This window comes from Lampetra fluviatilis, chromosome 17 (assembly GCF_964198595.1).
Source record: "Lampetra fluviatilis chromosome 17, kcLamFluv1.1, whole genome shotgun sequence".
Lineage (NCBI taxonomy): Eukaryota > Metazoa > Chordata > Hyperoartia > Petromyzontiformes > Petromyzontidae > Lampetra > Lampetra fluviatilis.
The window spans coordinates 7410297-7698654 of record NC_136291.1 but is presented as its reverse complement, the minus strand read 5'-3'; the positions used below and the strand labels follow the sequence as shown (position 1 = coordinate 7698654).

The 288358-nt window shown below is 44.4% G+C and overlaps 4 protein-coding genes across 8 annotated transcripts; 2 read left to right on the top strand and 2 right to left on the bottom strand.

Annotated features, from left to right (window-relative positions):
• The first annotated feature begins 483 nt into the window (after positions 1-483).
• On the top strand, positions 484-105819 carry LOC144936899 (pleckstrin homology domain-containing family G member 4B-like). Its single transcript, XM_078864108.1, is given in 26 exon segments — positions 484-764; positions 31007-31204; positions 33781-36103; positions 50921-51175; positions 55746-55869; positions 59944-60037; positions 65217-65303; positions 68397-68513; positions 70935-71033; positions 72007-72155; positions 77121-77259; positions 79019-79141; positions 81268-81465; positions 85649-85864; positions 86615-87849; positions 90194-90446; positions 92691-92780; positions 93416-93745; positions 95047-95217; positions 97023-97200; positions 97823-97939; positions 98824-99023; positions 99025-99151; positions 100732-100976; positions 101368-101419; positions 104819-105819. Coding segments are annotated over 25 exon segments (7344 nt in total). The 5' UTR covers positions 484-518; the 3' UTR covers positions 101398-101419; positions 104819-105819.
• Positions 105820-125200: 19381 nt separating this feature from the next.
• On the bottom strand, positions 125201-138582 carry LOC144936898 (CKLF-like MARVEL transmembrane domain-containing protein 7). 2 transcript variants are annotated; one of them, XM_078864107.1, is made up of 6 exons: positions 138416-138582; positions 138019-138146; positions 132935-133111; positions 130733-130831; positions 129509-129590; positions 125201-128124 (listed from the first exon to the last, which is right to left on the bottom strand). In XM_078864107.1, the coding sequence occupies exons 2-6, from the start codon at positions 138139-138141 to the stop codon at positions 128111-128113; spliced, it is 495 nt and encodes a 164-aa protein (XP_078720233.1). In that variant the 5' UTR covers positions 138142-138146; positions 138416-138582; the 3' UTR covers positions 125201-128110. The 2 variants fall into 2 exon arrangements, with proteins under 2 accessions (XP_078720233.1, XP_078720232.1); XM_078864106.1 differs by having other exon boundaries at positions 138019-138176; positions 138416-138581.
• Positions 138583-147158: 8576 nt separating this feature from the next.
• Positions 147159-219679, top strand: RTTN (rotatin). Of its 3 annotated transcripts, XM_078864103.1 has the most exons (49): positions 147159-147407; positions 151685-151872; positions 152791-152989; positions 153618-153719; positions 154628-154718; positions 155040-155154; positions 156139-156289; positions 157064-157232; positions 158471-158652; positions 160194-160309; positions 162045-162218; positions 162970-163182; positions 163419-163531; positions 163645-163771; positions 164033-164158; positions 164954-165070; positions 165755-165894; positions 168424-168595; positions 170283-170382; positions 171196-171284; positions 171739-171856; positions 172397-172493; positions 172862-172930; positions 173550-173747; positions 175084-175326; positions 176464-176605; positions 177263-177417; positions 178220-178439; positions 179587-179715; positions 179990-180100; positions 180542-180700; positions 181321-181398; positions 182308-182506; positions 184660-184751; positions 185719-185794; positions 186753-186963; positions 188039-188129; positions 194389-194542; positions 197153-197290; positions 204952-205403; positions 207047-207152; positions 207440-207537; positions 208238-208315; positions 212217-212343; positions 215072-215259; positions 218042-218306; positions 218827-218930; positions 219054-219123; positions 219433-219679. In XM_078864103.1, exons 1-49 carry the CDS (start codon positions 147377-147379, stop codon positions 219510-219512), a joined length of 6963 nt encoding a protein of 2320 aa, XP_078720229.1. In that variant the 5' UTR covers positions 147159-147376; the 3' UTR covers positions 219513-219679. The 3 variants fall into 3 exon arrangements, with proteins under 3 accessions (XP_078720229.1, XP_078720230.1, XP_078720231.1); XM_078864104.1 differs by lacking the exon at positions 179990-180100; XM_078864105.1 differs by lacking the exon at positions 147159-147407 and having other exon boundaries at positions 151797-151872; positions 152804-152989.
• Positions 219680-220020: 341 nt separating this feature from the next.
• Positions 220021-282461, bottom strand: LOC144936895 (docking protein 6-like). Of its 2 annotated transcripts, XM_078864100.1 has the most exons (8): positions 282316-282461; positions 242789-242896; positions 241325-241439; positions 239962-240081; positions 238655-238844; positions 237460-237598; positions 230756-230954; positions 220021-223339 (listed from the first exon to the last, which is right to left on the bottom strand). In XM_078864100.1, exons 1-8 carry the CDS (start codon positions 282379-282381, stop codon positions 223212-223214), a joined length of 1065 nt encoding a protein of 354 aa, XP_078720226.1. In that variant the 5' UTR covers positions 282382-282461; the 3' UTR covers positions 220021-223211. The 2 variants fall into 2 exon arrangements, with proteins under 2 accessions (XP_078720226.1, XP_078720227.1); XM_078864101.1 differs by lacking the exon at positions 239962-240081.
• Positions 282462-288358: the final 5897 nt, after the last annotated feature.

Here is a 288358-nt window from a genome sequence, read left to right as displayed (position 1 = left end):
GTGAAAATCTGTCGTCCGTCGCGAATCCCCCCCTACCCTCATCCTGTAAATGGATGGAGGGGGGACCCCCAATCAGCACCGTCGCTGATAAAATCCGTCGTCCGTCGCGACCCCCCCTACCCTCATCCCGTAAAGAGATGGAGAGGGGGGACCCCCTCCCGGCACCGTCGCTGATAAAATCCGTCGTCCGTCGCGACCCCCCCCTACCATCCTCCCGTAAGGGGATGATGGGGGGACCCCCTCCCGGCACCGTCGCTGATAAAATCCGTCGTCCGTCGCGACCCCCCTACCATCCTCCCGTAAGGGGATGGAAGGGGGGGACCCCTCCCGGCTCCGTCGCTGAGAAAATCTGTCGTCCGTCGCGACCCCCCCTACCATCCTCCCGTAAGGGGATGGAGGGGGGGAGGGGGACACCTCGCGGCTCCGTCGCTGAGAAAATCCGTCGTCCGTCGCGACCCCCCCTACTCTCCTCCCGTGATGGGGGGGAACCCCTCCCGGCTCCGCTGCGCGCGCTGTGGATGAGAGCTTCCCCCAGCCGCTCACTCAGCTCCGCGCGCCGTGCTGGTTGGGTGGAGGACCCCCCTGGATCGCTCCTCTTGTCTCTCTCTCTGTCACTCTCTTTCCATCCTCCAACATCATCAACAACAACAACATCGTCATTCTCGAGAAGGGAACGTCCCTACACGCTCGAGCCCTTGGATGCGCTGCTCGAGGCATGCCCACGACATCGCCTCCAAGCTGGATATGACCCTCTGCTCACAATGGTAAAGAAAACCCACAACGTGCCGTTCTCTTCCCCTCGCTCTGGCATTGCTTTGATTGTGTGTGCGTGTGTGTGGTCGCAAAAGGCTGTGTGGCAAGTTTGGTCGTTCCTATGCAGCGTGCACGGTCGGTCTCGTCTGAAACGCGAGTTTGACTTTAGTTGAATGCCGACAATCGTCTCGTAACAAAGTTGTTGTGAGTTTTGCGTGCTGCGCATAAACTACAGTACTGTATAACTACTGCACGCATGGATGTGTGATGTTGTTCTGTATGCCCTGCTTGCATAGCGTGTATATATTAGACTGTGTGTGTGCTATATGATAAATACGTACTTTAGGAATAGCTAAAGCCACTTTCAGTATAGCGCGTGGAATCACGGATTGCAAAGTAACGCGCTCGTTGTTGTTGTGGATGAGCGAGATTTCAGACAAAACAACTCTCTCGTGGCTTTAAAACCACCACGGTTTGTCTTCGACAAACTTCCCAACGTACAAACACTTTCAACGCTCCCGTTTCGCCCAGACCTGATATCGATCCGTCTCACCTACATACGAGCAAACACACACACACACGGACACAAAGAGTTGATGCTGATGATGCAGCGAGCTCGTGAGGATGTAGGGGACTTCACGGCGTGCCTGTCAAACACACGCACACGCACGTGTGTCTGTGCATAGCGTGCGTGCTTATAACGATACAAAGCACACAGCACTTTGAACAACTTTTCAGTGGAGTTTCGAGATCTACAACATGTGGGCTACTGCTGCTGCATGCTAATGCTGCTGCTATGGCTGGCTGGTTGGCTGAGTTGGGCATGGTGTTTGTAAATCGTCTTGCGCCAGTGTCACGCAACGAATCTCCTTTGTCCGCCACTAGAGTCAGGGACTTTGTGCCGTGTGTGCTGTTAAATGTTAAATGTGGAACAGCTGCCACTAGTTTCTCTTTTGAAACGTGCACAACCGGTGGCGCATATATAGATTTTTTTTATTATGTGCAACATCCAATGCTTTAGGAGTAGTGTAAAAAAAAACCCAATTAAGCGTCTTTAATCTCTTCGCGTTAGCGAGGTGCTTATGTTACTTGGTGTCGTTGGCACTGAACAGTCGGAATGTGGGCAATTGCAGTGTATGTGAATATATATTTGATATTAATACAGTCAGTTTACTCCATTGGGTTTGCCATCGGTTTAGAAGTTGTGTGTCGTGAGTTTTCCCATGGCCATGGACTGTGTGTTTTGGGTGCGTTGCGGTCCCAACTTCATGAGCTGCAATTTAAGTTAAAGGCACGGAGGAGCTCCGATGGGCACACATAACGTTTCGTTTTGACTGAATCGCTTCGGTGAGTGACATCAACAGGAAGACAACATGAAACATTCATTACATTTGGTACAAACTAATGGCGTGCCACTGTGGTCCACTGCAACTCTTCACGGCTGACGTTCGATTCCCGGACGCGGTTAACGTGAGTGGCGAATGACGTCTGAACCACTAACACCTACACTGACCGGCACGGTGAAGTATGGTCAAACCAAGCACGTAACATGACATACCCACGGGGAGCGAGGTTGGGTTCATCCAGCAGTGGATTGACCAAGGGTGAAAATTCTTATTTGTCGTTCTAACAGACATAACATTAAGTGAATCAAAGTTGCAACAAGGGCACAGGTGTTTGCAGACTTATGACACCTTAATTAAGTGGTGGTTTCTAAACATATGAACATACGGGTTATCTCCGTATTATGGAAACATTTCAAATTATACCGTGCGTGCGTGCGAGCATGTACTACGGTGATGTTAGTGCTCGTTTAACTTCATACAATGTCGCGTCTAGACTCTTGAATATATATACAGCAGAGGTGTGGACTCGAGTCATGTGACTTGGACTCGAGTCAGACTCGAGTCATGAATTTGATGACTTGCGACTCGACTTGGACTTGCATAACAATGACTTTGTCCCACCTATGAGATGTGGACTCGAGTCATGTGACTTGGACTCGAGTCAGACTCGAGTCATGAATTTGATGACTTGCGACTCGACTTGGACTTGCATAACAATGACTTTGTCCCACCTATGAGATGTGGACTCGAGTCATGTGACTTGGACTCGAGTCAGACTCGAGTCATGAATTTGATGACTTGCGACTCGACTTGGACTTGCATAACAATGACTTTGTCCCACCTCTGATATACAGAGTGTTGTACTGTACTATGTCTAGGAGTATAGAGAGGTAGATTTTTCCTCTGTTTATGTAAATACTGCATGTGTGTGTGTGTCGTTCGTCCATGGTAGGCCTTTTGAAATAATATACTCTAGATCTTTGGAATACTATACAAAACCCACACAAGCGTTCAATGTGTGTGTATTTATATATTTATATAGCACCTAAGACAAAACGGTATAATTACATGTGAGTGCGTTTCAATAAAATCGTTTGTTGTTTCGGTCGTGCGTTATAGATGCCAGGTCTTTCAGGCTGTTATGACAGCCCTCGCTAAAGTCACTTGGTTAATTGCCAGCCCCATGAATAAAACAGTGTTTTCCCAAATTCTTGTAAAAGCTTAGGAAGTCGGAGGACTGCAGCACTGTGTAAGTTTAGAGGCTTTTTCAGGAGCTCTTCAAAAGGCACTGGGAAACTTGTGGCCATTAGCCGCAATGTTCATTGGGTAAAATAAATAAAAAAAAATATATTGCACTCCCAACCTGCACTGACCAGCGTGGTGAAGTAAAGTCAAATAACTCCCCCATGACCCACATAGTGTGAGGAGGTCATCATCGAAATATGGATTCACAAAAATGTCTGTACATTCACACGTCGTTGCCAATTGCACATTGCCGTAGAGAATCATATTGGTTCATTCCATACTTATTCTCATCAATAACATTGTCTTTTTCACGTCTAATAATGCATACATACAGCTCTTTGTCACGCCACTAATGGATGAAGACCATCTTGAGGACTCACCTCTCGGTCACGGGGGTCGTTTGACCATTGTTGACCCCGCCGGTTCGTGCGCGTTGGTGATTGCGGAAGCCTAGGCCCTGTTCAGATATCACCACTTGCCAGTGATGTATGAAGCCACGGCTGGGGATTGAACTGAAGTACCCAGGTTCATAGTGCAGTGCGATAATCACTGTCCCACTGCTCCACTGCATTATCAGGCACTCGTAACAGACATTAGGGTGGTTCTTTCCTGTTATCTGTATCTAATAACTCCCAAAAGTTTTGAGTAGTCAAGGGTTGTAGTCAAGGGTTACACCCAAAATATAAAATTGCATAAATTCTTAATAATGCAGCAGTTGCTGAAGAATCTTGATAATGTGAGCTACTCAGCAATGTTGTCTGTGATCAACTGAGGTTTATATTCATTTAAGAATACTGTACCTCACGTCCCGCTGAAACTGCCATTAAATAAAAAAAAATATATAGAAATTACGTTATGTAGGCCACCAATGACATATACACAAATACCTTGACTTTAAACACCTTTAACAAAAAGTTTATGCACAAGCAATAATCCTGATTGAGTGCCACATGAACCAGATAAAGCTTTTATATGCTAGTTTTAGAACACACAGGATGAAGGATTGTGCATTTTATACACGATATGTGGGTCAGTCGCCGAATGATAATAACTGTATTTAATCTTGATTTGAATCTTAAGATTGTATTATGATAACTGTTTTTGATTTGAATCTTAAGATTGGCTCATAGAGATATTTTTAAAAAGTTTATGGTCGGCTATAAAACTGGGCTTGGCCTTAAGAGAAGAACTGTTTATAAAGTTTTTTTAAATTTCCCACCCACAAACTAATTGCACCTGGAACAAAAGAAGCGGCCTCGAGGCAATAGTCCAGGTAAATGAGCCAGTGCACCTTCATAGCGATGGCCAATAGAAATTCAATACAGTGGGCACGTTTCCACCCTTAATTATAGCGTAATGTTACAGAATTGTCAACATTTGAAACGTGTCCACTGTCAAATTACGTATTTTTGTATGATTATCTTTCGTGTGGTGGTTTGTTTTCACATTGTGTTGTTGTTATCATAGCCATCATTTACAAACATGCATGTTCATTGAATAGAGCAGTGCCTTCAAACCATTGGCTCGGAGTGGTGACTTCCGCGAGGTTGTTGGAAGTGGTCAAGAGAACTGTTGTAGCTTCTACGATTTCTTTTTTTAAATGTTATTGGTGCACGGTGGTCTGTGGGTCCACAAAGGTTTGGAACTACTGGACTCGTGCCTTAGGAAACATAGACTCTTGCCTCTTCCCCTCGCCCCCCAAATACAAACACCCTTTTGGCAGACAGCAGATGTTTCTTTATGTGAACTGAGCATCGACTTCAAAACATCTGAGAATAAAACAAAATGTGAATTAAATGGTTACAGATGCCGCCTTTACATGGCTTGTCTTTGTTTATATGCGATATAACATGTTTTTAGTGTTGTTGGCAAGTTCTTAAACCGGAAGTGATGTCATGAAATAAAATAAAAATGCCAGTTTTCCATAAATGCATCGCCATTACCTTTGCAAATCGCGCAGAGCAATTGCACGTTACGTGGATGCACTTGATATGTTTAGTGCCAAGAGCTACATGTGCAATTCAACTCTGCGGCTCGATTTATGCAGGAGTCTTGATTAATGGCCACAAATCAGTCGCTCTTGCAAGAATGTCTGTTTCGCATGAAATATTTCCTCGGGTGGGGGGGGGGTGTGGAAAAGGGCTCGGGTGGGAGCGCAAGCCATTGTGTTCCAGCTCGGTCAGTGCAAACTGAAAAAGCAGGCGGATGGGATGCACGGCGGGGGGACGGTGGCCAGGCTCGCAATGCCCCCCCACCCGACCACCACGGCTGCCCGGTAGCGCTCTTTTCCCTTATTCAGTCGCTGGTCCCCGGCCTGCTGGACGTGTCGTGAAATAACTTGGTGAGCGTGCAGGCTCCTGCCGTGGTTACCGCAGTTGACAAGTCCAACAATCGGGGCTGCTAAGAGACGTGCGAGCCACCCACTGACCTGCACCGCTACCTTCCCCTGGCCTTGATTGAAATATTTAGGAATAGAAACGAAAAGACGAAAGTATTTTTGTTTTTGCAAACTAAACTATTTTCATTTTACCAGGTGAAGCCCGCTGAGCTATATAACTATTTTTTTTCAGAAGCCACCTGGCTTCCAATGATAGCTCAACGAATTTATTTATCTGGTAGAAATGCTATAGCAGCCAAAGACTCTAAACGCACGGTTATAAATATGGAGGGAAAACCGAAGGACCCGAAGAAAAATCTAAGCAAACTCCAAATACAGGATGCTTCAAAAACATGTTTACACTTATATGGGACTATCTTTTTGATGGTAAAAAGAACGGATAATAGACTGTAGCATGATAACAAATGTACGTTAATAGCTTCAACAAGTCAAAGGGTCTCCACTTGTTCGCCATCGTTGTCAACACGTGCCTGGAATCTTTTCCAGGTGGTCTCCAGAGCCCGAAGGCACAATTCTTGTGGTCGTGTTGCAAATTCTCCGAAGTGTTTTTTTGAAGCACCCTGTTTTGAGGCGTCAGGTTCGGGATCGAACCCGCGACCTCCCGTATACCAGGCGAGGTAGTTAACATCTCTCCACCGTGGCGTCACAATAGAAAAGTACACGGCCACTACTGGAGTTTTGTAGTTCACGAGTGCACGGCGAAAGCTGGAGCGAGGAAATGCTCACAAAACGCAGAGGCAACACAGAAGCGCACACACACACACTTCATTTATGACTGGCTGTGAAATCTTACGTGTTTAATTTACATATGCGGTAGCTGTGATCGCTACACAATCCACCGTGAGAAAATTTGAACTTTTGTGGGTCGGCCAACTACCTGACCAAAGAAGCAATATACAGTAGCCCAGTAGCCGTGTGGTAATGCTAACCTCAGTGCGAACTCTGTGTATTGCATTGATTAACCAAAGTCCACAGGTGTGTAAATATTCTTGTCTGGAATATGTCACAAAGACATGTTGTATTTCTGCGTGTTATCCGTGTAGTGTTGTGTACATAGTGTATTCATTACACGGTATTCAATAGAGTGTAATGGAGGTTTATTTTGCAGAATATCAAATATTTTAATAATTTTTGTCATTAAATTATGAGAACCGTCTTTGATAGTGTAACATTAATGAAACTTGACTTTCAATCATTTCATATTAACTTCCATAATAACGTCTGGCTTCTAGCCACAAAAGTCGCAATAAAAACATTTCTGTCGGGCTCCGCAATCGGATTTTTGGCCAGTTCTCTTATTGAGTTTTTGTGCATGTGGGCAGAAACCAGACTATCTAGGGAAAACCCACTCACACGACGGGGGATAACAAAATCACTCTCCAGCAGATGAATTTTAAAAACCCATTTTACGTGCTGCCATCTCTGGGCCATCTCACAACCCAATGGGTTTGTGTGTTTCGCACGCCGGTCGCCTCCAAAACATCGGGCTCGCAAGTGTGCGCCACCACGGCTGACAAGCTTTGCTCCCCTCTAGCCCTCCGCTGTTTCCACAGAATGTTTGCCCACCTTGTGATTTTGCTAATTGATATTGACCGCAACACAGCTGCTGCTGCTGCGTGTATTAATAGCGAGCCGTGGCAGTGTGAAATGTGTGGATTCACAGCGTGCAAGTCCTTTGAAGTGGCACAAAAAGTGTTCTTACGCGCTGCTACGTTTCAGCATCCTCTGTCTCCGTTGCATCTGGAGCTCCTGAAGTCTCATGCAGTATTAAAAAAAAAATTCCCCCGAAGGAAAATAACACGCTGTGAAGATCCCCATGGCCGTGTTTGAGTATGCAGCCAAACCCGCCTTCTTTAAGGCGGTGCAAGGTCATGAGCACCTCCCAGGGAAACTGCGCTGAGACAGGCAGGAAGCGAATGTTAAGGCGCGCGACGACAATGTAGGGCTTGTATTTAGTCTGGGCAGAGAGAGTCGGGACTGTGCAGTCAAGTTTGTAAACCCACTGGCAGCCACGGGGCCCCACGCCCCAAATGTCCCCCTGTATAAATTAAATAATAAATTTGCTTTACAATGCACAACTGTGCTGCTGGCTTTTCTGTGGCTATATTTGGGGGTCGTGTGAGCTGCTGCATATAAGATGTATGTACAGATACAAAACATTTTATTTTGTGGGTTTTATGGCGACAAAAGTAATTTTTTCACGTGCGGTCGATGAAATATAACATTTATTGTAATCAGCTCCCCGCTTGGTGAAGGCCTCCACGTGCTGCACCGGTATTTAAGAGTTTTCGTCATACCTCACCGTGCTGGTCAATGCGAAATAGCGAAGGGGGGGCCCACGGTCATTTGATATTTCGCTCGCCGCTGATGTTAGTGGTGGCCGGAAATCAAGCCCAGGCCGCTGGGTTCACCGTGCTCTGTTGTGGTAACACTGCTCCGCCTATACGCGAAGTGCAGTTGATGTAAACCTGCACTAAATTGTGTATTTACACGTAAATAGTGCAACTACCGCACTTTGTACGGGATGCAGTGATAACGATGGTCACGAGGTTTGGGGTAATGGTTACCAATTGTTTAAAACATGTATATTGTATTCAGGGGAAATTGCCACGGTGTAATGGTAAGCAGCATGGACATGCGATCCAGAGTTTTTCGCAGGTTCAATCTCCCAGAGCAACAGTTCAAACAAAAGTACAGCACAAGTTTGTTCAATCTCCCCCACCCCTGCAGGATAAATGGGTACAAACTAAATGAGTTAATTGCCAGGTCGCGTATGGCTGGGTAAAGTGTGGGTACTCCCGTCTCTTCTAAAGCATCTGGCAAGTGTGGAAGAGTAGGCCAAGTACCCTCTAGAGCAGCGGTCCCCAAACTTTTTGGCACCAGGGACCAGTTTCGTGGAAGACAATTTTTTCACGGACCGGGGGGGGGGGGTCATCATTGGGTATTTTCCCCTTTTTTCAAAGAAGTTCTCCAGCGACGTTTGTGTTTTACTCATTGTGGCTACTAGGGGTTAGAGCTCGTGGGCTTACCAACACTGTGACTGAGGCAAGTGCGCAGTGCGGGAAAGAGGCGCGGATGGAAGTGGTAAATAATAAAACAATGGGTGGGCCACGCACGGACTCACCGCTCTCACCTCCTGCTGCTGCTGTGCGGCCCGGTTCCTAACAGGCCACGGACCGGTACCGGTCCACGGCCCGGGAGTTGGGGCCCCCTGATTCTAGAGTGTCTCTAGTGGAGGCCCTTCTGCCAGGAGGGCTGCAACGTTCTTGCGTGAGCAAGACATTACAGGGCTGCGACGTTATCAGTTCCGTTTTATTGCGTACATACAATAGTTATATTTTTATGTGCATGTTATCCCTTAATATGCAGAGGTGTTTCTCTGTGCAGTCTAATTACTGTACACGGAAAAAGACAATCATAGCTACAGACCTAATGCATTATTGAATTATTTGGTGACACTGCATTGTCAGTGGTGCACAGCACAAATAAAAACTCAACACTTGTTTTTTAAACAATGCTGTTCTCTTAAAATGGAAATATATAATAAGTGTCATTTCGGGCAATGGGCCCCAGTTAGCAATAACATTATTCATGGCTTATGAGAGTAACACTCCAATTTACTCCCGCAAGCAAAAGTACCACGAGAAAAAAGGAATTGGTAAAAGATCTCAAGCAGGACCGTTCTGAAATGCTGCACAGTGGTGTTTAAAGCTCAGTGCAGACTCTCTGCGTAAATAAAGGACTACAGTATGGTATCATATTGCAGTTTTACTGTACAATATGTCGCTTTCAAGTTGAGCCAAGGGCAGTGCGTGAAATTCGCATGGCCTTTCTCCCAGTCTATGCGAGAGCCGATTTTCAAAAAAACGCAAGTTGGTGGAAGAGGACTGTGGGCGTGAGTGGAAATATCACAGTTTCTTGAACCTGATCATTCAGTTTCCACTGGGGGGACGGGGTGGTGGACGTTTGCCATTACATTTGTGGATTTTATCATGCAAATATGACAATAAGTGCGTCCATTATCTACCCCAGTAGAACCCCGTCAAGTACAGGACAGCATTTGAGAATCTCTTCCAAGAGGGAGATGTTTGGCTCATACCATGTATGTACGTATGTATATGGAACTTCTTTCACACCGGGTAGGTAGCCAACCGTGTTAATCGGAGGTGTGGGATTTAAATTTTGTTTCCTATGTGGGACGAAAGCCTTGCATATGACGGGCGACGCTGAATGCTGCTATCTGCGGGTCGCCTTCGATGCCCCATGCCCACGTGCTTGACCAGCCGCGTTCCTAAAGCCCTGGTGCCTAAGCCCCCGTTCCTGTGGTATTCGCGGTCTAAGAAATGCGTGAGATTTATTTGGCTTTTGCTGGATTGAGATCGTGAGAAAGACCTTGCATGCGTAAGTCTCATGGAGAATGCTTTAAACTTTAAAGCTTTGCTATTACCAATGCAGTACAGTACTAGGAATGTATTATTTTACAATATAGGATTTCTGTAGTACATCCATATAAAACAAATGAAGTCAATATTACCCTGGTGTGAAGTTTGAGAACTACTATTTTTGATGCCAAATGTTTTGGCTGTGTTCTTTCACATAGAGTGCTGTAAGACAGTATTATTTCTGCAATGTAAGGGGACAAAAACGCAGCTCTCTGTCAATCCACTGCTGGATTTAAAAGGCTCTGCACATGGGGTCAGGGATTAGGTTTTTTCTGCCCATACTTCACCACACTGGTCTTTATGGGTCGGCGAAAGAGGAAGCCCAGGACTGATTGATATATCATCACTGATGTTAGGCATGGAGAGGATTTCAACTTCGGTTTGCCTGCTTCATACCGCAGTGTGCTAACCACTTCTGGACATCTTTGAAGAAGAGCTTCATAGCTCATTCGATTCCACGAGTATAAATAAAATATTCAGATTTTGTCTCCCATTCATATGCGTACCATACATATGGTGATACGTATATGAACTCCATGTGACCTGTCCGTGGTATTTATGCCTCGAGTGAAACATGCACATACATATGCACAATTATACAATAACCAAAACACGTGTTCTGCATAAATATCGTCGTGATATGTTTGTCATGTTTAAGCGTGCAGCTCCGCGGCAATGCATTAGGGGAACGACAGAAGGTCAGCACAGTTTGGCAGGTTGACTGAGCGAGTCTGCGAAAGGTCATTACGCAATTATGCTCCAGGCCTATATTTAGGCTTTGTGACAATTGGGCACTGGGAAAGTCCACCCTCTCATGCCTCTCTTTTAACGGGATTCCAGAGCTCAAAGGTAGTTCATAACCTGAGGCCATGACAATTGAATGTTTTAATAACGATTGCTGCTTTTACAGAACGTTTACATGCACTCTACCATACTAAATACTGTAATATTAAAAAAATGTCGATTTAAAGCTTTCGTGACTGCAGGGATTCATTTCCTTGGTTCTTTCGGTAAAGTCGCGTAGAAGGGAAATAATAAAATAATAAAAATAAAACATAACATATTATTATATATTTTTTATTACTTTATAATGTTTTTATTATTTTTTTATTTCCCTTCTACGTGACTTTACCGAAATAACCAAGAAGATAAAAAAAATGGTTGTTTGGGTATGCTAATAGAGAAGTCCTGTACTGTATATTATCGGGAGTAATGCTTTGTTGTTATGAACTATTCATGTGTGGAACTTAATCGGGTAGCTAATGAGTTAGCTTATTGCGAACGTGTCTGTAAAACATTCACGAGCCTTCTGCGCACGTATTCACGGTTGCGCAGTGGATCTCTGAGCCTTGCTGCTCGCATTTGTAAATAATAAAGTCTGCCAATTTGTACCAGCTCGGAAAAAAATAACAACCGTTTAGACCAGGGGTCGGCAACCAAAATAACAAGAAGAGCCATTTCTTTCCAATTCGGTACAAAATTCAGTATTTCAAGAGCCGCAATGCATCTGAGTACACTGTACTCACGTACATATTGTCAAGAAGCAGTCCGTAAAGAGCCGCATGCGGCTCCGGAGCCGTAGGTTGCCGACCCCTGGTTTAGACATTTTACCCTTCAGCATCATTTTTTACAGGAACTTTACGTTGGTGTTTTAGAACCGGTGTTTTTCACACAGCCATGTTGAACTTCTTTCGCACCATACGTAGCCGACCGTTCCAATCGGAGGAGCGTTTACACAGATAACTCTGCAGACGGTTGAGGCTGGCGCCACTCGCAGAGACCGAATCATTTTCCGCCTTGTCCCAAAGTGTGCTTGGCTCTCTATGATCGTGGTTTTATTTTTTAATTCCAGTAACTGCTTACTTTTATTAACGTTGCTGCCAGACATTTAGAACGTCTATGTTGAACTCTTTGAAATCCAGTCTATTGGACTTTGACCTCCGTTGATGTTAGTGGTTTATTATTTAAACCGCTGTCTTGTGAAAGACAATGTTTAATTAAACACGAGCCCGTTTTTTGGCAGCTAATTCATAATCATGTTTTTTTTTTACTCTGGCCACATTATGTAAGCTGATAAAAACCACAAACCTTGTGACTTGGTTATTGAATTCGAACAAATACAGTATCTCAAGTATGTGAGCAGTGGTGGAGAACTGTAGTGGTTAGTGGCCCTATGCCATGAACTTGGCAACCAAGCATCAGGCGCGAATGATTGCTGAACATTTTCAGGTCGCACTCATTGCACACAAAGTTCTAGCCATAAATGAACCACAATAACTTGCTGATCTCGTCAAGGAACACAAGCCATCAAGCAAACTACAATCAACCTCGCAGCGGCGTTTGGTTAACCATCGGACAAAGATGGGCATTGCATCGCGTGCTTTCAGATGCACTTCTGCGGCCGTCTGGAACGCTCTTCCGATATTAGGAAGGCAAATCAAGTTTGAAAACTTATTTATTTAGAACTGCTTTTTTGTGTTTAGTTTGTTGTCCTTCCCCCGCACCTCCGTTTAGCGCGGTTGACTAAGTACGGTGTGAAATAAGTTCAACATATATACATTTTTATTTGAACTATATATTTGAATTAGTTGATCTCTGAACCATCCGTGTTTTGACGTATGATCAACCAACACCTATGACCGACGTGGAGGCCTTCATCCAGCAATGGATTGACAGGGCTGTAAATAGGCATTCCGGACATTACATATTCAAGTTATTTATTTTGATTGAATTAACACCTCTTCTCTTGTTCGTGTTATTTACATGCACACTATTGTGTTTTTCATAATCCTGGCATTGACCGGAGATGTAACTCCATGGCACAATGTGGACTGTGCTTTGTTTGTGTCACGTGTAGGGCTGTGGCGTTCTTCAAAGTATTATGCAAATTAACTAAAACTAAACTCAAATATTGTATTACCGGGTAAACCCCGCTGAGCTCTTAGCTCTTTCTCAGAAGTGACCTGGCCACACGCTAGCCCGTCAAAGTTACTTATATCATATTCTTAGGTTTTTTCGGTAAAGTCACGTAGGTAAAAAAATTAAAATTAATAAAAGTAAAATAAAAATAAAATAAAAATCACGACGTTTTGGAGGCAACACAAGCTTCCGTCTTCAGGTGGAACAGTCACAGCACGATAACTGTATCACTTGATACAGCTATCGTGCTATTTTTATTTTACTTTGATTAATTTTATTTATTTTTTTACCTACGTGACTTTACCGAAAAAAACCTAAGAATATGAATCCTTGCAGTCACGAAAGCTTCAAATCTAGAATTAAGGACTTATATCATATGGGGGAATTTATAGTATCAGCCAAATAATGGAAACGCTCGTTTCTCGGTGTGGGGGAATCCAGACAAAAATCCATGCCACCACAAACTCCACATTTCCAGGCATCGTCTGGGTCAGGATCAAACCCACCTACCTTCTGCATAGCAGGTGAGGGAGATAACATCTCGCCTTCACAGCACAAATGACTCCCAAAGAATTTCAATAATTACATTTCACGTTCTCACATTGACTAAGAGAGGTGATACTGCCGTGTAACCTTAGATTAATTTGATTGTTCCCTAGTTTACTGTGAATCATAGACAGTCTAGCTGTGGTACAGAATATGTTGGTGGTACCTGGTCGATTAAGGTCATGAAGGGGATCGAGTTTGTGTAAGTGCTGTAACAGTACTGGAACTTGATTGAATAAATGCCATTGGATGTATGTAGGCTCCTGTTCATTAGTCAATAAAGGCCCTTAATGTATCCAAGTACCATGACCTGGTCAAACAAAGGGCATTGGATTTCTGCAATTGTCATTACCTGATGAAATCACAGGCAATGGCTTATGTAGATACTGTTACCTGGACAAATTAAAGCAATTGTGGTCCTGTGCTGCGGTTCCCAAATGGCAAATGTCATGCAGTTTCACATGGCTCTTTGCCAGTCCTACAGCAGTGGTTTAATAATTCTATACAACTCTACTTGCGATTTTTTTTTCGCGGATAAGAGGAGTCGGTTTAACACGTAGGCTTACGCGACCAATATTATCCATAAAATAGTTTTTTTGGGTTAGATCGCGTCAATATAAATGTGTCGTTAAACCCACCACCACCCGGCACAGACAATTAGCAAAGTTTTTTAAGTAAAACAAAACATGCAAATTCGTTAGGAGTACAGTACACCAGTGTGTTGGAGAGTAAACTCACAATTGCAACTTGCATCATCAGGCTACTAGCATCATCAAGAGGAATCACGTGAAAACTTCACCATATTATCTACGGGTTATCCGTGATTTTTTTTTTACCCCAAGGATAAGATAAGTAATAATAATAGGATTTTGACTGCTTCCCCTTAAAGAGTCCGCCAGGATTTTAGCGACGTGAATTCTGTGACGCTTTTGAATCACGGAGCTGCAGAGAGAGTGGTTAAATGCAAAGCATTATTTGCTGAAGTTGTTGTTTTGTATCAGCACACGCGAGCTGCGATTGACATGATTTGCTTGGTAGAAGAACATTTAAATGTTTTTTACCTGATATGTTTGGCAGAGGAAAAGATTGAAAATGCCTTTAACATCGAGACTCATATGGCAGAATACGCTAAAGAGGCCTTGTGATCTCATGACACACACATTTATTGCAATTTAATTCAGCCGCAAGTTACGTGTAACCTGCAAGAGTTTTGCGGATGAACGAAATGGCATGGCTAAGTCTTCCCGTAATCCATGGCACACCGTGTCGGTGCGATCCGTATTTTGTGGATCAAGGGACAAACCTCCTTAGTGCACAGCAGATTACAGGAGTCACGACATGCCCCCCCCCCCATCATATCACCTCCGATTGGTGCAGTTCTACTGTGTAATTGAACAGAATTATCGTATCGCGTGATACCCGCCCAGCAAACAACGCTCTGGAGTTTCGATTTAAAGCTTTCGTGACTGCAGGGATTCATCTTCTTGGTTCTTTCGGTAAAGTCACGTAGACGGGAAATAATAAATTAATACAATTTAAACATAATAAAATAATTCTCACGACGTTTCGGCCACAACGCAAGCAGCCGTCCTCAGGTGAAGACCAGGTCTGTCTTTCAGACGCTGTCTCCCCGACAGACCTGGTCTTCACCTGAGGACGGCTGCTTGCGTTGTGGCCGAAACGTCGTGAGAATTATTTTATTATGTCTTATTTTTATTATTTTATTATTTCCCTTCTACGTGACTTTACCGAAAGAACCAAGAAGATGAATGCTCTGGAGCTTCACCTAAGTGTACGGTTCCACCTGGAACTTGACGCTTTTCTTAATGTGCTTATTATAGGTCATATGTCCTACTCATTTTAACGTGACACAATATGTGAAACCACAGCATGCCAAGGTGTCCCTTGTGGCTGGCGGTTCAGGCCCCCTTGTTTGTGGGGCACATTCATATTTTTGTCCCCTCCACACTCCCAACTTTGTCCTGCCCAGACGGGGGACGGATGGAGGTGGGGAATTATTCGTCAGCCCCAAAAGCCTTGTGTGCTACACCCTGATGTAGTGCCACTCTTTGGTGGATGTGTGGTCGCTAATTCCTTCAGTCATAAACATGCAGGCATTTATTTATTGCCTTTTATTTGCTGCAGTTGGCTCATCGTGGAGACAAGAGTCCACTTTGAATCAGTCCCATTCAAACAACCGTAGCCTGTACGTGCCAGAAAAAGTCCGCAGGCCGTTGGATACTAAAGTGTTCTTTTATTGCTTCGTGGTGATATGCACGGATGTTTGTTTACTATTACTCGAACAGTGCATAGTGAATCTTATATATATTGAAGCTGAAACTTTTTTTTTATATACATTCAGCTGGAGAATGTTAAGTCCGTCATAATTATACGCATTGTACTAAACGAAGAATTAGCTTTAGAAATTGATTCCCCATTGTTTGTGGCTGATGACCGTATTTGTTTTAATTTCTAAACTACAATTACTTCCATTGTTCGCTAATTACCCAGGCGTCTCTTTGCTTCCGTTTATTATTCCCAAAAAACTGACTTATTCGGTTCAAGTTATTGCGACTCGTGGTTGACAAATGGTGGGCCTCACTAAAACATTTTTTGGAAATACTTGCTACGGGGTTGAATATCTTAGGCGAGCCAAGGTTTAATCCCTCCCCAACCTTTCCCTCCCACCTAGAAGCATGAGTACAGTACTCTTAAGTGAGTTAATGGCAACGCACAGTGGGAGTGAACGTGGGTGGTAAGGTGTGGCTCAAAGGTGGCTCACTCCTTGCCAAGTCCAAGGTTCATTGGTTTAAATCTAACTTCTGAGCCGGTGCCTACACAGTGTGCAAAGTGGAGAAGACATGGCGCTGCATTTAAAAATAAATGTTTTTGTTTAATGGACGTGTTGTCAGGTGTTTAGTTTAGATAAAGCCGTTTAAGTCAGGGGAGGAGGTGACAGCTGATTTTTCTTGCCGGTCGACATTTATTGGAGATCCCAAATTAAGTCAAGTAAGTACAGGAGACTGGTCCTGGCCTCGTTCTTATATTCGCGTTCGTCGTCTGCCAGAAAAGCGTGCTGGCCAAATATAAAGTTCAATGATTTTTTAGGCGAATTAGCCAGACAGAGCAATAATGCATGTTACTCCATTGTGTTTAAAGTAAAGAAATGTTTACAACATAAAATAATGCACGAATAGTTAAACAATGTATGCTTTTATATTTTTCCGTGTAATTTATGCAATGCTAAGCACAGTAAAATTACACTATTGAAGCAGGATTAATTCAGAATTTGTATAACAAAGTTGCTGTTAAATTAGAGTTGTGTAGTTAGCAGAAAGTGCCGTATAGCGCAATTGAAGCATGTGTCACCGTCAACCATTAAATGAAGAAACCAGCTCTAAGACATTCATGAGCACAGGAGTTTAAGCGCAGTGTGTGCATGATTTGCTAAATTCCAGGATGATGCGTTCACAGAGGTGGTTTGTTTCGTACCGTTACACATTCGCTATCTGCAGCTTTTTTTTACAGCGCGACCACTTATTTATTGCTGGTGGTGCGGCAGGGAGAGCAGGTCACACCCTGCATCCGGTGCTTATTGGGGACGTGCCATGGCCCAGCGGGCACCACCACTACGTTAGTCGATTGTACACGCGTTGAACTTCATTAGCACCGTACGTAGCCAACCGTGCTAATCGGAGGTGCGGGGGAAGGACAACAAAACTGAACACAAAAAGCAGTTCTAAAGGAAATTCGTTTTCAATCGAGGTTTAAAAGTGGTATGGCTCCAGTGGTTTCTTAATGTCGGAAGGAAGAGCGTTCCAGACGGCCGCAGAAGCGCATCTGAGAGCGCCCGATGTGGTGACCTGTCTTTGTTCGATGCCTAGCCAAAAGAATGATGCACCCTTGCGAAACCTATAGTTTATCTTGTTGAGCCTCAATGAAGTTTGAAGGATTCTGTAGTATCGTACATTTACTTTGCCCCAAAGATATAGAGACTCAATCGACCAGGGAGTTATAACCTACAGCTCTTTGTCAATTCACCGCTGAAGGCATACCCACGCATCGTTTGGTGGCCTGCAGAGGTTCATGGTTCGAATCCGACTGACCACCCTAGTTATTACTGTGGGGTCATATTAACCGCCTGCTACTAACACAAGGTGCTGAGTCACCTAGTGCCGCACAGGGATAGCTGCCACTGTCGGGGGTTGCCCTTCGAATGTTTTGAGCTGAGACATGATGCAAGGCGCTTATCGATAGCTCTGAGGGATGTCCTGCTGTGAACGGCATAACTAATTACTGTGATTTCGGTGTTATACCTCCTTGAAATGTAGTCGGCTTGTAAGCCAAACTTGTTTTCGAGGATTAAGATAAAGTAATGTCTTGATCCAATGAGCATTATGGAAGCAGCGCTGATGTCCTATTGCTAATCCTGAGCCATTGGTAGAATATCCTCTTCCTATGGTGGGGCCAAGTCTCTCCATATGACAACCAGTGTTGACTTGCGCGTAAATTGGCGCAAGCTGCTCGCTCTACCGCTGATCTACTGGGCAGGTTTTGAGGATGAAATATGAGATGTTTATATTTAATACAGTAGTTCATGGTACGAATGACAAAGCAAATACTGTGTTTACCGGAGGAAATTATTTGCGTAACAATTAAAATAACTGTATGACTTATTTATTAGGTGACATTTGTCAAGACTGTACTCCAATATCAGCATCCTCTTTCAGTTCAATAATTATCGAGTGCTCAGCTCTCTTCAGAGAAGCATTACATACATGGTTGTTGCCATTTCTTTATTTCATTTCATTTTTAATACACACTTACGTTTTGCCTCCGTCACCTGATCCGTTCTCCTTGAAACACGGTCGTGGGTTTATTTTAGAAAGCGTGTACAAATAAACAACAGGAATCATCACATTGGTGGCCTCTCCATGAAAACCCAGGAGGAGGAGGAGGGAGGGCGGTTTAAATGGGGCATTTAACAGCGATGGCTGGGAAATAACCGGCAGTGTCAAAACAATTAATCTTGGACACCTCTCTGTTTTCCTAATCAATTTTGACTCGACACCTTCACGGTGGGACACTGGTCACCGACACACACGTGTGGAATGTTTACCAAGAACCCCCACCACCACCACCACCACGCAGCCCTGATACTGCCCGTGTAAATATCTCTCGACACCCTTTTGGTGTTTTTTTTTCTGCTTGGGGATATCAAGGTAACTGCTGCGAGTGGGTAACACAACGCATTCTGATTGACCCTCGCCTTTGCCCTCTAATCGCTTGCAGCTGTGCCCTTCTCCACGATGTTCTGTTTTCCCTGCGACGTGGCGTCTTTGCGCGCGGTTAGACTCCTCGCGAAAAGCTGCGTGCTCACGCAACCGGTGTTGCGCTACAACAGCCTGACATGCAGCACGCACAACCAACGAAGTTATTTTATCTATCTGCTGCTGGATTGAAGATTGAAGAAGGCCATCCCCAAGACGTTGAATGAGAGAATTTGCTTGTGTTTGCTTACTGGCGGGGGGGGGGGTGCCATGGTAGCAGGGTGTTAACTACCTCGCTAGGTATACAGGAGGTTGTGGGTTCTATCCCGTGATGCAACGAGAATTGTGGCTCATGCCCACCTGGCTGATCTCGTTGCTCCATCTCCGCGGGAGACGTCATCTTGGGTTTGCTTTTCCTCCTTTGGCTGGCAAATCCATTGTTAGTCTCGACCACCCGGCCTAAAATCCTTCTCTAGACGTGCGCTGCACGGGTCCGCTGACTTTGCCTGTCAAGATCACGCCTCTAATTTTGCAGGGTAACCTAACTACACGAGCAAGCCGGGTTTAGGAAAGGTTTCTCTACAATCTGCCACATACGTGCAGTACCGGTAGTCAGGTTTAACAAAAAATAAGTCTAATGAATGTCAAATAACTTTACGGTTGGATTTTTGTACACTTTATGAGAAGGAATTTTATTCGGTGGAAACTGGGAGAAATTAAAAGCAATACCCGTATGCCCGTGTACCTCAAATTAAAAAAAACGTCTTTTGAATTGGTGGATATCACCTGCTGTGATGCTTGGATCAGAACTGTGTACATTGACAAAGAAAATCGAACAAAAGCTGAAAAGTGCGCAGAGAACCACGGAGAGCTGCGTGCTTGGAATTTACATTGAGGGGAAAAGCAAGGAACACGTCGATCAGAGAACATGCACGAGTAAAAGATGTGATACCATTATAAAGTACAGTTTGTGTGCAAATAAACTGGCTCGGATAGTCGGTGCATTGCTTAGAGCAGGGGTTCGGCAAGCTTCGGTTCTGGAGCGGCGTGCGGATCTTGCAGGACTGAACCCTATTGATTAAGGGCTGTCTCGTATTCACATGCATTGCGGGCTCTTGAAATGTTGGGGGGGGGGGTTGTTTTTTTAATCACCGATTTCGAACAAAAAAAATGTCTCTTGTTATATTGGTTGCCGATCCCGGGCTGAGAGCCATGTTGAGATGTTCATTTTAACGTGACAGTTTCGTGGTGGTAATAATACAATGCTTTCATGATGCACTGTAGTTGTACTACATTCTTGGTTCTTTCGGTAAAGTCACGTAGAAGGGAAATAATAAAATAATAATACATATTTTTATTATTATTACTTTCTCCGAAATAACAAAAAATATTTTTTTTAATTATTTCCCTTCTACGTGACTTTACTGAAAGAACCAATAATATGAATCCCTGCAGTCACGAAAGCTTTAAATCAAAAATATAGTTGTACTGTTAAAGTACAACAATAAAAGCCTAGTAACCGTAAAAAACAGCTTAAAACGATTGACTTTATTAATTGTGACATATTACAGTTACTGTCCACCCGAAATCTTATTCAATGGCATTTATTTTATAAGCATCGACCGTATTCTCTGGATTGTAAGACGCTCCGGAAAGTAAGACGTATCCCAAGCCTTGTGCCCGGCGTCAATATAACGTTACACAGATATATGGTCTTGCACACAAAAAGACAAAGATCCCCCATATATAAGCCTGAACAGACTGTTGATGCAAGTGCTGTTTTTGAGCAACTATTTAGGGTGGAACAGCACACGAGGGGGTGGGTGGCCAGCACCGCGCCCGACTGCCTTTGTCTCCCGAGTGGCGACGTTTACACAACGCACCAGGTACTCATTTGAGGCTGAGTCTACCTAGGGGAGGCCCAAGACCGTTTCAAATAATCGTCACTGTTGGTGTTGGCCGTGAGCGGTAATCGAACTCGGGCCGCCGGGTTCGTAGCGCAGCGCACTAACGGCTGCACATATACACACACACCTTCCTGATGTCAGGTTACATATCAAAAAGTAACTTTCAAATACAAGGGGTGGGGGGGGAGTGCATCTTTAAATCCATACGGTAGTTATTTTGTCCTAATTTTCTTTTGCTGTTTGTACGATGGAAAGGATGGAGGGAGAACAGAATGGGCCGGGGCTGCTGATTGTGTGGGCGTGCTTTCAGCCTTCGGACACCGTGATTGTGTTACTTTCTCTGAAATGCCCGTGCCATTGTGTTCTGCTATCCGGCTGTGGCTGTCTGGCTCTGCGACGAAGGCCTCCCTCGTCCTCTTTGTGTTTTTTTGCGCGTTCTTCCCCCCACCCCTCTCCCTCCTCGCTCTCTCTTGCTATGGGCACGACACTCGCCGCATCTGCCGTGTGTCTCGGCCCGATGTCGCGCGGTCTCGCTTGACGTGGAATCATTCAGAATCTCCAAACCATGGGACATTTAATAAACCACTGTGGCCTGCGCTCCTTTCAACGGAGGATGAATAGCAGCACGACACAAACGCTCGCCTGAAGCCCTCTCGCGTCCAGCAGACTTGAACTTTGGCAACATAGCTTGTGAACACATTGAATCAGAATCGGAATGTTTCATTTATACTGGAGGAATCCGATGAGCTGTAAAGCTCTTTTTCACAGATTTCGAGTAGGGACATGCGCAGGAATATAATATGAATCAGAAACTATTCATTGTCCACGGGCTTTGCTTCAAAAACTCAGAATTGTATGCAATTGGTTCGCTTTTGAGTCCATCCAGCCGGTTTATGACTTGCAATGGGGTACAATGTTGGGACGCCATCTCAGCATCTTCACCTGCCACTAGGGTCAGCGTGGGGTGAGGGACTGACGTTAACCTTGCGTGGCCCTTTATTTGCAACCTATGGTAAAAAATGTGACCATGTCTTTTTTAATAGCTTTCACTGTCATTTGTAGCATTGCCCTTCGAGCGCCCAAACAAATGAAAGGTGTTGTATGAGAGAATTTTCCTTATGTTTGCTTACTGGGGGGGGGGGGGGGTGCCATGGTAGCAGGGTGTTAACTACCTCGCCAGGTATACAGGAGGTTGTGGGTTCGATCCCGACCCTGACGACTATATTTGGAGTTTGCATGTTCTCCCCGTGGTCGCGTGTCTCCGTGTCCTCCGGTTTTTCCCTCCACATTTAGAAACGTGCGTTTCAGAGTATTTGGCTGCGATACATCTCTATAAGATAAGCCACTTCGTTGAACTATCATTTATGGCTTCTGAAAATGAGCTACATAGCTCAGTGGGCCTTACCTGGTAACATAAAAAAATAGTTTAGTTGAATTTTCACTGGCGAGGAGGCTTGCTGGCAAATTTCAAGTTCATAGCTGCCATACTACAGACCGAACGCACGGTCAAATGTAATTAATATGCAATGTTTTACATCCCGTTTAATATGACTAATATGTTAAATAAGAAATGATTGTGGGAACCTGTGTTTTCACTGTTAAATGTTTTGCTTGGATACAGGCTGATGTACTTGTATGCTGGGCTTTGGGGTTTGTGTGTGTTCCACACATTTATTACAATGATGCTGTTTGTACAGCATTGTTTAAAACAACATAATCCGGGCTTTTACATCCAAAAAGGCAATGGATAATTGGGTCAGCATGTTTTTATAGAAAACGTAATTCTGTGGAGAATATTATTCTTTGAAACCCTCCGAGAATTTGTCACATCTCTTTAAAACTGGCACGGCAATTATAACGTTTGCTTCTGCTTTTGTTAGTGAATGACTCATTTCTCTCTAATATGCCATAGATTAATGGGATTTATAAACCCCTATGATAACAAAATATATGCACGTGATTAACTGTGTGTGTTCTTTATAGGATCCTGTGGTTAAATAGAAGGCTGTATTAGTGGGAACAGTGTAATACTGTACGTGCTAGCATCTCCCAATCATGAGCAGTTACATTTTCGGTCACGGGAAATGAAGGTTAGCTTAAAAGTGCAGCGGTTCGTGGAAACCAAGGGCAATAATGTATTGAGATTATACCCAGGATTCCTTACACGTATAATTTACAGACTATTAAACAGTACATAAAACACACGTGGATAACTTTGGACTCGTGTTTGCTAAGCACAAAGACAGTGATCGTTTACTGACTTGCAGAATGCCACTGCTTGTATGCCCGGACTGAACTCAGCTATCGTAATACTCCTGTCCTAGAGCCACGACACAGGCTGCCCAGGCCTGCAGAATCAATTTTAAGATTTAACAATTAATATTTGAGGCCTTAAATGGCTTGCGCCATCTTATCTTTTAGAACTAGCTATTTTCTCTGTGCCCCATGTCTGTAATTTCCATTGCACAGATGCTGGATTGTGTCTTGCTCTGCGAGTTACGACCAACGTCTTGGGAGACTTTAGACTTTTCTGTTTTCTTAGACATAAACTTAGGACCTCGCTGTTCTGAGCCAATCACTCACTCAAAGTCTGGAAAAGTTTTAACATCTCATTTTCGTTTTAAAATCTCTTTTTTTAATCTCATTTTAAAACTTTTTTTAAATCACGTGTCATTTTAATTACTCTAGTTTTTATTTATTTCCACACATTTTTTATTATTTTAAATACACATGTCTCCTCTTCTAAAAGACTTAATTATTAAATTGAGAGTTGCGATCTTGCAGTTTTTGTGCTTTTTTCAACTTTAGTGCCTCTGAAAAATGTCTTGTAAGAGCCATTACATCAGATTTATTATTTTTATTTATCATACAAAACACTTTAAGCACATCAATGTTTAAGCACAGTTGACAATGTGTAAATGTTCTTGGTTCTTTCGGTAAAGTCACGTAGACGGGAAATAATAAAATAATACAAATAAAACATAATTAAAAAGCTTGGTGGTGTTCATTCAGACGCTGTCTTTCCGACAGACCTGTTCTTCACCTGAGGACGGCTGCTTGAGTTGTGGCCGAAACGTCGTGAGAATTATATTTTATTATGTTTTATTTGTATTATTTCCCTTCTACGTGACTTTACCGAAAGAACCACGAAAATGAATCCCTGCAGTCACGAAAGCTTTAAATCGAAATTTAATGTGTAAATGAGTGGTGTAAGGGCTCGGCCAGTTGTGGCACCGCGTGAGCGTACACGTGGGCACACCACAGGAAGTCGTTTGGCAGCTCGCTTGCAGTGGGGTGAAGTGCAGGTATCCCCACCTCTTGCATCGCATCTGGTTCACGTGGCAGAGGAGACCAATTGCCCTCTACAGTCACGGGTGGCCAATCTGTAACAGGCCAAGGGCCTAAAAGTACCCGTGAGTTCTGAAAACAGCCAAGTGTACACATGGGTGAGTGTGTGTGTGTATATTGACAGTTTTTGGCACAGCACGGGAGACATTCATTACACTGGTCAACAACATTTTTTTTTCTGGCCTGGACTTTTGCAGCTGCTTTAGACTAATTTCAGGGTGCTGATTCCAAATCTGGTCTCAGATTTGCTCTATCACATATCTATTTATGCTATCGGCATACCCCATTTTCATTGATTTTACCCGAAATTAACTCTGTCACTTATGATTGCAAGTTTTTGCGAGTCAGTGACTGCTTTATTGTTAAAATATGGTGCTGTATTTTTAGGATAGTGTGTTTATAATATCATTTTATGTAGATATCCACATTTATTTAATATTTTTCTTCTGCAGTTTTTATTGAAAATGCAATATTTGATATCTCAAAAACATGATGTGATAGACAAAAACTGATGCCAGATTTGGAATCAGCACCCCAAAATTGCCTTAAACCCGTTGGAATACCTTATGCCAGAAAAAGTGTGTTGACCAGTGTTATTCTTTGCAACTGCTCTGATAGCACGTTCAACCTTATGCCCCTTCGACAGAACCGCATGTGGTGGTTTGAAGAGCCGCCGCATGCTGCTCGGGTGACACCAGTTGGCCACCGCTGCTCTAGAGTTTGGTCGAGTGGAGGAGGCCCATTTTCCCAGCAGCGAGCAATTTGCAGGGCTGCACCTTTACTTGTGGAACCTTTTTTTTAAATTTTCAATTGAGCAATTCAGGTTATTCACTATTATATACACAGCACCCTGGGTAGTCACCACAAGACAAGGGAAATAAAGTGAACTGGTTTACGAGCGATGTTTGCTCAGTTTGTTTAAGCAATGCCTCTCGGTGACAAATGCAAACGGCCAATAGAGTTTTATTGTTTAAGTGTGGCAACCAAAATTCTTGAGCAAAGCCCTGCTACAGCTGTGACTCAAATCGTTTGGCGTGCTTCTGAGGCTCGGCCTCATTGTGAGTGAGCAGCGGTGCGCCGAAAGCGTAACTCGGCCTCGAGAAAAAGGATTGGTGATTTATTGGTGCACGGTCCCCAAAGCCCAATGCCAACACGGCAAGGTGTGATGGGTTATGGAGAGATTATGTTTGCGTGCGCAGTGCGAGGGAGAAGTTACCAGTCAGTATCACTTCGCACTTGCAGTTTACTGATCTTTTGTTGTTCCGAGACCTTTTTTTCTGGTTTCTCGCTCAGTCATTTGCAGGCATAGTACATATAGACGTATCGATCAAGCTCACCTTTCTGTTGACGTGGGTTTCTACTTTGAGCGAGACTTGAGACCGTGCAACTCAGTTCTGTCTCCACTGCATTTGTCTTGCCATGTGATACTGACAGAGAGGCAATGCTCTTCCATTCTTACTCCTCCTTGGGAAACCTCGTTGATGAGATCTGTCGCGTGGATAGAAGAGTTCAACAATTGCCCTATCAATGCGAGTTGTAAGTGCAAGCGCCCCCTGAGATTGTTTAAATTTGAGTGTCCATATTCAGAGTGATGATGAAAATTAATCGCAATGTGCTTCAGTGGGGCCAAAGTAAACGGACAGACAGAGAGTGTCTGTTACACATGGCCTGGGAACATGCATGTGGACAGTTCTTCCAAGCATCTTTTCAAATCCAGTACATGGGTTTTTTTTTTATCTTTTTCTCTCTAAAGGTGTTGATGATGGAGAAGAGCCCTGGTGTTGCGATGGAGAGTGGCGGCCACCCACCAAGTTGTCCCTATTCGTCGTCCCTTTGAGCAGAGAGAGTCTGCTTGCAATCAGGCCAGGTCGTTTGGATTTAACATGCACGCTTGCAGCCTTATTTTAAAAGTCAGAGGTCTCATTACTTTGAGGAGTCTAGGGCTCTGGTGGGTGGGTGCGGGGGACGGAATGGCTTCAGAGAAAGAATATATCAAAGCTTCTCTGCTTTTTGATCTTTAAAAAAAGGCGGATTGCGAGCGAGTGTGGCTGGCAAGGGGAAGCTCACGCTTTATCCAACGTCGTCGGTTTCAATGGTTCAGAGAGTTGACTCGTGGGTGTGATCGCGGCAGGTGTAAATACGCAACGTTTATTTTATGATCCGGCCTGTGTATTCCTACTGTATACGGTGACACCTTCCTTATGCACTTGGTAAAGACGCCATCGGGTACTTTTTTTCCCATTGTCGTGAATTTACATTTCAACACTTAGCCCGGGCATTGCCTGATACTGGTAGGAACCTCCTGGTTACTCCAGCCCACAGGGGATTATTGTGTCCGTCTGTCCATCGTGCAGGGAGGGGCTGGGTGGGGAGGGAGGGGCTGGGTGGGGAGGTGCTGGGTGGAGAGGGTGGGGAGGTGCTGGGTGGAGAGGGTGGAGAGGGTGTGGAGGGGCTGGGTGGGGAGGGGCTGGGCTGTGTGGGGAGGCTGGGGCTGGGGGGCTGGGTGGGGAGGGGCTGGTCACCCCGTGGTGCCCTTATAAAACTCAACGTTTAACCTACTCACGCCGGCGTGTGCCCGCCCTCACAGTCGGGCATATTTGCGGAATACGCCACGCCGCCGTTGATCCTGCCCATTGACCGAGCAACCCAACGTTCCTACCAGCTCCCTCCGCAAGAGGAATGTGTTTATTATAGGCATAATGCCGGGTCAGGATGCATGTCTTAGGTTCTTCTTTACCAGTGCAGAGAGACTTCTATCGCATCAGATATGGGTATATGTGTTGCCCATCCCATATATAACCGTAATGATTGTTGAGGCTAATGCTTTTCATAAGTATCTACAAAGACCAGACCTGGGGCCAATTCTCGTAACTTTACAAACAGCAGCATTGTTAGCTGAGAATAAAATGATAATTATATTGTAGTTGCGATGAATTACGCATGTCACACACAATCACCAATCACAGTAAAATTGTAATTGACTCCCAGGCAGAGGCAGGGTCCAGAAATGTCAAGCTTATTAAAGAGTACCATGCTCTAATAATAAGAAAAATAAATATTTCTTCCTTGGTAACTATAAAGAAAATTCTGATTTTTTTTTGGGGGGGGGAGGGTGCGTTGGGGGGGGGCTTACAAATTGGAATCTGACCGCAAGAATTTGTTTACGGTCAGCGTACCACACGAGTAGCAGGGTTGTGCGGCTAGTCACCCGCGGGGTGAGTGGTGCTGCCGGCGTTGACGCCACCCGTACCAGGTACTCGCTCGAGGGCCGAGTCAACCACGACCAGGTGCAAGACGATGGCCAGATGTGAAATGCCATTGGCGTGGTTCACAGCCAGGAATCAAATCAACTCGGGGGGGGGGGGGGGCATCCGCAGGCTGGCGGCGCATGCGAGTGGGCGGGGAGGGGCAGAGTGGCGTTTTTTTTTTTCCGGTAAAGTCACGTAGGTAAAAAAAATAAATTAATAAAAGTAAAATAAAAATAAATTATAAAAATAAAAATCACGACGTTTCGGAGGCAACACAAACTTCCGTTTTCAGGTGGGACCGTCACAGCCCGATAGCTGTATCAAGTGAGAGAAATTCCAAGAAACAGTACAGCTATCGTGCTGTGACAGTCCCACCTGAAGACGGAAGCTTGTGTTGCCTCCGAAACGTCGTGATTTTTATTTTATTTTTTATTTTACTTTTATTTATTAATTTTCATTTTTTACCTACGTGACTTTACCGAAAAAACCTAAGAGTATGAATCCTTGCAGTCACGAAAGCTTCAAATCTAGAGTGGCGTTTCGCGCGCGGTGCTGTCAACCCGGCAAATCAAGTTTGATTCCTGCCAACGCTAAGTGACGATTGTCTGAACCGGTATTTGGGGCACCCCTAGGTCGACTCGGCCTTACATGAGTTCGTGCTGCAGTATTTAAACACAGGCATTGGGGAGACAATGGTGGTCGGGCGTGGTATTGGCCATCTACCCGCTTATGTGCCGTTCCGGCCTGCATAGGTGCTCGCTAGCAACACTTGCCCCAACAGTGTGTTAAAGGCTATGTGGGGGAATCTCTGTCTTTATACTTGTGTGAGTGAGCCAGCGTGTCTTGTGTTTGCATCATTCCTTCATCTGGACATTCACTACAGGTGGCTCTGCTGTTATCGGTTCAGCTCCTTTGTTTATTTCACTGTCAACTGATAAGAGATGTTAGGACGTATTGTTTAATTCCTCATAGGATGATATCTTTTAATTTCTTACGCTGTACTTTGTACAGTATTTGGAGCACGGTACCATGGGTAAAAGCACATTATTGCGATGCATGTTTGAAATCGTGCACCATGTAAATGAATACCGTACTGCCGAATGACAAATTCAATTCAGACCGTAATGATCAGCACTTTGTCAATCCACTGCGGAATGAAGGCCTCTCCATGCCGTACCAGTCATTCAGGGGCTGTTTGACCATATTTTACAGCGTCGCAGCTCCGCGTTCAGATATCGCTCGCCATCGGCAGTCGTTTGCTGAGAACTGAAAATATAACCAGCGCAGAAACTCCGATGGCAAGGTTTACGTAGCGCGGCGCGCACAACCACCGTGCCACCAACTCCACTCCGATGTCAAATTACGATTCCGAATTTAAAACACGGCTTGTTATAAATCGATAATGTTTTTCAAAACATCGGATGTGCCAGCGTAGAGTGTGCGCTCATATATGTGAGACGTGCAGGGACAGGTAGGAATGGTGTATGTGGTGGAAACTGCACTGAGTTAGCTAAATTCCCTTTGGTCGCTGGACTCTGGCTGGTCTCTTTCTGTCTGCAATGTTCTTTGCGACTTATGTTCCTTTGTTTAAGCAAAAAAAACTAAAGTTATGTTTTTTTTACTCTTTGCCTGCCTCACTCAGGAAACCAGATTTGCAGATAAAATGTGTGAGACACAAAACAAGCCCCGGTGAATTGCTACGCACGCCAAAGCATTCCCCTGAAATGTGTAAAATAGACAGCCAATGCCGGATTTTGTTATTGTGTCCCGCAGTTAAGCCGCACTTTGCGTTTGTTGTGAGGTGACACCATCAGCAACGACTTTCAATCGAAGGATGTGGGTGCCCCGAGATAAAGTCACCCTTTTTTACCCAGTGGTTGTATTGTTCGACAAACCTTGAAAGATACTTTGTTGGGCATGCACCCAGTTTATGCACTTCACTCCTATGTATAAGTGCATTGGAAACGTGCCCAAAATTGTGAGTTAATGGCCGTCTAGCTTGATGTTTTGCTGTAAAGTAAACATAGACGTATGGGACTCGCATGAATAAAAGCCGTGTGCTTTGCTAAACGATTCCACGTAAACCCACACAACCCGCAATGCTTATTGTTCCATAATCTTACTGTGTATAAATGTAAATGTACGGTGCGATGCGTTAATAGATAACCCCCCCCCCCCAAGAAAATAAGGAGAAATTACACATACAGCATCGAGAAAACGAGGCTTTATTTTAAAGCCCCCACTAAACGTCGACCTACAAATCTCAATGCACTTAATAAAGCTGAACACGAATACTCAATGTAAGATATTGAGCCATTGCTTTTCACAAGATGCAGCTGGCAGTTGAGAGCAAGATAGAATGTGATGTATGCAGTATCTATTAATGGATCCCATTCCTACGAGTTTGCTCAAGACACAGTGTTGAAATACATAATTGTATATGGGCTCTCAATTATATTGTCCACACGATAACTTTTTCTGCAAGTGCTGAATCGATTGGCTGTTTTTCAGATTTTTTTGGGGCAGAAAATGGCTAAATGGGCGAAAAATGCGTGATTTTGTATATATTTTTTCAAACCAAGTTTTAAGAATTTCCTTTCCATCAACAATTGGGTTAATCCCAAGTTGTACCAACAATGGAATTATACCCAACTTGTGCAACTGTCCATCAGGTCAGGCTCAGTCACATGCAGGCCCCGGGGTACGGTTTCCACCTGTCCTAGGTTTTCTCAGGATCCGTCGTCCTTTTGAGTTAGCTTCTGGGAACTCTGTCAGTCTTCCTGGGACATTGGAAGCCCTCATTTTTTTTTCAGTTGTGCAATAATAGCACCACTCAAGACAACGCATTAACATGCAGTTCCCCCCCCACTTCTGCTGTTCTGAGATATTCTTCTCACCGAGATATGTCCCAGTTTTTTATTCCTCAGATGTGTCATGGGCCCTTTCATTATAAATGCCTCTCTACCCTTCCAGTGAAACATCTCGTTTAAACAACGTGCCAAAAGTGCCGTCGCTATTTGTATTTAATTACGTTGAACTTCTTTCGCACCGTATGTAGCCAACCGTGCTAATCGGAGGTGCTGGGGAAGGGACAGCAAACTGAACACAAAAAGCAGTTCTATTTGACGTGCCTCTCCGCTCAAGCAGAGCACACCCCACCTATATTCTTAGGTTTTTTCGGTAAAGTCACGTAGGTGAAAAATTAAAATTAAAATTAATAAAAGTAAAATAAAAGAAAAATCACGACGTTTCGGAGGCAACACAAGCTTCCGTCTTCAGGTGGAACCATCACAGCACGATAGCTGTATCAAGTGAGAGAAATTTCAAGAAAACAGTCCTTGTGGGAGTTGCCAAGATAGGCCCCTGAATATTATTTCTGTGAGGTTCGGTGCGGCTGAAGCACGCTGTTAGGAATGAGCCTTTGTTGTGAAAACTAGGCGCGGATGTGCAACTGCATGTTAATGCAAGAATATGAATCCTTGCAGTCACGAAAGCTTCAAATCTACACCCCACCTAGTCCACGTGAGTTGTGTTGGAGGGCTGCTTCGTTGCCTGATTTTGTCGCCCCGCTTCTCGCCGTTTAGGACTCGACCTCGCTGGACCGCTGTATCCAGGCCACGCTGTCGGCCCTTTACCCGCCGTTTGAGGCCACGGCTGCCACCGTTCTGGAGCAGGTGTTCTCGCTTGTGGAGGAGGCCTACCAGGGCGATGGCCTGCGCTACTTGCTCGAGTTCCTCGTGCCGGGCAAGCACCTCCTGCAGACGGTGCAGCAGGACTCCTGCGTGAGTCACGACGACACGGACACTCAACCCCCCCCACCGCCCCCCCCACTGCCCCCCCCCCCCGTTCCACTGCTGATCCATTTTTCCTTTTGGGTGACACGGAAAAAGCAAGAGGGTTGTGATAAATAAGAATAGGTTTTATCCTTTCTGGCAACAAAACGGGTGTTAAGATGCTCGAACACCAAATATAAACCTTTTGCAAGGAAGAAGATGAATCCCTGCAGTCACGAAAGCTTTAAATCGAAACTTTTGCAAGGAATTAAGTCTTCATTAACCACACAGGGTACTTGTGGTGAACATGCAAACAAACACGCTCTGATGTAATGTGATGCATTGTCCTTGAAACTATTTGGCCTCCACCAGAGACGGCCTTCTTCATGAACTAGCCTCACCAGCGGCAGACCAGAGAATGGCAAAAGGCGAACAGTACAGTATTTTATTATGTTTTATTTTTATTATTTTATTATTTCCCTTCTACATGACTTTACCGAAAGAACCAAGAATATAGTACAAAGACGGTGCACGTATCGGAACATTTATAGCTCGGGTTGCCGCAGCTATATCACGGGATCTTTTTTTTTTCCATGATCATGAGGGTTTGTTATTTGCTTTGAAGAGTCGAGGCTTTTTATGGGAAAGGGTTCAAAGGGAGAACACATCAGAGCTTCTCTTCTCCGATCCTCAACGAGGAGGAAGCTCGCGAGTCTGTTCGGCAAGCGGGGGGAGTGGGGGGCGAAGTGCCGACGTTGGTTTCGGTGATTCACTTGCGCAGACGCACAATCTCTCTTCGGTGAAGAAGGGGTCATTGCCTGAAACATCACTTCGTATATATATAACTAGCTGTACTACCCGGCTTCGCCCGGGGCTTGGATTCACCACGCCCGGCCGCCTTTGTCTCCCCAGTGGCGATGTTCACACACCACACCAGTTACTCGTTTGAGGCTGAGTCGACCTAGGGGAGGCCCAGGAGTGGTTCAAATAATCGTCACCGGTGGTGGCCGTGAGCGGGAATCGAACTCTGGTCGCCGGGTTCGTAGCGCAGCGCGCTACCCGCTACACTACAATGCGTTACGCTTCCACATGCGCGGGTCACGTGACAAATTTGACGTCACAGCTCACTTGCCGTGCAAAAAATATATGTATTATTGAGCTCCCCCCCCCAAAAAAGGGTATTTTTATAATTTTTGCATGGTGTACAGTCTGGAAAGTACCCATATGGCAAATTTCTAGTTTGTTGCATGTCGGGAAGTACGCTAAACATTTTGAACAGACACACATAGTCACAATTTTGCCTTTTATATATATATGGAGATTTAATATTTTGGTATCGAGATGAATCTGTTGAGTTTTTGTGAGACTGTTAGGATTTGCCGCCTGTTTGGTGGGTTTTTGTTTCCCTTCCCTGGATTGTTCACTTTAGAGGTAGATGTCTGGGAAAATGTACTCTCCTACCAAGAACATTACACCTTACGAGTCTCGGGGGTTTTGTAGGTTACATACTCTTGTACCCTCTTCAAGTATGGTGAGATATTCTTCTTTGCCATGATGTGTCCTGTTGCTTTGCACCCTCAGTGTCCAATTGCAGGATTTTTATCCACCAGCCCACCGTTTTTTATGGAATTACCCAATGATGAGATTTGTGTGTCAGAACGTGTACGTTATAATAATCATTCGTTGGCGCAGTTTCTAGATTCTGAGTGGGGGACGCTCACAAGTTGAGTTGCCCAAACATGTTCTTAAGCTGGACCCGCTTAAAAAATAATCTAGCGAATTTGCTGAGGCTTTTCTCGATGATTAAAGGACACTTTTATTATTTGAACGAAGGTCATGTTTGAGTTGTTTAAATTCCTTTGAGAGAAAATTCGTAAAATAATGCGCCACGTTATGTTTTGTTTTGCCCTTGTGAACCAGTGCCAATGTAATCCCGACATTTTTTGCTCAATTTTTTTTCTCTAGTCAGTTTTTTTTGTTGTATTTGGGAGGAAACCAAAGCACCCAGAAACATATACAAGGAGGTAAGCACTCAAAAGTCCTTCCCAGATAGGGCACCAAACCAACTTGGTGTACTGCCATGTTTCTCATGACGTGAGTACAGTATCCGCTGTAAAGATGATGACTGAGGTTCTTCCATAATCCCTGCCTCCAGAGCGCTGCTTTGGAGACACGTGCCACCAACCACAGCTTGTAAATGTCAGTGAGCGTGATTGTGTTTGTCATTTGTAGTTTCACAGCATTAATTTGATCAAGTGTTGTTAAGTTTTATATGTTTTAGGAACTTTTTTCTTCTGGAAGGAATGTTTTGACGTAGTTTATTCATTTAACTCCTAATATCAGTCGGCGACATTTAGGTTACATTTCAAAGTAAAATGCTTGACATTGTTAATGATGCAACGTCGCTTTGACGTACTCAAAGCTATTATTTCTTACATAGCGATTTCAAATGAAAACGGTTACCCCGCGGTTGACGTTTAAAGCGATCAAAAGAGTATGACTGCTCTAACACGGTTGGCAGTTGTTGCCATGCAATTGGCGTGCCCTCGTTTTAAACGTGCGTCTCCTGTTTCTTCTCCACGCAGTCATGTTTCCCCGGCCGCTTGTTCCGCCACGAAGGCTGGCCGCTGTGCATGGGCGAGAAGATAATCCTGCAGCTGGCTCCACTCGACCCGCGGCTGCTCAAACCCCGCGACTTCTACCTGCTGCTCACCCCCGCGAGCAAGGCAGTCGGGCGAGCCGGTCAGTCGGCGATCCCGGCGACGCCCGTGCGCGCCAAGCCTCTGCCGACGCAACAGCGGCAGCAGCAGCAGCAGCCCTCTCCGAGGATCGTCGTCCGCTGCCTGGACGAGTGGGACCGCCGCTGCGTGCAGGAGATCGCCGTGCCCCAAGAGGATTACGCGCGCGTCTTCAGTGACGGGTGGCTGGCTAGCCTGAACGAGCGGCGCGTCGGCACGCCGCTAGAGAACTGCGTGCTGGCGAGCGAGGGCGGCCCCGTCCGTCTCGCCTGGCCGAAGGTGGCGCAGCCGCAGTTCGTCGACTGCGTCAAGTACGCGCCGCCCCCGGCCGGTGGCCCGCTGCTTTGGGCTGCCGACGTCCTCGCCGGCTGCGACGGGCGGCAGCTCGCCGACTCGACGCTGCCCACGAAGCTGCGCCTGAATTTGAGGTCGGAATGCAGAGATTCGGGAATCGATTGCAGACGAAACTCCTGCTCTGAGCTGAGCAGAACGTTCACGATGGAGTGCGACGACTGCGATCCCGATTGCAACCAGAATTCTGTCGTGAGCCCCAGGACAAACTTCAAAGTGGATTCTCTGAAGAGCGTTGGCACTGATTGCAGGGATTCTGGAATTGAGTGCAGGGTGAATTACAAATCGGAGTCGTTGGCCAGTTCTGCCAGCGACTGTAGTAAAAGCTCGGCGACCGCAAGCATTGCTGCTTGTACAATGAAAAGCGATTCCTCTTCAGTAAAGGAAGGCTCTGAAAGCCCTCTTTTGAGCGGCTCAGAAACCTGCAGTGTGGTGCCAAATGGATTCACTCCAGAGGATACTGCCCTGAGTAATGATGCCCATTGTGAATTTGAAAAGCCGGAGATTCACTTCATGAAGTGCAGAGAACTTTCTGTGGCGCATAGCCCTAATAACGGGTCTCCTACCGCATCCATCAACCACGACCCGAGTGATCCGCCGCAAAGGCCCGGCGACGCGTCGTGCTTCCGGATGCCTGCCCAGGGAAGCGGCGCGAACATTCCGTGTGCAGACGCCGCGCTCAAAAACAACGACGCCTCCGCGGGTGCTTTCGAAGACCCGGAAGGCGACTACGTCGAGCTGGTAGAAATCTACAACAGGACGAGCGCCTGGCGAGGCCCGCCGCGCGTGGACGCTCACGGCAGGAGCTCGCTGACTCGCCACTGCGGCGCCGCGGGCAAAAACGCCGAGAACGGAGGCGGCCGGGCCGGCGGCAGGCTCGTCGTGTTCCGGGAGGAGCCGCCCAAACGCAACTGCGAGTGGAAGCGGGACTCGGCGCTGTTCGAGAGACGCAGGTTCTACCGAAAGTCCTACATCGAGGCCCTGCAGAACCCGATGGACATCAGCTCGGCGTCTGACGATTCGTCCGTAGGTGAGGCAGAGGAGGCGAAGGATGTTGAGGACGACCTCCAAGTTGCTCCCGTGGTAGAGCTGCCGAGTGACAGCCTGGCTCCCTGCACGCCGATCGCCAGACGGGATCCCGTGACTGAGACGCACTTTGGGCTCTCGGATGATGATGATTTTGATGACGAGCAGGAACAAACAGAACGGAACTCTGTCGAAGATTGTTTACAAACCGAATGCCCAAGTGAGCTGGACTCCACCTCTGTTCAGGTTCTGGAGCACAAAACCGCGGCCGCATCTCCTGGTGCCGACAGCTGCCATTTAAGCGAAACGTTTTTCCCAGGTGCCCCCGAAGAAATAACCTTGGTGAAAGAGCTGCCTGTTGAGCACGGCGATGAAGCCACAATGCCTAAAATCGGTAGTCCGGGTCCAGATAACATCAAGGAAGCCCGTGGAACATCGGAACAAGACGAAGCGGACACAATAAATGGGCTGTGGAAAGATGAAGAGGATGGGTTAGAGGCGATGGCAGAACGTGAAGCCGAGCTGTTGGTTCGCGATGAATGTGCCTCGGACGCGAGTGAACTCAAAGCGGTGAGAGCAGAACCTCTGGATGCCGAGGGGCCCACTTCGACGCAGGCCACGGACAACGCAGGAAGTTGCGACTCTGTTGTCGTGGGAGAGAGTAAAGCTCTGGAGCTGGATAAGAAACCTCCGAGCCAGCCCGCGTGCACGGAGTCACCGAGAAGAGTGAACGGGATGGTGCTCTGTGTGGAAACGTCGCTGCTGAGAGATCAGGATGAGAGTGTACACCAAGGTGAGATTTTTTTTTTCAAAAGATACGTCATGCTCATTTATTCAGCTGCTGGCCTTTCACGCACGCTCTGCCAGGGAAACTGTTAGAATTTATTCTGCTTTTATTGTCACGTACGTTAATCAGATTTATGCGTTTGCGAACGTCCATGAATCGTTGATGCAGGAAATGCATGAGTCGAGCTGAAATGTTGGCCGAAACTGAACCGGCGATTTACACTTGCAGCCCAGAATTCCTCGCGAGCACCCTGGCAGATGTGGCCAAAGTATGTTCACGTGCCTTCAGTGAATAGAGAGTGATTGTGTTCAGTGACAGTTTCATACATAAGACTTCTGCTGCTACATACACCACTGTATGTGCATTTACATATGCTTGCAAGATACACAATACTGTGCGCTCGACCCAAATACCAGGCTTGGGTTTCGAGATTATGGGCAACACCGTGGTAATGGAAATGCGCACAAACAAGTCCACGACCACGAGTACCCCGTCCCTCTTTTAGCCCCGCCCCCCCTCCCGATACGTTCCATTCATTAGCTACCACATTCTGATAAGCCCCTCCCCCCCTCTCCTCCCCCCCTTAACTGGTACTTAAGAGCTTGCATCTTGAATCCCTCCCTCACTTGATGCAGCAAATCTGGCTGTGACGGTCCCACCTGATGACGGAGACTTGTGTTGCCTCCGAAACGTCGTGATTTTATTGTTTTATTTTTATTAATTTTAATTTCATTTTTTACCTACGTGACTTTACCGAAAGAACTAAGAGTGTGAATCCTTGCAGTCACGAAAGCTTCAAATCTAGACTAGAAATGACAAGTTCGACACGGGCATGGTGGACATGGAGATGACGTGGGGCTCCATTGTGTATCACGCAGAGCTGCTGTGCGAGAACAATTGGAAACTACAAAAAAAAGTGCAAATTATTCTCAGTTGTGATTATCAGGTTCCCGATCCCCATTCCGTAACGCCGTTACCGTGAAGTTGACCGTAAGTATTTTTCTTCTTGGTTCTTTCGGTAAAGTCACGTAGAAGGGAAATAATAAAATAATAAAAATGAAACATAATTAAATAATTCTCACGACGTTTCGGCCACAACGCAAGCAGCCGTCCTCATGTGAAGAATAGGTCTGTCGGGAATACAGCGTCTGAATGAAACACCACCAGGCTTGGAGCGTATATAAGAACCAAGAAGATGAATCCCTGCAGTCACGAAAGCTTTAAATCGAAACGTAAGCATTTTGTTTTTTAAGTCGCCACGCCAAAGAAAAATTGTAGTGAATTATTAAATTAGTTATTCAATTATACTATGTTCCTGTTGATATGTGGCCACTATTAAACTCAAAACTATTTTTACCAGGTAAGGCCCACTGAGCTATATCACAAATGATAGCTCAACGAAGTGGCTTATCGCGTGGAACATGTTAGCAGCCAAATACTCTCAACGCATGTTTCTAAATGTGGAGGGGAAAACTGAAGGACGCGGACAAAAAACTCCACGCGACCACGGGGAGAACACGCAAACTCCAAATATACAGGGTCGGGATCGAACCCACAATCTTCTGTATACCAGGCGAGGTAGTTAGCATCGCGCCGGTGTGGCGTAATAGCTGGACAGTTTCGATATGGTCTCATGACATGGCAAATCGCTGATACATTCTCTAAATTGGTAAATAAATAACTAGAATGCAGGCATTTTTAATCTATGAATAATAATACAACAATTTGTAACATACACAAATTGTATGAAGGCCTTCCCACACAGTGTCGATCATGTTTTTTTGTTTGACCATACTTCACCACGATGGTCAATGCAGGTCGGTGAAGACCAGGGAGGGCAGGAGTGGTTCTGCTTTCCCACACCACTGATGCTTAGCCTTAGCCGGATATCCAACTTGGGTCACCGGCTTTAGGGTGCAGCGAACAAACCACCGTGCTACAGCTTTACCCCTGGCACGGGTGACAATCCAGATGTTGACATCTTTTCCGTGTAAACCCAGCTGAAATAAAATCCCAGGAGTCCCTTTTGTGAATCAACCATCTGGTCACTGTTTTAAGAAAAGACACAACTCAGCTTGGCGCCTCGAACGATCGTTCTGTTTCGCGCAGCTGACGATGTGATCTGCGATAATTGTTTTTTTTAACCCTTCTATCTGGCAACAAAACAATGGTGTCAGTTTTGTTGCCAGATAGAAGGGTAAAAAAACAATTATCATATTTTTTTACTGGCAAATGAGGTTCCAATGGTGTAAATGCTTACTCCGAGCTCTCATACTCTGATGGTGCATTGTCTTTGAGTTGTGCGCCTTTTGGCGTCATCTGGTCCAACCCATGTGAGACTAGGCTCTAAGGAAAGCTGTCTCAGGTGTGGACCAATCAACTTCAAGGACAGAGCATATATTATCAGAGTTATGTTTTTTGTTTACATTATGGCTGCAGGTATTGTGGTCTATGCAAACATGACTCCTTGTAAAAAAAAAGTGTCAGTTTTGTTGCCAGATAGAAGTGTAAAAAACCAATTATCATATTTTTTCACTGGCAAATGAGGTTCCAATGGTGTGGATGTGATCTGCCTCACTGAATGGGCAGACGGGGACTAAATGGGGGAGGCACGCAAGAGGTAACGGTACAGTAATTGTGTTTGCAGCTGTGCATATCCTGACAGCCCCAGAGTGCCCCCTTGAAGCTCAGAGAGTGGCACATTACCCCTCTGTCAAAGCGGAGCCAGGTTGGCAGGTGTGCTGTGAGGACATTCAAATGGCCGAGCAAGCAAATGTGGAGTCACCTGTGCTCATTGGTGTGACCGGCATCGACGTGATGAATTATAGGGACAGATGAGAGCAGGTTTGGAGTGCTTTCAGAAAAGCAAGTCACACTGTGCATTCAGAATCACATTTTTATTCGGTGTTTTATTTGAAAAAAAGCTTAAAACTGTTCAAATAAGTATGGAGACGTGCAAGCTTTGAATTACAATGGACACAGGAACACGTGGATTAGAGAACACATGCACGTTAGAGACATCGTATTGACTGTTCAGAAACGTAAGTGGGCTTGGGTAGGACACGTCCTCGAAGGGATGATGGCTGTGGTCAACACTAACAGTGACGGCCACCAGGACGGAATGAGAGAAAGAGAGAACGGCCAACAGGGAGACGGGGCGGTGAAATCGGAACGTTTCTGAGAGAGAGAACACCCAATAGGGAGACGGAGTGGGGAAATTGGAACGTTTCTCAGAGATAGAATCGGCCAACAGGGAGACGGAGCAGTGAAATTGGAACGTTTCTGAGAGAGAGAACACCCAACAGGGAGACGGAGTGGTGAAATCGGAACCTTTCTCAGAGAGAGAACGGACAACAGGGAGACGGAGCAGTGAAATTGTAACGTTTCTGAGAGAGATAACATCTAACGGGGAGACAGAGCGGTGAAATCGGAACGTTTCTCAGAGATAAAACGGCCAACAGGGAGACGGAGCAGTGAAATTGGAACGTTTCTGAGAGCGAGAACACCCAACAGGGAGATGGAGCGGTGAAATTGCCTCGTGCAGATGCCAGATGGATTGCTGCACAGCAAGACCGTGAGACAGTGGATTGATCATGGCTGATGATGATATACTATCTCTTATAGAGAGGCGTGTTTGTCTCATTGGAAAGCTGCTAGCCTCTGATATACTTTGTACTAATATCATGTTTCCCTGTAGATTGATAAACTATGCATTTGTTCACATTTAACCCAACTGGCCAATGTGGAAAAGTACACTTAGAGCCCATCTGCTATCAGTTGCTTGAATGAAATGTGCAAACTATAAATCTACCTACACCTAGTTTCCAGAGAACATAAACTCCTAGGCTGAAGTAGTAAATCTGGGTGAAATATAGACGTTGTAAACCTATTGCGGCATACAGGACGAGCAAAAGGGAAGTTGACAACCGAATAAATGCCCCCGTATTTTCCTGTCCAATTTTGCTGGCAAGATAACATTTTTGTTATCTAGTTTGCCACCAGGAGTTGCACAATAGGCTCAACTAACGATCGTGCGAGACACCGCAAACCCCCGCAGCTTCTTCTTATTCACCTTGTGCTGTGATCTTTATTGCGTTGGAATATTCTCGTGTGATTGTGACCGTGGCCAAATAGCTCTGGTGGCTTGGTGATATTCATTTGCACAGGAGTGACAGAATGCGCTTTCATTTCGGTGCCTTATTCGCAGGAGGTCCGTAATTGGAATTTAGAAACCACAGCCAGAATTAAGTGTTCATTTGACGAGAGCAGGTCCATGCCGGAACACATATATATATTTCAAACAGAGAAAAATATTACGCTCGTTGACGTTGTTGTTGTTGTTGTTTCTTCAGAAAAAATACATTTGTGGGCTCGTTTGCAATTAAGGCATTATGTAGTTTAGGCTGCTGATTGTGTCGTGTTTACAACAGCGCGTGCTGTTTTAGATGCGGATCTCTACTACTCGTGGATTTCATCCAGGTGCTCCAGTTTCCTCCCACAAACAAGTCTCAACTGGATACATAAACCACCTGTATCGCTCCTGTCACATAATCACGTACAGCTAACAATTACCATCAAATAGTAATAATCATTTTGCAGCCCTTTCAAATTCACGGCTGGACGAAGCCCTCGCCTTGCCATGTCAATCATGGGGGTTGTTTGACCATACTTCACCACGCTGGCCAGTGTCGTTTGGTGAAGTGGTTTGTCAGTACCGTTTCAGATGTCTCTCACCGTTCATGTTGTCTATGGCCGGGAATCAAACTCAGGCCACCCAGTGCATAGCACAGCGTGCTACCAAAATCAAACCATCCCGAATTCATACAAAAAAAATACAATTTAACCACTTGGGCAATGTCTCACGTTTCTAGTTGCCACAGTCTAACACCCAGACAATAACAAACAGGGGCAAGGCTAGCGCGCTGGTAGCTGCGTTGCTACGGGTCTGTGGTGCGCGGGACAGCTTGTATCACTTTCATGGTGGATTCGGCGTGCAAATAGCATCCCTTGGGGTCTTCACAGGGAAGGAGGAGGAGGGCACTTGGGGGGAGAAGGGATGGATAGGTGGAACAGCCCCTGCCTCCCCCTCGAGCGTCGGAGACGCTCTGGGGCTTGCCAGCGCCGAGACATTCCAGCAGACTCGGGGACAATGTCTCCGCAGAGATGCTCTCCTCCTGCTTGTGTTGTGCATCTGTGCAGAAGAGGGCGGTGCCTTCGTGTTGCGGAGGACAGGTTGCCCTCACAGGTGAGAGCAGCCATCTCCTGCGGTGGAAAGTGATGTCTTAATGCTTGAGGAGGGGGGGGGGTGTTTGCATTGGTTTTGAGGTGTGCATTGGTCGCGCATTCATTTTTCTCGCTTGCTTGCTTGTTCTTAGCGTTCGCAAAAGCAGGGTAGGTTTAGAAATGGAAGTTGGATGTATTTCATCGGTGCGGAAGATGTTCCTTGACCTCACAGCTGCAAGAAAGCGACTTGTGTTGGTCTGTGAGTTGGAGCGGGCAGCGTCGTTAACATATTCTGATGAAAGTAATCCATAAATTATGGCTCGACTCAAGCTGAGCAAACTTGGCAAGAACGTCCAAAGTCGGGTGTTCGTTTTTAAATCATTTAACCAGATTCCAGAGTGTCCTGCCAGATGGCCGTTCTCTGCTTGTAGGATCAGCACTGCACTATTGCCGAGCTGTCTGCAGAACTGTCATTTGAAGTAAAACAAATCTTGAACACGGTGGTTTAATATTTAAAAGGGTCTTTCATTTACCCAGGAAAGCTTCACCGAGTCTCAAGGCTATTTTGCAGGAAGGTTCTGCATTAGGGTTTGGCCAGTGACATTGATGAGTCTTTGATATGTGGTACAAAACTGGAGATCCAAGGGGGAAGCTTTGCACAGATAGATTAAAGAATCAATTGCTGTGTGCTTGCCAACTCCTGGCCACCTTACAGCCCAAATCTACAACACCTGGTATTCCCAGGAAGTCTCTTTGACCAAGCACTTGGCAAGCTCAACGTTGCTTGGCTTCTGGGATCTGACAAGACTGCTTACATTCAGGCTGATTTTGAGATAGGTTTGGTCACCGCTGAAGTAGTTTACACCACTGAAGATGGCTATTGCACTGTTTATATCTCTACATTAACTGGTGATTTGTAATATGTGGTCATCTAAACATGATTTTGTACCATAACGTAAAAAAACAACTGGTACGATGTTCGTAGAAAACCCAGGAATTGGTATGGCTAAGATGAATGTACAGAACCTGGAGTTTGTGCAGATGATGCAGGTTTATTGGCTTGGGACTATACTGCTGGTCTTAGGCAGTCAGGCTGGACACTGGGGTCATGGGATACGCGTTTTCCTCAGACACATGTGAATGGCGAAGGATGGCAAGTCCCCAGTAGGAGGAGGAGGGACGCTTGAGGTGGGTCAGTATTTGTGCTTGGGCAGTAATGTCCAAAATGCACGTGGCTGTGAGAAGGAGGTCAAGAGGCGTTTTGTTTCAGCAGGGCAGGTTTTTGTTTAATAGCCATGGGAACCACTTTGGGAGAGAAGAGAGATAAGCCTGGAGTGTAAAGAAAAGGGTATTTGAGGCGAGAGGGCTTTCTGTATTGCTGTGCGGATCGGAGGGTTGGACCTTCACTCGGCAGTTAGAAAAGAAGTTGGAATTTGAGAACAGGTGTCTGAGCCAGATGCTTGGAATTCCGTTGCGAAACAGGATAATCAATGCAGAAGTCTGGAATAGAATTGAACAGAGCAGGTAAGGCTAGTAGGATATGATTGGATAAAAAAAAAGGTGAGGACAAGTGAGACAAGGCATTGAAATAGTCTCTACGAGTCCCAGCGACCAAGGTGAAGAGACCCGATGGTGTGGTGAGACTGGCAGGGCAGACCGTGTAGGTCACTGCATGCGGGATCTCTGGCTGAGGCAAGGAAGTGTTGGCGATGAGGTGTGGGGGGGGCGGCATTAGTGTCTTTGGCGGTGATGGCATCTTGATCTTGATTACGCCGGGACATCGAGGTGTTTTCATGAGTTCTGTGTGGCTTTACATCCGGATGAGTGGGTGCGATCAAAGCCAGCGCAGGGTAGCAAAAAGACACGGTCTGGTGGCACACAAATAGAGGCTAAGAAAACATGACACGCTCTCAGTAATGATGCGGCCTCACAAAAAGCGTTTTTTGGCTATTCACTGCAATTTCAGTTGAACGAGCATAAACGTTCATCGCAGATGGGGGGTGTGACCTAGCTTATATCTAATAGCGTATGGTTAATTCTGCTAAAGCACCATTTTAATATAACTGATACATTATTTTTTATAATACACAGCCCTTTCTCAATCTATCGCTTGTTGAAGAATTCCCAGTCCTCGGTGTCGGTCACGGGAGTTGTTTGACCGTGCTTACTGGTAAAGTACAACGATAATACCGCTAAAGTACCGGCATTGTAATGCTGCTAAACGCTGCCAAGCTGTGCCTCCTCACTCCACGAGTGGAGGTCAAGGCCGGGTCCATAATGTCACTGCGTAGATGGTAAACCAAACGATGGTTCCCGCGTCATCAACTCTCGCCCCGAAGCGATCGTTCTCGGGTAAGCGTCGACTGTAGCGAGGAAACCGCCACCCGTAGCCGCGACGAGGCTCTCGAACCTCTACCGTCACGTTCGTGTTTCACTCGTTCTCTGTCCGTACGCTTGGAAAAAAGAAAGATGCTGTTAAAGTACTTTTTTTATGGCCTGCCCCTGCAGGACATCTGTGAGAAAGCGCTTAATAGCTCATCGGATTCCTCCAGGATAAAAATATATATTCTGATTATAATAATACTTGCGGAGCTTTCAAATTCGTTGGAATGCTCTCTGCACATGTCAGAGACGGCGTCTAATTAGCATCATAAACACAACTCGGCATCTTGGATGTGCGTCTGGTAAAAAAAATGACAATCGGTGAAAAAAAAAATCTGGTTATAGAATTCGGTGGGTTATGAATTTTTGTTGTTGTTTTGCTCACATCAATTGACAATTGCTTCATCTGGGTGCGCGTCCCACAGTGGTGAGGATCACGACATGCTGCCCCCGAAGCGTTACTTGCGCCTTATGTCACCCAGGTCTGAATCGGCCAATGCTGATACCTGGTGCAGAGACAGGGACACGGAGGAACTAAGAAGCAATAGTGCTCGAAAGGGCCGAGATTGAGAATGCTCAGGCAGATGTTGGGAACATCCCTGCGGGGGTAAAAGAGCAGGAGTTGATCAGTGAGAGCCTTCTCGGGGGTTACTAATATACCTGACGATGTAAGGGGAGGCGAGGCTCAGGTGGGCATGTGTTGAGAAGAGGCAGTGAAGATGCAATTGGAAGGGCGAGGTAGATGAGACCTACAGGCTCAAACATAGACCAATATACTCCTATAATAGACCCACAGAGACCAATAGACTCACATGGAGACCCACAGGCTTGCACAGAGACTCATAGAATCCCATATGGACCCATAGACTCCCATCAAAGACCCACAGACTCGCATAGAGACTCATAAACTCACATAATAGACCCGCAGACTCCCATAATATACCCACAGACTCACACCACAGAGATCCATAGACTCCCATAATAGACCCACAGACTCACACAGAGACACCATAGACTCCCATGATGAACCCAAAAAGACCCATAGACTCCCATAATAGACCCACAGACTCACACCACAGAGACCCATAGACTCCCATAATAGACCCACAGACTCACACAGAGACCCATAGACTCCCATAATAGGACCCATAGACTCACACAGAGACACCATAGACTCCCATTATAAACCCAAAGAGACCCATAGACTCCCATAATAGACCCACAGACTCACACAGAGACACCATAGACTCCCATGATGAACCCAAAAAGACCCATAGACTCCCATAATAGACCCACAGACTCACACCACAGAGACCCATAGACTCCCATAATAGACCCACAGACTCACACAGAGACCCATAGACCCATATAATAGACCCACCATATATTAAAAGGGCTATGGAGTTGCCACCGGCGCAGGGCAGAAGGAGTAGAGGGAGCCCGAGGGTGAGATGGGAGGATGTGATGGAGAGACGCGATGGCAGTGGATGTGACTCGAGGAGAAGCACAGAATAGAAGGTCGTGGAGATAGAAACTGTTGAGTGGGACTTTTGGCTGAGAGGGAGAAGAAGACTGTTTTACCCAGACCTCAAATTGTGTCAACCTCTTCTTGGTTCTTTCGGTAAAGTCACGTAGAATTGAAATAATAAAATAATAAAAATAAAACATAATACAATAATTCTCACGACGTTTCGGCCACAACGCAAGTAGCCGTCCTCAGGTGAAAAACAGGTATGTCGGAAAGACAGCGTCTGAATGAAACACCACCAGGCTTGGAGCGTATATTTAAGCTGGGTTGGAGGGGGAAGAGCGCCTTGACAAAAGAATGTGCATATCAAGAGAAATTGAGCATATTTATGGAAAATGCAGATATGTGTCAACCTCGTGATGCGCCAAGCAGCACGACCATATATATATAAACAATGCAGCTTAAATGGCTCAAGAGTTGAAAATATAAATCCCTAGGACCTTCAGTAGGAGTGCATGTCACGGAGCTAACGGTTGGCACATGATGAAGAATGTTCCTTGCCAAAGTTGGGTGCAAAGTACACGAAGATATGTTGGCCATGTTGCAGAGTTGTGAGTGTGACTTTTTCTCTGAAATAAAAATTTTACTGAAGTGTCACAACATCCCCATCACCCCTCCTCCCCCCCCCCCCCAAAAGAAAATTACCGTGGACGGACACTAAGTCAAGTTTACGGTTTATATATTGCTATTTTGTAAGTCGTGCAGCATACTTGTCACTGATACAAGGTATTTATCGTAGTTACGGTGTATAATTCATATCGTGTAGGCATATAATAAAATAAAACCAGCAGGCTATTTGATTTCATCGCTCGCCACATAAAGACCATCCGGTCATATTGTGTTTTACGTACAGGAGGAACAAGCATCATAAACAGCAGGCCGATGACGCCAACAATAAAGTTAATGGCGCATCTTTTGCAAATCGTTTTCGAGTTTATGGGAAACGAACGCCGCTTTGCCCACGGAGGAGATGCGTAGCCGCGGCGGTGCGTACACCGCGTCGGTCGTGAGAGTTCACGTCTGGAGGGATTGTGGCTCGTGGCTGCCGGAGTGCACGCTGTGATGCCAGCGTTTGCTCCCGTTGTGCCTGATTGGTCACGCTGTGTGGAATGCATGACAGGATTACTGTTCCGTCGGCTGTATAGACGTGAAGATTTATATTTTTTTTAGTCGTGGGGTTTTTTCTTCTGCCTTTTTTGCCTAAATTGTATGCACTCCAGTGGCCCTATATCACCATCCAAGCCTGAGATGAAGACATGTGTAATAACGGACACTGCAGTGGGCAGTGCAACACCCAGGCCCGGAAGTTAACTTCATTGAACCATCTTCTTGGTTCTTTCGGTAAAGTCACGTAGAATGGAAATAATAAAATAATAAAACAGACAGACCTGTTCTTCACCTGAGGACGGCTGCTTGCGTTGTGGCCGAAATGTCGTGAGAATTATTTAATTATGTTTTATTTTTATTATTTCATTATTTCCATTCTACGTGACTTTACCGAAAGAACCAAGAAGATGAACCACTTCTGAATTGCTCCGGTAGTCTGTATCGACACGAGCGGGTTACACCTTCTAATTCCCTCCAAACATTATTTGTCACGTGTCCATCAATGTCAGTGCTGGAATTCATCCAACTTCAGTAAACCAAGCAATCTTGATTTGAAGCTTTCGTGACTGCAGGAATTCATACGCTTTGGTTCTTTCGGTAAAGTCACGTAGATAGAAAAAATAACTAATAAATCACGACGTTTCGATAGCAACACAAGCCATCGTCCTCAGGTTAAAAAAATTAAATACAGCAGGCGGACTGCTGAGGAGGAGTTGTGTGGAAATCCTCCCCGTAGAGGTGTTTCAATCTTGATTTGATATGCGTTTGTGGTGGGTACAACCTCAGGGTAAGTGGGCGCGACTAGGGATGGAATTTGCAAGTAAATGTAATCGCAGAGAGGGTAGGGGTGAGTGTCGGTCGAGGAGGGGGGGCTGTCTCAATGGGCAAGAGGGTGGGGGGGGGGAATTTACAGAGGGAACAAGGTGATAGAGAGAAAAGAAAAAATATATCAAACTTAGAAATGTAATGCAACTCAAACCAACGAAGTTGAATACGATGCATTTTTTCGGAGCGGCCATTGGTGACTGGGCCGAGACCATCAGCTCACTCAAACTGTGGGAGTCTCATCTTCTTGGTTCTTTCAGTAAAGTCACGTAGAATGGAAATAATAAAATAAGAAAAATTTAACATAATAAAATAATTCTCACGACGTTTCGGCCACAACGCAAGTGGCCGTCCTCAGGTGGAGAACAGGTCTGTCGAGGAGACAGAGTCTGAGGCCTCGTTGAATAATTCCAACCCAGGATTGCAGTGGTGTCGGCACACGCAGTGCGACACTTTGGATCGTAATCATTGTCATCATCACCATCAGCCGTGTTCTATGCACTGCTGGAGGAATGCCTCACTCTGTCCCCACTCCCCATGGTCCCACCATGCCACAATCCATCTCGTTATTTTTTTTATAATTACTATTGTTAAAAGTTGTTTTTACAGCAGCTTAGATGCTGCTTAAGGCAGTGATGTTCAACTGTACCATAGCTCTGATATCGTATTCTATTCTTGTGCATGATGGCAACATGTTCAGAGCTAAATGACAATGTTGATGTCTGCCAGCCACGACAAGGGGAGAGAGTTCATGTCATTTTCTGCTGCTGCTGCTCCTCCTCCGTTGATGGGGCGCAGATGACAGTGGCCCATGGTTTGAGTTGCATGGCCACATTCACGCTGTGGCTTGTGTCTTTAATTTTCCATTCATGAAGGAGATGTGCGCATCGGCCTCTTGATGTTCTGATGCGGTTGGTGGTTGCATCGGTGTCTTTGAGGAGGAATTCTAGATTTGAAGTTTTCGTGACTGCAAGGGTCCATACTCTTTGGTTTTTTCGGTAAAGTCACGTAGGTAAAAATAAATAAATAAAATAACAATTAAATCACAGTAAATTACTGATACAGTAAATTACTGATACAGTAATTTTGCTGTGACGGTGCCACCTGAAGACGGAAGCTTGTGTCGCCTCCGAAACGTCGTGATTTAATTGCATTTTATTTATTTATTTTTACCTACGTGAATTGACAGAAAAGACCAAAGAGTTTGAGGAGCAATGTTAAAGCCAGGAGGTGCGACGTTTGGGTCTTGGATTATGTGTTTATTGTGAACATCCACGGTGTTCCACTCTGATCGCCGGCGTTCTTTACGATCCGGGGCGAGGTTCTAGGATGGGGACAGCGCACAATCTCAGTAGGGGGGGTCGGGACCTTTTTAAGTCATCGATTATTCTACCAATTATTAGTTCTATTATTCGACGACAGTAATACAATGACACAAAAGTAGTTGGGGGTGGGGGGGTGGAAATTGTCGTCTCTTTTCCCAGATGTACTGCTGGATGGAAAGTGCAGGGTGGACACCACACTGGGTGTGGCTTGTAGGGGGGTCTTCCGCCTTCCTATGGGAGGCAGGATGTCTTGGCGGCCATCAATTTAAAGGGGCCTGAGTAATCGACAACAACAACAAGAAGAACAACACAGTGTTTGATTATATATATATATATTTTTTTTAAAAATATATAAATCAAACATGATGACCGCAGCAGAGATGGGAGTGTGAGATCGGCTTATTTGCGTGAGTGGATTGGATTGTGGCATTAAGGGACTGTTGGATGGGGATGGTGTTGAAAAGCCTTCATCCAGCAGTGGATCATTATCTATTTTGATAATACATTAGCTGCAATTACAATACATTATTGGACCTTCATGGTAGGCTTCAATCACTTGCATCAAACAGAAACAAAAAATTTCTTTTTTTTACATTAACAGTTTTTAATTCAACCACTTATCACCGAATTAAAGTGATTTCAAATCCCGAGGGGATAACTTGCTGCTGGTGCGGGGACTTAATCCGCATCACGTGCACTGTCAGTCGTCGCCCTGTCCTCCACGCTTTGCCTCGATTGTTTGTTTGGTCACGCAACGCTCGCCCATCATTGCCATGTTTTTGAATTGGTTAGTCGAGAGGTCATCTACCCATTCATCACCATAGTGCTCGTCTGATCCACGACGACAGTGTGGCGAGTCTTCCTCGTTGGGCACAATTGTGTCCACTAAGTGCCACGCCATAAACGGTTCCTCCATAATTATCGGGCAGGTATTCCACTCTTAAGCCTGAACACCTGGTGATATTGGCCAGACAATGTAAGCCTGCTTGGCAAAAGGAAATGCTCGCGTTATTTTGCCGACTGGAAACAATTCTCTTCCCATATTTTTTAATGTGTGTTATTTCTTTCTTGTTTTATTAGTCTTTCGTCCACTTTGTCTCGTATTGTTTTATCACGTCATGATGTGATTGTTTTAAAATCACCCACGCCCTTAGCATAATACATGTTTCAACAATTTTGACGTAATAACTAAATATTTGGAATACTAATACAGTTCCATACACACATTCCTTTATGCCTTTATCTTCGACAGTTTGATCTGAATAAGCAACCAGTGACATATGAATTGTAAATAACAGTGATACCTTTCAGACATTTGTCAATCCGCTACAGGGTTAGAGCCTCCCCACACTGCATCAGTCAGTAATCGTGGTTGTTTAACCATACTTCATCCATGCTGTTCAGCATTCTGCTTTGCTGGCAAGGGGGGGGGGGCATCCAGGACGGGTTCAAATATCATCTTGTCGGTTTACAGTGCAATGCACTAACCACCGCGCCATCCCTAAACCAAGATAATGTATGGAGTGTGCAATAAAACATTGTAAGAGGATACCGTTGGCATATGGCAAGCGATGCGTTGCTTTTCAGACACTCGGCTCAGGAGCTGTTTGGGATTGCTCGGTACGTAGGCGTCCAGCGATCACTAAACATTCCTAAAAGCGCGACTCAAATTCGCAACCTCCTACTTACAAAGCAAAGTACTTGTCCACTGAGCCTTCGTTATCTGTGGAATGCCATCGACAGAAAGAAAAGTCGTTCTTCACACAAGACCTGCTTGTTTGTGATCTTGAGTATCCATGACGGTAAAACAATTCGACGTTGAATTTGAGTGAAGCATTGGGGTTGCAGGCTGAAATGTCACCGTTTTCACTGTTGGCAGTAGTTGAAGGTAATGCAAAGCAGGGGCCTGACACTACTTGTGCTGTATATACACACACACACACCATTATTTTAAAGTGTTTCCAATATTAAACAGCAGTACATATAAGGCGCCTTTTGTGAGCTGCTTGCCTGTAGAATTCTGCTTTGTTACAAGAGAGTCGCGTGGACATAGAGGGCAGGCCGGGAGGTGGCCTTAATTTAGAGGAAGCACAATTTCATTCGAGAATGGCAAACACATAAAAGCGTACACTTGGCACGGGGATGCAGGCAGGCTTTCTTGACGAGAAGCCCCTGTGCTGGAAACGCTCTTCCCTTCACTCATTGGCCACTCAAAGAGTTCACAAGACAACCGCAACCAATATTGTTTCAGTAGGAACGAGTCTGTCGGCAGTGCATGACATCGCAGGCACACGCAAACCACTCCCCGAGCACCCTATTTGGTCGGGGCGACTTTCTCCGCTTGCGCAAATTACTCGTCCGTGCGCTAAAACCTCCCCCCCCGCCACCCCCCTCCACCAAAACCCCTCTGCCGTGCCTCCAACGACCCCACAGAGCCGCGCGGCGCGATCGGGGCGGCCAGCGACGCGGAGGAGAAACGCGCCGACCGTCGCCAGGACCCGTGCGACTCCGCGAGCGATCGGCCCAAGGGGGACGAGGATGCGGCGCAGGGAATGGCAGGGGACAAAGGCGGCGCGCGCTCGTCCGGCTCTCCGGAGCGAGAGGCGGCAAGCCCCTCGCCGGGCTGCCCCACCGAGTGGCAGCAAGTGAGCCTGGATCTGCTGCAGTCGGGCGTGGCGTACCTCACCGGTAAACCGCGGCGCCGATTTCAAGATGGAACGCGATTTTTGTCCACGGGTTAGTAAGTGTTATTTTGTAATTGCTTTTGACTCGAAAGTATAGAAAATGGCTGTTGTTTCTCACAAACTTTTGCTTTTGTGACCGGGACTTTACGTGAAGGAATGACACATGCACATGTTTTTTCATTGAAAATAGGTACATTTCAAAATATCACTGGCCTGGTCACAAAAGCAAAGTTTGTGGGGAATAATAGCCGTTTTCTGTACTTTTGAGGCATAAGCAATTAGGAAATAACACTTAGTGCCCAGGAACAAAAAAACAATAAATTTGTTATACAATGTTGTTAATGGAGTGGATTATTAACTTTGCTTTTGTGTCCTGGTCACAAAAGCAAAGTTTGTGGGGAATAATAGCGATGTGCTGTACTTTTGAGGCATAAGCAATTGGAAAATAACACTTACTAACCCAGGAACAAAAAACAAAAACAAAATTTTGTTACACAATTAATTTTCGATTGTTCTTGTGGCGGCGACGGTGGCGGCGTGGCACGTAGATGCCCCGTCGCCGCGTTCGACAGACCCTACGGTTGCTGTCGTGGCGCCCTGCTCGGCTGATGAAAAGCGAACGTTGCGTACGGATTCGCCCGCCGCTCGTGATTCAGATTGCCGGGGCGAGGTGATTTTTCGGCTGGCACGTTTTTTGATGGGTGGCGAATTTAAATAAAGTTGCGTGTCCATCAAAAGTTATTTAGCAATAATGTATTTTGTATTCTTGGTTCTTTCGGTAAAGTCACGTAGAAGGGAAATAATAAAAATAAAACATAATAAAATAAAAATTATCACGACGTTTCAGCCACAACACAAGCAGCCATCCTCAGGTGAAGAAACAGAGCTGTCGGAAAGACGGCATTCATTATTTCCCTTCTACGTGAAAGAACCAAGAAGATGAATCCCTGCAGTCACGAAAGCTTTAAATCGAAATGTATTTTGTATATACTTCCTACAATTTGTCGTATTGGTCTTATGCTAAGTTGATTTTAAAGTCATATGAATGTGTTATGCTAATATGAAATGTGATGACGATGTCATTGATCATCAAAGAGTGGAGAGTGGTGGGTGCAGTGGTTAAGAATACTGAGCTATGAACTGAGCAACCTGAGCTTAATTGTCGGTGACAGCTAACATGAGTGGCAAGACATACTTGCGCCACCCTCTTCAACAACACACACTGACCAGCGTGGTGAAGTATGGTCAAATAATGCCTATGACGAACAAGGCATGGGGAGGCCACATTTATTGCTCTCATAACAGATGTTTATTTAACATTTGTATGACGATTATGGTTAAGAATGCTTTAACAGCCTTACTGACACTCTATTTATCTTCGTTGTGTTTATGTAACCTTTTAAAATGTTTGTTTTTCGTACCATGCTGCCTTTCGCTGGAGTGGCTTTCATAGTAGGTGCAGTCTTTTTCCGAACATGTTCAAATGTAAAGAGTGTGAACACAAATATCTCAAGACAAAATACATATCCCCATTCGTACGACTCTTTTGTTAATGTAACATAGCCTGCATACAGAATACGGAGGACAGTGTTCCATAACACCATGCAGTGTACACTTATCGTATTGCCAAGCGCATTACATCACCATCATTTCATCGCTGCGTCCCATCTTAAAAGTGCACCATTTGTAAAACCGGATGTAATGGCTTTTAACAGAAATGCGATGCACGTTATTACATCTCATTTTTCTGCCGTTATTGACTTCCATCGTAATTGACCTCCATCGCCGTCGCGATCTGCAGCAACACATTAATGGAATGCAGCTCATGGCTTTAGTGCATTGTGGGTTAGATTGTCCCAAAGGGGCGTGTTGAGGACTCGGTCTACCACGCTGACTGTTTCATCTCATCCACCACACTGTTCACTCGCCACACTGCAGGTCACAACAACTCACTCACCCACTCACTCACCACACTGCAGGTCACAACTCACTCACTCACTCATCCACACACCACACTGCAGACCACAATAACTCATCCACTCACTCACTCACCCACTCACTCACCATACTGCAGGTCACAACAACTCACTCACCCACCCACTCACCATACTGCAGGTCACAACAACACCCTCACTCACCCACCCACTCACCACACTGCAGGTCACAACAACTCCCTCACCCACTCACTCACTCACTCTCCACACAGAAGGTCACAACTCACTCACTCACCCACTCACCACACTGCAGGTCACAACAACACCCACCCACCCACTCACCACACTGCAGGTCACAACAACACCCACCCACTCACCACACTGCAGGCCACAACAACACCCACCCACCCACTCACCACACTGCAGGTCACAACAACACCCACCCACCCACTCACCACACTGCAGGTCACAACAACACCCACCCACCCACTCACCACACTGCAGGTCACCACAACACCCACCCACCCACTCACCACACTGCAGGTCACAACAACACCCACCCACCCACTCACCACACTGCAGGTCACAACAACACCGACCCACCCACCCACTCACCACACTGCAGGTCACAACAACACCCACCCACCCACTCACCACACTGCAGGTCACAACACTTTTCTTTCTGCTCCTTCCCTTTCACTGCTGCATTTTGGAATTGCTTCACATCGCCTCTTTTCAGTCCTCAATTTAAAGAAATGTTTTAAAATTATTATCCATGGCAACTTTAAAAGTGCTGTTTGTCGCTGGCCACTTGACAGTTTGGGATTTTGGAGCCTGGGTTCAGCACCGTGATAACAAACAATATTTATCTCAGCCGCGGGAGGAAATCACCAACAAAATCCATGACGAAAAATCAGACAGTCACGTCCCAATGTCCTTATTAGGCCACGGAGTCACACAATGGCTAACTCTTGCGTTGAAACCCACTGGACTCCGCCTTAATATTACACCTTTTTTTTCTACAATTTAAAGCCCAGAATGACTATGGGAATGGATTTTCAGTGGGAAGATTCGAGGCACCAAAAGACGGGGAACACAGCGAATTGAGCGCATTCACAATTTGAGCATTTGGATACAACAGTATATCGCGCAAAGTTTCTTGAGTAATATCATGGACAGCACTAAGTGAAAAGCTATGGTCGCTGACATCATTGAGAAAATCGACGGCACAGAGAGAGATAGTGAGGCCATTGAGCAAAACTTGGGATTCAAGTTATGAACTCGGACAGCGGTGGTCTTGCCTGAAGACACAACATGTTGCTGTGGGAATTACTGATTGGTGCAAAGGAATGCCTTCAATATCTATAGCCATTAAAGGTTATTTTAAGAAAGCAATGGTGCCTAGGGTTTATATTGGCTTGGAATCTCAACTGTAAACGTTTTGGAAAGAAAAGGCCAGTGTAATCATACGTGAGCCACTTTATAGAGGTTCAGTGGTTTCCATAAAGTCATTCTTTGGATTATTGTCAAAATGGCAGTGTCTGCCATAAAATGGGCTTTACAGATGCACTGTAGCATTCTCAAAAGTGTGCTATTTGTAGTGTGTAATAGCACTACTCCGTCAATCGAAAATAATTGTAACTAAGTGATAAGAAAAATATATTATTCTTCAATGGCTAGTATGCAGTTGCATTTACTAAATAAACCCAGATTGCAATTGTTAACACTGACAATTGCATAATTAGTGGTGTTTCCATGTCTCTCATATGGGACATTCCGTGCCTTTCCCACCTGGTTCTTTATTAAGCAACAAATCGGTGTGTTGGAACTGCGGTTCCCATTCGGGGACCTGAAACTCCAAAGCGAGGCCACTTTAACCATTGGCAGGTGCACTCACCAGGGCTAACAGATCGTGCAATTTTAAACACGCGATTCATAAAAAATGACCTGTCGTACATTCGTGTTATATTTTTCGGGCTCTGCTTTTTACAAATGGGGCCAAAAATGTTTATATTGGCAAGTGGAAGAATATCTCGGGATCGCAGAAGAGTGGAGAACTGGCTTGAGTCGTGGGAAGACTTATAGCTTTCCCAGAAACCTAAAAAATAAGACGATCCTGGTAAAACCAGGGCAGGTGGCAATCCTAGTCCCAGAGGCTTGGGCGATTTATATACATGTTTACAATCTACTTACATATTAACCCTTTCCCGTTCCGAGATGTTTGTAAGTTGCTGTGTCGGTCCCGTGCACAGCTAAAATCTCGGTTCGCGCAAGCGGTTATCGCTAATTTTACTTATAGAGGCATAGCGCCGTTGTTCTTAAAGGCATCGTACTCAACACAGAGAACTGTAACGACACAACCTCACACTATGACAGCTTGCGCCAAATTGTCCCGCACGCCCCTCCCGCATGGCCTTGTGGGAGCCTCGGTACCGATAAAGTTATCCTACTTTAAGTTTCTCCTCCGACTCCGATTCGGAAAAAAAAAAACTGGCGGCGTGCGCGTGCGTCGACCAAACAGCACCCGAGTTCGTCGTCGTTGGAATGAGAAACGGCGAGCCTAGCGGCCGTGGCGCTCGGTGGCGGACGTCGAGTGGCCTCCGCGGTGAGCGAGGGACCGTGTTGTTGCCGACCCCGCAGGGAGCCGGGATCGAGGGGGGCGGGCGGTCGTCGTCGTGTGCGCTCGCAACACGGCCTGGCTCGACCCCGACTGTTGCAGCACGCAGCTGTGCCGCTTGCTGCTCTACCTCCGCTCCATTTCCAGGTACGTGCGCTCCGCGACGATCTCGGGGTGGTTTCTTGGTCGCGGCGGGCGGACACTGCGGGGGGCAGCCCTCCGATGTGGCTTCTTCGGGTTGTGCTGCGCTTTGCTCGGCGTGATTCTTGATCGTTCCCTCCACGTGCCAGGAGCTCGAGTGCGTTCCGGAAGAAGCTCCCCCCCGGCACGCAGCGAAATATGTCGGACACTGTGATGAACAACGCGCGATACAACCTGAGAACACACCGGGAGAGCTAATACAGCAAAGATAAAGATCCCCCGTGTAGCCTGTAACAGACTGTTTGGGCAAGTGCTGTTAGCGGGCACTCGAGGGGGTGGGTGGCCAACACCACACCTGGCCGCATTTGTCTCCCTAGTGGTGATGTTTACACACCGCGCCAGGTACTCATTTGAGGCTGAGTAGACCTAAGGGAGGTCCATGACCGGTTTAGATAATCATCAGTGGTGTTGGATCGTGAGCGGAAATCAAACTCGGGTCGCCGGGTTCGTAGCGCAGCAGCGCGCTGACCACTCCACTCACCGCTCCCCCAAGAGCTATAGACCACAGTGGTGAAATCGATGCGGCTGTGACACCGCAAGTGCCTGCGTAGCTTGGGGCGTTGTCTATGGAGCAGGGGGAAGCGTTGGACGATGACATCGTTACTGGCAGCGCACAGCTGTAATGTACCACCGTGAAGCAAGGTTGGCGGATCACCGAGAGATTATTGTGTACGTGCGGCACCCCACTGCCAGGGCTTAGGATGTGGTCCGTAGAAAATGCGAGATTTTTTGGCTCGTCTGGCCAGAGGATTTGTTCAGTATTATTATTATTATTTTTACTCTGGCAGCTGCGATAGAGCAAGTAAGCCGATTGACCTATCCGTGCAGACATTTTAATGTTATCCCATCGCGACACATAAAAAATTAACGAATTGTAGATTGTCGAGTATTTAAATATTGCGCACAGTTCTAACTAGCCGTGATCATCTTGCTTTGCGGCCGTGCCGCCTGATATTGTTGAGATCTTCGTTGAGTGCGTGCCGTCTTATTCGTATGGCCCAGAGCGGTATGACGCTGCTCACGTGATGAGTGGCGTGCTGAGCAGCACAATGTCAGTCTCAATCCAAAGAGGAGGATGAGGAGGGTTTTTTTTTGTTGTTCACGTGTCAAAAGAATTATTTCCATCATGCGTGGAAAAGTTTTTTTGGCCTGGCCGGTGGGCGGCTGGCAGGGAGGAAAGGGGATGGAGGCGGGGTGGGTGGGGGTGTTTTCGTGGGGGCCTTTTGCGAGGGGAATGCTTCGTGTTTGTTCAGGTGGATGGACAGCTGGGGTGGGGGTGATGTGGGGGGGGCGTGGTGCTAATCATATTGGTGGCCTGTCAGATTTCACACCCGGCCTCCAAGGCAGGGAAGGAGAGAGAGAGAGGACAGCCACACACAAGCGTGTGGATACACACTCGGGGGTGGTGGGGAGGATCAGGGACCGCAAGTCGGGGCCGTTGTGATTTGCCGGGAGACTGATTCTGAATAAACGCAGCAGCATGATTGGGATTCACTCCAGCCAATCACTCGCTCAATAGCGGTCATTCACATCTGAGTCTCTCTTCCATTGCCACTACCGAGAATACTGTTCCCACAAACAACGTCACACGTTCATTCCTCCCCTCGTGTTAAGGACACGGTCTGTCGGACACCGACTGTGTTCAACCACCACTCCCCAGGTCAAAACGCTTTTGTTTTACCCCCACGTTCTATTAGCCTTCCTCAATTAAAAGTAAAACATATTTACTCATCTGTTACACCTTAAATCAGCGGTCCCCAACCTTTTTGGCACCAGGGACCAGTTTCGTGGAAGACAATTTTTTCACGGACCGGGGGGGGGGGGGGTCATCATTGGGTCTTTCCCCCTTTTCAAAGAAGCTCTCCAGCGACGTTTGTTTTTGACTCACTGTGGCTACTAGGGGTTAGAGCGTGTGGGCTTACCACAACTGTGACTGAGACAAGTGCGCAGTGCGGGAAAGAGGCGCGGACGGAAGTGGTCAAGAATAAAATAATGGGGGCGGGCCACGCGCGGAGTCACCGCTCACCTCCTGCTGCTGTGTGACCCGGTTCCTAACAGGCCACGGACCGGTAGCGGTCCGTGGCCTGGGGGTTGGGGACCCCTGCCTTAAATCGGTGTTTTTCATCGAGTGGCCCGCGGGACACTGGTGGCCCCTGGTGGCCTTCAGTGCGACCCCTGACGTGCAGCCCCCGACAATACACAACGCGTGAATACACCCCCCATCATCATCGTGTTGTCAAACCCCAAATGTTTTCAAACGTGTGGTGGCCCTCACGCTGATATTCTATCGGATAAAGTGCCCCCCCCCCCCCGATTATTATTGAAGAACACTGCCTTAAATGGTGCTGTTTGTTGCTGGCCACTGAGATTTTCGGACATTGAGGCTTTGTGTGCTCAGCAACCGTAATTGAAACGCACCTCCGATGAGGACGGTTGGCTACGTACGGTGCAAAAGAAGTTCAACATACATCCATAATGAACAAGGAACAAGCATTCTGGTAATTGCATTGGTGCCCAGTGTCCTTCAGTGGGCATCTGGAAGGATGCTCTATGACCCTTGCTTGAATGTTCATGCAATTCATAACTCTTAGATGCAACGTGTTAGGTTGACTTGTGAATCTTTGTATCCCTTGTTTGCAGTTTTCTCCAAAAAATGTGCCGATATCTCCATCAGCAATAACGGGGAAAATTGGCCTAGGCAATTTAAATTCTCTATGTATGGACAAATGTAGACTGCGCCGACACATTTCGGTTGAGTGTGTCCATGCATTGGTACCAACCTGGCAAGTTCAAATAATCATTGGCTTCATTAGGGAGAAAATTAATAACAAAATAAATGAGCAGATCTTCCGTCCCCTTCACGTGTCCTTCTCTGCCATGTAAAAAAATATACAAGTGTCTTAAACATCCCATCAACCGCACGGCCTTCTGGGAATGCAAAATATAAGCAGCATTGAATAAAGACAAGCAAACTCTGGACCCGTTTCTTTACGATGTGGATCCTAGTTCCGTGCAAAATTATATAATACAAAAACATGTAAATTAGCAACAGAATCTCCAGAAAGTGACATCACACACATCAGAATGTTGGTAAATGCTATATAGAGAAGAATGTGTGCTTTTAAGCTTTAGTTATGACAACCAGAGCAGATATTTAAGTATTGTACATAGCAGTGCTTCTTCCTGGGTTACATTTGTACTATATTTTAACTTTGGACAACGTATTATTTTCCAAAGGCACAGTTACATATTGTGAATGCAAAATATCAACGTGGTTTTGAATGGCTTATTGCTAGGGTCGTACGTAGACTTTGGCTGCAAATAAACCCAACATGGCTTTAGTTTGAGACCCTGACATTCAAAACGAGACATCGATCAAGTGTCTCAGAGAAGGGGCAATACATTCCTGTTCGGGGGCCTTAGCAACGGGAGTATTTCCTGCGCGAATTCTCCAAACCAAAAATGTCCGTACACCTGTACACCCCCCCCCCCCCCCAAAAAAAACGATGCCCTGATTAATATGACCTCACCGCACGGTCTCACTACCCGTTGGCCTCCTGGTCGTTGATTAGCCACGGAAACGGCGTGCGCTTGTAGGTTGGCAAGTCGGTGCTCAGCCGCCCCACACGACATGGATTTTAAGCTCTGCGCCTAAACCTGCGTGGAGAGCGCTTGGCTTGGCGGGGCCCTGGGCTGGAGCACGCCAATAATACGCCCGCACTCGTTAAACGCATGGGCAGGCGATGCGCTTGTCCCCCGTTTCTGTCAAATAAAGGCCACGCGCGGTGGTACGTACTTATGTTTGTACGTACGTATGTTGAACGTTTTTCGCGCCGCACGTAGCCAACCGTGTTCGTCGGAGGTGCGTCGACCCACCCAGCTCTGCCCCCCGGCGCACACTCCGGTGCCAAACCATCTCTGTGCGTTTTTAAGTGATTTTTTTTCAAGCGTTTTAGATTTTTTCACTGCATCCTAAAAAAACTGGAGCGGGTACGCGCGTGTGGTTCCTTCCGTGCGCAGGGGTGCCGTGCGCGAGATGGGCCTCACTGTGGTCGTCGACGCCAGGAAGGTTCACCCTCTGCCGGCCCTGTTCAAGGCCTGCACCGCCATGCAGGTGAGCTCTCATCACTTACATTTCGATTTAAAGCTTTCGTGACTGCAGGGATTCATCTTGTTGGTTCTTTCGGTAAAGTCACGTAGAATGGAAATAATAAAATAATAAAAATATTTTATATTATTCTATTAGTTTATTATCTAATTTCATTATGTTTTATTTTTATTATTTTATTATTTCCATTCCACGTGACTCTCATCACTTCTTCGGACACATGGATAACAAGTGAATACAAAAAAACAGTTTGATTGTTAAGAAGCGAAATTTCGCAGCGCGCCACGCTGTGTTTTGCTTTTTTTTTGCTTTTGCTTTGCCGCGTGCACATACGTTTTCTGTCCTGCCGCCTTCCGTTGTAATTTATCTGTCACGCCAATGCTTTGGAACGTGTTTCGTCGGCTCGCAAATGGGGGAACGTTTTCCGTTGGAATCGCTCCGGAGGCACAAAAGCGTTCGGAGCGTGTTGCTCAGCTGTGCCGTCAACGTGTGCGCGTGTGCAAATATTCAGGACGAAAGTATGCAACGTACAGTTCGAGTGCATCTATACGCAAACGCACGCTATGGCTATTACATCTGCGCATCCTTTTTTGCCGAACTGCTGCGGAAGAGCCAAAAGCCCAAGGGGAATTGATGGAGGCAGTCTTGTTTAATGCAGGCGGTCGAATGTAAAAACATTGGTCAAAACTGGGGGAGACTCTTTAATTTCTCCTCCACGAATACCATTACAACTGCAGCCGCCTGCATTTGGAAACGCTTGCAACGGGAAATAAGAAAAGCCGTAATAAAATTACAGCCGGGAACAATGTCTCCTGGAACTTTGCAACCTGTAACCTGCTGCAGGAAGTTAACATTGTAACGTATCTCTTGAAGGGGTGGGAGGAAGGGGGGGGCACCTGGCCTTATTAAGTTAGGCGCAGTAATTGATTCATAGAATTGACACGCGGTTCATTGTGCACAACAATGGACACAGCGGGGTCGGTAAGATGTGATTAGGGGCAGGGTACCCAAGCATGGAATGCCCTGTAAGTAATTGTGAACACCTGGGTGCCTTCGTTAAGGCTCAAAGGCCGAAGCTCGCGTGCACAGCTGTAATTCGCAATTAACATGCACTGAGGATATTCTTGCCTGCTGGCTATGGTGGGCGAGAATATTGGATAGATCAATAATACAGGCTTTTTTTGGGTAAGATCGCGCAAATGTATAAATGTGTCGTTAAACCCGCCACCACCCGACACAGCCAAGGGTTGTCACGTAAACAGAACGTGGCCATTTCGTCACTAGTACAGCACACCGGTGTGTTGGAGAGCCAAGCCACAACATTTACAATCTGAGTATGACATTTCACAAGTAATTGCAACTAGCTTCATCAGGCGAGAGCCAGATTGGCAACAGGCAGCCCAATATTGGATAGGTTTAAAAAAGGTTAGGAAAATTGTATTCTTGATCATGTACAGGATTATGACTGTGAACGTTTGGCGGTTTTAACGGTGGGAATTGTAATAATAATATTGCGTACCTGCCACTATAGGGGGCGATTTCTTGCTCGTATTTACGTAAATGTTGTTACTTATATGGGTGATGTCCGTCTAGATATCTCAGACAATAATCGGGAGAATGTACCCATGGAGAGAATGCAACATTTTATTTCAAAGCCTTTTCTCTGCCTCTTGCCAATCGCAATGCACTTAGTCAAGCTTTTAAAACTCTGCTTTGTAAGGCGTGCAGCATTGTCACTTTTCACATTTGTTGTGAACGAGCGTGGAATTTGTTTTGTTATTTAACGCATAAATAGCATTGCTCTGTCATTTCCAGACCTGCAGTATAAACGTTGAATCTTGACTTAAAGCATTCGTGACTGCAGGAATTCATATTCTTTGTGTCTTTCAGTAAAGTCACCTAGATAGGTTTAAAGAAAATAATAAAAAAAACTGTTATTTTCTTTGAACCTATCTACGTGACTTTAACAGAAGACCCAAAGAAGAGTATAAACGTTATTTTAAAACACAATGCTACAATGGCAAAAACCTCAATTCCAGTGTCAATTTTTCATTGAGTTAATGACAAATGGTACAGTGACTTGTGTACGCCTGACTGCACTACAAAGCCTACAGATTGCCTGCTGTCAAACAACTGCCCAAGCGTTTTTGAAAGTCAACGCACATTGCCAAAATTGTTTCCATCCCAAGCAGGGGATGCTCTTTTGATGGCTATTATTGAAACATATTTTGGTGTGGTACACAGATATATCAACAATAAACCTTGAAACACTGCAAACAATCCTCCCTTTTTGAATGGCCACGGAGCGGGATGACAAATTTATCGGGGCCAAATATTTTCTCGCTGTTGGAAAGGTTTCCGTCTCTTGTTTACGGCAATGCGACCGCACGTTGTCCCGCGGGATCGTAGGCCTAGTGCGCGGTTCAAAGTGGAAACCGCCGCATCCTGTTGATTGGATGCTGTCCGCGCGCGTTCATCCACTTGTTTTTTTGAGCCACATTCCCTCCCCCAGCCGCCGAGCAGATTCCTTGGCGGCATTCCTTAAACGTCGTCGCTGCGATGCTGACCATTCTTGAGATGTTCTCTCTCCCCCGGACAGACGAATCTTTGTTCAATGATCGCCCGAGCAGGTGTTGAATCATTTGGGACAGGGCAGCTGTTCCCGAATTCACACCGAATTAATTGTATTTGTTTGTTGCTTACATTTTTCTTGTGGTAGGCTACATGAGTATGTTGGCATGATTCTTTCGTTTCAAAAACCTCGTTTCATTAGTAAAATTGGACCTGCCGATGACGAGATTGTAATAACATTTACGAAGGGTGACTCGCAAGGGCAGAGCATGGAAGTAAACAGTTTCCCTTTCTACTTGCCTAGACCACAAAATAAACCATTGACCCTCTACAAAACAGTTTTATCACAGTAGATTCTGTACAAGTAACAATTAATCAATTTAGTTTCTTCCCTCTATTTCACATTTCACCCAAGTGTTTGTACGCCGTCATTCAATTGTTTCTACTTGGGCGAACTCAGAACACAACTGTAAAAAAAAAAATCACATTTGTACCTTCTCTTAACTTGTTTTATACGTACATGTATGCATATTTGCATGTATATCTCTGTCACTCTGTTAACCCTGTAGCATATGATCTGGATTCGTCTTGCCCTTCGTCGTGGTTTTCAGTGGCTGCGCACGTTGTGGATGGGTGTTGAAGTAAAGTGCGTCAGTGACCCATCTTGTACCTGGACGTCCTACAAGTGGTCACTCTAGGCAGGTTCAGCTCGCTAGAGAGTACATTTTAAAGACGTATGTTCACAATCATTGCCCTTGCCACAGCCTCTCCTTCCTGTGTCTCTTCACTGTGGATTGAGACATTCAACGGCAGCGTCCTGCGTCCCGCGCATCAGTAAAACAAATCCGAGAAGCCCACCGCCGCACCAAGGGCGTGATTTCACGCAGTGATAACATTTGACAGCGCGACGTAGCTTTCCACATGTCTACGGTCACTTAAGCGTCACCGTTGTTGCATTTACATCCCTTTTTGCAGCGCTGCCATATGTTTCAACAACAGACTTGTCATGTCCTTGGGCTCGGAATCTGTGCTTATTCTTTTTTTTTATTTGGGGGTAGCATTTGAGCTGGCTGGCCGGAATGCGGAGCTCCCAGCCAGCCTGCGAGTGCAAGGGGCTGTGGGATTTAAATCTCTTGTGAAATTGCTGTAACTCGCTGACCCCCCTCCAGTCCGGTGAGAGTCTCGCGCGATGTCTGCCGACCCGCACAGGGTTCGTTCCTGTCTCGACTTCCCCCCCCCCCCACCATTGTGAGGTTTTTGGCCGCAGACATGGGAAGGCCTTTGTTAGGCTTTCCAAATCCTCGCTGTACTCACACAAGAATTAAGACATCTTACATTACACAAATGATAAACCTGCAGCATTATTGTGTATTGTGCGCACAGTGTGCATTCGATTGTTCTTGTTTTCAGCTGCCACGTGAATGATAACGATATAAAATATTTGTTTAAAAAACCCACGCCATGTTATGCAGTCCTGTGATTAAGTATTCTTACATTGGTGTTTACGTTTTTTAAACAGAGGCTATCGATGACATTCATCATCCGTTGGCATTCACATATCAATTAATAATATTAACATGAGTCATTTTGTTGGAGAGGCTCTCTAGAGCACCCCTCTAATGGGAGGCCCTTCCAGCAGTGGCATGAGCGAGCAATTTCATGGCTGCGCCTTTATCCCTTTGACCACCGCTTTTATATTTCCCCCCCCTCCATCCCCCTCCATCCCCCCCCCCGGAAATCGAGAGTGGAACGCACTCGATGTAATTGTAATGAATAAATAAAGCCTCGACGGCCACCGCAAAACTATTCGCCACCCTAATCTCACGTCTGAGCTACAACCGTTGAGCCGCGCTCCAGCCAATTGCACCCGAGTTATTGCAGTGATGGGTGTTTGGACGATATGGCAACTGGTGCTCCATTGTGTCACGGAAGAGATGCAATGGGTGCAGCACAGTTGATGAGAGGTGGGGGGGGGGTTTGCGTGACCCACTGCTTTTATTGGCTCAAGTTTAATGGGGAAAGCATTTACGCTATGAGACATCTCCTTTACCAATGGCAAAATATAATAGTAGCTTTTTACCCTTTCAACTGGTACAAAACTAACACCTTTATACAAGGGATCATGTTTGCAATAACCACAACACAAGCAGTCAAAATGCAAACAAAAAGAAACAACTCTGATAATGACCTACTATTATATTTTGCCACTAGTAAAGGAGGTCTCACAGCGTAAATGCTTACCCTGAGCTCTCAATACTCTGATAGTGCGCTGTTTTTGAGTTGTACGCCTTTTGGCGTCATCTGGTCCAACACCAGTGGAGACTAGGTTCTAAGAAAAGCTGTCTCAGGTGTGGACCAATCAACTTCAAGGACAGTGCATATCATTATCATCATCAGAGTTGTTTCTTTTTGTTTGCATTTTGACTGCTTGTGTTGTGGTTATTGCAAACATGATCCCTTGTATAAAGCGTCAGTTTTGTACCAATTGAATTATTTAATGGGGAACTTTGATCATTGCCCATGCAGGAGAACGGCGTTTGACAAACGCCGTGGCTTTGACGCTGAGCACTGACCCTTTGGGTTACTTTTTTTTCTCCTGACATTTTTTTTCCAGGAGACGATCGCCAACAGCCTGCACTCCGTGCTGATTCTGGTAGATCGAGAGCCCTCCTTTAAGCTGGACAAGTCTTCAGTCGTCCAGGTGAGTTGACATGTGCAAGGGCAATCCCTGCTTTTCGGTTGTGCCGCCTTAAGTCCAACTGAGAGCCCCTAAGAGACGTGAATATAGAGAAATTGTTCGCTTTATAAATGCCTTGAGTAATAGCTTTTTTAATGCACATACATATATCCAGTATGTGTGTCATGAGTATATCTCAGTAATTATCAACTGCTAAAGAAAAAATGTGATTTCTTTATGATTACTAATCTACTGTATATTTCATATGTAGATTAAAATGGCCGTTTGCATATTATATTTGTACCACTTTGCAATCAACCGGCATATTAAATGAATGGTTTGGTTGATCAAATGAAAGCCATTGCACTTTTCTTTTACAGTCCAATACGGTTCCATAGATTTATATATTGTATATATGTAGGAAGCTTCAAAATGCTTGTCCTGAACTTTCTTCGTGTCTCTGATTCTAAAACACTTTTGAGCACGGATATGTGTTTTTTTACGTGAATTTCGCAAACTTCACAAATTGTGGTGTCTTCCCTTCAAGTTTGCACGAAATACAGTTCATTGACATTGTTTCCTTTATAGATTCTAACCCAGCAGTTGTCCACACACGCACAATAGTAGCTTGATTTATAATGTGTCATATGGAGGGAAAGCACACAACAAAGTTTAACCACTGGTATTTTGTAACCACAGTGATCTTGCAGCCACCAACTCATTAAATGTTGCCCTTTGCGCACCACACTTCGATGAGTCAACCCATCTGGGAGAAATGTGGCCGTGGCTCTTGCCTTAGACGGCAGAGCTGGCTGATGGGCAACCTGCAGAGGTCGCAAACGGGTTTTGTTTCCTTACCCGTACCCGGCCGTACCAGGGTCGCAAACGGGTACCCGTACCCGTACCCGTCCGGGTACGGGTACCCGTTTCCTACCCGTACCCTACCCGAAATGAATGACAAACGGTGACTCACCAGTGACTCACGGCCTACCCGTACCCATACCCGGCCGCACCAGGGTCGCAAACGGCTACCCGTACCTGGCCGGGTACGGGTAGCCGGGTATCGGGTAGGGTACGGGTATCGGGTATCCGGTTGCGACCTCTGGCAACCTGGTCCTGGGCTCGCGATGCTCAGGAGAACTCTGCAGACCAAAGGCTCATGGCACCGATGTGTTGACCGTCCTGTCGGCTACCACATTTAAAATTGCCAACTCAAAAAAGTCACCGCTGGGTTGCCTCGGCTTACGAGGGCAAACGCGAGAGACCCAAACCCAACCATAGATCTCGTGCGTGGCCCCCCCGATGTGGATGTGCCGTCTTGTTCGTGTGTGTGTCAAGTTCACAGCCATGGCAGTATACTGTTGTACAAGAGTCGTGATCATTGGCTTGATTGGCATGAATGGCATACACAAGTTTGGGCAAGAAAGAGGCGGAGAGAGAGAGAGAGACAAGCCCCTCGGCTCATTCATTGAAATGAAACTCCAAACCTCCAATGTATTATTACGTTGTCGCACATGTGCATGAGGGGAGCTGCATCCTCTGGGCAAGAGCTATTGTGCCGAGCATGCTCAGTCTCTGCCAGTAGCCTGGTTAGTACAAGCTGTCTGGTGCAATTTTCCATGTCGACGCATAATTGCGTGGCTGTTTTCAGCCATGCCTTCCGCTATTGGGATGACCTCTCTGACCTGATCTCTGCACACGCCTAAGTCGAGGGGTGTTGTAGCAGACCCAAGTTGACCACATTACACCAGACCTCACTCTAAACTAAACTATTTGACTAAACTATTTTAATTTTACCAAGTAAGGCCCACTGAGCTATACAGCTCTTTTTCAGAAGCGACTTGGCCTCAAATAATATCTCAACGAAGCGGCTTATCATCATGTGGACATTTATATCAGCCAAATACTCTAAACGTGTGATGTTGATTCTAAATGTGGATGGAAAAACCGGAGGGCCCGGAGGAAGATCCACGTGACCACGTGGAGAGAGACACACAAACTCGAAATATACAACAGGCGTCAGGGTCAGGATTGAACCCACGACCTCCTGCATATCCGACGAGGTAGTTAACATCTCTTAGCCACCGTGATGAAGATGAGAGAGAGAGAGACACACAAACTCCAATTTACAGCAGGCATTAGGGTCGTAATCGAACCCACGACCTCCTGTATACCAGGCGAGGTAGTCAACATCTCACCACCGTGGCACTCATCCCTCCACATGAGCCTCCGCTGCACCTTCATCGCCAATCTGGCAGCGTTTGAATTGAGACTCCTCCGCTTACCGAGCGATGCCAGTGCGATAGGCTGAATGAGGTCACATACTCCAGCGCGCTGTCATTTCCGTTAAATAATACTGAAATGTCTTTAAGACTGTCCTGATACACACGTATGTGTGTGTACATATTTATAAACGACACAGTCAACAGTCAATCGGGGCAGGTCACTAACACGGACACTGGATAATGAAAGCCCTTAGTCTGCCCGGCTGCCTCTATCCGCCCACCCCCTCTCCAATACTCTCCTCTCTCTATTACCTCTTCAGCATAACAATAAAAAACCTCTTCTTTATCCACAATCTCATAATGCCCGTTACTTGCTTCACGCACCACTCTCTTGGGATTCAAGATGTGTTGCATTTTTTCAATGATTGGACTACTAAACTTGAGAAGCACGTCTACCCCAGAAGCTTTACACTCGAGAGCTTAGAGGTGTTGGCTTGGTTCATCAAATAGTCTATTCAAATTAATACGAAGGGGGGCTTTGGGATAATTTGCCATTGAACAAAGATGGTCACCGCATCGCGTGCTTTCAGTTGCGCTTTTGCGGCCGTCTGGAATGCTCTTCTTTCCCATATTAGGAAGCCACTGGAGTTATGCACTTTTAAATCGAGATTGAACACTCATTTCTCTAGAACTGTTTTTTGTGTTTAGTTTGTTGTCCTTCTCCCGCACCTCCGATTCGCACGATTGGCTATGATCGGTGCTAAAGAGGTTCAACATACGTACAGGGCACGATTCCAACTTCTTGCCGCTTGCTCTTTGACCATGCGGTGCGGCACTGCCGTGTTTCCCACTCTGTTGACGGGGTCCGTTCCGACTTTGCTCCTCTCCGCAGTACGACATCGTGACGTCGCTCAAATCGCTCTACAAGCACATTGATCCGGCGCAGCTTCCGCAGGAGTTCGAGGGCTCGCACCCCTACTGCCACGAGGACTGGCTCACGTTCCGCATGGTATGTATGTCCGCTTGTTGAACTTCTTTCGCGCCGTACGTAGCCAATCTTCGGCGTGGCGCAGCCGCGGCCCACGACCCCCAAGCCGGCGCGCTCGCTCGCGGCATCGCCAACCGCAACGATCAGTAGCGGAGTGAGGACCACTCCTCGGAGAGTGAGGACCACTCCTCGGAGAGTGAGGACCACTCCTCGGAGAGTGAGGACCACTCCTCGGAGAGTGAGGACCACTCCTCGGAGAGTGAGGACCACTCCTCGGAGAGTGAGGACCACTCCTCGGAGGGTGAGGACCACTCCTCGGAGAGTGAGGACCACTCCTCGGAGGGTGAGGACCACTCCTCGGAGAGTGAGGGCTCGCGGCATCGCCAACCCGCAACGCATCAGTAGCGGAGTGAGGACCACTCCTCGGAGAGTGAGGACCACTCCTCGGAGGGTGAGGACCACTCCTCGGAGGGTGAGGACCACTCCTCGGAGCGTGAGGACCACTCCTCGGAGGAGGAGGACCACTCCTCGGAGGGTGAGGACCACTCCTCGGAGAGTGAGGACCACTCCTCGGAGGTGAGGACCACTCCTCGGAGGGTGAGGACCACTCCTCGGAGGGTGAGGACCACTCCTCGGAGGGTGAGGACCACTCCTCGGAGGGTGAGGACCACTCCTCGGAGAGGTGAGGGACCACTCCTCGGAGGGTGAGGACCACTCCTCGGAGGGTGAGGACCACTCCTCGGAGGGTGAGGACCACTCCTCGGAGGGTGAGGACCACTCCTCGGAGGGTGAGGACCACTCCTCGGAGAGTGAGGACCACTCCTCGGAGAGTGAGGACCACTCCTCGGAGAGTGAGGACCACTCCTCGGAGGGTGAGGACCACTCCTCGGAGGGTGAGGACCACTCCTCGGAGGGTGAGGACCACTCCTCGGAGGGTGAGGACCACTCCTCGGAGAGTGAGGACCACTCCTCGGAGAGTGAGGACCACTCCTCGGAGAGTGAGGACCACTCCTCGGAGAGTGAGGACCACTCCTCGGAGAGTGAGGACCACTCCTCGGGTCCGGCTATCTGGCGCGAAGTGAGACGTGAAACGGCATCGAGCGGCGTGGGCTGCCCTCACGCTGCTCACGTCACGCCGAGGGGACTGGACGAAGACGAGCGGCGCCGTTTGGGTGGAGGGGCGACGTCTCTTCAACGCTTTCGGTCCGTCTCACCGTCCGTCTCTGTAACGTGAGCGCCATGGCAATTCTTGTAAATATCATCCAATGGATGTGAAATTTTTGTTTAGAAAACTGGGCAAGTTTATTCAATGGTTATCCAAAGATTGCCGATTTTTAAAAAATCTAATGGCGATAATTAACTTTTTCGGCAAAAGGTGATGACGTAGCACAAGTAAGTGCATGCTGACGCCTCCCCACGGCACTGTCGTGTGTGAGGCCTCGTAGCCTTCGTTGCCTGTCGCTCAGCAATTCTTCTCGCCCACTGGCCATCAGCCCTTCCAGCGTTGTGTCCTCACCGGGGCCACTTGTTTCGTGGTTTGTTTATTCACGGTCACGATGACGTCTTTTAACCTTCGTGTGTTGATCATGAGTAAGTGATGTAAATCCTTATGATGTTCCACAAGGGCTATAAAGCTGCAAAAATAATAACTTAGTCACGTATTTTCTTTGCTGTCTTGGTGAACTTATTCAGTTGCCCTTTGAGGATGTCTTATGCATCTTTCAGGTTGTGTTTATTTGGTTTAAAGAAAATAACAAGAAAACTATGACGTTTCGATCGCAACAGAAGCAATCGTCAGCAGCTTTACCGCAATTTTTTCTTGGGAGAAAAAATAGCGGGAAAGCTGCTGACGATTGCTTGTGTACATATCAGAATGTTATCCTCTACACGTATATATGTTGAACTTCTTTCGCACCATACATAACCACTCACGCTAATCGGAGTTGTGGAGATTAATCAGACGGGAGTGGTACCCCCCCAGGGTTCAGCGGGCAAGGTTAAGGCCTAAAGCCAGATGGTGGGGGTCGTGTAAGAGCAGGACTTGGAGGTGAGGTGTCAACTGCAACAGCGCAAGGATCTGGCAACACGATGGCATCAGCAGCATTGTCAGCGATTGACCTTGCCACCGAAGGCGACTTGCCTTGCCACATATTTCACATACTCCAATTATCCATTGTTACTTGACCAAAAATAATGCCCCGATTTTATAAATAGAACTTGAGTCATTACATTGTTGTTGAGCAATGGTGATGTGGACATTCTTTCAGTCCCCGCTCCGGGCTGCATTTTCCCAAGCGGAGGTGTCCTTAATTCATCCCTTGAAATTTTGCCAAAGACAACTGTAAAAAAAAAATCAGCTTTGTCCAAAAACTATTAGAGTTTTCCCAAATGACTTTGCCGTGCAAGCGCGAGGCCGCCCTTTGTTTCGCCGTTTGTTTGCAGAAGCTGGAGCCCTTCCTGTCTGCGTGCCGGGGAGCTGGCGTGTTTTTGCGAAGCTCCATCCAGACGCTGACCGACAGCCCCCCTCCTAAGACGGCGCAGGTAAACCCGAGGGAACGTCACTCCCTTCGCCGGTTCCTTTCCACCGCTCGCTTTCTGCTTCGTGCCCGCGGAGTTCATTGGCAGCGGGCGCGATTTGACCCGACGTAATCCTTCGCCCGCCGCCCATAGGGCCTGCGATGCCGTGGGTTTTAAATAGAGCTTTAAGTGACGATATTTATATCGGTGAGAGGAGGAGAGAGAAATGTTTGTGGGTTAGGAGGCGGTCTAAACGGTTATTGTGTTGTCACGTTTTGTCGAACGTCAAAGTCCCCCCACGGGTAGGCATTCATCTCCTGACCCATTGGTATAAATTCCTGATTGTTAAATTTAAACTATTATGAAACTTTTTATTTTACCAGGTAAGGCCCCACAGGAGCTATATAGCTCTTTTTCAGAAGTGGCCAGGCCACAAACGATAGCTCGACGAAGTGGCTTCTCACATGGAATGTTTTAGCAGCCAAATACTCTCCACGCATGATTCTAAATGTGGAGGGAAAAACCGCAGGACCCGGAGAAAAATCCACACGACCACGGGGAGAGAGACACGCAAACTCCGAATATACCGGCGTCGGGGTCGGGATCGGGATCGGGATCGAACCCACAACCGCCTGTATACCAGACGCGTTAGTTAACATCTTGCCACCAATCCTGTGGAGGGGAGCAGTAATCGCCATGGGAAGATAACAGATGACTCGGCACAAAGTGGTTGATATTTTAACAACCATAGATGGATGATGGGCAGAGAGTTGACCACTGATTTCAACTCACAGCACCACCTGGACAGATTTACACCGCATAACAGCACCGGACAAATGAGACGTTGTTTTTGTTAATTTATCCTCAATCGTCGAGAACACACGAACCCACGGCGTCATCACCCGGTGACGTAAACATCGCCGCCCGCTCTTGTCGGTGATCGCCGCTCGCTCTTGTCGGTGATCGCCGCTCGCTCTGCGCGTGCCGTCCGTGGCAGGAGGCACGGGAGGTCGCCGAGCGCCACAGGAAGATGATGGCGCGGGTGCTGGAGGACTCGCGCCTCGTGGTCCTGCAACGTGAGGGTGGCGCTGCGCTGGCGCGGCTCAAGCGCGAGGATTCCCCCGTCACAGCCTCCCCCGACTACCGGTGACGCCTGCACCCTCCCGACCGACCGGCCATCTAGCCAGTCAGCCAGGCCGATTGGGCCAGTCTCGTCCAGCCTGCCAACGGGCAAGTGGAGCGGCCAGCTAGTTAGACGGCCTGCCAGTGAACCAGCCGATTGGCAAGGTACACAGCTGCTTAGCTAGGCTGATTGCCTGCCAGACGGCGAATGAGACGGTTAGTTAGGCAGCCTGCCAGACAGTTAACTAGCCAACTGACCCAGCCGGCTGATTGGCAAGGTATTTTTCGGCTGGGCTCTTAGCCAGCCAGCCAGCCAGCAAAGAAAATGCATGCACTGTTTTTTTTACCCAGCATAGGCAACATACGGCCTATGCCGTATGTTGCCTAGGCCTCCCTAAACCGCCGCCACCTCTCGCCATCGTGCGATGCAATGATCCACACAGCACCTGACGTGACCTGATGTCAATTCCTCGGTGGATGTCCCTGCAGATGCGTTCCATTCGGTGTTTGTAAATTAAAATATAACTCTGCAGCAAAGACAAACATCCCCCATGTAGCCTGATAGCCTGTTAGCATGAGCACTAGTTAGTGGTGAGTAGGTGTTGTGGTCGGAGAGATGCCTGGCTGCCCTGTGCTCTTCCTTCAAGTTGTTGATCCAGTACCAGATACTCATTTAAGGCCGAGTTGACCCAGGGGAGGCCTAACCTAAGTTCAGTTGCTATGCGGCTGGTGTTGTGTTGTTTAGCCAGGAACTGTGTGCTCTCAGCACAGTGTGCGAGCAACTACACTCTCACCTTCCATAAAAATAGACAAAGATCCCCCGCGTAGCCCCTAACACACTGTGGGGCAAGTGCTGAAAGCGAGCACCTATTGTGGCAGGCACGGTTCACGGGCAGGTGATTATGACCAATGCTACCTACACCCGGGCACACTGTCCTTCCTAATACTGACACCCTAATTACAAACCGCCCAAGGTACTCATTCAGGCACACATGCACAGCAAAAAAAGACAAAGATCCCCTTTGTCTTTTTTTGAGACCGTTGGGGTAAGTGATGGGGTGGTGTGGCCCACACCACATCTGGCCCCCTTTGTTTCCCCAGGGCAGGTATTTACACGCTGCACTAGTCGACATTGGAGGGAAGGCCTCACCACTGTTTTTGGCCGTAAGCTGGCATCGAACTCTGCTCGCCGGGTTCGTAGCGCAGTTCGCGAACCAACTACACTCCTGCTCCCCACAATAAAACAGAGACAAAGATCCCCCGTATAGCCTTAACAGACTGTAGGGGCAAGTGCTGTTAGCGAGCACCTATGAAGGCTGGCACGGCACACGAGGGGGTGGGTGGCCTGCACCACGCCCGACCGCCTTTGTCTCCCCAGTGGCGATTTTTACACACCGCACCAGGTACTCATGTGAGGCTGAGTCGACATAGGGGAGGCCCAGGACCGGTTCAGATAATCGTCACTGGTGCTAGCCGTGAGCGGGAATCGAACCTGGGTCGCCGGGTTAATAGCGCAGCGCGCTCACCGCCATGTGCACAGACACACACACACGTTTCAACACACAGAGCTACACAGTCACGCATACTCACCAATTGTTTGTAGTTCCAGGGCTAATAATCACAGATGACCTACTTTCACCTTCACAGCTCAGAGTTTGCTTGTCAGCCTTTGAGAATGGGAACCAGTCAACCGAAAGATTACCTCCCCCCCCCCACATTCGTTCCCCTTTTGTTCGTCCATCCATTGAAGGCGATTGTCACAGCTCACTCATGCCATCTAGGGGGGATGTTTGTTATACCGAGTCCCAGCATCATCCATGTTTCTCGCCGCGGTGGCGAGATGTTAAATGCCTGGTCGTGGGTTCCGTCCCGACCCTGACGCCTCTATATTTGGAGTTTGAATGTCTCTCTCCCCGCGATCGCGTGGATTTGTCTCCGTGTCCTCCGGTTTTTTCTTCCACATTTAGCAACGTGCGTTTCAGAGTATGCGGCTGCTATACATTTGCACGCGATAAGCCACTTCGTTGAGCTATCATTTGTGGCCAGGTGACTTGGGAAAAAGAGCTACGTAGCTCAGTGGGGCCTTACCTGGTAAAATAGAGCCATAGTTGAATAGTTGATTTCTAGATTTGAAGCTTTTGTGACTGCAAGGATTCGTATTCTTAGGCTTTTTCGGTAAAGTCACGTAGGTAAAAAATTAAAATTAAAATTAATAAAAGTAAAATAAAAATAAAATAAAAATCACGATGTTTCGGAGGCAACACAAGCTTCCGTCTTCAGGTGGAACCGTCACAGCCACGACTGCTGCATCAAGTAATGATGCAATGATACAGCAAGCGTGCTGTGACGGTTCCACCTGAAGACGGATGCTTGTGTTGCCTCCGAAACGTCGTGATTTTTATTTTACTTTTATTAATTTTAATTTTTTGCCTATGTGACTTTACCGAAAAAAACCTAAGAATTTGAATAGTTTACTCGTGGAAAAGCCAAACTAAACGTAAATCATAAACGCAGTTCTAGCAGTTATCACAGAGGCAGATTTTATTTTATTTTGGGGGGGGAGGGGGATAATAGCTGCTCCTTTCCCCACCTTCAAACCCATTCCCTACTATAGACCCCCTGCCCAAATGGAATATTGTGTGGACAAAAGTGTGCCCGGTGTGCGTAATCTGAAAGGACAATTTTATTTTGTTGGTTCTTTCGGTAAAGTCACGTATAAGGGAAATAATAAAATAATAAAAATTAAACATAATAATTCTCACGAGGTTTCGGCCACAACGCAAGCAGCCGTCCTCAGGTGAAGAACAGGTCTGTCGGAAAGACAGCGTCTGAATGAACACCACCAGGCGTATATTTAAGCTGCGACTCTAAGCTTAAATATACGCTGCCAAGCCTGGTGGTGTTCATTCAGACGCTGTCTTTTCGACAGACCTGTTCTTCACCTGAGGACGGCTGCTTGCGTTGTGGCCGAAACGTCGTGAGAATTGTATTTTGTTATGTTTTATTTGTATTATTTTATTATTTCCCTTCTACGTGACTTTACCGAAAGAACCAAGAAGATGAATCCCTGCAGTCACGAAAGTTTTAAATCGAGACACTTTTATTGATTGATCCACTTTGCTTTCCCCTGCGTGTCGTTTTTATGCCATACCAGTGCACAGAGTCACACAGCTGTGTGACTCGAGTGTTTCGAGAAAACTGCTCGCGCTATGTTTAGATTTATTTTTGTAGGATGGGCTCCACTGTGATGTGCGTGGAGGATCCAGGTCCTCGTTTGTGGGAGGTGCTGTTTGTTTTGTGAAACGTTTTTCACACGGGAATGCGTTCATCAATCTGTGCTGTTACTGTTTACTAGAAGTGTCTCTGTGTGTTAAAGCATGACAAATCATCGTAGCGGCTGTTTTACTTATTCCAAATGTTAAAACATAAATAATTGATGCTAATTAAGAGCCCTTTGTGGGTCTCCTGCTGGGTGAAGGTCGCCCTCAGCGTGTGCACTGTGGTCGGTCAAACTGTGGGTTGTTGTTTCAGAAGCGACCTGGCCACAAATGTGGCTTATCACATGGAAATATATAGCAGCCAAAGACGCTAAACACACGTTGATTCTAAATGTGGAGGGGAAAAACCGGAGGACCCGGATAAAAATCCACACGAGCATGGGGAGAACATGCAAACTCCAAATATACAGGCATCAGGGTTTGGATTTAATGCACGACTTCCTGTATACCGAGCAAGGTAGTTAACATCTCGCCACCATGATGCTTGCCGTAGCTGCAATTAAATATGTGCAAATTGTCATTTCTTACCAATAAAGGTATGAGACAAAAAGAGGAACGCATGCATTAGAGAATATGATAGAGGTTAATTACATAGTTGTATCTGTTCAGAAATGTTATTGGGCTTGAGGCAGGTCACTAAGCGATGATGGCTGATGGTCAAAAGTAATAACAGTGGCAGCACAAAAATGGAACGCATCTGAGAGGACATCAACTGAGCAGATGGAGTAATTACATCAGCTTATCTGCCCGTTTGGCGATGTACGGTGCGAAAGAGGTTCAATATACATTCGAAAGGAGGCCTTCATCCAGCTGTGCTGGATGAAGGCCGTCCATAAATGACGTCACGCGATTTTGGACGATTTTTTACCCCCCCCCTCGTCACACGGCGTCACAAAAAGTCAGACCCCCCTCAAATATGACGTCACAAAGCTCTGACCCCTCCCCAAAACTATATTTCCATTTTGAAAATAAAACATGCTTCAAATCGCTTTAAACTATTGTCATTGTAGTGCGTATTTAATGTGACGCTGCATTCTGATGTTGTAGGAGAAAACATGTAATAAAAAGGAAATGTAGCATAAAATTCACTTGAAAATATTCAACGTCTAACTAAAACTGCAGATGTTCAGAATATTGTATTGAAATGATCTTATAATTATAAAATATTTAAAGTAATTATTACTATAAAAAATACTTTAAACTTTGTAGTGGAACGAAGCAAAATGAAGAGTACAATTTTAACAATCACATATTCATTCCACAGAATGAAAAGCCCTGGTAGAATCATTAGAATCAAAATGTTTAATAACAATCATTCAAAAATGTACTAAATGTATGCTTCTCCATTCTCCCATGGAGAAGCAAAATGCTCCTTCATGGAATAAATAAAAGGTGACCTTAGTAAAATTAAATAATCAAATAGTTAATAATGAAAATTAATACAAATTATTGTTGTTATAACAATTCTATTTAATTTATATTTATTAAAAGTTGCGCATTTTGATGTGACGTCACATTTCTCAAACCTCCCCTCCCCCCCTCGTCACACATCTTTACAAATGTCTGACCCACCTCCCCCCCCCCTCGGTGCGTGACGCCATTTATGGACGGCCCCTAAGGCCTAGCTGAGCATAGGGCCTGGATCTCTGCTGGTACCTGCAGAAGCCATGCGTTGTTGACCCGTGGCAACTGTGCGGCGTTCTTGTGGCAGGGATGCGATGGCGGCCGTGACGGTGCTGTACAGCGAAGTGGAGGAGCTGGTGCACGGCCTGGTGATGCTGTCAAACCAGAGCCTGCATCGCCTGGGTTTCCTGGCCGACTTCCTGGCCCTTCGCGAGGAGACTCAAGAGGTGAGGACCCACGTCCCACAATGTGGACATCTTTGAATGCCGTGTACCTTGCTCTATGGCCATTTTTTTTTCTACTTCCGACTTCACAGAGATGGAATAAATATCACAAGGTGGAAATCTCTGTTTTGCTTTTTTCGGTTGCATGGTATTCGGCAAACCGATGTTTCTTTTGCTGGTGAAATTGGTGATGCAAATATTTGTCTTTGGAGTGAACGAAAATCATCAAGCATGACGATGATTGCAACTAGCCATGAACGATTATGATGAGACAAACTCTAAAATTAATCCGCAGATCAAAATGATTTTAGTAAAGTTATTCGAGGCTGCGGCGCACGAGGTTGAGCAAAAACGGCAACGGGCTACATTCTCCCTATGACAACACAAACTGGCGTGTCTGTCCGCCATGTCTTCTGAGGGCCACGTGTTGCCCACGGCGCCTTGTGATTGGCTCCCTCTACCCTCGTGTCATCTGTGGTGTGTGACATCAGGTTGGAGGGGCGCAGTGTACAGGGGGTGGGGAGCAATGGGGGTGGGGTGAGGCCAAGGGAAGAGTGCACAAAGGGTGGCTGGATGGGGGGGGGCGATTGCTGGAGTTTGGGGGCCCTGGGGTTGTCACACATGATGGGGGATGGGGGGGATGATGGAGGTTGGAGGTGGGGAAGTGTAGCTGAGCGACGGGTACTTCCAGCCTTATGCACATCAACCAAATGAGTCCACCGATTGGTTGATCTGATAGTATTGGGGGGCTGGAGGGGGGTGAAATTGCATGCCCCTCACACCGACGTTTAATAACTAAGTGTGAACTCCCAGTTTGACTCTTTTAGTTGAATAAGCTTAAGAGAATGACAATTAACTCGACAATCTAATCTAAGTCTTGGCTAAAATTCCACAGGGTGTCATAGACTGGACTAACGCCTGTAATTACAACAACAATACAATTAGGCAAACGCGCACAATATTTCGCAGACACAAATGACCGCGACTCTTGAGGTGCGTAGCCAGGCTCGGTGTCGCTCAAAAGAGGTGAAAGAGGTGGCCTTTAAGCGTCTCGTACAGTCGGTGGAGATCGAACGCCGCTGCGGGTGTGCAGTGGGATGGCGTTCCAGACGGCGGGGGTTGCCACGGAGAAACGACGCCGATGTCGGTGGTGATGAAGTTAGGACGTTCACGACAGAGGGGGCCTTGAGGTGGCAGTTGCGAGATCTGTTGATGTGGGCAGTGTAACCGTCGACACAAAAGGTGGAGTCAACAGTGACGCCGAGGAACCTGAAGTGGTCGGAGAAATAGATAGTGAAGCCAGTGATGAATGTGCTCGAAAGGGAGCATTGATGTGGTGCGTCGCTGTCTGGTGCCTATCAGGATGGCCTTGGATTTGGAAGCATTCGGTGAGAGATCTTGGGCCCCGAACCAACTGCTGCACTCCAAGAGCCTCTCGATTCCTCTCCGTGATCCTTAAATCACGGCTCAGCTCAGGCTTGACTGTCTCAAGTGAGCCGGCTCTTGAGCATGAGCCCAGCCACGGTTAGGATTTCCATGAGCTGAGCCAGAGCTGAGCCAGGCCATGGCTGAGCCACCAATTGATGCGTCTGGAGAAGCAACTGATAAGTTCAAGCCTGAGCTAAGCCTCGACTTGAGAACAACACGGCTCTCGAGACTGTGACTAAATAACATTCTGCCTCAATTAACACCGCATTAAGGTCGCGTGCCTCATCTACGTTTTGTTTGCCCATGGCGGTGGTGTTTGGGGCGGGGGGATCAGCTGTGCAGGTGGCTGGGGGTGGACGGGCAGCTCGAGCCGTCGTCCCTGGGCGTCCCGGCCGACTCGATAGACAAGCTGCAGGAGGTTCGCCGGACGTTCGAGGCGTTCGCCCAAACTGCGACGGTGAGTGCGGCCGCTGAGTGCTGCCCCCCCACCCCCGGCGCCCGACGCCGTGTGGGCCTGCGCGCAGCTGCTGGCCCCGCGAGTGCTCGTTCAGAATCTGAAGTCACCGCGTATTGAATTTCACGAGGCCTCTTCGGGAGTGGCGTTTGTGTGTGCACAAAAAAAAGATTTGGGCGCCCGTTGGTGAGGTGGGGGGAGAAGTTACTCTCGCGCCGAGATAAGCGTAGCGACGCGAATCCCGCGCGCACGTCTCAGATTTGAGGCACGTGACAGTGAGCGGTGCATTGTGGGGGTACGTTCGTGCATTAAGCAAAAGTCCAGTACTCCGCATACAAAATAACAAAAAAATCGCTCTTGCCAATAACATCTGGTAACCCGGCAGCATTTGTTTAACTGGACTCTGCTGATGGAGACCCAGAAGGTCGAAACGAGTCCAAAGTTTGTTTTCTGAAAGAAATGATGCATCATAATATTGAAATTCACAATAGATTTTTGGTTTAGGCTACGTAATGATCTGGTAATTTTATGTCGTGAGAGCCTCCACCACCCGACATAGCAAAACTAATTAAATTATAATTTCTATAGGCATTTCATGTGCCCATTATTGATTGTTGTAAGCTCACAACCAAAATTACGACCTCTCACTTGAGGCTAAGTAAATCATCTTCAGGACAAGATCCAGGAAGTTAGGAAAGCCGTGTCACCTCACATAGCTTCATATTGGTCTGGAAAGACAGTAGGCTGAATATTACGATTGTTTACCCAAGGGAAGCATCCCTGAGTATCAAGACTCATTATCCAGGAGGGTCTTGATACATTTTCGCAGTAAGGGGGGAGTGGTGTTGCTGTGTGTAATCCCAATTGTGCAGAACATTTTTCAATCATTTGGATATTTGGCCAATGCCACTTACCTTGCACGTTTTCATCCGATTAATGTTAATTTATTTGTATTCCATTATTATTAATAATATTGTTTTGGGTGTGATTATTTTGGCCAATCAAGTCAATTATCTCACAAACTATTTTTAAAAAAATTTGTATTTTTATCAGACAAGGCCCACTGAGATATGTACCTCTTTTTCAGAAGCGACCTGGCCAACAATGATAGCTCAACAAAGTGGCTTATCATCACGTGGCAATTTATAGCAGCCAAATACTCGAAATGCACGATTATAAATGTGGAGAGGAAAACCGAGGGACCTGGAGTAAAATCCCCGCGACCACGGGGATAGAGAGAGAGAGAGACGTGTAAACTTCATATATACAATCTTTATTTGAAGCTTTCGTGCAGGAATCCACACTCTCTCGTTCTTTCGGTAAAGTCACGTAGATAGAAAATGTATAGATCACAACGTTTCGATCGCAACACAAGCAACCGTCATCAGGTGAAACAAACACTGGAGGAGAACTGCTGACGTAGGAGTATATATACGGCAGGCGTCAGAGTCAGTATCGAACCCACGACCTCCTGCATACCAGGCGAGGTAGTCAACATCTCCTAGCCACCATGATGATGATGAGAGAGAGAGAGAGACACGCAAACCCAGAATATACAACAGGCATCAGGGTCGGGTTTGAACCCACGACCTCCTGTACACCAGGCGAGGTAGTCATCATCTCCTAGCCACCATGATGATGATGAGAGAGAGAGAGAGACGCAAACCCAGAATATACAACAGGCATCAGGGTCGGGTTTGAACCCACGACCACCTGTACACCAGGCGAGGTAGTCATCATCTCCTAGCCACCGTGATGATGATGATGATGAGAGAGACAGAGACACACAAACTCCAAATATACAACAGGCATCTGGGTCGGGTTTGAACCCACGACCACCTGTACACCAGGCGAGGTAGTCATCATCTCCTAGCCACCATGATGATGATGATGAGAGAGACAGAGACACACAAACTCCAAATATACAACAGGCATCTGGGTCGGGTTTGAACCCACGACCTCCTGTACACCAGGCGAGGGAGTCAACATCTCCTAGCCACCGTGATGATGATGAGAGAGAGAGACACGCAAACCCAGAATATACAACAGGCATCTGGGTCGAGTTTGAACCCACGACCTCCTGTACACTAGGCGAGGTAGTTAACGCCGCTGCCGCGACACCTCCGCAGGAGAAGAGCGTCACGGGCCAGCGGCTGCTGCGGCGTGCCGAGGAGATGAGCATCTCCCACGAGGGCTTCGCGGAGCTGCGGGCTCTGCCGGCGCTGCGCGAGGAGCTCGCGGCAAAGCTCGCCTCCTTCGCCCAGCGGAGGGACGCGTGGAGACGGACGCTGGAGGACACCGCCACGCTCCACGAGTTCGTCGACAAGGTGAGGAGGAGGAGGATGAGTGGCGGCTCTTCAACGCGGGGAAGGGGGGGGGAGGGTCGGTGGGGGGGGGGGCTCGAGAGGCCCATCTGCTGGATGGCCCACTCGTGTGGCGGCAAAGGAATTCAAAACATTCCGCTGTTGTATTGTGGTCAATTAAGGTTTTTTTGCCGTTTCAATGTTTTCAGAAAGATCAAAGCGCTTTGCCGAAAGCCGATTGCCGTCTTTTTTATTTCATTTTTATGACCCCGCCCCAAGTTGAGCATCCCTGATATTTAATGAAATAATTCCTTTGTGGTTTCCAGTGTTCTGCAATATTAAATATTTAACAAGGTATTCATAACCACTTAAAAAAACTCAAGTTTGACATTTATATACAGATACCATAGCTTAATATAAAAACGAACAATTGCATTTATATGTAAAGATTGTAAATTATTTACATACTTGGTATCACTGATTCATTGGCACGTATAGAAGTGTGCACACACAGGGATTCACACCATTCTTTCTAGATTTGAAGCTTTCGTGACTGCAAGGAATCATATTCTTAGGTTTTTTCGGTAAAGTCACGTAGGTAAAACATCAAAATTAATGAAAATATAGATTCTCTGGGCCACTCATATAATTCCGTGGCGTACCACACGTGTTGTTTGACGGGTTGTCCAACGTTTCGCTCCATGTGCTGGGAGTGCCAGTCAACTAAGAACCTCCCGGCACGTGGAGCGAAAACGTCGGAACATCGTGCCGAACGACGCGCGGTACAACCCCAAAGTACATCGGGAGAGCCGTACGGCACAACCGAGACCTGTTCTTCACCTGAGGATGGCTGCTTGCGTTGTGGCCGAAACGTCGTGAGAATTATTTTATTAGGTTTTATTTTTATTATTTTATTATTTCCATTCTACGTGACTTTACCGAAAGAACCAAGAAGATGAATCCCTGCAGTCACGAAAGCTTTAAATCGAAATTTAACCCTTACGCAGCTGCCTTCATTCCGCGGGACCAAACCACCGTAGGTTCAGCGGCACTTTAAACCAAGCTTCAAACAATAAAAAAACGAATCGCGAGAAAACGAACACGTGGCATCTCCATCGTTTAATCGCATTAAGCGCGAGCAAGCGCGCGTCGCACTTTCCCTCGTTCCCCCGGCGCCGCCAAGCGCCGTCCTCCTCCTCGTGGGTTGTCGAGCTGGCACCGCCGCGTACCCAGCGCCACCCGTGCCGCGGGGGGGCCGGCGGGGGGGGAGGGCCACGTGGGATTTCTACCGCGGGAGCCGCAGATGTCGGGCCGAGGGCTCGCGGCATGGCCCTCTCCGACGGCGCCAGCTTTTTTGTTGTCTCGCCGCGGCTTCCCAGCACGGTCCGGTGGCCAGCTGAAAGCGTGGGGGGGGGGGGCAGGGGGGGGGGGACCCGCCCCCCCCCCTGCCCCCCCCCCCCGCCCTCCCTCTGTCAGTTGTCGCGGCAACCGGCCCCGGAGACCGGCGCTTCAGATTTGCTTTTGAATAGAGAGCCGCGGGGGTTGGTCGTCATGGGGTGGGCGGGGGCGGGGGGGGGGTAGAGGTGGGGCTGGTCCGGGGCTGGGATCGGGGGGCGGGGGGCGAAGGGAAAGGAGGTCAGCCCGTGAGGGTTGAGCGCAAAACGAGTCGGCGACCGGCGGTGGATTTGCGTGCGTGGCTCGGCTGTCTCTGTCCCCACGCCGGGCGGAGGTGGAGGAGGCGACGGGCAAACGGCCTCGGCTCAATAAGGCAAAGATGCCTGTTGATTACTTTGTAAAGTAATCTTTTGTTTCAATTGCCAAAGTTCAACATGCAGAACTTAATGGAGGTGAGTGATTGTTTTTTTTTGCTTGCTATCTTCAAATTAAAATGTATCCTCCAATGCCTTTGTGTGAGGGAGGTTGACCACGAGCGTAAGGCCCTTTTGTGTTGAAGTGTTTCGTGATGATTTACTTCTGTTTTGACCACAATGGAAGTCTGCTATTTGTCTTAACATTGCAAAACTTATTTTCTTGAAAGTCACGTTAAATACATTTCAATATATGTATCGAACGTGTTACTTCTCTTGGTATTGTGCAAATTTCACTTCGTAACATTGTTCATGGAGTGATTTTAAATACAGCTATCGTTCATCCGCCAAGTGTGTGGATGTCGCTTTAGCCATCACGCTGTTATGTAACGAAGCCTTTTAAAATTCGACGGAAGAAAAACATTGTTTAAAAAATGTAATTTATTTTTAAAAGCTATTGACAACAACAACAAAAAACCTTTCCTTTGTGGTGCAAGCATCTGTGAAATGGGCACCGGTTTTTATTGTAGGTTTATTCTCTTGACCGTAAAGTGATTTTGTGTTTAAAATAAAAAGAAAAAAAATTCTAAATGCGCAGGAGCTTTGTAATGGGATTGAGCTTTGCGAATCTTTGAGCCTGAGTGATCATAGAGAATGAGAGCTGGTGGCATCAGCATGGGGCAACACTCCTCCTTTGAACTTGGGTTCTGATCCTTGGGAAAGGTCACATTTTAGCCCAGCGCCTTTTGCAAAAAATAGTTGTTATACGTTCATACGTGCTTGTGGTCAACTTGCTCTATAATTTAACAACAACAACTCAACGCGTCCATCAGTTACACTGCCAACACAGTCATCACTTAACGGGGAAAACAATATATGCTATGCAAATTTTCAGGCTATGGCCCTTAATAGCAGAGACAGAGACCAGAAGAGACAGAATTATTTCATTATAGTTGGACACTGCACGACACACCATGGTGGCCTTAATAGAAATTACATTTTGAGAATGTTTCCAGATGAACAGTTACCCATGCGATATGTTACTAAAGAGCAAGCAGTGGAAGTGGTTTAATATTGAGATGGGTTTCAGCGTTAATTATTTATTTTCATGGCATGTCGTTGGACAGAGAGTTGTATTTTAATAATAATAGCAGTGTCATTTTACCTAAATGTAATCCACAATCCACGATATGTTGACATCCCCCAAATGAATATATAATTAAATGTATACAGGGTGCCCCAAAAGTCAGGACACAGAGGGTTAATTAATTTATATTAACAGTTAAAATTAGTTATAATTGAATCTCTCATTATCAAAATATATTTTTCTTCTTACTTTTCAGATGTTTATAGATGGAAATAGAATTGAAATAACCCTCTGTGATTTGTGAAAATAAATATATTACATTAACCCTACGTGTCCTGACTTTTGGGCAACCCTGTTTCATATTAGGTTTGTTTGTTATTTTATCAGGAATGCGGTTTGATGTAGATTAAAGTAATATAACCTGATTTCATTGTTAACTTCACATTTCTAATTCCTTCTGCTGTAAACCCTTCTCAAATTATGGGAACTTTATAGAGTTCACTATGTTAGACTTGCCTAAAATAACCACATCTATACACTGTGTGAATATACACACAGCATGTTCTACATATAAATACATGTATCCTGAGATGCCTTGCCTCCATTGTCTTTGGGAGTTTACAATGCAGGACCTGCCTTCCCTTTTCAACACATGGTGCCTCGTCTCTCTCCAAATACCATACGGGCTTTGTTCTTTTCCTCCCCCCTCCTCCCCCCCCAATCCTACGTCTGTATCTTTGTACAGACACCGTCGGCTGCCAGGCTTATTATGATATAATTCTATCCACTGAAGTATTGACGCACCGGTGCATTGTCCGGACGATGCGATTTGGGACAACGTTTGCGTGTAAGTGTTGGCACTGAAATCAAAGTCAAAAGTGTCACTGGTCAAAAGGAGCAATGGAGCACTGTTCGTTTCCATTCGTCGCCCTGAGCCAACGGTGTTAATTCCACGTGCCCATGGCAGGGGCCAGTTTACCTAAAATGAAAACCACTGTGTTCTCCCCACAACAACGGTACTCATTTTATCACTCCCCCCCCCCCCCCACCACCTCCCCCTTTCCCAAGAGATCATTGGTTCAGTCGACACTGACCAAATCTTCTCGAACTCACAACCTTCAGATAGCGGCTCGTGCACTCGTAACCACGGTGTAGTCTGGCCGAATTGAATTCCCAGCGCCCTACGATGGGACACTGTGCTCCGTTGGGACAATGCGCTCTTGTTGCGCAAGGCATCCAGCAAGTGAATGACGCCAGCATTGGTGACGTCGCGCGTCTCTCTCTCCCCCTCCCTACGCGCGTGTCCCTGCAGGCGTGCGATTGGGCAGCGGAGGGCGTGCGTCTGCTCAGCCGCGTGACCCTGGATAGCCCCGAGGAAGCTGCGCCGGCGCTGCGTGCCCTCCAGGAGGGCTACAGCGCTGGCCGCGGAGCGGGGCTCACGGACGAGGCGTTCATGGAGATGCGCGAGGTGGCCCAGGGCCTTGGCAGCGACAAGGGGCTCCAGCGCTGGAAGTTCGCCTGGTTCAAGGTGCCGGGCGCAAACAATCGCCGCGTTGACATGATGTTAACTACCTCGCCTGGTATACAGGAGGATGAGGGTTCAGATGAGGGTTCGATCCCAACCCTGACGCCTGTATATTTAGTTATCCCAGTGGTCGTGTGGATTTTTCTCCGAGTTCTCCAGTTTTTCTCTCCACATTTAGAAACAAGCATTTCGAGTATTTGGCTGCGATACATTTTCACGTGATAAACACTTCTGTTGAGCCTGATCGCTCCTGTGGCCAGGTCGCTTCTGAAAAAAAATCTATATGGCTCAGTGGGCCTTACCTGGTAAAGTAACAAAAAATCGTAAACATATATATATATATATAGTCTTAGAACCGAGGATCACAGTGGTTCGCAATGCGTTCAACTGTCTGGTTAGGATTTCCACGCTCGTTCTGGCCAACTTGGTTTTAAGTTAATGTTTTGGCTTTTACCGTTCATTTAACTTTTGACCCTTGGTTTTTGTCTACTCCATTTTACACCGGTGAGGAGGATATCATTCACTAATGATGGTTTGAATTTTATTCAATGGCTTTTTATCGGCAATATTCAATGAAGAACATTCCCAATGATTGTTACCACGTTGTTGCGTTGGCAGGCAATTGTGAAATATAACAGTGAATTAATATTGTTCACTACACATAAACACGTATTCATAATACATTTCACATTCTACACACGTCTGTGACTGCATCAAACGGAGTTTGTCGTTTTGTTTTTTCTCCATCTCAAGTACCAAGACACGCGGCAACTGCTCGAAAAAAAGATGGAGACGCTCCGAAAAATGAAAAAGGCATCCGAGTCGTCAAAAAAGGCCACGCACACGGACACGCAGAAGACCGTGGCCAAAGTGCTGGGTTTAGACAAGAGTCAACCAGAAAGGCAGAAAATACCGGACACTGGAACTCCTAAGCCTGTCCCCAATTCTCCGGACAAAGCGGCGCAAGTTCTCCCACCCAAGGAACCGCACGCGCTGGCACTTAATTGCTCAGAGGAGCAAGCGTTTCCCGCTCGGAGCGGCCAAGAGCAGAGCGAGCAGGGAGTGCCGCCACCTCTGCAGGCATCCACGCCCCTGCTGGGCAGGCCCAGCCGCATGCAGTCTTACCTGCAGGACTGCCGCGCGAGGTCCCACTCCACCACCGCCGCCGCCTCGTCGTCGTCGTCGTCGTGCGCCACGGAGCCCGCTGGACAAAACCAACGGAGCACTCACCCATGCTCCGCCGCCACCTCCGCCACCTCCGCCACCTCCGCCACCTCCGCCACCTCCGCCACCTCCGCCTTGTGCTACAAGGAGTCCCTGCGCCAGGCGGCCGCCTCCCAGTTCAAGCACCACGTCTCCTCCGAGTTCCACCGCAGGGGCTCCTCCGCCTCCTCCTGCTCCTCCTCCTCGTCGCACAGAAGCAAACCCGCCGCCGGCGGCTCCGTGTCCTCCTCGAAGTCCTACCACGGCGAGCCGGCGGAGCGACTCTTCTCCTCCCCCTCCCCCTCCGACTCTCCGTTCTCTCCGCTGTGCTCGCCGCTCTCCTCTCCGCCGCAGCACGGACACCCGAAGCTCTGCCACACCTCGTCGGCCTCGTCGTGCCGCTCGGAGCCGGCCCCGTCGCCCCAGCCCTGGCCGAGGCCGCTCCGCCAGCCCGCGCAGAGGACGCCCGCGGCCGGCGCCGCCGCCCCCCCCCACCGGGAGCGCAGGGAGTCGAGCGCGTCGCTGGGCTGCGCGTCGCCCGACGGCGCGGGAACGTCGCCCGCCTTCCACCAGCGGTCGGGCAGCGAGCCGGCGCGGCGCTCGGGCAACACGGGCGTCTACATCAAGGGGCTGGAGGTGTGCGGCGACGCGGCGGCTGCGGCGGTGGCCGAGGAGCGCGGAGTCGCTCTGGCGGGGCCGCCCCACGCCGCCCTCGCCAAGGTGCGCAGCCTCCCCGACGGCCCCACGTTCTACGGGTCGGCGGCCGACGTGAGGCTACGGACCAGGTGAGCGACGGCTCTGCTTCGGTGCTACCTGCCCCCCCCCCCGCCCCCGTCGGGTTTCTCCCGCACCTCCGACTAGCACGGTTGGCTACGTACGGCGCGAAAGAAGTTCAACGTACTTACGTGTGTGAATTTTGTCAAGGGTGTCGGAGCGTTTTTTCCTGGGTGACGTATGTATGTTGAACTTCTTTCGCACCGTCCCTATCGGAGGTGATGCACGTCGCTGATCTGGCTTTTGAATTCTTTACGATTCTTGTGGTGTGAGACGGTAAAGTATGGGAATGCTCGCCTCTTCCAAGACGTCTGGCCGGTGTGGAAGAGTAGGCCAAACACCGACTCGAGAATCTCTCTAGAGCTCTCTCTAGTTGAGCCCCTTCTGCCAGCAGTGACATGAGCAAGCAGTTGTCAGTCTGCACACTCCAAAGGATGACTTCTCACATAGGGCCACTCATTGTATCGACGTCGGAGGGATGAACCGCTGCGATGATCTCTTGACCAGGAATTTAACTCGGCATTTAAAACGTCACATGCACTAACAACGGCAGCCAGCTGGTTTTCAGGACAATATCCTAATTTTGAGAAGACAATTAAATATTTCTGTTGACAAAATTACCTTAACTTAGTTCTACAATGGCAGAATTACACCTTCCTGTTGAAAATTGGAGTCAATTTGCCAGCACTGACAGTTTTACGCATATTTTTTTATTATATTGTTGTTTGGAGTTTCATTTCAATAGACTCGAAGATGATGGCAGTCTATTAATAACTTTCATCAAGATTATCCAAAGCAGTCCTGTGAGGTTGACCTTCACGAACTTTTTTCACAAGAGCTCTATTATATCACACATGGCAGTTATGGTTCATTTACCTAATTTGCAAAGTGGTCCCACGGGGATTTCTATTTACAGCAGCAGCAAATCTCACACCACATAAACACAACACGCTCTACAGTTATATGGACCATACGTGGGGTTACATTGAGAGCAGCAGTACTGCTCTTCTATGCTTCCACGCATATGCACCGCGGCTTCACAATCCTGGAGAAGCATGATCAAACAACCCTCACAACCAATACGGCACGGGGAAGCCTTCATCCAGCAGTGCTATGACAAAGGGGCTGGAAATTATTATTGTAATAATACATTGCGTTTACATTACTTGTATTGTCTATTGAACAATAATTCATATTCACTTGACATTAATCCATATGTCGTATTGACGTCTGGCTCAAATTATCAATAATTTTGACAGCAGGACTAAGAAACGCCACGGGCATTATTTGAAGGGCGCAGAGGCTTAGATCCGTCCGACGGATCTAAGCCTCTGCGGAGATGCGCTGCATAGTCCAAGCTTCTGGTCAGCGGCAGAGAATTCTGCACTTTGAAAGGGACTTGTGCTTTGCTGAGAAGGCAGATCTCTCTATGAGGGCGGCTTAGAAGAAATGTGATTATAGATCGGCGAGTTTGCGCGCCTACGCGTTGAATCGTTAATGTGGCCCTGGCTGTGACCAATTATGGGATTTTTTTTGGGCTTATTGCCATGGTAAAATAAAAATGAGGAGGCAAAAAACCAGCCCCCTACGATCATGAGAATGGGGCCCCCTGGGGGGAGATTAGGCAGACCTTGCGCACACTTTTGGGGTTTAAACCTGGGTAGAATGAGATGCCATTGGCTACATAATCAGCGGCTGCTCAACGTTTTGTGTGGCCACTGATTTGGGGGCCTCCCGGCGATTACGTCGGAGGTGTAGGGGATGGCGGTCAATTACAGCATAACTTGCTGTGTTACAAAAAAATAAACCTCAAACGTTATGTCCCACAATAATGTTAACTGTGCAAACATTTATAAATGGACATCAAGAAATAATACATCAAAATCAGATGTATTTATTTTTAACTCTGACGTGCTTGCTTACCCACTAATGCGATGACTTGAGCCATTCAAATCTCCACCATTGCCTGGATATTTCTACACCATTCCAACAAACAACATCAGCGGTCTTACTTTAACGAGGGCAAGCCGATGAGACTCGTCCCAGCGAAAAATCTGAGCGTGCGACACACCAACGCCACCTACGGCTGCACCTCCGATTAGCACGGTTGGCTACGTATGGTGTGAAAGAAGTTCAATATACCTACATTCTCCCGCACCTCCAATTAGCACGGTCGGCTATCTACGCTGCGGAAGAAGTTAAACATACGTACACACAGGCGCGTGACGATATCATCCGTGCGTGCGTCATATGTCAACGATGGTATCGCGGGCCCCCTGCTCGTCTGCGCGTGCGTGGCCGTCGTGCGTGCGCGTTGACATTGGCGGCCATGCGTTCCTTCCTGGCGCGTGACAGCGGCAAGCTGGGCCACGTGGTGGCCGAGATGGTGTCGACGGAGCGCGAGTACGTGCGCTCGCTCGCCTACGTGGAGGAGAGCTACTTCCCCGAGCTGGAGCGGCCCGACACGCCGCAGGACCTCCGCGGCCAGCGCTCCGTCATCTTCGGCAACCTGGAGAAGCTGCACGACTTCCACGCTCGCTACTTCCTGCGCGAGCTGGAGCAGTGCTTCAGCCACCCGCTGCGAGTCAGCCACTGCTTCCTGCGCTACGTGAGTGCCGCCCCGCCCTACACACAGCGGTCGCGGGTTTATGGATTTAAGCGGTCACGATTTCTTGGGCCCGCTTCCCAAGCAGGGTTTTCCATTTGTTTTGAATGAGCGTGGGCTGGGGGCGCGCACGTCCTGTTAATGTAGCCCTGAGCGAGGGGTGGAAATTCCACGTTCCTCTGCCGGCGGTGACTATATGTATTGAAGTAAAATACCGTGGCTTTGGCTGGTTCAGCCGAAGTTACGTGACTTTTTTTAATCCCTTAAAAATAAGATACAAGTATTGCTCCAGGTTTGTTGCGCACTTTCTAGATTTGAAGTTTTCGTGACTGCAAGGATCCATACTCTTTGGTTCTTTCGGGAAAGTCACGTAGGTGAAAAATAAAAGTAAAAAAATATATATATATTTTTTAATAAAATAAAATATTTTTTTATTTTACTTATGTTTACTTTTATTTTTCACCTTGTTGCACTCTATTTGTTGTTCTCCCCCCTCTTCAAAATCTACTTCGTATTCTGAGTTTTTGTAATCATGACAAAAATGAGAGTACAATGTTATTGTTTATGATCCATTATAGACTCGCTGCATCTCAGGAGTCGTTCAGCAGGGTCCTGTATTGCGATCTTTGGTCAATTCCATTTTCAAGAACGTTTTGTACGAGTGAGGAAACTGGCGTACATGCAGGAAAGCCACCGTTGTGATGGGTTTAGCCGACAATCGCAGGTCCCCGCAGGCACATTGGTGCATACTCTTTGGTTCTTTTGGTAAAGTCACGGAGGTAGAAAAATAAAATAAAAATAATATATCACGACGTTTCGATCGCAACACAAGCAGTCGTCCTCTACCTACGTGACTTTACCGAAAGAAACAAAGAGTATGGATTCCTGCAGTCACGAAAGCTTCAAATTAAGTAGGTGCAATCCGCTAGCTACCCTGAGAAGTGTTGGAATATTGGCGTCTGCCACTCTGTGGCCTCTTCAGTCTTTTGTAAAATGAGCTCTTTGTGTGCGTGCAAATGAACTGTTGGTGCACAAAATTAAAATTAATTGTGTCAATCCGATGTTGGGAGGGGTGATTAAATAGGGCCCATAAATAAAAACAAATTTAAGCTCTGCATGCAGACATTCCATTCTGTAACTCCTCACTATTATGTTGTTCTGGTGTTATGCATGAATAATCCCCATCGTGCGGTAATGCCGTAAATAAACACGCATTGTTTGCCTTCTTTTCATGAACTACAAAGGAAGTCACGAATGTGAGAACCAAAGCCACCTTGTGGGTAGCTGCGCCCTTGAACGTAAACTACCCTCGTTCTTATTTCATAGGTCGCCCCATGCCATTTAATGTTTATTTAATAATACTGCAGCAATTACTCCCATATAACATGAGAGGTACTCTCATATAACATGAGAGGAACCGTTCTTTCGTGCTGAACAACCACGTTTCAGCACTGATAGATCATCTCTTCCCATCTGTCTGTAACGGTGGGGGCTGGGGAGGGGCAGGGGAGTGCACGATAATTCCCGTAAAGATGAAGCAATCTGAATTAGATCGTAGTGCTGAGTTGTTCATTCATGACTTGCGTCAGAGAAAACGGGTTGCCTGAGAGTTATTGATGAAAGCACGCCTAGCCTCCCCTCTTCATGACGTCATGACGCATGACGTCATCATGCACCTTCACATAGCCGGTGGTGGTGATGGTGGCTATGCACGTGGCTGGTAATCCAGCACTGTGGAGGCAGCGAGGGTTGGTGGATCGCACACAGATGTCGTTGAACTCCCTTGCCGGGGGCCCCGAGGAGCCATTCCCTGGCCTCGCCAGCAGAATGCAGGATTAATATCATCTGTCCATGCTGTACGGGTGAGAGTATTGCCCCGTCACATGCTTCGGTTTTCTCCGGGCACTCCGGTTTGCTGACAAATTTATAAAACGCCCACGAATTAATCGGCAGCAAACATCCTAATATATAGAGCACTGATCACCACCTGGCAGCCTTCCAGCTTGTCTGTAGTTCCTACTCGGCGATTTTGAGATACAATCTGCATCATCACTGCCGCGATTTGAAACTAAGCATCAGTTTTTCGTTTTTTTGTTTATATGCACACCACGTGACATCTTACGTGGGCTGGAATGTTACGTGACTATTGGATGCGTTTTCTGCCTTGTTTGGTATTGGTGTAGATTCTCCACATAATTGTACATCATATAATATTCAATAATGTCACCTATGCTTTTATTTGTTCAGGAGAAGCAGTTTGAGATGTACGCCCTATACAGCAAGAACAAGCCACAGTCGGATGCTCTCCTGGCCAGTCACGGCAACGCCTTCTTCAAGGTAATTCATTCATTCGTTTCTGCACAAAAATGTGACATTACCCTGGGCAGTGTTGATTTTCATTGGTGGTCTGGGATCAGTGATGGCTATTCCACTTTCCTATGGCAGTGGCCAGATAATGAGATGGCAACAAAGACAGCGGCTGAGTGGTTACCACCACTGAACTACTGCGTTTAATTGCCGGCTGCAGCAAACATCAGCGGCGAGTGATGTCTGAATCGGTGCTGTGCGCACCCCTTCGACCCGCATGATGCAGCACGGCGGAAATACGGCAACAACAAGCCCAGGATTGTGTACGGCTAAACAAAAAGACCTTTAAATCTTGACTTAAAGCTTTTGTGACTGCAGGAATTCATATTCTTTGGGTCTTTCGGTAAAGCCACGTAAATATAAAAATAATACAAAATAATAAAAATAACAACAATATCACGGCGTTTCGATCGCAACACAAGCAATCGTCATCGGGTGAAAAATATATCGGGAGAGCTGCTGAGGCAGGAAAGAAAGACCTTTCCCTTTGTTTACGAGCACCTTGCCTTTTAGGGTGGGAGCGGCAGTGGCGCAGCGGCTCCACGATCGTTTGTCACAACTTTTACCCCCCCTCCCCGACCCCCGCTCGCGAACGCCAAACGCAGCGGAAGCAGCTGGAGATGGGAGACAAGATGGACCTGGCGTCGTACCTGCTGAAGCCCATCCAGCGCATGAGCAAGTACGCGCTGCTGCTGCGCGACCTCATCAAGGAGTGCAGCTCGCTGGCCGGCGTTCCGCCCGACGGGGGCGTCCTGCCGCGCGCCGCCTCTCCCACGTCGTCGTCGCCGCCGCCGTCGCCGCTGCCCGGGGCCGCCGTCCCGGGCTACGCCCTGGAGCAGGAGCTCTCGGAGCTGAGGGCGGCGCTGGAGCTGGTCCGCTTCCAGCTGCGGCACGGCAACGACCTGCTCGCCATGGACGCCCTGCGCGACTGCGACGTGAGTGGGGCCGCCGGGCGGTTTCGGTTTCCTCCTCGGCCGTCGCGGGTTGCGTGGTTCGTTTTGCCGTCCTTCGCCCGCACCTCCCATTTAGCACGGTTGGCTACGTGTGGGGCAAAAGAAGTTCAACGGACATATGAGTATGAGTAGGTGATTTATCCGGAAACTCAATAAAAAACTAGTTTGTCAATACCACTGCCATGAGATTACAAATACATTTTAATTTGGTGATGTTTCGGGCAATGGTCCTTTTTCCGAGCACATAACTGGATGTAATACATGGTGTTTCAAAATGATGGACCCAATTTCAAAGCATTATATTTCACGATCGCAACATGTTACAATTACACAAAAAGTTACAAACGGTTTAATGAGTTTATAAATGCTCTATGCGCCTTCCACCTGTTGTACGGACAACATCGAGACGATAGTTGAATTCGTCCCAAACGCCTCTCAAAGTGTCTTCTTCCACTGAAGTCACCGCTGCCGTGATTCTGTTTTTGAGGTCATCCAGATTAGTCGCTAATGGTGGCACAAAAACACGGTCTTTGACGTATCCCCACAAGAAAAAGTTGCAGGGTGTGGTGATGTCTGGGGATCTTGGGGGCCAAGAGTGTAGCGCCAAGTCTTGGGGTCACGTGCGACCTCTCCAACGTTGAGGCAGCGCGTCTTGCGAATGACTGAGGCTAGGGGCTGTTTGTGCGCTGGGAGAGGCATCTTGCGGTAATCAGTTGAAACTCTATGCCCCGCCCTCTCTATGCCCCGCCCTCTCTATGCCCCTCCCTCTCTATGCCCCGCCCTCTCTATGCCCCTCCCTCTCGATGCCCCGCCCTCTACCTATGCCCCGCCCTTTCAAGTGGTAAGCGTTTCATTCATGGGCAGTTCGTGGTTGCAGAGATATCGCGATTTCAAATCGGGTCCATCATTTAAAACTCATATTTGAGGATGTTTGGTATTTGCGCCAAAGTGCTTCAGGAGCCAATGAGCTATGAAGCAAGCGGCGCTCTGTTATTGGCGTGCTCCAATGATCCACCCCCACCACCAACCATTCAGTGGACAGGATTCTGGGTTGTGATTCAATGTAACTAACAGTTACTTTTGCCCCATTCTTGCTCTCTCAGTTGCATCGTTTCTCATTCAGTCCATTTTGCTGATCCTGCATAGTTTGCGTAGGTTTCATACAAAAATAAACGATCGCGTGCGCGCTTTGAGGCGCGTATCGTGAGCGCAAGAGCCAATTCTTATCGACGAATCGACGCCCCGGTTGCGTGCTCTCCGTGTGTGCGCCGCCGCTGACGCAGGTGAACCTCAAGGAGCAGGGCCAACTGATGCGCCAGGACTCGCTGGTGGTGCTGAGCGGCCGCCGGAGGTACCTGCGGCACGTCTTCCTCTTCCAGGAGATGGTGCTCTTCAGCAAGACGAAGCGCGTCGAGGGCGGATATGACGTGTACGTCTACAAGAACTCCTACAAGGTGAGACGGTGCCAGTGGCGAGGCTATTCTGGGTACGTGAACGGCATTGCGGTGTTGTTAGTCGTGGTCGTGAGTTTTAAACCTTCTGGCTCTTCTGCGGTCCAAGGGCATGTCGTCTCAGGGGCAAATGCATAAACAGCAATCGCTCACTTGCTGATAACAATTCCTAGACAATGTACAAACTACTCTTTGGTTTTTTCGGTAAAGTCACGTAGGTAAAAAAGAAAATTAAAATAAATTAAATCACAACGTTTCGGAGGCAACACAAGCTTCCGTCTCCACGTGTGGCACCGTCACAGCAAAATTACTGTATCCCCACGTGATACAGTAATCTTGCTGTGACGGTGCCACCTGAAGACGGAAGCTTGTGTTGCCTCCGAAACGTCGTCATTTAATTTATTTTTGTTTTTACCTACGTGACTTTACCGAAAAATTCTACATTTGAAGCTTTTGTGACTTGCAAGGATTCATATTCTTAGGTTATTTTTTCTTCTTCGGTAAAGTCACGTAGGTAATAATAAAAATAAATAATAAAAATACTAGAAATAATAATAGAAATAAAATAATAAATCACGACGTTTCGGAGGCAACACAAGCCTCCCTCATCAGGTGTACCGAAAAAACCTAAGAGTATGGACCCTTGCAGTCACGAAAACTTCAAATCTAGAATTAATATACAAACTGGACAGTGGAGCCTGAAGGTCTTGTCAGTCCCCACTTCCCAGAAGCCTTGGAGATGACAGGGGGGTGAGAGGGGGGGTTAGAGGTCAGAGCGCTGAGCTGGAGCCACTGAGACCCTGGGTTCAATTCCAGGCTTCAACTGACAGTCTGGCTACCAGTACCTGTAATTTCATCTGTGTTGTATGTCATGCATGTAACACACTTGACAATAAAGTGACTTTTGACTTGACTTTTTTTTGAAAAATTGAAAAGTTAAACTTTTGGATCGACTGTCGTGTTAAAAACCTTTCTCAGCGGCAAGGTATCTGGGAAAGTGAGCCCTCTAGTGTTTACGTGTGATCGGTCACTGAAGGAGCACAGAAGCAATTGTGTGATATCTGCCGTCTTTGGGCTGTTCTCCAGCACACTGGGAGATTTCCTACTCTGTCAGAATTCCACGTGGATTCTTCTTCTCCTCGTGATATGATGGGCGATAGTTCAATTGACGTAAAATTAGGTGAGAGGACAAGGTGCACAGACCTACTCTGTACCAACATTTTCACAAAAGATGATGATTAGGAGTCATTTGTTTACATAGGGAACCCTTAGAGAAGGCTCCAGAAATGCTGGATGGACCTGCATTAGGATGTTTGACCAGTTTCTCAGATCCTTCTTACGTTTCTCCTTGTGTGTGGTGGGAAACGCATGTTGAGGGGATAGCACTGAATAAATCCGTAACACATTTGTGAACAACATTGCCTTCAATTAAAATATATGTAATATATAAAAGGTAACGTTTAGGGTAATAGCCTTCCTTCATCGCACATAGAGAGGCCACAGAGTTGACGAATTTGTTGAGGTTTTTGTTACGTGTTTCTTGTGCATTTCTGCCAATGCAGTATCTCTAAATAATTTGCAGACAGATAAAAAATCTTCTTGCTGTACTGCCCTCTGCTGGATTGACTGATCAACGCATCCGATCTTAGTTCTGAAGCGTTTAAAGGAGAATAGATTCTTGACTCAAATTGCAACCCAGCATTCGTGACAGCTCATGGAACAGCAAGGCTAAATACTTCCTTTTGCACGCCTGCTTCACGCCCACACGGTGACGGATGTTGTGAAGCTGATGCACCGTCGTTGTGTAGACTGCGGACATCGGCATGACGGAAAATGTGGGAGACAGCGGCCTGCGATTCGAGATCTGGTTCCGGAGGAGGAAGTCCAACGAGACGTTCATCCTGCAGGCTCCGTCTTCCGAGGTCAAGCTGGCCTGGACGGAGGACATCTCTAAAATCCTCTGGCAGCAAGCTCTCCGCAACAGACGTGAGGCCCAGACGACGCTGTGCCTGCATTTCTTATTTATTTATTCATCGTCATCTTCTTCATCAGCCAATGTTTGTAAAGCCTCCGCAGAGGCTTAATGACCTCGATATCCACATATATAACGTTGATAATTTCGCCTTGCCACATATGTATGCATGTGGAACTTCTTTCGCACCGTACGTAGCCAACCGTGCTCATTGGAGGTGCGGGGGAAGGACAGCAACCTAAACACAAAAAGCAGTAAAGAGTACAAAAAGCATTTCCAAAGAAATTCGTTTTAAATCTAGATTTCAAAGTGCATAGCTCTAGTGGCGTAACCATCCTTCACTGCCCTGTTATGTCCCAGTACATCTCACTCCTGCAAATTAGCCGATCTCACCGCTCCGTCTCTCCGGTGGCCATTCTCTCGGGCGTGTTCTCTCCTTCGCCTGCCGGTCGGATCCATCGGCCTTCATCTCTTCTCGTGTCGCGTCCTGTCAAAGCCCACGTCCACTTACTTGTCTTCGCGATTCGATACGACGAATTATTTGCACTTGTTTCCCTGATCCACGTGCTCCTTTTCCTTTTTCATTCTCCAATACGTTCACATAAAAAAAAACTCTGGTGGTGTGCACAACGGCAGATATACGGATGCAAGAGCTGGTGTCCATGGGGATTGGGAACAAGCCCTTCCTCGACATTAAACCCAGCGATGCAGCCATCAATGACCGTGCCATAGACTACATCATGAAGGATCGAGGTAAGGTGCTGAGATGTAACCTCAAAACACAGTGCCTGTGTGCATATGCACTCATGCATGCGTGTGTGCGTGCGTTTGTGTGCGTGTGTGTGTGCGTTTGTGTGCATGTGTGTGGAGCAGTGGCACAATCGTGTAGGAGCAGTTGTGTAGCGGTTGGCAAACTGCATGATGAACCCGGTGACCTGAGTTCGACTGACGGTCACGGCCAACACCAGTGACGATTATCTGAACCGGTCCTGGGCCTTCGCTAGGTTGATTCAGCCTCAAATGAGTACCTTTAATCACATCCACTAAGGAGACAAAGGCGGCCGGGCGTGGTACTGGCCACCAACCCCCTCGTGTGCCGTGCTGACCTTCATAGGTGCTTGCTAACAACACTTGCATCAATAGCCATATATGATTTTTTATTTATTTCATTTTTCTACCTACGTGACTTTACCGAAAGAACTAAAGAGTATCAATAACCTGTTAAGGCTACACAGGGAATCTTTGTATACCTGAGCGTGTGCATGTATGTGGTTGTGTCTGTGTGTATGCCCGTTTGTATTGTGCAATTCCTTGCAAATAATAAATTGTTCTGGCTGTCAAGCAGAAATCTTCCTTGGATTACATTTTTCAGCTGACAAGGGGCTGTTTGTTACGTATAACGATGGTAACGTAGTTTTAGCCTCCGCATCGACACCACTGCTGTCGCAGTTTCTGACGTTGTATTCCTTCCTTGAAACCATACAATTCCCTTCTGGCCTAATCAACAGCGTGAATAACTATTTACAACAAGTCGTAAGCACCGTCACACGTTTCTGGATTATTATTTTATATATAAAAATTACAACCAAAAATCTCTCTGCGTATTCCCCCCCCCCGCCCCGCCCCGCCCCGCACAGGCGCGGCTAGGACGCGCGCGTCCATCGCCGTGTCGTCCTTCGACCACTCGCAGCCGTTCAAGCGGCCACACTCCACCATCTCCAGCAGCAGCAGCTCCTCGTCGTCGGGACGCAGCCAGTCGTCCTCCTCGCTGCTGGGGCCCCTCAACCTGCACGTGTGCGGCGCCGCCGGCGCCATCCCCTTCTCGCCGCGCGGCACGGGGGGGGGGGTCGCCTGCCGGAGGGGGGGCGGCGACGGCGGGGGGAGGGGGGCGGCCGTACGACATCGGTGGCCGCATCGAGGAGCTCGACGAGCTGGAGTACGAGAGCGGCAGTCAGCCCTCGATGAGTGCGTTGCGATTTTCCACGTTTCGCGCCGGACTCGGCGGTTTCGCGACCGGCGCCTTGGCCCTGTGTAAACATCTGTGGGTGAATCCGGCACCCAGAGCAACTCGCGGTGGCTGCGTGCCCCCTGCTCTGTACACGTTGGAGATTCCTAAATGTTTACATTGTTGTCATGACCTTCAATTTACGAGCGTGTTGAAATTCCTTGAAGCCTGTGCGTACAGAATTGATGACCGCGAAAGTGTTTTCCGATTAAGTTTTGTAATCCATTATTTTAAAACCTGAGAAAACAAATCACTTGCAAGCAGTAATGTGTACATAATCAATTAGGTTTGTACCAGACTTCGTGCACATTGCAACTACTGCTTTTCATTCCCATTACCCAAACCTGCATTTTTAACATTGTTTACTCTACGTTAAAATAAAGAAAGATCTTAGTGGCCACGATGAGCTGGATGAGATGCATTCTTGGAGTTTCTAAACCGGAGAAAAAAATGTCTGGAAGTGGAAACAAATTTAGGGGACAAAGTTAAAGAAAGAAGAACCACGGTCGTTTGGGCTCGTTTGTTAGAGTGACCTGGGTTAGTGTGCGTGTGCCCTGCACATATATACGTCGATGGAAACGAGCAGAAGACCCAGATGGAGAGCGATAGTGTATGTGTCTCGGAGGTCTAGAAGAACAGCGAGTGAGATTGAAGGAAACTCGCCAGGAAAAGGCACACATGGGTGAAATACATTCATCCCCATCGTTGCTGCCGAGCTGAAGGAATGCACGTTTGACGCTTTGCTAATCGTGGGCCACATTTCCCTCTAAAAGGAGTTCCCGCTAGTCTTGCCTTGAGCAGTGGAGCGAGCAAGCGATCGCAGGGCTGCGCTGTAATAGAGCGATGAAATAGGACACCCGACGAAATCGTCGATCAGAGATTTTCCGGTATGTGGAAGAAAGTGGGAATGGTGTTGGTCGAATGGGCATTGTCTTTGCCCATATATGGTCATTGTGGATCGTGAATTGAGGTTTAATTGTATCGATTCAGCTCAGTCGATCCGGCAGCCTTCATTGGCAGTTGATGCATTTGCAATGGATTCATTGGCAAGCAATACTTGAATCAAGTAGTGGTGTGATACACCCCCTATATTTGATTGGCTAATATCAGCAAAGTCGGTTATTCCATCGAGAGTGCTTTCATTGAACCACAGGGCCTTTAATTCTAGATTTGAAGTTTTCGTGACTGCAAGGATTTATACTCTTTGGTTTTTTTCGGTAAAGTCACGTAGTTAAAAAATTTAATAAAAACAAATGAAAAAAGTGAAAAACAACTGAATTAAATCACGACGTTTCGGAGGCAACACAAGCTCCCGTCTTCAGGTGGAACCGTCGCAGCAAAATTACCGTATCAAGTTTTTTAAAATTCAGTTGTTTTTTCATTTTATTTTATTTTTTAACTACGTGACTTTACCGAAAAAACCAAAGAGCACAGGGCCTTTCTGCTTCATTTCGCTTTACCTCGACCCACTCTTCGCTGCAGCGTGCCGCGTGAGTAAAGCGTGTCTTGCGCGGTGTGTGTGCGCTGCGTGCGTCCGCAGCAACGGAGAGCTCCGAGTCGTCCCAGTGCACCTCGCGGGAGAGCGGCTGCGACTACGGCTCGCCCGACACGGCCCCGGTCCCCGCGGAGACGCCCGCCGGGACGCGCCTCTCCCCCTCGCCGTCCCTCTCGCCGTCGTCCGTCCCGTCCGTGGCGTCGTCCGTCTGCTCGTCGACGTCGCGCACCTCGGACGTGTCGCTGCTGGGTCCCTCGGAGGCGCCAGATGGCGCGTTCACGGTCGCACCGGTACGTGCGGTGGGCTATGCCGGTGGGGGGGGGGGGAGTCGAGGGAGGGAACAAACACATGGCCGTACACGAGAATTGCCGGCGTGACGAACGTGTCGCGCGTGTTGGGCAAATGGATGCTGACAGCGCAGTTGGATTCCTGTGATGTCCACATTAATCCAGTAATGAATCAACTCGTCCGCTTGCTAATCGGCTAAATATTCACTGAGTTACGTACTTTGTTGTCTGCGATCACAGCACGACGGCACCCTTGACGCCTGCACAGATTTGGATGAATGTGTACGTACTTTTTAATGTGATTCTGGCTTCGGGAATTAGTTATAATGTGTTCGTGATGTTCTCGTAAACATAGATTAGCAATTTTTTTTAAATGATCCCATTTTCTTCTCAGAAAAATCGGATTACCTCTACGTTGGTCTGAAAGTCGCAGCAAACGTCATAAAGTAAGCTCAAGCAAACTCGAAGCTAATTTAGAGCTCTATTGAACAAGTCGGTTAAGCCATTCTTCAGAGGCTGAAAATATGTTTGCACTGTCATCGTTAACCACCACTGACCTAGCAGCGAAGCACGTGTAATAAGTTGTTGTTTCGGGCAATGGCTCTCGCTTCAGAGATTAGTAAAAAAACAAAGATTAAGGTGCAGCACTGCAATTGCTTGCTCACGCCACTGCTGGCAGAAGGGGCTCCACTAGAAGGCGCTACACGATGGTACATACTGTGTGTCACAGTAGAAACCATCGTGGAATAATAAAGTCTCTATTTATATAGACCAGGGGTCGGCAAACCAGCAGCTCCCGAGCCTCTCTAAGGGCTGCTTCGTGACGTCGTTCACGTTGCATTGCGGCTCGTGAAACATGCAGGTGTTTGTTTCTCACCTGGATATTGCCGACCCCTGTCCCAGACGAGGGCCAGTTGTCGATAGCTACGAGAGGGCCTTGATGCACGTTCACTTCATTAAAATGTGTGATTTATAGAGAAGAGCTAGTACAGATTGAATCCTCCCATTGTTCCTGATTGTTTATTGAGAACCGTACCGTATTCACGTGCATTGTGGCTCTTGAAATATTGAGTGTTTTTTTACCGAATTCGATAAAAAGGCTCTTTTAATTTTGGTTTCCGACCCCTCGTAAGACTATTACAGTTGGTAGACAATATTATATATAGACTACAATATAGACTACAATATAGTCTATATTGTAGTATATGTATTTTCATTATAAGGAAGTGTTTCTTAAAGATGACAATGCTTACTTATTTTCAGCCTGTGCTTTTACATCACTGCTATCGCAGTTCCTCTGGTTTTATTCCATTCTTCATATCATACGATGCACAAAATCAGCCCTTGGTCTTAATCGGTGCTATCGCCTACAGGAGGTCAGTATTCATGAAGCTACTTGCGTTGTAGATATTTCTCAAGGAACGTTGGCACAACCAGAATCGGCAACAACGGATAACTTAGCACTCAAGTCTTCGCAGTCAATGTTATCACGAATTGATATCGTGAGGTCAAGTAATGTAGTTAAGAATCCTACACCACCCGATACAGCCAAACAAATGAAATTCTCACTTCTCTAACTGCAAAATTTGGTGGTGAGAATTGTCTTTAAACTTACTGGTGAGCTGGAACAATCACCATTGGTGCGCTAAACGCTTGTATATGTCAATTTAACACGTAGGCTTTCGCGACCAGTATTATTCATAATATTCACAATTGAATGATTACCAATCTATATAATTACAATACCCTCCCCCTCTTTGCCTCAAATCACTGCACCAGATTGAATTAAATGATGACGGCACCGTGATGCTGCTCTATTTAAGACCGGAAGCAACAGGAGAGCTTCACCATTCTTGCCCGATGAAGCTGATTGTAATTATCAGCGAAACGTCATACTCAAATTTTAAAATGATGTTGATTCTCTCTTCAACACACCGGTGGGCTAAAGAAGTGAATTATTTTGTCCTTTGAAAACCGTGACACATTTTTAACTGTTTTGCTGTGTCGGGTGGTGGAGGGTTACGACACATTATAAATAACGCGATCTGACCCAAAAACCTATATTATGAGCTTGTATACGTGATCATTTAAGTTGTATGGTTATCAGGTGGTTGAGGGTCTTAATGGCACAACATTGGTCAGATCATTGAGGCCCTCAACCAAAAACAATGAGTGACTAATAATGTAGTTTGCATTGTGTCCATAGCTTTGACAAACAATTTGGTGACTTTGCCAATCCTGCTTTGAATAAACACACGCACGCAAAAGCCCTTATAGTCGTGCCACATGTCCATTTATATTCAGTATTCAGTGTTGGCCTTCATCTCACTGTTAAGCCTGCAATCATAATGTGCCAACGCTTCCTTCTGAAATGGCCTGCTCTATTTCTATGGTGGTTGTGGTGTTTTCCATCATTCTGCTTTGCTAACCAATCGAGTGCTTCCCATCCAGTCTTCTCGTCTATGGAGATGTTTGCAATGGTGTCGCACACAGATGCAATTCATCAACACTGAAGATAAGTGGGTTGGGGGTGACATTGTAAAGCCTACCTATTCTTAGGTTTTTTCGGTAAAGTCACGTAGGTAAAACATTAAAATTAATAAAAGTAAAATAAAATAAATCACGACGTTTCGGAGGCAACACAAGCTTCCGTCTTCAGGTGGAACCGTCACAGCCACGACAGCTGTGTCAAGTAAATGAGAGATTGCAGGAGCTACCACTCCTTCTCCAACCATTATATAAACGGAGTGGTAGCTCCTGCAATCTCTCATTTACTTGATACAGCTGTCGTGGCTGTGACGGTTCCACCTGACGACGAAAGCTTGTGTTGCCTCCGAAACGTTGTGATTTTTATTTTATTCTATTTTACTTTTATTAATTTTAATGTTTTACCTACGTGACTTTACCGAAAAAACCTAAGAATATGAATCCTTGCAGTCACGAAAGCTTCAAATCTAGAATTAAAGCCTACCTTTTGGGCCTGTTCATGATGTAACAGTTTGGTGGCCGTGCCTCTGAGACAAGCGGACTGTGCTGCCTCTTCTGAGATCACCTGCCCGTTATGAAAGCGGGGTCTTGAGTGTGAGTGTAGCAAGTTGATGTCCTTAGCCTGGTCACCAATGAGTGCACAAATAAAGCCATCGTTTTAAAACTGGGTTTGCACTTAATTTGGATACATTTCGAGCTTTGACAAAAAATTCTATTGGTTTGACTCATGCGACAAAAAATCTATAAATAATCACATCTGGTGGGGAGGGGAGTCAGCACACCTCCACAATAGTCTGTATGATATAAGCTTGGAATCACTTTCAGTACTGTGGGAGATGTTTCTAAATTTGCACACTGCTTTGACCATGAGGAATGTCTGTAAAATTGCCAACACACAACACTGTACTCACCTTTCCACGACTATGCTTGTAGAACAATTACTTGGAAGAAACAACAATTTTTTTTTCCATGAACCGTGTTCCTCCATTGGAACCTCATTTGCCAGTAAAAAATATGATAATTGTTTTTTTACCCTTCTATCTGGCAACAAAACTGACACCTTTTTTTTACTAGGAGTCATGTTTGCATAGACCACAATACATGCAGTCATAATGCAAACAAAAAACATAACTCTGATAATGTATGCACTGTCCTATCAGAGTTATGTTTTTTTGTTTGCATTACGACTGCAGGTATTGTGGTCTATGCAAACATGACTCCTTGTAAAAAAAGGTGTCAGTTTTGTTGCCAGATAGAAGGGTAAAAAACCAATTATCAATCGTGTTCCTCTTATTTTTTTTTACACAACGTGCTTTATTGGGGCGATTTATATGAACCGCCGTGTCTCGTGTGTACAGGTCTCTGAGCGACACTAGAGGGCGCTTGACGCTGGAAGTCGACAGCCACAGGCCGAGACGCCGTCACACCCTGCCTCTCTGTGCGGACAGAGGCCCGCGCGAACCCACGGATTCCTTGCACGTGCTCGCGAACGAGGAAACGAGCCCTCGCTTTTCGCGGTTCTCACAAAGAGCACCGTCAAAACGAAAAAAAGCCAATCAACGAGTACGCTTTGTAATTTGCAAACGTGAACACAATTAGCGATGTGTCATGCAAAGAACTTGAGCTGCATTTCCCCCCACCCCCACCACCCCTCCAAAACCATTTCAGCAGACGTTATGCTGAGTACAGCAGCAGTGTTTGTAAACTAAAGTACTCCCCTTTTTGCACAAGTGTCCCGAGTTAAGTGGACCCAGTGTTTGCCTCGCAGCCAGAAGGTTTCGTGAGTTCGAACTGTGGTATCAAAACGACACGTGGCGTGCACATTGCCTGCCTTAATGACGATGTCGCTACTCACGCGTTGTGTATAATGCGTCCGAACAAGATATGTTTGAGACTTGGGGGAAACAAAAAAGTGCTAAGCCCCCCCCCCCGCACACCAACTGGTAATTCTTACATTTTGTAAACTCGCTTGCGATGTTAATTATACGTTGTTTGATTAACTTTTGCCGAATAAAACAAACTATATATGCTATTAACATGTCATCGTCGCCTTTGACTGTTTGGGTAAAACAGGTGGGCGGGTTATTTTTGTACGCATTGCAAAAGAAATGTAATGGCATAATTGCGACGCACCAATATTTTATATCAGCCCATCATAACTTACATCTGTGCGCTTGTGTGATACTGTTAAAATGTACCGTTTTACATTTGTTGTGTATTTTTTGTAAAGTTTTGAAGCTTGTTTTGTAGTTTATTGTAGTTTACTACTTGTTTAAAAAAAATGTACAGTCTTTTTTTGCATGCCCACAATAAAAACACTCGGCCTTTTTAGAAGGCATTGCATAACAACATGTCTTGACTTTATTTGTTGTTTATCTAACAATGATAAAGTTCCCTTTATGTATTAGGCCTCACCGAGCCTCAAGGATATTTTAAGGCACCGCTTGGCACTTGTGATGGTGAATTTATTGCTAAGCAATTGTGCGTGTGGTGGAACAGGGCAGCTGTCCAGCCTGGTAAATCTGAGGCCACTTGCGACCTTAAAATCCTGGGGGAGGGGTGGATGTCAGCTGCGTAATAATACACAACTTGCAACAATGCATTTACACGTAATCAGCCAATGTGCTGATGCTGCTGCTGCGTTTGTAGTGCATGAACACAATTAACATGGAAAAATATCAACAAACTCGTCATCAACACTGCCTTTAAAATATATATCTATAAAACATCGGTGACGTTTTGGGCAACAGGCCTTCTTGTGCTGTGAAGAAGTGCCATTGCCTAAAACGTCGCCATGTGCACAAAGCCCTCGCCTCTCCCGGTATTGTCGCGGTTTCTTTGTGCCTCTAGAGGTGGCAATGCGAATGTGGAAAGAAAGCGGAGTGGCTGGAGAAAGTACTTTGGGCAAAATTAGATCGGCAAAACTGCTGTGCGTGTACCGTGTAGACCCCGTGGGTGTCTTTGTCCCACGTATAAAAAACAACCAACCCTTCCATGCAGCGCCACACACAAAACCCATTATCATCAACCCTCAGCAAAGTTATTTTTACTCTCCTTATGTGCACATTGTGATAAGAAATTCAATTTAAATTCATGGTTAATTAATTACCAACAATGTGACCACGTGAATGTTTTTTTTTCTTGTGCCACTATCCAGTCGGCCTTTATTAAAGCCAGCGAGCCGCTTGTGTGTTGTCAGTGTGGCGGCCGGGCGTGGTGCTGGCCACCCACCCCCTCGTGTACCGTACCGGCCTTCATAGGTGCTCGCTAACAGCACTTTCCCCAGCAGTCTGTTAAGGCTATACGGGGGGGTTATCTTTGTCTTTGTGGTGTCATGCCCGTTGTAGAAAACACAATGGCAATGGGGAAATCTGGTACAACAACATTACACCCCGAAATGTAACTTTCTTTCTCATCTGAATAAATCACCTTTTTTATATTGTATTAATAAAAACAAAGTGGTATGTCCTATCATTAAGAACTATATGTTAAGCATGGACACACTACGGAAGGAGTGATGCGGTGACGTGCAGGGGAAAAAAGCTGAATTGGGGCATCGCAGGAATGCGAAAGCTGGCATGGGGGAGGCCTTCAGCTGTGGATGTACCATGTTTGTTCATGGCAGTGGTGATGCACAGCGCGGATATCCACGGCCTGCACATTCTTGCCATTGCCGACTCCAGCTTGGGGCTGGATACGTGAGAGATTTTTCGTGGCGATTTCTTCCAGCTTAAGTAGGGTCTTCGCTTATTCCCTTTTCTATTTGTCCTCGTTTTACCAAATGTTATTCCGGTACAAAAGCTGCCGTTTGTATAAATCGCTATGTCTTGGCACATTTGTACAAATGTCATATTACTAGGACCCTTCCAAGTGACATGTTTCACCTGCTTATCGGTGTTTATGCCAGCAGCACGCTTATTACAATTGCAGACGCAGTCACCATTTACAAACTTGGTCAATGGCAAAATGCAAACTTGCAATGCAGCAACAGCACGATCTTACCACCGGCGGTCTCGTTCCATGACAATTCTACTCTCTCACCACTTCAAGTGAGAACTAGAAATCTGACTGCATTGCAAACGTCGTTTGCAATGTCGTTTGCAATCCTGTTGACGTGCGTAGTGCATTCACATAGGTTTTGCAACAACAAACCCGTCAACCCATACGGTTTACCCGTATTCTTGTACAGAGAAATAGATTTTTCAGGTCGTTTCAATTCGGGCAAATGTGTTGTCTGTTTGTTTGTGTTTCTCCCTTGTGATGGAACTTTGTAGGATGAACGTTGAGATTTATAAGGGCACGGGGTGACCTATACGTTCTGAATTGGTCTGTAATAAGGTAGACACTGATAAGGGGTTTAAAGGTATGCAAAACTGTGATGGAACACAAATATCTCATCACAAAGTATTTCAAGTATTTACCAGGACCTCCGCTTGTAAACTGCACTTCTTTTTTCTGCCCTCGGCATGGTAGCCTGTTCTAGAAGAACGCCAGTTGTGGATAACTACAAGAGGTCCTTGACTTATGTTCACTTCAATCAAATATGTGATGTATAAAGAAGTGCCAGTGCAGATTGAATCTTCCCATTGTTCCTGATTATCTGAAGCAGCCACAGCGCTGTAGATGACAATCTCCACTGGGGTGTTTATCCAGGGTTTGAAACTTGTTTTCGCTTGTCGGCAGAATCAGAATCTTTATTCTAGATGAATCCGATTAGCTATAAAGCTCTTATTCAAGCGGCCAGGAGTTTCCCCTTTAAGGACTGCTTTGCCACGTTATTCACATGCATTGCGGCCCTTGAAATATATATCACCGAATTTGAAATAAATGCATCTTCTTGTTATTTGGATTTCTGGTCTATGCGTGAGCCACTTCCACAACGCAGTTCCATATGTCTCGATTTTAGAACGGCTGTTCGGAAGCTTTTGTGATATTCTGGATTGTGTGCCTGATTAAAATGTTCTGGCCTCAATCGTGACTTTTGTTATGGACAACAGGAGGGACTGCCTGAGTAGTGGGCGGGGCTGGCAGAGGAGAAGGTGTAGTCTATGAACGGTAGACAGGGCCAGTAACCAAAGGAGCAGGGCAATTGGCTGTCAGAGGGGCTAGTTGCGGAGTGGGTGTGATTATGGAAAAGTAGGCGGTGGTCATTCACTGTGTGGGCGGGGATAGCAGCTAAGTTGGGTGTGGTTATGCAAAAGTCAGTGAGGTTGACAGTCGGGAGAGACCATGAGCTCGCAATTTGCCCCAAACATTTAGTAGCCTCAATACAACAATATAGAAAAAACAGACCCCTGTATTTGCATCTACAATCACCTTCGTGGCACAGGATACCAAAGCAAATGCAGATAAATTAGCTGCATGTTACTATATGTGTTAGATTTCATATAGGCGGCTGGCAGCTAGACAAATACAGCTGAGTATGAAACTGTGATCATTAAATGTAAACAAATATAGTTACATGCATAGCCAAATATAATCAAGAGTGATTTTCTGCTCCAATGAGGATGAAGCCGGTTTCTTATCTGCTGTTTTCAGACCTGAGCAGCGGTGAAAATCCCACGCTCCTATGGTGGGGGCGAGTGTATCCATAGGACATCTACTTGGGAGCTTAAATAAATGTGATGAATGTATATGGATGCTAACCAACCATATACCATAGGTTTGAAAAACTGGTGTTATTCCCTGGGGTGTTTTTTTGAAGTACTCTGGTTTCCTCTCATATGTCAAACATTCATGATATTGGCCAAACATTACAATGCAGGATCCTGAAAAAAAAAGCCTTGAGATTGAGTGAGGCTTTCCTGTGTCATGAAAGGGCATCGAGAATGCATGTTGTTACAACCAGCACGCAGCATTGCACTATGCAACCGTATCAGTTGTTGCGAACGGACAGAAAAATTGGCAGAAGAAAAAAAACATTCTAAAGTATGCACCGTGCCTTTTTTCACGGTTGTGTAGAATTGTAAAAATGCGGAAAGCTAATTTTTGAAAGGATACCAAATTGCTGGCACATGACGCCTCTCCGCTGTGACACAACCGCAGCGTCCCTATCTGTCGGTCAGCTAAAAACAGCTGACCCATTTATATATAACGTGTGCGTGGCCGCTTTTACGGGGCAGTGTGGCATGTTACACTTGCCCTGCACAAATCAGCCACCACGTTTCATAACACAACAGGCTTCCTGGCCTGGGGATTCAAGGCAGGCACAGACCTGAAGTATAAACCACAGTGTGTGGTCGCGAAGAACAAACAACGATCAAACATTTGGGTAATGTTGTGCAATGTCAGTTCAATGTTAAATATAGCAACGCACAGCTTGTCATGTATTAGGCCAACAGGACTGGTATTCTGGTGACAAAGTGAATACATGAAATCTGGTTTTGTTTGACCAAGTGGAATTGCCTGGCTTCAACGTAATCTGCCGCTCATGTTGTTCACGTATTTAAAATAGTGTAGAAATCGAAGTGCATTGTGTTTTTTGCGGAAATACTTTTGTAACTTGCATATGTGTATGGTGCATATTAAATGAGTTAATCTGGATTATGTAGCTTTGTCCTGAGAACACCTCCCAGTCCACTCCAGTGTATTTTCAGAGTGAAGGGTCATTTGAAAGCTTGTGATAATGCGTTTTATGTGAACGAGGTCGAAATCGTGAAACTTTTTTTGACCTTTCACCCGATAAGTCTGCTTATCAGCCCCGAGGTTGTTTATTCGTTTTGCTATTTACAATCATTCGACATGACAAGAGGCCCCATTTAAAATTAATGCAGGAGAGAGAGAAAAAAATATCTTCCTGCCTTTTTTTGTATCAAATGTAGACAAAGTCACATTTGTATGATACGGTAACCCTTGTTGTCTTTGGGTTTGTGCTTGTAGAAACAACCAAAAATCAAATAACTTAAAACGTATCCATTGTATGTTTTGTTAAATCCTACGGAGAGCTAATATTTATTCTGTATCGCAAGCTTATTTAGGATTCCTACGGGAAACGTCGGACTGCACAGGACTTTGGTGCAGTGGGAGATACGCTGGATTTCATTAGAGAAGTTGAAAGGGTAAGAGAGAGCCTCTTGAAGGCAGGACACTATCATTTGAAAAAGATGTTCAGAGGCAGGTGGTAGAAGCCCCGCCCGGATTTCTGAAAGACAAATTGTTGACCTGTAACAGTCCGGGGTTAGGAAAAAAACCCTCCCAGCATGCTTTTGTGCACTGTTCAAATATCTTGGCAAGTGTGTGCACGTGTGCTTTTGGCTCATTGGCTGTTAATAAATGAAAAAAAGAACATCATCTTTTTCGATTTAAAGCTTTCGTGACTGCAGGGATTCATCTTCTTGGTTCTTTCGGTAAAGTCACGTAGAAGGGAAATAATAAAATAATAAAACATAATAACATAATAAAGTACAATTCTCACGACGTTTCGGCCACAACGCAAGCAGCCGTCCTCTGAATGACGCTGTCTTTCTGACAGACCTGTTCTTCACCTGAGGACGGCTGCTTGCGTTGTGGCCGAAACGTCGTGAGAATTGTATTTTATTATGTTTTATTTTTATTATTTTATTATTTATTATTTCCCTTCTACGTTACCGAAAGAACTTTACCGAAAAAACCAAGAAGAAGAACATCATCGTGAAGTTGAACACAAAAAAGTGCGCTGTATGTCATCGTCATAATCAAACGTGGTCTATCATTTGTTGAATGAAGACCTCCCCCAAGTCATCACCACGACTAAGTGTGGCGATGCTTAATCCACCCCCTGCACGTAAGGAACGCGTTCCTTTATTTGGCTGCCTATCTGTCGTCATTCCCATCTTACGACATATCCTGCCCAAGCCCACTTGGTTCCCTAAAGTGTTCATGACGTCTCTAACATGCGTATATCTTCTCTCATGCGCGTGTGCCCCGCTTTCTGTCTCTCAGTGTTAATTCCAAGCATACTTATTTGCACACATTTCAGCAGTTTTTTTTTCATTTTACTGCTCAATGTCCATGTAATACATTATCTCATTAAGTTACTGAAATTCGTGACCATAATACACGTCGTGGGGCATAACGTAGTTTTGCTCATTCTTACATAATTCGTAGAAATTAATGGGATTTCATTATGTGGTCTTGGTGTCAGCAAACCGGGCGTCCCAGTGAAACACGACCAGCCATGATGGTTTATACTTAGCGTACACGACCCCATTAGCTGTCTTCGCTCCTTAAGCAACAGGGGGAAGTTGGAGCCATGGGGCCTTGACCTGGAATAAAAATATACTTGAAGCTTCAACAGGAAGTGTCCAATAGGCCTGTTCCCTTACCCCTCTCGCTGTACAGTGTTGCTGCGGGGCCGCTGAAATGTCGAGCTCTTGCCACGGCTGGAAAGCCGCCAGCCAAATATTTGGCGGTTCACTTTGTTGTTTTCATAGTGACTTCGTGGGATGGCAGCGTTAGCCCAGGCCCAACTAGTAAGTGAATTACTCTGCAAAGTACCGGTAAATTTTTTTATCAAACGTTTGCACAAAAATTGTAAGGTGTTTTTTGTTTATTTGTACACAAGCAACTATGGCATTTTTTGAGAGCCCTGTGTAATGAACAAAACAGATTTTTCTTTCTGCACACATGCCCGTAACAGTAAAAGACAGATGCGAAATTGACTAAGAACACATGGTGGTGGTACGATGGGGAACAGGTACATGGAACAGCGGTAATCAGGAACGGTTTGTGTTCCTTTAATTCTAGATTTGAAGTTTTCGTGACTGCAAGGGTCCATACTCTTTGGTTTTTTTGGTAACGTCACGTAGGTAAAAATAAATTAAATCACGACGTTTCGGAGGCAACACAAACGTCGTGATTTAATTTATTTTCATTTTATTTTTTACCTACGTGACTTTACCGAAAAGAACAAAGAGTATGGACCCTTGCAGTCACGCAACACAGAAGTTTGTGTTGCCTCCGAAACGTCGTGATTTAATGTTTTTCTTTAATTTTCTTTTTTACCTACGTGGTTTGTGTTCCCCCCGACAATTTGGCCGGACCTTCTTCCCTCCACTTCATCCATGTTTCTCTTGGCCGTGCCATCTTCCGTTTCTGTGCGTGCGTGTGTTCGCGTCCTGCTTGCCCCTTTTCATCGCAGAGGTCTTTCATCTCCTGCCTCGCCCACTTGTGAAATAGTGGAGTGGCACACAAGGTCCTGACCCTATTTACAGACACAGCGAATCAGGTTTTAAAAAAAAGATAATCTCATTTCTCTTTCTTTGGCCGATGCATTTTGTTTGATCTGTAAAAAAAACCCCATAGAAGATCCATTTGTTCATTCGCAAAGGAACACATTCACTCAAATATAGATACAAACTAATAATACTCTGAAGGTATTAAAATACATTCTAGCACTGTACCATATACGGTGTATGACAGAGGCAGAGGAAGATGGTGGACGATATTGCAGCGAGACTAAATCAGAGGTCAGAGGCCACTATTGGTCGTTATGTTTCTGCATTGCCCGTAACCGGTTTGCAACGCATAGGGAAATGTCGAGAAGCAGAGTTTCTCAAACTTGTTTGGCCCGTGGACCACGCAGCCGATGCAAACATTTCCGTGGACCCCGCCCCCCCCAACTCCTGGTGATAACACGCATTCACTGACCTCTCCAAATACCTCCACTGTTACAGGAACATAACAAAAAACATATATATAGATATTTTTTTTAAAAAGCAGCTGTAAGAGTTATAGCTGCGGTTAGGTATTAGTTAAGGTAGTTGAATCAGGGTAATTTACCTAACATCATTTTTTAAATTAAATATGTGTAAAATATTAATGGTTATTATTTCCGAATCAAGCTGAATTTGGCATCACAGTTCCCACACTACTTGGTACCTGCGGAGTCGCATGCGGCTCTTTGACGACTGTTTCGCGACGTTTTTTTAATTAAGTATTCACCGCGTGCATAGCTGGCTCGTTAAAATTTGAGAGTTTTTTTGATTACCGAACTTTAATAAAAAATGTCCCTTGTTATTTTGCTTGCAGGCCCCTGGTCTAGATCAATGAACATAACGTTTTAACCCATTTTCACAGAGAAACACAGGGAGTTGCTGCAAGTGGTGTCATGGTTCACACAACTGCAATCCACAGGCCACAAGATGGGTTTCATCTCCCGGTGCAGTAGTTGAAACAATGGGCAATATTTATTAATATATATATTTAGCCATCTCCCTCCAGCCAGCAGTATAATTGTGCACACCACAGTTGATCGTCGACAGGTCGCGTGCGGTAGGGTAAAGTGTGCGTACTTCGTCAAATACGTCCCGTCAGTGGGGAAGAGTAGACCAAATACCCTCCAGAGCTCCCTATTGTATGTATGTTGCACCTCTTTATATTTGAGGTCCTTCCACCAGCGGTGGCGTGAGCAAGCAATTGCAGGGCTGCACCTTTCCGCGTAATTTACCCATCTTTTGTTGACCCCAAAAAATGCCACTGGCATCGGTGACTGGTTTACTAGTTGTCGTTGAACAACCCTACTTTAAACACGAGCATATCTATTGAAGAGACCTTACCACAACAAACGTTGCCCTGTCTTTTCCAAGGCAGACTGCCATAGAATATCTTTATCAAGGGTGGCACAGTTGTGGAGGAGTTCCCATACTTGCGCAGTGTGCTCATCACCAGCTCTATAAAATCAGTCGAGCAGCAATTTTATTTTCGTTGGCTGCGTAACGCTGTGTTGAAGTTGCCTGGCCTCACGCCATGCGACGCCTCCCGGTCTTCTCGGCCACAGTTATGCCTTCTCTTCTCGACGATTGCAAAAACCTGGGACCTATTTAACGCAACACCTGTGCCGGTTTTAAACATTCAAGCTGACCTGCCTATAATCAGCCCTGGGTTTATGCATACTAGATTTGCGTGAGCAGCTTTCAGATCATTGAAAGATCTAGACACCGTCCAATCAGTGAGCTCCTCCGGCGGGCGAGGGTGTGTTAGTTTGGTTAAGTAGCCTGCATGTCCAGCCACCGCATGCCCAAGCTGTTTTGTCAGATTTAGGGGGCTAAACATGTACGGGGCTCGAGAAGAAACGGGCTGATGTGGTTACAGAAGGATGTGGACATGAGTAGATTTACCATTTACCAATTACTGGTGTCAGGATTGGCCTCTGAAGATGAGGCCCATGAAGGACTCTGCTGGGCCGTTGGAGGCAGCCGTACAAAAGCAATAACAGAGGGTGGAGGAGCGACGCTCACAACAACGAGCTGGCGGATACAACGCAGCAAGTTGGCACAATGGGGGAGGACATGATGGTGCATCTGCCATTCATCTCAGCCAGACGACCCATGGGCACCTGGATCTGTCCGATGAACTCCGACCAGGAAGTCTTCCACACTTCACGTGATGGGCTCAAAGTGCACTTAGCCTGGCACAATTGCTGTTGTTTAGACAACTGCCACGTTGTGGTGATTGACGGCTGTTCTTGTTGTATTGAAGGGTGATCTGGGTTAATATAAGTGCAGTAGATTAGAATCGGAAATTCCATTGTGTAAACAACACAGTGTTTTCCGAGTTTAATTGTGGAACTAATGTAAAACCACTTCCACAGTGCACCAAAGTATGTTGCTTTTGCAACAAAGCCACGTTGTGTACGGAAATCAACATATACAGTAAGTGTACTGAAACTTCACACATTCAGCAATAACACTTCCTGCAGAAGATATATATGAATACGTGAAGTTTTGGGTAAAGGTCCTTCCTAATAGCAGATAGATAGGCCGGAGGGATTGAGTGAATAATGCTGGAGATTCCACAATTATACACCATATGTGTAACAGTATAGATGTAAGATCCTCACGCACAGAGTACTCAATCTCGCAGTGGCATATGTTGAGTAGTTTTTTACAGGTAGGAACAACAGTTCCACACTGCCCACCAGGGATTATTTGTCTGTCTGTCGTGCACGAATGCGCTGTCCAACCAAATTCCTACCTGCCCACTCCGAAGGAACGTGTTGGGTGTGAGATTAAAATCTCGACAACAATTTGCAATGTCTTTAAAAAAAGAAAATCCCCAAATACGCTCACAAAATATCTCGACTGACACGTATGCTGTGCTTCCCAAGATAAATGCCCTTGTGTCTCCGTCGGCTGAGTAAACTTAGATGCGAAGATACCCTGGGTGGGGTAAGTGATGCCACTCGCAGGAGCGTGCTGCCCGCTATGTGCAGGGTGTGCCATGTTAAAGTGCCGAGTTCGCAAGAGCAGCAAGAGCCATCCATCCACGTGGAATTGCGCGTGCGTGCGCGTCGGGGTGGAGCGGTGGCGCAGCGGTTAGCGCACTGCACCGTGAATCTGGCAGAGCCAGGATTTTCAGGTAGCGGGGGGCAACCCCTCCAGCAATGAAAAATGATAGACGAGTTGTTAGTAAGTGAGGACTTGTCCCTTGATTTTTGTTCGACGCGTGTGCGGCGATGGCACAGCCATCGATCGAGGGTCGAATTCGAACCGCGTTGTGTGATCGACATCGCGCTCGCTGAAGGTGTTTGCCTTCAGGGAAGTCGTGTACTCTATACGCAACTGCGCACAATTCTGAGTCACTTATAACTGCTTTGCCGTTACTTATTGCCAATTATGGACTCAGACTATTGTCCTATCATCTCATAGAGTCCCTGGCACGTAATCATATGCTACACAGTGGCAGTGGGGGTCGCAAAATGCCGATTTATTACTAATAAACCCCAATGATCCGATCGAAATGAGGGATTTCGATCGGATCATTAGGGGGGGAATGCACGTGCCACCCCCCCCCCACTGTCTCCGCCGTGAATCCCGTGATCCCCAGTTTGATTTTCCGCCACCGCTAACGTCTATCGGCAAGTGATGTCTTAGCCGGACACGGGCCTCCTCCTAGGTCGACTGGGCCTCAAATAAGCATCCTGGTATTATTGTGTTGTCAACGTCGTCAGTGTGGGTGGCGATGGTGGTCAGGCGTGGTGCTGGGCACGATGCCGACCTCAGTAAGTGGCCATTGACAGCAGTTTGTCAGATCTCCGGGGGAATCTTTGTCTTTTACGTGTGACAGTCCAAGCTTTGCGTGTTCTCAGACACGATTAAGCACGGTGCGAAAGAGGCATTCACTTATTCGAGTTTACAATTAAGATTGGGCAAAAATTAAATGCATGTACTAGCCATTCCGAATGTGAGGGACAAAGCAAACCTCATGCCCCCCCCCCCCGCAAATATAGAAGTCAAACCGGCCTATTGAAAGAAGTTCTACATGCATACATCAACCTATGTTTCAGGGAATACGGCGCCATGAATTGTACTATTTGTGGAGCTTGGAGTCAGTTAATAGGCCATCGCCTCTTACAGTGATGCTACAGGATCACGTTTGTGTTGCAATGTCCAAACTGCTAGTAACTCAATAGCCGGATTGTTTTTGTTAAAGCTATCCTTCACAAAATTGGGCCTTTCGTCGTATGAGTGCCGATGCCGTTATATGAGTGGTCGTTTTTTTTTCAAATGAACACATTAGTTGTGGGCAAGGGAACTCGTGCACGAGGCGTTTCTCTTTGTGACTGATGTCGAACTGTCTGTAACGTCGGTGGCAGAGATGTGCACAAGAGTTCAAACACCCGAATGTCAAAAATGAGCTTCTGCATAAGCAACATCACAAACAAAACATTGACAGCCACGGCGCCCAAAAGCTCACAGGAAACTGACTTCACCGCCAAAGTGACTTACAATATAACAAAAAAATACGTCAAGGGTTGCTTTCATGAAAAACTGTGCTTTCATGTGTTTTTCCCCCCCTCTCTCCGTTGGCATGGGCGATAAACCAACGTTAAACATCGCTTCGGCACTTCTTGCGATTGTGCCCCCCTTGAATGTAAATTTACCCAGCGGGCTTCTCGCTAAATCATCGGCATGCTGCTCAAGGCCAAACAAGTGTTGCGTATCTCGGGGAGGGGGGGGGCGGTGTTTGCGCAAACAAATGTACGCAACACTGCTGCCGATGCTGCTAAGAGGGTGGTGTTCTGAACGTGTCTGTGTACGAGACGCACCCAGGTGCATGTGCATTGTCCTGTCAACTGTTACGGAGCGGTGACGCTCATGGCCAACACCAGTCAGGATTATTTGAACCGGTTCTGGGCCTCCCCTAGGTCGACTCCGCCTCAAATGAGTAGCTGGTGCGGTGCGTAAACATCGCCACTTGGGGAGACAAAGGCGGCCGGGCGTGGTGCTAGCCACCCACCCCCTCGTGTGCCGTCCCGGTTTTTCATAGGTGCTCGCTAACTGCACTTGCCCCTACAGTCTGTTATAGGCTATGCAGGAGATCTGTATAGTTGTCTTTGTATAGTGCAAACAAATGTATGCAACACTGATGCAGCTGCTAAGAGGGCTTTCTGTATCTATGACATCACCCAGTGCATTTACATTCCCCTAACAACTGTTGAGAAACCCTTAAAACCGGTGCGGTGTACGTTTTTAATTGTTCAAATTTGTAATATCATTGGATTATGTACATCTTGTTGAAACACCCTGTATGATAATTATGGCAATTATGACTGCATGTTGTCCCCCCACTGTGGTTTATATGACATCATATCGTATTGCTTAATATGGTCATGTAACTTGATTTGTCTGTATTATTTGATAGTTTTTATATTACAATTTTATATTTCTGATTGCCTACCTTTTTGATAAGTTTTTTTTGACACGTTGAAGTTTTGCTTTACTAACAATTTAGATCTCCCTTATACATTTACCTCCCTTACAAAAGAGACCTCGGCTCTCGATAAGCTCTTAAATTGTAATCAAGGTCACCTGTTTATCTGCCATTTAAGGAATGTATTCATGTTGCCAAAACGGTAAGTGACATTAAGTACCTTACACACTACCGCTGTTACTGACTTTCCTCTGTAATCTCAGTGAAACATGCTGTCATCGGATTTGGTTGGCAGAATAATCGATGCAATTGTATTGTTTGTGCGGTACTTTGAATTGATTTCGGCACGACTCTCATTGACACTTGCGCACGTGTTCGCACCGTCCTCTCTCCTCCCGTCGTGACTCCTTTCGAGGAGGGCGGAGGAGAGACAGGCCGGCTAAATAGACAACAACAATAACAATAAAAAATATTGAAGTTTGTAGACGATGAGTAAGTGACTCGGTTGTGTTCTGTCCTCCTGGAGAAGTGGGGCGACTCGACAACGGTTGACCTACACCAGGGATGAGTTTGCGAAAGGGCAAAACTTGATTTCAAAAGTTTATCGTCAGAAGGGCAAATTGTGTGTCTGCAATAGCGATCGGAGACACCCCCACGTCACAACGCCGCAGCTGAACTCCTCTTTGTTAAATGGGATTGAGTGTTAATATGTTAGATACGTATTTTACATACTGAAATTAACTTTAATATCAACGTCTTAATTGTGCATATTTTCACGACTACCAATAACTCAATCGACAGTCAATTAACATTACAGCGTTCCTGTCAGTCGATTGACATTCAAGTAATATCAATTTAATTTATATTACTAGTTCATAAAGTCTGTCTTCGCCAAGCTAACGTTTTAAATACGTATTTAAAAGTTGTATTCGCTGTTATCGCCCAAATTTCAGTCAATAAAGATTTGTACAAAAATTGTTTGTTTAAATAACATTACACTCAATAAATATAACACTGAGTACTGTAAAAACTGCATTACAAACATGTACAATTTAGTTAGAGCTGTATTAAACTTTAAAGATAAAAAAAATAGTATATTTCAATATTTTTTTAAATAAAAATATTAATTGTACATTTATCTACGATCAGACACGAACTACTACTCCAACAATTTGTATTTTTCTGCAAAAAAAACCAGAAACATTGTTGACTTGTCCAATCTCTGATCACCATTTTATTGATTTTTAAATAATATTATAATAAAAACAACGAACCTGTCCACCGTGCCTGTGCAAATTGGTTACTGAGGTTCCCATAAGCTACAGTGTGCACAATTATACGTGTGACTAATCATAGCCAGCACCTATGAAGATGACCAGCACCACGTGGCGATATGTTTGCGTAAAGCACCAGGTGCTCATTTAAAGCCGAGCCGACCGAGGGGAGGCACAGGACCGATTCAGATAATCGTCGCGCATGTAAACACACACACACGTGCGAACACCTCCGATTAGCACGGTTGGCTACACACGGTGCGAAAGAAGTCCAACGTGCATACGAACACGCACTTAAGCACACACTTACATCGTAAAAAAAACCCATAGTACTTGTGCTGACCAGGACACACATGATGCGATTCTGTATGCATCAGTGACGAAGCGTCATGGGTTGTTTGAGCAGCAATCTGCAGTGTATGACATTATCACTGTGCATCTGCTGCCAAATGCGTAGTAAGAATGACATGTGCTTCGGAGACCATTAGTAACACTCCAGTACTGTTATGAATGATAATCATGTACAGCTCTCCTGCAATCCACTGCTGGATGAAAACCTCCCCATGCCATGTTGGCCACGGAGATTGTTTAGCCAAGCTTCGCCACACTGGTTGGTAATGCAAATCACCTTAAATGTGAGTATTTAAATATATTGTTTCAATTTCTTACCTCGATTTATAATAACAAAAGGCTATTCACATTTACAGCTGCCCTTGCCTTGCTATTACTCGGTGTCGCCTTGAATTGTTAGCGTTGTCCAGATGTCTTGTGACCCCCTATTTAATTCTCTAAAACTTGACATTTTTAAAAGTAAGGTTTGTTTTTAAAAACAGAAATGAATGTAAAAAAAAATGTTAGGGGACAATTAATTGTGGGGGGTGGGGGTCAGAGGACACCTGGACCACCCTGTACAATTATTGCATTTTCAATAAAAACTGCAGAAGAAAAGTATTAAATAAATGTGGATATCTACATAAAATTATATTATAAACACACTATCTTAAAAATACAGCACCATATTTTAACACTAAATCAGTCACTGACTCGCAACAACTTGCAATCATAAGTGACAGAGTTAATTTCGGGTAAAATCTATGAAAATGGGGTATGCCGATAGCATTAAAATGAGATGTGATAGAGCAAATCTGAGATCAGATTTGGAATCAGCACCCTGAAATTAGTCTAAAACAGTTGCAAAAGTCCAGGCCAGAAAAAAATGTTTTTTGTTGTTGACCAGTGTTATAGAATCAATTGTGGAAGCCTGGTGAGGCCTTCATCCAACAGTGGATTGGCTATGGCCGCTGATGGCATACCAAATTAAGACTGGAACATAACATTCACGTGGGATGTCTGTTGCGGCTAACCGAAAGCGGATGGAGGCACACCCATGTTTATGCCTCACGGTTAAAAAATTTGCAGGCAAATCTGAGCTAGATTGCCTGTGATATATATACACACACACGTGTCTATACTCGGTACAGCAAAGTACCGTTGTTGTATTTTGATTTCTCTAAGATTTTGTTCCAAAAATATTCGTGAAACTTGAGTGAATAAAGACGTCACAACAAAAGCTTTAAACGGAGGGAGATGTGGGCCCTAACAAGGTCACCCTACACCCAACACGAATGATCTGTGCCTCCCTCTCACCCTCCCTTTAGGCTCTGTGTGTCAGATTCCAAGAGTTTATCCCTGGCATCTTAGGTCAGTGAGACCAGCACACGCGATAGGCTGTTTTCCTATGCCAGCCCGTGTACTGGATGACTTACAATAGATGCCATATGCTGTAATGGCAGAAATTGGGCAAGGGTGTTAATCCAATGGAGGTTACGCTACCGGTGTTATGTGCTCGTGGCATTAGCGCTCATGCCAGCACATTCACATCTAGCACTACAGTCTTCACTTCTGTCAGAGAATCAACCTCTACTAAGGGATTTGCCGGGGTTTAACGTTTAGCACACTGGACATGGAATCCAAAGGTTACCAGTTCAGCTTCCCAGTGCTGCAGTTGGACGTTTCTGAGTCGTCCCCCTACCCCTGTCCACCCAGCAGTATGATACACCAGAGTCAATCTGTAGGTTGCGTCTGGTGGCGTAAAGTGTGAGAACTCCCATATTTTCCAAGACGTTTGCCCAGCGTGGAAGAGTGAGACTCAAATACTCGGTTAAGGAGCCTCTCTTGAGCTACCTCGAGCATAAGAGGCCTTTCCACCACGTGGCAAGAGCAATACATTACCGGGCAGCTAATTTTCTTTATTTAAACATCTCCAGTGGGAGGTGTTTTCGGCAGAGCACTTGACTCACAGCATTCTGTTTGCGAGTTGAAATCCACTCCCGACTCATCATCCCTCCAGGGTTGATAAAATAAGAACGCAAAAGTTGTTCTCTGAAGAGACTGGCTTCTCTCTGTCGCAGGGGTCGGCAACCCGTGGCCCTTGAAGGACTGCTTAATGACGTTATTTATTAAGGAGCATCGTCTCGTATTCACGTGCATTACAGCTCTTGAAATAGATGTTTTTACCTCTCCCGAATTCGAAAAAAAAGTATGTTCTTGTTATTTTGGTTGGCCGACCCCTGCTCTATAATATGGGAGGAATATGATGTTTCCAGCATTAGCTCCGGGTCACCAATAAAAAATAAGCATCGCCCCGCACTTCTCTGAGCAGACAAGACACTTTACACAGGGTTCCCTCGCTTTATGCGGTAACAAAAAAGCGGGCGCACAAAGCGAAATAGCAAGCATAGACCGCAGTCACCCAACCGCATAGCCACGTATGGGAGAATTCAAACCGCGTGCCGCAAATTGGGTAGAAAAGGTTAACCGAACCCGCATAAAGCGAGGGAAACCTGTCTTCTGACTGGCACTTTTTCCAGTATTTTTTCTTGGTTGTCATTGACACCCCCCCTCCCTCTGCTCTATACCTGTTTCTCAACTCCAGCCCTCACAGCCGTGGGCCCATGGTGCAGCTCTTCGCGATTACCCAACAATGCGAAGGAAGCGTTCAGCCATCCGCGAGAATAAACAACACGAAGTTAGATTTCGATTTAAAGCTTTCGTGACTGCAGGGATTCATCTTCTTGGTTCTTTCGGTAAAGTCACGTAGAAGGGAAATATAAAACATAAAAAAATAATTCTCACGACGTTTTATTTTTTTAATTTTATTATTTCCCTTCTACGTGACTTTACCGAAAGAACCAAGACGATCAACACGAAGTTGTGCAGCGCCGAGTAAGCGAGTAAGAGGTGGGCCGTTGCTGCATACGAATGCATGGCATTTTTGTTAAAAAAAAAATTTGGGCGGGCTGAAATGTATCTCAAACTTCACAGATAAATCATAGTAACAAATAAACACAAATGTGGCAAGAATTACACGAAGCGTACATTTGCAACATTACGAAAGTACCAGTAATTCTTGGGAAGAACACCCCTCTGAATGGAGAGCATGGCTTAAGGTAATTGGATACTGGCAAGCTTTTAGCTGCACGGATGACTGGGGGCCATTCGGGTGTGGCCACACAGGATGATGGATTCCAAGGGCTGAAGCTGGGATCACTGCAATCGCTGCAGTGGTTTTATTCGCCAAGTACTCTGTGCAAGTTGATGCAGCGAATGACAGAAGCAAAAGTCATGCGCATGTGATCTCCACCGTTGAAATATCATGATCTCAGCTTTGTGTAATGGCAGGTGACAGTGAAAGTGTTAAGCAGTCGGTATCATTTTCTCTGTGCAAGTTGATGCAGTGTATGACAGAAGCAGAAGTCATGCGCATGTGATCTCCACCGTTGAAATCTCATGATCTCAGCTTTGTGTAATGGCAGGTGACAGTGAAAGTGTTATGCAGTCGGTATAATTTTCTCGGTCCCGTTTATATATATATTTAATATAATCACAGACAGGGCCAGACATGATTCAGGGGCAGTTATATAAAACAAACTGCGACAAGTCATGTATATTCATGTAGTTTGAGCGATCGCAAATATTTAAAAAACCTAGTAATTGTACGTTATCGGTTGCCTGTTGGTATTTTAAAACTCGAAAGCCAGTGAACTTAAGGATCCTCCATTTTGCCATGGGTTTGACTATGTAAGCAATTTTGTGCATAGAAATACGTGAATGTAGACCTAACACGTGCTTCCATCCACACACACACACGCGTCTTGCCTTCGAATGTACGCGTGTGCTCACACACACTTACATTAAGTGTTCGTGTAAACACGTGACGTGGATTGATGGACATTATAATTTCTGGACATGACTTACTTAAAAAATATAGTACTGCATGGGGTGCTTGCAGTGGTTTAATAGAACACTGTACAGTACATAGCACACGCTTCGTCAGTTATTTTATTTAAATTATTACTTGGTATGGCTCATGCCAGGACTCATCTGTGGGTTTTGCTGGCTGCAGTTTTGTAATCCTTCAGATTATGATGCATTGCCTTTTTTTTAGTTTCTCCTCCTAGGGCGTTACTAATACGATCGATTAATATTCGGCACGGCATATGTGTTGTGTGCGTTGTCTATGCAGTTGCTTGGTACGATGACTGCCCATCGAACAAAGAGGGTTACTGTCGCGTGCCTTCATATGCGCTTCTGCGGCCGTCTGGAACGCTCTTCCGCCCGATATGAGGAAGCCACTGGAGCTATGCACTTTTAAATAGAGTACGAAAACTAATTTATTGAGAACCGCTTTTTCTGTTTAATTTGTTTCCCTTCCCCCGTACCTTCTATTCGCACGGCATTGCTACGTACGGTGAAAGACGTTCAACATATACATGACAATTTCTATGCCAAAATTGCATTTAATATTCTCACATTTCCAACCAAAACCTATCTTTTTTAGGAAAACTATATTACTGTGTTGAATTAGTATTCATAAATATATTTTAAGTCAAACGTTAATTTTGTTCGAGACCCATTTCTAAGCCTTGCACAATCTGGCGTTGAACTTTCAATGGCACTTTTGAGCATTACAGAATTACAATTTCAGGAGACATCAGCTGTAGTTCGCATCGCTTCATACCGCTCAATAACCGTTTTGCTACCTTACGGAGGATGACAAGTCTCCCTTTGTTTCCATCATGCACGTCTGGAAATTACTTCACACAATTCATACATTTTAGTTGCTAAATCAAATATATTACACTGGAGCAAATTGGCACTTGCATACTTACATCTCATGAATGATAAACGGAGACAAAACGAACCCCAAAAGTGTTGAGAACGTTTGCTTTTACAGGGATCAAAAACAAGTGCATGGGAATTGACATAACGCACGTTGCCATGAAGCTAATGATCGATATAAAAAAAACTATCAAATTTAAAATAATACAACGTAGCCGTTCAAACATTTTTAAATGGCACGTAGACAGCATACTGGTAAGAATCTTATTTTAAAGAGGGGCTGATATAGTGGAATGAAGGGGGAGCGTGGGTTTTTTTTTCCATAACCACATAGCTGGATGACACCGAGCTAAACACGTAAAGTTCCTTTGACAAGCAGGCATGGACATGCAAGGCATCTTGGCTCACCGCTTTCCACGCTTGTCGATGTTGTTACCCTGATGCCACTTTATACTGTTAAGTGTATTTCAGCAATTTCTTCGCAACTTACGAGTTCTTTCAAAAAGTGCGTGTTAATGGCAACGCATCTTATCCTTTTCATATTTGATGAGAGATGTGTTATTTATGTGGATATTAACAAATTGTTAAGATTTAATTGACAAATCTTGGAATCAGTACATTCGTAGAGTTCAACAGGCTATTATGAATTGTCTTATCTTCTAAAAATGCAAATACAGTTCTCTGTAAACGGCAAAAACGTGATTAAAAACAAAAGAAACATAATAACGGTTTATTAAAAAACAAAACACATTCAAGTGTGACATGTGCGAACTGCATTTAACATTTTAATTATTCCATGTTTTGCACGTCCACATCACCAGTTGTAAAAACAGCATTACATTAACCAAACCCTCCATGGTGGCACTTCCAACCTAAATAGACAATCCGAATGTTGAATCTTTTAAACCAAAATGTTACGTACGTTACCGCGCTACTGGCAACCATTCAGCCCTACCAGAAGCTGTTGCGTGGCTTTCAAACTTGCATGTGGATATTTACGATGCTATTCGCTGCCATAGGTATTTATCTAGCAGGCATATAAGACGTACATTTTTTAAAAGAATCCTTTCTTTTTATGATCTGCAGAAATATATTCGGACTGTAAAAAACAAAATGGCAATCGATGCAACGCATCAAATATACAGATAATGGACATGATTGTTTTTTTTAATAATGCAATTTAATAATTTGCAAATGGAAACTCAATTGTAAAAACAGGGAATCTCATGTTTTTGCAGATAAAGACAACATATGTTCACATGGAAAAGTAATGAAGTTAATAAAAAGTTTAGTTTTTTTTATATATAACAGGGATGTATTCAACATATTTATATGAATAGGATCCCGTGTTGTATGGTTGGTGAAGCATTTTGGGGTATGAATTTCAGCTGTGTGCTTCGTGCCATAGCATCTAGATCCTATGTGGCCTAGTTGAAAGCATGCCTGAAGCATGTGATGCATGCAACCAACATGAAAATATGCCGGCTTACTTTGCCCAACATCCAGCCCACATAATAACAGATTGCATGCACATGCCAACGATGCCTTGGCACAATAAAATACATCTGCCCCAATGGTGAAATATCACCTTTTGATGTGGATTTGATTATTGCACGAGTAAACATGATTTGGGTATTTTCTCCAAGAGGACATGTTGCGTGAGACAAAGTAAATTCGTCATTCATCATCAGTCAGTCTGCTCAATGAAGGCCTCCTAGAGCCACTGCCATCCCTCGTGATTTACGTGATGTGACAATTCCTCTAGAAACATCATTCCTTGCACTTCGGTATTTAGAAAATGTGCAGTAAAATTACGTAAAGTACACATACTGTACTTTGGAAGACATCTCTCACCAAGCAACCCCAAAATCGTGTTGTTGTTTTTTTCTAATATACTCGACACAAAATGAAATACGGCCGCAATAATGACCAACGGATTTGAAATATGAATCAAGCCCTGGACCATGTGTTTTTTTACATGCATACTATAATAACCATGTAGGTCTTATTTTTTACATAACATCATAATAGCAAAAAATATAAAATATCAACTTAGAGGCTTATCATACACATTGTATAAAGAAATTCTTCTCTGAATGTGTATCGTGGTGCATATAACATGTCCTACACACGATAGTTACGTATTGCATGGTATGCATCCCAACATGTAAAGCATAATGTAGTTACGCACAGGCTAGTCGGTTACACCTCCTCAGTGCGGTATGTTCCACGTTTGATTCAATACTGGTATTGTATCATTATACTGATAGATGGCATTTTGTATATCCTCTTGCAATGACTGTTGATTATAGTAGCTCCATTAACTTGACATACATTGGTACATGTTTTTGGTACTGTTCTTAGGTAGACATGCTTACACACACCACTGGTAACCAAACCCTTAATCTCCTGAGCTTCAAAAAGGCAATATTATCCTGCTGTTGGCAAATACCACAACAACTTTGGCTTGATTGTATACCTGCATGAAATGCATATACACATCCCAAATGAAAAAAACTAATTGTAACATTAGTTTTCTGTAAATGTGTTTTTTTGTGAAGGCCTCAAAAACAGACTAAGTAGAGAAATCTGTCAATGCCCTCAATGTTTTCACTCGCATTCACGCAAATCGCAAGATATTAGGTTGAAGCATGATATAGCTATATATTGTTTAAGCTATGGTTTGGTGCTACAGTTCTAGGAAAGGCACTTCACTGTATATTCAGAAAGCTATGTACATAGCCCATGAAATGAAAATGTCAATACTGTTTTTCTTTTTTTTCGAGCAAGTTAAATGCAAGTCTAATTTCTAGGCACTCCAAAGCTTTACAATTCCTAAACCAAACTCTATGGGGGAAACTAATAACATCTGGTGATCCAGCAGCATTTGTTTAGCAAGTTTGACTGGTGATGAGACCCAGAAGGTTGAAACCAGTCCAGTGTCCCTTCTTAAATAAATGCTGCTGGATAATATTGGTCTGGTAAGCCAATAGGCCTGTGGACCAATTCACCGATACACATAGAGAGACACACTGCTTTTCTATGGGGAAAGGATATATTGGGTAAGATTTCAGTTAACAGTTTTATACCAAACATTCTGCATTTATAAAATAAGGCACTCAGGCATGTTTCAATCTACCACTGCCATCACAACAGCTACAAAGGGCAGCAGTGTGTGTGTGTGTGATCAGATGCAGTGAGCTCTATCATTGGTCCTAGCACCCACACACTACACGCAATCTCAGCAAATTGCACTGAGTCTACATGAGGGTTTGGCTAGCTGCTGCAAATTTAATGATTGGTCCAAACACATGCACATGACTTGGCCATACTTACAATGCAACCAATCATATTTTCATCAATGCTCGACATGCACATCTCAACTAGTATGTTCCTCTATAGCCATATTGATGACAGTGTTACATTAAACAGCCTACACATCAGAATGTATGCACATGCAATATTTTTAACATTTTACAATTCTAATATATTTGTAATGAATATCTAAAGCCTCTAATTAAACGAAACATGATTCAGTAAATAATACAAGAGGTCGTGGTGCTTATGTCAGCACCATCTGTGTTTGGCTGTGGCGTATCTTCTGCCAAAGTTCAGTGGAGTCCGTTATACAGAAGCAGCTGAAACACAATTCAATCCTCATTAGTATAACATGAACTTGTTTAAAAAAATGTTGCCACAACTAGTGGTTTAAACAATTCATCCGGAGAATCATATCAACAAAATGATGGACAGCTTTCCTAAGTGATAACTGCAACTGCCTGATTTCTACTCAGCAGACTTTAAAATGTTAAATCATCTGCTAAAATGTATCACATATATACAACTTTTGCAGGTGTCTGTCCGTCCATCCATTCGTTATGCTCTGCATCTCCCAAACGATACATCGGAGGGAGATGTACATAAAACCGAACAACTCCGTTGCCGAGGACACCCGGGAAATGTGTTAAAGGTGTGCAAAATAGACGCAACATTGCATTCTCCTTTTAAATGGGCATGCTGAAACAGGCAAAACATTGTTTGTTTACTTATGAGTCAATGCTCGTGTCCACCCAGCATGTGCTCAGGCCGAGTTGGAATGGTCTAGATTTGGTCGGGAAATGTGTTGGTGCCAGCTTCCCTAGCACGAGCCGTCGTTGTGGTTATAGCTGTGATTATAATGTGGTGCTGACGGTTGTGGTTATATTGTGGCTGCTGTGGTGATGTGGTAGTTACGATTGTGGCTAATGGTTGTGGTTATATTGTAGCTGTTGTGGTTATAATATGAAATTAATGAATGTGGTTATAATGTGGTGGTTATTGTTGGGGCTATAATGTGGTAGTTATGATTGTTATGTGGTTATGGTGGTGATTATGCAGTTGTGGTTATGCAGTTGCGGTTTTATTGTGGCTATTGTGGTTAAAATGTGTTAGTTGAGGTTATAGTTGTCATTATGGCTGTGATTATATTGTGCCTTCAGTTGCGATTGTAAAATAGTTGTTTGGATGTCTTGGTAACGTTTATACACGTAATGTGGATTATTAATATTAACATTGATATTTTTGTTGATGGTGTTATGTCAAATTGTCGTTTATATTAACAATATTGTTGATGTAAACATGTCACATTATTGATGTTGGTAATTGTTGTTGTTATTTCTTATCGTTGGGTGTTGATACTACGGTTGTTGATTTAAAGTAGGTCAGCAAGAAATACCTATCACTTGCAATTCACGAAAGTTACATCTCACACAAATGCACAGAGGCAGTGCTCGTTATCACCAGCTTTGCAACGCTGAGTTTTGGTCTTCATTGCAATATACGTTAAGACTTTAATGCGGCAATTATGGAAATGTCCGTATCCATACATCATGTGCAGGAACGGCAGGAATTTAACGGAGAAATAAACTTGCCGTTAGAGTTTGTGTAAGAGACCTCACTTTGCCCACATTCGTCATTAAAAGGTCACGGTGACATTTTGCTAACAAATTAAGACATTCATGCAATTCTGTCATGTGCACTCACTTGGAGCAGCAGGCATGCGCCAACTCCTATAAGTGAACCACGCACCAAAGCCGTAAGCTCCAGTAGCCAGAAAACCAAAGATCTGTATTTGAGAAGAAACAACACCAGTATGTATGAAGGATGCATATCTTAAATAGGATAACATCACATAAAAAATACAATTGTAACAAGTAATCGGCTGTGTCTGGTGGAGGCGGGTTTAATGACGCATTGATATTTATACGATCTAACCCAAAACCCTATATTAAGAATAATATTGGTCGCGAATACCGACGTGTTAAACTAACTGTAACAAGTACTGCCAAGGGACATGTGTTTCTTGAATGGATCCAATGACTGGTGCATCTATGGCAAGTATCTTAGAGCTTCTACATGTATTTATGTATTTATCACCCACGTTTTTAGACGAGGCTGACATTGGAAAGACAGGTTGGAGACAGAGAAACTAAAATTAAACACAGGTCAACAGGATAAGCCCACTGCACTTATCATAAGCAACTAGTACCGTTGAATGGATATTTTCAATATTGCTGTATATATTAGAAAAGCCCAATATGTATATTTTTTTCTACACAATTTTTAAAAATTATGGAAATTATTGCAACAATTATGGTGTGTTTGACAATGACACTTTAACATTGACGTAAACTGACTTGAGTATTCTAAATTGGTCACGGCCTGGAGGCTATAAAGGATTAACATCATTAGCTAAGTGTTGTTAAGTATGGATTTACTTACGAACAACCATAAGTAATTTATTTGAACATCACAATGTTGAACGAAAAATGTGTAGCTTTGGGCGTGGTCACTTTTCCACAAGAGGTGTAATACTGTAACTGACTCAGAGGGTGTGGCAATGAAATCTGGGAAGTCGGAGCAAAAGTAGAGAATGTGGTCCACATGCCTCTTTGGGCCACATCTTTATGTGAAATAATTCAAAGTCTCGGTTTGCAGTCACTTAAGTTTCCCTTTCTATGTAACCACCCAGATCAGTAACACCACCCAGAATACAGCAGTACTCTTATAGTCGGTCCATACCCAATGTAGAACACAATCCTGCTTGTTAGTTCAATGCGATACTTGTAGCCACATTATTTGTGCATTATCACATTGTCTAGACTGACTGAAATTTCCCTTGGACGGAATGCCATTATACAGCACTAATTGCAAACTGCTATTGCTGGGCATGCTTGCACAGGGAGGGAAACAGACAGAAACACGTACCGTGCCGACAATTAGGCTGCCAATGCTTCCGGCATTAGCAGCTACTGTGATGGAGGCAATCAGCAGCAGGATGAACGAAATGACATAATGGATGAGCTCCTAGAATGACAAGGGGAAACACATTTTAGTTTTAAGAGAATCATATAAGCACCAGAGAAATAATAAACAAACAATAATATCTGTAGTGAGTAGATTACAGATTCAATGTAGCGTGTCCTCAAAATACCAGGCTAATTCAGGGGTGTGGTGAGCGAGTAAATGTTTCCTTAACAGAACCCCGAAATTTCCATTAATACAAATTTAGCCTATTTACAGATTGTAATGCTATTTGTAAGAACCCATTGGTATTCATGGTGCTATAAAATATAAATAAACAATACAACACAAGGGTAAAACAAACCCCACCGTTGAAATCGATGAAAATCGCAGGCCAATTCTGGGACGCACAACCCAATAAGGTAGTAGTTACCGCACATGACGGTACTCATAGGGAGGCTAGTGTGAAGTTTCTGTGCAGTGTGGAAATCGTGGCTAGCACCATAAACCCAGCTTAAATATATGCTCCAAGCATGTGTGCTGTTTCATTCAGACGCTGTCGCCTCGACAGACCTGGTTTTCACCTGAGGACGGCTGCTTGCGTTGTGGCCGAAACGTCGTGAGAATTATTTTATTATGTTTTATTTTTATTATTTTATTACTTCCCTTCTACGTGACTTTACCAGAAGAACCAAGACGATGAATCCCTGCAGTCACGAAAGCTTTAAATCGAAATTTAGCACCATAAAGTCAGTACTGCTTTTCATGCGTCTCAATTTGAACTTTGAGAGAAAAACTTTATTTTTCTCCATTTCATTTAAAGGTTTGGGGGTCCTTTTTATAAACTGCCATTACATGCAGGAAACGGTGCATCAACCCTCACACTATATTGAGAACAACTGCGGTATATACAATTGAATGTTATAACACATTATCAAAAGCAAATGAGCATATTTTTTGTATAATTTTTTTTAAAAGCCAATGATGGTATGGTAAGGGTCATTTTGGTAGTCTTGTGAAAACAGACACGTTAAAAAGCAATTATAGAAAATGTGAGATTAAATTATACAATAACATATGCAAGATGGAACAAGAATGCAGTTCTGTAATATTTATCTTAAAAACACAATTACGCTGCAGACACAACTTTGTAAAGCTTACCACATTCTCCGAGAATGTGTCTATTTTGTGTTTGTCAACACTGCAACGTTGTTTTCCTATCCTGGCAAGATTTGACCCACATTTACTGCCTCCATGGTCTAAGCTTCATTTGCAAGACCCAATCGCAGTTGACGGACTGAACTACTACACTACAAGATTTCGGTAAGCCCATGCCCTAAAATAACTCGTGTATTCCATTCATTCCTCTACTTAAAAATTCTACCACTGCATGCAAAGTTTGGCCACTTTGACTACGTGACTGGTTCATCTGTCATTATAAATCACAAGAAATATACTTTCAGTGCCTATTAGTTAATAAATATATCAAACTTGCCTTTTGTTTTTTTCTTCTTGGTTCTTTCGGTAAAGTCACGTAGAAGGGAAATAATAAAATAATAAAAATAAAACATAATAAAATACAATTCTCACGACGTTTCGGCCACGACGCTGTCTCCCCAACAGACCTGGTCTTCACCTGAGGACGGCTGCTTGCGTTGTGGCCGAAACGTCGTGAGAATTATTTTATTATGATTTATTTTTATTATTTTATTATTTCCCTTCTACGTGACTTTACCGAAAGAACCAAGAAGATGAATCCCTGCAGTCACGAAAGCTTTAAATCGAAATTGCATTTTGTTTGTTTCATTGTACAGTACGGTCCAGGCTATGAATTGGTAAAACAAATTGAAAGTATCCTTCCTACCTTTACACATCATAAACACAATTAAAGATGATCCTGGATTATAATCATTATCGTTCGTGTAAGAACCACTCCTGCATTGAACCGTGTAATGTTACATGTCGTTTAGTATAAACAGCATATTCAGTATTTTAACATGTCTAGAATATTGACAGGTGTGTTACAATCTATAATGATCAGTGTTTATTCTGAACGTGTAGAAACTAAAAACATCCAATTTGCACGTTAAAGCATGTCCACTTTTACACAATGCATGGCGTATATGCATAGCGATGCGACAAGAACGGAGGTCACGTAACACTTACAGTGAGGGGCCAGTGGATGAAGGTAATGCGTTTGTGGAGGCGGAATAAGAAAATGATGAACAGAATGAGGACCGTGAAGAAGAACCACAGGGTGGTGGTCTCAAAGTAGCGGAGGGCCGAGTAGTTTGTCCAAGTTCTAGAACAGCTTATGCACAAGAAGGCCACAAACACTAGGACCTGAGGGAGAAACACAAATACATCATCACTGCATGGATAAATACAAAATTAATTCAGCGATTTTTTTGCACAAATGAGCATCGAGGCAATGCTCATCTCCTCTTTACAGCCACGCAAAGAGGTCGAAATGACACATTTGTAGTAATAGGTTTTTACCCTTTTATCTGGCACCAAAACTGACACCTTTATACAAGGGTACATGTTTGCAATAACCACAACACAAGCAGTCAAAATGCAAAAAAAATAGACAACTCTTATAATGATATGCACTGTCCTTGAAATTGATTGGTCCACACCTGAGACGGCTTTTCTTAGAGCCTAGTCTCCACTGGTGTTGGACCAGATGACGCCAAAAGGCGTACAACTCAAAAACAGCGCACTATCAGAGTATTGAGAGCTCGGGGTAAGCAAAGGAGGTCTCATAATGAATAACACATTTGTATTGCTGAGGTGAGTATACCCATAGGATGCCACGGTAGCGATGTAAACTAACTCGCCTGGTATACAGGAGGTCGTGGGTTCGATCTTGACCCTGTTACCTGTATATTTTAAGTATGCATGTCTCGCTACCCGTGGTCGTGTGGAATTTTGTCCGGGTCCCCCGGTTTTTCCCTCCACATTTAAAATTATTATGCGTTACAAGTATTTGGCTGCTATAAATTTCCACACGATAAGCCACTTTGTTGAACTATCATTTGTGGCCAGGTCACTTCTGAAAAAGAACTATATAACTCAGTGGGCCTTACCTGGTAAAATGAAAAATAGTTTCACTTAGATTTTAGTTTAGAGTTCCTCCCAAAGTGTTATTTTATATCATTTTATCGACCCTGGGATTTCAACCCCCAAACCTTGCAATCGCGAGCTATATGGCCAGTTAGAAGTGTACTGTACTGTAATTGTATGCAGGAATATTGACTACAGCATAGCAGAATACGTATTATTTTGTTCCAGATTTGAAAGGAATAAACCCATCACAATTCCAGAGGCAATAAATGGTTGAGTCTCTAAACTTTGCAGAACTGTACCTTAAGCTCATAAAATAGGTAAGTGTATGAGAAAAAATACTATAATTCTACATACATCGCTAGCTTTACCTTTGTACCATTCATGTCTTCTGTCCAATAAGTCACAATATATTTTTGTTAATACTGTACACTACTGTACTGTATATATCCATTAAACGAGTAAGGCACACTTTGCAAACGACTTAGAAAAACATATTGGTACACTGACTCTGGATTTCATAATTCACTGTTTCAAATTACACCTTTAAAAATATACAGTAGTACCACTCAACTATTAGGGGGTATAGTACTTGCCTGCTATGAAATAGCACTGATGCACACCCCAGGTCGCTTTTAGTCAAGCTTTATTGGCCAAGTAAATATTGTATTTTAGGTTAAAGCAGGCTAGAGATCCTGTGATTTAGTGGAAGCCTTCGTGACTCCCTGCCACGCCCTGTTACCGCTCAACAGCGCAAAAAAACTTTCCATGCCGATGAATGAAAAACACGCAGCTGCTGTACTGGTCATAAATGCTGAATGCAATACAAATACCAGTGAAGGTTGTGAGAAGCCAAATGAATGGATTGTGGATGCCTCGTTTGTTGTAGAACTCAACCGTGAAAGACAATTCTTTTGGTAGGGGGTACACAGTATACCTGTTGGAGCATTTCCCGCAGTAGGTAACATCACATGAGAATTAATAAATAATATCGAGAGAAGGCAAAGACCAATATTTTTTACATTTGGCAAGTAATCCACATCCCACGTATGGCCAATTTGCAGCAACATTTAATTGGTGAAGATATGAAGTGACAAATAGAGTAAAGTAATTCCAACTAATATTAAGCAATATTCATCAATATAAATGAATAACACAAAGCAAATTAATCGTGATTTTTTCGTATACCCACTCTACAGTAAGATAATTCTGTTCTTTATTCAGTGTATTGTAAACACAAAAACCTCTTTCTTTGCAGGCTTTCATGTAACGTAGCCAGGAAAAGCATAGGCTGTACAAAGTGGCCACTGTGATATTTTAGTTTCCTGGAACTGGTTGTGGGATCTACGGATGATATGACCCTTACAAATTAAAATTATTCTTAGCAATGTCGTGGCACTGATAACCTGCAATGCTGCAACATGATTCGGAGGCTAAAAAGATAAACGTGGAGAATCTAAGGAGACATTTAATTGTCTGGATAGACTATAATTTGGCGATCCCGCTCACTGGCGGTCACTGCATCGCGCGCTTTCAGATTGGCTTCTGTGGCCGTCTGGAACGCTCTTCCGATCTTAAGAAGCCACTGGAGCTAACAGACTTTTAAATAATATTTATTGAAAACTCATTTATTTATAACTGATTTTGTTTGTTGTCCTTCCCCCACAATTCCAATTCGCATGGTTGGCTACGTACGGTGCGAAAGAAGTTCAACATACAGTACATACGTATCCAACTACTATATGGCACAGTATGAACCAAACAACACAGTTAAAGCGAATTTAGGTTAAGTGTGACATTGTAATGCATAATTGTACAGTACTAATGAAATCATGTTGAAGTTACTTATACTGGACATACAAAATACAGCATCAACACGAGTACAGTAAGGGCCGAAAGCAAAATAAACATTCACAACCCGCAGTAATCTGAAATCAGTCTGCACAGACCAGTTTCAAATTAATTCGCCTTCTTGCCAAATCAGACGCCTGCATGTGCAATGGGCCAGATACGCCTTTAGCTATCACCTCCATATAACCCCAACGATCCGAAACAGCGTGATAAATAATGCTGCACTGTACTCGTTATTGCAAGGGATTGTGTCACTTTGATGTCAGGTTAAAAAATGAAAAGGCTCATCAAAATAGGGCTGGACCAGATGCCCTCTCACATACCGGACTGTTTTCGCGTCTTATCCGACCATCTGCAGGTCAAAACATACCTCCGGCTGCTTAGAGCCCATCCCTTGTGAGGCTTCCACTTTTGAATTCCCACCCCTGTTTCTTATCGCCTTGTTCAACCCAAGAGAAGACGTCTTTACAGTCGTAGTATCATCTGCAACTTTAACTTTGCAGTTTGTTGCTTGGCGGTTCTGGGGGCCTGTGCGCTCGGTAGCTGTGATATATACGAAACAAAACTATGTAATCGTGCGAAAAGCATGACCCATTCGCCGACTTTGGCAGCTGGAACAAACAAAAAAGTGCGCGCAATGTTCCAGTTCCTTTAATGGAAAAAAATCTTCGTACTGTCCCGCATACATTGCGCAATCCATAGTGAAATAACAACCCACAGTGTTATTTTCACTACGGATTCTTTTCAATCCTTTATTTTGTATAAACCACCCAGTGCGTTAACGTACTACAAACAACCCCATACGGTGCTGTATATGCAAACAATGCAGTGCAGCACCAATGCAGGGTGACTTGTGTTGTGTCAAGTACGAAGCGTCTAAAGAATGATCGCTGCCGGTTTACGAAACTATCCAGGCGAAAATGCCCAACAATAAACTCACTATTGTAACGCACTGCAAATGTACACCACCGGATTGCACCACTGTTACGATCCAGACCGCAGACACTGAATACATCACCACATTACTCAACACTTGCAACTCGGTAACGATTTGCAGGACAGGGGCAATTGTTAAACACGTAAAATTTTGATTGAAAGCTTTCGTGACTGCAGGGATTCATATTCTTGGTTCTTTCGGTAAAGTCACATAGAAGGGACACAATAAAATAATAAACATATATAAAACAATACGATTCTCACGACGTTTCGACTGCAACACAAGCAATCGTCATCAGGCGTGAAATCCACAGCAAGAAATTTGAACACGTTGCTAACAATTTCTGGTGGAATTACACCGCCCACGATTTAACGGCACAAAACCCACATTTCTGCATTTTTGTTTCTTTACAACACAAAAAAAAACCTTTCCCCCCAGTTGAAACCGTCTGAAAAGTGCAAACACAAGCGGAGAATGAGTTCCACTTCAACAGCATGTGTCCAATAAAGACACAGCGGACACATGCCCAACCATGCATCATTTACAATTTAGCTCCCACTGCACAAGCTCAAAGTTCTACAACACTTTAAACACCAGATAACATTCGCTGTTTATCGAGGGACCCCCCACCCCAACATAGCAAAGCAAAGCGTTGCTACTCAAAGTTGTGGCGAGGTGAGCCGCCCTCCTATAAAGGCGACAAGTCGAGGGCCCTCAACGCTGCTGCTGCTGCCAAATATAGGAAGGCACAGCACTGCCAAGGAATGGCAACGTGGTATAGTGGACATACTTCACTGGTTTGACAAGACGATTAAATGAATCAACGTCATTAACGCGCATGCACCCCCCCCCCACCCACGGTGATCGACGGCCTTTGCTTAGAGTTGAATTCTAGATTTGAAGCTTTCGTGACTGCAAGGATTCATACTCTTAGGTTTTTTCGGTAAAGTCACGTAGGTAAAAAAGAAAAATAAATAATAAAAATGATAGAAATAATTATTGTATTTCTATTTATTTATTTTTAATAGAATAAAATAAGTAGTCTATTTCTATCATTTTTATTATTTATTTTAAATAGAATACAACAATTACTTTGTCTATTATTTCTATTATTTACTTTTATTTTTAATAGAATAAAATAATTAATTTATTCATATTGCTTTTATTTTTTACCTACGTGATTTTACCGAAAAAAACTACGAGTTTTCTTAGAGTACCGTGGCGTTATCGCATTTCGTGGAGAGGTACACACACACAAACACACGTGTCAAGCGATACAGCGGTTCGTGACACTTCTCGAAACAATAGGAAACAAATGTAAAGGGTGGAAGGGGGTGAGTGAGATCACAAGGCCTCACAATGACTGCTGTAGGTAGGTGCAAGTCGCGGTGCTTACCATCTGCACTATTTTTAACAGCCCAGAGAGAGTCCTGGGGTAATCTTTGTCCACCAGTCCAGGGCTCTGGCCGCCCGACGACGCCGCCGTGGTGGTGGGAGTGTAAGCTGCGCTATCTGACATCTTGACTGCGCAGAGAGAGAGAGGGGGAAAAAAACCTAAACCCAACACACACACAGAAAAAAAACCCACGGTGTAACTTATTCCACTCAATAACTCCACTCACGAATGACCCACCACACAGTACGTGTTCCCAAGCTCCGCAACAACAAAAACAACAAAACGTCTGCCGCTTGTTAACTTGTCCAGCCGAAAGAAAGTGCCGACAACAATTGTTGTCGGTACTTTCTCCCGGAGTTTGCCGTGTTCGTGTTCGACGAGATAAAGAATCGCTTACCGCAGCCTCTATTCGAATGTCAGCAACGTATCGCGTGGGCAGGCAACACGACTGCCCGAGCGAAGTTGGCGCTTTGCTGAGTTGATGCTGCTGATGCTGCTGCTGCCTCTCTCCCCGGCACGCTGTGGGCTACCACCCCTACCCCTTACCACGGCACCACGCCCACCTACTCCCTACCATCACCCCCACCTACCACCAACACGGCACCACGCCCACCTACCACCACCAACCCCCCCTACCACCAACACGGCACCACGCCCACCTACCCCTTACCACCACCACCCCCACCTACCCCCTACCACCACCCCCACCTACCCCCTACCACTACCAATCCCCTACCACCACCCCCACCAACCCCCTACCACCACCACGGCACCACGCCCACCTACCACCACCAACCCCCTACCACCATCACGGCACCACGCCCACCTACCCCTTACCACCACCACCCCCACCTACCCCCTACCACCACCCCCACCTACCCCCTACCACTACCAATCCCCTACCACCACCCCCACCAACCCCCTACCACCACCACGGCACCACGCCCACCTACCACCACCAACCCCCTACCACCATCACGGCACCACGCCCACCTACCCCTTACCACCACCACCCCCACCTACCCCCTACCACCACCACCACCCCCACCTACCCCCTACCACTACCAATCCCCTACCACCACCCCCACCAACCCCCTACCACCACCACGGCACCACGCCCACCTACCCCTTACCACCACCACCCCCACCTACCCCCAACCACCACCACCACCCCCACCTACCCCCTACCAATCCCCTACCACCACCCCCACCAACCCCCTACCACCATTACCCCCACCACGGCACCACGGCACCACGCCCACCTACCCCTACCACGCCCACCACGACACCACCCCCACCTACCCCCTACCACCACCACCACCATCCCCACCAACCACCACCAACCCCCTACCACCACCACGGCACCACCCCCACCTACCCCCGACCACCACCCCCACCTACCCCCTACCACTACCAACCCCCTACCACTACCAACCCCCTACCACCACCCTCACCAACCCCCTACCCCTACCACCACCCCCACCTACTCCCTACAACCACCCCACCTACCCCCTACAACTACCAACCCCCTACCACCACCCCCACCAACCCCCTACCACGCCCCCCACGGCACCACGCCCACCTACCCCACCCCCCCAACGTGTACGTCATAGTAAAGACCACACCCGTACAAAGACACAGATGGCCCCTGTAGGCTTGGCAGACTTTTGGGGGCAAGTGATGTTGGCTGCAAAAGGCCCACCCCAACCACAACGCCGCCCGTGTTGTATAGCTTTGACAGAACGTTGTACGTGTGTTTTGTGTGTATGCTGACTTTCTTGCGTAGCTAACCGTGCTAATTGGTGGTGTGGGGGAAGGGTAACAGACCAAACACCAAACGCAGTTCTAATGCAATGAGCTTTCAATGTAATAAAATGAATACGTTTCAATCTAGCAAGTGCTGTTAGCGAGCACCTCTATGAAGGCCGTCACGGCACAGGAAAGGGTGTGGGTATCCGGCACCACGCCCGGCCGCCTTTGTCTCCCCAGTTGGCGATGTTTATACACCGCACCAGATACTCATTTGAGGCTGAGTCGACCTAGGAGAGGCCCAAGGACCGGTGTTGGTCGGAAGCGGGAGTCGAACCGTGGTGGCCGGGTTCGTAGCGTGCCCGTACACACACACAATCAGATGCCTGCTCACAAAATCACAATCTTTAGCTCGGGCTGTTGTGGATATTATAACAAAAAAAACACGTTAAAGCCCACTGATAAAAAAAAAATATTAAATACATTGAACAACCCATCGACCGCACGGCATTCTGAGTGCATTTCAGCAGCATTGATTCGAGACACGCAAAACTCTGGATCGGTATTGACATACAAGTGTCTCATCAGCAGTCAGGCTTTGCGTCTTGAATCAATGCTGGTGAACTCCCCACCATGGGCACCACTGTCAAAGCTGGTCCAGAGTTTCGGTCACCTTGAATCAATGCTGTTGAAATAATGCCACTACGAAGAAGGTCGTGGTGGCTGAAGAGGTATGTGTGTGTGTCATTAAATGACGGATATATGTAGGAGCCATGTCGCATGCCAACTCACAGGGTGGCCGATTCAAACGTTGGAGTGTTCCAAGTTGTTTTTGTTGTGGGGCCAGGCGTATGGTTTCTGGCGGTCTTGTCTGCCGAGCGGATTTACCAGATTCTATACGGGGTGGTCCAGATGTCTTGTGAACCCGCAATTAATTGACCCCGAACATTTGTTTTCCTTTCCATGTTCATTTTTGTTTTACATGCGCTGCACTTTAAAACGTTACGTTTCAGAGATGGTGTGCAATGTAAGAAGCCTACAGTGGGTGACAGTTTGTGTAAAATTATTGTATTGGTACGACCGTACTGTGTAATTGTCGTGTAGTATGCTCTACTGCCCACCCTTTCTGGAATCCCTGGCCCCCTGCCACCCGTGCTGTCACTCTCAGTCACTTGCTCCCTTTTCAAGCGACCCTTTACGAAATAAACACCGTATACCAACTGTATATCCGGGGTGGTGCAGATGTATTATTACCCCCATTTAATTCTCTAAACTTAATATATATATTTAAGTAATGTTTCTTTAAAACAGAAATGAATATGCCAATGAAAAAAATATTAAGAGTATCTGGACCAACATTTCCAGCGTTTTGATATGCAGTCGCAGTTTTAAGCTACGAAAGTCCAGATTTTATTGTAAGGCAGACATCAAGAATCTCTCAGGTCGACCAAACCCACCAACCCAGCGGGGTCGGTAGAACAGCATCGGTATGAATGTGGACTTCGTACCCCTGGTACAGTCATTCCAGGAGGGATGAAGATTGCTCATGCCAATTCTGTGTGGACATAAGTGACTATATATATGAAGATAATAGTGTTATTGGTTCTTTCGGTTAAGTCACGTAGAAGGGAAATAATAAAGTAATAAAATAAAAAATAATAAATAAAAATCTTGCTGTGGTTTTCACACCTGATGATGATTGCTTGTGTTGCAATCGAAACGTCGTGAGAATTTTATTGTTATATTTTTATTATTTTATTATTTCCCTTCTACGTGACTTTACCGAAAGAACCAAGAATATGAATCCCTGCAGTCACGAAAGCTTTAAATCGAAAGATAATAGTGTGACGTATGTTCTTTGGATGGGATGACAAAGCACATTCCATTATTCTGACTCCGTTACCCTGTGAACGTGAAACGTTGGACTAACATTGGGCCAACATTCCATGTTGTTGCATGTTTACTCGACATTTACCGAATGCTACCTTGGCGGTGGTGCACAGCCTCAAATAACAACAGCAAAGCCTCAACACATTGGCCAATAACATTGCATTAAAAGTATAACAATATATAAGCGTCGACGTTTGAGTCAATTGGCCCTTCACCGCAGCACATGCACTCGGATGAAGGGCGATGTACCGAAACGTCGCCCATTATACGCGCGTTATTGACGAACGCGTGGAGTTTCTCGTCATTTACCTGGATACTCACTTGACACCACTTGCCGATTGTCACCCCACCCTCACCACTCACCAGCTCATTGCAATGAATACCCCCCCGGCCAGGGGCGGTTTCTTCATTAGGGCGATTGGGCGACGCACCACCAATCTCAGCCGTTACTGTGCCTCTGGATATAGTCCAATCAGCGTCATGTCACGTTCTGTGGAGTACCGCCTCTTTTTGGGCGATTTCACTCTGGCTGAGAATCGCCCCGTGTGGTCCCATAGACTTCCATTCAAAGATGTTTTTTTTCGAAAGGCCGGCGCTGCAATGCATTCTCTATGGCTTCCGGGAGGGCTCGCACTAGCGTGCTTACGTCATCACACGTAAGCACGTTTCAGTCAACAATGTTATTTGTCGCCACCTAGTGGAATCTTTAATAAAAGAAACTAAGTGGATTGTAATAATAGTGAGATAGAAACAAACAAGATGTATTGTAAGAGTCACTTTATTTTTCATTAATATTAAAGAAGTGAAGTTGCCTTTACATACTTAAGCTGTTAATTTATCCATTGCATGGGTGGACCTTATCCTTATCAATCATCCAGACATTTGCCCCCCCTGAGAGATTTTGCAGGAGCCGCCACTGCCCCCGGCTATCAACCACCTTTCCAACGACCATCGCCCACCCCATTGTATGATTTTTGTAACGGCTGCCGCATCACGTGTTCGTCTATTGTCAACACAGTTTGTGATACTGCGTTTGACGGTGGTGAGCAAAAGCACAAGCAACACAAACTCAACACATTGGTTAATTATAATAGGCGACGTTTCGGGCAATGGCCCATCAAAGCACAGGACAGAGAGAGGCCTTCATGCCGATTACTCTATCTCTCTAGCCTCTCCGTATGCTATAAAGGTTCGTTGTCCAAAACGTCGCCCCGTTATATAATTTAAAACAGTTATATTGACGAATGTTTGTTTTAAATTGTGGTAGAGCGGTTAAGCATAGCTAGGACCAACGGAATAATTATCAGGTGAATTGTGTTTTAGTAACTTCCGACCCCACGCATAAACTGCATTACCACAACGAGCTTTCAAATAACACTCATTCATTGACATTGGTTGAGTGAACACACCCGTTCTCAACAAACAGCCGCATATACTGTAGTTTAAATAGATTTACTGGTGTTTATTTTGAGATTCAAACTATTATGCAGCTAACATGTGAAAGAGCTCACTTTATTTAAGTTTAGGAATACTGTACTTTGTTCGCCAAACTTGTTTAATGGCCTTTTGTTTTTGGTGTTTGGAGTTGGGCCCGCAAACAAAATGTGGACATAGGGCAAATCCCCTATCTCCTTCAGACTCGATCAGCCATAACATGCTTCCTCCTGTTGCGTAAAGCGAAACCTCTACCTCTGTAGAACAAATAACAGAAAGAAAGACACAGATTAGAGAACATACTCACGTTGTAGGTTAAACACAATAATTAAAACCCTTGAGGGCATTTAAAATGGGCTTAGGCAGGAGGCCATGTCTACAATTCCATTTGCTAAACTTTGGTAAAAAGTAATTCCACGTTTCCGGAATACCCTTCCCACTCATCTACAGGATGATCCAGATGTCTTGTGACCGCACATTAATTCACTCCTCTTACACTTTTTCCCTTTGCATATTCATTTTGTTTAAAATAAACCTTACTTTAAATATAGTAACTTTTAGAGAACTAAATGGGGGTCATAAGACATAAGAACCATCCTATACAGCTTGGTTCCCTCCCTTCTCCCCATCTTTATTTCCCTATTAAACCAAAGCATAAAGCTTACTTTGACATGCACTTACATTTATTCTGGCGCTCCTTGCTCTCATGTATATTCACTTTCTTTTATTCTAGTGCATGTCACGTATGACCGTTAAATACCACGTTAGGTGTGCAATATTTCTTCAAGACCCTTGCACTCGTTCTGTGCAATATTTATATTTGACTTAAAGCTTCCGTGACTGCACGAATTCATATTCTTTGGGTCTTTCGGTAAAATCACGTAGGTAGGTTAAAATTAATAAAACATAAAATAAACAAATCCTTATGACGATCGCTTGTGTTGCGATCAACACGTCGTAGTTGATGACGATCGCTTGTGTTGTGATCGAAACGTCTTTTATTTTTGTTTACTTTATTTTTGTTTACTTTATTTTTTATTAAACACATTCCTGTGGAGGGAGTAGGTAGGAACGTTGTGTTGCTCGGTCAATGGCCAGGGTCAACGGCGGCGTGGTGTATTCCGCAAATATGCCCGACTGTGAGGGCGGGCACAAGCCGGCGTGAGTAGGTTAAACGTTGAGATTTATAAGGACACCACGGGGTGACCATCCCCTCCCCACCCAGCCCCACCCCTCCCACCCCCCACCCAGCCCCACCCTCCCCACCCAGCCCCTCCCCACCCAGCCTCACCCCACCTAGCCCCACCCAGCCCCACCCCTCCCACCCCCCACCCAGCCCCACCCTCCCCACCCAGCTCACCCCCACCCTCCCCTCTCCACACAGCCCGACCCCTCCCATTTTTGGATGCACAACAGACGGACGGACACAATAATCCTCAGTGGACTGGTGTAACCAGGTGGTTCCTACCAGTACTATTTAACATCAGCAAGGTTTTGACAGGTGGCAGTCGTTCGTGAAAGGGCCGACACCATCAACTCTCCTGTCCACTTGAGTATACGTAGTTGTTGATTAGACAGGGCTGAACTATTACTCTAACACGGCAATAACTAAATGTATTACACGTTTGTTACGCCTCAGTAAAACATGTGGAGATGTGTGTAACAGCATGGCAATATAATTCTAAAATCCCACCTGAGGGCATGAACAAAACCCCATTTTAATTCTCTATAATGTAATATGTTTTAAGTAAGGTTTACTTAAAACACAAATCAACGTGCAAAATATGTGTTTAGGGGTTAATTAATTGGGGGGGGGGTCACAAGATATTTGGACCACCCTGTACAGTATTTAGTATCATTAGCATGTACAAAGCCTAACTTGTACATTAGCATGTACAAGTTTGGTTTTGTTTCTATACCGCCACCTTGTGTTTAAATACTACATGGTGCAGAAAATGTCGTTGCAAATACGTGATGTTGCATATATTTATTTTTTCATATGGAACCCAGATTTACAGTCGAATCTATTCAGTTCTTCAATAATGTCATTTTTTGTAATTAACTTTTATTGATTGGTTATGGCCAAATAGAAATCTTAGATAATACTTTCTAGAATTCATGAACGTACATTTTCTGGAAACATCTTATCAAGTCTTCGTGAAAAACTTTGGCGAAAGAACATCTAATCGCCTGACTTCATAATATGTATTACACATTATTTCATTGCATTTTGTTGTAAATAGAATACAGGTATATAGTTTCATATCTAGATGTAGTTTTATTTTGCCCTTGGTTTGTATTTGGATGGCCACATCAAAGCTCACCAAGTAAAATGTCATTTCATTCTCTACACAGGCTAGGCATAATGGTATTAATTTATTTTCTCCCAGTATCCTATTGATAGTATATTCACGCGTACTCATCCAAAAAACCTGTAATATGGATATTGGTCGCAAAAGCCTACGTGTTAAACTGAGTATGAGGGCGTATACATGTTTAAAATGAATGTACATCCAGGGTAATTATTGAAGGCAGCCTAGGATTGAAAAACTACGTAAAAAAATAGGCAATTGGAGTGGGTTTGGAAAGCTGAACGTGATCATGATGTATTCATTAATTTATTGGTTATTGGGTCCAGAGGGTGTAATATGCTGCCTATAACATGTGCTACTTCACCGGCATTGAATTCAAGCAAAGCCCGTCTCAGCTGATGAGACACAGTGTGTTGAAACCGGTCCTGTTGTACGTTAAGCAACATGCGTTGAAGAGCATTTGGCCGCTATAAATGTCCACATGATATGCCACTTCGTTGCGCAATCTATTGTGGCCAGGTCGCTTCTGAAAATAATAGCTCGGTGAGCTTTACCTGGTAAAATGAAAATAGTTTCGATTATTTATAGTGATTTATTTTGCACTCCTATCGGTTTTTTAAATCGTTTGTTGTAACTTTCTGACCCGCCCCGACCGACATCTGTGAAAAAGCCAGTGGCGGCTCGTGACATTTCCACTAGGTGGTGCTGTTGGGGACCGTCCATAAATTACGTCAGGCATTTGGGACGATGTATGACGAGGGTGGGGGGGTGAAAAATGTGACGTCACATAAAAATGCGCAACTTTAAATAAATATAGACAACACGTTCTACTTAATTATTAATTAAATATACTTTTAAATAAATGTTTTTTCCTACAACATTAGAGTGCAGCGGCACATTAAATACGCACTACAATGACAATACAGTAGTTTAAAGCGATTTGAAGCAATGTTTTTTATGGAGGGGGGGGGGGCAGAGCTTTGTGACGTCATATTTAAGGGGGGTCTGACTTTTTGTGACGCCGTGTGACGAGGGGGGGGGTCAAAAATCGTCCAAAATCGCGTGACGTCATTCATGGACGGCCGCTTGTGAGTGACCTCTGAAAATATTGATTAATATTATAATTTATATTTTATTTCTATAATAATAAAAATAATAGAAGTAAAATAATATTTTATAATAGAAATAAAATAATATAATAATTTCGATAATGGTTATTATTTATTTATTATTTATTTTTTACTTACGTGACTTTACCGAAAAACCCTAAGAGTATGAATCATTGCATCACGAAAGCTTCAAATCTAGAATTCTCAACAGTTTTTTGAAAAAGTAGTTTTTTTCAATTTGTAGACGTTGAGTAACGGACAAGCCCTATCAATAATAAAAACCGGTACATAAACGAATGCGTATTTACATAAATGTTTATTTGCAACTTTTAAATCGGATCTCGTGGTCACCGCGGCGACGGCGTTACCCCCACGTCACTGCCTGTATCAAGACCCCAACAGTGATAACCAACGCGATGCCGGTTTTTTTTGTATTTAAATATAAATCCCGCTGTCACTAATATAGTGAAAAAAAATTGCAAATATATTTCGTATATCAATTCAGCCGTTTTTAATCACATATATATATTTTTACAAACATCGGAATTCAAATATTAATATGGGGTCCGTTTCGCGTTGCTTTGCCCGCCCGGCACCTTGCCGTGGTCTCCGCGGACACCTCTGGAGGGGTCCTTCGCGCACAGCGCGGTTCAAGCGAACGTTATCGGCGGGATTTTTTGTTGCTTCGCGATCTTCGCCGTCGAATCGGAGCGACTGCAACAGAAATAGAAGCGAGGGGGGAGCAAACACAAATAAAAACAGGAGAGTTCACGAATAAACACGCAACTTATACACCTCGGTAGCTAACGCACGGTCAAAGAAACCGCCCCTCACGAGCAGATCGACGCCGCTGCTGCGGGCGGCATGGATGTCCCGTCGCTCGTAAACAAACTGGGTGAGATTATTGTTATTCTTTATAAAGAAATAAAAGTGTGTCGCGGTTCTACTCCTCTGTCGTTAACAGCGTGCGTGGAACCGGTCCTGGGCCTCCCCAAGGTCCACTCGGCCTCAAACGAGTGCCACGGTGTGTGTAGTTAAACATCGTCGCTGGGGGGAGACAAAGACGGACGGGTGTGGTGCTGACCTCCCGCTAACTTCCTCGTGTACCGTGCCGGCCTTCATAGGTGCTGCTCGCTAACAGCATTTGCCTCAACAATGTTAAGGCTGATAGTTGTTTTTTTTACCCTTTTATCTGGCAACAAAACTGACACCTTTTTTTTACAAGGAGTCATGTTTGCATTGACCACAATACCAGCGGTCGGAATGCAAACAAAAAACACGACTCTGATAATGTATGATAATATATGCACTGTCCTTGAAATTGATTGGTTCACACCCGAGACAGCTTTTCTTAGAGCCTAGTCTCACCCTGGTGTTGGACCAGATGACGCCAAAAGGTGTCAGTTTTGTTGCCAGATAAAACTCATATTTTTATACTGGCAAAGGAGGTTCCAACAATGTTAAGGCTATACGGGGGGTCCTTGTGGGGTGCGGTGGTTTGTGTACTGATCTCAACACGGCAACTAAAAAGTTAGATTTTCATTGAGGGCCAGCATTGGTCGCCTCCTAGGTCGACCCGGCCTTCAATAATGTAGCTGGTGTACGGTGGTGTGCACCACATTACATCAGTGCTGGGGGTCAGACGGGCATGCCGGCCGCGTGGGTGAAAAAAAACATTTTTCCAGCGGCAGGCATCGGGTTTTTTTCTTTAATACAATTAAACCCGAGTTCGGGGAATTAAAACCTGGTTTAATGAATACGAAACTCTGATCCAAGGCTTAGGCTGCTTCCTCGTCGGTGCTGCTATCGTACTCGGGGGGCCGTCGGGCACGGGGTAGTCGTAGAATGCGGCGGGCAGGTTGGTCGCGATGAACACGAGCTTCTCCACAATCGTGGGCGCCAGTGAGTTCCTTAGCTTGGAATGGACGAAGCCCATCGTTGAGAAGTGCGGTTCTGCAATTAGAACCAATTAAACCGGAGTTCTCCCAATCTCAGATGATCGGGTTTAATATAAAAAGACAATTAAACTCGATTCTAAAAAACCCGACTGTGCCACCCTTGGCCGGCCGTGATGCCGATTCAGTCTGCTCTGGCACCAACAGCCCTTGTCTGTGCTCCAGCAGTATGTTGCCGTGTGTACGGTACAGGGGCTGTGCATTTGTGAAACATACTCTTCGGTTTTTTCGGTAACGTCACGTAGGTAAAAATAATAGAAATAATAATAGAAATAAAATAATAAATCACGCCGTTTCGGAGGCAACACAAGTCTCCCGTCATCAGGTGGGACCGTCACAGCTAAAATTTACTGTATCAAGTGAGGCAAAATTCCAAGAGACAAGCTCTTAAATACAAGTTAAGGGGGAGGGGGGGTTTTATCTGAATGTGGTAGCCAGTGAATGTAACGTGTTGGGGGGGTGGGCGGGGCTAAAAAAGAACAATCGGTGTACCTCGACTTGGGGTTGTAACCGGTGTTGGCTGACAATCCAAATACAAAAACGCAGTACTGTTAAACATTTGTGAAACAGTTGAAGGTCCAAGTTGTGCATCTGCCAGAACCGACTGAGCCATCGCACACTTCACGTGAATTGCATTCAAAGTGCACCTAGCCTGGCACAAGCGCTGTGGCGATTTCGCCGCCACGTACGTTGCGGATGACGGCTGTTGGGGTTTATCCGCCCCCTTCAGATGTAATCTTAATTTCCTTGTGGACGAAGGCCTCTCCAAGCCGATAACATCTCTCATGACCCTGCCGCTGTTGACCAACCACCTTGCTATGGCGCTGTTGAACTTCTTTTGCACCGTACGTAGCCAACCGTGCTAATCGTAGGTGTCGGGGGAAGGACAAGCAGATGCACAGCGGCTGATTTCATCCATCGCTGCATTGTTTAAATACTGCCCTCCCCCTTGGCTGCCATTCGGATCACCTGGCTATCATCCCTTTTGATACCTGTCAACCCATACGGTGTACCCGTATTCTTGTACAGGGAAATTGAGTTTTCATGTCCATACGGCGTACAGCCGTGTGCCTATGTGTGTGTCTCTGTGTGTCTCTGTGTTATCTATCTCTGCTTATGTGTCTGTCTATGTGTCTCCGTGTCTGTGTTTTGTCTCTCTCTCAAATTTAGCAATCTTTGGAATAACGTAATAAACCAGGTAGGGGGTTGACTGTTATGTTAGCCGACTCTCTGTTTTGTATTGCATATATTTCTAAGTTTACTAGGTTTGTTTTCTCTTTCATTTGTACCTGATGATTGTTTGTGTTGCAATCGAAACGTCGTTTGCTATTATGTAATTTATTTTTCTTTCTACGTGATTTTACCGAAAGAACCAAAGAATAAAAATATATAGTTTGTGTCAATATGTTTGTGCTTCTCCCTTGTGATGAGACTTTGTAGGATGAAAGTTAAGATTTATAAGGGCACGGGGTGACCTATACGGCTTGAATTGGTCTATAATAAGGGAGGCACAGATAAGGAGTTGACAAGTATGCTTCTTGCGACGTGCCCTGCTTTTAACCCACTTACATTTTTAACTTGGTAATTGACGAAGAAAATGTGACGAGCTGAAAAGTGAGGAGCTTGTATATGTCATGCCAAGTTCGTCAGTAAAGACAAGCACTACTACACCCTTGGGTTGTGTTATCTAATCATGGGCCGTCCTGTACAACGGACGAACACAATCCTTTAAAGAGAATTCAAATTGTACAAATTTGCATTATGTCAATGTTAGATGCCACGACTGTTATGAATGGAGCGCCTCGCTAGTTTTCAAATCTTTTCACTTTAAGCTGCCAACTTGTTTCGGACGGCCCACACTGAGTAGGTTGTGTAAATTCTCGTGTGTCTTTTTGAATTGTGCTCTTCATTTGACGGTAATATCACCGTAACGATGGATGTATGTGCTTTCATTAATGTCAATACTTTTTTGCTTAAGAAAGAAACCCTGCTCGGAATTGTATCGCCACTTTAGGAGCAAGTATGTTTTGTTGTTGGGGAGCAAAAACCCCTAGTGCTCGGTTAAAATTAAATGTACGTACTAAACAAGGCTCAAACTAAGCATGACAATGTCACCTATGTGCTATACTGCACCTTGTATTATTTCTTCGAGACGGGTGTCGCATGCACAACGGCTTTATCTAAACGTGATTCACCATCTCCGCTTCCAAATGTATGGATTACAGGCCTCTAGATGTATACATTTAATTGGTCGTGTTGATTAGTAGTGCTGTACATGGCTGATGATATCTAATTAGGTTGAAACCGGCATCTACTGTACTACTGGACATCTTGTCACCCATTTGACGTCTCTGAAAAAGAGCTTTGCAGCTCATCGGATTCCTCCAGTATAAATAAAGATTCTGAAAAAGTTGTCTATTTGCTTTCATGAGAAGTTTCAAATGCTCTGTTGCCCTGTGGCCGTGTCCTGGGCTGGCTGTATACACGCCCTCTGTTGAGTCGTAAAGGAATTTCAACGGAGTCTATAACACTGCTTAAAATAAATATATATACGTACAGGCACCGTTTATAATAGGCGACGTTGCGGGCATTGGATTGCCCATAACACATTAGGAAGGGCCAAACGTCATCTAGTTTGAATATTATTTTTTGTATTTTAAGGCAGTTTTAATGGGAAATTGTGTTTTCTGCACCACTACCAAGAGTAACATTACTAAATTATTCGTGAAGGAAATGTTGTTTTTTTATTCAACAAAAATAGTGTTTCTAAAATGTGCATTTACAAAGCGTGTATGTATATTAAAAAAAATTATATCATTGTAATAGTGCATTGAGAGTATAGGGCGAAGTAAAGTTCGTAAAGAAGCAGGGAGCGATGCACGCAGGTAATGAAACTGCTAGACAGATAAGTAGCAAGTGAGATTGGGCAGGACGCATCCTTCGAACATGCCCGAAATGATGAACACCAACAGTGGGTTGTGTACAATGCAACACTCCAAAGATTCTGTTCAAGTAGGGGGAACATGCACATTTAGAGGGTTAAGGAGGGAGAAAGGATTTAAAAATAAGCATTTGGTGAGATAGTTTTTTTTACAATTTTTGGAGGTGGTTGTCAGCTGTAAGGTCCAGATGAAGACAATAATAGTGAACAGCCAGATGTTCCGCTACAGTTTTTTTTAACAGGCTGTTTTTCTGTATGACAAATTAATTCCTGTAGGCCACCATCTGGAGGAGATACGTGTGCGGGCGCTCAAGAATCTACTGCTCAAGCTGGAGCATGGCTTGCTGGCTGAGGCGGACCTGGTGCAGGAAAAGCGCTTGCTTGTCCGCTTGCTTGAGTGGTTCAACTTCCCTTCTGTGCCCATGCAGAAAGAAGTGCTGGGGTTGCTGCACAAGCTTTCCCAGGTGGGGATACGTATTGCATATGGGATTATGGCGTCATCATCCTAAGTGTACTAAGAATCTTGAAGTTTTAGTTTGGTCTTCATTGTTTTTCATTGTGTTTAGCTTTGCTAATTTTTTTATGGCTGCTTCATCCATAATAGAGATTTTTTTTGGGTTAGATCGCGTAAATATATAAATGTGTCGTTAAAACCCGCCACCACCCGACATAGCCAACTAGTAAGGGTTGTAATATAAACAGAACGTGCCGATTCGTCACTAGTACAGCATACTGGTGAGTTGGAGAGCCAAGCCACAACATTTACAATCTTGAGTACGACATTTCGCCAGTAATTACAACTAGCTTCATCAGGCGACAGCCAGATTTGTGGAGAAGTCCACCTGTTTCGTTCCTTATATAGAGGTGTAGATGTGGTGACCACACTTCTGCGCTGTTGTGCAAAGTGGGGGGAGATGAATGAGGCAACGTACATTATGCATGCGCATTTTGCGATCCTTATAATCTTGTCCTTCCTGTCCATTGTGTGTATTAAAATAACCATACCAACGGTAATCCCTATTGAATGATGGTGCCTTGTATAGGCAAGCGATTGAATAATGTACTGTATAGTTAATGATTCGCTTACGTATTAAACTGGCTGCTTCATGTTTGTTTCTGCAAATTAAATTTGTAAGTCAAATTGCTGCTATTAGATTGAGTTTGGTTCGTCCCTCTTTAAGGATGGTACACTTTAAGCCTTGTTGTTGTCCTTCCGCCACACCTCCGACTAGCACGGTTGGCTACGTACGGTGCGAAATAAGTTCAACATACATATACATCAGTATTTTTAAGGATGAATTTATCATTTAGGATTGTGTGTTTTTTTTATAAGTCTTTTCATTTGCCTGTACATTTGTTTTGCTTGCGACACCCCGTGACAGCACTCTTCTGCAGCGGGGTTACTGGTCGAAATTGGAGCACTTGAGTTCCTGGCGCAGCTGCGGCCTAACGTGCAGGCGTCACTGCAGGCACCTGTGGACAGCATCATGGACTGCCTACTGCGCCTCCCAACAGTGCAGCCCGAGACCCCCTCTGTGATGTACTCTGCCAATTCCCCACCAGAGGACACTCACCAACAAGGTAATAATAGTATGCTCATCTATATTGTTGCCTTGTGCATTATTTAAAAATAGTTTGGCTTCGTAGACCTGCTGATATAAAATGTGGCTGTAATTATTAGTTTAAAATGTTGCTTCTGTCTAGTAATTAAATGGAAAATTAATTAACAATAGTGGCAGTTATTTACCCTGAAAAGCCTCACTGTTTCTCATATTTTTTTCATTGAGGTCCTTAATTGTGATGCTTGGAAAATTACATTAATTAGTGTTTAGTGTCATGTGGCATGAAACGAGGGTACCTGGAGAAACCCGCAAATATAACGGATGAAACAAAACACTGCCATCTCCTGGTCATCCCGCAGCCTCACATCCATAAAACCTCACTGAAGCCCTCCCTGTTGGTCATCTATCTAAATACTAACCAGGATAAAATTTTGCTAAACCAGCTCAAATTCTACTAAGTATTTTGGCTAATTTGCATGTAGGCCAATATACTCGTGGCTATTAGAGATAGTGAGTGACTGTGACTTCATAACATAATTTGAGTGTCTTGTGCTGCATATGAAGAAAGTTTGATTGGGAAAATTTGATATCATTTTTATGAAAGTGGAACTTGTATGTTTTAATCTACACTTGCCTATTTTGGTCAGGTTCTCTTGCTTTGAAACCGATGCAGGCAGATGGAAACATGGGCTATTTTATACACAGCAAGAAGGAAAAGGACATTCCAAAAAACAACATAATCTTGCCAGGTACGTGTCATGAAAACTCACTTTTTCAAGTATGGTAATGTTTTTTGAAAAATATTTAATTGGCTGGAATAATGTTTAATTTTAAAGTCGCACAACTACACAGCATGTGATGTGTGACATCAGGAGATGCCCGTGACATGCCTTGATGCTATTCGAAGCGTAGAAGGAAGGGAGCTGTGTTCTTTTAGCACTGTTTTTTGTCTCCAGTTTTGAGGAATCCTTTGATAAATTTTACCGGTTTCCTATCAGGTAAGTTCTTAATATACATTTCTTATGTAATTATTATGTTAAATGTTTCTTCTATTGAATGATGAAATGGGAAATTAGTTAACAATAATGCCAATCATTTACCCTGTTTATATTAGATAATCTTTTTTCATGAGTGTTTAGGTGTCCCCGCATTACAGACAGATGGGAATAATTTATGCGTTCACACTTTCAACCTTGGCTGGAAAGCATTAAAAAGGGTGGATGGATGGTGTAATTTTGTATCAAGCAAAAGCATCCTTGACATCAATAAATGGGTGGGGGCAGGATAGAAATGTGTGAGTCCATGATAACTTTTTTTGGGTTAGATTGTGTAAATTGATATGTATTATACACTAACCTCCACCCGGCACAGCTAGTTAGTAAGGTACTAATTGGACAATGCACACATTAAGCATAATTATTTGAATGTTTTGCCACAAGTATGAGTGGTTAATGTGGACTTGATGCCTTGGAATAGGTGTCTATTTTGTGTTTTAACATCTTAACACCTGTATTTTATCACCTTTTCTTACTTTTTATACCATCCTAAATACTGGCAAAAAAGGTCCCATAGATGTCGCTGGAAATAAATTGTTACTGCTGCATGTATGAAAGACTGATTGTAAATACGAAAAAATTTTGTTTTACTTTTGTTTCAGTAAACGACGTTGTGAAGTGTTTAAAGTTTTCTACATTTCCATGGCTCTGCCTAACTCCAAATGATAAGCATGTTCTGACTTCAACGGAAAGGTAAAGTTATTTTTGCTTGGTACACATAAATTTTTGGTTCAATATGAAAAGCTGGCAAGACGTAATTCTCTGAAGCAATACAGTCTAGCCTTGAATGCATAATGAAAATAATACTGTACATGCAGAATCAGGAAATGTATAACATGGACAACTTTTATAATTAAATAAAACTCTCAGCTATTAAAATAGTTTGCCACTGTGCCTAAATCAGAGTTGCCTTTTTTTACTGCTGAAATTGAAAGTTCAAGAAATAATGGAAACCATTGCATTTGAACATGATTAAAATAAAGAATCTGTCTGGTGTGCTACTTTTGTTGCCAGGTCCTTACGGAGTAAGAATGCCAGCCTGATTAGAAGTTCCTGCGACTTTTTATTGGATGTGATGATGTGTGATTTTCCTGCTGAAACATTCTTACAACGGCCAAATATAGTAGAGGTATTTTTTTAACCCCATGTTTTTTGCGTGATAATATTAGTTAATTCTATCGTCGTATTCAGGTGTATGATTATTTCCTCTGCTGTGTTGCATATATAAAGAAATCAGTTGTCAAAAATCTGTCAAATGCCTATAAATGACTGGTAATTCATAATAAAATTGGATGATCACAGTTTTGTCCTTTTATAAGTTAGTTGTTTGGTACAACTGTTCTATTCGTTACTATAATTATCCTGTGTAATGTTTTATTGGAATCATTGGGACAGTGGTATTTAATATAATAATTCCAATCGTGGTAACTTTTGAAAATGATCTAAGAGATGCATGTATGTAGCATTACAACGGATGTGTGTGTAATCATAATTGTAAATTTATTCCAAGTATGTACAACTGCGTAATTATATTTTCAGGTTTTAGTGTATAATACAGAAATGTGGAATAACAGGGTTGACTGTTTTTTCAGAATGGGATGTAATAATCACTTACCAGGGACAATTCCCTCTTAAGCTCTGGAATAAAAAAAACAACCTGTATATTAAATTTGAAATACGAAAACTATGCAATAAGTGATATATTGGCATTCACAAGAAAATTACAAATGTGTGATATATGGTAGCATGTATTACAGAATAGTTAAATCTACTGTATCTTGATATTTTATTATAAAAAAACAGTGTTTTCAACTTAATTTATAAATAATTCATACGAGGGTCAACCAGAAAGTAGTGTCCCACTTTTTTTCCCCTGGCCGAAATGTATTTAGGAAAAGTGAAACCTACCCATAGAATTAGCAAATGTATTGATTGTATGTGCATTAATTTTCCACATAATCCTCTTCCACCTCAATGGTTTTACACCATTGAGACAAGACAGCATGTATTTCTTGCCAGTGAAGCATTCCTTTCTGGGGGACCCTTGTCGAATAGATGTAAAAAAAAATCCATATGATACCCAGCATGGTTGTAAATGTCTCATTGTTTACAGAACCTGTTGCTGCTATTGAGGCTGGCCGGAGGAGCAGATGGGACCCACCATCTGGCCTTGCATGCGCTGCGGTGCCTCCACCACCTGTGCCGAAACCTCACCAGCCGACTTTGCTTTCACAGGGACCCTGCGTTCTTTTCCACTAAGCCAGGTGCTTGCGGCTGAGCAGGCAGTTGCCCACAATTATTTTTCTCGCATCGCTGTTCATTTTAGCTCTGCATGTTATAGAAAAATCTGCGATTAGCATGGTTGGCTACGTACGGTGCGAAAGAAGTTCAACATACGCACATACAAATGTCAAGGCGCGCAATCAGCTGATTGCATTTTCACTTATTTGTTAACACTAACGAGTTAAGATTTTTGTTACCTTATTTGTGTAGTTTCCATCGAAAGTCATTTCATTGTTTTGTGTGCTGATACTGCTCCACTACCTACAGAGGGCACTATGTGCTTAACAACTGGTATTGTAAAGCAACCCAAACATGTAATATGTGACCATATTGAACATGTCTAAAGTAGATATACATACCTGCAATCCAGAAACGTGGAATCAGGATTAGTGGATCGCATAGGGGTAGCATCTGACCAATCCACAGGACAACAAAGTGACTGCGGGAGGCAGTACAGAGAGGATGATTTTGAAGTTTGAGTATTATGCCTTTGTATTCATGATTTTCTTCTGGGTACACTAGTTCAGAAAGCAAATGTATGTATGTTGAACTTATTTTGCACCGTACGTAGTCAACCGTGCAAATCGGAGGTGTGGGTGAAGGACAACAAACTAAGCACAAAAATCAGTTCTAAAGAAATGAGTTTTGAATCTAGATTTAAAAGTGCAAAGTGCATATGAGAGTCATTGGGGCTATCTTGGGTAATCAAAAAAATTAGTTTGTTACAAATACAGTGCTCTTCCTATGATTTGCAGATGTGGACTATCAGAACTCCTCAGTATCCAGTTCAGGCACCTCAGTGGAATCTGATGAGCGATCAGCTACCGCTGCTGCCACCAGCCCTCGCCCGTCTACTCAGGGTCACAGGGACCAGCGGCCACGTGGGGACGGCAGGGACGGTGACCTTTCTTCCTCTGCCTCCAGGTCTCACTCCTGTCCTGTTTTGTTGTGCTGACGATTTGATTAAATTATGGATTTCTTGATTTTCTTCGGACAAGAACAACTTTAAATATAAATACTTATTGATGCCATGCATTATAGAAACAGTGCAAAGTAATCAGCAACTTATTACTAAAACAGTGTTAAAGGGTAGGTTTATTAATTACATTTTAATGAAAGTCAATGTGAAGCATAATTTGTCTTAGTCAGAAAAGCATCAAACAGATATTGGAGTGTGCAAGCATATAATTGTATATGATACAGATTGTGGCTTTTTGGGAAATTTTATGTTAATGTCAACAATTGATATCCCTTTTTAAATACACTGCTGGATGAAGACCTCCCCCACACCATCTCGGGTTATGGTCCGGGCAGTTTGGTGAAGGGCGAGGCTCAGCAGCAGCTTCATAATCTTTATTTAGACTGGAGGAATCCGATGAGCTATGAAGCTCTTTTTCACAGATGTCCAGTATTTGCAGGTTAGGACCAGACCGGGTATTGCCCACCACTGATGTTAACCCGTAGCTGGGAATTTAAACTGGATATCAGGTTCATCGAGTAGTGCGCTAACCATTGCCCAGGCATGGTAGAGGAGATAGGGATTTCATGGGGAGGAAATGTTATTTGAAAAACACAATATCCTTTTGTACAAAAAAAATGTATTTTGCTCATATGTGATATGGGAAAACATAGGGGAAATTAAACATACTGTCACCTAAAATACATTATGCATAGCATTACACTTTTTTAGTTGTCATGGTGCCTACTTTTTAGCTTGGTGATTTAGTGTACTTTTTTTCTCAGCCTCATTTGTATTCCATGATGTTTTTGGTTATTTGAAATATTGTTGTAGCAATAAAGAATACTAATAATAGTGGCTATAATGCAGAAAATGATTTAAAGCCTTTGTATGTATAAATTATCAGTAATACTGTTATAAAAAGTACATAATTGATTATTGCATGCAAAGCACAATAAACAAATGCAAAAGTTACTAATTACAGCTAAATTACATGCAACTTAAGCAAAGTTAGCATGACATTTTATGTATAAACTTTGGAACTGGAGTTTATAAATCATGTCAATGAAGGCAATTTTCATTTTTCACAGCCTCATTTAATTGGGGTTAAATTGAGAAAATATTAGGTCGCTTAACCTACTGTGGATGTGAATGTCATTTATTTTAACATGTGGTTATGATTCCTGGGTCCGTTGATGTTCAGCACCGGTTCATCTGAAAGCCGCAATGAGACCTCAAGTCGTGCCACACCATCCCCACTGGGACTGGGCACGACGGGAGGTGAACTGGATGCAGACTTCACTCTGGAGTTGCAGCTACAGCAGTGGGGGCTACCCAACTTCTGTCTGATGGCAATGCAACCAGCCATTGATATGCTTAAAACAGGTATGGATGGGTGAGGTGAACTTACAAGGTGTCGCCTTGGCGAGATGTTAACTCCCTCGCCTGGTATGCAGGGGGGTCGTGTGTTCGATCCTGACCCTGACGCCTGTATATTAGGGGTTCGCATGTTTTTCCCCATGGTCGCGTGGATTTTTCTCTGGGGTTTTTCGGTGTTTCTCTCCACATCTTGAAACATCCATTTAGAGTATTTTGTGGCTTTAAATTTCCACATGATGTGCCACTTTTGTTGAGCTATCAATTTTAGCAGGTCACTTCTGAATAAGAGCTATATTGCTCAGTGGGCCTTTCCTGGTAATATTAAAAAAAGTATTTATGATTCATGGATATTTGGCTGAAGCTGAAAAATGCCACATCGATTTATCCAAGCGTAGTTTCTCGGGAACAGTGGCATATCCCATAACTTTAATCCCAATTCCATTGATATTCATCCTGTGGCTGCAGAATGTCAGCATAGACATGTAAACAAAAGTGTCTTTACTACCATCATTGCCATGTGACTATAAAAAGTATGTATGAAACTATAAATTTGACCAATAGCCTTGCAAAATAGTTGTATTTTTTTCTATTTATATGACAGTATTTGGGATTAATAGCACGCTACTAGGATTATGCTCTTAACACCACTGCCCACGCAGTTGCTAATAATTTATATGAATATAAACCAATAGCAACTTAACAATGCTTAGATGTGACTAATCACTGGTTCAACATGTACCCATCTATCAGCAGTGCCCATGGGTTTAAGTAGTTTGCTATGCTATAGGGATGATTTAAAATTACATTTTGCCTGTTTAAATATAAATGTTTTATGACGATAGTTTCCAGTGGAAAAAACCCACTTCTTTACACAAATTATATGAAAAAATAATAATATTATATGAGTGTTCTGGTTAACAATAATATACTGTTTTTCAATGTAGTAAATGTTTGTACAACACCATTGCAGTTCTGTAATTTATTGGATTGTTGAAAATTTGAAATGTAATGTGGTTGGTTATTAAGAGTCCTAAAAATTGACATCAAGTCGTGCTTACAATTATGGTATAATTTTTTTTTACATTTTGGTCATGTTTGCTACAATAAGCGTACGAGTTTGCCCAAAAAATGGAGACGATGCTCTAATTCCACCTCTGCCGTTGCTCAGTTGCCAAAGACAGATTTCCAATACTGATCGCTTGGTTGTAGGCGTTTAGAACTGAGGCGCATGGGAATCAATTACAGCACTCCACCGCTCAATACAAAATAATGTGGAAAAATAGTAAGATTAAAAACTGTTACTTTGTGGCTTGATGGTTACAACACCATTTTATTTTGGGCTTCCATAACATTTTCTGAATAATTGAGTCATTAATCAATGTACTATTTGACAGCATTCATAAATCACGTCGTGTGATTCTATTCCAAAGTGACATCTTGCTTGAGCACACGTGAACACTTACCATAAGTCTGGCAAATAACGTTTGTCGAGTTTTGCGTTCGCTTGCTAGATAGGGCCTTTGAATTGGAATGGCACTGTGCTGCAGGGAGCAGCCGTGATGTCCTCGGTGTGCTGGAGCTGCTTGCGTCGCTGAGCTCGCTGTTGTCCGAGTCTCTAACGTCGGATGTTTGGCAGGACAACAGCTTGATCGGTCGGGACCTGGTAAGGGTTTGTGACGAATGTGCTGAATGTTAAAAGGGCATTTAATCTGCTTCTATATTATATCCTTGAATTTTACCCCCTCAATATATTTAATGCATTTTAAAGTGGTATGACTCATTTGAAAAGTATTTTTTCTGTTTAAAATAAATGATTTATTTTGAGTACTTTAGACAGAATTGTCTGAAAAAAACCCAATAAAATCTAGTTGTTGTGAAGAGCACATTGCATTGTTATTGTAGTTTGATCTTGTTGCTCGCACACAATGGATTTGGATTTGTCTTTTGAAAGAGCTTATGTTGGCTTGTAAGAGTTGTAAAAATTATAAAGCAAAGCAGGATAGTGCTGTCTAAATCTCGAGGCAAAATCTATGTTTAATGATTAAGGAGTGGGTGAATGGTAGGTTCATGGGTCATGACGTGACTGGTATGAAATAAGTGCTGTTCTTTCCCTTCCTCAACCAGATAGGAATAACAAGTTGCTATCCTTGGTCTAATTTTAGATTTAAAGCTTTCGTGACTGCAGGGATTCATCTTCTTGGTTCTTTCAGTAAAGTCACGTAGAAGGGAAGTAATAAAATAATAAAAATAATACATAATAAAATAATTCTCACGACATTTCGGCCACAACGCAAGCAGCCGTCCTCAGGTGAAGACCAGGTCGGGGAGAATGAAATCTGACAGTGTCAATCTGACAGTGTCAGTGTCAATCTGACAGTGTCAGATTTCAGACGCTGTCTCCCCGACAAACCTGGTCTTCACCTGAGGATGGCTGCTTGCGTTGTGGCCGAAACGTCGTGAGAATTATTTTATTATGTTTTATTTGTATTATTTTATTATTTCCCTTCTACGTGACTTTACAGAAAGAACCAAGAAGATCCTTGGTCTAGCAAAGGTGTATAAGTGTAAGCATGTTAAGGCTTTTAAATGTAACCAAGCTGCACCAGAATACAGGTTAATTGGCTTGTCTGGAAATTGTAAAGGTTACCCTTGTACAGTGTGGTTTACACCACCGGAGGAGAGGGCAGTCTACTCTTCGTATTGGACAGACAGATTGGGATACATTGCTATACCTGCACTTTACCCCGTCACTCGTAATACAGATGGTCCTTGACTTTTGGCGACCTGCCACAATTATGGCAGGTCGCCATTTGCCACCCTTGTTATTACTTATGCTGGTCAGACCCAAACTTACGGCATGACTTTGACTTGGGCACCGGTTCTTCGCGCAAATCTACGGTATGTCGCCCAGTCAGTCTGCCTCCCCGACGCACTCCGGTGCTAAATCTCTGTGCATTCTTAGTAATTTGTAAGCATTTTTACTAATTTATTTCAGTTAAACAAATGACATACAAAAGGTCAGTGCTCTGGTGATGGTGCTGGAAAGGAACGTAGCAGAAAGGCCATTACTGTAGTCAGTCCAAATAAGCCAGGATTTATGAAGACTCAAGGCAATACACTTTCTGTACACTATTATTGTACATTATATATGATTGGTAGTTGATTAAAAATGCTATTTGTCTTCATATATTAAAAGTTGCATTTCGTGCTCTTGGTCGGGAACATAACTCCCGATTATATCATGGTTTCTCTGGGAAAATCGTTCTCTATTTTGAGCGGCGATGAAGACGGCGGTGGATAAATTATCTTGCAGGAACTTTGTGTCCAATTGATTGGACTGTCAACCTGATGTGTGAATAAGCAGCCTAACTGATTTACCTTTGCTTATCACTGCATAGGCTGAGCGGATGTCGGGCATCCTAGAAAGCCTGGCGGAGGTGGTGTCTTACCACTACACAGGCCGTGTTTCGGAAGGGCAGCCTGAGTCGCAGCGTGCACACCATCGCCTCGCCTTCAACGGCTGTGCCCTAGCATTTCTACGCCTGGTGCAAATGCTGGTGCCTCTAGAGCAGGTGAGATATCCCAGAATTCTAACCCTGAGCCTTAGTTTATGTAATTTTAGGTATTGTAAAAAAAAAAAGAGAAAGGCCTCCAATAAAGGCATAAAAAATACAAAGCAATTATAATTCAATCTCTTGTATCTTAATGTATGTAAGTGTGGAATGGAAAATGCAGGCAGATCCTGTTATTATTCTGATGCTCTTAATACATTTATGTGACCCAAAATATGCACAAGTACTTTCAGGGGCCATTGACTCATGGGTGTTTTGACCCGTATGACCAAGTTATACATATTAGGATGAGTGGAATGTATAAAAGAAACCCAACACATGTCGTTTGACCAGAACCTAACCTACCTACCAAGGACCATTCGCCTGGGTATTTCATGGGATCCCCCTTGCCAGTATCAAATCATTATAGGTTTTACCCTATGATGTAACTGCTCACCCCAAGCTCTTAATGTCCTGATAGTACATTGTCTTTGTGCTGTACGCCTTTTGGCATCCTCTGGTCTAACACTGTTTGAGACTAGGCTCTAAAGAAAGCTGTCTCTGGTGTGGACTAATCAGTTTCAATGACAATGCATATACTGCCAGAGCATGTTTTTTGTTTGCATGTTCACGACAAGTACATGTGGTTAATGCAGACGTGATTCCTTCCAAAACTTTCTGTTTGGTGTTTTGACATCTTAACACCTGTTTTATTGCCAGTTCCTATGTAGTCTGGGTATTGATTCCTTCCAACTGGTGTGACTTAATGCAGGCAGGGACCATTCTACCTGGGAGTGTGGTGTCGGCACTGAGCATGATTTCGCTGGACGTCCCATTCTGTCGCACTTTCCCGGCCGCCTGCGACGCGGCTTGGTCCTTCCTGGAGCAGGCGAGCTCCGAGTGTCACTCGCTGAGTACACGCGTTGCCTCCGTTACCCAGTCGATGGAGTGCACCTGCACTTTTATGCGAGAATTCACCAACCAGGTATGAATTTGAGGGGTGCAGTGGCCACGTGCGATCTGTAGTAAAACGTATGAAGAGTCTCACTATGCAGGGATGCGTGCAAAACTAACAGCACGCTTAAGTTGTCAAAATAAAACCTTATTTATGGATTGATTGTTTTATAATTACCCAGCAATACTTGCATATACTCCCCACAAGCTTCCTTGCCAGTGTTTTAATGATGTGATTCTTGGTTGTTTTGTCTTGGAACAACAAAGGACGATGGAAATATGTTGGAGCTGATAGAACTTGCTGACCAAGCTGTGGAAAGTATACCGTACCACCTGCACCTTCCCTTCATTCAACACTTCATAAGCCTGTGTTCTAAAATGTGAGTGTTCAAAAGCACCTATTTTTACATTGAATGCAGTGTGTTATTTACCGAAATGTGTAAGGCAGAATTGCTATGGCAATAACATGTTCATTATTTTCTTTTTGTTTTAGACACAAGACATTGCAACCTAGCCCAACTGCAGCTGGTGAAAGCAGAAAAGTCTTGCTAAAGCTCTTGTTACACCCAGTGAATGTGATTCGAGCTAATGTCTACAGCAACTGTCTTAACATAGTCCAGGTATTATCAGTAGTGACCTATGAAAGCCGAGATTCTTAAACCTGACATTTGCGCCTTATCATTATACACATTTTTCCATGTTAACTGGTCAGAAAATATTGAATGTCAGTCTTAATTGTTGCCTAATTAATATTGGTTGTATAAACAAACCATTTTTTTTAATGCCGTATGATATCCAGATTCACGATACTGTATTTGCGTCTCTTTAGAAAGTGTGGTTCTTAAACGTGTGTTTTTTCTCACCACCTTGTGTTTGACCAGGAATCATTAGGCATTCACAATGTGACAAAGTCAGTGTCCACAGCCTGCCTCGGAGTACGCTTCTTGCTGCACAGTCGGGTGCTGTACGAATTGTGTGCCTTTGGCCTCCAGGATTCCCACAAAGAGGTCAGGGGGTAGCATTTGATTGTATAGGGTGCTTGTCTGCCCTTACCCATATCATTATTTTAAATGATCATATTCCACTATATTCCAAAAATACCACTTCCTTGAAATATGCGTGTGAAACATGGGTACTGGACAGCTGTGAAAAAGTGATTTATTACAGCTCATCGGATTCCTCCGGTATGAATAAATATTCTGATATCCATTGAGTAAATAGTCCATAATTACACGGCCATCCTTTACCCATGAATTGACTCATACTTGTATGTTTGTCAATATAAACATTATTGCGTGCATTTATTGAATGCCAGGACATGTTACTGCATACAGATATGATTTATGCTTTATACCCTGCTCTACAGCATTGTACTCTGTGGCACTGCAAAGCTATCAATTGACCTATAACCTACAGGACAGTGCTACCATCCTACTAGTATCAGTCATAGATTAATAATAATTACCCCTTTGTCTGGCCACTGCTGGATAAAGGCCTCTGCATTTCTGTGTCAGTTGTGGGGATTGTTTGACCATACTTCACCATGCTGATCACTGTTGGGGTTGATAAAAGGTGACCTTAATACTTGATTCAGGCTGAGTCAACCTGGGGGAGACATGGGACAAGTTCACATTATATGTCACTGATGTTATCCAGGGCCAGGACTTTAACATGGGTCAGTGGGCTCACATGGTGCACTAAATTGAATAGCGGCAATATATTTGTTTTAAACATGTTTTAACCAACCTCTGACATATACATATTGTAATGCCAGGCATATGCTTCTTGTTTTGAATGTGAAGGTGTGCTTGGCAGCCCGGGCCATTGTGCTGTACCTGCTGCAGAGCCGGCTGCTCATGTGCGCTGCTACCTGGGGACAGCTTTTGGAGGCCCTCACTCCTGTACTGCCTGTTCTGCAGGTCTGTCCCAATGTTCTCTGCATCAACTGTTGTATTTCCAGCACACTTAACTGGTTTATGATGGATTGTTTCTGTCACAAATAAACAATACTTATTTTTTCACGATATTAGTCATGTGAAAGCATAATTTTCATTACTCCATCCTTTCCCCCAAAATGCTCACCAGGACCAGGTACAGATGTAATATGAGCCTATGTCCGGCTCACGTGGTGATCGGCTCTGCCGGTCCTGCTTTACAGCCAATGATTGGTTCTGCTGGCTTTGGCCTCAGCCAATGGGAAGATAAGTCAGGGGCGTGGTCCCGGGAGTTGATGGGGAATCTAGAAGATTCGGCGCAGGCTACCAAGGATTGGCTGGAGCGTACCACGTGACCCAGGCATTAAATAAGGGGAGAGATGAACGACACGTGGTCAGACGAGGAACGAAGGAAGGAAGGGGCCACGCGCGAGCGGGGCTCCGAGTGCCACGTGGCTGTGCGTCTCTCGTGGTCTGTCTGTCCACTTTCCGTTGCCTACCAGCAGCGGGGAGTGAATGTGAACTGGAGTCAATAAAAGGACCGATTCCAAAAGTCGTCTCCAAGACAATTATTAGACAAATGCGATTGGTATGCTGTGTATTTCCTGAGATGCTGCTTTGTATAGGTAATAATGGGACTGCTGTAACCACCGTGTGTGATCTGGCCAGGGTTTTGCAGGCGAGGAGGGAGCTCTAGGCTCTGCGATCGTAAACCTAAGTGAGACGGAGAGCCAGAGTGGTGAGGGTCCCATCCCGCGGACCGATCGTCTCCGTGCCTCCCTCCGTCTGCTCATGGCCAAGCAGCTTCCGTAATGCCGCTCCTAATACCTTTCTCTAACACAATGACCACCTCCCCTGCTTCTCTGTATTACCCTAACAGCTTCAGTCTTCATTCACAATCAACACTCTGCATAGCTTTAAGGGCGCCACTGTATTTCGCAAGTCTTGCGACTGCATGCAACAGTTTTTATGCACTAGTAATGACAGCATCTATAATATGACAGCTGTACATAAAATGGCATCTTTGTTGAACCAGTGGCCACTGCTCTTAAATTATTTCGTGAAGGTGAAAGGAATAGAACCATAGAGCCGCAACAAATATCGTGACTTGACTATAAAATGTCACATTTGCAGCAGCTTGTCAAACAGTGTTAGTAATGCTTTTACCTATAATTCCCTTTGGTATGGCAGTGGCGATTCAAGTGTGAAGTGAAAATAAATACAAAATGATCAAGTACATGGCCGATTTCCTAAAAGGAATGTGTATTTGTACCTTCAGAGCATTTGTGAATATAATCACTATTCTTATTTATGCTGACGAGCCAACGGAGTAACCAAACTGACCAGTCTTTTTCTGTGTAGGAGATATATTCGTATGTAAACCAAACTGTTTTATTCGTCCGAGGTTCAACGGTTCAGACAACCATAGCGCTGCCAATGTTCTTGGTTTATTATCTCGCGAATATGACCTTGTGATATTTGTTAGACATGATCTAAACATTTATGTTTCACTGCCTCTTTGAAATATGATGCAAAGTGTTGTCAGCTGCAGCCTATTATTGAGCTCATTACTGAGTATGTGACAATGCCATTTCACCATAAGGACAAAGTGAAGGCCTTTTTAAGTTCATCCAATTTTGTACTTCTGTTAACTTATTACCTCTTAAAGGCCAGTAAATTACAAAATATTTTTAAGTTACTAGTTATATTTTACCAGGTAAGGCCTACTGAGCTCTGTAGCTTTTTTCAGAAGCGATCTGGTCACAAATGATAGCTAGAGAGAAGTGGCTGATCATGTGGAAATGTATAGCAGACAAATACTCTAAACACATGTTGATAACAAATGTGGAGGGAATTACCGGAGGACCCGGAGAAGAATCCACGGAGAGAGAGAACATGCAAACTCCAAATATACAGGCGTCAGGGTTGGAATCGAACCCACGACCTGCATACTAGGCCAGGGAGTTAACATAAAGCCACAAAATATTACGCAGTGCAATTTTGGTTTCTCTTTTGCTGCTTGTATATTGCTCCTAGTGATTTTATAAAATTGCAATGGATTTTTTTCTGATGTACGATAATAGGAAACGTTACAAAACCAGTGATCGATAAAATGGGGCTCATAGTGTTATGGATTATTGACTTATGATACCATACCTAGTGCTATACGTAGAATGAAAAATGGATGTAATGTAATAAATATATCAGTTCAAATACATTTATTGAATGAACAAATATATATATAAAATGGTTTGTCTACATGCTCACAGATATTACTTATGCATGAACTGTATATCTACAGAAGCATGTAAAATGTGTTGCAGCAGGGTGGCAGAGTTGTATCTCTTGTGCCTGAAACTATGAACTAAACTTTAAACTTTATATTTTACCAAGTAAAGCCCACTGAGCTTTCTAGATACTTTTCAGAAGTAACCTGGCCACAAATGATAGCTCAATGAAGTGGTTTATCATGTGGAAACTTCAAACAGCCATATACTCTAAACGCATGTTTCTAAACGTGGAGGGAAAAACTGGAGGGCCCGGAGAAAAATCCACGTAACCACGGTGAGAGCATGCAAACTCCAAATATACAGGTGTCAGGGTCGGGATCAAACTCACGACCTGCATGCTCGGCAAGAGAGTGAACATCTCGCCACTGTGGCACCTCACAGCAAGAAGGTTTTCAGATTAAGTTCCCAACTCGAAGTGCCTAATTCTCTTCTTCTTGGTTCTTTCGGTAAAGTGACGTAGAAGGGAAATAATAAAATAATTAAAATAAACATAATAAAATACAATTCTCACGACGTTTTGGCCACAACGGCTGCTTGCGTTGTGGCCGAAACGTCGTGAGAATTGTGTTTTATTATGTTTTATTTATATTATTTTATTATTTCCCTTCTACGTGACTTTACCGAAAGAACCAAGAGGATGAATCCCTGCAGTCACGAAAGCTTTAAATCGTGCCTATTTCTATTGAATTTGTCTATTCTTCCCCTATTCCATGTGGATTTCCTCCAGGTTCTCCGGATTCCTCCTATAGGATTCAAAACAGAGAATTAACTGATATTGACCAAACATCCTAATGTTGAAAGATCACCTACAAATTAGTCATTTGAAATTAAATGTAGAAATTTCTCCGCCCCCAAGTGGCAGCTTGGCAGGACCCTCCTGAAAACGAGTCTTGGGACTCAGGCTTTTCTGCGCAAACAGGCACACGTAAATCCGCATGTTAAAATATTGTGCGACCGCTCGATAAAAGTGTACGCTTGCTGAATCTAAATGTCGCGATTACATTGGTGTGCTCTTTAATGCAACGTCCCCAAACTCCGGGTGTGCAGTGTTCGCTCGGCTGGAGTTCAACAGCTCGCGTGGCACCTGGTGTCCGAGGAGCAGGCAGGACATAAGCGACCCCACTTGCCCGGCACCGTGCTGGCTGGGGAGCCCAACCTGCTCATCCCAGACATGCCGCTGCGTCCGGACACCGAGAGCGTCGGCAAATCGGTGTTCAAGGTGCATGTTTGCATTCCTTTGTAATAAAATAGTTTGAGCTATTTATCGGTTTATTGACGCGATGACTGCTGCATTATGTCAGCAGTTTCGTTTGGCTATTGTAAAATGTTGAATTGATAGAGGAAAAAAAACTTTTTTTATTGTCGAGCCTTTATATTTCTCCCACTAATATCAGTACACTTCTTGAATACGTTAACACCTTCTTTGACACACTGTGTCCAACACAACATTGCATTCACAATATTCAGTCACCTTTTCAGAAGAAAGTAACAGGTGTCATTAGAATTCAGTATGATATCTAAAAATGGATCACCCTGCAATTTAAATTGAGTACATTTTGGTGCAAATATTTGACCAACGCCTCATTAAACAACAGGAAATAAAGTGCTTACGTGTTCTCAAAGTATGCACAAATACAGTACTTTATTGAAAAGGGTATTAAAAACAAAGGAATTAAACGAGTTCATACTTAGGAAATAGAGTTGAAAGTATTAAAAAGTAGTACAAGCAAACAAAATAAAAATTAACCCGTAAAAACTAAGTTTTTCACTATAAATCCTTTATATGCGTGGCGGCTAGAGTCCTCTCGTCCTCTGGCTTGAGATGGCTGCCACCTATGGGTCAGATGATTGCCTGCCACCATTAAGCAATTGGTAATTAAACATAATTTATTTTTTCCTAAAAAGTGTAAAATTTTGGAAAAAAATTTTCACGAAAATAAATTGTCACGCACAACGAGTCTGTGTGCAAAATGTCAGCTCGATTGGATCACGGGAAGTGGGTTAAAAAACGACCGAAAGATTTGCACGGTCGTAAGCGCGCAAGCAAGCAAGTGAACTTAATATAAAGGATTTAAAAAACAATAGTATCCAGTGAGCACTTGAGAGGTTAAATCTATAATGATTGCACAGAGTGCTGACTGCAATTCAGCCGTCTGCATGGTTTCTCAATAGGTGTCTCTTGCGAGCAGATTGCTTCTGAGGCTGACATAAACCAATCATATATATACTGTTACTGATCATCTATGTGCCCAGACTAAATATTTCACTTGTTGATACCACCTGAGATGGGAAAAAAACTTGCTTTGTACTCATTTCTTGAAATTGCCATTACAACGAATTTGCAATGATCTTGTTAAATAAGTATGTTATCACAAAATCTACTTTTCTTAGCCTATTCAGAAACTGGTATAGTTAGCTCCAGTGGTACCAAATTCTGCTTTGTGCCATGGACTGTGATACCATTAAAACCTAAATTGAAGTGAGAACATTCTAACTCATTTTGTCAGTTTATTTTTATTTGTGGAAATCACACTTTGTAATACATTTCCTGAAGGAATGTTAACCGTAAGTATATAGGCTACGCAATTCTGTTCTTAATCGTAATTCGATTAAATTAAATTCTAACTTCGTATTTTTAATTTTATTTTGCAGTTATTCAAATATGTATTTACAGCGATGGTTAAACTTTCAACCACAACTTATTTCAGGAATTAAGCGCATTTGTTTCGGTGATGAAGCATGCTACTGTTAAAACTAAGCGGTCTTAACCAAGAGCAGCTGTGCATGCTTAATAAGAAGATTCCTTGGCTGAGGTGATAGCTGAGTTTAGTTAAGTATTCGTACTCTGCATATGCTCAGACGAGCAACATTTGAATAACACTTTCAACGTGTCTTTCCGTTATCAGGAGGACGCAGTGTGCAAGGTCTATGGGATTTTTATGTCTGAGGCGGTGGACCTCGCTGTAAAGAAGTCTGCAGCTGAACAGCTTACCATTATGATGCAAGGTAGGCTCTGCAAAACCTGCAGCCAGTAGCACTTGCATCTTGCTATCCCTTTGCCACAGCGGGCAACCGGATGGTCATTTGTATTACGTTCCGATTACAATGGTCTGTGTATTGGCCTAACTTTTATTATTTGGCAAGATGTTATTACTGCTGCAACTCGAGAAACTTTTTTTGGTGAAATGCTCGTTGAATTTTGCATAGCAACCGATCGTAAAATCCGCCCTGTCACTAGATTAGTGCCACCATCTCCACAAAATTGAATGTAAAGGCACGCTGCCATTGCAAGCAGGAAGGCCCTCTGTCATTGTACCTGGCTGCCAGTAAATAGTAGTTTCAGTGACTGATAGTACAGTGATATTTTAGAGCACAGTGTGGCATAGATGTGTGTTTTGGGACTATAGCGAAATTAATATTTGTTATAGAGAATTTTAAAATAGCCACACTAATTTATATATGTAATGAAATATAAAATATTGGTAACGACTGTATTAATTTTAACACAGTCTTTCTCGACCATTGTTGTGATTCATACCGATGTGCTAAAGCAAAAGACATTGTAAATTAGCAATGCATTTTTTACATATCCATCACATATGTGAAGGAGACATTGTTTATTTATTTTGTTATTTGTATTTTCCCCAGTAAAGCTCATGATTATTTTGAGTTATGCAATAGACAATGGTGGTTTTGTTTATGCGAAAACTTTATTGAGTTGACTGTGGCGTGGGGAGGAGGGATTATTGATTTGACCCAAAAATCTATTATGAATTGTACTGCATTCAATCAAAATAACAACTTGTTTCTGACTTGCAGACACAATTCTGCACAGTGTATTAAAAAAGCAAGGTGCAGTGGAGAAGGTGATTTCACTGCTGCATCAAGCTGTGCATAAAGATGGAAGGGTATGTTATTGTAATTTTGTTCACATATGCCTATGCGCAACCGAAGATGACATTTAAAACCTTTGCCATTGTACCGATGAAGTGAGTTGGAAGAGGGTTATGGGTGACGAGTTTAATGCATTCCAGGGCCTTTGTTCTTGTTCAGTGAAGCAGCACAATGCAGACTGAGGAGCTTGTCTGTGTGATGGAGGTCAACTCAGCAGCTCTCGGACATAATTTAGCATGTAAAAAAAAAATATATACAGTACTGTGTATTTCAATATGTGCATGTATATACACAAACACACAGAGATATATAAGCAATGGAGCCTAGGCAGCTAGTTATATATGGCTGTCCTTCTACAGCACCTCCAATTAGCACGCTTGGCTACGTACAGTGCTAAAGAAGTTCAACATACATATATGTACGTAAAAAAAAAGTTACTTGCAAATATTTTCACACGGTATATGGCAGGGGCTGGAATGCATGGTGAGGCCATGCTTGACATTGCTGAGGCGTCTCGTGTACCACGATCCGTGTTTGCGACATCGCTTGGCTTACCAGCCCACTCTGCTGCTGTCTTTGCTCCGAGGTGAGTTCCTAATGTTGTGGTGTAGGATGCCAAATTGTGGCATTCTAGAATAAATCTCTTCATCTCTACCTTAAACACAGAGGAGACTTTTTATTTTTGGTGGTGAAACTGAAGGATGCTCAGCTTTAAACGTTTTTTATCTGGCTAAATACCAGTAAACAGTGACAATGTAAAAAATAAAACACGCTGCCAGATTTTACAATAGAGCTGCCTGAGTAGAGCTTGGTTCTGAACCTAAACATGTCTAACCGTCCACACAGTATCACAATTACTAGTTTCCTTGAATTTTAGATAAGGAAAAGCAATTTTCATAGTCATATTTTGAATAATTCCTGTTCGTGAATTTGTGCACAATTAGTTTTCTATTATTACTTTTTTTATATAAAAAAAAATAGCAATTTTAATTTGTGCTGTGTGTGCTGTCTTGTTAATTGAAAGCAGCCTTTTCACGATTAATGCTGTGCATATGAGAATGGAAGTAATTAAACGCCCACCAGAAGCTCAAATAAGCATGTCTGTGTGTGTGTGTGTTTTCGACAGTGTTGCTGGTTTATCAGTCAGAAGCCGTGGTGCAGTTGGAGGTTTCTGTTCTGCTGTCTCTCCTGCTGTTTGATGAAGTGGCCCAAATAGAGAAATGGCAAGCATTTGAGCGATAAACATTTTTTTGCGAGCGAGATTCCAAATGAAGTTGTGTTAATCCAGTGATAGGCATATTGTGAAGCCGTTTTGACATGTTGAAGTTGAAATACGTTCATTGTTTTGATGTTAAGCATTACTGTTGAATTTTTTAGTTTTAATTAGTACGTAAAATTATATTGGATCGTTGTCTCAACAGTTTGTACGTTATTTGTAATCTGCTCACACGACTCTCTGCAGTGCATAATTCATTGGCATTAAATATTTAATTAGAAATGTGTTTATTCGAGAAATGGAAGGAACATGTTTTTGTGAAAATGTTATTTTGAGGCATTTAAAGGTTTGTTGATAAACTGTATTTATCGGCAGGTCTGATTCATATCCATTGGATGGCTGTGATCCTCAGCCATTGAGTCTGCCTCTTGTTGTAGAACAACGGTAAGGGTTAATTTCTCTTCCATTGGGATGTATTTTTTAATGAATAAATCTCGGGTCACATTCACATGCTGTTTATTGTGCCTTTTCACGTGATTATCTATTATGTTTTAAGAATATCCCATATTGCTAGGAATTGGGAAAATTGTCTAGGTGATATCTTTCATTAATTTCATCACGCTGTGAATCTTGTCTTTTATCTGTTGGAACAATGGCATGGAGGAAAAGTTCTTCTTGGTTCTTTCGGTAAAGTCACGTAGAAGGGAAATAATAAAATAATAAAAATAGAACATAATAAAATACAATTCTCACGACGTTTCGGCCACAACGCAAGCAGCAGCTTTGCTTAGAGTCGTGTGAGCAGCTGCTGCTTGCGTTGTGGCCGAAACGTCGTGAGAATTGTATATTATAATGTTTTATTTTTATTATTTTATTATTTCCCTTCTAAGTGACTTTACCGAAAGAACCAAGAAGATGAATCCCTGCAGTCACGAAAGCTTTAAATCGAAAGGAAAAGTTCTGTTTACAATTGAAACTCGGTGAACGAACATTCTATCCATTTTTTTCATTCTTTTAAATGTTGCCAAGATAATGGCACGCGCGCGTGCTTGTGCGTTTACAGATTTCATCTTCCGCTTGTAATGGCGACGCACCACGTGGTGAGCCCGCACAGAGTGATTCCTCCGCCGCCATCCGATCCCTTGGTTGCTCCGCCAGCCAGAGATGCCATCAGACTTGGCTGGAACCTCGCATGGCACCAGGGTGTAGAGGCTCTGCTGCAGGCACATGCTGCGTCACAGCTGGAAGCAACAAACCAAGGGTGAACGATTGCGTGTGTTTTCAAAAACCTCGTGCACTAGATCCGTTTGTCGTGTCAGTTGTTGTGAACCACATTAAGCGATTCCCTCCGGTTGGTGAGAAGGATTTAGTTTGCTTATTACATATACGGTGATTTGACATAGTAAATAATAACATTGCATCGAATTTTCATAATTTCAATTGATTGTTTGCCTATCTATTTTTATCAGACACATGGGATATATTTACACAAATATGTCTGCACGTTTTTTTCCAAACGTTTTTGCAAAATATTACGTATGTATATGTGTACGTTGTATTTATGCATCACTCATCGGTAAGGTTAGGATATTGGCACAGGTGTCACGGTTGTCACAGAAAGCATGAGTTTGAATATATATTATTACATTAGAATAAAATGTGAAATCTTTGAAGAAGCTGTAGAAACACAATGGGAGGTGAGACCCTACCCCACATTATTCTGTGATCATTCTGTGAAGTAAATTTTTTTCCTGCAGCTTGGCTGTGCACATAATATAAAAATTACCTTGTCAAAATTGTAGCCTTACTCATATTTAATGTATTATCTTTGGGACCTTTTTGCCAATTTTAAAAAAAATTAATAAATAAGAATAGGTTTTATCTAATCTGTAAATAAAACAGGTGTTCAGATGTTTAAACACCTAATAGGTACCTATTGCAAGTCATCAAGTCTGACGCATAAATACAACGTATACCAGAGAGAGACAGCCTTCTGTAGGCTAATCAGTTTAAAAGACAATGCATATATTAGAGCATGTTTGCATGTTTGGTCACACGTACGTGTGGTTGATGTACACTTAACGCCTTGTATAAGGTATCTTATTTGGCATTTGAGCATCTTAACACCTGTTTTATTGCCAGAAATGGTAACGCCTATTATATCTTTCATCAGTTAATGTATTTGTTTTTTCTTTCAACCTGTCTATGTGACTTTACCGAAAGACCCAAAGAATATTCGTAAAGTGTTGATTAGATTCTCAAATTGTTATTTATTTGGATTCTAATTGTATTCTTTTTTGTAATGTTACTGTGTTTGGATGAAGATGCTATACACATTGACGTAGTAGTTATTTTGCTTCTTCAGTGGTAAACATTTAAGAATTTTCACGGGCAAAAATTGATTCGTGTATATTATTCCACATTTATTTAATTTTAAAAAAGACAATCCTTCTGCACGGTTTTGCATTCTAGAAGAAAAAAAACTTTATTCAACTCTACTGGCAGAGTCATATTAAAAATACATTCATTAGGTATTAATGGCATTAATAATATAACAACTTCTAATGCTGCTTCGTTTGATTGTGCATCTTTGAAAGGTTTCCTGAACTGCTGCGAATGAACGGGAGCGATGTGATGGGGCTGCGCTTAACGCACATGCCCTGCAGCCTGCAGCTGTGCCTGGAGGCGGTGAGCCGAGCGGTCTCTCACGGCGAGGCAAAGCTGGCCCTGCTGCGTCTCCGCCTGCAGCTGCTCAATGATGCTCTGCTTCCCCAGCCGGGAGCAGAGAGCAAGGCTGCACAGATGCTCCTCAGCATGGACTGGCGCTCCACACTGAAACGGTGAGTGCATTGGGTCCTGGATGAGTGTCCTCCTTGCATGCCCAAAACCCGAAGTGAGTATGGCACAGGTCTTTGTCTGCAAATTGCGCATGTTTTAGAAGTTGGCTGTAATCTGGATTTACATTTTTATATTATTACAAAATTATTTTGTGGGAAAGTTCACATGCAAGCAAGCACTTCACCTGACAAAAACATAGATCCCCCATAGATACTTACCATAGGTGTTCACATGATTAAATATTGACACACATGCACATACATATACATGCACAAATAGATACACACATACTATCTAGTACAGACACAAGCACATGCACACACTCATATATAGGTACTCTTCCATAGTCATACAACTCCGAAAGCCTGTATACATACACATAGTCTTGCACACAACTGCAGTCACATGATTAAGTCACTCACTGATTGAATACATGCTGGAGTGATCACACCTGATTACAAAAAAAAATTAACCCGTAAAAACAAAGTTTTTCACTATAAATCCTTTATATGCGTGGCATCGGTTTTATTTTATTATTCATTTCTGTTTTTCTTGAGTAAGAGTTTCATTTTTATCACATTGGTATTTTAAATAAAATATGAAACAAAAAATTTCCCTAAAAAGTGGTAAATTTTGGAAAGTTTTTTTTCACGAAAATAAATTGTCACGCACAACGAGTCTGTGTGCAAAATGTCAGCTCGATTGGATCACGGGAAGTGGGTTAAAAAACGACCGAAAGATTTGCACGGTCGTAAGCGCGCAAGCAAGCAAGCAAGTGAACTTAATATAAAGGATTAAAAAATGCAATCCGGCACATTCAGGTGTCACTGATCACATGGCACTATGACGACGCAAAGGTGTGTCTGTGTGGTGTTACATCCCATTGTGCTGAAATTGCATGGTATATAAGAGCTTCTCACGTGGCCTAAAGGTTGCTTAGACATTGCAAGAAGCTATCCCATTTTGTGAGAAGTGTGAGCGGCTGTTGCAGGTATCGATATGATAACCCTTCTGCAAGATGACCGATTAGCACGTTTGGCAACGTATGGTTCGAAATAAGTTCAACATACATACGAGGTATTTACAAACTATAACTTATATTTACACTTGGGACGGCTCATCTGTGTGTTTGTGTGCAGCTTCCTGGTGGTTCGTCCAGTAAGCAATGCAGATGAGAAGTTGCTGGGGGAAGTGCTTGCCTTCCTGCAGGCCCTGTTACATGCTCAAGGAGACATTCCAGACCATAGCATGCTGCAGTGGATACTGCTGCTCCTCAAAGAGGTGATGGGACTTACCTTCTTTTGAGCCATCTTGTCAAAGCCAAGCTTGAACTCTTGTTCTCCTGATGATGTTATGCACTTTGCCATTTTTGTGGATATGTCCCATGATATTCTACCCATTGCTAGGAATTGGTATGCTGATGTTATTTCCAAATTTTGAAAGTGAATAATTACTGATATTTTTTACTGAATGCTTTTAGGTGTCATATATTCATATACAAGTTTAGGAGATGTTCTGTGGGCTCTGCTTCTTTAATGCAATACTACCACATGCTGGTGATAGATTTTTGAATTTAGTCTTTGTGATTTCTATCAATACTCGCTGCTTATTGACATTGTATGGAAATAATATTTCTATACTTCTGTCTATTCACCTAAAACTCTTTATTATTGTATATTATGTGTTCAATATTGGTCGTAAGCTTGTAAATGTGTTCATTATGTCATGAACTGTAATGCATATTAATGTTGTATTCATGTAAAGCCTTTAGCAAGGATACACTTAAATCTTTTGCTTTCTTGTTTTCCGTGCAGTGAATCATGTGCTGTCAATATTGTGAAAGTAAATACACGAATAAGGAAAAACTTAATTGATTGAAGTATGAAAACCATTGATGTTATGTCCATAATAAAAATGTGTTTTATGTGTTTATAACAGGAATCAAATCATCTTCTTGATCTGCTCAACAAGTCAAATACCCAGGTTGATGCACGTCACACTGTGACTGAATCTCCCACTCGAAAGGAATTATTGAAAGAGCTCTCATCATTATTTAATGCCTTGGTGCGAGCACTGGGCTGCAGTCCAGACAAGTAAGTGCCCGGACAGTCGAAATATATACAGTGAGTATTTTAAGTGACAAAGTTGTCAGAGGTAGAATTCAAATAAACTGTTCTATATTGCTTTTTTTTTCATGAGCTTGTTTCATAGGTTTGACTGTCCCCTGCTTAACATTGATTTATTTCTCTTTTCTCGTAAGGATATGTTCAGGCTAGAACCACACCCAAAATGAGATTTTCTTTGCCTTCATGTTTCCACAATGAAAAATCTGTATTAATGAAATGTCAATAATTCCCATATTTCTTTCTTCGGCATGGTGAAAATATATTACAAGATGTGAACATATTTAAATAACCTACTTGAAAATGTAACGTATTCTCTCAATTATTTTGTGTTTAAGCCAAAGATAAACTGATGAGTGTTGGTGGTAATGTGCTTGTTTCCAAGTTGAGGCATAAATCAAATTTTGTTACTGGTTCATGATGCTTATGATTATACATTTTATGTAACGAAATATCATTCTTTCTAAGGAATTTTAAGCCTTCTGTGCCTCTGTTTACAAGCCTCCAAATGCTTATAAAGTTACTGAGACATAATTCTATGCCTTTTTTTATTGAAATACAATTTGCCAACTCCAATTATGAATCCCAATAAAATAAAATATGCTTCAAATGGCCTATTTCATTAACAATGTGATAAAGCATAACCGGTAAAGATGCATTTAAGAAAAAAAACGACTAATGTGCATCTAACCACAGAACAGCATGATTACATTTGCAGCTTTGATTATTATTTACGAATGCTATACATGACCTCTCCGGCCCCCTTTTCAAGACAAAGCTTGGCAGCATCGAACGGTGTCCGTTGCCACCTTGCTGCTTTGCTGCTGGGTCGGCTGAAAGAAGCGGATAGCTCCGGATTCTACGAGCTGCCATCTCTGGAAGCCACACTGCGCGGCATGGCTCATGCCACGGCTCTGCCAGGATGGAGCGTCGCTTCTACGGCCACGCAGCCAAACAACCTCCGCCTGCAGTATCTCGCCTCCCTCCAAGAGGCAGGCAGCTCTCTTCCCCCCCCACCCCCCCACCAATACTCGGCACCCCATTTTAACTCGCTCGACGCGGTGGCCAGATGTTAACTCCTTCGGCTGGTATGCAGGAGGTCGTGGGTTCGATCCCAACCCTGACTGTGACCCCATGGTCTCCACGTGGTCGCGTGGGTTTTTATCTCCACATTTAGAACGTGTTTAGAACATGTGGCTGCTATAAATTCCCACAAGATGATACGTCACTTGTTTGAGCTATCATTGGTGGCCAAGTCGCTTCTGAAAAATACCTAATATCTCAGTGGGCCTTACCTGGTAACAATGAATAAGAAGAATAGTTTTAATTTTTTCAACATTTCCCATGAGACCTTGATGAATCTGAGAGCAGATGTTTCTTGTGGAGAGTACTTCTGTTCCCTTCCTCTTGCAAATTCTACCCCTCTTGGTTGCTGGCTGCTTTACAGTATGGACCCTGGGCTTCTGCCTTGCGACTGTGTTTATAAAGAGTCGTTGTGCTTGCTCCACAGCCATGCACTGTCTTTGTTACAAATGCAGTTATTCTTGTGAAAGCACTGGTTTCATGGAGTGCATGTCAAAAAAGTGGGCAAACGCTGTTAAAACCGTAAGGTTATGTCCTGTAAAAGTTGTCTCAGGTTGTCGGAGTGCACTTTTTGTTTGTGCAAATATGCTGACATTTACTTCTAATTTCCTTGCCAGCAGGTTATTAGCAGAGCACATTCGTTTATTTACACCTGCTAAGATTTAAGACCAGACACAATGTATAATCATAATGATATGTGTCATTTATTTGCTTCATAATCAAGGATTTTTGGGTTAGATTGTGTAAGTATAATGTTTCGTTAACCCGCCACTACCCGACACATCCAACCAGTAAGGTTTGTCACGTAAACAAAACATTCCAATTAGTTATTACTTCAGTCCAACGGTTTGTTGGAGGGTAAATTCAGAACATTTACAATTTGACTACGACGTTTCGCTGGTAATTACATCCAGCATCATCGGGCGATTTGGCTTGTTTAAACTCTTTTCAGTTTGATTTCCTGCTGGCAAATTGATCTGCTGATGAATAATTAACATGTAACATATCCTGTAATTTGAGTTCTATATGTGTATGTTCGCGTATCTGTTTGCACAGATTGTGTTGTCATTCAGCATTGGGCGAGAAGGGAATGGCCTCTCATTCCTTGGCAAAGGGGTCACCAAAAGTGCCGTGGTGTGCCTGCGACAGCTGGCTAGCGAGATGAGCGATCAGGCTGAAAACCAAGTGAGTGCCTTTTTCCCTTTAAAAGTGTAATAAATCCGCTCCGGACGATATCGTGTCTTTTGTCTTTTCTTTATTCGTTCCTCATTCCACAGCTGCCTCACACGCTGGGTTCCCCTATATTTTTTCACCTGATGACGATTGCTTGTGTTGCGATCGAAACGTCGTCATATTTTTTTTATTTTTCTATCTACGTGGCTTTACCGAAAGACCCAAAGAATAGATGTCATTCACTTGTGCACGCTGGGTCTTTGCTTTCTCTCGCTCCTCATTCCAGGATTGGGTGAGCCCTTGGTCTTGGTCTCGGAAGGGTAGTGGCCGCAGTGAAACAGCTGCGCAGCTAGGGCTGACCTGGCTCATCTCTTTATGGGTGGACAGAGATCTGGAGGTGAGCTTCTCTGTTGTAGCATCCTCCCTATGCTGCACACGGGGGATTTCCACTTGAGGATGGGAACAAAAACATTGTAGTAATAGGTTTTTACCCTTTCAACTGGTACAACAACTCTGACACCTTTATACAAGGGATAATGTTTGCAATAACCACAACACAAGCAGTCAAAATGCAAACAAAAAGAAACAACTCTGATAATGATATGCACTGTCCTTGAAGTTGATTGGTCCACACCCGAGACAGCTTTTCTTAGAGCCTAGTCTCCATTGGTGTTGGACCAGATGACGCCAAAAGGCGTACTTGTATAAGGGTGTCAGTTTTTGTACCTGTTGAAAGGGTAAAAACCTATTACTCTATTTTTCCACTGGTAAAGGAGGTCTCCTAACGAAAATATTGTTGTGTACTTGACCCTGAATGCCACCGTGGTGTGCTCACCAGGTGCGTTTGGCCAGCCTAGGCCTCGGGACGGCACTGACTTCGGAGGAGCAAGGCTGCATGGCCCTAGTTGCCGCATGCCAAAACATCTCAGGAGGCCTTTGGGGCACAGCACTGAAAATTCTGCTTGACCAGTACGAGTCCAGCATGGTCCGCTTGGAGGTAGATCAGAATCTTCCCAGGGCCATGATACCACAAAGTAGTGTTGATCATTGTGATAGTGCACTACTAACACTTAAAAAATGTAACCCTTTATTATTTCAATGAAACAATTAACTGTACACATGAACAAACAAAATGCAAATGTTGGAAATGTAATAAATGTGACCACTTGCTTACCAATTCTAAAACTTACGACGATGTACTCAATTATTTAAAAACCATGAAAATGCATGTTTATACTGGAAGAGATTATCTCTACTCTTTGGTTCTTTCGGTAAAGTCACGTAGGTATAAAATTAAATAAATTAAATCTTGCTGTGATTTTCCCACCTGATGATGATTGCTTGTGTTGCAATCGAAACGTCGTGATTTTATTTATTTTATTTTATACCTACGTGACTTTACCAAAAGAACCAAAGTGTATGGATCCCTGCAGTCACGAAAAATTCAAATCTAGATTATCTCTTTGAAGTTTTGTGATTAATGTGCAAATTTGGATAGATTTACAACGAAAAATGTTGAAATACTTTAGATGCTATGGAATATTCAAATTGAACTCACACTGCAGAATTTAAATGAGCTGGCTTTCATGTTAGTGACTTAATCTCATGCGTGTGCAGGCTGCCAGCATCCTGCAGAACCTGCTAGTTTTGCCAATGCCAGCGTCAGCGGATGAAGCGGGGGATGGCTGCTGGCAGGTATTAATATAGAGCCTTAAACAAACTGTAATCATTTTGGAAAGTATGCTTTCCTATGTGTACACTCACGAGAAATGGGAGGGCTTTGTTGTGGATGAGCCATGATTACGGCTATGTGTATTCATGCAGTTGTTTGTTTATGCTATGTGTGCATGAGTATATGTGCATGTGAACAGCACTGGTGTGGCTTTTGGCACTTTGAATTGCATTTTCAGTGCTGTGCTTTTTGTTATTGGCCTTGCTATCAATCGCAGTGGTTGACTGTGCTCTGTCATGGTCGTCTCTGAGGCTGCTTCAGACCTAATTGAGTTTCGAGCTCACTGTGTGTTCACCAGAGTGCAAGAGGCAAAACCAGTCGTGTGTGACGCTGGTGAGCTCACCCCCCCTGTGGTGCCAGACTAGCCCAAGTAAATTATTGATAACCAGACTTATGACCTAGCGGATCATGAATAATTGAAGACATATGTTTGCATCCTTTTATGTGTGTGTACGTGCATGCTATCTGGTTCTGAAATTGTTATCCAATTTGGTGTGCATGTTGGTAATCAGCACTTTTGTATGATGTTAAATTGTGTGATATAAACTCATATTTAGGCACTAATGTTGGACTTTGATATTTTTTTGTCAAATAACACCAACATGTTTTGAGTGTGGAAAATTTCCTGGCATCACCCCATAGCACTTGCTATTTTAAGATCATTGCGTCCGCTCTAGAATGCAGAATGCTCCGACATAATGTACTAATGCACAGACACATTAAGTATATCAAGTAGACCACAAGTACCTGAACACGTGGTAACGAGCACACATGGAAGACGATACGTATATCATCATCATCATCATGTAATGTTGATGTGCAGCTTACAGGAAATGTGAACACCTTGCAATGACCTTTGCATGGCCTTGCAGGGCCCATGCGTGCACGATGAGGACACAGACCTCTCGCTTGTGGGGCTGCCAGCCCTGCTGGCCCTTCTCTACCACTGCCGCTTTTACCAACACTTTGCCGGCATGATCGCAAACTGTTGCCGAGAGGCGCGTCTGGTGTACGCCAGCCCACCACAGGACGGCAAGTCGTCACACGGAGAAAGCAGCTCGGCCTCTGCCGGTGTGACTTCCTTGTGTTCTGTGGGGTAAAAGTAGTAGCGATCATCGTCACCATCATCATCACTTACTCATAACCTGGATTATGATCAGCAATAATATCCTCATCATCAATCATTACCATATGCAATTGCATTTCTTGCATTGGGATTCATGTAATGTGTTTTCTTTCTTTGAGGACAACCTCATTGAGTCTCAAGAATGCTTTCAGAAAAATCCTGCATTGGGGTGTCTGGCGACACGTACGAGAGGATAATAATGCTCAAATATTCACGTATATATGCCACAAACTCGTCATGGTGTTTTAGTATCTTATGACCATCCTGAAGCCAGCATGTGTGGGATTCATAGCACAAGGTGATGATGTATGTGTGCTCCACCAACACTGCCTCCAAAGCGGTGCATTACCGGAATGTATCACCATGCCTAGCATATGTTTGCTTGTTATCAATGGTTGTGATGCTTTCTTGCGTAAATGTATAAAAAAAATTATTTTAACAATGGCATTGTATACTCATAATGAAGGTTTGTGGGTTAGATCGCGTAATTTATAACCCGACATGGCCAAACAGTAAAAAATGTGTCACGTTTACAAAAGACAAATAGTTCACTACTTTAGCCCACCGGGAAGAGGAGTGAATCAACATCATTTACGATTTTGAGGACGACGTTTCGCTGGTAATTACATCCAGCATCATCGGGCAATTCGCCAGAATAGTGAAGCCCTCCACTTGCTCCCGGTCTTAAATACAGCAGCACGGTGACGTCATCATTTAACCCAATCTGGTGCAGTGATTTGAGGCGGGGAGGGTATTGTAATTCTATAATAGATTGGTAATCATTCAATTGTTATTAATTAGTATTTGTTTCCCCTATAAGGAATTGCAATTGTAATATATATTTTATTTAATAATACGCTTACAGGCCGCACTAAGCCTGTAGCTCTCAGAGCGATTAAAGTTATTTGTTTTTCTCTCAATTTCAATGGATTTTCTAATTAGTCTTGGCCAGTAATAATTAGTTTTACACAACACTTCAACAGTATCAAAATCAATTGAGTGTCCTTGTTGACTGTTTGGCTGTGTCAGGTGGTGGAGGGTTACGACACATTTATAAAATAAAGCGATCTAACCCAAAAACATTTATTATGAATAATATTGGTCGCGAAAGCCTACGTGTTAAACTGGCATTGTATACATCTGCATTGGTGCTGTTCTCACTTATTTGTCAATGATTGGTAATATAAACATTCAAATTAAATTCCAATTTATCTTTGCAGCCAGTTATACAAGGATACTTAAAGAAAACATTAGCATTTGTAGAAATTTACCAATGGAAGGTGTCAATTCTAGATTTGAAGCTTTCGTGACTGCAATGATTCATATTCTCAGGTTTTTTCGGTAAAGTCACGTAGGTAAAACATTAAAAGTAATGAAAGTAAAATAAAACAAAACAAAAATAAAAAATAAAAATAAAATTCACGACGTTTCGGAGGCAACACAAGTCTCCGTCATCAGGTGGGACCGTCACAGCCAGATTAGCTGCATCAAGTGAAGCAATGATTCAGGGATTACATTTTGAATCATTGCTTCACTTGATGCAGCTAATCTGGCTGTGACGGTCCCACCTGATGACGGAGACTTGTGTTGCCTCCGAAACGTCGTGAATTTTATTTTTATTTTTTATTTTTGTTTTGTTTTATTTTACTTTCATTACTTTTAATGTTTTACCTACGTGACTTTACCGGAAGGTGTCAACTTTGGCATCTTTAAAACATTAAAATTATTTAAAAACACAAACATTAAAAACTATATTAATAACTAATGTTTGTCATCCATAATTATAACCAAACATTAGACAGGGGTAGTCTGCCAACAAATGATCTTATATATTTAATAATCACACCTCCCTGGCCTTTCCAAACAACAGCTGGCTTTGTTGGTGACAAACTTTTTTTTAGATAAAGTTTCCTGTTTAAATATAAAATTGTCTTTCACCCAATGTCATTTTTATCTTCAAAATGTATTCTTGAAATGGACTGCACTGGTGCAAAAAAAAAGTCCCACTTCACTAATTTTCTTTGGCTTAGCCGGGTAGCAGAATAATTAACTTCTGTCCATTTTGCATATTGTCACCCTTGCAATAATAACCGTGCAGAACTGAGTGATGCCCTCGGACATCCGGGCGGTAGCCCAGCAGCATCCAACCCCTGCCCAGGCCCCAGCTGCCCATCCACCTCCTCCACGTGGGTGAGTACTTTTGACATCTGTGAGAAAACGAGCTTTGTAGCTCATCGGATTCCTCCAGTATACATTCATAGTCTTATTCTAGTGTGGTGGGAAGCAAGAACAGAGCAAGTATTCAGCATTGCAAAAGGTGAATTGTTAAATTGATTAACTGTTGATAGATGTGCTATAAAGAAAGGCCATTGCCCTAAACATCACCTTTTTTAAAAGGAAATTTTATTGACGAACATGTTGGGATTTTATTTATTGTGAGCATTGTTGATTTAATAATATTTTACATGGGGTGATTCTTTGCACGATTGCAAACTGAGAGTATTCTCCAAATTATGTGTATGAATCTGGCATGCCTATAGCTGAATTGCCCAGAATGCACCCCACCTCATCAAATCTCACAGTGCACATCAGATTGTCTTCAGGCTTGTGGTCCTACATGGTGGGCGTCAGAGGGCAGTGCGGTAAAATACGTGATTGAACTATACGTTTATGCTATACGTCTTTAGCGCCACACCGTCATCAACCTACACTGGCCAGTGTGGTCAAATGTGTGCATGTACGTACATCTGGCATATGCTCTTCAAATATAATGTGAATTTCTTGCAACAAGTAGAATGCCGTATGTGCCAGGCATAGTTACACATATATTTGTACAGATTTATTGCACCACTACGTTAATTATTTCCAAAAACTCACACTACTGGGAAATGTGACCTGCTACCTTCGCTCTTACCAAATCAGTATTATTTTTGAATAGCAAGAACTATGAAAGTGGGAAGCTAGTTAATTCAATAACAGAACAATGTAATATTATTTTACGTATAGAAATAATTTCAAAAGAATAATGTAAAAAAAAAATGTTCAGACTGGATAATATTGCTTATTATTTTGGCTTATTGCTGCTCATTTTCCTTTGCAACATGAGTGGATATTGCTTGCTCCTTGCCACCTTTCTGACGTTTGTGGCCTGGGGCAGGATCATTTGATTCCTGGAAATGGAGTCGACGGCACTCGCACCGGCAGATATCCCGCCAACAGACTTTCCGCGCAAGGTAAGAGCCAAACAACCTTGATGTGTTACTACAGCAGTGTTGTTTTGATGTGTGCATACTGTTTGTAGATCAGAGATTGTGCAAATGCTTTTTCCTACTTGTTTCAATTTTGTAAAACTGCAATTCACCTTGGAGACACACATCCTTTATGTTGCAGTGTTCCAGGAGGTTTTGATATTGTCTTTCAAAGACAACTTTAAGCAACCCTGAAATTAAAGTTAACATTCTATAAATGTAGGCATACGTTTTAAAGAGATGTATGAAATTGATTTATGTAACACAAACATATTATGTATCTTGGAGAATATATTTTTTGTTGTGACTGCTGAATTATACATAGAGTATATATTAATGTATGCATACGTGTACGGTAGAGTATAGGTATGCATGTTTGCAATTTAGTTTCTAAGCATAATGTTCTTAACAACTTTCTAAACCGAACACTCTTCATATCTGAATTCATAATAAGAACATTTAAAGATTAATACAATTGCAGAGCTGTGAGTAGACAATTAAGACAAAATAATATCCAAAAATAAATTGCAGAGAGATTATGGATGTAAAATGTAAGGGCTCTTGGTTCACTCTTGGATAGCTTGATTCAAATTTGAGCATGTATTTAATAATTATGTCATTTGGAGCATGTGAGTTAAGCTTTTAGTGTGAAAAACGGTAAGAGTGGTTGTTAAAGCGGTTGGATGATTTATGCAGGTCAGTCACTGTAGGCCGTTTGAAGGGTAGATGAAGCGATCTTGCTTTAATAAAGGGTTGGAGAGATAGGCTGAATGGCATTAACTCATTTCCCAATTTCTCACAGTAGCTCTTTAATGTCATCTATAAAAAAAGAGGAAAACATATTTCAAGAGGCAAATGTGTTTTGCGTGTGTGCGTGGGTGTATTTGTGCGTGCGTGCGTGCGTGTATATATGCCCATGTGTTTTTTTTGTTCAATTGCTCAGGGCAAAGTGAAAGTGAGGGGCAGGAGTCTGTGAACGGTGAAGGCACTCAAGACGCCCAGTGGGAACCGCGTGGCGTGCATGCTGACAGTAGTGTAGTGACCCCCCACCTCGTCTCTGGCATGTGCCGACTTGTCCGCAACGTGCTTGCCCTTGCTCCCGAAATGACAGCCCACTCACTCCTCCAGCACCAGATCCTGTCCAGCCTCAACAGGTGTCTCACACACGCGTGAACAAAGACGGTCACCGCATCGTGCGCTTTCAGATGCGCTTCTGCGGCCGTGCCCGGAACGTTCTTCCTTACGATATTAGGAAGCCACTGGAGCTATGCACTTTTAAATCTAGATTGAAAACTCATTTCTTTAGAACTGATTTTTGTGTTAAGTTTATTGTCATTCCCCTGCACCTCCGATTAGCACTGTAAGGCTACGTACGGCGTGAAATAAATTCAACATACATACATACAGTGAGGGAAAAAAGTATTTTATCCCCTGCTGATTTTGTACGTTTGCCCACTGACAAAGAAATGATCAGTCTATAATTTTAATGGTAGGTTTATTTGAACAGTGAGAGACAGAATAACAACAACAAAAATCGAGAAAAACGCATGTCAAAAATGTTATAAATTGATTTGCATTTTAATGAGGGAAATAAGTATTTGACCCCTCTGCAAAACATGACTTAGTACTTGGTGGCAAAACCCTTGTTAGCAATCACAGAAGTCAGACGTTTCTTGTAGTTGGCCACCAGGTTTGCACACATCTCAGGAGGGATTTTGTCCCACTCTTTGCAGATCTTCTCCAAGTCATTAAGGTTTCGAAAATGGAAGAAACGTACAAAATCAGCAGGGGATCAAATACTTTTTTCCCTCACTGTACACATACAACCATACCCTGCCACGTGCATGCTGGGACGGCTGCCACTAGGGATACCCTTCGAATGTTTGAGATGTGAGGAGATTTTTAGTTGTTGAGGCACTTAAGTATCATGTAATTGCAAAAGATTATTATTAAAACTAATTTAATATCAAATGTAAAATTTCCATCATGTAAGCTTGGTAATACCAGAGTAATGTATTTATTGTATTCTTAATCATTATAATGTGTTTGTTTCACATCCAATTTCAGAATATCAAGTTTTTATTTCCACAAACGATTTGTTTTATAGTGTTGCGTTGTTATTTCTGGTGACCTGTTCTCAGTTCTGCACATTTACAGTCTTCAGATTTAATCTAGTATAAGGGCCAAAAGCCGCACAGTGCAACTTGTGGGATGTTTCTCTTATGTCAGATGTGCAGATGCAGGCGTGCTGGGTGCCTCTCTTTGTGAGATCAGGAACCCCACACAGACTCTGCACCTTGCCAGGGAGTCCAAGGCTCTGGTAAGAGGAATGTGTTCTTTGCTCATGCGGCAATCTCTCCTCCAAACTGCCAATAGACAACTTGCCTTGGGGGAGAAAGAAAAATTGAAACATGCTTTTGACAAAGTGGAATGGTAATGAAAACTGCTGTGTAAACGTGAATAGCCTCCAGCAAAGTGCTATCGCAAAGAGAAACTTGTGAGCGTATGCATTTTTGTGCACTTCTGTAAATGGCGACTTGCCCTGGAGAGGATGGTGAATAAATTCTGGCCCATCAACTGTTTTTTTTTAAGAAGCAGAGTTCAGTTTGTAGAAATAGCAATATGAATACATGTATTTCGCCTCTCAGACAAGCACAACAGATGCATTTCGGTATTATGGATTGAATTGTTATTTGGGTTCATTTACGCAATGCAAAGTCGTCTGTGGAAGGTCTACAAAATTCCCCATGTGGGGTGCGCCGAATTGATGTGATTGAAAAATTACCAGGCCAAACTCATCGAAAAGTGCTGGCACAGTCGACAAAATAACTACATTATTCACTCTTGCTATTTTGGCAAACACTATGCGTGGTTTGTGTCACACAACCATTTAACGATGCATTGCTTTGGCTACGTTTGGGGCAGAACAAACCTTTTTGAATTAATGCCGAATTGGCAAACGAATCAGTCTCGCTATGCCACACGGCTGCTGACACTACAATGAGCCATTTAGTCACTCGGAATTGAGGAAGTGCATTCATCGTGCAACTCGTTGGAACAGTTTATCTTAAATTGGGCACGTGTGCCTGAAACATGCAATACTTTACAATAATGTGGTCCAGTGGGGGAGAAGGGTGGTCATTCATAAGCAATGAAACGGCGTATTTTGACTAATCATTCTGGTTGATCATCACAGAAAAGGTTGTTCACATAATTGGAAGCCAACTTGGAAAATATCATGCATTTAGGATTTCATATATAAGCCACAAAACTCCTGAATGACGACTTAATGGTCACATGTATGATGTACTTCAAAGCATTTTCCTTGGTCATATGCAAGTACATGTACACTATTTACTAAATAATATAAACTAGTTGTCCTAATGGGTATAAACATGTATATATTCACTTTTCATTAAATTTCCATTGAATTGATCTTTGTTTATGACATCAAAACCTGATGTACCATCGATTTTCTTATAAAAAATGCAGTCCTATCATTTGTAACCAAGAGTACTTTATGCCATATTTTTGGGATAACCATAAAACGATTTTAGATGACTACATATCTGCAGACAACAAACTTCATTGTATATAAAAGGTCAGCAGTAAATGGATTTGTATGCATTCTTACCACTGCTGTAGCATGAGTATGTACTGATGAGAGATCGGGCATTGATGATTCTCAATCAATAAGCTCTCGATAAACTATCACAGCAAACATTTCTAAGGGCGTGCGCGTGGGATGGAGTGCAGAGAGAAAATGTCCTGCGTGTTTTGTCCCTTCAAGGTGATGAATGGCTGGTTTACATTCTGCCCGATCGTTTCTTCATTCAGAACTATGATTGACCCTCCACGGCAGTGAACCACGTCTTTTGAATACTCACAGTAACAGCAATCTTATATTACTTGCAATATGTTTAAACATGTATAAGTCATCATTATAATCGTTAGCCATGATCAACCCATTGCTGGACAAAGGCCTCCCAAAGTTGCCGCCTTTTCTCATAAACCTGTGATGTTAACACTCCAGCTATTACCTGCACATGAACTGATTTCATTGCTCCATCTCTCAGTGGACGTGCTGTGTGACGCGCTACATTCTTTGGCTGCAACACCGTTACAATTTTTGACCGTCATCCCTATCTCTAAGAGCTGTAAGTCCTGCCCGAGTCGACTTACTCTGCTTACCAGTTGGAGTTGTTTATTGAACCTGCATTTGTTCTACAATTCACGTGCTCTTCTTTCAATCGGTCAGTGTAATTACAATTCTGTTTCAATCCATGCTCCTTTGGGCACCTTTCCGTTTTTTGTTCTATATATTTATTTCATTCACAAGCACGTTTCTTCACCAGATTTCTTAGCGGGGTATAGAAAGAGTATATTAACATGCACCACTTGTTAGGCTTGTGCCAGTGAACTTTTTATTGATAATAATTGTTAGGGTATTTGGTTTTCATGTTCATATCTTTTTCACATCTCATTATGGTATGTTTGAATTATACTTTTTCACCTAGGTCCATACTCGAGGTTTTATCGTTGTTATGCCTGAATAAAAAAGCAATTCCCAAACCCAGAGCAAGAGCAGGGCACCCATCGCTGCACATGAGCAATAGTTGAGCCGTAGTGAGATGCTCTTTGCGTGGAATTGGACTGCGGGACAGTTGCTAGGACAATAGTTTTTCATTTGTAGTTTGTTTTACGAATTTAATATGATTTAAATTTTAACAGTTTGTTCATTTGTAGCTAAAGTTAAAGAATAAAAACACGGATGTGACCTTCAGATTATTAAAGTAAATAGAATTGGGGTGGTTCTTCTTTTTCTAAATGTTTTTTTTTATGATTGGGATTGTTTCTAATCGTTGAATAGAGCATAGCCTAAATCGAAGGGTGTTTATGAATTGCTACTGTGGTCCTAATTTTAAATAAGGACTGCGAGATTAAGAATACAGTTTACTCTTTAATCCAGGCAATTTAAAATAATTTTGCTTACAGTGTAACTTTCCATGTGTGGCTTCCAGTTAATGTGCATTACATTTAGAAAAAGCATTTATTTTGCATTCATGCGTCATGACTTATATTTATTATGTGCATAGGTGGATAACTTTGAATGAACGAAATGTAATGCGGTACACAATTTTTCAATTTGTATGAGTAACATCTAAATAAAATAAATTTTACCTGTGGAGTGTAAATACAATAGGGAATATAATTAATCAGGCAGAGTCTCTCATTATGCTTCTAAGCAGAGGAAAATTGGGAATTTTTTTAAAGAACAAATGTTGCAGACTCTTCCATCTAAGCACACACGTACCTTATATATTATTTTATATCACCACAAGAGAGTCATGCTGGCTTGTCTATTTAGATCCAAAGAGTATTCTATAATAATGTTTTGACCAATGGCTAAACCTAGCTATTCCAATCCTTACATATACTTTCATATATTTGTAATGACATGATGACACCTGCTGGCTGGGAAAGGGAAGCATGGGTGGTACGGGCACCGCTAAGACAACATCCAATCTGAAAGGGAGAGGTATCTGGGGCAAAGGTAATAGGCAGGGTTGGCCGATATGCTCCAAGAACCTGCTCGAAGGTTCCACGAGAGGGCGTGGCCGGAGGCGGCGCCTAGCCACGCCTGGGGAGATATCAGCGCGGGCGGACCGGGGCTCGGGGTTCGTGTGTGGATTCTTGGGTCCGGACTGCGTCACTGCTCTCTGCCATCTCTCTCCGTCGTCCGGCCACGTGGAAGATCTCCTGCGAGGTTTCCATCGCCATCCTCGTCACGCCGCCAGGCAGCGGCGTAGCCGAGTGAGGGCGGTGGGACCACCCCGAGTGATCAGCTGTGTGTAGCTAGTAGAGACGTTAATATCTAAGTGTTGTACTCAGAGTAAGACGGATAAGGTTGGCCTTTGTTATGCCCATGCGAGAAATAAAAGAAGAAGTAGCCGCTACACGACGTGTCGCGGATGTCGCTCATACATTTATATTGATTAATGTTCGTAGGATATATCGTTGACCACTTCAAATGGAATCGGTGGATGTGCTAGTGAGAAATTCAGCCCGTTGAAAAAAAACGTGAGAGCCATCGCCACATCGAGGGAAAGGAGCATCGGTGGCTGTGCTAGTGAGACATCCAGCCTGTCAATGCAAAGACATCCAACCTGGCAATGCAACTCAGAGAGTCGGAAAATAACAAGCTAACATTGGCAGGTAGGATGGAAATGTCATAGCCAGTTATGACTTCAACTGGTTAATAACGTCCTTCCAGTGATTGCTCAGTTTGTACCCATCTTCTCGGTTGAAATTGTGTCTGTGTTTATATATCTGGATGGCTTCATGAACGAATCTTTGTTGATAGCCAGTGGGCTTGCAAAGTACCATCGTCTTCAAGAAATCAATTTCTTGTGGAGCCAGCCGCATTAAAATAATGATCAGCCACGGTCGAGGTATTGGTCCTACCGTGTTTCAGATCTGCCTTATGTTCACGAACACAGTCCGAGACATGTTGCTTAGTTTCCCCAATGTAACTACTGCCGCAGACACAGCTTAGTTTGTAGACGCCGGGGTATTGCATGTCAGGGATCACATCCTTCACAGATGGGATCAGATCACGAATTTTATGTACTGTGTTAAATCGAACCTGGATCTTGTGTTTGTTCGTTATTTTGGAAATCTTTTTGGTAATCCCTGATATGTATGGCAAGGTGATGGTTTTGATTGGGTCCTCAGATGGTTCTTTCCCAACGGTTGGGGTGATAGCTTTACGGATTGTGTAGTCCGAATATCCATTCATCTTGAGGGCTTGGAGTACGTGCTCCAGTTCACTGGCTAGGTGGTGATGGTCGGAAATACAACGAGCTCTATGGTGTAGAGTTTTGATGAGGGAATTCTTCTGGGCTGGATGGTGGTGGGAGTCAGGTTTTAGGTAGGCATCCGTATGGGTGGCTTTCCTGTAGACAGAGTGTCCCATTGAGTCATCTGGTTTATTTTCGATTAAAACATCCAAGAATGGTAACTTGCTATCCTTTTCCACCTCCATGGTGAATTTGATGGCCGGGTGTATGGAATTTATGTGGTTGAAGAATTGGCCCAGCGCTTGTAGGCCATGTGGCCAGATGACGAACGTGTCATCTACGTACCTCTTCCACGAGGAAGGACGTAGGATGGATGCCTGGATGGCATTTGTCCCAAATTTCTCCGTGAAAATATTGGCTACAACTGGAGATAAGGGAGAACCATTGGGGTATCTTAAACTTGTTTGTAGAATATTTCATTCCAGGTGAAGTAAGTGTTGGTGCGGCAGTGTCTAACCAGGGCAGGTACATCAGCATTCAGTCCTTGTTGGACCAAATCTTCAATGATTGCAGTGGTGTCAGGCACATGAACTTTGGTTAACAAAGATATCACATCGAAACTGACTAGCAAGTCACCTAAAGATAGTGAGATGTCCTTAATTAGAGATACCAAGTGAGCTGAGTTAAGTACCGCTGAGTTGGTCTGGCCAGTGAATGGATGTAAGGTCTCAGACAGAAATCAGGCCAGTTTGTAGGTGGGTGAGTCAATGGTGGAGACGATAGGATGGAGTGGTGTACCTTCTTTATGGATTTTTTTGGTAAGCCATACAATCTGGGTGGTCTAGCAGCAGAAGGTTTTAGAGAGAGCCGCTTGGTTGGTTCGATTAAAGATGCCGAATCGGTGATGATCTTGTTGTTTTTCGTAACCAGGCTGTTGGTAGGATCTCTATTAATTTTGGTATAGCTGCCATCATTAAGTAGGTCCTGAATTTTGTTATTGTATGTGGTTTTGTCCATGATGACAGTGGCATTGCCCTTGTCGGCTGAGAGGATGACTATGTCATCTCTCTTTTTTAGTTGGGAAAGTTCAAAGTGCTCATCCTTGCTGATGTTGCTAATAGGTGTCTTAGCGTTTTTGAGGATTGCAGCTATTTCCGATCTCGCCATGTCTGCAGGAATGTGTCCCAAACCCTTAAGGGCTACGTCGACCTGGGCAATGATATCATCAACTGGGATGTGTTTAGGGGTGATTGCGAAATTCAACCCTTTAGCTAGAACCGATTTTAGGCTATCGGAAATTGGGCTGTTACTCTGATTGATCACAATCTTGTCACCATCTAACTTTTTAATGTGTTCATCTGGCTTCTTCTTGGACAGGAGGTTGAACTTGGAAATCAGGTTATCTTTGCATTTAGCTGACATTGAGGCGGTTGAAGAGGCTGTCATGTTATGTCCATGGCCCCAATTAGATGTAGACTTGTTTTCTGTCAATGTTAAGTGTGATGGTAAGAGAGTCTTGTCTAAATTGTCTAGTTCAAATCGGAGCAATCTTATTCTCTCTGAGATCAGGGTTAGGCCGGCCCTGAACAAGATCCGTTTAGCATTAGGAGAAGTGACAGCAGCAGATGTGAGTGTGAAAGCGATCGATCGGTATTACCTTACTGTCGCGGCATCTCTTCAGAAAAGTGAGCGGTAAAAGTGAGCTGGTAAATCGCTAACGGTTGAAACTGGCCATGTTTACCTAGCCTGCGGACCCATTGTATCTCTTGTCTGCTGCAGGTGCTGTCACTGCTGGATCTGCAGGCGGCTGTGTGCGAGCTGGTGGAGGCTTGTGCCATTCTCTCCCTCGGCACAGTGCTGGAGGGAAGTCTGCTGGGAGATCTTTTGCAGAACCTCCTTGCCGTCTTTTCCCAAACCAAGTCAAAGGTCTTGGGTTCGTATTCCCTATTTTTCACACCACTTTCTGAAACATTAACCACTATTACTAATTTAGTCATTTTGCTTCAGTGGTGCGGCTTATGCCTGTAATCCAAGATAGGTTCTGTTTGATTCTGCTGAGATAATATTTTAAGATTGATATAAGAGGCATGTTAATTCTTCCACGGGCAAAAATATTCCAAACTAAATCTTAAAAAAAACATTCCAGGCAGGCTCCTATTGATAAAGACTTGCGATTTTATAGGAGTTTCCTGGATAAACAAATAAACTGTTGTAAAAAACAAAACTAGTTTTTGTGCATGCGCCTTTCCATACAGAGGCTGCTTGGGTTACCCCATGGTAAGATAGTCTTTGGTTCTATGTAAAGTCTGTTGATAAATTCTGGCAATGAAGTGGTTTACTTGTACGGGCAGTCCTCGACTTACAAACGGGTTACGTTCCTGAGACCCGTTTCATAAGTCGATTTATTCGTATCTCTGAACTCGTATGTACAATGTTTAATTGTACATACAGTCATTATTATAAAATGTGTTTTGGTTCAACAAAAATACGTAAGCATTCTTAAACTCATAAATAAGAATAAATATTGTATATTTGCATGTAATAAGTAGAGTAAATAAAACATCAAATAAAGTAACATGAAAAAAATATCCGTTTTAGTTTAATTTACCTTGAGTGCTGATGCTGGCTTGCTTATCAGAAGGGGCATTTTTATAGGATGCTGGGACTCATTACATCTCGCGGAGTATCGCTCTGCCAAACAAAACAGTTCTGCGGTTCGGTTCGTGAGCATGACTGAACGTTTGCAATTCAGATGGTTAAAAACTACATCTTTTGGTGATTCGTTCATAAGTGTGGATGTTTTTACGTCGAACGTTCGTATTTCGGAGACTGCCTGTACTGCAGTGGTTATTGAGAATATTACATTCTGTTGTGTTCAGATTCATGATTACTACATCATGATTTATAAATATCCTGACAGTCTTACTGAAACTGCCGTATTTTAAATCTTTTAAAAATAAAACATATTGCCATATTTGCATCATTTAATACGGATGTTACTGTTTCCAACGTTCAAAAACAATTCAATGGGATGATGTTATGTGTCTTTGCATCAGAGGTCGCAAAAGGGTTTTGATTCCTTACCCGTACCCGTACCCGGCCGCACCAGGGTCGCAAACGGGTACCTGTACCCTACCCGATACCCGGCTACCCGTACCCGGCCGGGTATCGGGTAGGGTACGGGTATCAGGTACCTGATCGCGACCTCTGGGATGAAGCCATGTTGCAGGCGCCGGTGGGTTGATTCTAGGAACTTGAATTGTGAGAAGAGACAAGACGTTGGGAAATGAGTGACAAACGGTTACTCACCAATGACTCACGGCCTACCCGTACCCGGCCGCACCAGGGTCGCAAACGGGTACCCGTACCCGGCTGGGTACGGGTAGCCGAGTATCGGGTAGGGTACGGGTATCGGATACCTGATTGCGACCTCTGCTTTGCATTCTATGTTAAAATGCAAACAAGAAACTGTGTGATGTGACCACAAGCGGCCCCTGAGACACAGTATAGTATATGTAGCCACGATTGTGTTGTTTCTTTAAATTGCATAAACTGTGGTATTGTCATTTATGAAGTGAAATGCAAGCAGTGCAGCATTTTGTAGTAGAGAATAGCACTGCTTTGAGAGAGTTTATTAATGTCATGTTAAAATTTTCTGTCATTTAGTGAAGCTTTAAAATGGCCTCTAAATGTATTATATGCAGTAAATTGTGCTAGAGTATATAAACATGCAGTAAATAAATACACATAAAACATTTTTATTTGAACTCCAAAGGCTATCAAAATAATTACGTCAAAAAGATTTCTACATGATCTCCGTGTTAACAGGTATGCAAATATCCTGTAATTTCACAACATTTCAAACTGATAAAATGGTGGAGGGGGGGGGGTTTTCTCAGGAGGTATATTCTAATCGATAAACATATGTTTTGTTTGTTGTTGGTTGAAAGTGCCATTGGATAGGACCTGATTCTTATCTTCGCTGAATAGCAGAACATTAATATTTTCTAATCACTTTCCACCAGGACATAAGCTTCCTGCAGTGATAAGAATCATACCCATTAAAGCTCTCCCTTGGTGTCTTTAAATCACGTGTGCAATCTCCACTGACACGAGACCTGCTGAGGTTCGACAAACATGTGTGCGCATCCCATTAATACATGCGCCAAGAGGCATGTGTTGTGTTAGGCTTTTTTATGAGCTTTTTTTCCCCCCTTCTTCAGGATGAGATCTTTAACTGAAATCTTGCTGAGCTTGGAAACACTAAATTTCCTCTGGCATTCATTGCTAAGCGCATGTAAGGTAACCCCCACTATCTTGGACAAAATCCCACTGTGAGTCAATAAAAAATATCGCGTGGCCAAATTCCACTTACTTGAAGTAATTCTCCAATAAATTCCCGGTTGCTCTTTGGTGGCTTATGTCCCGTAATACCGCCAGCTAACTCACGGTTTTTCTGGGGTGTACCTCGTCGAGACATGTTGTATGTGCGAGACACAATGCATGAAGGTGATTGTCGGCGACGACGATGGTGTTGTTACAGATGTGGAGGTACAGCAGGCAGTGCACAGAGTATGGGAGAAGTCGCTTAGTCTGCAGTGTGTGCTGCTAAGGAAGGCTGGATCCACCATGCTGCCCCCGTTTGTCTCTGCTGCATGCCATCACTGGGGTGCTCTTGTCGGTGAGAAAAACAACACATTCCCCTATAAGTATATCTACATTTACTGTACACATTACCTTTCATACTCAGAGCCACTAGTTTTACACCATTGCTAACAGCAGCCTGGGCTGGACACCTTTGATAAAGAGCTGCACAGCTCAGCGGGTTCTGCCAGTTCAGATATAAATGTCTTTGTCGAAGTTAATGTACCTTGTCAAACTATTGAATATGCACCTCTTGTGATCGGAGAGGTGTTGAGTTGTTTTGTACAATGAATGGGGAACATAACGCTCTGCTTATAATCGAATAGCTTTCTTAAGTGGAGAGATATTGCCTGCATGAATGCGGAAAATATATTGTAACCGTTTGCCTCAAAACAATATTTTTGTAGGGTGAATGTACACCATGTGTAGACTGTGTGGTGCCATTTTAATGCTAAATAAGCAATGTAGCAGCCATATCTGTGTAGTAACGCTCACGACTCGTTCACACCGGAGTTGGAGGCACACTTGTTTATTTAACACCAACGTTGTGACATACACATTTGAGGGGGTATCGGCCCCCTCACCCGTCTATCTGAGGACACACCTCTCTAGCTAACCCTAGCCTGCCTCTGAGTCCTCCACTAATGGGCTAGGGGAGGCTATCTTGGCCCGACACTGGTCAGTCGGGCCCGGTACCCAGAGTCCAGACCAGCACTGGCTCTGGCTCTGGTACCACGCCACTGGCTCGAGCCTGCGCGGTCCTGATAAGGACGGCGTACCAGGGGGAGTCCAGGGCTCTATCTCAGACGTCTTCCGCCTCCTCTTCTTTAGCTAAACATCACTCCCGAGCCCTTCGATACAATCCCCTTTTATACCCAACCCCTCCCTGAGGGGTGGGGCCCCGGGGGATCATAACGACCGAATCGACCCCCCAGGGTGTCTGGCGCGGACGTCGCAGAGGGCACCTGCTTGTGCACACATGTAGCCCCGCCTACTGTGTTTGTTTACCATAGGCTGCCATGCATAACGGGCTCTCTCTCTAACACCCCTACATCACTCCCCCCCGCATAGCATGCAGCCGTCCCGGCTGCCAACATACAAAAATTTGACAATAAAGGTGCCTTCACCCCCTGACCGCGCGTGTGCCTCACTATTTTTGAACAATAACAGGAACCAGAACAAGAACGCAACAACAAGATGAGAAACAACCCGACGCACCCCCCCGAATAAATACGAATTCCGTAAAAAAACAGCTTATATACAACCAGCAGGGAACCCACCCCGCACACACAACAAACGGTGAACCCAGCATATGTACATCCGAGGAGCGGGAAACACACCATCCACACAACACCCAATAAACACAACAGCTATGTACACATTTTCCGGCCTCACAACAGTTTGCGCATTTTAGCGCGCGTCCTTGCAGCGGGCCCCTCACACGGGGTAACCCCGCGTGGCGGACAATCAGGTGGCGACTGTCCGCCTTGAGGTGAGCATTCCTCTGACTCCGCGTGACCCTCGGCATCCGCAGGAGGGGTGATCGGGCGTGAGCCCGTCACTCCTGATGCTCCTGAAGGTGGCACAGCCGGCAAGGCATTAGGTGAGAGCGACGGAGACGGACCCAGCAAGTCGGCCGGCCCCCCACATGTTTGGCCACGCGCGTGTGAAGTGGGGTTGTGAACCGCAGCGAAGGGTTTTAATCTGGAGGGGTGCACGAACCATCGCCGCTTCCCCCACTTGATGCGCACGCACTGCGGACGTAACACCTCCACCACTTCCACAGGGCCCCGCCACGGCCGCACAAGTTTAGAGGAGGTTGCCAGTGGCACCTGGGGGCAGTGCAACCATGCCTTGTCCCCCGGCTTCCACTGCAGCATGTGCGCTCGACTCAATCTGAGGCGCTCATTTGCCTTCTGACGGAGGTCAGAGTTTTGCATTGCAGCATCCCGTGCCTCGGTCAATTTGTCCAGATTAAATTTAACGTGGTCAGCCAGATTAGTTTTTCCCTGCGGCACGGGGATCCGCAACTGGGCACGAACAGGCGGGTCTGGTTCTCGGCCGTACATAAGGTAAAAGGGAGAAAACCCCGTAGCCGCATGGGGTGCCATCCGGTACGCCGCCAAGACCCCCTGAATTTGTAGGTCCCAATCCGTTTGCGAGTCCGAAACTTGTTGTGATAACATGGACGAGATGGTGCGATGCAAACGTTCGACCATCCCGTCAGTTTGTGGGTGATATGGGGAGGTCCGAATTTTCTTTGTGCCCAGGAGATCGCAGACTTGTCTGAGTAGTTTACCGGAAAAATTTCTGCCCTGGTCGGTCAGCAGCCTCTCCGGAGCACCTTTGTCCAGGACATAACCCTGAACAAAGGCCTCCACGATGGCTGCTGCCGACTGGTTGGCCAAAGGCCAGGCCATAGGCCAGCGTGTAAAATACTCGACACCCGTCAACAAATATCTATTCCCTCTGGGGGTGGCGGGGAATGGTCCCAAAATGTCCAGAGCGACCAGCTCGTTTATCCTGGACACTTTGATCGATTGCAAGGGCGGGTTAGACTCCCGTGCCGGCGGTTTGCGTTGTGCACATTGAGGGCACGATCCCAACAAATCCCCCACATCCCTCGTCATGCCAGGCCAGTAAAAATCAAGTTGCAGCAAGGCGAGAGTCTTTTGGGTCCCCAGGTGTAGGAGGCGCTCATGAGCGGCCCATACCACCCTACCCCGCAACCCAGTAGGGACAACCAGCCGATGTCGACGTGACTTCCCGTCCCAATGCATTAGCAGACCTTGGCACATTTCCCATGCGTCGGAACCACCACTTTTTCCCCCCGCCGCACCGCCAACGCGACGTCGCCACCCGAGGAGGGAGACATCCTCCATCTGGAGGCGCCCCCATTCAATGACGGGCAACCCCAACAGGGAATCTTTGCCCTGCTGTTCGATCGAATTAGGAACCATTGCATCGTCGTCGTTGGCGGCCGCCAAGACAGGTACCGATGTGTCCCCTGGAGGCCTGCAACGTCCAGACCCCAGGAGGCATGCACACTCGGAGGTGGTTGGCAAGCGTGACAGAGCGTCCGCGTTGGTGTGGCGAACGCCCTTACGGTATGTGGTTTGGAAATCGTAATCCTGGAGGACCTCCAACCATCGGGACAATTGTCCCGATGGCTGTTGAACCCTCAGGGCGTACTGCAGTGCCGCATGATCTGTGCGGACGGTGAAATGCCGACCGTACAGATATGGGCGATACTGTTGGACGAAATGGACAATTGCCAACAGTTCCCTACGGGTGACACAATACCGTTGCTCCGCTGGAGACAACACCCGACTGCCGTACGCAACCACATGTTCCACGCCGTCAACCACCTGGGAGAGCACGCCCCCAATACCCGTGTTGCTCGCATCGGTGTCGAGCAAGAACGGTTTTGAAAAATCAGGGTAAATCAGGGGAGGAGCGTTTACCAAAGCATCCCGAAGGGAGCAAAAAGCAGCCTCCTCCTCCTGACCCCAGCAAAACCGAACCCCTTTAGATGTTAAAGCATGTAGGGGTTTGGCGATAGTCGCAAAATTAGCGACGAAGCGTCTATAATACGACGCAAACCCAATAAAACTCCTAACCTCTCCCACTGAGGTGGGAGTCGGCCAGGAGCTTACACACTGCGTTTTGGCGGGATCGGTAGAAATACCTGAGCGCCCCACGATGTGCCCCAAATAACGCACCGACTCGCGTAACAAATGGCATTTTTGGGGCTTAAATTTCAAATTAGCAGCCCGCATCTTTAGGAAAACCGCCCGCAACCTCTGGAGATGTTCCTCAAAAGTTTTGCCAAAGACAATGACGTCATCCAAATAAATCAGGCACGACTCCCATTGCAATCCAGCCAAAACCAATTCCATCAACCGCTGGAAAGTTGCCGGCGCTGAGTGTAAGCCCATCGGCAACCGGTTGAATTGAAACAGGCCGTGCGGAGTACGAAAAGCAGTTTTAGGCTTTGAATCATCGTCCAGAGGAAGCTGCCAGAATCCCGAAAGTAAGTCCAATGTGGAGAAGAATCGCGCTCCCGCCAAGGCGTCAAGCGATTCGTCCATCCGTGGGAGCGGGTATGCGTCGGCAACCGTAATTTTATTAAGGCGCCGAAAGTCAACGCAAAACCGCAACGAACCGTCCTGCTTCTTAACCAGGACGATCGGCGCTCCCCAAGGGCTGTTGGAGGGAGAAATTATGTCGGCGGCTAGCATGTCATCAACAGCCGATTTGACATGGTCCTTTTCGGCGGGACTCAACCGAAAAGGATTTTGGCGTATTGGCGCGCTGTCACCCGTATCAATATGGTGACGCAGCAGATGAGTGCAGCCCAAATCGTATTTATCCCGACTGAAAACGTCGGAAAATTCCCTCAGTAGTGTCTTAAGACGTTGGCGCTCTAAATTTGACAGGTCCGTCGATCCCGCGCAAAGCGCCTCGAGCCACCCTTCATCGCTGTCTGAATGTGGTCGCGGTGCAGGGGCAGCGCCGACATGACTCGCGACGGGTTCCTCACAGGGCACCGGCGTTGCGTGAGCAAGCACGGTCCCCTGTGGGACCACCACCGTCTGCGAGCCCACATTGAGGACCGCGATGAAGGGTTCTCCATCCCCTCTCACTATGGTCTGGGCCGGGAGTAAATTAGGTCCACTGACCCCGGCCCTAGACGGTCCCAGCAAAACCCCTTGAGCCCCAATGCCCTTAGCGAAGGGCCGCCGAAGTCTCAAAGGAATTAACATTTGCGCCCCCGGAGGAACGCGCACCGTTCTATCTACGAACGCCGGCACCGTCGCGAACGCCGTCCGGCTCGTAGCGGGGGATGGCAAAAACGCCATGCGTCGGCCCGATGGGAGCTCAATGCATCCCTGGTCGATTAATATCCTAATCGGCATTTTGGCCAGGAAATCCGTCCCCAGCAGGCACGGAACCGCCAGCGAGGAGGAAACAAAAATCGGCCCAGATAATTTAATATCCCCGACACAAATTTGGGCTCGAATTTGTCCGATGATGCCAAGTGAACCCCCGTTAGCAGCAAAGAATGGCACATTAACAGGCATCAAAGGACGGCTCTGGGCAGGGAGAATGTTATAAATCAACTCCGAAATAATGGTCGCCGATGCTCCTGTATCGACCAGGATGCGCACCTCGACCCCATCGATGTGACCCACAACGGCCGACGACCCCGATGACGCGGCTACAACCCGATGGGCCAACACGGACCACTGGCTGGGTTCAATGTGAGTACCCAGAGCGGTGCGTGTTGGTGCCATGGTACGCGATATTTGCCCCCCCTTCGCTGCGGTGTTCGAGTGTGTGACGGGCGTGTGCGTGGGCCAACCATGAGGGGTGCCGCGACTCGCCGGATTATGATGGTGGAGCTTGTGACGAGGGCCGGCGTCCCGTTGAGGTGTCGTTCCGCGCTGCCGAGGAGAGCGGCACCCCGAGGCGACGTGGCCCCGGATGCCGCAGTTATAACAGCGTGGAAGCGCTGGTGGCGACGATGGACGTTGTAGACGGCTTGAACCGGCCCGGTCCTCCCGCGCTCCCGCTCCGTGCTGCCGTCGATGGTTGATGGCGCAAACCTCTTCCGCCGGGAGGGTGGCCGCAGCGACGGCGCGCCCGCTCGCCGCCTTGCTGGCCTTCCGTCGTTGAGAGGACAGGTTTGCGTGGAGGAGACGGGCCGCTTGGAGGGAGCACATCTCTGCATCGTCCTGTGCGACAATGACGATGTCTAAGTCGTCCGCCAGCAAAAGTATCTTCTCTGTCACCATGGCGTCGACACCCTCGTCATCCATTCGTGGAAAGGCCTCCTTCGCCAGCGCCAGGAGGCTTGTGCGGTACGCCAGGGGCGACTCCTTCGTCCCCCGCTGACGATCGTAAAAGAGTTGGCGACAGTCCGATGGTGGACCATATACCGCCGACAGCACCTGCATCGCCTTCCGCAGCGTGGAGCGCCTCTCCTTCGAAGCCGATGTTAGAGTGGCGAGGGCGTCGCTGTCGAGAAGTGCTGGCAGCGCGCGGAGAGCCTCGGCGTCTGTCCACTGTGCCATCTCCTGGTGAGCGAGGAAGCGCCGCTGGAAGCCGCCCCAGTCGCCATCCTCGCCCACAAATTCCTTGAGTGGAGGTAGCCGCTGATGTAAGGCAGCGGCTGCAGAGGAAGAACGCACTCCCTCGTCCGCCTCACTCAACTCAGCGTCGGCACGAACCAGCGATGGCATCGCCGGTCGCACCCGTGGTGACGCGGCAGGCACTGTACTCCCGCCGTTGGACGCGATGCTTAGAGCGGCCACGCCCTCAACAGCAGCTGCGGCGATGGCGGGAGTTTCAAAATGTTGCTCCGTTGAAATGGCGGGAAGGCGCTGTGGTCGTTGGCTGCTGTCGCCTCGTGGCGGTCCCGCAGCCCCCAGCCGCGTGATGTTGTCGAGCATGGCGGCTGCGGCGTACAGCAGCTCGGCCAGCTTCGCGTGCGCCTGCCTCAGCCCCTCCGTCGACGGCTCCCCTTCCTCCAGCTGCTGTGGCGTGGATGCACCCAGCCCCGGCTGCTCGATGGCATCTTCAGCCATCTCGGGCCCTCCGACTGCAGCGGTGTCCTCCGCCCCTGGTACTCCGACTCGAGTCGTCCGGCGTGTATCCATGTTCGTACTTTGTTTCACTTCTGACGCCAGATGTAGTAACGCTCACGACTCGTTCACACCGGAGTTGGAGGCACACTTGTTTATTTAACACCAACGTTGTGACATACACATTTGAGGGGGTATCGGCCCCCTCACCCGTCTATCTGAGGACACACCTCTCTAGCTAACCCTAGCCTGCCTCTGAGTCCTCCACTAATGGGCTAGGGGAGGCTATCTTGGCCCGACACTGGTCAGTCGGGCCCGGTACCCAGAGTCCAGACCAGCACTGGCTCTGGCTCTGGTACCACGCCACTGGCTCGAGCCTGCGCGGTCCTGATAAGGACGGCGTACCAGGGGGAGTCCAGGGCTCTATCTCAGACGTCTTCCGCCTCCTCTTCTTTAGCTAAACATCACTCCCGAGCCCTTCGATACAATCCCCTTTTATACCCAACCCCTCCCTGAGGGGTGGGGCCCCGGGGGATCATAACGACCGAATCGACCCCCCAGGGTGTCTGGCGCGGACGTCGCAGAGGGCACCTGCTTGTGCACACATGTAGCCCCGCCTACTGTGTTTGTTTACCATAGGCTGCCATGCATAACGGGCTCTCTCTCTAACACCCCTACATCTGTTTGCAAAATATTTTCATACAATTTTCAATTGTTCAATGTTGTGCAACACGCTTAAGTTGCACATCATTTTGAATAACATTTGTAGTTATACTGATTAAAGAAGCACTTTTGCCTTTTTCAAATGCAACATAAACATTTGTACTTTAAATCCAAACCGCTAGCTGGAATCCCAAGATTTGTTTCTTCCTTGGACATGGATTCTCTCCATTGAGCAATGAGTACATGGTATTTTGCGTTGGTAAAGCACGAGTACCCCCACTTTTTCAAAAACTATTTCAGGGAAAAGCAGCTCGTATTACTCTTGAAAACATAGAACTGGCCATCTGAAGCACAGATATTTAGGAAATTTACCATATAACACGTCATTTCCATGCTTTGTTAACATTTATGTGAATGTTCTGTAAATGTGCTTTCCTTTATATGTTAGGATGCTTGAAGACGTGCCTCAAAATGTCTTTATCCAACCGCTCTCTGCATGTGGCCACCATGCAATTCCTGGCCATGCTGTTGGCAGAGGAAAGCAAAAGAAAGCTGAGTTTGAAATCACCAGAGAATGATGGCGATGAGGATGGTGGACTAGCACCTGAAGCAGAGGACGCCCACCCTCACAAACTCTGCCTTCAGAAAGCGGACGGGTCAACGAATGGCAAACCGATTTCCCTTGATACCGGTGGCGTAAGTCGGAAGACAAGATCGGTACGAGTAGAGCGGTCAAGAGAATCTCGTACTCGTGTTGGAGAAGGCGAGCGGAGAGTTCGGTCATCGGCGCGCATGGGAGCAGCGTCTGGTGATCCAGCCACGCTGATGTGGTTGCTCGATAGAGATAGCTCGTTGGAAGCACCACTCGCTGGGAGCCAGCTCTGCAAGATCATCTTGCAGGTGAAATAATAATCGGTTCATATGACAATGATTATTTACAATGATTGTCAAAGTTGCAGCAGTTGTCACTTAGATTTGTGGTTGTCTGCTGCACCCGGTGTTATGCATGTACAGCCCTTTGTCAGTTCGCTACTGGAGGAGGGTCACTGCCGGATGAGCAGATTAGTTGACGATACTTCACACCGGCGAAGTGTCACCACACAGGTTGTCGAAGGTAGGGAGCATAGATGTGGGGACGTAGTGTACAGTACAACAACAAATATTTTCCACACATACCCTCTGCCAGGGCACAATGTAACTCACAGCCTATAACAACTGTTATGCATGGTGGTCGCCTATCCAAGGACTGTCAAGACTCAACCTTGCTTACCGTCTGAGGTCTGATGAGATGCGGCACATTACCGGTGATTCGGTAATGCACTTCGTCATTTACTACCATACTTTAAGTTTTTTTAACAATATACAGCATCTTTAGTATACATATTATACTCTGTGTTTATACCTTGTATATGTTTGGTTTATAAAGACACCAGCAACACTACTTAATGTTGTTAAGGCTTGGCACGCACCTTTAACACAGCCTCACACTGGTCACACAGCTGTCCATACTCTAAAGCAAACTTTAGCATCTGCATTTAAGTAATGTCTAGTTTTTGATTTACACATTCCTGCAGAGGGAGCTGGTAGGAACGTTGGGTTGCTCGGTCAATTGGCAGGGTCAATGGCGGCGTGGTGCATTCCGTAAATATGGCCGACTGTGAGGGCGGGCACAAGCCGGCGTGAGTAGGTTAAACGTTAAGTTTTATAAGGGCACCACGGGGTGACCAGCCCCACCCTCCCCACCCAGCCCCTCCCCACTCTCCCCACCCAGCCCCTCCCCACCCTCCCCTCCCCACCCATCCCCTCCCTGCACGACGGACGGACGGACACAATCCCCTGTGGGCTGGTGTAACCAGGAGGTTCCTACCAGTATAAATTACATAACCCACAGTTGCCAATAAGTATCATCATCTATATTGTGACTATTGTGTTATGGATCATAATGAGATTGTTATGTTGGTACACAATATATTGTTTTTCTTTTAAAAAATACGTGAAAATAATTTCACCACACGAATCAGAGTGCATATGCATTTTTCTTTGGTTCTTTCGGTATAGTCGCGTAGATAGAAAAATAATAATACTCAGCCATGCGAGTTGTATTCCCAGTCATGGCTAACATCAATGGCAAACGGTATCTGAGCTGGTCCTGGACCCCTCTTCACCTGCCCGCACTAACGAGTGTGGTGAAGTATGATCACACAATCCCCATGACCGGACAAAGCTTGAAACTGCCTTCACGAAAAATATTTAACTATTTTTCTACTTTTTTTCCGTATGAAAGCGTGTATGTACAACATCAGTTTAAAGGTTTTTTCGGTAAAGTCACGTAGGTAAAAAATTCTAATTAATAAAAGTAAAATAAAAATAAAATAAAAATCACGACGTTTCGGAGGCAACACAAGCTTCCGTCTTCAGGTGGAACAGTCACAGCACGATAGCTGTATCAAGTGAGAAACTACAAATTTGTATGCGTGCATGTTGTTTCGACTAAATCACTTTTTTTGCATTTGTATGATTCTATGGTCCACCGTTGTGACCAGTGCTTTGAGTGCAGGTCTACTGATGATCTACTTGGAGTGCATGCCACGTCTGCTCTCTGTTGTCTCCTCGCTGTCAGCGCATCAGCCAAGAATTATGCCCTTCAAGGTACAAAAAAACAATACAGACTGCTTTTGTGAAAATTACAATGCACTACATTTATAAGAAGGCATTGAGGCGTGCACATGGCACGATTGGTATAATTTGGGTATAACTAAATTTTTAACATGATGGCGTTTTGAAATGCTAGATGAAACATAGAAAGACAAATGGTTATTTATTTGCGTACAGTTTATTAACGGTGTACAACTTGCCAAATAAGTTATCGACTCTGGGCAGCTGTAAATTGTTGCTTGCAATGCCCCCCGTTGGGCTATGTGCCGCGCTAACCGCAGCGGGCCTGATTGAGGGCTGTGTGGAGCAAGCCAAGCAGGCTCACAGCAAGCTCGAGTTGGACTCACTGGAGCAAGCAAAACCAGCCCCGAGGAAGAAGGTCAGTACTCTGCCCAGTGCCGCTTAAATAAAGAATTGTCCCGTAAGCTGAACGCTCTTATGCAAGGCATATATGCCCGGAATCAAATGTCCTTCACAGTTTAACATGATCCTTTTCGAATGCCACTTGACACCTCTAAGTTGATTTTGTCAGCAGGTCAGAGCATGAAGCTATAAATGCTGTGTTGGCTGCATTGTACATTTAATGTGTATATGATCAGTGTTTTATTGTTTAATAACGACTACACATCTCTAATTAATTAATAGTTTGAACACCTTCAAGCATTCTCATTTTGTTAATCACACTGAATTTAAAGGCATCTTTTCAATCATGCTTTACATGAACAAGATAACTACAATTATAATTACATCCTTGTAAAATCTAAATCACCCATTTGTGAGAAGCACGTTTGCAAGCATACAAATTAGTAGTTTCGTTTGGACTACAGATGTGCATTAAAGAAATAATTATTTCCACAATTGGTACATTCTGTTCCAATCCTATATTACGAGGAAAAACCAGAATGCATGCCTCCCGGTGGCACCAATTTAAAACGTGGTTACCTAATTGAGGCGGGTCGCAGTGGGGGACATGAACAGATTTGAATGTTAAGTAGCTCTTTAGGCAATTCTGCCTTCGTACATAATCACACTTTTTGATGTTGTTCAACACATTGGATGTTTTGCTCTGGGCTGTGCAGGAGGACCGACTGCTGAGAGAACTGAGGACTCTTCTGGAAGTTTTGAGGAACTGTCTCTATGAGAGCGAGGATTGCAAGGTAGCTTGCTTGCCCCAAGGGTTAACTGCATGTTAATTGCATGTGCAGTTACCTATTCATCGCATGGAAATTGACAGCAAGTTTGCTACATCACAGCCACAAATGCATCGGATGCATTTTAAAACAAATGTGATTGAGATATCTGTTGAGGGTTATGCCTTGTTATGAAAGGCTGTTGTGCAAGGTTATGTTGCTCATGAAAAAAATCTGTAATTGACATGTAAAGTGCAACGCTAAAGGTGACTAATATTATAAATCCACGGAATATATAGAAAGGCATTTTTTTTGCAAATGTAGTACAATCTGGATTACATTACAGTGTGTTCTTTAGCTTAAGTATAATTTGGTTAAGGCAATATGAGCCTGCTATGTTTCTGATATCACAGTGAAGTTTGCGAACAGGTTTATACATTTAAGAGAATATGTTCAAATTCCATTTTCTGGAATATCAGCAGCAGCTTTTAATGTTTGAAAAACCCTTGGCACACATCCCACTAAATAAACCTACTTCGGTTATTGTTTCAGCTCGTGGACCTAAGACAATGTGATTTTACTAAATAGCTTGGGTAGCCTTTGGAAGAAGAAGTACTTCTCAGTTAATTAAATGTGTGCTCACAGGGAAGATTGGCCCCTTACGTGTCTGCTTTTAGCTATACCTATCAACAACAAGGCAACTCCTATGACTAATTGGGAAGGGGACGCAAGCGTAGGATTGATCACCCTGTCGCTGGCCGCCTTTGGGGAGGGTGTATAGTGTGAAAGGCCAAAACACCCTAGGAACCAAAGGTTCACTACTGACGATGCGCTCCCCAAATTTCACCAGGCTCACTGTTCATGAACTCTTGGAAGTGCTTGCACAAAGGATAGTAACATCTCATCCTGTGTTCTTGGAATCAGGCAAGTGGTCAAGTATATTTTCTAAACAGGCTAATGAACGGTAACAGCTTTACAATAGTGTGAACTCCCCCCAAAAAACAGCGGCACCATTAAGCGTTGCTTGCTAGGGACATTGCCACAAGCACACAGGTGAGCAGGTGCAGGAAATGTCAATCGGTGCATTGCTCAAATACGAAATGCACTATTATGGGTAGTAAATGGGCCAGATCAGAAATTGGTACCACTAGAAGTGTCAAGCAAGTATTTATTGAGACCAGTTTCTGTATATGTCTATGTGATAACACGCAGTCATGTATGGTTATTGCATCTCAGATGGTACCAACGAGTAAAATATTTGGTGTAGGCAATATACTAGGATCTACAATGTACATTGGTTGCGATACGTTGAGTGTCCGTGCGTTCACTCGCTGACCATGTTGAGGTTCTCTGTAAATATTTGTTTACAATACATCGATCAAGCTGTCATATAATGTCATCACGATTCCTTCTGCCAATCCTAGCCTGCTGGGTGCAGATTATGCAAGTCTGGTTATGCCTCTGGTTCTGGTAAAGTCTTTTGTAATTGAACATTTGATTGTGTTTTATGTTTTTTCACAGCTCTGCTTGTGTTCCTGGTCTAGCCACCAGCTTTTAAAAAAATATTTATTTTTACTACAGTAATTGCAATATCTAAAGGATGAAAGCGTTTTACAAAATGCATTTTGGTTTGATCTATACTTTCAACAATTGCTTCTGCTGTGAAGGTTTTTTTTTACAATTCAAAGAAGATAAAGTTTATTCTTTGGGCAAAACAATGGCCTTAGGTCAAATATTTTATGAATGAGGCATTATTACATTCTATTTCTATATAAGTAACTAGCAGAAGTACCCGGCGTTGCCCGGGTGAAAAATATATTTCTTAATAACCTTACATATATACACAGATGGGCTGCTACCCCTGCCCCCCTCCCCCAGCCACGATCTCCTCGGCCGCTGTGCAGTAATATCTACGGCCTATAGTGGTAGCATCTAGCAAATGTATAGTAGTAATCACTGCACGCATCGGGGTGGGATGGAAATCACGCAGTGAAGAATTTACCTGAGCGTTTAGTGTATTTTTAAAGCATTTTTAACGCAAAATAAAATGTTCTCCTCACTACCAACTATTATTCTTTTATCAACGTGACACTTTTTTACTGATTGGCCGTGTCGGGTGGTGGAGGGTTACAACACATTAATAAATAAGGCGATCTAAACCCAATAACGTTGTTTATGAATAATGGTCGCGAAAGCCTACGTGTTACAAATTGACTCACTTTACTTAATAACCAGGCTACAGTCTACATTATAGACTGCCAGTACACCAACCCAGCTTAATAACCAGGCTACAGTATACATTATAGACTGGCAGTACGCTCACCCAGCTTAATGACTATTTGTACAGTCAACATTTAAAGAATCGATTCTTGGCGCGTCGGGTTTAAAAGTAATTACACAGTTGTTTTTTCATTGGTATGTAATGTTTGAAAGTTTTCAGAAGATTTTAAATGTATTTTCCCCCCGGGCAACGCTGGGTATATCGAGTTTATACCACAAAGTCGTCGCTTGACACGGGTGGGGTGTCGAGGCCTAGTACCGTGCAGAGCCTCCGGCCTCGCCTAAATTGCCCACTCGGCTGAGGCTGGGTACTGGGGCCGTTACCCCCCCCCCCCCGCGCTACAATAATACTGTCTAATCGCTATAATTTTATTATCTACCGACCCTATAATAGTAATTGCACACATTGGGATGGGGGGGAGTGAAGAGGACGTGAAACTATGATGAATTTACCTCAGAGTCGCGTGTTAATGCGTGCGCATATTTTTAACGGGAATTAAAAATGGCGTCCACCCCGCAGCGAATGCGTCGCTACCCGTTGCCAGGGGCAACCGCCGTGGAAAACCAAACGGACCAATTGTGTCTCGCAAATCCCTCACATTTCGTCCAATGAAACTGCGTATGGTCCGGCGACACACAGACAGACACACACACAGACAGACAGACAGATTTGCGATTTTATATATATAGATGGCAGTCATGTAATTATTTACATGAGAAAATACTGTTGATGCAAAACTATTTTGTAACGTAATATTAACAACGTATATTGAGTATTTTACTTAATGTACAATTGTGTACTCCAACCTGCTGTCATCTGCCTAAATGTAATATATTTTGATGATTGTCTATCATCAGTACACGCCCTACCTTTATATACTCAAAGGTGTGTTTTCCAGTTGTGTTATGCAACTTTTGTTTTTCACATTTCTCTTCAGCTCGCTGTGCTGCCTTGTTTATTAAGTTTCGCTCTCATTTCCTTTTTTAGGTTATTTCCATTAGTTGTTATAATGAATGTAATTTGGTTAATATATTCTCAACTTTTATTCCTTTGTTTCTCAATTCAATATCCACCAGACACCACCATTTAATGTTGCTTTGAATAACTTTGGACAAAGAATGTCTCCTTCTCTGACTCATTTTTACGTTTTTTTGTTAATTCATTCAATCTCATTTGAGCTGTTCCAGGTTTTAGTTGCTTTTTATTGTAAATATCATGTAGTCCTTGGTTTGTGACGGTTTGGATGACTGCATCACTCTCCACTGAGTGAAATACATTTTATTTGTTTACAGAGGCTAGGCAAAATGTTGATCGATATTAATTTGTCTTTTCCAGTATCTGATTGATAGTGTGTTTGTGGTCAATGCTAGAGAAAAAATGGCCTGCGGATCGTTTGAACGTCTACTGATAACACTACTCAAACACACATTTAATACTTTCCTCATTTCTAGAAGAACGTACATTTTTAGCAAGTTCAATAGAATGCCATATAATCGAGTTGTGACGAAACATAGTAACTTACACGTGATGCGGAATTATTGTGCGACTTATTGCGCTAAAACATTTTAGTGCGATTGAAGTCACAATGGTTAGTTTTTACCACGACAGCCGACACGATTCATTGTCTGACTTCACTTGGGCCTTCAGGTTGCGGCGTCGGATGAGCGTCTGGCCGCCGTGCTCCTGGCCCTCTGGCCCTACCTCCTCACAGACGACTCCACTCTGTTGGCTGCCCTCCACCTTCTCTGCGTCTTTACAACCAGTTGTCGCGCAGGTACGAACCTCCGTGTTAGCGCGACGTATCGATTTGTGAGTTGGTGCCAGATTCTCGTGTGAGTTCACAACAAAATGGTGATACAAGCTGGATCTGTAAATTGGTCTGAATATGGTGGAATTTCAAGATACTCTGTTGGTGCGTATGAATCGGATTGCACGAGGTATTGATTTGTTAAAATTTGTATGTGACATACGGTAGGCTGAATACAACATCTTAATAGGGCGAGTGGTCGAGATGTGGATTTGAAAATAATTTCGGAGAACAATCAAAGATTTTTTGCAAAAGCCTGACATTTACGAGAGAACTTCAATTATGGGAGATGGAGGGATAGGTGTAGGGGCTTAATGTACAAGGGATATCCCAAGGATAATGCTTTTTATTGTTCTAAAATTAGTATGGTATCTTCATGCAGTGTTACATCATTTTGGGGACTTTGAAGGAATTTAAATTCCATATATGGCAAATTCATTTGAATGGTAGAAGTCCTCAGACAGTCCTCAGACAGTGCCAGACTATACATGAGCCTAAGTACATCACGGACCATTGCACAGTTCAGGTAGAATGTGCTTGCCTCATCCATCAAATTTTCATCTGTTTGATCCTTGGAATGATGTTGCCTGCCTGGGCAACATTTTGAAAGTGACATTGCTTACAGGATGCTTTTTTTAATGGTTAAGTGACAGCCCAATACTTTCACAATCTGTAATATCTGCTTTGGTTCCTTGTTAGCACAAGTGCACAGTAAAAGATTCAGGATATGTTGAAAAGTAGCAAATATGTATGACCTTTCCATGGTAAAATTCAAAATCACTGAATACAATTATAGTGAAGAAAAAAGTAGGAATACTTTTTGGATCATCCTTTATACCATTTTTATTACCTCTAGTTGCATAGATGAAGGTGGTATTAGTTATTATCATTTGCAAGTAATTATTATCTTTGGAATGGTAGACTACTGCATAGAAGCAATTGCTTACCTTACTGCATTAAATGTCCCTCCAAAATTTCCAGCCTTTGGAATCTACTGTTCTCAAACTAACTTGGTGGCATATGCTCTAACCACCAGCTATTCAGCTTCCCAAAATGGAGAAAATAACCAATCTCGGCTCTTTCAGTAACAATAACTTGAATTAATTCACTGATTCAGTTACATTATAGGACAAGGTGAGTTCATGGTTCCTTTGCCTGAGGCTGTTTTGTAATGCCAAGCTTTGAAATAGGGTTGTGTATCCTTATAATTGGCTACATGTCAGCAGCTATTCCACTTGCACATACACGCATAGGCTTATTGCCTCTTGCAATATGGTTTAGTGCGTTCATAGTCAAACAATTAAAGCCACATTCATTTACAATTACACACTCTCAATTGTAGTAGAACACAAAGCACTTCTCATAGAGGAGTGAACTCCTTTGGCACGTTTCTGTGATTTTATTATTTGTTTCATCGAGAAGGTAAAGAACAGATGTCCCATTTGCCAATGTATGTTCAAGATTTCACATTTCAAGATTAAACCACAGTGTCCCACAGTCAATTGAAAGACTTGCAAAAAGCACTGCAATGTATCCCCCCCTACTTAATAGAGTGCTGTTCAAATGATTGCATCGCTGCCTTGCAGAGTGTTTAGCTAATAGAGTGCACTATACAAATATATTGAATTTTTTTCACACTATGCAAATTTGCTTAGAGCATACATTGCCTGGTAATTTGATGGTCAAAGGTTTGTTTCAGTTTTTTCATGAAAATTCTTTAGTTTTTGTAGTGTAAGTCTAAAACATGTTTTTGCTATTGTCAACATAACAATGGGCAGAATAGGAAGTTTTTGTGAAAGTTGTGTTTTATATATGAGTATTATTTTTGATATTCCAGTAAGTAATAAATCGTATCCTTTATATAGAATACTCATTTTTATTCTAAATTTGCAAAGTGATCCTGATATTAAGTCAGCGCAAAAATATGATGCACATACCACCTGTTATTTTTTATGTGGTAACTATAAACATTTATTTTACTCCATTGCATAATTCGTATGTGAAGATTGCAAAAAAATGAGCCAAACATTGTTATGGGACCCCAAAGTAATGCTAATGATGATGGCTTAGTGTGACTTGGTGTAATATACTCCATTATTTTTTATTGCCCCTATTATATGAACACATTGTTGTTATTCTCACATTGTACATGAGCATTCTAATATTCCTTTGAAAGTTCTTACAATGCATATCATCTAGTTTGCATACAATAAAACCAGATTGTATCTTCATAGTATCTCAGTTCAAACCGCATACACACAAATCACGACGGATGCAGACACTTAATGCGCAATTGGAACATTGCAAAAATCTCCAGTGTGCAACTGCGGTCACCCAGAACAGAACCATGGAGTGTTTAACGACTCCATGCACTATTCACAACTACAAAGGAAGCATCACAGCGATACACTCCGCTCATCCGATTAGCACGGTTGGCTATGTACGGGGAAAAAGAAGTTCAACATACATACATACATGCATACATACGTCACTACTCCTGATTCAATGATCTGGCTCAACCATCTTAACGTGATATTGTCGTTGTTTTGCTCTTCATCAACATCAGCCATACGAAGAAGAAGTTCTGCCGAATGAAGATCTCCCCAGGCCAATTCTTATCCACACCGTCCCGTGATGTCACAATTCATTTTCATGATATTTTACTGTATTATGTTGTGTCTCCTGCCTATACCAGCGTGTCTGTCCTGCTGCATTGGAGGCACTGGCACCTGTGCTACCGCAGGGGGTGGCTCCTCCTTGGTGCATGCGGTGATTCGCTTGTGCTCTGTGCGTGCGGGAGACTCCTCTGCCGTCGAGCGTCACGCCTTCACGTTGCTGTCCAACCTCCTGCTCTCGCACGAGGGCAAGGGGGTCCTGCAAAAGGTGTGAGGGTGTTTTAGTTGAATAAATGTGTTTAAAGTCGACTTTGTAATCGGTTAGTGATGACATGGTCGAATTTGGTTGGCAGCCTCTGGATATTGTAAATTCAAAGGTCGATCTCCTGGCACGGTAGTTGGAACAACGGGGCAGGTTTTTTCAATCCCTCCGGCCTCTGTCCACCCAGTTGTATAAATAAGTACAACACAGTTGATCGGCAAGTTATGTGTAGTGAGGTAAAGAGTGGGTACTGTTACCTCTTCGAAGATGCCTGGACAGGGTGGAAAGGAAGCTCACTGCACTCTTGAGGGGGCCTCAAGAGTACTCCAAGTGGAGGCTTTTCCGCCAGCAGTGTCATGAACAAGAAATTTCAGTGCTGCGTCTTTATTGTAGTAAGATTTGTGCTCAATTGTAACAGTTCTCAAACTCCAGTGCTTCTGTCTCCTCAGATTCTTCATTTAATATTTAACCAAACAATGTAATTGCACAATCAATATTATATGTTATTGAAGCTTTCGTGACTGCAGAAATTACTGTACTCATTGGTTTTTTCGGTAAAGTCACGTTATGTAGAAATAAAATTTAATTCAAGTAAATAAAATTTTATTAAAATTTTTATTTAATTTTATTGTAATTTTGTTTAAATTTTAATTTCATTTAGTTAAATTGTATTTTATTTCTACAAACGTGACTTTACCGAAAAAACAAATGAGTACAATATTATATGTTCTCATTGAATTGGGGTGCATCAGTAAAAATGAAAACATCCTTGCACTTGGTTTAGGCGATATATTTAAGGACTGAAGTCTGTAACTGCTGCTTTAATTATTTTTTTTATATTGAGCTTTTATTACTTTAATTCCAGGTTATGTTCATTTTTACATTAGGCGTAGTCAGTGAATGTAAAACTGACATTTCTTGCATGCAGAGTTGTTTGCAACAACAAGTAAAAATGGACAACAACTTCAGCTGGTTAGTGACCGAGCTGAAATGAAACACCCAATTGTTATAAGTGCTTTATGAGAAAACTTGAAAGAGTTTATATTTGCCACCTGTACATTTGAGCAACAGCCTGGATGTTAGAGCGGCACAGGTGGGGCACATAAATTAGGGAGAGTGTGATTTCTCAGAGGAGTGTTTACTTTTCATTCCCTTGTGGATTTGCCACTGGCTCTATTCATCAGTGCAATCTCTTCTCAGCCTGCTCACTGAGCATTACACAGATGTGTGATTTATGGCTCCACACACTTGATGGTTTTGCAGTCCCTTGCTTAGCATAAATAATTAAAATGTCCAATCCACAAGGAATCCAGCAACCTCTCTGCCTCTGGGCAGATAAAGTGTGAATGAGTGCCACTTCGCTCAGTGATAGCAACATGCCGTTCATGCCCGTGGTTTTCTGCTGCAGCCTTTGTTGTGACAAAAGAGGGGTTAAAGAGTGCTGAGATTTGCATTACCGGTAATGGCTTCTGTTCCGTCTGGCAGTGAGCCCTAATCTCAGGATGAAATAGAAGTTTCATTGAGAGAAAAAAAAATTTAATTGATGCCAATCATCCTTAGCAGTAATATACCAATAGTCTCGAAGAGGTTTAATTCAATCATTAAAATTATACCCCTCTACAAATGGTATCCCCACAGACACCCACAAGAATACTGCACCTGTCATGAGTCATTTTACCTGACACATGTCATTTACATTACGTCACCTTTTGTCGCTCATATTTAATCTGCTTTGACTGTCATGAACGAATGGCTGCAATCCAACAGAGAAAAATATATGTAATCTCAGATTGAAATCTTTGAAAAAAAGACTCAGATGGGTGACTACATACCCGAACGGGGATAAAAATCATATCACAAGATTACCATAAAAGGAGTTAAGGTTAATTAATTAAAGGCTTATAGCCCGAGGTCACCAATTCGATGTTTGAATAAGCAATTTATGATATTTAAAACAGTTATTACTGCACATCACTCAAAAATGGAACTGAGCAAACAATATTAATGCAGGACATTCCTGAAATGGTCTTGAGAATTAGGATTTCCTAGAAATAACGAATGGCATTATTAATGTACCAAATCAAGGAATGTTACTTGTTTGTGGTAATTATTTAAACCATATGGAAAAGTAGTATATTTTTAAATGGTATAATTAGTGAATGTGCAGGGAAGGTGATGTTTATATCTAAAGCAAGCGGGAACGCAGGGGCCCCGAGTAAGAATGACTTGTACACTTCTAGAAATCGTGTGACCTAAGACTTGTTCGAACTCCAATTCCATGCAGGAATTATTCAAATGGAAATGATCTAAGTTTAGAGAAAATGTAAAGCTGATCTGGATCACTCTTATATTGACTGTTAAAGAAAAAAATGTAAACCAATATTAAAACAAGATAATGATGGGCCTTAACATCCATTGCATTAATAATAATCTACTTACCTCGCCCACAGACCAGTTGAAGCGCACTGAGCGATGATGTCATGGGGGCCCATGTTGCATGGGAACTTTACGGTGGCCAAGTTGGAAGGGGGTTTGTCTTCCCAGTCGCTGATTGGCTGGGTGTAGTGGGAATCATGATGTAATTCCCAGCAACCACTGTTGTGAACCCAGCGTTGTGATTTCGCTTGACCTACGCCATTTTGGATCTTACGACATTCGTTGCCTGTCACATTTTATGTGCACTCAGGCCCCACTTACGTGGATAGCTCACCAAATATGAAATGAAACTCAGTTTCACTCTGCTTTTTTTGTGTGTTTCTCTGACCGCTCAACCAAATTGCCATGACAGAGCAACTTCCTGCAGCAGTTTGCGAGTTTGCACCCTCCTAAGCTGAGCCGAGCTTCCAGCCCACTTGTGCTGCACTGGCTGGGCCTACTGGTCAATCTCACCACATCGGAGGATGGGCAGCAGATGGTGCTGCGCCTGGGCGGTAGCCTGGAGCTGCTGCTGGAGATGGCAGGGCACCAGCAGGCCGCCTGCCACCGTGCCGCCACTCTCGTTCTGCACAACCTGTGCTTCAGCACAGCCAACAAGGCCATCATCCTGGCCAACGGTGCGTCCACCTGTTTTTAGCTGCTGCTTCGTCATGTTAAACTGCCAAAAGTTTACAGCGTGGAGGATACAAAATAACAAGAAATGCAGTCCGATGTACGTTGGACAAATAAAAAAACACTATCTATAACCTTTCCAACTGTCGTGCTATTAATGCTCACTTATTAAAATTAATAAAATGAATGAAAGAGTGGTGTAGCAAAGACTGCACTTGACCAACCTTTGTCCTCACCATTGTACACATTGATACCGTCACCAGTCAAACCGAAGAGAGGTAGGTCCAAGTTTGGATATGAATTGGCATGGGTACTATGGATGGCCACGAAGCCAACCCAGTTATCTGGGATCATTGTGAAATCTGCTAACTTATCCAACTGCTCCTACCATGGTTTTTAATGCTTTTTGTGTTTAGTTTGTTGCCCTTCCCCCACACCTCCGATTAGCACGGTTGGCTTGCATACGGTGCGAAAGAAGTTCAACGTGTGTAGGTTTCTAACACTTACAAATTGTGGTTACCACAGAAAAAGCTGTCGCCTTCCTGGCCAGATGTCTGGAGAATGAGACCCTCGAGATGAGGTCCCTTGGGGCCAGCGCACTGTGGGCACTGCTCTACAACTCACAGAAGGTCTATCCGTCCATATTCACATTGTCAACACGTGTACAAGATTACACCTAAGCTTAGTTATTTAAAAAAAAACATCGTTTAGAATTTGTTTTTATTTTGATTGTGTGTTCTCTACCACTGCAGGCTAAAGTAAGCTTGAAAAATCCATCGATCAAGAGAAAAGTTGATGATGCATTAAAGGCACATCGAAAAGGTAAACACTATACATTAGAGTGAGTGGCTTCAGAATTGACTGCAAAATCACTTTTCGATTTAAAGCTTTCGTGACTGCAGCGATTCATATTCTTGGTTCTTTTGGTAAAGTCACGTAGAAGGGGAATAATAATAAAATAATAATAAAAAGTTTTTTGTTAAAATTAATATTTTATTATTATTTCCCTTCTACGTGATTTTACCGAAAGAACCAACAATATGCAAAGTTACTGTTTTTCAACTTGTATGTGTTGTGAGTATATATGTGTACTGTCTTTCAAGCCATTAAGTGTGACTTTTATCTGTGCAGGTGTGAGAGCAGAGGATTTCAAGCTGTACACATATTGCCTCAAGAGCCTGGAGAATGTGTCTACCTTACTGAACACCTAGGCAGCGTAACTGTTCATGGATATTTTAAACAGTGTAGTATGCTTTGCTTGAATCAAATCCTGCGTCTCAGACTTTAAATAATGTGTATTTATATAAACGGTGTTTATATTTAAAATTATCAACTGCAAGTGTGATTGATTTTATTTGACAAACTATGTAGTTAATATGCGAATAATGATTATTAAACTGTGCTATTGAACGTTATTGCCACTTGACTATTTTGTTGATGCAGATCCAAGGAGGGATGCGACTAAATCAAGGGGATGTCTTCATGGCTGCTGTCAATTTCTGGTGCCATTGTAAAATTATTGTGTAGTATTATACCTGCATAATCACATCCTGGTTATACAAGTACCACAAACAACCAATGACAAACAAGGCCGAATACATTTTCTTTGGCCTTGTGTGTGTACCGAGCTGGGTCTTGGTTCAATGTATGCTCCAAGGCAACAAGAGACATTTAATATCACCAGTAAAGCAATCATTTATAAATCACATCTTCTGTAAATTAATATTTATTATCAACTCCACAGTTAAACAATGAAATTGAATACATAGTGACTGAAGCAGTAGATAACACATCATAAAAGATCGGATGTTTTTAAAACAATTACAAGTGGACACTAATGTACGTGATATTGACAAAGGTTATCCTACCTTGGCCAACATTATAAGACCATGCATTACTCTATGATATCTTCTGTTGACTACAACACATTTCGGCAGTGTGATCATTGAGAAATCATATTCTTCGTTATGTACAAAATTAAACCACATCTCTACAACTCTAGGAACAAAAGGCAAATGTAAAATATCTACCTGGACACATCAGTTGTTTTTAGACATCACAGCTGCGCTCGTTGAAAGTGGTTTGCAGAAGAAGAAAAAAAGAGACTCATTTGAAAGTGGTATGAGCTTACTAGAGTAGAAAGATAACCGTGAGTAAAATATGATATTTTTTATTAATGAGTGGATTTTAATGCTATCATTCCACAAGTCAAATAATGGCCCGCTGATTTACTTCTAGTAACAACACAATTGCACGAACACCGAAAACCAAGCTTTCTCTTTGCTCAAACTGGGCTGGATCCAAATGCATTGCCATGGGAATCCTCACAAGCCAAACTGATCCCAAGTGAGCTCAGCACACTTACCCCCCAGGAACAGTTAGTAAACCGAACCACATACTTTTGTTAGGGCTGACCTCTTGACACCAGTCATGATTTGACAACACAAGCAAAAACGTACTCTCCGTGACATCATCCGTTAACACACAGCGGAAATTACAAGTGATCTCAAGTGGTCTTATGCTTGCCTACATTTGGCGTTAATGCAACATTTCATTTCAAACATCTATTCCTGACCTCCACACTCCTTGACCACACAGGCTGTGGTTGGGGGAGGGACTCAGCCCCCATGGGTGAGCAGAAATGTTTTCCAGTGGTTGTAGAAACGATGCATTTAGCTCCATTATATTGACAGTGCAGTGCTTGTGTACGATGGTTCTCGAGTCTGGAATTTCTAGTGATGGTTGGTGGCCATCAAGGAGTGCGTCTCCAAATGACATGTTGGTTTTCTGCACCGCACATTACTTACTGAATGAGAGAGGTCTTGCAATCGACTATCTTTTGCTAAATTATTTTAGGTTTCACTGTGTAGTAACAATTGGTTATGCAATTTTTAACCATAACAGCCCTACATTTAATTATTAAATTGCACTGTTAAAGCCAGTGCCACTGGGAATATTCTACTGGATATACGGTGGTAAGTAGCTTGCACGATTCCAAGCTGCCTTTTGTCTCAATCACTAAAAATAGCACCAGGTACTGGCTTAGCCTGACACATCGTTGATTGCAGAGCACAACCAAATCGTCTGTACATTTCGACCTACTGGCTGGAATCCAACCCAGGATAATCATGGACCAGCTGCAGTGCTGACATGCTTATTTTGGCCTCCCATAAGCACATAAACACATGAAAAGTAGGCTGATGTCCCACCGCAATTTTTAATGTTTCTGCGGTTACTGGCAAAAAACTGATCGCATTACAACGAAGGGCCCTTGCAATCTAAAGGAAAAGACCAATTTGAATACGTACGGTGGAGTATGGTATTTGAGATGTGACTGCCAGTGCAAAAAAAAAATCAGTCTTGGTAGCCACTCGTTGTCTGCCTTAGGCTTTACTAACTAGCCACATATTGCCCTTGTCTCAGTCAAATCGTATCTTAATGGCACAGCCTGTTATCAATTAATCCAACCCCTTTTGGTACAATATCCCGCGGAGACACTTTGCAATATTTGACAAAACTCCCCTAGTTTTATGAACCACAGGCTAACATACTGATGTTACGTTTAGTATGTTTGGTTTTCCCACAAAAAGCCACCAAAGTAACAGTGCCAGTAATTCTACTTCTGTATTGTGAAGACTATCACCATCCATTTGAGGCATTCCGAATTTAACTGCGAGACATCCAAATATCTTCGCGTTAAATCAAACCGCCACAGTGCAGAATGGCAATTGTAGTTTCAAACACGTTGGAAATCTACGTGCATTTTTCAAACAAAAGCCTCCGTTGAACAAGGTGCTCGATTATACCAACCGAACTATTTACTCCCTCCACAAACCAAAAAAAAAATGTGCCAACAGCACAGCCCAAGGCTTCTGCGCAAAGTGCACATCCGGAACTTTCCAAAATGTTTCAAGCCCACGCCTTTGACTTGCTTGATCGAGGACGATACTTCAGTTGGCCTGCTTAACCCGTCGTCGCATTATCTATCCACCCGACACATCCGTATTACGCGTACCTGTCATCTCGGGCCTTTGTCTCGTCTGCCTGTTTTGTTATCGCGCCAACTACTAATAATTCCCATCACGCCTACGCGTGGAACATACAACTGCATCTGCCCATATGACCATATATTTGGACGTTTCGGGAAAATAATGACCGCATGGGGCATAATTTATAGCCTCTATTGTGTTTGAATGTAATTTTGAAGTGAGTAGGATTCAACTTGAATTCGTTTTAGTGATGGACAATTTTTCCTATTTTAATTCACTCGTGCTAATGTTAAAATAAGCGTGGAAGTTTTAACATTCAAAACACTGATAAGAGGGTTTTCCCCTTTTTTCTGGCAACAAACAGGTGTTAAGATGTTAAAACACCAAACTGAAACTTTTTACAAGGAATCTTGTCTGCATTAACCACAATACTTGTGGTCAGAATGCAGACAAAAATATATTCTGATAGTATATGCAATGTCTTTGAAACTGATTGGTCCACACTAGGAGACATCTTTTTTTTAGCCTCGTCTCAAAACGGCGCTAGACCAGAGGACGCCAAAAGACGTACAGCCCAAAGACAATGCACTATCAGAGTAATGAGAGCTCGGGGTGAGCAACTACATCATGATATTTTGGTACTGGCAAAGGAGGTTCCATGATTTAAAACACTGTCGTCACATCTCAAAATTGCAACACTTTTTTTTGTTTCCACTAACATGGTATAACAGACCTAAGCCAAGGTTTAAGATGAGTAGGAATAGCGCTCCACACAAAAAAAAATCTATTTCCAAGGTTCGCTTAACATCACCCACCAATTGGACGTCAAGCTACGCCTCATTTTAGCTCGTTTCCGTGAACGCAACTGCATGTGGCAATGTCGTCAATTATGCCAAGGCTCTCTCGCTCTCAGATGACATTTCAGTGCCACATGTGTCCTCCCGTGGTGGTGGTGGTGGTTGTGGCTGCGGTGGAAGTCATTCTGCCCCGGCTCTCGGTCGCAAAGTCCTGGAACGATCCTGCATGTCGTATCCTCAGCGACGAGTCTCCTGCAGCGGGAGGAGAGGCACAAAAAGTCCCTTAATGTGTACAATACGTGCAAGTAGGGTGGCGTGGATCGGAGCACGGGTTCAGTTGTGGTGGCCTTTTTAGCAATCGTTACCATCGCCACCAAGTCTCATCAATATTGAGTTGGTAGTTCGCCATCACGCCGTGATATGTCCAGTTACGATGTGGCCTGCATGTTATCATGGCTTTTTTAGCAAGACAACATGCATTACATATATATAGAACTTTGGATTACGGAGATGGAGCAATTAGATCAGCTCATTTGCAAGCGTGAGATACTGTTACATCACGAGCCCATAAGGGACTGCAACAATATTCGGGAGGCCATCGCTCAGCAGAGAATTGAGCGTTACATGATGGTCATGTACCATGCAACAATAGCTTTGCATTATTCTCTTAAATGTGTTTACATATTTGTTCTAAGTGCTGACGTAGAAGTGTGCAGGATGCAAGTCAAAATAGAGGTTTTAATAATATATATTTTACATTTCACCATTTGATGTGTTGTACCGTATTACATCTTCAATCCAGCAGGGGGTAAATTAAATTACTTTTCAATTAGCAACGTTTGTCAGCTCGGCTGCAACCGTGGAGTTGAGGATGGAGTCAATAATAGATTTCGTGTAAATTGCATGGAAAACCCACACTCAATTGCACTGAAAGATAAGTCGTTTAGGCTTAGCTGTATATGTAAAAGACAAAGGCTTAGAAACGATGCTTCATCATGTTCAGTCTGGCAAATTGGAATGCGTTCCATGATTTTGCTCGTCCACAGCTTTGTAGGCAATCAGCTTAACACGTCTACGAATCTTACAGACGGATATATGATGGAGACATTGCGAATCTAATTTATTTATATTCTCCACAACGATACTAATGCATATTTTGACTCAACTATTTTACACATTTGCGTCGAACAAGAAATCCTTAGCTTAAAGAGAAAGTATAAAATGTGGCGATTCACCAGTGATTGATTCAAGACGGCCTGACTCTGCTGATCAGACGCTGTTATGTCTAAACCGGTCCCACTTTCGCTTGTCCTGAAATAACGCTGCTGACATTATGGGTTGTACAAATAAAAAAAAATCATGTCAAGATACAGATATATGAAGGAGACATTGTATACTTATCTATTTAATTGCATATAGGGGGCATCATGGCCAAGAGTTGGCAAAACGAGATTCCCCTTATTGCTAATGAGATGTGATTATCATTAAAGAGTGTATCTATGCAATGCTGACATTGGTTTGCCGCCCAATGCTTTTCCAGTTTCATAATTAAAATACAGCCAAAAGAGTTTCAAAGACTTCAAAAATACCAGCTTCATTGGCACGCCAAACGAATCTTAAATTGCTGTGGTGAGGCGCCTTTGAAGTGTGACCACGCATTTCTACACGCAGTTCTGCAAGGGTTGCATCCGCGAAAGCACGTGCATTAAACTGCTTACTCTTCATACCCTGCGCACCATCGATTGGTGTGAAGCAGATATTGCACATATCCTGGGTGGACATGATCACGAATGTCAATGGACAAATTGGCCTTTAATCAGGTCAATATAAGAGACCCCTATTGTGTCTCCATATAAAAAATGCATTTTTTTTAACCATCAGCCTAAAGGCTTTCCAAACCGACCCTCTGCCAACAACGCATAATGAGTCTGGTGTACATTAATCACATCGATCATCCACAGAATGTCGCCTGAGCTGGCTGGGCCATGCATAGGGCTGCATGACACTGGAGAGAAATGTGCAGCATTATTTAACGTGAGTCGCCAAAAAAGGGGCAATACAGGCCAGGACGACCGCTCATGAACTGCAAGAAAACCCTGCAGAAGATATTCTGTGGGAAGAGCTCTGTATTGATGGCACGAGACAAACCCGTCGTGATGACTAATGATTAAGGGCATTTGTAAGCAGAACTCTGTTCTGTGTTTCCACGTAACTACAATATTTTGGTTCACCAGCCTGGTGGCTAAGATGGCACGTTCTTCTAATAACCAAACAAGCTTATGTTTAACAAACCTGATTGCTGATGAGACTTAGAACGTCAGAAATTTGTCCAGGCTACTCTCTTGCTAAAATAAAAAGCAGCTAGATAATATTTGTCTGATAGCCGTTAAGCCGATGGTCTTGAACGTCGATACATATAGCCACAAAAACGCATCGAGAAACGAGCTTTACAAGAACTAAGCCGTAATCATGAGCAGTATGCCCACGCGTACATCCTTTGCCTATCATAACGTGAAAAGACATCAATGGATCGTTATAAAATGATTGGTTACACTGCGCAGAAGGCAAACACAATGCATTTACAGGAAAGTAATTACCTGCTGCAAAACCATCGAGCTGACAAAGACCCCCAGCACAAATGCACGATATGCGCTGCATTGTACAATATCTGAAAATGTGCCAATGTGCATGTGGGTCTGGCAACCCATTACACATATCACAGTATAATAAATATGAAATAAGCATTCTCTGAACTAATGGAATTTGTTGCAACCAACTGTGTGTGACTTGCAGATGAGTGGTTGCAACAATCACGGCACTGGTCCAAGTGATGTTGGTAGAAGGGTAAAAAACCAATTATCATATTTGTACTGGCAAATGAGGTTCCCATAGTGTAGATGCTTGCCCCGAGCTCTCATACTCTGATGGTGCATTGTCTTTGAGTTGTGCGCCTTTTGGCGTCATCTGGTCCAACCCATGTGAGACTAGGCTCTAAGGAAAGCTCTCGGGTGTGGACCAATCAACTTCAAGGACATTGCACATTATCAGAGTTATGTCTTTTGTTTGTATTATGACTGCAGGTATTGCGGTCTATGCAAACATGACTCCTTGTAAAAAGGTGTCAGTTTTGTTGCCAGATAGAAGGGTAAAAAACCAATTATCATATTTTTACTGGCAAATGAGGTTCGCATAGTGTTGGTGTACACACTTAAGAGGTGCAAGTGGAAAATATTGACCCAACTGAAGACCTGTCACTTTGCAAGACGGATAGATGAATATTGCTTCCTTTCGGTGAACATCCCGACATCACCCTGCCCTTGTTACTGTGCGCACTATACACGATAATTTATATCTACAAAATAAGCCGAGGGACAGAACGTAGCGTGCGAGGGCTTAACAACTCGGAGATAAGAGTGATAAAATAGAGTTCGTACGAGTGCAGATGCTGGATGGATTGCTGCGGATTGGGGGTATCTTCATCCAGCAGTGGATTGATCATGGCGGCTGTCATGACGATGATTACACAACATCAGTATCCCCCCCCCCCAATTAAGGTATGCACAGGAGAGGCGTGAAAGATTAAAAAGCTTCGTTAAACTGGTTATCCCCGCCCGCTACTGATCAAACGTGTTCCACAAGCGACCGTTTTATATTTAATTCACAAGGCGCGTCCGTGTGTGTGTGTGATCCCTCCCAAGCATCTCGCGTTGGAAATGGGCAAAGCGCTAATTAAACCGCCCGCTCTTACGCCAACCAGGGACGTAAATCAACGCGAAAGCAGAAGGGGCGCGTTTGCGTCTAAACACGGGGCGTGCTGCGAGCCAACGGGACGTTATTGGAGATGTCCTCGGCTCTCGCGCCATCTCATTCGCACGTTTTTCATGTACGTTGAGATTTTTTGCCGGCGTGATGTAAGTAATTATTGGCGGGTCCGCCGGTCCGTTTCGATCTCCTGGAAGTGGCGGTTGAAATAATGAGAAGCTTTCTTAAATTCTTAAATCCCACTCCCGCCGATTTTGATTCTCGCTAACGACCAATAAAAGTAATAAAGCAATAGCCTCAAGCACACTAAAGCCCTCTGTTTGGTTTAGATACGTGGAGGCCCAACATTGGTGGTCTAGCCAACACGGTAGAGATACACTTAATGCATTTATAAATCATCTCAAGCAGCAAAACCCGTCCATCCAGCTCACCATGGAAGTGAGAACTCTCCCATTTCTGAATATTAGGCTCGGAAACGGCCGAAACGGTAAAATAACACAGAGTGTTTACCGAAAGAAAACGCACACTGACACCAACATATTTAGCGATCTAAACCAAAACCCTCATGGACAATATTGGTCGCGAAAGCCGACGTGCTAAACAGAACAGTAAAAACATCTGAATAAATTCTAGGCTTCCCCTAGGTCGACTCAGGATTTAATGAACTCGGAATTAAACGAACGCCTGGTGCGGTTAATTTAGCTGTGGTGGTCCCACCTGATGACGGAGACTTGTGTTGCCTCCGAAACGTCGTGATTTATTATTTTATTTCTATTATTATTTCTATTATTTTATTATTTATTTTTAATTTTTACCTACGTGACTTTACCGAAAAAAACTAATAGTATAGGGGAGATCTTTGTCTCTGTGTGCTCGACGTGACTGAGAGAGCCGAATGGCTCACAGGGCTATACCTAATAAATTAACTTGAAACTTGACTTAGAGAGGGCACCGTCGATTCGAGACAGGTTTCCTGCACGTCACGTGGGACGTGTTTAGCAATCATCAGCGGACTCCACGCGTAGCGACTCGATTGGTATCAGACAGAGGTGTGGACTCGAGTCATGTGACTTGGACTCGAGTCAGACTCGAGTCATGAATTTGATGACTTGCGACTCGACTTGGACTTGCATAACAATGACTTTGTCCCACCTCTGGTATCAGAATGCAAAAAATTCCTCACACATGGAGAGATGTGGAAAGGTGCGGTCGCCGGAGCAGGGAATTGAATAAACCACGTTTTACTAAATAGTTTATCTATCATCAGTCCATTCTGTCTCTTTACACGCGCACGCCTATTGGCCTTGCAGACCAATGTTATCCAGCGGTATTTTGTTTAGATCTTTTTCTTATTGTTCGACCTTGTTGGACAACATGATGGCGCTTGTTTAAAACAACAACAACATCTGCTGGGTTGCCGGATGTGATTAAGCAAAAGCTCTCGATCTAAACGACGAGACCTATTTGAAAAACAAAACGCTGCCCAAGAAACATCGTGATGATGCGTTGTTTGGGAGCAATGCGCGTAATAAGATATTATTGCAATTAAAGCAGAGCTAGGACAGTGTTTCCTAGACGGCACATCATCTCTCCCCCTCCATTCCAGATGGGGTCTCAAGAGCTCGCGTTTTTCCGGTAAAGTCACGTAGGTAGAAAAATAATAGATCACGACGTTTCGATCGTAACACAAGCAATCGTCATCAGGTGGGACAACCACGGCAAGAAAAAACTGCTGAAGTAAGCAGTCACGAAAGCTTCAAATCAAGATTGAGCTCGCGTTTGTTTCGCTGTTCCAGCAGGTGAACAAACGCGCCAATTTGGTAATTTTGTTAATTGCTCGCCAACACACCGGTGCGTCGAAGATTGGCGGGTTTTGTTCACGTGACAGCTTTATTAATTGGCTGCGTCGGGTGGAGGAGGACTGCACGACATGTCACTTGACGTACGCGATTTGACCCGAAACAAGTATAACCCGTAAAAAGAAAGTTTTTCACTATAAATCCTTTATATGCGTGGCGGCTAGAGTCCTCTCGTCCTCTGGCTTGAGATGGCTGCCACCTATGGGTCAGATGATTGCATTGCACCATTAAGCAATTGGTAATTAAATATAATATTTTTGTCCTAAAAAGTGTAAAATTTCGAAAAAAAATTTTTACGGACATTAATTGTCACGCACAACGAGTCTGTGTGGAAAATGTCAGCTCGATTGGATCACGGGAAGTGGGTTAAAAAACGACCGAAAGATTTGCACGGGCCTAAGCAAGCAAGCGAACTTAATATAAATGATTTAAAAATAACACGTGCGCTTTAAACGAAATGTGAAAAATACATATGCGGAGTAATTGTAAACTACTGAAATATATCAATAACACGTAGGCTTTCGCGACCAATATCCTACCTAATAGAGGTTTGTTGGGTTAGATCGCGTAAATATATAAAACTGTCGTTAAAACCCGCCACCACCCGACACAGCCAACTAGTAAGGGTTGTCACGTAAACAGAACGTGGCCAATTCGTCACTAGTACAGCACGCCGGTGTGTTGGAGAGCCAAGCCACAACATTTACAATCTGAGTACGACGTTTCGCCAGTAATTACAACTAGTTCTAGATTTGAAGCTTTCGTGACTGCAAGGAATCATCTTCTTAGGTTTTTTCGGTAAAGTCACGTAGAAAGTAAAATAAAATAAAAACAAAAATCACGACGTTTTTGTTGCCTCCGAAACGTCGTGATTTTTGTTTTTATTTTATTTTACTTTCTACGTGACTTCACCGAAAAAACCTAAGAAGATAATTACAACTAGCTTCATCAGGCGACAGCCAGATTTGTGGAGAAGTCCACCTGTCTTGGCCAGCAGTAGCTATATTCTTTGGATCTTTCGATAAAGTCACGGAGAGAGATTTGCTAGTTTTGTTGGCTCGCGTGTTCTGCTACTGCTGACAGTTGTATTTGGGATAATTTAATATTTCTCTGATGTTCTCAACATAACATTTACCACACGTGCAGTTAATCCTGAACACACCTTCTGTTGACAGCTTCGGTAATACATTTTTTGTACCAGATATTAATTTCTGGATTTTATGTACCGTGCCAAATGTGACTCGGATGTTTTGTTTTTCCAAACATCTGGCTAGTTTAACAGTTACTCCCGCAATGTACGGTATTTCGATCGGTTTTAATTACTTGGAAAGCTTCAATGCTCGTGTTATTTGATTTGGTTTTGGCATTCAGTGCCCTGTTGATTTGTACATCATTGTAGCCGTTCATTTGCAGCGTTTATTTAACATGTTGAATTTCACTTCTCAGACTGTCACCATCTGACACTTTCTTAGCTCGATGAATGAGCGTCTTGATAAGAGCAGATTTCTGTGCGGGATGATGGTGTGACTGCATTCAGATAGGCATCAGTTTGCGTTTTCTTTCGGTAAACACTGTTATTTTACCATTTCGACCCCTATGTGTCCAGTTTGTGTGGGGCTTTGTTCATCCCCCGTGCCCCCCCCCCCCGCAAAACTCCGCCCCATGGAATTAGAGCTTTATAGCTCATCGGATTCCTCCAGTATAAATAAATATTCCGATTCTGAAAAAAAGGTAACAAGTGCGACGTTTCGTGCAATGGCCTTTCATGATAGCACGATAGTCCCGTATAACACTTCGACTTTCGCGACCAATATCATCCGCAATACGTTTCGTGGGTTAGATCGCGTCAATGTAAAAGTGTCGTTAAACCCGCCAACACCCGACACAGCCAATTCGTAAGCTTTGTCACGTAAACAGAACGTGCCAATTCATTACAATCACAGCACACCGCTGTGTTGCAGAGTAAATCCGCAACAATTTACAATAGTCCCATCATCATCATCATCAGAAGCAGCAGCAGCAGATGTTGGCATGCTTTCGGAGTCACCGTATTTGCTGTGCTGGCCGGAGGAGCCGTACGGCGTGATGCCGCCGCCGCCACCGCTGCTGCTGCTGCTCAGCTCACAGAGGTCGGACGAGCTTCGCTGCCTCGTGATGTGCTGCCAGTAGCCGCCACGTGGCAGGGCCGTGGCCACCGCGACAGCCGCGCGGCAGGTCAAGAAGTCGCGCCCAGCCGGAGTCAGCAGCTGGGAGATATCCGGAGAGGAAGGGAGGGAGGGAGGGATGGAGAGCCACGTTTTATGGAGCAGCAGTGGAATTTGCTCTGATAAGAACACCTCGTTGCGGGCACGTGATGAACGGTGGGGTTCAGAAGGTCCACAGGTTGATGGATCAATTGTGGAGTTTTTTTTAGTTTACGTGTGTATGTTGAATTTCTTTCGCACCGTACGTAGGAGGCCATCCATTTAGCATGTACGCAACAAATCTGTCAAAACTTGACCCCCCCCATCCCTGTACCCCCCCCCCCCACCTGCGTACGTACGCTTGACCCCCCCCCCCCCCCGAATCCTATAGAACGGCCGATATTTAATCCACGAAGAAACGACCAAGGATGAATACTATTAATATGTTTAAGCAAACAGATAGTCCACCGCCGGACTATCTAACTCATTTGAAGGCCAATGTAGACAAATTATTATCGAGGCTTCACACCCCCCCCCCCCCCGTTTCCTATGCGCACATTGTCAGTAGACCCCCATACGCAAGCTACGCATTTGGGTTAACCCCCCTCCCCCCTTCATGCGGACGTACTCAATGGATGGCCGCTAGCCAACCATGCTAGTTTAACTCGTAGGCTTTCGCGACCAATATTCATAATATTGTTTTTTTGGGGGGGTTAGATCGCGTAAATATAAATGTGTCGTGAAAGCCGCCTCCACCACCCGACGAGCGAAACAGAGCGAGGCAGCAGCAGGAGGAGGAGGAGGTTTTCTCCACAACTCTGATGGCTGTCGCCTGTTGTTCGTCATTGCTGGCGAAACGTCGTTCTCCAATTGTAAATGTCGTGGTTTAGTCGGATCTTCTTCATTTAGCCACTGCTTAATTTCAGTTTTAACAGGCGACATCCATTTCCCCTTGTTTAGTCCTCCTATAAGTTGCATGAAGCCGTTTCGTAGGAGTACAATACAGGGTACAATCTTCTTGGCTCTTTCGGTAAAGTCACGTAGAAGAGAAATAATAAAATAATGAAAATAAAACGTAATAAAATACAATGTTTAATTTTTATTATTTTATTATTTCCCTTCTACGTGACTTTACCGAAAGAGCCAAGAAGATGAATCCCTGCAGTCACGAAAGCTTTAAATCGACCCAGGGTACAATGTTATTTCATAATTATTATGGATAGGTGCACGTTGCAATGTTGTGGTAGTGCCTTAACTATGCAAACGATCCTTGTTCGCGGCGTTCCGGTGAATATCGAGTGAGAAATGAAGCCTCGTTTGTCGTTCACGTACGGGGCGTGTGTACGAGATGGACATTAACAGCCTGGCTTTATCCGCTGTTGGGTGGAGACCTCCCCAAATCCGTGTCCTTCTGGGGCAGGGGTCGACCTTAGAGATGCATGCGGCTCTTAAAGGACCGCTGATTCGTGACGTTGTTTTTATCGAGGATCACCGTCTCGTATTTGCACGCAATTGTGGCTCTTGAATTATTTATTTTTTTGGACCGAATTCTAAAAACTTGCTCTTCTTATTGCAAACATGATGCCTTGTATAAAGGTGTCAGTTTTGTACCAGTTGAAAGGGTAAAACCATACTACTATATTGCTCTTCTTGTTATTTTGGTTGCTGACTCCTGGCCGTCTAAGAGGTCGTTTGACCATACTTCACCTTGCTGGTCAATCCCGGTTGGTGAAAGGGGATGATAACTGGGACTCGGTTTAGATATTTCTCGCAAGCGATGTTAGCAGTCTTGGGGAATAGAATTTCGGGTGGCCGGGTTCAAAGCACGGCGCACTCAGCGCTGCACCACAGATCGCTGTTATCTCGCTGTGGTTTCGCCACATTTTAAACCGCACCCCACCGCTTTCAAAAGTCAACGTGCTCGGCGAATACTGCGTCAGTGATGTTGTGTGGGAAGACTGTGCACTTGTTAGCGAGCAAAAACATTGTTCCTATATTGTACATAGCCTCCGCAGATAAGATGACAGTAGCACCTTCATGCAAAGTGAGAGCATAACCCAACCATAAGAACATTAATGTACGTTCACAGCACAATCTCAATTAACATGTTTTTACTTTTCGAGATCGTACTTTGCCGTCTTGTCTCTTATCTGAACATTGCCAATATTAATATAAGTGTAACTGTGAAACACACAGCGAGAAAGTGTAACACGTCGGCTTTCGCGGCTACCAATGTCATCCATAATACAGCTATTTTGGGTTAGATCGCGTAAATCTAACACGAGAAACGTGTTTTATGAAACGAGAAAAAAATGTTTTCGGCTTGAATAAACAATATTTTTGTAATGTTTTGAGACTGTTGCTATTAACGATATGCGTGAAATCATTCTGACATGTCACCCTCCACCAATGATGTTCTCAAGTTTTAAAAACCGCTCTTGTTCATGCACAGATGTGTGTCAGCCGCTGTGTGCCACAACATTTTAAACCTTAACGGAAGAAGAACAACCAAAACCAATTTCATTGTATAATTTTGTAGCATAAACTGTCACAAACATATTTCTCAACTGCATAATTAAGCTCGAGCAGAGTGCAATATCTGCTAGAATGCCTGAGAAATATTGCACACAACCCAGGCTATTTTGCATACACATACTAAACTTTAATTGAATGTGTTATGCGCAATTCAATTATGCTAATGCTTTTATGCATGTGCCGTGTGTATAAAAATCATGCAAGCAGTGCAAAGTGTAACAATAACTGTTGTGCCGGTTGCTCTAGAACGCACACGTACGGTTGGCAGTTGTTTTCATGATATAGTTTTACAATTTAAGACATTTTCTACAACCTTTGTAATGAGAAAGCATTAATTTAGGACTTATTTGTGCCCCGCACCTCCGATAAGCACAGTTGGCTATGTACGGTGTGAAAGAAGTTCAACATACATACGGCCTAATAGTGCTGATATGTTAATGTAGTTCGATTCAGTTAAGCGTTGCATTTATTTTGCATAAAAAATGTATCACCATGCACAATTCTTAAATAACCTTGGAATGTAATTTTTTAATGGAAGGTAGTCATGAATGTATCCAGACTTTATCAAGGGATCTTCTGTTTTGAATTATGAAATACATATTCTTCGGTGTATATCCCAGACCTTGCAAGCATTCAGATGCAATGATAATAATCTACACACTTTTGTCAATCTACGACTGGATCAAGGACTCCCCATGCTGTGGTGTCAGTCTTGAATATCGACTTGAAGCTTTCGTGACTGCAGAAATTTATATTATATGGGTAAAGTCACGTAGATAGGTTCAAAGAAAATAACAACAAAAAACTACGACGTTTCGATCGCAGCGCGAGCGGTCATCATCAGGCTGAATAAACGTTTTTTTAAAAGTTCTTTTTTTAAAAAAACAACTTCGTTTAACTCACGGTCGAGAAGTACGTCAATGATGCGGCGCCTGCTCCCACATGAACGCTTACTTGAATTAATTGATTACTTTATTAATTCATCTTCAATGTACAACGTTTGTCTGTGTGGAGTGAGGGTGCCCGTAACTCGTTCACACGAGACGACACGTGGCGCCTGCTTCTTGGGCGAGCCGATTCCACAGTTTAGGGACCCGGGGCGTGTTTTACCTACACATATATATATAAATAATAAGGCGTCCATACAAAATGTAAATTGCTTTAAAGTAGCTAATTAATTGATTAATTGATGCCGCTTTTGATACAGGCATGCATTGTCACCGGATCTGAGTACGTGTGCAAAATGTGTAATTGATTGGACAATGGGAAGTGGACGAAATTTTGATTACAAGATTTGACCACGACAAACAGAGGAGTCAAGTTAAGTAAAACCGTTGAAAAAAGAGAGGAAAGCAGCTGAGGCCAACGTCGTAGTTTTTTTTGTTATTTTTGTTATTTTCTTTGAACTTATCTACGTGACTTTACCGAAATACCCAAAGAATATGGTGTCAGTCTTGTTCGATTACACTGGTCAACACACTTTTTCTGGCATAGGGTATTCCAACGGTCTTAAGGTAATTTTGGGGTGCTGATTCCAAATCTGGCATCAGTTTTTGTCTATCACATCAGGTTTTTGAGATATAAAATATTGCATTTTCAATAAAAACTGCGGAAGAAAAATATTGAATAAAGGGGGATATCTACATAAAATGATATTATAAACACACTATCCTAAAAATACAGCACCATATTTTAACACTAAAGCAGTCACTGACTCGCAACAACTTGCAATCATAAGTGACAGAGTTAATTTCGGGTAAAATCAATGAAAATGGGGTATGCCGATAGCATAAAAATGAGATGTGATAAAGCAAATCTGAGATCAGATTTGGAATCAGCACCCTGAAATTAGTCTAAAACAGATGCAAAAGTCCAGGCCAGAAAACATTTTTTGTTGTTGTTGACCAGTGCTATTCTTGGCCATAATCGTCAGTAGATTGGCGAAGGAGAATGGGGGGGGTGCAGATGGTAAGACCGGTTCAGATGTCACTCATGTTAGCCATGGGCGGGAATCGAACTTAGATCGTGGGGTTATTGGTGCAATGCGCTAACCACCATGCAACTGCTCAAAGCCAAGTGCATTCAGGTGGGTTTATAAGTCTCTCTGGGGCCTTATTACCCATTCCAAGGCATCAAGTCTGCTTCCTGGTGATTTTTTTTTAATTGCGATTTAAATTTGCTTTGCCAAAATTAACTTGGGTCAAGCATTGGAGTGGTTATGGTACACCTGGGGTCACAACGTCAGAATCATGGTACAATCAGCACCTTATCTGTGTCTCTAGGGACTAAGATGTAGGCAGATATGTGAGAAAGAAAAGAAATGGCTATGTGAACATCCATAGAGCATTTCAGACCGAGCACAAATAGGCGAATTGACAGAAATAAACGTGGCGAATGTACGTGGGATTAAGAATACATTGGATGGGGGAAAAAAAGGGTCACATTTCTAACAACTCGGCATGAACAGGACAAGGCGAAGAGGAGAGAAAAAATGTCTGGATTATGGACAGCTTTAGCGAGTGACAGTTACACCACGTGCAAATATTGTACGGGATTTGGGTGGTTAATTGGTCAAGATGAATGTGTAACGACTGGATATATGACATGGAGTGGATGTAAAAAAAAATCCGTCTCCGTGATGAAACCAGCACAAATGTCTCTTAGTCGTAGAAATTTGACCTCCGTGGCTAGAGGATGGTTTCCATAACGACTTAAAGATGCATTGATTGTTGAATACAATTATTTCTAAGCTCGCAATGCATCGCGTTGAATCATGCATGTCGGGAGTATGTGATGTAAATGCAAATGCTATGCTAATATTATATTTAGGCTGCCCTAGCTGTCCTGGCTGTATCCCGGAGCTCATTGTTGATGCTGGGTCCCAGTTGCTTCTACGAGGCTATCCTGCTGCAGTTTTTGCCGTCTCCTCTCTTTCAATGTTTTCCAAATTCCTGAGCCTTCCCACGGCCAGCTTTGTTATTTGTGTAAAGCGTCTTGAGATTGCGTGTGGATGCTCAATCAATGACAATTATTCATAATCATGGTGTTGTTTCTTTAGGCTAAGGAAATGGACGTAACTGTACAAACGAGACAAATCAAGAAGCAGGCCGAGTCTTAACCCTTTCCCATTTCCTTCCGATTCCTTTCTGATGACGTACACTAAAATAGAATAACTTTATTGGTATTCTTATTTTTATTATTTCCCTTCTACGTGACTTTACTGAAAGAAGCAATAATATGAATCCCTGCAGTCACGAAAGCTTTAAATCGAAATTTAACTTTATTGGTACCGAGGCTCTCACAAGACCATGCGGGAGAGCGTCTGACACAGTTTGTCTCCAGCTATCATCGAGTGTGCTTCTGTCACTGGTTCTCTGCGGTGAGTACAATGTCTTTCAAAGCAACGGTGCTATTCTTTGGTTCTTTCGGTAAAGTCACGTATAAAGATAAAATAATAAATTCAATAATAGCATACGACGTTTCGATTGCAACACAAGCAATCATCATCAGGTATAAATCAAATAGCAACATAAATCTAACCAGAAAACTATAGACAGACATATAAGCAGACAGATATCACCAAGATACATAGAGAGAGAGCAACACATAGGCACACAGAGAGAGAACGTCTCTGTGACGAGGCCTTAAATAGAGAGAGGGGGCGGGGTCGGAGAGAGGGAGGGGGTTAGAGAAAAAATTAGCATGTCAATGGGTAGGACGACGGGTGGTAAAGTACTCAAGCTTGAAAATTAGGAGAATGGGAGAGAGACACATTAAATTAAATAACCTAGCAAAATATCGAAATGTAATGTAATTCAACACAGAGAGCCGGTCAACACACAACGGAGCTTGCTTCTCGAACCAAAATTAACGCTGGACCACTTGTGCGTTGTGACCGGGACACCCACCCTGCGACTTGCAGACGTAACTTGAACGGGAAAGGGTTATTAATAACATTGCCGCGCGTCGTCAACGGGGACGCGCGACTCTCCGCGCCCGCGTGTGCGGTGAGACGGAGCCGTGGAGGATTTACCCGAGCGTTCCGCTCCATCTCGAGCAGGGCGCGCTCGTGCTGCTCGGCTATGGCGAGCGTGGCCGTGTGGACCTTCTGGTAAATGGCCTCTCCCTCACGCGTCTGGAATGTGAAGAGGCCCTCGCCTGTGTCGCACATTCTGCACCCCCCCCCCCCCCCGGAGAGAGAGGACACGATTATAGTGACAAGAGATGACGACATAACAACGATTGTCTCAGTCCGTACCAAGGCAGCTGCCTCGCCTGTAAAAAAAATGACAACTTGTGATGAGTACAGCTTTCATGGATTAACTACAACAATGGTACAGTAAGAATACTACGTTTAATATTCAAGTGAAACGTATCAATGTCTCCAAGTTCAAATGAGCATTGGGGAGGCTCAAATACATTGGAAGGCTTCAGTTAGTGAAACACTTCCCGCACACCTAATAAGCGGAACCAGTCTATCCATATGATACAAATTCTATTAAAATACCACAAAGTAGAAAACATTTTGTTGACCATAAATTAGTTATTATTATTTTGTTGACCCCACTGCGAATTGGGGCTCACAATCCATTCAGTTGCGAGTTGGCACAAATTTTGTTACTTCCATGCCACCCACATTAATGCATTATAAATATGTCCCATACATCGTGCCTGTTGTGGCATTTATTCGTAAAATGTAGCCCGATGTTCCCCATGAAGGCCACGGCACACCGGGCCAATTTTCGGGTAAATCGTTGGCGGAAATATTCACATTTGGAGCAAGAACAGCAACTTGGCACAGCAATGATGGCATGGCGTGATGGAGTTCCGTCTCGCCAATGAAAATAGAATTTCTTTGAAAAGTTATGACTTGGTGTGTGGGAAATTGCCATCTCGGTTATTTACGAGGCCTTACCCGCGATCAGATTTGTCCATATTTGGACATTTTGAACAACATAAAATAGCACGGCAACTATTGCCGGCGCCTCTCGGCAGCTAATAGCTCCCCGATTGTCTGTTTTGCGTTTTTTTTATTTCTTCCTGGACGTGTCGCGTGGCGTTCGCCGCGATTTCTGACGTTTCGCTCGATGGGCAGCACAACCCGGGTGACAACCCACCCGCCCGCGCGGCACACAGTCTAAAAGCGCAAGTAGGAGGGGCTACACAGCGCCACCGTGGTACACCTCGCGGGGTTAAGCGGCTATTGACCTCGACGCACGCTCGCTGACCTGCCGGACTCGAAGGTGAAACGCGTTGGATCTCGGCCGTAGCGCCGCAGCGAGCTGAGCGGCCAGGAGACGAGGCGCACGCGCGGATTGTGCACGTCCCACAGGTAGATGTTCTCGTGGGTCACCTGCATGGTGCACTCCCCGAAGATCTCCAGGTATGGAGAGGGCAGCAGATACACGCTGAATCGTTCTGTAAGCCGCAGCACTTTTGTTGGTTTTTTGTTATCATTTTTTTTATAGCATCATCATCATGAATGTTGCAATTTTATTATTGTTATTTTATACTCAAATATTCTCAGTTCGCCGAGTAGACGGTAACAAAGCAACTCAATGTACACTGATATAATGCATGTATACAAATATAACTGTGTGTGTGTGTATATATACAGACTGTTGGGCAAGTGCTGTTTGCTGTTAGCGAACACCTATGAAGGCCGGCACGGTACATGAGGGAGTTGGTGGCCATCACCGCGCCTGGTCGCCTTTGTCTCCCGAGTGGCGATGTTTACACACCTCACGAGGTACCGATTTGAGGCTGAGTCGACCTAAGGGAGGCCCAGGACCGATTCAGATAATCGTTACTGGTGTTGGCCGTGAGCGGGAATCGAACTCTGGCCACCAGGTTTCGTAGCGCAGCAAGTTAAACGTTACACTACCGCTATACGGGAGAAATTCGTTTTTTGTGTATACATGTATGTATACATAGATGTATATATACACATATAGGTAAAGGTGCAGCCTTGCAATTACTTGCACGCGCCACTTCTCGCTGAAGGCCTCCACTCAAGCGAGTTCTTGAGAGCCGTGTCTCGAGTTTATTTTTTTTTTATTTTGGCAGATTTTTGCCCACCTGGTCAGACCTCCTTGGAAGAGGCAGGAGGGGGAGCAGCACTAGTTGACCTCTCCACCTGCGACTGTCGATCGACCAACCCATTCACACTTGGGTTGGACGGAGGGCGAGGTGGTGGTGGTGGTGGTGGGGCGGGATTTAATAAACGTGACCATTGTTTCATCTGCCACGCCGGGAGATAGAACCGGTGACCACTGACTTGCAACGCGACTGCATCCCCCGTACGCAGTGACATATACACACACACACGTGCATGAGCGGTAGTATATTACACGGATGTGAGGGCGAAATTGACAGGTGACTTAACGGACGCTGCGAGAGGTGTTTAAAATGGGCGTGAGGTCCAACCGGGGGATACGGGTAAAAGGGGTTTTGTGGTTGATGTGAACGTAAGCCTAAGGCACTGTGAATGAGGGTTTTTTGCACCGCGGCACGGCTTGCCACGTTATTGACTAACCGTTCTGCTCACGCTGGACCCCAGCCGCTAGCAGGTCGGGGTCTCCCAGGCTGATGTCATTGAGTCTGGCTCCTAAGCACTCAACACACAGCACCTTGCACCACTCCTCTGCCTCCAGCTCTGGGTACATACACATACGTATACATAAACACGGAGGTTGCCCACATACACTTTTCTCTTTGCTATTCATTTTCTTCAACGCAGTGGCTGAGCAGAGGCGCAATGGGCCAAAGCATCAAACAGCCAACATTAAGAGCACGAGCAAAGCTGTAATAGATTATTAGAGGTACCACGTTTATTGAATTCGGCAAGGTTAGGGGCCATCCATTGAGTACGTACGCAAAAATCTGTCAAAACTCCCCCCCCCACCCGAATCCTATAGAACGGCCGATATTTCATCCACGCAGAAACGATCAAGGATTTATAATATTAACGTGTTTAAGCAAACAGATAGTCCACCGCCGGACTATCTAACTCATTTGAAGGCCAATGTAGACGAATTTTTATCGAGGCTTCACCACCCCCCCACGTTTCCTATGCATACGTACATTGTCAGTAGACCCCCCATACGCAAGCGTACGCGTTTGGGTTAACCCCCCCCTCCCCCCTCCATGCGTACGCACTAAAAGGATGGCCCTTTATAAAAGAGGTTGAGAAAGAGATGTTACGGAATTCCCAAAGGTCGAGCATTGCGAGGGAAGGGGCAGACTGAGACTTGTACGGTGCTAAACGGAGGACCCAAAATGGATGGAAGAATCGATGAGTGACGTTTGCAGGAACAGTCACCACGGTTATTTGTGGTTTGGAATTGAACTTGGATTACTGTTTGCGGTGCACTGCGCTATCCGCTGTATGAACACTCTCCACATGGATCGCATAGATGCGTCACCTCGCCTTATAGAATATTGCGTCTGCTTAACGATGTAATGGCTCAATTTTTTGCCGTGTGCTTCAGACTGTTGGTTGGCTTGAAGGCCGGCAGTAGACCATCCAATTAGTGTCGCTGACGCCTCGCAATTCAGGCTGGTGCTCATTGGTGATCGTTGGACAAGAAGATCCCAGGACATTAATTCACACGAAAAAAAACACAATTTATAAGAATATACTATTCTGTGCCAATATCATACATCAAATCTGAAAGTTGCCAAAAGTTTTTAATAATAAAAAAAAAACGATATCGCCCAGGTTTTGCTTGAAAAAAATTACTGAGAGAGCAAGTGTGTTTTGTAACCGGCATCAATTAAAGTAATGACATTCTACTGACCTTAACCAAATGGGGGATCACATTTCATTCGGCAAAGTTTGCACAGAACAGTAGTAGGACACCAGTGTGGCTGCACAAGTTTAAAGGACCTGAGCTCACCGGAGTCGCAGGAAAATATTCGTGACATCTCGTCGTGGAATATAATGGCCACCGCATGCTTCTTGGTGTCACGTGGCAATCGGGTTATACTCCTCACATTGCTCAGTTCCGTTATCTGGAAGCGCACACACACACACGGGGAGCGCACAGCTCCAAAATATGCAAATGCACTTACGTCGTAATGTCTGGGCAATGGGTCAGGATCGTGTGAGTTTGTAATAAATAATGGGCGCACTTGAGCACAGGCTTTTCTAAACAAATCAAATGCGCAAAGCACGTGATGATGACTGGTATAGTGGTGTTCTATAATTTAAGCACGTGCGGTTGTTTCATTTAATGATGTGAATTTAGCTAAATTAGCAGATGGCTTTGCAATAGATTTGTCAACAACAACAAAATATTTTAAAGTGATTTTGTCTAGATGACCCATTCACAAAACGCGGTTTGTAACTACGATGTGAAAGTAGGTGCATTTTTATACATGCAAGAATGGGGTCAAATAATAAAGATGAACTTGCTTTCACAAATGTGGAAATTACATGCCATGAGTCGCAGTTTAACAATGGCTATAATGGTAAGATTGCGTATTGTCTCTTGTTTAAAATACGTCTCGTTGTTAAACTGTGCTGTCGCATTACCATTAACATATAAATGTGGTTTAATAATAGCATATTAAATAATGAATAGAGCCGTAAAAGATTATTCAATTGCTGGCTTCTTTGGCACTAAAATAAAGTGGCTTTAATTAAGAGTCTGTCCTCCAGGCACACATTTTTTTTTTAAAAGCTCAAGGCACACGCAATATTTTTTGGGGGCTACGAAGATGCGCATATTGGTGAAGCGGACAGAAAACGGCGCCTATGTAAAACACGGAACGGATTAAATTTTGATGTAAAGCTTTCGTGACTGCAGGGATTCATCTTCTTGGTTCTTTCGGTAAAGTCACGTAGAAGGGAAGTAATAAAATAATAAAAATAAAACATAATAAAATATTGTATTATTATCTTATTATGTTTTATTTTTATTATTTTATTACTTCCCTTCTACGTGACTTTACCGAAAGAACCAAGAAGATGAATCTCTGCAGTCACGAAAGCTTTAATTAAAGCCACTTTATTTTAGTGCCAAAGAAGCCAGCAATTGAATAATCTTTTACGGCTCTATTCATTATTTAATATGCTATTATTAAACCACATTTAGATGTTAATGGTAATGCGACAGCACAGTTAAACAATAAAATATTGTATTATTATTTTATTATGTTTTATTTTTATTATTTTATTACTTCCCTTCTACGTGACTTTACCGAAAGATAATAATACAATATTTTATTATGTTTTATTTTTATTCTTTTATTACTTCCCTTCTACGTGACTTTACCGAAAGAACGGATTTTCTCACGGAACACGCGAGACAAGTTGTCTCTGTGTGTGTGTGGTGGTGGGGGTGTGGGGGGGGGGTCACCTTGTGGTAATTGCTGAAGTACGCCGACCGTTCGTCGCAGAACTTCTCGATGCGGCGGGGGCCCTTGCTCGATGCTTTTCTGAAGACCATCCAGCAGCGCCTGTAGATCTGCGTCGTCAGGGGGTCACGGCGAGGCGCGGCGTGAGCGCGAGACGGCAGAGACCGACGGAGCTGCAGAAGGGAGGAACCCCTCTCCGTCCCACCACCCAGCGTTGGTGTACGGTGTTTTTTCTGCAATATTTTACTGTCTTTTCTTGGATTTTCTGTTTGCACTTAGTCCCATATTCACTTTAAGATGTTTTTTGTTCATGTTTTTGTTTTTTGTTTGTTGCGGTTGCACCCGATTCAAGAGCCGAATGGCTCACAGGGCTATACCTAATAAATGAACTTGAACCCAGAGGTCGCAACCGGGTACCCGATACCCGTACCCTACCCGATACCTGGTCACTGGTGAGTCACCGTTTGTCACTCATTTCCAAACGTCTTGTCTCTTCTCACATTTCAAGTTCCTAGAATCAACCCACCCGCGCCTGCAACATGGCTTCATCCCAGAGGTCGCAATCAGGTACCCGATACCCGTACCCTACCCGTACCCGGCCGGGTACGGGTAGGGTACGGGTACGGCCGGGTACGGGTACCCATTTGCGACCCTGGTGCGGCCGGGTACGGGTAAGGAATCAAAACCCGTTTGCGACCTCTGCCACCACCCCGCCGAGCGATGTTTTTGGGGGGGGGGGGGGGGGATTTTGTTGACGAATAAGAAGCGACAGTAGCAGCAGCAGCAGCAGCAGCTTGTGTTGTATTCAAGAGGATGGAGCGTGTCCGTATGAAACAAGACGTGCACGCCTGTCACACCTCCCGATTTAGCACGGTTGGCTACATGCGGTGTGAAAGAAGTTCGATACATATGCAAACACACGCAATCGTGCCCGAATGAAAGTTAAAGAAAAGTGTTAACACGCCTGCGTGTGAAATGTAGTAAATTTGTCCATAAAAATGCACTATTGGTACATAAAAGCTTGGTATTTATTTTAAATTGTATATAACACAGAGGGACCGGGTGTTTGTATACCCACTATCCTAAGATAGAGTAATATCCAGTATATAGACACACACACACACTGTACATGATACATACGGGATGTCCCAGTAGTCCTTGTGTGTGCGTGTGAAATGAAATTGCTCGATTTAATTTCCATCGCACGGAGACATCACCGTTTTTGTGAACAGCAGGGGGGCATTTCAGAAATGTTTATTGTGCAAATTGCCAACTGCCCTGCTCCCGTACACGCTGCACCCATGCATGAAATCACAAACTACCTCATTCCCCTCACTAGCCCCAGTAATGCACGGTAACTGTGCTTACTAAATGGCACGTCCAAACAAACAAACAACAACAATAATAATAGACGCCATGTGGATGTTCCCGTACACATTGATTTCCCACAAAGTAGAAGGTGCTGTGGCCTTTGTCTCGGGGTGTGTGCACCAGTGGCGGCCCGTGGCTTGCGGCTTGTGCTATGGATCTGGTGATCCGAGGCAAATTCCCATCCAGTGGCGAACGATTGGTGAGGTTTGGTCAAGCAGCCCTCCGTGGCCAAAAGGTGCGGGGCAGGCTTTCATCCAGCAGGAGATTGACAAAGTAAATAATTTTTCGATTTAAAGTTTTCGTGACTGCAGGGATTCATCTCCTTGGTTCTTTCGGTAAAGTCACGTAGAAGGGAAATAATAAAATAATAAAAAATACAACATGATTATTTTATTATGTTTTATTTTTTATTATTAGAAAATAAAGTAAATAATACTGGTAGGAACCTCCTGGTTACACCAGCCCACAGGGGATTATTGTGTCCGTCCGTCGTGCAGGGAGGGGCTGGGTGGGGGGGAAGGGCTGGGTGGGTGGGGAGGGAAGGGTGGGGAGGGGCTGGGTGGTGAGAGAGGGGCTGGGTGGGGAGGGAAGGGTGGGGATGGGCTGGGTGGGGAGGGTGGGGCTGAGTGGGGAGGGGCTGGGTGGGGGGTGGGAGGGGTAGGGCTGGGTATTTAGGGGCTGGTCACCACGTGGTGCCCTTATAAAACTCAACGTTTAACCTACTCACGCCGGCTTGTGCCCGCCCTCACAGTCAGGCATATTTGCGGAATACACCACGCCGCCGTTGACCCTGGCCATTGACCGAGCAACCCAACGTTCCTACCAGCTCCCTCCGCAGGAATGTGTTTATTATGATTTACCTTGTGTAAGAGAAATGCCACAGTGCTAACTTTGGAGCGGTCTTGCTCCATCGGTAGGCAACACGTGACACGTGGATGGTGATGAAGCGAACGGAGCGCTATACCGAACCATGCACGTTGCACTCATTATACAGGGTGACCCTCCACGAAGACGATAACGTAAACATATTAAATACAAATCTTGATTTGAAGCTTTCGTGACTGCAGGCAGCAAGGTCACCTTTTGAAACAGTCTGCCTCAGCAGCAGACCATGCTTTCCCACCTGATGACGGACGCTTGTGTTGCGCCCGAAATGTCGTGATTTATTTTATTTTATACCTACGTGACTTTACCGAAAGAACCAAAGAGTATATTAAATAAACACATTTTATTAAATAAAAAAAATCCTCCACATGCGTTTCTTCAGTCTGAATACACTTCTGAAATAAATGAACACTCTCTCGATACACTTTAGTCCAAATATAATCGTCGGTGTGGTTTTCTTACAAGAACACGGGTATTGCATGTGGATAGGATATCAGTAAATAGATCACATACCGTTGCGTGCAACCTCCAAATGAGAAGTATTTCTAGCGACACGTTCAGCCGTGTATGCATTTGTCTGCTTGTCGCAAATGATGGACGAGGAATGACTTGCAAGCCCCATTCTCTTCCTTCACCTTTTTTCAAACTGTTGGAAACTTGTGTTATTGCTTTGTGACTCGCAGATGACAGTGAGATAGGCGGTGGTCAAGTCGTCTTTTTTTATTTGTTGTGTATAACTGGTCAATACACTGGCTGTTCCTGGTTCTTTCGGTAAAGTCACGTATAAGGGAAATAATAAAATAAAAAAAATATTTAAATTAAAAATGATCACGACGTTTCGACTGCAACACAAGCAATCATCATCAGGTGTGAAATCCACAGCAATATTTTTTTATATTTTATTATTTCCTTTCTACATGACTTTACCGAAAGAACCAAGAATATGAATCCCTGCAGTCACGAAAGCTTTAAATCAAAATATACTGGCTTTTGGTTATTGTCATAAGTGGAGTGATGGACAAATACAATTATAAAAAATTACAATTGCAACAATGATACATTTTAAGTTAAGTTTCTTCCATTTAAAACTTGCTCTATCCACTCAGGTCGAATGGTCCATCGCTTCTTGTAATGTAGGATACAGGGTATCTCACCTCTATAAATCCATCTCACCTTTCATAATGTCACTTATATGGGTTCAAGGATTATATGGGTTCAGGGAGTAAGCCTTATTCTTTAGTGGTGGGTCCGTTAAAGTGCAGCGATGCATTTAACCTTCCATGTATTTTTTAGCAACAGCATACTCCCCCCCTCCCATTGTTTCATGTTTCTAGGCTGGTGCCATACATATATTTATTAGATAAAAGCAAAGCACCGTTCATTCTCCGTATGAATAAAAGTTGTATTTATGTGTGGAAATGAAATCGAGTTCTACCTGTATTATTTGAGTCACAATGGTCCACAGATACACGTGATGAGTTTTTTTTTAAATACTGTTTTAATGGATTTACCATTGCACTTAAGTAGTGCGTTGACACGCGGTCCTCTGGTGCAGACGTCCCCGCTCAATCTTGCACTTAAACCCCTTCAAAAACACAACGGCTGTGTGATTTGGGCTAAATAAACACAACCAAGGTATATTATCGGTCCCCGATGTGGAGGAATCGCAGTCTTCTACCGAATACATGTCCACTCACCATTACTGGAATTGTACGGCTAATCACTGAGCATTGGGACTGCACTTGGGCATTTACCAACATTCAGATTTAACTCGTGTCAACATTTTAATGTCCCGTTAGTGCCAGCCGCCCACACATCTCTTGTCACCAAAATCTGTGTTGCCCATGCTCATGAATAATCGGACGGCTCACCGTTTTGGCTCCCACAGTTTTTGTATGCAAAAGTCGAAAAGCGCCGAGCTTGGTGTTAGCTCTGCGTGTTGCCTGGCACCGTTTGATGGATTATAATGCAACGCCTGCTATTATAGGTACTTCCAGCTGTGCGCAAACTAATGACACTATTATGGTCATTTTTTATCTTTAATTCTCTGTTTAACTCTTCAAAGGAAACGTTTTGTTCTCTCTCACATCGCCACATTTTTCAAAAAAAAATCTATCTCTGCTGTACAATATAGAATCACTCCCCCCCACACCCACCCTGTGGTGATAAGCTAATAAAGTCCACATGTGCACTAGTGTGGCACAGAAAGTCCCGAGCTTAATATAGAAGAAAATGCCATATTCTAGATTCCCTTATTTACGATTCATCTATGGCAGCTCGGCTGCGATGGATGCTGAAAAATTGGAATGTCAAAACCTTGTGCTGCTGTAGAATTTTCGACACCGAGAGAAAACCGAATCGCCGGAAATGGGCGGCTACAAATTGAATGCGTGTGGGAACGATGCACCCACGATATTCAACAGTCAAAGGGGCGGCTGCAAGACTCTCTTTGTGGCAGGACGACTCTTGAAGGTGACCCCAGGTCAGGGCGGCGTGCAGATTTGGCGAAATGGGGGAAACAAACAAACGTCAAGGCTGCGTGAGAGACGCGGATTCGGAAGGCCGCTCTGTTACCCTTGCACAGTTGACCGACATCCTTGGGCATCGGCGTGGGATCAGTGGAGACAATTCTTTTGCACGATCACCGCAATGACCGAGATCAGCTCACGCTGGGTCCCCAAGAATACTGACTTGCGACATCAAGGGTGGAGCATCTGATAACTTCCCCATGACAATTTTAACCCACGGTGAGGGCAGACCGAGGCAAATTTTACTTTATTCATCCAATTTATTCCCGGTGATGAGACCTGGTGCAGCGGTCATGGTTTCTGCACTCTGAACCTGGAAACCTAAGTTTAATTCCTGGCCCCCGCTGACTGCGGTCCCGAGGTGGTATCTGTAATCAGACTGGCCTCACCCCGTCACCAATCCACACTCACCGTGGCTGACATGAGGCGGCCTTCGTCCGGCAGTGGAATTACTAAGCACTGTATATTTCCTTTCTATAGAAACAATGTTACGTGATACAGCATAGTACACGACACGTATATTTATTACAAATGGCACGGTGCCATTGTGTGTCGGATGCATGATGTGAGTTGATGAATCGCAGTGTTTTAGATTCATGATTTCCCAGACAATGCAATAACATGTGCTTTACAGAACTGGTAGATGCAACGAGGCATGAACAGTGGAGTTGGGTGCCGCCTTGACGAGATGTTTACTACCTCGCCTGGTATACAGGAGGTCATGGGTTCAATCCCGCCCCTGATGCCTGCTGTATATTTGGAGTTTGCATGTTCTCTCCGTGGCCGCGTGGATTTTTCTCTGGGTCCTCCGGTTTTCCCCTCCGAAATGAAAAATGTGCATTTAGAGTATTTGGCTGCGATACATTTCCACGTGATAAGCCGCTTCATTCAGCTATCATTTGTGGCCCAGTCGCTTCTAAAAAAGAGCTACATTGCTCAGTGGGCCTTGCCTAGTAAAATAGTAGTTAGTTAGCAAGTTAGCGCACTCTGCTATGAAGCCAGCAACCTGGATTTATAATTTCTGGTCACGGATAACACCAGCTCTTGACCCCCACCCCCGAATCTGCACTGATGAGCATTGATCGGGATTTGGGTTCGCCATTAATTCTACTCGGGTTTCAACTCAACTGGGATTGCACGCGGCGACGTCGCCGCTTACTGCAAAAAGACTTGGCAGGACGCTCCTGAAAAAGAGCCGTGAGGCTTTCCCGCGTAATGATACAGCAGTTTATGATTTTGTATGTGTGTAGAGGAGTAAAATGGGGACGTGACGTCATGTGTGCCGTTCAGTGCGATGACGTCACGTCTCCTAGGGTATTTAAGGGATACCCCGTGACGTAAGCGGGGTCACTGTGGGAACGGGGAAAGTAAACAGGGTGAAGAGGGAACCAGGGGTAGAGAGAGGGATCGAATAGTGAGTCTGGTGAGAAGCCGGTGGTAGCCGTAGATGTGCTTCTCTCTCCGCTCGGTGGAGTCGGCAGAGTCCACGATCCGACACGAGAGAGAGAGAGAGACCAGAGCTAGCCGGCAGGAACCCGGACTCAGAGTAGGACCCCTAGCCCCTGGGAGTTGTGTACCCTGCTGTGTAGTATTGTAACAGCTTTAATAAACCCTGGCGGAAGCCCTTAACTTACCTCCGTCTACGAGTACGTCCGTCGGAACTTCCCTACATGTGTAACGTACAATGTCGAACCGATTGGAGCGGTGGTGCAGTGGGGTTAGTGCCCTGCGCTGTGAACCCGGCATCCTGAGTTTGTATCCCAGCTACGGCTAATAGCAGTGAACAGCGAGATCAGAGCTCGTCCTGGGGCCTCCCCTTTCATCAACCCACACTGAGCAGTCTGGCGAGGTTTGGTCAAACTGCCCCCATAACCTCCACCTTGCAGTGTATTGACTTGGCTTTAAATTCATATCATTATATGTTGCATGCAATGGGCTCATGGGGCACCTACACACAGCCACGAGCAGTCGCTTAAATTCACCACAACGTTAAACAAGTAATTGATTCTTCAATCGTGACCCCGAGTGAAACATTTGATTTATTAGATGTTTTATTTATTAATATATCTCAACTGGAAAAATCCCCTGAGGTGGAACATCTCATTTGCAAGGCTGTCCAGGGTGTCGATCCGCAGACACGGCAAACGCGTAATGACACGTGTACACACACATTAAATCTAAACACTCGGCTGTGCAGATATCGGTATGGTGACTGTCTTTGTTTTGCTGAATCCACTTCTATGTACACACCCGTCTCGCCACCGCCTTTCTGCTTTGTTCCTCGACCTCCCTGTTGCTGTGTTCTCTATGAAAATGTTCTCCATCTTCATGAGCGTTTGTATTTTTTTTTGTTATTCATGTGTACCTCTGTGCATCTTGATTTTGTGTGTGTGCAGTCTCTGTCCTCTGCTGTTTGTGTTTGCATCGGATATTTCCGTGGAAGGCAAAGCTCTCGGGCCGCAATATCTCAATTGCAGTGTGGATTGTGGGCCCACCGAGGCAACTGTTATGGGTACAATGGGCAAACCTGCATGAAGTATTCATGATATGACAGTGGTTGTGGAAGAGGAGACACGGCATGGTAAACTAGTTTATATTAAAAAAAACGATTTATAATGCGAAAATGTAATGACCACAATTCTGGGAACTACAACAGGTAGTGCGGTAACAAATGAATTCGTTTTGGTTATTTTATTAATTCAATCACAAACACCACAATCTACTTTATTTGGTCAAAATTAAGTGGATATATTTGCAATGCGTTTACGGACGAGTGCATGTTGCAGGAAGGATATTTCGTCAATGAATATTTTGTTGGTTTCTGCTCTGCGATACCACGCTGCATTTCATATCAGCTCGCGGAATAACCAGTCGTGTGAAAAGGACCACTTGCGCTCGTTGCTATGCAAAGAATTGCATTTGTCGCGTGCATAACGTCCAAATGGAAAGGCGCACAGAGTGATGGCGGTGATGTATCCATTGATCTGAGAACTATATTACATTTTGCATGCGCTGTGCACGTGTTTTTTTCTCTCTCTCGCAATGAGCTTTTGTGTCTGCATTTTGCACTTGCAGTAGACTCTCGCTAGAAGTGCAGCGGTGCGTGACTCGTTTAAATTACGTCAAAATGATTCACTTGTTCAGGAGTGTGCGCTGGGTAATGTGGTGTTAAAATTGGGTATGGCTATAGAGCAATCAGTCTTACGTGACTAATTCTTTTTAGGAGTCAATCCACACTGCATTCATCAAAGTAAGGAAACATATTCGAGGAGACGATGTAATTAGTCGCTGGAAATCGCAGCATTGCAATTATTCTGCAGGTCATAATTATGGTTTATTACTATTATTTGACGAAATAAGTGACATTGCTAAAAGAGTATTTGTAAACTGAACAGTGATACAAATGAACAACACCCCCATAAAAGTATGAGGATACACTTTAAATAAATAATGGATGCCCCCATGGTGTTATGGTTACCGGACTGGACTTACAAGCGAGAGGTCACCGGTTTGACCTCCCGGCAAGGTGGCTGAAACAATGGGCACGTTGTTTAAATCTGCCTGCCCGCTGACCACCCAGCAGCATGAATCGTACACGATAGCAAGTTGCGTGTGGTGGGGTAAAAACTGCCGGTGCTCCTGACACGTCTGGCCAGCGTGGAAGAGCAGGCCAAATGCCCTCTGGGCTTTCTCTAGAACTCAATCTAGTGGACGCCCTTCTGCAGGCAGGGGCGTGAGTAAGAAACTGCAGGGCCACACCTTTACCTCTTGACTACATACGAACGGCCAAATTGTGCTGAATATGATTTTGGATGCGGTGCACGTCGATGTTTATGGCCAGGCTTTATGGTGTGTGCCATCTCATGGGTGGCATTAGTGCGATCCTGGCCACACACGTACGTGCCCGCAGCCTCGGTGCCCTTTTGATGATGGAGTGTGTTTACAGCAGCGGGTGAAATGTAAAGCGCTCGTGCGACGCGAAATATCTTCTTCCAAAATCCTCTCGGATGTTTCCCACCTGTCATCGCAGGTGGGGGAAATAAAAACCAACGCAAAACATCCATTCGCCCGTAGTGTTTGCTGTGGGCGAATGGCATGGCCAGCCCTGAAAACTGACCGTGGTTAAAAATCGCACTTCGTTGCCATCAACGTGCCGGCATCAAAGAAACTCTATCGGACACCTTACCACGCTGCACGCTTCGTAAACAATAACTGTCCATGGCTAATCATTGCTTCGTATGGAGCCTCACAATCACCGTGTACAAAACGAGAAGGTGGGTGACTGTTTGCGGCTTGCGGATTGAATGGCAGGTGGTCATGTATTCAATCGTTTTCATTTATAATAAGAACCCCGACTTTATCTCGGTTATGCTATTGCCATTATGTCATGAGACAAATAATCCGTGAGGGTATCTCCCAGAGCATTGGCAACCCACCTTCGTGTTGGAGAAGTGTCTGTGGAAGTGCATGCCACGGAATTACTTCTGAGATCATTTCGAGTGACTGAGAGTAATGTCTGCAGTATGGCAGCCAAACTGATATGTTTAGAGCTCAGAGCTGGAATTTAGGCAAATTAAGTGCAGAACCAAATTTAATGTAAATGTTATTTACGCGTGACGTCATTGCGAGCTAGACCCAGTGCTGGTACTGGTAGGAACCTCCTGGTTACACCAGCCCACAGGGGATTATTGTGTCCGACCGTCCGTCGTGCATCTAAAAATGGGAGGGGTGGGGCTGGGTGAAGAGGGGAGGGTGGGGAGGGGCTGGGTGGGGAGGGTGGGGAGGGGCTGGGTGGGGAGGGTGGGGAGGGGCTGGGTGGGGAGGGTGGGAGGGGTGTGGCTGGGTGGGGAGGGGCTGGTCACCCCGTGGTGCCCTTATAAAACTCAACGTTTAACCTACTCACGCCGGCTTGTGCCCGCACTCACAGTCGGCCATATTTGCGGAATACACCACGCCGCCGTTGACCCTGCCCATTGACCGAGCAACCCAACGTTCCTACCAGCTCCATCCGCAGGAATGTGTTAACATAATGGTCAACTCCTTTGAAGCATTGTTACAAGTATTTAACTATGAACAGAGTTTGAATCCAGGTAGAAGGCACAGAGCTCCACGATATAATAACCTTCACACTCCCACTATTAAAAAAAAAAAGCCGTTATTATCATCATTCTGTTAACTTTGCAGTTATTGTAATTCATATGGGGGTGTGCGGGCGAAAGCAGCAAAGTAAAATTGCCCATGCGTGAACTGCAATTGTGACTTTGAAGCACTGGCCCCGTTTAGGCTGGTTTGGGTGTGTAATTGAATTATCCCAAACGTTCAGGATGGCTTTGTGCTTGACATAATCATGAGCTGGGCAGGGCGGTCTGATTCGTACCGTGTTGGCGAGCACAAGTTTCATGGGACACGTCGTGACGAAAACGTGATTAAGCCTTGGCTTGTTATCAGGCTTTGTCAGCACCTAACACTACGCTGCTTTGTTGAATATTTATATTGGCCATGTTCATTAATAGTCTTTGGTAAGGATCCATTATGCAAATGACTGTGCAATTATGGATATTTATGCGTGTGAAACTACCATGTGTAAAACTATGAAATAAGTAACATTTGATTATGCATATATGTTGGGTATTAATTTAAGCGCTCTCGGAATGCATGGAACGATGAATGAACTCAAGTGAGTTGTGGTGCAGTGGTTAACGGAGTCCGCTATGTACCGAGCGGCGACCCTGAGTTTACATCCCAGCAACGGCTGAGAGCGGTGGAGAACGATATCGGAACCGGTCCAGTGTCTCCCCGTCCACCAACCTGCACTGGGCAACACGGTGAAAGTATGAAAGTATGCTCAAAACAACTCCCAAGACCCACACGGGCTTGGAGAGGCCTTGAGTCGGTGAATGACAAAGGTTCAGACATTCATGGAGGACTGCATTGCACGTAATAGACTACAGTATTTGTTAGCAGAGAAGGCACACGGCATCTTTGTGATGCCTTTACCTCCTGACCTTTGCACGACGAAACTATTGTGTCACTTGGCCTACCGTGGAGATGCATTAGTGAGGACGAAGGAGCAAGATCTATTGTTTAGGATATCGACTCTGAATTCTCATGAACGGTCTCAGTTTATTTTTTTTAAAGTTACCGATGCTTTATATTATTGAGCTATTTTTTTCCAAGACAATGTCGGGAAGTGAGCGTCAATGTATAAGCAGCCGTCTATAGTATTTGACCTTGATCTGGAAAATGTTTGGTCCAACAGCAAAGTGTGCTCAACCTGTGCACGCACATGTCCGTGGCATTATTCACAAGTGTCTACAATCCGTCCACCACAGCAGAATTGCAAAGGGTTTGTAATTAAGGTCCCACCTTTTGAAGCCACGGTTTGAAGAAATTTGAAACCCTCGCATTTCTGTCTGTGTAATTACCTGCCTACTTGTCCACATGCAGCTGCCTAGACGGCGATAAGCCTGTGGTGTAATGGGTGGCACACTGGGCTTGCAACCCATAGGTCGTCGTTTCGATTCCATCGTCCAGCGTCTCCACCCAATAGTATAAATGGCTACACCAAAAATGTATTGATCGGCAGGTCATGTGTGGTAGGGTGAAATGTGCGTACACCCACTTCTTTCAACATGTCTGGTGAATGTGGAAGAGGAGACCAAATACCCTTCACAGCGTTTGCTCCAGTGGAGGCCCTTCCACCAGCGGTGGCGTGAGATAGAAATCCAGGGCCAGCACCTGTGACTGATATAGCAGTGGTCAGCGAGTCACTACTTTGAGTGCCCGTCTTGACGTGGGTACACGTGATGCTCAAGTCTTTCATGTAGGGTCGCTTTGATACGGTGATACTCCATTGTGTTGTACGATATAACGACTACAAATCGTGTTGTCCATTTCGCTAAATGTCAGTACAACGCGATTGACATTACGAGCGGCAAGCGTGTTGCAGTGGGAACATTCGTGCCTTGCAGCAAGAAGAGCCTGGGTTCAATCCCTGACTCCGGGTGCCTTTCTGCGCGGAGTTTTAGTTTTCAAAACATTTCTGCGTGAATTTCCTCTGGATTTTTCAGTTTCCATGCATCACGATACTTAACTCGTACTGGACGAAAAAATCACAATGCAAAAAAAAAATTCCCGCAAATTACTCGATTTGGATTACACACACGGCAACGGCGCCCCCCCCCCCCACCCTACTGTGAAAAACGTGGCAGGACCCTCCGGAAAAAATAATCTTGAGACGAGTTGCGGCTTCCCTGGGTGATGCTCATTAATAATAATTGTTGCTCAATTACGTTTCCCAGAAATATTAAATTTCATGATAATATATTTATGAACCGATAACTCAACGTAGTTTTTAAATGTGTAAAATAAACAAATTGTTGCAATGCCTTGCGAAATGTTTTTAATTAACGCCATGGCAGGAGTGTGACGTGATATGTTTTTTGCGGGTTATTGAATTATTCGTTTATTTTCTGCATAACTGATAGCATTTCCCCGCACCTCCAATGAGCACGGTCGGCCACGCATGGTGCGAAAGAAGTTCTACATGCATACATGTGCGTTACAAGTTTTATAGATTGTAATTGTTCATACAGACTCATGGCAAGGATGGCATTGAGTCGACTGCAGCTGTGAAGAACGGTTAGATCATCTTTATTTGTGCTGGACGTATAGCAAAAGCACAAATGCAATACAAATGTGAACTACACTTACAAAGTCATGGGAAACTGATATCCTTATAATCGTAAAAGAATTAAATTTGATAACGTTTTCATGAAAATGTATATCGCGGCAACCTTTATTAAAGTGGATTGCATCTCAATGTTAGGACAGAACTCACGCGTGCCAATGTGATGATGTACTGTAGTGGCCTAACGTAGGTCACATGAGCCAACATTGCTTGAAAACTCATTTTTTGAAAATCAATTTTACTTCCTTGCAAAAAAAAAGATGATCATTTGTGATTTTATGTACCTTGATTTCTGTTAGCTTTTTTGATCCTTGCCCCCAACTTCCAATGAAATGTTGATTTACTCTGCGAGGTTTTTATGGTTCTGACATGTTCGTAATTTTCTCTCTGGAGATGTGAATCAGTGTCTTCGAACGAGTCGACACTTGTTACATGTCTTGAGCTGTATTTTAATCTTTGACTTTGCCTGTAATTGGCTTTATTCGCTCTGTGGCAGTGTTGAGGTGTCACTGGCTTGGTCTGACATCTATTTCCTGTGTTAAGTTTACGTAGGAAAAAAAATAACCCCGAGGTGTTGGAGTTTATCTATGCTGATGAAGTTAATGTCATTTATCATCTTATTTTTGTCCTGCTTGGATATAAATGTTTTAATGTTTGAAACACATTCCTACGGAGGGAGCTGGTAGGAACGTTGGGTTGCTCGGTCAATGGCCAGGGTCAACGGCGGCGTGGTGTATTCCGCAAATATGCCCGACTGTGAGGGCGGGCATAAGCCAGCGTGAGTAGGTTAAATGTTGAGTTTTATAAGGGCACCACGGGGTGACCAGCCCCTCCCCACCCAGCCCCACCCTTCCCACCCCCCACCCAGCCCCACCCTCCCCACCCAGACCCACCCTCCCCACCCAGTCCCTCCCCACCCAGCCCCTCCCCACCCAGCCCCTCCCTGCACGACGGACGGACACAATAATCCCCTGTGGGCTGGTGTAACCAGGAGCTTCCTACCAGTATAACGTTTTCAATCGATGCACACTGGGCTCTATGACACAGATCGGAAACGATGACACTGTAGGGAAGCTGAACAATGTGCAAGGAAGTAAGGAGAGATCCACGCTCAGAAATATACCTCGGGATGGGAGAAGCACATTGATCAAGGAACAAAATCTGATCGGGGACTCTGTATTTACCGTCACAAAATTCTAAGTGGGCATGTAGAGGACACGTCGAAGTGATGACATCCAGTGGAGGAGACTGGTGATGGAATGGGGGCCAAAGTTGAGCGAATTCGCCCGAGGAGGATGACCACTTCCAAGACCGGGCGGAGAAATCGGCCATTTGCACGCGCGCGATGTTCAGCTCTGTGACGTCACGAGACTGCAAGAGATGGCGACTCTGTAGGGAGACTTCCATCCAGCAGTGGATAGATCATGAACATTACAGGAATAAATGTTGATTGAAAGCTTTCGTGACTGCAGGGATTCATATTCTTGGTTCTTTCGGTAAAGTCACGTAGAAGGGAAATAATAAAATAATGTAAATTTTATACAATAAAAATTCAAGCAATCATCATCAGGTGTGAAATCCACAGCTTGTGTTCGTGTGCTTGTGTTGCAGTCGAAACGTCGTGAGAATTTGTATTGTTTTATATTTATATTATTATTTCCCTTCTACGTGACTTTACCGAAAGAACCAAGAACATTGCAAGAATAATACGTGATTTCAATTGGCTACAACCATGTGCACCTGTGTCTGTTCACCCAAGCTCGTTGTGCATCTGTATTATTTCCAGGAAGGCTCGTGAAGTAAGCAAAACAAGCTACGCATCCTGTCCATTAGAGATGGGACACTACACTGGATGGCAATCATAGCAGGGCATCTTGGGGGTAAGCTCTCACACGTTTTTTCGGTAAAGTCACGTAGGTAAAAAATAAAAATTGAAATTAATAAAAGTAAAATAAAAATAAAATAAAAATCACGACGTTTCGGAGGCAAAACAAGCTTCCGTCTTCAGGTGGAACCGTCACAGCACGATTGCTGTATCTTACTTGATACGTGACTTTACCGAATAAACCTAAGAATATGAATCCTTGCAGTCACGAAAGCTTCAAATCTAGACTAATAATTCTCTTCTCGGGCCTTAATAGTTGCCACATCACTTACACTTGGATATCTTACAAGGCAAAGCAGCGTTCTTGATGTCTTTGCTTCACATTTCTCCAACACATACTGATCTATCTTGCCCTCAGAGCTGTCTGGTAAGATTAGTATTACTATGGGTCACAATATACTACGGGTGTATATATAGTATTTTTTTTATATCTGGCAGTTTGACAATTGTATTTCAGATGGGTGACAATTTGCGAGCCGTCAAATCCCAAATGGACACTTGAATCGCAGACGCCACGGTTCCTTCTCCTGATTCATTTGAAAGGTGAAACATTGTCCACTGCGATGCCGACGAGGGCTTGAGAATCGTGTCGACAAATGTTCCGGACAATTTATGCCTTCCAGAAAACGGGCCACGTTGAGTCAACACGCACCCACTCACTCACCCACCCACGCGCCCACCCGCCCACGCGCCCACTCGCCCACCCGCCCACTTGCCCACCCTCTCACTCATCCACCCACGCGCCCACCCACCCACGCGCCCACCCACCCACTCGCCCACCCACCCACCCACCCTCGCACCCACCCACGCACCCACCCACGCACCCACCCACGCACCCACCCACGCACCCACCCACCCACACGCCCACCCACTCACCCGCCCGCCCGTCCACCCACCCACCCGAGATGGTGAAAATCACACGAACTTGCGCGTGTCACAATTAATTTTTTTATGTTTCGTCTTTAATCTTTGTGTACGTAAAAAAAACCAACTCTAAAACACTCAACTTATATGCGTTTTTTAAATTTCCGTCAATTTTTAGATAATTGTTTGACAATAAGCTTAAAATGTTCTACTCTGGCGGAAAAACACTCCCCCCTCCTACACTCGGAGTCTCTTTGATGGAAATTAAAGCCATGTAGAATTATTTAGATCCGCAATGTTATTTTTATTACACGTGAGATAAAAATGATGGCATTTGATTTGAAATCATGAGATGTACACGACATGGTCAGTTTAAACTACACTTATCAAAACCTGCCATGCATCCGATACATTTTAGCTTCAGCCCCTTATTTTTTGTGCTGGCTTAGAATTATAATATACTAGCTTTACTACCCGGCTTCGCCCGGGACTTGGATTCACCACACCCGGCCGCCTTTGTCTCCCCAGTTGCGATGTTCACACACCACACCAGTTAATCGTTTGAGGCTGAGTCGACCTAGGGGAGGTCCAGGACCGGTTCAAATAATCGTCACCGGTGTTGGCCGTGAGCGGGAATCGAACTCGGGTCGCCGGGTTCAGTAGCGCAGCGTAGCGCTAACCACTACAGTACCGCTCCCCCCACACAAACGTGCGCGCGTCCATAGGTACACATACACGCGCTTGCTGCAGACACACACAACTTTCAGGGTGCGTACGGTAGCAAACGACTGAAATAATAAAGCAGCAATGCTGCGCGAAGAACGCCTAAGACCTGCAACACATTTGTATTTCACTTTACCCGCGGAGGGTGGGGGGGTGACGTCAGCAGGCACACTCCGTTACGCTTCCAAATGCGCGGGTGACATGACAGATGTGACGTCACAGCTCAATTGCCGTGCACAATATATGCACTATTGCGCCCCCCCTCCCCAAAAATAGAAAAGTCTATTTTTTTAATTTTTGCATGGTGTACAGTCTGGAAAGTACACACATGGCCAGATGGCAAATTTCAAGTTTGTTGCATGTCGGAAAGTACGCTAAACATTTTGAACAGACACACATTCACAAATTTCCCTTTTATATACACTATATATATTTACCAGTAGGGCATTTAAACAAGCACATCCCGACGTGTATGAGATTCAAACACGTATGCTGTCCTCTGCCTCCTGATTAAAGAAATTATATCTTTTGACGAAAGTAAAGTATAGCGTTGTGAAAAATATATCTTTTGAAAATACGCACAAATAATACATATTCCTTTATCAGTAGACCGTCTTTAGAACTCCAAACGATTTCCCATGGACTTGCAAACAAAATACTGCGGTGTTATTCATGCACCGATGTAAGAACAGCTACTTTCATTATTTGTGTGTTGCTTAGAGACATCCTTTGATTTTCATGGGGAAATTATTCGTAAAATTTATATGAACGATAACGGTGTGTGAGCCCGATTCAGAAACACTGCTGCCTGTTGCTATCCATGTGCAAAGTAGCACACTGCTAATACTCATGCTACTGTAGTAATAGCAATAATATTTACAACCCTTTGTCACTCCACTGCTGGATGAAGGCATCCACATGCCATGTTTGTCATGGGGGTTGTTAGACCACCCATTCTGCTGGTTCATTAGGGTCGTTGGTGGACTGCCATGGTGGACTGTCGCCACAACTGGAGCTCGGTGTGCTAACCCATGCACCACAACTCCGACCTCTCGCGCTAAGGAAAATGTGGTGGGGTTTTTTAAACCTAAATTTCTCTCCAACGTACATAATTGTAAAAATAAATGGCCATTCAATACCCGGTTTGTTTGTTTTGTACATTCACGTGTTTCAACTTGACCATGTTTCTATTGGTTATGGTGCTCTATTAATGACGTCCGATTTAAACACGCGCTCATATGCGACACGGGTAAATGTGTTTGCGGATTGAAATTGGCCTAAATAGTTTTTTTTCTCAGCCATTCATGGATCCTTACCGTCAGTCGGAACTTGCCTGATATCAGGGATGTTTTATGTCCTTGGTCAAGTCACTTTTGTGACTTTGGTAGGCTCTCGTGAATGGTATGATAACTCCATTGACCTTCTGGGCACATTACGAATATGTTTTTGTTATATATTTTACATGTATATTTCATTTCTCCTTTTGCAAAACATCCCGACCTTAACATAGATTACAGCGACTTAGCAATGCACAGCGCAAGGGTTATCCTTTTGTAAATGACCAGAATCAGAAGGCAAGGCACATTCAACCTCCAAGAAAGGAAAGTCTGCCAAACACAGGCACACGTTTTCCTGTGGACACTGCATTTTTGCAGTCAGGAACTTCCATTCAATCAGAGACAGCGCTGATGTGGTTTCTCTGTGCCACCATCCAATCGAGGAAACTTTATACGTTTGAACCCCAAATGGCGCATTGATTAGATCACTGCACGCGTGGCATTCGCCTGTGCTATTCTTTAGCGGTGCAGTAATCTCACTGTTGGATTTGATCGCTTTCTTGATGTGCAGAGTCAAGACTGAATGTGTCAGAGGCCACATATTACGCACCGTGTGGCAATAAAAGTCAAACGTTAAAGTGATTTCCTGCTAACATGGCCATTTGAGGCAGTGCTCATCGACCGTTTATAGCCTTGAGACAGTGGTGGAAATTCGACATTCCTATGACAGGGGCGAGTCTTTCGGCCATCATTGATGCCCCCACAAAGTGGTACTCTACTGAATTTTATCTATCCTGGGGGGGGGAGGGGATGATGGGCTGAGCCAACCCCCAACTAAGATTGGAACTCGAAACCTGCTTGCTGTCCAGCTGAGCCACCTGGCCATGCGGCAATGCCGTGCTGTTCACCGATTCTTCAATTTAAATGAATGATTATGCTCCCGATGCCTGCATGAAATCGTTCGAGACAACTGATTATTTATTTGTGTGCAACGATATGCAAGCGATTTGCTTAATGCTACATTTGGCCTAATACGGCGAATAAAACCGCACAAACAAGACCAGGACACGAAAGACGATACAAATGAAACTGCAAAAACGAGATGAAAATAAAATATTATTGGGGGAGTTGGAATCGGAGTGAGGCAGAGGTCATATCCAGTGTAATATCAGCCAGTAGCCTATAGAGTCTCCGGGCTCTAAAGCTGGGCCCACATCTGAATGATCAGTTGCACAACTTGGGTTGCATGCAATTGAATCGATTTAGTGGACACTTTAGCAAACGCTTAACATCAGTTATTAAGCGTTCAGTATAGACGGCTAGAATCTAGACATTCCATCGCGTGTGCATTCAGCGACCATGTGATCGCTCCTTTTTTTACGATCAGTGGAAACAAGAAGATACTCGGTGTAGTCGGCACTTTGCTTCGTTCATCATTTCGTAATTTTTTTTATTTTTATTTTTAAACTTTGCTTGATGTAAACCCCCACCTCTCGCTCACTCTCTCGCTCACTCTCTCGCTCACTCTCTCGCTCACTCTCTCGCTCTCTCTCGTTCTGTACGCAGCCCTTCTCGCAGTCCGACGGCCTCCGACTGGTAGCTCATATCAGCATGCATATGATCGCTCCTGTTGTTAAGAGGCGGCAACTCCTGGACCAGGGCGTGATGTCCCGTGTATCTGGGGACACCTCTGCCTGCCAGTCTTGTGCATAATCTAATCGGCTTCACTTTAACGCTCTACATCGCACTTTGAACGATCACAGGTGAGACGACTGTAACGGTGAGCTCTTCATCGGTCATTCATGAGACAATTGTTTAAAAGAACTGACGGCACCAAACGAAAAAGTCAGCCACCGAAATGACCAAAAAAGCAAACTGCGGACGCTTTCTAAACGTGGGAACCTTCCTTGCACCACCGCTCGCTCCCGTGTGGATAAAGCGGCAACTTTCTTGTGCAACTGAGTGCTCCGTTCTTAACCCCGGCGTATAAGGGAGTTGCAATTCCACCCCTTCTGGCCAAAGGTCGCAACCGGGTACCCGATACCCGGCTACCTGTAGCCGTTTGCGACCCTGGTGCGGCCGGGTCCGAGTACGGGTAGACCGTGAGTCGCTGGTGAGTCACCGTTTGTCACTAATTTCCCAACGTCTTGTCTCTTCTCACAATTCAAGTTCCTAGAATCAACCCAACCGCGCCTGCAACATGGCTTCATCCCAGAGGTCGCAATCGGGTACGGCCGGGTACGGGTACCCCCGGGTACTGGTACCCGTTTGCGACCCTGGTGCGGCCGGGTACGGGTACGGGTAAGGAATAAAAACCCGTTTGCGACCTCTGCTTCTGGCTCTTCCCTGCATTGTTGTGATTCAGGGTGGCGATTCCATCCGAGAATGTATTTTTTGTATTTTCACATTAGGAGCTGCAGGGACCACGCGAGCCTATTAAGTGCATCATTATCGTTTACAGTTCCTTGTCAATTCCACTGCTTGGTGAAGGCCTGCGCATGCTATTTTGGTGATGAATGGGGGTTTTGACCTCACTTCCCCACGTTGGTCATTGTGGGAGGTGAAGCAGTGAGGGAACCTGGGGGGGGGGGGGCGGGTGTTGGACAGCAGGACCAGAACATCTGAGAAAAAAAGCGTCACAGCTCATCACATTCCTGAAGTCTAAATAAAGATTCTGAATTATGGATAAGTTCAGATGTCGCTTGCCACTGATGTTGATCATGACCAGAAACTGAACTTGTGTCGCTATGTTCATCGCACAGTGCGCAAACCAATATGTCACTACTCCATCCTCCAAATATACAAATCACTACATGTATACTAATCCTAAGATACTGCTAATCGATCATTCCATGCATTGTTTCACTCCGAGTTGAATCCTTAGCGAGGCAGACTGATCTATCACCACAGGCTGCATTACTCCTGCAGAAGACAACATGATTGCAATCTGCAGGCTGCCTCGTAATTAATTGCAGGCTGTAAATTATAAATAATTAATCATCGCCTCTAAAATCTCAGGGAGGAGTGACTGAGCTAATAAAACAGGGAGTGGTGCCTGCGTGGGTCACGCGATAATGTATGCTTCAGAACCTCTGATGATACCGGCAGGGTTGATGATTCGCACACTAATGTATTGGGCACCACGGTGGCGAGATGTGAACTACCTCGCCTGTTATGCAGGGAGTCGTGGGGTCGACGACCCCGACCCTGACGCCTGAACATTTGCAGTTTGCACGTTTTCCCCGTGGTCCGTAGCTTTTTCTGCGGGTCCTCCGGGTTTCCCCTCCACATTTAGAAGCATACATTTAGATTATTTGGCTGCTATATATTTCCACGTGACAAGCCACTTCGTTGAGCTATCATTTATGGCCAGGTCACTTCTGAAAAAGAGCTACATAGCTCAGTGCGTGGCGCTTCCCCCGTGCGCCCCGTTGCCAGCGAGCACGCCCAGCCAAGCTGGGCCAGCGTCACGCAACGGACGACGCCGACAGCTCGTCGTTAACAAATCATTATTATTGTAATAACTATAGTTTTTAAACAACGACACAGTCGTTAAATTTCGATTTAAAGCTTTCGTGACTGCAGGGATTAATCTGCTTGGTTCTTTCGGTAAAGTCACGTAGAAGGGAAATAATAAAATAATTCTTCACCTGAGGACGGCTGCTTGCGTTGTGGCCGAAACGTCGTGAGAATTGTATTTTATTATGTTTTATTTTTATTATTTCCCTTCTCCGTGACTTTACCGAAATAACCAAGAAGATGGGTCTTATCTGGTAAAAAAAATTTGTTCAGTTTTAGTTTTTAGCTATTGTATAGAGTCTACCAATGTTGTCTCTTTGCATGCAGCAGATTTTGCTTCATCTTGACACGGTGGTGTTTTATTTTGGCTTGCTAATGCAGATTTTTTTTCATGACTGTCGTTTTTGAAATCGGTTATTAAAATGCACTTTAACCAAGAGCACTTAGCGTTCCAAATCGAACGTGTAAAGATGATGCGGCGCTCGCTGTCTGTCCCCTGGGGGCTGTGATGCGTCGTCGCGGTACAGACGTGGCTTTGAATAATTGCCGTTGTTGTGTTGTTGTTGTTTTGTGTGTGGGGGTCGTTGTAGCCAATTGGTGGTTCTGCGCAGTGATGGACAGGAGAGTGACGAGCAACTTTATTTTGCCGTGAAAGGATGAAGCTTCCAACTGTTTTGTGGATAAACATTAACAAGTGATTCATTATTTAAAATAAATGGTATTTAGTGCTAACTGGGATATAAAAATATAAAAATTGCATGGTACTATTAATAGCAGGGTTTTTATTTTGTATTTGGCAGACTTTTCGTTTTCTCGAATGTATATCCAAATAATGCAACTTCTGTTAAGTTTAGTGCAGACATTCGGCATGAACCTATATACATTTCGATTTAAAGCTTTCGTGACTGCAGGGATTCATCTTCTTGGTTCTTTCGGTAAAGTCACGTAGAATAGAAATAATAAAATAATAAAAATAAAACATAATAAAATAATTCTCACGACGTTTCGGCCACAACGCAATCAGCCGTCCTCAGGTGAAGAACAGGTCTGTCGATATTATTTTATTATGTTTTATTTGTATTATTTTATTATTTCCATTCTACTTGACTTTACCGAAATAACCAAGAAGATGAACCTATATACATTTTGCTTGCGGAATGTACTCAACAAATGTGCTGCTTAAGTTCATAAGAGTATGCGTATTATGTTGATACTAATGTTTCACATAGCCCACGTGTCTTTCTCAGTGAGGTTTATTCTCAACAAACACCCTGATGTATTCCTGTGGTCAGATTGTAAACAGACCGTGCTGTGAGAATGAACGCTGAAGTGAACAGGCTATTGTTACTTTCACAATGAAAAATTGCTTCTCAACTCTCCATTATACGTAACTCGGCTTCGCATTGCCCACAATAAATCAGGTTCAGTGGCTTTGGGCGAATTTGTGCCCTGTAGGGGCATTTAAACACGACAGCCTGGTAAGGCATTTCATACCCTGGAAAAGACGGTGTTTTGCCAATCTTCAAGTGCTTCACCAAAACAGCTCTGACAAGGGTGGTGAAGTATGGTCAAACAATGACCCCCCCCCCATGACAGACGTTGTGGGGAGACCTTGATTCACTAGCGGATTCACAGAGGGTTTTGAATCCGTGCACAAACCAGTGTTTGCATAGCCCACGGGTAACTATTTAAATCGCTCATTTATTTCTAAATGCAGTGCAGAGCGATGATTCTTTCAACTTTTAATAAAATTTTAATTTGCAGTGAGCAACGTGGTTACCGATGGATTATGCAACCGTCTTGCTCAATGCGCAATTGAGTGCTTATTCTTAAAAATGTATGAAACTATCTATCGCTCCGCAGTGTCTTCTATCTTACAGCAGCCACACACTGAAGTTGCGGTGATGCGTTAACAATTCCTTTTGTTCACAACGAGTTAATGTCGATTGTAGCATAATTATACAACAATAATAATAAATAAAATTGACCCTCTAAATAACGTGGCGGTCAAGATTTTTTTTTGTAACAAGTGTCCAGTTGGGAATGTTTGACCAATTAATTTTTGAATATTTTTGTACAGAAATTGCTTTTGGTGAGCCGCTATCGACCATTCATGCAAAATGTAACCAACGTTTGTCTCGCTGATATGTTTTAAAGGCGCTTAATTTTTCACGGCTTAATTGCGAAACAAAACAAGATGGGAAATAACAATCATTGATTTGGTTTGTCATTTAAAATGCAATACGATATGTAATAACAACAACAACAAAAATTGGTTGCAATTGCAAGATGTGCACCTCTGATGGACTTCTCCTGGCAGCTTTAAATGTTATCTGTGAGAAAATGTTATCGTGCCCCCTCCCCCCCACATTGATAAAAATGTGGTTGGGGCACAATTAACCTTTGTTCGAGATGAGTTCAGAAAATCACGGCGATCACTTTTGCAACGTCGGAAATGGCATTTGCCCAGAGATATAATTACGCGTGGGTAGAGATAATTCCAGTCGTGGATTTTTGTTGTTGTTTTCCCATTGTACAAACCCATAGCAATTAATTTACACCGCCTTCTTTAGCTATGGCATTACGTTAGTGGTACTTTTAATTAAATACATGCTATTGGGGAAATGCATTTGTGGACAGGATATGGTTTAAAATTCACTTTTATCTCATTATGACCTAATTAACACATTTGTACAGAACCTTTTTTAACAGGATTTAAATTTGCATGTAAATCATGGTTCATCCATAATATTTCTTGCAATAATTATTTTGGACGTTATTTTGAACTTGAGAAACATTTTATATGAGCATGTAGCAGAAAGATGGTTATTATTCAGTTTTCTGTATCAAATTATTGCTAATGAGCTGTCGGATGACATTCTGGAGCACATCCACTGTAATTGTTTTTTTACTGTGAATAACATTCACATTGGTTTTCCGTGCAACAAATGTACACACATGAGGTTGGCCAGTTTAACACGTAGGCTATCGGGACCAATATCATCCATAATAGAGGTTTTTGGGGTTAGATCGCATAAATATATAAATGTCGTTAAACCCGTCACCACCCGACACAGCCAACTAGTAAGGGTTGTCACGCTAACAGAACGTGGCCAATTCGTCACTAGTACAGCACACCGGTGTGTTGGAGAGCCAAGCCACAACATTTACAATCTGAGTACGACGTTCCGACAGTAATTACAACTAGCTTCATCAGGCGACAGACAGATTTGTAGAGAAGTCAACCTGTTTCGTTCCTTATATAGAGGCGTAGATGTGGTGACCACACTTCTGCGTTCTTGCGCCACGTGGGGGTGGGGGGATTACTGAGGCAACGTACATTATGCATTATGTGAGCCCTTTTAACTTGTCCTTCCTGTCTATTGTGTGTATTAAAGCTGATGAAGCTAGTTGTAATTACTGGCGAAACGTCGTACTCAGATTGTAAATGTTGTGGCTTGGCTCTCCAACACACCGGTGTGCTGTACTAGTGACGAATTGGCCACGTTCTGTTAACGTGACAACCCTTACTAGTTGGCTGTGTCGGGTGGTGGTGGGTTTAACGACACATTTATATATTTGCGCGATCTAACCAAAAAAAACTCTATTATGGAGGTACACACATGATTTTGTGTTTTTTTTCTCATAAATTCCAACTTTGGTATGTGTAAAATTCAAGGAATAGCGGATTCATTATTACCCCAGTTTATTTTGCAGGCATTTCAGGTCTTTCTAAAAGTTGTGAGCATCAAATTTGTGAGATTTCCTGGCTAATGTTGAGAGGAACTAATGTTGAGAATCAAAGTAGACGAGCCACTTTTGGTGAGCGCACGCTCGGAGTTTCACTGCAGCGGGGAACAAATGAAATGTTGTAGACCCCAAATATCCTGGGCGGGGATACACTGCGATGGGAATGATGGCTGACGGATGTAGGCTGGCGATGGAACGGCAGCCAGAGGACAGTCCTCGCCCAAGGGGATACCCACCACAGAGACGAAGCGATAAGATGGGGGGATGAAGGGGGAATGGGGGGGGGGATGGGGGGGGGGATGGGGGGGGGGATGGGGGGGGGGGGATGGGGGGGATGGGGGGGGTGTTCTCCCTCGCCTGGCATGCAGGAGGTCAAGGGTTCGATTCCGATCCCGACCCTGATGCCTGAATACTTGGACTTTGCGTGTTCTCTCTCCCCTTGGTGGTTGCGTGCATTTTTTTTCAGGTCCTCTTGTTTCCCCCCCCCGCCCTCCACATTTAGAATCAACGCGTGTTTCAGAGTGTTTGACTGCTGTACATTTTCCACGTGATGAGCCATCTTCGTCGAGCTATCATTTGTGGCTAGGTCGCTTCTGAAAAAGAGCTGGATAGGTCAGTTGGGCCTTACCTGGTAAAAATAAAAAAACACATTTGTAGTAGATGGCGATTGATGGCGCTTACTTGGAGAAGCCTTCATTTAGCAGCGGAGAGAGCGCGACTCAAAGTGATGAACACTGTTGAGTATGACCAAGTCATCATAAACATACAGCTCAGCGGGTTCATGCCTTGTTAGTGCTTCCGTGTGAGAAGCTCCTCATCCAGCAGTGAATCGATGATGAACAGATGGGCGTTTCATACCGACGTCTCATACAGACGTGTCAACGCACATCGATCGAGCACCTATGTATTAGTACACGGCGTCTGCGGGTTTTTATTCTTCATATGGGCGCGCAATGATTTCGTAGACGACCAACATAAGTTGCTTGGAGCGGAACTTTTTAAAAGTCAGCGCCGTGATCCTGTGGAAAGTTCATTGTAGCATTCCTGTGCGCATTCGACAACCGTTGTTCTCCGCTCGCCAAGGTCAGGGGCCGCCGTAAGTACGTGTGTGGAAAAGCACGGATTGCAGACGCGAGGCCGTTTCACACCTTTTTCAAAATTTATATTCTTGGTTCTTTCGGTAAAGTCACGTAGAAGGGAAATAATAAAATAATGAAGAAAAAACATAATAAAGCAGCCGTCCTCAGGTGAAGAAACAGAGCTGCCATTAGGACGTCGTGAGAATTGTATTTTATGATATTTAATTTTTCTTATTTTATTATTTCCCTTCTACGTGACTTTACCGAAAGAACCAAGAATATGAATCCCTGCAGTCACGAAAGCTTTAAATCGGAACTGTTTCAAAAGTTACAGGGTTTTTTTTGTACGTCGATTCGTTCTTGTGTGAACAGTATTTTCGCGTGTATCTTCTGCTGATGTTTTTGGTCCAAATTAACCCTGACTGAACACGTCACCTGCTTGGCGTCTACAACTGGGCAGGCCCTTACGGTGCGATAACGACTCCGAACTGAGGGTTAAATAGATTAGGTTCCCATTTCGAACATTACAACATATGGTGTGTATGTATATATATAATGTGGGGAGTGGTAGTGCAACGGTTAGCGAACAGCGCTACGAACCCGGTGAACCGAGTTCCATTCCAGCTAACACGAGTGACGATTTTATGAATCGGTCCTCGGCCTCCCCTAGGTCAACTCGGCCTCAAATGAGTACCTGGTGCGGTGTGCTAAACATCGCCGCTAGGGAGACAAAGGTAGCTGGGCGTGGTGCTCGCTAACGGCACTTTCCCCAAAAGTCAGTTCCAGCTATACAGGAGATTCTTGTCTCTGTGTGTGTGTGTATATACTATATGTATATGAAGGAAGCTGGTATGGTGTAACGGTCAGAGGTCACCAGTCCGGTTCATTCTCCGTGTGAAACAAATTGTTTTCTTGAAATCACCCCCACCGCCTCTGTGCTCCGCTCAGCAGTATTCATTCGTTTGGCACATTTTAGTCGATCAGCGTTTTTTTTTTTAAACGTGTGGTGGGGTAAAGTGCGGGAATTCTCAACTCTTCTGAGATGTCTGGCCAGTAGGAATTGTGGTTCAAATGACCGCCCAGGAAGCCTTCCACTCCATTTGGAGGTCCTTCTGCCTGCCAAGGCGTTAGCAAGCAATTGCCTGGCCACACACCTTTACCTCACACGATCGGTCAATGAAACACGCAAGATCTGCTCGTACATTTTGAAGGAGCGAAGCATGGTGATGGTTGCCCTCAAGATCGCTTCCTGGAGTTACGATGGACAAATTAACCTCAGCCGACTCGACGATGACCGAACGATTTTTGAAGCGCTTTGCTCAAGGTGTGGAACAAAAGAGCGAGACGCATACGACCGGGGCGGGAACCACCACGCTTCCACGGTCTTATCTGCTCCGCTAACGACGTGCATCTCCCGAGCGAAATCGAGTATGGTCTAACTAACAAATGAATCGAAATAATCCTCCCTGCATGCATGGCGTGGGGAGTCCCTTCACCCAGAACCAGATTGGCAAATTGGCTGCACATAAACACGGGACAGCCATTCTAGAAGGATCCATACTCTTTGGTTCTTTCGGTAAAGTCACGTACTTCTAGCCCGGCACACTCCCCCCCCCCCCCTGCCCAGTGTCACGTTCCAGTCCCTAGCGCACACGCAATGCTCCCCCTATACCCCCATCGCCCTCTCGGACTCATATAAACCCCTTAACTTCGGCATCTCTCCCACTTCAGTACGAAATTTTCTTGCGCTGGTTGTCACACCTGATGATCATTGCTTGTGTTGCGATCGAAACGTCGTGATTTAATTTTTTTCTATTATTTATTTTTTCACCAACGTGACTTTACCGAAATAACCGACGAGTACGGGACAGCCACACAGACATTAATTGCTGTCGCGTGGCCACTAAATCCTGGCCTTGCGCGTAGATGTGATCTAACTAAAGCGCCTATTACAGATTCACACACGCATGTCGCAGAATAGGAATGTCATTCGAACGCGACAAGCAGCTTCCCATAGGCAGGTTATGGCCATAAAGAATATTTGAAACATTTTAAACTAAACTATTACACTTTTTTATTGTACGAGGTATGGCCCACTGAGCTATATACTGTTACTCTGTTTCATAAACGACCTGGGCGCAAGTGATAGCTCAATTGAGTGGCTTATCAAGTGGAAATTTATAGCGGCCAAACACTCTCCTACGCATGTTTCTAAATGTGCTGAGAAAAACCGGAGGACCCTGAGGAAAATCCACACGACCACGCGCAAACTCCAAATATGCAGGCGTCAGTGTGGGGAACGAGCACACACGACCTGTATGCTGGGCGAGGGAGTTAACATCTGCTAGCCGCCGCGGCGTGTTATATTCACGCGGCACCTTGCCAACAGCATGCGCGTCTCTTCACCTGCAGACGCTGCCGAGTGTTGGCGCTCGGTGTTATTGCACTCGATTAAGGGCCTTTTGATGCGCCGATGCGAGGCGTTATTGTTGATAAATAAAGCAATTGCATTTTAAATTGATCGCTTTATTTACAGCAAAGTGCCTTTGCTTCCACAGTTCCATTGATAATTATCAAAGCTGCGAAGTTTTGACATTGTGTGCACCAATTATCAGGATGAAGCGTTCTCTGTAAGGCCCTCATAGGAATATCTCCATTATAAACTAACGAACGTTACATGCGTATGGTGGTTTGTCTTCAAAATAAATTGCTTTGGATATAATTTTGTATTGATTCATGTGCACATATATTGTAGTGGTGCTAACTTGGTAAATATGTAAATTAGATGTTAATTTGATGTTACAATATGTTAATTTGGTTGTAAAGGAAATGCAGAACATAATAACTTTACATGATATTATCATGGGAGGCCTATCATAAATCCACTAAATAATGCAAGGATTGGAATTTGTATTCTTGCCATATTTCATCACGTTGTACGATACACACATACGCACACGCGCTTGAAATTATTTCATTTACTTAAAACACTGTATTATTGGCGAGGGAAATCTTTCAAACGATTAGGCGCGCATGTGGAACAACTATTCAGCCATCCCCTCAGAGCTTACCCTGCTGAGTAAAACATATGCTCTCAATTTCTTTTGAGAGATGCATCAACACTGATTAGTTTTACAAGTCCTTTGCAAGCTGACCGAATACATGTGCCAAGTGTGGAAGTGGAGGAAGAGAGTTATCACGTTTGGTCAATGCGTAGTGGGCTTTGCTTACTCAACGTAAATGTTGGAACGCAGGTGGTGTATGAAGGCCTCCTGGGTACAATTTCAAGGTCACTCTATTTTGTGAGTAAGCGATGTACACTTGGGTGAGCATTTGTCTTCAGGTCAGTGGTTATATTCCATCGGCCACTCCCTTTATTGCAAGTTGGGGAGTACGTTGAGAGATAGTTTATCTTTGAGGCCACTGGGTGCATTCTCAAGGTCACTTTTCTTGCAAGGAAGTGTACAACTGGACTTTTATCTTTCAGACTAAAAGGTCTCCCTCGCAAAGTGCTTCCCGTTGAATGCAGAATGGCAACTCATCTGCCCATATTCACATTCTCCCATCCAATCAGTGCATTTATTTACAATCGATAGCATGGATGATTAGCCCTGTACAGACAATAACTCTGCAGAGACAATAGCACGGAGAACTATAAACACGCTTGATTGCCTACTAAAGGGCAGCGCTTGCATTTGATGATACTATTAATTTCCTTTTATAAGGCCTGCACTTTTTGTTGTTGGAAAGCTCAGAATATTACGCCCACATTTCGTGCGCGTGAATATACAGCAGCATGTTTGCCACATACCGTTCATCGCACTACAGAGATTCATTACTCATTATCTATGCGAGTGGTTTTAGTGACTGTAATGTAACGGCCCTGCACTGAAGGCTTTGCTCATTTCCTGTGAGGTTCTCATGGCCACACGCGTGCAATCTTCTGCATGTGATTGTCATGCTGTGATTGATGTACAGTCCATAGAGGAAGAATCTTGTGCTACGTTCCAATGTGGCATCTTTGTACTTGTGTTAAATATACTGGATACAGTATCTACATTTAGCAACATTACATTTGTCCATCAGTAAGTCAGTCTAGCAGTTGCAGTGATGGCGTCATTTACATCGTAGAAGGGAGTCGAGTCAAAGATTAATTCTGACCAGATGGAACCGGGGATCTATAATGTTAATAATGGCTCTTCACCTTTAAAATTTATATATTTTTAATGCACGATTGAATATGTTCACCATGCTAATGTTCCAAGATTTTAGAAAATTTCAATCTCTCTTTTTTCACTATTTTTTTGTTGAGCTGAGAGTTCACAATAGTTTTGGAAAATGCACAAAAACCCGCCAGGTTATGTGACCGACCTCTTCCAAAATATTTATCCAGCGTGAAAGAGTAGGCCAAAATACCCACGAGATGGGCTTTCTAGAATTCTCTCTCGTGGGGGCCCTTCCACCAGCAATGGCACGAGTAAGCAATTGCAGGGCTGCACCTTTACATTCTTTTCACAACCAACAACCGGCAGCATAAATACTCGGGCTTTACTTCACCGGTTGAATAAACGGTGCGACTTCACGTTGTCTAGCAAGATAAAGCCAGCATTGCAGATTCCTTGTGTGGTAATTGTCAGGCGTAATACGCCGTCACCACTACTGGTTATATGTAGCTCCAGCCATGGGTCAACAGGAGGCAATAGCGGGTCCCTCCTGTACCAAGTAGGACTGTTGGGTCAGGCAACCCGGAGGGCAGTTGGGAACCGGAGGTGGACACCCCAGGCCCCCAGTGGGGGCTGGGGGATTACGCAACAATCTAGGTCCCTCCAGAAGGTTCCAGAGAATGGGCGTGCCAGGGGCGGAGTGACCCTGGGAGCCCCATAAAAGCCGGACCCCAGAGCGGCTCCGACAGTCAGCGTCAAGCCGAAGACCGAAGAGCTCGCCTTAAGAATAGGACCCTGAAGATCCCCAGACCCCAAGTTCTTATCAGGGCCGGGTGTGAGTGGGCCAGTGGTCGAGACCCGATGACCTTGGCTGGATCAGGTCAGCCTCCCCTAGGTCCCATTAGCCGGAGGGCAAAGATAGGTGGTCCCAGTGACTAGGGCACGTTAGCCCGGAGGCGATACCTCCTTAGGTCATCGGGTGGAAGGGGCCGTTTACCCCTTCGTGTTAGGGACCTCGTGTGTTGCCATTATCTAACCTATTAAAGGCATTTTTTCGTCTGTTTGTCCGTCTGTCTGTCCGTCTGCGCACGTGCTCTTGCAAGGGATTTGACTCTCAAACGGTGGGGTTTACGTAAAAAAGAAATTGCCAGCTACCACGCCGTAAGCCCCGTGTTGGGCAACCGCTATTCCGTTTTCCCGTCCGTTTCCTTTTACAGTTTTAACGTGATTTATCTTTATTTATTTATATAGTTTTGCACACAATTGCGCATGTGTGAAACGCTGACAGGAGTTGCCCCTAGCAACGCACACACGATCGCTAAAAAATTTCATTTGCGTTAACAATGCTTAAAAAATATACACACAATGCTGCAGTTCATTCTTCACAGTCTTATGTCCTCTTCCCCCCCCCCCACCCCAATGCGTGCAGTTACTGATATAAAGTACGTAAATATTAATATTATAGCGCTTACATAGCATTATTGCAGTGCGGGTGGGGAGAGCGGCCCAGCTCCCTGCCTCGCAATGTGTCACCTCCAACGGCTGGGCAATCTAGGTGAGGCCACGGGCTTTGCACGGGACTAGGCCTCACCACGGCAATGTAAAGTACAATTTTATTGAATCTTTCGCTAAGAACTCAGGTTCATTGTTGACTATTATGAAACAAATAAGTTGGCAAATATTACAATAATAATATTTGTGTGCAGAAAACTAATATTTTATTATTAGGTTGCTACATTTTTTCTTTTTTAGGTGTGTTTTCATGACGCTGCGATGGTGTACTGCCAGTCTGTGCTGTGGCCTGCTGCCTGCTGATTAATTAACGTCAGTGCACTGGCACTCTATTATCTACACTGCTAATTTTGCTTTTGCCCATTATGAGTGTATGCCAGTCTATAATCTGTTGCCTGCTTCTTTACCTCACTCAGTGTACTGCCAGCCTTTCATGTCGACTGTATCCTGCTTTTTCAGCTGCTGCCCGTATTGCCAGCTTTTTATGTCGACTGTAGCAATGCTTATGTAATTGAGTGGGCATACTGGCAGTCTATAATCTAGACTGTAGCCTGCTTCTCAACTTAGCTGTGCGTACTGCTGCTCTTTAATGTACACTTATTCCAGCTTATTTCTTCAATGCATTTCTATTGTTTCGATTGCTCACGTCACGCTATTTACTGATACGTAGTCTTGCCATGCTGATTAATATGTTATACTGCTAAATACATTGGACTTTCTTAGCTATAGCCCATTGCATTTCGTCTATCATTTTGTTACATTCGTGGGAACATCACCCATTTAAATGTTGCCGTACTGCACCTTTACTTTCCACCAAAGCGCGGAGCATGCAGGGAGGTTCAATGGCCCAAATATTGTTGACCTTGCTTTATTACGGTGAATGAGGAACATTGTGAGAGAAACATTGTTCTTCCATACCAAGAAAACACCTTCACACGATTTCCTGACACGAACAGCATACGATGCCCTACAATAACACATTTTCCTGTCGCAAAGCCAAGATGGGTACCACGTCAAGATTCCTCCAATTACAAAGCTGCAGGACAAAGACATCCTCACAAAACTGTCTACTCTAAAAAACTTCTATTTCTTCGTGATCATGGACAGAGGAGGAACCCACATATTATAGTGCGCCAACCTCTTTCACCAGTATGTTGTCGATGAGTATGCTAACATTGAGTGAGCGCCTTCTTTACATTCAACTGAATCAAAACCGCCTGCGTGTGAACAGTATGCTCATCTCTGGGACGCCATCAATGCCAAAGGAGATGCAAACGCTCACAATGTGGGCTGATTAGTTATTTTGCCTTCATCCTTCACAACTCCACCAAGATACATGCATGATAAGACTATAGGTTGCCATGACGTACATCAGCCAATATGCCACTCCCCATCTCTTCATCACCTTCACTTGCAATCCCAAATTAAAGGAGATCCAGGTTCACCTTTATCCAAACCAAAAGCCACCAGACAGACACGACATCTTAGCGAGGGTCTTAAAACTCAAAGTTTATAACCTCATGATGCTTATTACGACCAACAAAGGCGGCGTCTTTGGATAGACAAGCAGTAACTTGCACACCATTGGGTGGCACAAACGTCGTCTTCTTCATGCTCACATTTCACTATGGATGAGGGAAACAATTCATGCAAGTCACATTTACACATTTATCAGTGCTGAGCTACCTCACCCCCATCAAGACCCTGCCTCTTTTTCTATGTGGTCTGCAACCAAATGGTCCGTGGCCCATGTGGCCAGTTCTATCCAAATGCGCCATGAATGCAAGACCACAGGTGTACCTAGAGGTATCCACGGAATTACTTGAAACACACCCAGTCGGCCTATGATGGCTATTCTCTATATGGTCACAGAAATACTGAGCATGGTGGATTTCAAACAACGCTCAGACCTGCCACTAACTCGCTAATTAAGGTTCACAACTGGTGGATCATTAATTCTAGCTTTGAAGCTTTCGTGACTGCAAGGATTCATATTCTTATTACCGAAAAAACCTAAGAATATGGTGGATCATTCCCTACTGCCCTCTTCTGTGCAAGATTTTCCAGGCCTACTTTAATGTAAAAAAAAGCCATCAAATATGTTTGCCAATACATCAACAAAGGTTCTGACATGGCTGTTTTGCCTTACAAAACAGAGGGGCAAAGTGTGCATGAGCTAAAACTCTTTTTTCCAAGGAACATACATCAGCAATAATGAGACCATTTGCTGAATTCTTGGCTTCCCCATCCATGACCATTCCCCCACAGTAGTCCATTTGGCACTTCACCTCCAAAAGGGTCAACGCATCTACGTCACCAAAGAAAATGCCTAACAACAGACCCTGGCTCCACAAGATACCACCCTTACGGCGTTCTTTGTTTTTATGCCCAAGTGACCCATTTGCTGCCAACCTGCTCTACCATTAAGTTCCCTCCTACTATACATGGACTGCTAAAAATATATGGAAGCGACGGGCTGCTGATGGTGAATCTCATGCCTTAGGACGAGTCTACACAGTTCATCCCAACAATGAGCAGTGCTACTTTCTCCCAATGCTTCTCCATGTTGCCAAAGGGCACAAATCTTTCCAAGACCTCTTAACAGTGGAAGGAGTTGTCTGTCAAACATACAGGGAAGCTTGCAATCTTCGTACAATTCTTGCGCATGATTACCATCTTCATAAAGCTATGACAGAAGCTTCTGTTGGTCAGTCCCATATCCAACTGACATTGCTCTTCTGCATAAATCTTCAAGTTTGCAGCCCATCTAACCCCATGGGACTCTGGCAAAAATACAAATAGGGCATGAGTGAGGACATCCTCCACGGAGCTCGATGAGAAAATACAAACCTCGACGTCAACTTTTCTGATGTCATCTTCAAACAGGCCCTCATCCTCCTTCAGGACAAACTGCACTCCATTGGTGGAAGAGACCTCACATCTATGGAACTACCAACACCCTACAGGAACAACCTGCATACCCTTGCTCAAGAGATCCTACATTAAATATGCTATTATGCTTCACAGCTTCTTAAATTGATTTAGGAAAATTAACCTAAGCTGATGGATGCACAAATAGAAGCCTACACGAAAATATTGGAAGACATTGAGACTACAAATCGAGTCTTTTTTTCCTTGATGCACCTGCTAGTACTGGGAAGACCTTTGTTTTCAAACTGCCCCTCGCTAAGGCTCACCAGAGAGAGAACATTTCTCTAGCTGTGGCATCATCGGGGATTGCTGTGCAAGTCGATGTGTGTGTGTACGTCGATGTGTATGTGTGTGTGTGAGTCCATATGTGTGTGTGTTAGTCGATATGTGTGTAAGTCTATTTGTGTGTGTGAGTCGATGTGTGTGTGTAACTCCATGTGTGTGTCTCTAAAGTCGATGTCTGTCTGTGTGAGTCTATATGTGTGTGTGTGCGTGTAAGTCGATGTGTTTCTATGTGTGTGGGTCGATGTATGTGTGTAAGTCGATGTGTGTGTCTGTCTTTTTCTCCCGGGCAATGCCGGGTACTTACCGCTAGTTATTAAATAAAAACGTGTTGCCTCCTAAGAAGACTCTGTCTCCATACAACCCACTACACTTGCATTGCAATTCAATACTTATTGCACGTGCAATGTGCCCTCCTGCTATTGGGGAATTACGCTCGCACAAAGTGCTGGGCACTTGTCAACCAACTCCATAGCAAGTGCGTGGGACAAGTCAAGCTACTCCATAGCAAGTGCCTGGGACAAGTCAAGACACTCGACTGCAAGTACTAGGCCTTGCCAAGCCACTCGACTGCAAGTACTAGGCCTTGCCAAGCCACTCCACTGCAAGTGCTGGGACAAGTCAAGCTACTCCATAGCAAATGCCTGGGACAAGTCAAGCTACTCCATAGCAAGTGCCTGGGACAAGTCAAGTTACTCCACTGCAAGTGCCTGGGACAAGTCAAGCCACTCCACTGCAAGTGCGTGGGTATTAGTCAGCGAGCACGTGGCCTTGCAGAATCCCCGTGGCCAAGACTTCGGTCCCAGGGCCAGGACAAGCACGGACCGAGTCCGGGCCGGGACAGAGGCGGAACAACAAGGCGGACCTCTGCCGTCTTGAGTCCTCCTCGGAGGGTCGTCTCGACGCCCACCAGGGACCTCGTCAACCCGACTCCCGTGACACTTTGACCCTGTACGACACTACGTTGTTAGGTCATCCAGACCCGGGACAATAAGGGGAAAGTCTACGTCCCAGACCCACGGTGGCCAGGCGCTAGTGTTTTTTGGACAAGGATAGGTGGTTGATTGAGCATGTCTGGAGGATATGCTCTGTATTGTGTTGATGGTGGTGTGCGAGTTGGGTCGTTGATTGTACGCTGTTGCGTTCCGTTAATAGTTGTTGCGTCGCGAGGTAGAGACTGCACATGTTGACCTAGAACCTACTGCAGCAAATCTCCCCTGTAGAGACGGTACCAACCTCCCTTCCGTTAGATTCATGATCTCTGCTCATCGAGTGCAGTGCGTTTGATTGCGTAATTGCTTGAGGTTGCTTAGCCTGCATATTTCTGGGTGAATACATATTGCAGCCTAAGCCTTATTGCCTTGATCTTGCTCCTTCCAACGGGTGGCCAACCGAACCAGTCACTTGATCCGTCAATCCCTCACCTTGACAGGCACAGGGTCCTTTGCGTAACATCATCTTTCTACCTATCAATGTAAATCCACGCGTGCATTTCTGACATTGACTCTTGAATACTGTACACTTCATGTATTGATGGGGTGGAAGCTGTAGCTCGGTTCGTGAGTTTGAGTCCTAGCTATGGTTAACATTGGTGGTGAGAGGTAGAATCTGGACCTATCCTGAGTCCACTCTTCACTAACCCACCCTGAGCAGTGTATGTATGTTGAATTTCTTTCACATCCTACATAGCCAACCGTGCTAATCGGAGTGTGGTGAAGTTTGGTGAAATACGCCTCATGACCGACAAGGTATAAGGAGGCCTTCATCCAGCAGTGGACTGACAAAGGGCTATATATAACAAAAAAAGTAATTTCTTGTTCAAATCAGCTTAAGGCAGTGCTTGTCTCCTGCTGACAGCCCTGGGCCAGTGACGGAGATTCCACATTCCTATTTGCAGGGATGAGTCTTTCCAGAGCACAACCACAGTTGACCCTCCTCACAAAAGTGGTACTTATCCTTTCGACCTCAGAGGGATAATGGGCTTCGTCAACCTGCAACTAGGATTTTAACTCGCGACCTTCGGACTGCGAGCCACTCACTCCACCGCTGAACCGCCTCGCCGGTTTTTATGGGGACACTGTGAAAGTAACGTCCCCCCCCTCCTCCTCTCTCTGTCTCTAAAGAATACCAAGGGCAAGAGAAGGAGCGTGCAGCTTCACTTCGTTACTCGAGCTCCAGGGCTCTCCGATTCTTAGGGCTGTTCTCCTGAACGTATTCCTTTCTGTCGGCATTCACCACTGAAGTGCGGACTGCACATTGACATGAAACACCAATTGTATTTGCCCGATAGCCAGTACTTTTATTTTGAAGCCTCCTTGCAATTATGGTGTGACAGCCCATCATAAATTGTGTTTATTTATGAAATACATCTTAATGAAAAAGCCATCACAACATCTCGGCATCAAACGCACAAGCCAAGTGTTGCTTGGACATAATTAGATTGTGAAAGTTACAGAAACAAACTAAATAAAAAAAAGGTCTGCTTTTTTCCCCTTCCATTTTCAGACATTCTGGAAAGACGTTCAAGGTAAGAAAACATACAATATAGATTGCTACCATAATGGCATGGCTTTTTTTTTACAAAACTGATAAACTTTGAGCCTCGAGTGGACCATGTTTCAGAAAATGAGTGACAATAAAACCCCACCAGATTTAATGTCCCTGTTGTGATCACACACGGTTGCAAGCATGAAGCAGTGAGCATGGACATGCCCAGGGTGAAGTGCCTATTTCAACTTATCTATTCGTTAAATTACTCGCAACACAGCAGGCTCAAGGTTTTGCCTGTGCTGTGCACTCGTGCAGAAAGAATTAAAGTTTCAGAACCGTGCCTCGCCTTTTGCGCACTCGTGTGTGTGTGTGGTGTGTGTGGTGTGTGTGGGAGAGAGATTTCCTCTGCATTGCTGTGGGCATATTTCAAATGTTGTACTGTTAGAGCGGATGCAGCCTCGATGTAATGGTTTGGCGCATTGGACTTACAATCCAGAGGTCGCCGCTTGGATCGACCAGAAAGCCAGTTTAAACAACTGATACTTTTCTCAAATGCCCCTGTCCACCCATGCAGTGCGAGTACACCGCATTCGACGTGCAGATTGCGTCTGGTGGGGTAGAGTGTGGGTGATCCCACCTCTTCCAAAATGTCTGGCCAGCATGGAAGAGTAGACCAAACGACCCTCTAGAGAGTAGCTCTAGTGGAGGCCCTTCTGCCAGCAGTGGCATGAGCAAGCAATTTGCAGGGCTTCACCTTAACCTTTTTTTTTTAGAAATCATATCATAAAGCAGAGTTGTGGTATTTTTGGTAATGTGTGGCAAGGCATGAGAATTCAGGCTGCTGAGGATCGTTGCTGTCTCGTGTCGACCATGGCAGGCCTTGTCGTGCACAACCCCAGGCGACTGTGGAGGCTGCTCGTAAGGTGAGAAGGGAAATTATGTTAGTCAGTTTAAGAGGGAGTAGGGTTTCGCGACCAATATTATTCATAATCAACGTTTTTGGGTTAGATCGCGTTATTTATAAATGTGTCGTAATCCTCCACCACCCGACACGGCCAAACAGCAAAAAAGTGTCAGGTTGACAAAAGACAAATAGTTCACTACTTTAGCCCACCAGTGTGTTGAAGAGTGAATCCACACAAAAAAAATTGTAAATGTTGTGGATTCACTCTTCAACACACCGGTGGGCTAAAGTAGTGAACTATTTGTCTTTTGTCAACGTGACACTTTTTTTGCTGATTGGCCGTGTCGGGTGGTGGAGGGTTACGACACATTTATAAATAACGCGATCTAACCCAAAAAACGTTATTATGAAGTTGAAATGATGTTATACGCTGCATGAATTCATGGTTCACCGGTTGCCTGCTCACTCACTGGCCCTCGGTCACTTATTAGCTGCCCGTGGAAATTGAATTGGGTGGTGAGCAAAGTGGTATGAATTATGCATGTTAAAATCACAGTCACACTGAGATAACACATATATATATAGCTTGAGAAGAAACATCGATGATGTGCTTCATGTTAGCTTCATAGCGCTTGGATTGTTGCATAAGGGATGATGACATTTATATAAAACACTTTTGAAGAAAGCATTGGAAGTAAAGTATAGTTTGTTTTCTTGGGGAATAGCGGAGGCAGGCGGGGGGATAACTCCATAAGGGCATCGAGAAAGCGCCTCGGTAAGTGTGCCATCCTCTCGTTACGCTCACTCTGAAGGAATGGTGGACAACGCGAAATGAGTCTTGTCTTGGCGGCTATTGCTCTACCACGTGATTCGAGTCTGTTGAGTTCATTGGTGTCAGGGGAATTCAGTGCCTGCCAACTGGCTCGCATCCTGTTGGTGTATTATTTTGAGAGCTTTTCGTCTCGTGCCTCAACCGCACGCATTGCTTCCCAGGTTGTCGTGGATGCTGTTGGCAAACTTATTATAAAACCAAGATTGCTGGAAAAAAAAATGTAAGTCACTCAATGTGATTGCCCTACCTGGTGTGCTGCTAAGTAGGAGATTTCAGTGACTCCCATTCCGGTATTTACGAGTGTTAATTGCAGATATTTCTTGGGTCTTCGAATATACGTAATTGGTTTTCATTCTGAATGGTAGAAGAAGAATAAGTATAGTATTTTTGGCTAAAAAACCCTCTACTCCCATTAATGCAGCATTGATTGAGCGAAAGGAGATTCATTTCCTTCTGTAATTCCTGGATGCTGGCCAAATGGTGATAGTATTGAAGGAAGAGTAATTGGAGTTTACTTAAGGGTAAATAATCTTGACTTAGCTTATGCAGTGGCCCACGTCCTATTGAAATTAGCATGTGGGTTGAAACGCATAACTGGCTGGCTGAGCTGCAATGCAACGCATTTCTCAAACGTTGCCTGCTGTGCGACTCAAAAAACAGCGTTAACAAGATTCCGAAAATTGTTCGGCAGCCGCAGTTCAATTTCGGGTGGTGCCAATCAATTATTTATTCAATCGTACCCAATGCGCACGCATTTGCTCACATGCGCATCGTGTCGCTAGACGCGTCTTCATTAAACATTCATGGGCGCCGGCGGCCGCGAGAGCTCCGCCGAGCTGCTTACCCCGACCTTGCGGCTCCGCATTCTCACGTAGCCCTGCTTGATGATGTCGTTGAAATTGGACGCCATGGCGGGGAGGTGAACCGTCGCCGCGTTGCGTGGGTCGCTCCCCGAATCCCTCCTGCCCTCGTCGCCTCGCCTTGACCTGTCCAGCGCTCCGCCGGTGACCTCCACGCCTCGTCTCCTCACTGGCTCATTTGGCGCTCGGGCGTCCCGTGATCCCCACCCCGGTTCTTCCTTGCTCGTGGGGCCCTCCGGCACAAGAAGATGAGGTGGGGGGGGGGGGGGGTTGGCCCGGGCGCTCGGTTGCGTGCAGAGGGGGAATCGATGTTCACGTCGTTACCGCCGGTTGACAGAGGGACGTCCGCTCGACGATGAGAGGGAGCAGGAGGTGGGCAGGGGTGGCCGCGAGGAAGGGGCTGGTGGGTCAAGGAGGAAAACGCAAAACAATCAACACGAGAACAAACTGAGTGAATAAACAATTATTGTTCACCCCCCCCCCCCCCCATCGGGTTCTATGATTCATCGTACAATGTATTGAGCGAGCGGGACTCTCGAATCAAACGACGGCGTGGCTCGGTGCGAAACTCAAAGCCAACAACGCTGCAGTCTATCGACGAGCACAACTGAGTTGATGATTGGCCCAGGAACTTGCTTTAGCACCCCCCTATGTTGGGCAGACACAATGTTGGTGCTGGCCCCTTTATCCAGCGTTATTCAGCTGCTGCTGGCCCAGACAAGGGAGCTTAACAGTCGCTCCACAGTGACCGTGCCAAGCAGTGGCTGGGGCTCTAGGAACCGCTCCCATTCATGCTCTCTGCCTGAACACATTACAACTCACAAAGAGGTGTGTCTGAAAGGCTGTCAGAGCAATTTCACAACACAAATCCTCACTTTGGCAACCTCATTTAAAGTGCACGTTTTTTTTCTTTCGACGTAATTTTAGCTGGATGAGTAAGTCATTACGTCCTCGTGATAACGACATGGATTGTATGTGTGTGTGTGAATGCATTCAGCACATACACACGCATACACTGCCAGTGAGCAATTTTCACGTGGAACAATGAAAGAGGAGGCCTGTGTCCTTGGAGATGTGTAATATTTGTATAATTTATATTTCTTTCATTAACAGCCACTGTGATTTCCACATGTTATCAGATTATTCAGTGTTGGACACTATTTGCTCATATAGCCATAGCAAACACTCCAGCATGAAGGCCCCATGGTGCCTTGGAGCGTGCTCCTGCTTTTATTGGTCGAATAGTGCAAACACAGTTTTTTTTATATTGCGGTATAATTTTTTTTAAAAATTAACAGCGTGCATGAGGGGAGATATGAAACGTGATGCTCTGGCTCATGGGCATTTACGAGTCTAAAACTGTAAGCCTGGTGGCAACTGATTCTCTTTTGGGTTAAAAGTAATTCCCGTTAATTTATTGCGAGCTACAGAATCGTAAACTAACAAATGTTCACGGTCCTTAACACGTAAAAACGGCTTAAACCTGAAAATTAATGTAACTGTTCATTTCTCCATGTCGCCCTAGTTTGGTGAGGAAACCGTGAGGTCTGGTGGTCTCCTTACAGAACATTGGTTTGGAAACATAATTTGGATTTTCTAATGCTGTTAAAATAGAAAGATGCTACTGACATGAATACAGTAATCCCTCGCCACTTCGCGGTTCAAGTTTGGCGGCCTCAGTGCATCGCGGATTTTTTGAACTGATTTAAAGGCCTCATTATACCTGTGCAGTAACACCATCATCATCATCATTCATCATCACATTCATCGAACTGCACAGGTCTGTCATCGTCGTCATTGTCATCGTCATTGTCATCGTCGTCGTCGTCATTACTGGAGTCAAGTCTCAAGATACTACTGTCATTGGTGAGTGTAGAACACCATAATACGTATCGTATGAGAGAGAGAGAGTGAATGTATAATATTAAGGTTTTAAAATTAAATAGATTTAAGTAAAATATATATATAAAGTATTAATATACATATTTTAAACATTCTGGTACCCACACACACATATACGGAATTCCTAGGTGGCCAATCCTACTTCGCGGATTTTCACCTATCACGAGGGGTTCCGGTCCCCATTAACCGCGATAAACGAGGGATCACTGTATATTGTAATTTTACAAATGAGCAATTTGTGATGATGATTCGCGTTGTGGTTAACGTAATGAAAACTCCTTCCGTGGCTTTAATTTATTTTGTTGCATTGTTTTGCTGTGATTAATGAGTCATTGGTAAAATAAAAGCAAGTAAAATTTTTGCGTACGTTTGTTATTTATTTCCTGATTTTATCCTTGCATTATCTATACTTGCATTATCTAGTGAGACAAAGTATCCATTTGAAACTCTAAGGTAAGAATACGACAGGGAATTTGAGAGCAGCCTACACCAGGATATATTACAGAACTGTTCTCGAAATTCCTTCACGTAACCTTTTTTATGTGCACACTAGGGGGCACACTTTTCCACATACCCTACTACAGACTACGACTGTTCATCTCATTCAAGTCAAAACAAGATTTGTAATTTTCGATTTAAAGCTTTCGTGACTGCAGGGATTCATCTTCTTGGTTCTTTCGGTAAAGTCACGTAGAAGGGAAGTAATAAAATAATAAAAATAAAACACAATAAAATTATTTTTAAAATTATTTAAAAATTATTTTATTGTGTTTTATTTTTATTATTTTATTACTTATTTTATTACTTCCCTTCTACGTGACATTACCGAAAGAACCAAGAAGAAGATTTGTAATTCTTCGAGCTGAAATTTAACTACATTAAGTGCAAAGCGAAATTTAATTAACGTTTTTTTTTACTCAGTTCTAATGTGAACAGGTTGAGAATCATCAGCTTGCTACATTTGATCACGATCAGCTGCCTGGATGCAAACCCAGAATCTCATTGGTGCTGGCTCAATACAATGACAAAAGCTGTTATTATAATTGTCTTGTTACTCATGTGGCATGAATTAGCCAGGTCAATCCACTGCTGATAAAGGCCTTACCCCAAAGCTCCTGCCGTCTCTTGTGACCCGACAATATAAGAATCCACTTGAAACCTACACACGAGCTGATTTCATCCCTCCATCACCCCGGTGGATGCATTCCATCCCTTGCCTTCCATGCTGTTATTATTCTTGACCATCATCCCTTCTAACGATGTGTTCTGCCCAAGTCCATTTTTCTTAACGGTTTTAATTCCGTCATTAACCCGCCAATTTTCTCGAATCCATGTCTCCCCGCCTGTAAATCTGCAGAGCAATTCAAATAATTCCTTCTCCATGCCTCCTTTGCACACTTTTCAGATATTGCTCCATATTATTGTTAATGTCCATCATGGTACTACCATCAACGGCGTCACCATGCAAGGTAGCAATTACTCAATCGTAGTATACGTAACTGTCTGTGAAAATTAAGCATAGACTCTCCTGAAAAAAAGAGCGCTGAGACCTCAGTGAGGCTTTCCTGGGTAAATACGCATCATAAATAATAATAGTAGTAATACAAGCTTTGCCTTGTTGAGCAAGATGTAGGCACGCTATCACGCTGGCACCAAAGGACGCTGCTTCCACTGAGCGACCGCGAATTGTTGAGATGCTCTCAGCTGCGCTGCGTGCATTCGCGAAACAGATTGTGCATGTGATCAGAAGCACAGAGGGAGGTACGGAGATCGTTGTTCAATGTGCGTCTCTGCCAGTTCGTCTGCTTGTCTGCTGCTGATAGAGCTACGTTTGGGCTCCCTGCCACTCTCTCTTGTCACCCACATCGCAATGTCTACGTTATGTCAAAAAAGCCAAAGTTAATTTCTGCTCAAATGAGCATTTGAGGCAGTGCTAATCTCCTGGGCCAGTGGAAGAAATTCCAAATGCCTATGGCTGGGACTAGCATATCAATAGGAACACCACTGTTGGATTCTATACAAAGTGGGTACCTATTTTATGGTCCCGGATTTGAGCTCATGACCTGATTGCGAGCTACTCACTACCGAGCTGGGTAGAGCGATCTTCGTGTAAAACATGCATTTAGTATTATCACTAATATATATGGAGAAGATCGTCGCATGCAGGATGGAGAAATATAAATGTTGGGAAGAAAATTATCCACCAATCAAATTTGGGATTCAGTTTGCAATCCCATCATAATTATTCAACCAAATACCATCAAAATGGATGATGACTGTGGTATTAAATGTATGTAAATAAATTGTGAATTGAAATTCGCTCACGCAACTATTTCCTAATAATTTTCTGGAGGAAAGATAAAATAACAATATTTAGCGGTTAATCAAGGATGAAATGCTCAAGAAAGGTAGGAAATGACTCGTAGAGCTTGGAATTTGACCGGAGGTTTGAAGCAGCTCTCTTCAGGTATTGCCTGATAATAAACAATGACTTGGTTGGCTTTCGCACGGATACACATTTGTTTTCTTTCATTGCCATACGCATTGTACTTGCAATTTTTTTTTATATTTCTGGCTTCCAGTGTAGCAAACAAAACAAGTCAATGGCACACATCGTTTCGTTTCTATAATACTGACGATGCATTCCGCTTTATCATTGACTGCCCCACATCGTACACGGCCAGTGGGCTTAATGTGGGCTGCATCTAAAACTATGAATACATTGATTGAATGCACGGAGGGCAGCACCTGCAGGCCGTCTTAACAAAAAAAAACCACCCAGACGGACTCGTTCTGCGTGATTTGCTGCTGGTGCTCTTGAATAAATTCCCTGAGCGTCGCGTTCTGTCCTAATCTGTTCCGAATTAAACCCTGGCCCCCTTTTACAGCGTGCACGCTGCTATTATCTGTTGCCTGAAACCACTCGGCGGGCCAATAACTCGGCCCAGCACTGGGTTCTTAAATTGAACTCGTTTAGTTTGGAATGGCGCAGCCTCTCCCGTGCTGTGTGGCCACGTCTCTTGACATTTTCTCAAGTGGCATTTGCCATTCCAATAGGAATAGTTAATGACGTAACAACATCATCCTGATTTCGATTTAAAGCTTTCGTGACTGCAGGGATTCATCTTCTTGGTTCTTTCGGTAAAATCACGTAGAAGGGAAGTAATAAAATAATAAAAATAAAACATAATAAAATAATTCTCACGACGTTTCGGCCACAACGCAAGCAGCCGTCCTCGGGTGAAGAAGGAGGACGGCTGCTTGCGTTGTGGCCGAAACGTCGTGAGAATTATTTTATTATGTTTTATTTTTATTATTTTATTACTTCCCTTCTACGTGACTTTACCGAAAGAACCAAGAAGAGCATCATCCTGGTAACACACACAAATACACACCTACCTATCATCCATTTCAGATTTGAGATATTTATACACGGTACAATTAAGACGTTGAATAGATCAGTGTATTGATTGCTAACCTTACAAAGAGGAGGTCATCACTATTGAAATGTACTTTCTTAATTGTTGGATACATGTCTCCATAGATGCCATTTAAACCTCGGCTTAATTGTGAGCAAATATGTGGCTTTGTCTTCCGTGTAATACATATGCCCCTTACTCAGATTAAACCTCACTGAGTCTCAATTCTTGTTTTCGGGAACGTCTCGCATTTGGAGATTTGGACGATTCTATTGGCAAGCGTTTTGCATGTGGGAGCAAAAACAGAGTTCCCCGGGGAAATAATCCACACATGCAAAGGGTAACACTAAAAGCACCTCACGGATGGATTCAATAATCCATTGCGTACTTCCACAATCTATCCACTTCGCAGTCCAAGCCTACGGAACCTTTAATCTGGCTTATATTTATTTTTTATGGATATATAAAATTAATTACAATAATACTGATTACTTATTAGTACAGGAAAGCCACGATGGGTCCGAGGAATATTTTTCAGTGAGAATCCTGTGTTGGGTTTGTTTTATTTTTACATCAAAAATGCCTTCAGCCAATCCATGACCGTGTATACGTGTGGGAGGAAACCAGAGCACCCGGAGAAACACCACAAAACTCAATCTCCATACAGATGGAAACAGATGGAGGTTAGTCCACTTGCTGTACTGCC

Coding starts and splice junctions, on each gene's coding strand:
- RTTN (XM_078864103.1), top strand. CDS start 147,377: ATGGATGTCCCGTCGCTCGTAAACAAACTGG. Junction 177,418..178,219: donor CTGGGCTGCAGTCCAGACAA/GTAAGTGCCCGG, acceptor CCCCTTTTCAAG/ACAAAGCTTGGCAGCATCGA. Junction 188,130..194,388: donor CCAGGGAGTCCAAGGCTCTG/GTAAGAGGAATG, acceptor TGTCTGCTGCAG/GTGCTGTCACTGCTGGATCT.
- LOC144936895 (XM_078864100.1), bottom strand. CDS start 282,381: ATGGCGTCCAATTTCAACGACATCATCAAGCAGGGCTACGTGAGAATG. Junction 242,897..282,315: donor TGCGGAGCCGCAAGGTCGGG/GTAAGCAGCTCG, acceptor CTGACGACGCAG/ATCTACAGGCGCTGCTGGAT. Junction 223,340..230,755: donor CGGCCAGCACAGCAAATACG/GTGACTCCGAAA, acceptor CTCCCGCTGCAG/GAGACTCGTCGCTGAGGATA.
- LOC144936898 (XM_078864107.1), bottom strand. CDS start 138,141: ATGTCAGATAGCGCAGCTTACACTCCCACCACCACGGCGGCGTCGTCG. Junction 130,832..132,934: donor TCATCCACTGGCCCCTCACT/GTAAGTGTTACG, acceptor TTGTCATTCTAG/GAGCTCATCCATTATGTCAT. Junction 129,591..130,732: donor GCAGCCTAATTGTCGGCACG/GTACGTGTTTCT, acceptor TCTCAAATACAG/ATCTTTGGTTTTCTGGCTAC.